The 285,847-nt window shown below is 47.8% G+C and overlaps 2 protein-coding genes across 8 annotated transcripts; both read left to right on the top strand.

Moving 5' to 3' along the window:
• The first annotated feature begins 1,215 nt into the window (after nucleotides 1-1,215).
• Nucleotides 1,216-173,115, top strand: HIVEP3 (HIVEP zinc finger 3). Of its 7 annotated transcripts, none has more exons than XM_065650327.1 (10): nucleotides 1,216-1,295; nucleotides 2,427-2,536; nucleotides 104,353-104,447; nucleotides 118,371-118,435; nucleotides 119,732-125,397; nucleotides 129,876-130,021; nucleotides 152,636-152,811; nucleotides 160,949-161,047; nucleotides 165,922-166,982; nucleotides 169,804-173,115. In XM_065650327.1, exons 5-10 carry the CDS (start codon nucleotides 120,277-120,279, stop codon nucleotides 170,665-170,667), a joined length of 7,467 nt encoding a protein of 2,488 aa, XP_065506399.1. In that variant the 5' UTR covers nucleotides 1,216-1,295; nucleotides 2,427-2,536; nucleotides 104,353-104,447; nucleotides 118,371-118,435; nucleotides 119,732-120,276; the 3' UTR covers nucleotides 170,668-173,115. The 7 variants fall into 7 exon arrangements, with proteins under 7 accessions (XP_065506399.1, XP_065506398.1, XP_065506400.1 ...); XM_065650326.1 differs by lacking the exon at nucleotides 1,216-1,295 and adding an exon at nucleotides 2,054-2,299; XM_065650328.1 differs by lacking the exons at nucleotides 1,216-1,295; nucleotides 104,353-104,447 and adding an exon at nucleotides 61,750-61,846 and having other exon boundaries at nucleotides 2,054-2,536.
• Nucleotides 173,116-203,154: 30,039 nt separating this feature from the next.
• EDN2 (endothelin 2) lies at nucleotides 203,155-208,968 on the top strand. The gene is made up of 5 exons (XM_065650679.1): nucleotides 203,155-203,337; nucleotides 203,665-203,809; nucleotides 204,988-205,107; nucleotides 206,081-206,185; nucleotides 206,949-208,968. Exons 1-5 carry the CDS (start codon nucleotides 203,274-203,276, stop codon nucleotides 207,058-207,060), a joined length of 546 nt encoding a protein of 181 aa, XP_065506751.1. The 5' UTR covers nucleotides 203,155-203,273; the 3' UTR covers nucleotides 207,061-208,968.
• Nucleotides 208,969-285,847: the final 76,879 nt, after the last annotated feature.

The raw sequence follows: 285,847 nt of genomic DNA on the forward strand, positions 1-285,847 counted from the left end.
CTGGATCCTCTTGCTGACGGGACTTGGGCTGCTCATCAGATGGCCAGGTAAGGAAGATTTGGAGCTTTTTACTCTTCCATCCAATATGTTGTCCATTTACTACTCAGGTTTTTTCCACAATCAGTACTAAGCTGCGGTTTTGTAAGCTGATTGGTACCACAAATGCTGTATTCAAATCCTCTTTAGTTTTTCATGACAATGCAATATTTTCTTTTTAATCCTCGTGTAAGCCACGCCATAGAAGTCCACTTTTGGCTGTTGTATTTCCCTGTTCCTTATGCTCCCGTTGTGCTGGAGAGCCCAGCAGGAACGCCCGTGGCTCAGTTGCTCCTTTGGAGAACGTTTTACAGTGTCACTGGATGTGTTCACCTTTTGTTTCTGGGTGGTGTGTTTGCAGGGGAGGTGGATGACAGTTTTCATCAGGATTATTCCATTCTGCTATTCCATTGCTCCATTTCCCAGAAAGATATTTGGATTTTTTTTTTTTCCCCCCTTGCTTTGAGAAGGAAAATGATCAGATGATAAGTCTTGGGTTGTCTTCCTCCTTGAGCTGCTGCTCCATGCTGAGTAGCTTCACGTAAGCCGCTGTTTCCAAATCTGAGCTTCTCCAGCTGTTAAGAAGATAAAAAAATGTTTGAAAGGTCTGGAAAGCTGCAAACAAATGCCCTGGCTTTGAAAATAGGCAAAAAAAAGAAAGTATCTATTTGTGAGGCATCGTCCCTCCGAGCAGCTCTGGTACCTGTGGTGGGGCTGGAGCTGGGGGGCCAGCGTGGCCCCGCGAGCGGCTCCGAGCAGCAGAGCAGATGCGCCGGGTCTCTGTCAATCCACAAAAACGCTTCTCGCTGGCAGCGTGACACAACCGTGTGGGTCAAGGTCAAGTTGCTGGCAGCCTGCATCCCTTTGGAGTTAAGCCAAAGTGGCATTTCAAAAAAGAAAACCCAACCACTGAACCCCCTTTTCCCCGTCTCTAGTTTTGGTGGGCAGCCCCCTGCCCCGGCTGCGGTTTCCAGCAGCGGGACCCGGGGGCAACGGCGGGTGCAGCGGTGCTGGGCTGCTCCTGACATTTCCGCCTGCGAGTGCCCAGCCAATTGGCGAGGCTGGAGCAGCGACACATGAAATATGATGATTTTCTGCTGAAGAGGAGGAGGAGGGGGGAGAGGGCGGGAGGACCGCTTGCTCCCGATGGTTTGCATGCCGGGGGCTGCGCAGAGGACTGGCCGGAGCGGAGCCGCAGCACCCCGGGGATGGCCCCTCGCTCCCGGCTCCCTGACCAGGAGGATGTCACTGTCACCCAGGTGGGCTGGGATGGCACCAGGAGAGGCTGCTGTGGGTGCCAGGCCTGGGGACACGCAGCTTTGGGGGCACCCGGCACCCCCTGGTCCCCGTGTTGTCCTCGGGGCCACTGGCGCTTTGCGGTGCTTGTTAGTCGGAGGGCTGAGCTTTTTGCTTTTTTTTTTTTTTTTTTTTTTTTTTTTTTTTTTTTTTTAGGGGGTTTTGGTTCAGTTTGCTTGAAAAACTGCAATCCCGCTCTGGGAAGAATGCTTTATTGCTGTGCCAGGGCTGCTCGGCTCAAACTTTGCAGCCTGATCCTTAGTTTGATGGGAAGCACTTGACAGAGCTCCTCTCTGCATGTCATTAACCCTCTCACACCTCCGCCCGGGGGGGAAACTGTTAATACCCAAAATTCAGTTGCACCAAATTTAACCCCCATATGGGGCAGCCTCACAACTCCCTGAATCGCATCCAGCAGCTGTTCATTTTTATAATGACTGTGCATTTATCCAAGAGCTGAGTGGCAAGTTTGCTGTTTATTCTTCCAAAGGCGGGAGGGGGGGATCCTATTAAAAAAGAAATAATCATATAATAATATTAATGAAAAGGACTGCTGGTGCAAACCACACCTCCCCCTGCTCTGACTGTGCCGCCGCTGCTGCTTTATTAATTTATTTGTGCTGTGAGTGACAGTCCTCCAGAAGTGATAATTGGTGCACTGTATCTTTAAAAGGTTAAAACCCTTTTCAAAAAGGCCTAGACTCATAGTGGGAAAAGACAAGAGAGGCTTTGGCTGGCTTTGGATCCAGAAAACAGCTGCTGATTAGAGTCTGCGTCTTCGGGCTGAATTTATTACATATTTTTCAGCAGCAGGGATTCTAGGAGGAAGCTTCCGTTTGGGTTTCTTGATCGTGGTTTATTTTTATTCAGAGGAATAACAGAGGAAGGATTTGTTCCGGCTGGAGCATGCTCACAACCTGCAAGATCTCCCATTATTAAGCTGCCTACTTTGGGCTTTAATGTACATGTGTGGTTTTTTTTTCCTTTTTATTAGCATTATTATTATTTGGCAGCGTGCATCGCTTTTTTTTAATAATTTATTTTGAAAGGAAGCTGATCTCGTAATGAGCTTTCTCCTTCCTTACTTGAAACAGGTGCTAATGAAAGAATGCAAATAGCACCGGCTGAGCCGAACATTTCATAAAGAAGGGAACAGCCACCGACCCAAACCGCTCCGGGATCTCCCTGCCGGCACCCAGCAAAGGTAGGCACCGGGGATTCTTTTTATTTTCCGTCGTTCTCTGCGTGCATATTTGCAAACGGTCTATTTTTCTCCCCCCTCCCTTGCTGCGGGTGTACAACCGGCCAGCGAGATTCCATTTTGCCTCCCGAAAGGTGTCAGGTTGCCACTGAGACGCTCGCCTGCCGCACGCCAAGGGCGCATATAGATCTATGTATATATGCGTGTGTATTCCCCGGGTGGCCGCGCCGGCTGGCGTGCATGGCGCGATGGGCGAGCGCCGAGCCCGAGGTAACCTTAGCGGTGTCAATCAGCCCAGCCAGCCTGTAACCCTGTCCCCGCCGCGCTCGCAGCTACTTTGCTGCCTGCTCCTGCCTAATTAGCCTTGGCTGTCGCATGAATTTATCGTCGCTTGACAGCAACTTTATTTTCTCCTGCTATGCATAGATTTTTTTGATTTTTTTATTTTTTTTCCACTCGCTGGTGGGAGGCAGCGCTGAGGGTGGTGGGAGGTGAATGTCGCGGGTGTCAGCGATGTGCGAGATTGACCCGGGCGTGCAGAGGGACACGCGGCTCCGGGCACCCCGGCCGCTGCGTCGGCAGAAAAATGGACGTGTTGCTCGGTGGGGAGCCTGGTCCTGCGCCCCGGAGCCCGCTCTGCTCCCATCCTGCCTTGATACTCCCTGCCGAGCAGGAGCGGCTGTTACCTGATGCTACAGTGTGCATAAACATTTAAAAAAGAAATATATATAGATTACAACCTTCATTTTAACAGCTAGATCCCTGCCTATGCCTGAATCCCCTTTTGCCTGCAGTAAGCCTGAGCACTGGCTTTTCTTTCCCCCCCTGCCTTTTAATTTGATTTTATTAGCGCGCGCTCAGGGCAGTGCTGGGGTGTCATCCTCAGGGGTTTGTCCTTTGCTGGGGAGCTGGAGTTTTTCCCCGCGTTGCGGGGGCAGGTGGAGCATCCGCAGCCGCCGTGTATGCAGCACCTGGACACGGCTCCCGCCTCGGCGCCGGCTCCTGTGCCGCGTCCCCACAGCCCGGGCTTGCAGCAAGGACTGCAGTGGCCTCTCCGAGGGCCAAATCCAGCCCTGGCTGGGCTGGTCCAGCTCCATTGGCCGAGGGCAGAAATCAGCCCTTTGTCTGGAAGTTTGTGTTTATATCTCAGTGTGTTTGAGCAATATATTTCTTCTCTCTGTGCACATGCAAGATTATTTGTAGGTGGGGTTTTTTTTTTGCTTGGCTGTTAAGCATCTGCAAAAAGTTTACCTCAATTGTGCAAGCTGAGGGTGGGCAGCACATGAAATAAAATACTTTGTTTTATATAAACAACCCCTTGAGGCTTCCTAGAAAGAGAGCATGTGAAGATCTAACCTGACAGATGAAAAGTAATCAAAATTGAATACACAGTTGGGTCTGTTCTCCCTCTTCTGAAAGCGAATAATGTTTAACTAGGAGTTTGATAGGGGGTGCATGCAGGAGAATATGGTTAGAATATGTTTTGGAGCCTAGTGGTAGAGGAATATTCCTCTGTGCCTGGTTGCTGGCTGGGAGTGGGGCAGTGAGCATCTTGCTGCCCTCCTGCTCTGCCAGAGATGGCAGATCTGAATGCTGATGGGTGCTGCTGACCCCCAGCCTCCTGTTTGGGACACAAAGAAAACGCGTTTCCCCAAGCCCCGGACTCCCTCTTGCCGAGCCAGCGATGCTCAGCTCGCGTGGGGACGGGACTTCTGGTTTTCACACCGTGCCAATGAAGGAGCGTCCTCCATGCTGCACTTTTATAGCTTTTTCCTCCCCCCCTGCTTTGCAAAATCCTCCCAGCTGCAACAAAATGTGGAGGGGTCGGTCGTTATTTCTTTCTGCTTTTGGCCAGCCTGCTTGCTCGTGGGATTTGTGCAGTTTCAGAGCCGTGTGGGAGCTCACTGCTCGTCTCCAGTCCAGAACTCTCGCTCTGCTCGGGCTGGTGGGAAATGGTTTGGATGAGAAACCTCCTGAGAAAGCCCAAGCCGGTAGTGGCTGAGGAGGAGGAGGGAGGGAAAGTGGTGTTTTTCCTTTCAAATAATCTGCTGTATAGAGCATGCTTTGGTGCATCTGAGACCACAAAACCCAGCCCAAACCCTCCTCCCCGCAGCCTGAGCAGGACACGGCACATTTGGTCTCGTGCTCCTCTGCGGAGGTGGTGGCACCCGAGTCCTGCCACAAGCTGCTCTCTTCTGGAGCCTCTGTAATACTTCGCGACCAGTGGCAGTTGGTGGCCCTGCATTCCTCTGATTTTTATCCTTTCATCACCTCTGGAGAAAGGGGAATGAAACCGGTGTTTGCTGAGGCATGGGAGCCTGGGTTATCTAATGATATTGTGCTTACAAAGGATACTGCTCTTTATTTCGCTTGAAATAGTTATAAAACTCCCTGTAAATGTACACGGTGTGCAAGGCCGTGGCTTTCAGATGGCTGTCTGGCATCTTGGCTCATTTCTGGTACAGGGTGTCCTGGCCCATTCAATTGGTTTATGTAAACAGGGATATTTGCTGGGAAATTGAGATCGATGTGGATGGGCCAAGAAGTTTTCTGGAGCGCTGGAGAAGCCCCAGCTTCGAGTGCTTTAATGAGCTTGTCCTCCTCGGGGCCACTTGAATTCCACTGGCCCGGGGCTGGTCCAGCGTTTACCAGAAATCTCAGGTATCTCTGTTCACTATGTGGAGCTGGGGAGGAAGGGATTGGTGCCAGGACAGCAGGAACACAATATCGACCTAACCCCATCATTTTTAATTGGACCAGCTGGGAATGAGTCGTTCTGCCTTGTGCTGGTAGGAGCACAAACCACTTTGGACTTGTTTGGTGCTGAAAAAATAACACCTTTCTCCATGTAAAGCTAAATATCTGCAGCTGGTTTAGTTAAGGCACATGTATAATGTGGGTTAGTATGGATGCTCCAAGGAATAATACAGCCCAGCATGCTGATTTATTTGACTGTTTAAAGGAGCGAGTTATCTGAAGAGGATCTTCAAAAATATATGAGGGCTGGTTGTTGCTTGCCCATATTTAACCATATTACTGACCTTACTGCAAGAGAGGTGTCAGAACTCATAGCCCAAATCTCTTCATTTAGTTCTTTAAAAAGCTCAGGAACTTTTATGCCAAGAAAGGAAACGTAGCCGCTCCCCAAGTCATGGGTTTGCTCAACTCTGATCTCGGTGGTTAACTGAGGTGGGGGGAAAAAGCAGCATGGCCTTTTTTGTTCCCATTTAACCTTTCTGTGTCTTTTTCTTCTGTGTGGGAAGTGGGGAGGAGGGAGGGGGAGCCATTTGGCCAAGATCTCAGTGTGAGTCCCTGGCAGATTGAAAATACAAGTAATAAGTTTTGACTCTAAGCTCCAACTGCAGACAGCAGTGCTCGCTGTGTATATACTTTGGTTTTTTAGATGACTATTTGTTGGGCAGATGCTAGTGCTGTAGGAAAACGTATGGGGGAATGTATTTCACTGTATAGATAATCCTGTTGCCTGATGTGTTCTTGTGGCAGAGATGATCCTGGCTGTGGGGAGCGGGTGCCGCGCTGGGGTCTGGGCTGTCCGGAGGTGAACGCCGCAACCGGTTGCTGTTGCCAATGGCGTGAATAACTTAGAGGCGTGTTGGATGTGGCGTGGCCAGCTGGGGCTCTCAGGGGGCCGCGTGTGAAAGCCCTGGTGGCCGAGGGCCATGGGATGCTGTGGTGTCCTCTGGGAGCAGAGGGAACAGCTGCTGGGACAGTCCCAGGAGGAGCTCTGCTGCTGGTCCTGGCCTGGGCTTGATCTGGACAAGCTGTTGTGACCCAGGATGTCCCAGTGACCCTGACCCTGATGATCCTGCTGATCTGCCTCTCCCTGCAGCTGGGAGGGGAGGATCCCACAACCCCGCTGCTCCGGGGCTGCTCGCGAGCTCCTGGGTGGGGGTCCCAGGGGACTCGAGACCTTCAGACGGGCTGCTGACCCCTTGAACAGCCCTGATTTTTCCAGTGGAATGGAGAGATTCCCTTCCTTGCTTCCCCTCCCATGTGCCATCTCATCACTGGCAGTTCTCGATGTGGGATGCCTGGGCAGCTTTGGAAGGAGCGTGGTCAATAAAATCCGGTGGAGGAGACAACCGCAGGTGGTTGGACCATCTCCCGCATCTCTGGAGACGGGACCCGGGGCTGGTGCTGACTCACGGCCCTGGGTTGGGGGCTGCCAGCAGGAAGAAATGAGTAAACCCTGATGTAACAAGTGATCTGCTGAAAATAAGTCACCGCAGAATTTATCATTATGTTAAAGTGTGAGCAAGAAAGGCGAGCGCAGCTCATGATGATGTCAGGGATGATCTCAGAGCCCTTCAAAATACACCTCTGCTACAAACAAAACTTCTAACTCACTTATTTTTAGTTGCCTTGCGAATTTAAATGTATTTTATATATCCCAGTGGGTGTTATTGCTCAATGATGGATTTGAAATCAAAAAGATCTAATATATTTGAAGTAACCAATGAAAAAATTGATAGAGGTGCAATCGGAGCTCACATAATCTTTAAAATAAATGTTTGTGTGCAAAAGAGTAGATGCCTGGGATGGGCTCAGCTGTGCAAGCAGCATCCTGCCCCAGTCCCGGTCCCTCTAACCCACGTCCATCCTCCGTCATCTGCATTTCAAAGGCATTTCCAGTCCTCACCAGCCAATTCCCCTTTGTCTGTGTGTTTTAGTCCATGAAAATAGATTTATCATCCTTCGTCTCTCTCCTTATGGCTTTTACCTGATTCTGTGTTGGTTGTCAGTTGTTGAGATCCTGTATGTTGGTCCTGGCATCGGAGTGAATTTTATGGGAGAGTGAAAATTGCTGAGCCAAACAGCTGGTTATGTTTTTAATGGCTGTTCAAAAGCAGTTTGGCCAGTTTTCTTCTGAAAACTCTTTGCTGCAGTGAATCTGCTGCTAGAAAGGTAATCTCTGGATGACCCTGCATGGCAGGGACATCTCCAGCAAGTGCAGGAACTTCCACCTCACAGACAGTTGCATTTGATTGTAAGTTTAATTCACCGGACGGTAATTTTATGCAGTAGGGAAAAAAGTCTACCTGGCAAGTGAAGGACGTGTACTATGCACCCATGGGAGATGGAAGGAAAATATTTAGAGTGGCTTTGTGTCTCCAAACAAGACGAGGAGCCACAGCAACTTCACTGGTGCCGAGGGTCTGCGCTGGTGTGTGCGGCTCACTGGCTGCAGGGCGCATGGGGCAGAGCATCAACCACACACTTAGAATAGATAAATAAGGTAAGCAATGGGAGATGTTGCTGTTGTAGCCAACTGAGATGGTTTTCTGGAGTGCTGAATATACACCCGTCTGGGTTTATAGTGAGACTGAAAGGCATGCTTCTCAGCTGGGGCTGGATTAAGCATCAGTGGGATTTAGTCTCCCCTTGTGAAGCTGTGGGGACCTGGAAGCAAAATGCTGTCGAAGTTTGTGCTCCGAAATTGCATAACCTATGCAGTTGTTTGTCATCTTCCATCTAATGTACTCACGTGTCTGCGAAGAGAGACACGCGTACCTGCTCTCCAGTGCAGGGGGTTGGCTGGTGGTTGGGCTGGTGCGACCCAAGATCGCATGTTTCCCTATGCTACGGGCAGTTTAAGAGAAGAAAGACTCCTTGCTTCTGTTTCTACAGAAATGTATCATCGTATAAGGTAAAAATTTTGTTACTTGGCCTCAGTTCCCCGCTGGCACCCCAGCAAACGCCGGTGCTGTGGGTACGTGTGTGGCACGGATGTCACTGGTGCGCAGATGTTTGCGTAGCATCCAGCTTCGTGGGACCCAGGTAGAGATTTCCGGGTGCTCTGTCATACAGGGCGGACGATAAAATCGGAAAGGAGATGCCCCTCGGTGAATTGGGCAAAGACATTGAAGCTGAGCAGTGTGGAGCAGCAGCTTGCTGCTTTGCCCGCGGTCTGTGGAGCAGAAGGCTGGGCTGTGTTCACGGGGGTGCTGTGGGAAGAGCTTCCTGCTCAGTTCGCCTCTTACTGTATTTCCATGCTCTGATTTCAACAACCCTTTGTCAACTGAGAGGGATCGATAATATAAATAACAGGGCATTAGGGTAATGTAGAACTCAAGTGTTCTGGAAAACTTGCATGGGGGATACCAGCAAGGTAAATAAATTCCCAGAATAACTAATATAGTTGGAGTTTGGCGTATCAATGGATGCAGGAATGTGACAAGTTATGATAAAGCTGTACGGAAGCTCTGTGTGTATGCCTGCAGCTGGCAGGACAGAAATTCCTTTTGCTGTTGAAATTTTGGGGTGCAACGGGGACACGTCCCCTCCTGGGTAAATCAGCTCATGGGTTCTGGCGTTGCTTTGCGCTTCCCAGCGCTGTCTCCGGGTGTGATGTTATCGCTTATGAAGATTTTTGCAAACGATACGATAATCGGGAGGGCTGTAAGGAAGCTGTAATTAGTCTGTATCCATAGTTACTCTGCACTTTGTTTTGGGATACTGTGTGCGCATCCGAGGTGTGAACCCATCCCTGAGCCGTCTGTTGTTCCTTACAGACAAAAAGGTTGGGTACATTGAAAATCAAGAGCCTGATTTTTCTCAGCTAACTGTACATAACAGGTTTCTGTTAGCTCTGTTGCTATTTCTGTCAGCGTTTATGTATTTTTTTCTCAGTCATTTGGATTTTGCTCAGTGTTTGCAGTTGCAAAAGCTGCTGGGGGACTGGTGCTGTCTGAAGCAGCGCAGTCCCAAGTCTGTTAGGATATATATCATATTAGGATAAAAATCTTGATTATGAAAGAAACTTATTTAGTTCTCCGTGACTGAATAACCATAAAATGAACTTGGTACCTGATCGAACTGCGAGGTGAGGGGGGACAGGACACCCATGTTCACATGGGAGAAAGGTTGCAAAGTTAAGCAATCAAAAGATGGAACAGGAAAGCGTTAGGTTGAATATGTAATTGTAACTTCCTTTTGTCTGAGTGGTGTTTATCAGACAGGATGCAATCTTGTGTTATTTACAGCTTTCAATAAATAGATATTTAAGATAAGCTCGATCATGTAATTAAAGACTTTTGACGCGTGGCCAGATGCTCTGCCTTTATGTTTGTGTAAATGAGAGCAGAGGGTGGCTGTGAACCACGGTGCCTTTGCCCGAGTGGCTGAGAAAAAGGCTCTTTGTCCCGTTAGAACTGTATTTTCTTCATCTAGATGGGATGGAGGCATGGGACCGTCCCCTCCGCAGGGCAGAAAGGGAAACCAAAAATTGCAGTGATCTGACGAGGTGTGTCTTTCCAAGTGTCTATAAAAGGTGTGTCCTCAAACAGGAGAGTTGTCCTGATTTTTTTTCGGGAAGGAAATTCAATCTCCCCAAGGGATGGGTGGTGGTTCCATCCTTGCTTTTTGGGGGATGTTTTTTAGCGGTCTAAACCTTTTAAAAACCTTAAAGCTGCATAAGCAGCTTAAACCAATCTAAAGCCTTAGATCATTTTAAACAGCTTGTGCCAATATAAGGACTTAGATTATCTTAAATAGCTTAAACAGATCTAGAGCTTTAGTGAAAGAATTTGGCCAATCTCAGATTTGGTTGATTATTTGATTATTTCGCAGGTACGTTGGTCACCACTGGGTGACTCTTCCCAACCAAAAATTGCGAAGATGCCCTGATTTTCTCTAGCTTGTGATTTTTTTACACTTCAGGTGTTTGATGCTGTGACATGTGAACACAGTAGCAAAATCTGACTCTGTTGCCTTAACTCTGCCCTTGTGCTCAGGTTATGACTATCTGTAACTTCTGTACATGGCTCCAGATTATTTTGGCTAAATATGTATCTAATTTGCAGGAGAAAATGAATTCTGTTACACTGGTTGAGGATTTTCAAAGAATCAGGAGCGCCTGAACTGCCCTTTGCCGTCTGGATTCTTATAAATTGCTTATATAGCTTTGAAAAATCCTATCTTAAGATGTGGTGGCTTAATTAAACCTCTTTAAAAATGAACATAAACAGAGGAATGAGTCCAGACTGTGACTTAGGTTAATGTGGACATTCTCTGTTTATTGCCTGCTCTTCACTACCACATCCTTGTGGTATTAATGTAGGGCCTAATTCTTCATTTTGCAAGGGAAAAATCTGAAGTAATTCAAGCTCAGATTTGGGGGCTTTTATTTATTTCCTAAATTCAATTAGATGGAGTTTCACTTCCACATCAGCCAGCTCTGAAAGGCTGAATTATTTTATTATTTCCCTTAGAGCACAGTGGCACTGATGCTTTTCTGAAAGCTGAAGGAGCAGCAGCCCCAGGGATATTTTCTTCAGGAGAGGCACTGACAATGTCACCACAGCCATCAGGATGTAGCATCAGGAGCAAAGCTGGTGTCTCCATCCGTCCTCACGGGCTCTGCCATGTGCAATATCTGCTTTTTTCTGTCCTTTATATCCATCAAACAGATGCACACAGATCCCTGATGCTACGAGCAGACACTACTTTAGCACTTTCACGTATGAGAACTGTTTTAACTTGCAGTAAAGTTCAGGAAGCTAAGAAAATGTTTCATTTTTAGAGACCTGGCTGTTTTTTCAGGCTTGGGTGTTAGATTGCTAACACAGGTTATCCACAGTGCAGCTACTACTAAGTTCTGGCCTCCCAAATTTTATTCACTTAATAAATTAATGTATTTATTATTCATAGGAAGAGTAGGTGAGTGCTTGCTTGAAGGTGAATTGCTTGCTTTCAGCCTGCCAAGCTCTGAATTCTCTTGCAGATGGTATCGTTCACACTTAGAGCCCAAAGCCTGAATGCTACCTTAGTATCTCTGAGAATATCTGGTGGAAAAATCTGGGATTTTACAAAACATGTATTTTTTTTTTTTTAAGTAAATTAACAAAGAGCAACATAAAACTCATCTAGAAATTCCTGGGGGTTTTGCAGCGCTGGAGATTTCAAGGCTGACTCCTGGAGCAGCTCACTGTGGGTGCAGCTCTCGAGTACATCAGTAATAAAGTTCCTTTCCTTTCTTAGAATCTCTGGCCCAAGGAGCTCAGGATTAAGTTTGCTAGAAGTGTAAACACATTGCAGCTGGGTAAACCGCAGCTGAACCAGGGCAGAGAGCAGAGCAGCCTTTTAAATCTGAATTTCTTTCCTTTCTGGCTTCTTGTGTGTATAACCTGGTGCCTGGGACTGTTTGCTTGTGCAGATCCTGCAAAGCTGTCTGTCTTTGCACCTACAGTCTTTTTTTACTCAGCTTTGCTGGTTTTACCTTTTCTTACCTTCGATTTGCCGCAAGCTCTGGAGTGCTCTCAGCTCCTGTTGGGGCGAGAGGTTTCCAGTTTTCCTTTCTCCCCAGTTCATTCACACAAACACAAACTGCAGCGGTACAAACGAGTCCGTGTTAATCCACCCAGCAACTGCATCTTCCTTGGAAGGGGCCCCGTTTTCCGCCAGCATCGCCATCCAGGACAGCATTTCAACATGTGCTTGCCTGTACGCGTGTGTTTAATTGCTGTCCTGGATAATGATGTTGTACTTAATCATGTTCCTAAATGTTTTTCTGACTCAAGGCCAGTGCTGGCATCCTGTGGGTTGTGCTGCCGTGTGAAGAGCTGCTGGTGGTGGATGCGGCATCCCAGCCCCGTGTAGCGTGGATGGGCAAATTACTGCCATGGGGGAAATGGGCGCTGTGGAAGGAAGGAGGCTTGAAGCTCGCTGGTAAAGATCTGTGCTATTTAATGGGGTAAATTGTTGGACGTGGTGAGCTGCGGAGAGTGGCAAAATATGGTATTTGTATCAGCAAAGGATTTGTAATGTCAGTAGATTTGGGTGAGGATTAATGAGCCTTTTCAGCTCTCAGTGAGTTGCTGAGACTCCTCAGTCTTGCTCATCTGGGGACTCACTCAGCAGCTCGGGGTTTCTTCCAGGCTTCTTAGAAAGCTCCGAAGTGTCTGTGTGTGCCTGGGCACAGTGTGAAGTGTGAGTGTTCCAAAGAAATACGTGAGATGTGGATCTCGGGGCTTGGACCTGCCTGGGCACTGACCATAAAAACCTGTGCAGAGCAGTGAAATGTGAAGGCAGAAGGTTTCCACCATCAGCTTAAACTCCTTTTTCTCCTTATTAAGACATGGGATGTTGTGTGGTCTGTACCAGGAGGAACAACAAGGTGTCCCAGGGAGGTGCTGGGGTGTCTGGGCTGAGAACACCCGTGCGCATCTGTCCCCTCCTTCCTTCTCTTGCTGGCAGCTTTGCTGAAACCTGTTTGCAGCCCAGGTGCAACTCGATGCAAAAAGTGCTGATGCTGCACCAGAGTTGAGTGTCAGGCTGGTGGGGAAGTTCTTCCTGGCATGGCCGGTGCCATCCGAAAGCGTGGCAGCTGCCACACCTCCTGGCCTTGGGGACAAGTGGTTCCCCATGATGTATCTCTGGGTCTCAGCATGAATCACAGCACCCCACTGTTTCTCTGGCATGTTTGTTGTTGACCTCATACTATATATATAATTCTTATTTTAAGCTCAAAAAACTCATTCATAGCGGAATAGGGCTGGGAAGCTCTAAAGATGTGGGGCCAAGTGGCAACCTTGGCCCCCTCTCTGGAAGGTATGAGCGCTGAAGAAGTAATTTATGCCACCACAATGTGCAAAGACCACGTGTCAAAGTATGTGGCCTTGTCCTTCTCCCTGTATGGAGGAGAGCGGAGCATTTTATGGCTGGCCAAGTTTTACGAGGCCAAAAATGTTTGGTCAATGCACCAGAAGAGTTGTCAAAAGTGGGGACTAATCTGGCTCATGTTTGGATGTGGATGATTAGCAGAGCTATGAATTCCCAACATTACTGGGACAGAGATGAGCACGAGAACAAGTGGGCACAAATTAATGGAAGGTTTGGGCATGTCAGGAATTCAGGTAGAGGTTTTTTTTTAATGCAAGGAGGTTGGTGTGAACCAAATTGCAGTGGGAACAATTAATATAAATTATTTTTAAAAGGGCCTGGACTTAAGGACAAGCTTGAAGATTACAGCCGATAACTTCAAAGACCAAAATCGCTCCATTAGTATTTGATGCCAGGGGAAAGAGCATTACCTGCTCTGGAAAAGAGGGGAGTTGGGGAGTATGGGATTATATAGGGTCTGAAGGGAAACTGGTTGCATCTTTTCTTTATGGTGTCTCATAAAACCGGGACGAAGAGGTCGCTTTGTCACTAATGGACAGCATTCAGTGCCGGTGAAAGGAAATAGCTTGGCCAGCGCAGGATGCAGTGCAGAAGAGATGACGTGGGAGGCGCGTCGCCGGCGTGAGGGACGCTCCTGCTGCACCAGCTCTCCTCTGGTCCCGAGCGCCTCCCCACAGTGTTCGGATTGCAAACCAGAGACCCGGCTGTTCACTGGCAAGGTTCAATGACTTGTGAGCATTGAGGCGTTTTCTCCTCCTGGAGGGTGCGTGAGACCAAGTGGTGGTTGGGCACATTCGTGTTTCACCTTCCTGGGGGATTTGTTGCTGCCTCCAGGAGGAGCCGAGCTGGTGGATCTGTGTCTGATCACCTCCGTTCACCTCATCCTCCATTTGTTTCCCCAGCGATGATAAGGAGTGGTAGATGGTGGCACATGATGGTGATTTGTTGCCTCCTTCTGATTTTCCTTAGGGAGCTACCTATGATCTTTTAATTATTGACTGTGTAATGCAGGGCAGAGTGACATTATTTGTCAGTAATACAATACCGGAGGAGCTGCCCTCCTCTCTCTGATTTTCCAATAAGCAAATCGTGTGTGTCCAACCAGCCCTTTCCTTTCCCTGTGTGCGGTGCTCCCATTGTGTGAGCAATTAAACAGGGTTTAGCAAACGAAGCTCTTGCCTCTGCCGGGTGGCCAGGGTAAAAGCACAATATCTATTTATAAGTTTTTAGAGTTAGAAGAGTTGCTATTCTGATTTATGCACCGATGTTATTGTTTCCGTAGGGTTTGCAGGGCAGCATTGCCTGGGGGCCAGATCAGCCCCGTGGCTTTGCAGCCCATCCAGGTGTGTGGTCACGGATAACTCCTCGCTCCCGTGAAACTAAACTTAAACTATGAGCCATATGGGGTAGAAAATAAAAATAAACAGGAAAGGGTTGCAAGGTAATGGGTAGAAAAGAGAAACAGGAAAGGGTTGCAAGGTAAACAAACAGGACACTGAGGGAAAGAGTGAGTGTGCAGAAGGATGGAGCAGGTGGAGTATCAGCCTCTGCAGAGTGAGAGAGTGAAACCGGCAGTGAGACCCATGGGTTATCTCAGGAAACGTTCTAGAAATGGAAAAAGTCAGAACTAGTTCCACTTCCTGAAAACTGTCACTTCTGAGTAAAAGGTTTTGCCTGTTTTTCTCTGTGTTAGCGTGCCCATAATATTCTCTTAACTTGGATATTTATTAAAATACGAATGTGTCTTAGAAAACTTATGTTTTCTGGGAAACTTTCTTCTAAGCCCACAAGCATCTAATGGTTTCTTTTTTATCCTTTGTGGCATGTCATACTATATAATATAGCACTAAATACTGTTGCTTATTCTTGCAAATGCTGTAGTGCTCCTGGTATCTTACCAAGCTCTTGTTTTTTACTTTTGTGATACTGATTGCCAGTAGAGTAAATAGCACTTTTTAAAAGTGCCTTTTCCTTTAAGTATCTAACGCTGTCTTAGTGTAATTCTCCATCATGTCACACTTTTTCTTGTTTACCTTTGCACAGTGAGATAATAACCTCTCAGAGTAGAATGGGAGAGATATATATATATATTTATACAGAGTATAAAAAAGGAGAGCAAAAATCTCTAATTTCTTTCGGTAATGGCCAGAAAGTTCGCTGTATTTTTGTGTTAGTTCAGAGGCAATAACCACAACGGGCTTGTTGCAAGAGCAAGTCGAATGGATGGGGTGTGCTGCAGGAGTCGTTGTGCCTTAGAGAAGCTGCATTCAACCCAGGTAGAGTGTTTTATATATGTGTGTGTGTATATATATATATATATATATTTTAAATACAATTACTTGCTCTGTCCTCACCGACAGCTGCTTGCTGGCAGGAGCCCACACTCCGCACAAGACACAGCGTGTGCGGCAGCAATTACAAGTTTTGCATGTGTGCAAACCAAGAGCAGCAGCTTGGACTTCACCTGCCACCTTCTGCCGGTGGGCACCGATCTCCTTCCTGGCAAAGCAGCTCTTGAGCTGCAGGACTCATAATTTAGAAAATAGGCCTCGGGGAAAACCCCTTTCCCTCCTTTATTTTTAATTTTTCAGTGCACTAAGCAGAGATTTGCAAGACAAAAGCGTTTGCTTTGCATTGTTCGTTTTGTTTTGTGTCTCCGGGTTGCACGGAAACACACCTGCCATTTTACTGCTTCCTGCAGCAGATGCAAATAGAGCATCCTCTCAGGAAAATGTTACATCCCTTAAAATAAACTCTGCTGCTCGGTGGCGCGTATTGTCTCTGGTTTCGTGCTGGAATGTGTCTGCAAAAACAGAAAGCCACAGGATAAAAATACAGTTGCCCACCAGTAATAAAGAGGGGTTTCTATGAAAGGCGAACACAGACTGCTGCTGTTTATTAAGTTTCAGTGCAGGGAGGGCTGGAGGGGGTTGGTGGTGTTTTTTTTGTTTTTCTCTCTCCTTCCTCCTTTCCCTCCCTGTTTTGCCTCTCAGAGCCCCTTGCCTGGCTCGGTGCCTGCAAACCCAGCGGCTGCCTCTGCCTTGCCCTGGACCCCAGTCAATGGTGCAGCAGCTCCATGGGGTCCCAGGATGGGTCTCCTTTTTTCTTTCTTCCCCCTTAAGCCTAAAAACCATAACAGGAGAGTTCAGGCTGGCTTGGGTGGGTGAAAAATGTTCTTGCTTTTGGTTTCCTCACCCCAGAGCCAGACTGTGTCTGGTACATGGAGACCTTGAAACCTGCCTGATACTGGAGTTTCGCTCTCAGTTCATCAGGTGGCTGCAAAAGTGAATAAGGTTTCTTTGAAGGATAGGAAAAAAATGAGATGAGAAGCGACTCCTTTATGCAGCCGCTGCACTGATGCAGCCGTGGTGTGCACAGGGGACAGGGCAGATGTGGAGTTTGGGAGGGTGCAGTTCTGCACATCTTCTTTATAAAAGTATCTGATCATCAGCTGCTGAATCAGCTAAACATTAGTACAGCAGGACTTGCTTTCTTGCTTTTTTTGCCTTTTTTGTTGTGGTGGCAGCTAGGTGTGGATTTACCATCATTTGCAGCACGCACTCCAGTTTGCAGGATGCGGATGTGGGGAGAGATGCGTAGATGCTCAGGGTGCTTAGCACCTGAAAAATAAGTGGCTGAGTCATTGAAGAAGCTTTGCTAGCTTTAAAATCATAGCTAGGATTTGCTGCCAGCATTGTTTCAAGACAGAAAGTTGATAAAGCTGAGAGAACCTGCCTGGATCTCACAGTAGTTGGTTGGGGAGTTATTGGATGGATTTGGTTTTGTTTCTAGTCAAAATAATTTTTGGTCATCAAGTGCTGAGAAGGTTGGTATGGGGAAAGACAGATTTGTGTGGGGCTGAGGGTGGATCTGCCAGCAGCAGAAAAGTTTCTTCAAGGTGATGTCAAAAGGCAGCGTTGGAAATGAGAAGAACAGCGTGGCCAGGGAGAGGACACGGAGCACCTTAGGGAGAGGCTGAAGAGGAGGTGCATGGTACGGAGGGACTGAGTAGCACAACCATAATTGCTGGAAATTACTGCTTAGAGAGGCTTGAGGTTTTAAAGAGGCCGCAGACTCCTGAAGGACAGTGTTGTACGGGCTGAAGTCTTTGGCGAGGGCAGGGAGGAGAGCGGAGCCCGGGATTCCGCGCTGGGCCGGGCGCTGGCGGGGCTCCCTGGAGCTGGTTGTGCAACCCCGAGCTCCCAGGTGTGACTGTCACAGCGGCTGTTTCCACAGCACGTGTTTTTCTTGGCTCTCGAGCACAGGAGGGGGTAGCGGGGCATGTCTCCCCATGCTGACAAGAATTCCCCTCGAGGCTTGCTGTGTTCAGGTGTCTTTTCCCCAGAATTGCTGTTGGATCGCTGCAACTCGCTGCTGCTTTCTTCCTTTCTGTCCCTTGCTTTCGGTTGGCAGTGTCCCATCGCTGGCTGTGTCACCAGTCCTGACGGGAACTGGCTCTGTGGCTCCTGTCACACCCCGACCGGGTGGGGAGGGGGACACAGCTCGAGTCCTGCTCTCTTATGTTGGGGTAACTCCCAAGAAACCAAGACCGCCGCAAACTGGCCCTCAGCTTGCGCTGGGCTGACTAGAAGCCAGATCTGTTTGCGATCACAGTTTTTCACGTGCTATACAATCTGCTGAGAAGTTGGGGGCTTGTCCCTGAATGATTGCATGTGTCTTCCATTTTGGTGATGAGCATTTATCCCTCCACATGTGGGACTGGCTGCTTTCTGTTGGCAGCATCTGCCGAGGTGGCACCTGCCTGGGTGTCCTTGTCGCCCGGCTCTGCACATCTAGGGCTGTGGGACACGGCAGGCCCACCCGTGCTCTTCCTTACGGCTGCAGCTGCGAGACAGGACCTGTAGCGGTGCCACCTTTTGCTTTGGACTCCTGGTGGCCACTGGGAAATTCGGTTGGTTAGAGGGAAGGGCATCGCTGGTGCGAGGGTTTGGCTCCTGGGATGCTGCTGCCTGATGGGCTCTCAAGGTCCCTCCCATTTCCCTTTGAGGAAACTCATGTTCTCGAAGTGCAGTTCATATCTTGTTTCCTGAAAGATCTCAGAAAAGGGAAGTAACTCTGTTTTAAATATCCTCTATTTGCTTTACGTATTCTTGACTAGGGAGCTGTGAACACGGTCCTGTAGGTGACAGAGTGGCTTTCAGCTTGGCTCCTACTCACTCTTTATCCCAGTCGTGATAAATTCTGATGCTTTTGATTTCTTGGTGGAGACCTGCAGACACCAGGCCAGCCCATCTCCAGCCTCCCTTCAGCTCCTGCGTGTCAGGATCGTGCAGGGTGGGTGGGCAGCGCGTGGTCGCGGCTCTCGGTGCACCCTGTGCAGCAGCAGCCCGAGCCGTGGCCGACGCTGCAAGTGCCGTGTTTTGCACTAAGGGTACCGGCGTCCCCCCTCCTCATGAAGCTCTCTGCATCTCTGGCTGCTGTATTTGCTTCCAAATCATATGAACATCTCTTAATCTCCTAAAGCTCCACATTGTCCGAGCAGAGCAGCTCGCTGAAGTGCCTGCAAGCAGCTCTATGTGCTGCTAGGGACTCAGCTTTGTGCTGGATAATTTGCAAGAGCAAGCGATGCCAAATGTTCTCCTCAGACAAGATCAGAGACTTGTTCTTCTTTTAATCATGTGCTTTCCTGGCCTTATGAAAACATCCCTATACTGGTCCTGCTAATAGCAGGAATATTAAGAAAACATGGGGAGGGATCTGCAGTACAGATGAAGCTGCCGCCAGCTTGCCCAGGCAGCTCTGTTACACCAGCAGAACAAACCTTCCAGTGGGACTCCAGGAACCTCAGCGGAGGGAATCGTGGGCAGATGCATCACCTGGGTATGATGTCATTGCCCTGTGCTGATGTTGTTTTTTCAATGCGAGTGAAGGAGGCTGATGAAACGGCTGGGAATGTTAGCACACAGCATCGAGGACTCGGCCAGGGTGACTTGTGCAGCCAGCTGGAAGAGATCCCCTGTTTGGGCAGCATGACGCTCCCGGTCCGTTCTCAACGTGCTGAGTCCTGTTATTGTGAGCTACCTGCTGGAGGCTCTGAGGAGGTGCTTGGCATGGCCTGGCCTGGCGTTTGTTACCACATTTTCCCTCTCCTCTGTTGCTGGGCTTGTAAAGAGCTTCCCCCATGTGTTGCATGAGCCTTGGAGGCTCCTCCTGCCCAGAGCCTACGCTGTTAGGTGCAGCTGAAGGGATGCAGGACCACGTTAGACGTTATCCACTGCTTTCCAGCCGAGGTTTGGGCATCAGTACCCTCCGAGATGTGACCGGTGTGCTCTCAGTGTGTGCAGTATCAGCTGGAAGCAGAGGAGGAATTCAGGCTCCGGTCCAGCTCCCACGGTGTTCACGACGTAGGGTTGCTAGACATCCGCGTAACGTGAGATTTCCTGTGTTCCAGACTGTGAGCTGTATTGAAAACATATGGGATGCTATCCCTCCTGTATTTCCTGCACAGTTTTAACATGGGATGTGAAAAATCCCACTGTCACCTGCCCTGGCCACAGATGTTTCTTAGAATATTCTTCATTGTCCATCTTTTCCCCAAAAGTTTGCATTTGGCCATCAAGCTGTAAGGACAAAGTGACTATTGGAGCATGTTTCAGGTTTTCGCTTTTGTTATTTTATCTGTCTACTGGCTTTCTTAAGAAAGCAGAGTCAATCAAACTGCATCACAGTTTACTGCTAAGGTGAAAGTTTGTGATGTCTATCAAATTATTTTATTATGTAATTAAACACAAGATATCCCAGTTGCTCAGTGAGAGCTGGTTTTTGGATCTCAACTCTCCAGGTTTCTGGAAGTGTCACGTGGAGAATTATACACCAAAGAAAACAGATCAGCTCATGGAGAATTAGCAGGGAAGGAGCGGCTGCAAAAGGAGTCCCCTGAAGATCAGTGGTGGGCTGAGCTCGGTTCCATTGATGCTGGATGAGGAATACCCGAGGAGATTGGGGACAGCACATCGGGTACCTTCGTGGGTGGGAGGGCGGTGATGGCAGAGGAAGCACCGGAGGATCTCGGCTGCTTTTCTACAAAGTTCTGGTTCCCTGTGGTCAGGAAGAGGAATTCAAATGAGGATAACTGTGACGACCAGCTATTAGAGTGATGAGAACAGAGCAATTTCCTTACCAGGAGGAGACTAAGGGTCATTGTGATGAGGGACAGTCTTGTCTTAGAATACATAGTCCAGCATAAAGCATAGTAGTGAATTTACAATGGTGGAGTGGAATTTGGAACTTACCAAATTCATTGTATAAATGATCAAATGTGCATTAAATAAAAACAATTCTGAGGTGACTTTAGAGCTAGTCAGAACGCAGGCCGGTGACTACAGGGTGAGGATCTTGGGGCACAGAGTCCCCACAACTGCAATTATACTATTTGGAAAAGGAGGCGGCTTCTCTGTGGCGTCCTTGTTGCTGGTGCCGCAAGAGGTGCTGAAGTCAAAAGCTGAGCTCAGCTGCTTTGCATTTTAACATTTTGAAAAATAATTATATTGAGTGAGAATCACTTCTCTCTCTTTTTTTTTTTTTTTTTTTTTTTTTTTTTTTTTTTTTAGAAAAATGGGAAAAGATGGGGTGCTTGCAGAGGTTGGAGAGCTGGGTGCTGGAGTCTCTCCCTTCTGGACTCCCCAGCCCATAGGGGTCAGGTTATGTTCTCCGTTCGCCAAATCCACCGAGCTGCTGGTGTTCTGTGCACAACAACATGCCGCTCTGCTTCAGGCTACCCTCAATTACTTGCTTGTTATCATGGTGGAGATCAAAGTACATCATTTAAAGAACAAATGCAGTAAATACCTTGAATTTATGTATTGACTCTTTTGGAAAAGTGGATTGTCATAGCAAGCTCGAGCTAATCTTTTGGATTTCGCATAAAGAACTGTAAAGAGAGAGAGACATAGTGTTACCTGAGGTGCCTCGGTTTGCATGATGCAGCGTGATTTTCCGAATCCAGCCCTGCTTGCCGTGTAATTCCCCGTTCCGTGCCTTGGCGCTGCGCTGGGATCTCTGTGCAGGCTGGATATCCTCAGGTTTGAGTGCTACGGGAGTTGAGTCAGTGCTCTTTTCATCTTCTAAATGCTGACTTAGATGTTAGTGATTTATTTTTCTGCTCTAGGTTTATTTTTAGTATCTCCTGCAAAGTTGCATACCTGGAAAACTACAAGCAAATGCTCTGAAGGAGTCTGATGAGCTGGTTCCTCAGGTTCAGCTGGCCCTTCCTTTTGAAGGCATTTCTTTCACTACGTATTGGCATTGCTCCCTGAAGACGTGTTGTGTATTTGGAGGAAAAAGTGTCAATGAAGTGTTAGAGTTGCTCTCATTAGTTGAGATTAACTAAGAGGTGATATAGTAATAAGTAATAGTATGTAAGAGATACACACAACCAGGGTGGATTTAGAGACGCAGCAGCTGTGAATATCGTAGAAGTTATTTGCTGTTGTAATGTCTTGAAATTCTAGCAGGATGCCCTGTGTATAAATTACAGGTTGTGTAATTTAAATGCTAAAGCCTATCCTAACAAGAGGTGTAACTACATAGAATTGGGGTTTGCGGATCTTGTGAGCAATTTGAAAGACTTTTTTCTTTAAAACATTCAGTTATGCTGCAACCCTGATGTTTTAATTATATTGAAACTACTGGACTTGCATATGGTGGGGGTTTTATTAAGGCGTCTCCACAATGAGTTTTCTTATCTCCTTCAGCAGAAGTTTCTGAATATAAAAGTAACAGAAGTGGAGGAAGCACACTTTAAAAAAACCAAAACTAACAAGAAAATCCAAACCAAACCAACCCCAAACTGCAACAAAAACCAAACACGCCCCCCACCAAACTTCTTAGGTGACAGGGGAAGCTTTAATGCAGTTTCACTAACGCTTGCGAGATTCCTGCAATTTTGTACAGAGCAAAAATTAGTCTTAGGAGGTAATAAACCCAGCAAGATTCTCAAAGCTGGAAAATGTCCCTTTCACTAAACCACTGAAAATAAGGTTCAAGGATACACCAAGCACTTAACAGGTTTTTCCATTTATGTGAAGCTTTTTTTATAAGAGATTCTGCTCTTTCTAATCCTTCCCTTGATCTACTTCTGACATTTTTTTTTTTTTTTAAGGAAACTTTGCTGGCTGAAGCTTCGCTCCTTTTACAAGTTTTCTGTAGAGTCTTGGTGCCAGATGCTGCGAGCAGCCCAGCGCCGGTGCCTGCCCTGGAGCTGCTCTCTTGCAGTTTTGCTCAGTTATTCCTTATTCCGCCAGGTTGCTTAATTAAACTCTGCCCAGCTCTTGCAAAAATATAAACCAGAATGATTTCTTTATTGCAGAGGATAAAGTTGGGTCCTTGTCACAGCGCAGGACAGAGCTGGGGTACGACTGGGGTGGCATCTCCGTGTCACCTCGTCTTGACATCCCGTCTAGGGAGGCCAAATGACAAAATGGGGTGGTGTTTGCCTGCCTGGTGTTTGGCTCCAATTTTGTCAGCTTGAGCTGTTGCTCTAAGCGTATAAACGTGTTCTGGTTTATTTGGGCAGTAGATTTGTTTTTCTTTATTGGCTTAAAAATAAATTGTGCAGCCTGTACTATTTAAGCCACTCACCGTGCTGCTTGTTCAAACGCAGGAGAGCCCTTCAGTTCTGTATTGTTAACTTGGACTGTGCTTTACCTGGTGTGCTTTGCCCTATGGACCTTACTTTATACCCCCCCAGCACAGTAATGTATTTATTGCTATGATTTTTTGCTTGATTTTCTCTGCTATACAGGCATCCTCTGTGCTTGCCATGGCTATTTCTGCATTAATACCTGTTTTGTGACGATGTGTAATATGTGTTATGTACTCTTCATGAATTAACAAAAAAGTTAATAATTGCATAGCACATGATCGACCTGGTAAATCCACTCGCAGTGCTGGGCACAGTGAGTTTTCCTGCTCTTCTACAGACAAACTTCCATGTAGATGTTTCTGATGGAGAAAGAACAAAATACCCTCTGTCCCCATTGCCAGAAGTCACACATCCCCACTTGTTTTGGGCACATTTTTTCCTTTTTTAATCCTGTGTATTCTCCTAATTTGTTTGCTTTGGTGTCACTCCCCGTTCCAGGGGAGCTCAGCTGCAGAAAGGCTGCTCACTCCAGGTATTGAGGCCACAACCCATTGACAGGCCATTGCTTTTCTCACCTCACTGTGTTTCTGGAGAAACATCCTGACGATCGTTAAGCCTCTAATTTTTTAGCTGCACGACAAGCTGTTGCTTGGGGATGCTCCTTGGATCCCAGCGCTGGGAAGCGATGGGTTTAATTTTTGGTCAGGGAGCTGGCCGAGTATGGGCCCTAGAAGTACGGACCCTGCAGAATAATTATAACGCACCTTTGCTCGTTAGTATTTCACGTGGAGGGAGCGTTTTCTGGGCTTGCGAGGAGGAAACGCGGCCCCTGCAGCTCTGCTGGGTGGGTTTGGGTGGTTTGGATGCTCGTGATGCGGGTGGCGCTCGGAGAAGCATTGAGCACTCGCACAGGAGCTTTCAAACCACATCTGCTACTGCCTTTGGCTGGATCCAAAGTGGCAAATGAAATGCGGGAGAAGGAGAAACTTCCACACCTTCCAGCCAGCCGGCCTCAACCGAGCCTTTAGCTCCATGGTTGGTTTTTCTGCACCTGAATACACCATGGGACTGGGATGAGGGAGCAACTTTCCACCACTTCACTCTCTGTAGACTTCAGGAAAATACAACCAAAGCTCTTTATGCAGTTCCCTCACTTGCAAAATTGCGTTAATGATGTTTGCATGCGTTCATAAAGTGTTTTGTGCTCCCAAGAATAGAAGTGTTATGTCAGTGCTGTGCATTGTCATTATTTATTATCTCAGAGCTAATGGGACACAATACAAAGAGTGCGGCGTGATTTCAGAAGCTGAAGGCGTGTGGCGTTTCCCGATGACAATGTGAATGATTGCGGCTTCCTGAGGCGGCGTGAGACACAGAATTTGTCCTTTGCAGCGCGGTGATGAGGAATCCTCCATTGTTCTGGGAGCGAGGCTCGCCAGGCGGTAGGTGTTTTGTGTTAGTCTGGAAGGACACTGGAGAAATTTGAGAAAATAGCTGGGATAAATTTGTGGTTTCAGCAATATTAAGAGACTGTTGACACGTTGTTGGGAGTAGCATTTCAGGGTGTAAATGCACAAGAAAGGCGGCAGGGAGATACTTGAGTTACAAACGCCTTTCAGCCTTGAAAGTCCTGCGTGACCTGTCATTCACTGGAATAACATTTTGAATCCAGAAGGAAATAAATGGCGAAAACTGTATTTTCGTTTCCCACCCCCTTCTTCTTCCTCCCCCAGCTCCTCCTCAGAGCAGGGGGACACGGGGGCTGGAGCAGCCCCACGGGCTGGACTTCGGTTCTGGCACCTTGTTGCATCCCGCAGGCTGAGCGCTGAGGTTCGCTCTGGTCCGTGAGCAGGAGACGTCCAGGCGTCTCCAAAGTGGTGAGGTTTGAGGGAAACAGCCTCAGGTTGCCAGCAAAAATGCCAAGTTTTGGTTGACCTGGCCAGCAAAAGAGCCAAGGAGAAGGCCCGGTTTTTGTAGTCGTTGTTCAACGTGATGTAAAATCCCTGTTGTGAGCCCAAGGGTCTGGCCGCTGTCTCATCTGGGTGTGCTCCACTTAACCTAATTCCAGGTTGCCATGCTACTTTGCATTTTTAACTCAAAAACACTTCAGATGAGCACAAATGGCTGCATCTCATGGTTTGAGCTGGATGCTTTTGGCTTAGATTTAGAGACTTATTTTGGAAGCTAACGCTTTTGCGAGGTTTTTTCATAAATACTTGTGTCTCTGGGCCGGGGTCTCCGCTGGCACCAGGCTGGTCCCAGCTCCTCTTACACTGCAGAATGTCTTTACATCTTTCAAAAAAGAAAACATTCAACTATGTGTTAGAAAATGCAACCCCCCACCCTGTAATTTTAGATAATTAAATACATCGTTGCATATTTGTAGTCTGCATAATCAGTTGTTCAAACATGACAGTCTTATTAAGTATGGCTTGTAAGTAGTCTCTGGAGTTTAAACCATTGCATAGTTATTTAAAAAGAAAGAAGAAAGAACCTGTGGCCAACAGAAATGTTGTGTCATATATCCTGGCTGACCTGCTGTTGTCTATCAAGGTATGGTTGAGCTTTCAGATATTAGAACTTTTCAAAGGAAAGCACATGGATCCCACCTCTTTTGTATTAATATTTCCTGAGTGCTTTTCCTTTCAAGTGTTTCTGTTTTCAGTGGTGCCTTTTTCAAATTAAAAAGCCTTCCCGAGCCTTTAAACACAGCATGTGTCCAAAGTGTGGAAAATTCTCTTTGAAGAGTCACAGTGTTGTTTTTTTTTTTTTAAAAAAAAAGGCAAGGGAGGTAAAAAAGGCGAGCAAATGCTGGCTGGTGTGGTGTGAGGGGCAGCTCAGTGCTTTCAAACCCGGCATTTCTGATTAGACATGGGCTTGGCTTTGCTGGGTTTACACATTATCCAGATAAAGATGAATATGCATGCAGGCATACTTTGAAATGTCTGTGTGATCTATATTAATCTAGTTGCTGTTAACGGGAATATTTGGATGCTCGTGCTGTTTGCATCTGATGTTGTAGGATGTGAAGCAGCTGAGGTGGTTTTCTCTGGGAGGCTACAGGTGAGTGTGGGGACACCTGACAGTGCTGACATCGAGAAGGGGAAATAACCTCTGCAAAATATAGATATCTCTTTGATATAATTGTTTGCCTATTCCTTGGACACTGGCCTACATGCTGTTGTTTTCAATGAAATGCGAAGTGAATCTGTGACGAACTGTAGTTGTCAGACGGGGCGCTGACCCGGTCGCGCTCTGCCGGGATCCACTGATCCCGACAGCCACTTGCGGCCAGTGAAACTGCGGGATGGGGACAGTCTTGTCGTTGCCAAGAGCTTTATTTTGAGATTTCGCTGCAAACAAACAGGGCATTAGGACACGCTGAGCATTCCAAGTTGTCATCTCCCCATGCCCCCAGCCCAATGAGGTGGGCGGTCCCGGGGGATCCGGCTGCAGCGGGAGGGACGGGACCAGCTCGCAAATCCCCACTGGCCTCTTTAATTGATGAGGAGCTGCTATGTCCTTTTTAATCTGTGCAAAACTTTCCTGGAAGCCGGCTTAGGTAGTTATTTGTAGCCTGTCATTATCTGATTAGCGCAACGCTGATTGATGGGGATGTAGTGAACGACTGACCCTGAAGCTGCTGCAGAATGTGGTGTATTGATAACCTGGGAAAAAGGCAATTTGCGTCTTTTACTTGATTAGCGGCAATTAAGTATCTCTGTGTTACTTAAACAGCTTTCGGGATAAAACTGGATCCTTGTAGCTTGTTTGCTTGTTTTATTTCTCTGTATCTCTCTTCCTTTTTTCTTCCTACCTTGTGTTGCTCATGCTAAATGTGCAACAAAACTTGTCTCTGGGTTTGAAGTTTGCTGTTAAATTACTGCTCACCTAAGGTAGAAAAGCTCAGGGCACTTCTGGTAATATTGGGAGAATAGAAGTAAGTGAAGAAGTCTGAGGGATGATATTTCTTGTACCAGACGATTATAATAGGAAAAGAGAAAAATAAAAACATTTTAGCTTGCTGTGATGTTAGATTTTATGAAGATCTCTGCATTTTAAGACATATTGTGTTTCACGTATGCATTGCTCATGACACTGGCATTGTAGGCACCTATACAGGAAAAGAGAGAAGATGCCTCATCCCCTGGTTCACGACTGGGAAGAGAATCCAGGGTTTGATTCTCAATCCCCTCCCTTATCTCTGAGTTGACATTTCTTTATTCTCCATCTGCTTAGCACCAGAGTACAATCGTAGTACATAAATTGTCCTTAAACCTCTCCAGATGCCTGATCAAAGGTGGGGAGATAGTACGCAGGCTAGAGGCCAAAATTAGACCTGCAGAAAGCAGATGAAAAGCTGAAGTGTCAGAGGTGACATGGTGTTGGATAACAAGTTTTGTAGCTGCGATGTGCAGCTGGCAGCAGGGAAATCAGGGAGAAAAATGGATTTCTTCATTGCTTGCCCTTTGGGACTTTGGATACTGAGATACTATAGTCTGCTCTTGCTTGATTTCTTTATTTTTTTGTTCAGATCTGAAAGTTAAATTGTAGGAGCAGGGATGTGTTTGCTCAAACATACCCAGCAGATTTAGCCGGCTTCTGGGAATCCCTCTGAACGTGAACTTGAACTCCAAGGGATGGAGCTGCTGGCCTTGGAGGAGGCGAATAAAGGGCTCTACTTGCTGTATCTCAGCTGGTCTTTGCGTATTTTTGTCCTCTGAGCCTGTGCTGCTTTGTCTTCCCAGGCTGTTTCCTGGTGCTTAGAGGAAAAAAAGGCCACAACTGCCTCTGGGAAGAGATTTGCGCTATAACGAGAAGCCTTTGCTTTTATTAGCGCTATTTGCCTAGACTTGGAGCATGTGGCAGATAAGAGGCTTAAGCAGTTAAGTGTGGAGCAATGGAAGGTAACACTGAGGTTACGGAGGAAACCCCGCGTGGTTGTGCCCAGCCGAGGTGATGCCACACGTGGGGCGCAAAGCAAACGTGGGGCGCAACGCAAACGTGGGGCGCAAAGCTGTGCGGTCCCCAGGAATCCCCCTGTCCTCCGGGATGCGCAGCACGGGATTTTTACCTGAAATGCTGCCTGTTATTCCAGCTCGTTGCTCCTGCCTTACTCCCACTGTATTCGTAGCCTTTTTCCCTAATTTCTCTCTATCTGGCGTGGGGTTTATCGCCTATCTGGCTTTGTAAGGGGTGGGAGGCGGCCCAGGGCCCTTCGGAGAGCAGCAGGAGCTGGAAGGGTTTCTGCTGCCTTCATTCAGCCTCTGCCCGATGCACAGGAGCCTGTGCAGGTTGGATGCTGCTGGTATGAGAGGAACAGATTTTTTTTTTTTATAATGTCATTTATTTAAAGACTTGTTTAGATGCCTCTGAGAACCCTTCATGGGGACAGACTCCTCCTTGGAATGTGCCATTTTGCAAAGCCGTGCTGTATCTTGTTATACATATATATGTATATTTATATGTGTTATTGCCCCACTGATGGAGCATTCTGTACATTAGTAGGAAATGTAGTTATTAGCTCTTGATAAGCAGCCACTCTTCATCCCAGCTGTTTCTTAATTAAACATAGATGAGAAGCGCAGCTGTTCATTCAAAGAATGCATTTTACTTCACTGTAAATCGCAGCATTTTCCCATGTTGAGTCCTGTAGCTCAGTGCAAGAAAAAAATATTAATATGGTCCTATTTTCATTCCTACTTAATTTTCTAACAAATATTTCTTATTACAGCGGAAGGTGAACTTAGTTTAGGAACTATTAGCAAAGGTGAGATGTGGTCATCAGGAATGGGGAGAGGATTTATTCTATTAGTTTAAAAAATATTTTTAGATCTTGATGCTTTTGAGCCTTAAACGAAAATAAAAGGAATTTTGTGTGCAGCTGTGACTCGATTTGAGGCTTTCCAACAGCTCGAAGTCCCAGCAGTTGTACAGAAATCGTTGTGAGGATCTGTGAGTAAATCGGAAATTCGGGTGAGGAAGTCGTGTGTTGCTGAAGATACTGGGGCTGGTTATTTAGGAGGGAGAAAATTCTGTGGTGGAAACACAAGTGTCATCCTGTTCGGGCTGTAAACGGCCCAGTCTGCCCGGGCGGGTGCTGGTGCTGGTCCTCGCTGATGGGAGACGACCAGCAGTGGGTTTGGAGAGGATTTTTATGGGCCACCAGTGGTATTACGAGCAATCGTTGATTTTGCTTGTTTAACTACTGTGCCAAAACAGCAACTGGTCGCTGCTCTGATTTAGAACAGCGACTTTGAAAGCAGTGCTGGTATTAGTGTCCCACGTTAACCTGCCCGGACACCTCCAGGGACAAAAGGGATGTCATGGTGTGTTGGGAGCACCGCGCGTGGCCTGGACACCGGCGCTGTGGTTCTTGTATTGCTGTGCAAAGGAGGGCTGGGGATTCCTCCGTGATTTATGAGCACGTTATCCCCAGTTAACACCAGTGCAAGTGATGACACGGGATCGAGGCAGATGAGATGATGCCTTCAGATTCTTCCGGCTGGGGCCCTCCCGCTGGATAACAGGGACACCAGAGCTGCTGCAGGCACTGAGCCACCCTGGCGTGAAGGTGAAGATCCTCAGGTGTGATTCCTGACGAATTAAAACAGTGTCTGTTCCTCGCCGTTAGGAGCACTGAAGGCTGGTCCTGTCTGTGGTGTACATCAACCTCGAGTTCTGTTTCCCTCTTTTGTGTACGTCTTATAGGGGAAGCTGCAGTCTCAACCTGCAAAACTATTTTTGGAAGACAGCTCAGTTCATTAAACCTGCAACTTGCTATTTTTTTTTTTTAAGGGGAAAGGGAGACAGAGTGGTTTGCTACAGTTTATTTGACCTAGTTAAGGAAAATATCAAGTCGCCTCAGGCAAGTAATTAATTTGTACATCCTTCCTCCCGCTGGCGGCGGTTGTAGGTTCAGCGCAGGTGGAGCCGCGGGCTGTGCGGCTCGCAGGAATTGTGCCCGGGTTTGCAGCTGCCGTGCGCTGTGTCAGGTCGATCCTGCATCTGAAAGGCAGAGCGCTCCAGATGGTGTTTATCCCATCCTCGGCAGTTGACTTGGGATGATAGAAAGCTTTCCCTGGTGCTTTCTCTTTGGCAGAAGCGCTGCCATTCGGTGTTGTTTCCAGGCTGGCTGTCAGGGCTGGATTCAAGGGTATTTTTGTTGATGCCGAGGGAAGGCGGCTCCGTGTGAGCTCCTCTGTGCCGCTCAGCCCCAGCTGCCCGCGCCCTGGCATGGAGATGGTGCTGCTCTGTTCCTGTCCCCATGCTGGGACAGGTCATCGTGGGCTCCAAGGTGACACCAGCCCCACCAGCTGGTCACTCGATACGAATCCATCCTCTCCCAAACCCCAGCGCTGGGTCATTTCATCTCATCCTATCTGTCCTGCTCCAAACTGCGCATTTTTGCAGCTCAGCGCTGCACCTTGGCTTGGTTTTCAGAAAAGCATCAAACGTTGTGGGCACGGGGCCGAACCACAGTGGTGAGGAGGTGACGGTCCTGCACACGCAGTAAAGCTCAACTCTGAGTCCACAGAAACGCCCCCCGGTGTGGGGCTTTTCTGGGGGTTCTGTGCGCGGCCCCGGCCCCGCGGCAGGAGGGGAATTCCCAGCGCCGAGCCCGGAGCTGCCCGGGCAGGTGCTGCTGTCAGGCTGCTCGGGCTCTTTCGGGGGATGATTATTTGCATTTAGTCCTATTAATTTCCTCTCCTAAAACATGCCCCATGGGCCCCAGCATTGTTGTGGCTGCTCAGCCCTGGGTTTTGTTGGAGCCTTTTTAGTGTTGGGAGGATGCTGGAGAATAAAATTCACTAGTTAGACGTTATCGTATTCGTGGCACTTAGATTTATGAATCGGTGCTTCTCGCTTCAGCTTGTATTAGCGGGTTTTTTCTCCTCAAATGCCCCTTCCCAACATAGTTTAGTTGTTTCTAAACATTTGGCTGGTGAGCAGCATCACCAGTTGAGGAAAAAAAAATCAGAGCTACGTAACTCATGAAAATGGTTTGGAAGCCACGAGGTTTTAAGCATAATAACGTCTGAGATTTGGGGTGATTACTTATTTATTTAAGCTTTATCTCATGGGTTTTAAGGATTTATGTTGCAAGTTTTCTTCAGGCCGTTGCTGTTAAAGGAAACTAAAACTCTCACTGAGCACCAGGAACGGGGCCTTTAAGGGAAATAATGTCAGGATATTCTGGGTAAAACGCTGAGTTTGCAACACTCAGATAAATCTCAAGTGAAGCAGTTTGGAGATGTGAACGAGGGCGTCGAAATCTGATCCCTGCTGGTGGGATCACTTTTCCATGTGTCCCGTTCAGTGAGGTCCTGCGGGGTTTCAGCCCTGGTGAGGGGAATCGGCCGGGCAGGGAGGGATTTTCACGTTCGGCGTCATCCTCTGAGCGCCTGGCAGGAGCCTCCGTGGTGGCGAGGAACAGACACGTAGGTATATGTATTTACAGGTGCACATACATGTCTGTGCATATATTTACATACATGTATATATGGAGAGGAAACAGACATGTAGGTGTATGTATTTATATGTACACTTATGTGTCTGTATACATATTTACCCAAGTCTTTGCAGGGACGAGATATGGTGTAATCGTACATATTGGCATAAAGCACTGTTTTCCCATTTATCCCAGTATGATGCCGGTATAAATGGGGACAGGTGACACACACGGGGCTGAGATTCAGCCGATGGCTGGTCCTCCATCAGAGGTGATGCTGCTTTGGGAGCACGGAGCTTTCAGCTCGACATTGTAAAGGGTTTGTATAGGCTCAGCTCAGCCTGCAGAACCCTGTGTCCCGGAGGATGATGATTCCAGACCCGCCAGTTTGCTTGTCAGGGGGACGATGCCCGTAGGGATGTGCCAAACCCGCTCACGACTGGTGCCGAAAATCCGCGTGGTTTTATCTGGGTTGGTTCCAGTGCCAGGTGAAGCCGTTGGGCTGCGTTAAAATGAACTCGTGGTGAACTGCGTGCGTGGGCTCGGCTGAATCGCCCGTTCATTCAGATTCTTAGAGCTGAAAAGAAAACCCGCTGTGTTCGAGAGGGGCCGGCGCTGAGCAGCTCGTGTTGGTGAGGGCAGGACCACGAGTGAGGCCGAGACGTTAGAAAGTGGGGGTGAGCTTTCCTGGTGAAGCAATAAAATTAATATTTTTGTTAGTTTTACTCGCAGCAGAAAGCAGGGTTTCGGTAATCAAAAAAAAAAAAAAGAGGATGAAAAACTCTCAATCTGGGGGTTGAATACAAGAAAGCGTCTGCTCACGTGGGAATTACTGTGACCTGGTACAGATGGCATGGCTTGAAAAGCATCCCAGCCACGTGCCCCGGGTTTGATTTACGCCATTGGTGCTGCTGATGGGTGAGTAAGTGCCGAGGAGCGACGTTGTGGGACCCGAAAGGCCATGGGAGCCCCTGTTCGCACCGCAGCGTGTCCAGCCCCGCGCCCACCGTGTGCCAGCCCCGCGCTCCTCCCTGCGCACCCCGCGCTCGCGTGCTCTACGTGGGGAGAAAATTAAAAAAAAAGTGACTCTGAGGCAGATTTGGCAAAATTTGCATCTCATCTCTGTTGGTACGTGTCTCCGGGCCAGGAAATGTGCTTTCCTGGAAAGTCTTTGTGGAACCGCACGATCCGGTAGCGCAGGCCCGGGGTGCAGCCTCGGCTGCCGCCGCGGAGCTGAACCGGTGGCAACGGCGTGAGTTCGCTTTGTGCTGCTTAAGCGTTTCGTAGAGAGGCATCGCCAGCTCGTCTTTGAAGTACGGTAAAAAAATTTTAATTGGCCTAATTAGCGCAGGAAAATAAGGTATATAATAAGTAGGACTAATAGCTGAAAAATGGCTTTTAATTTTGAGCACTGCAGTTCTTGTTCTTGCTTGAAATTACAAATACGGATGCCTGATTTTTCAGCTGTCAAAAGCATATGCCATAATAAAGAATGAAGCCATCCAAAATCAGAAGTCGTTTGTGAAAATACAAGCCTTAATCTCTGCGCTTAATCCCTTTGTGTAAGGCAGATACTGTTGCTCACCCACCCACCAGACTGCGACTGAGCGTCTTTTAATCCGGGGCGTTTCGAGAGCCGATTTGTGGCAACTACCCCACTTCAAACCCTTGAAAAGCAGAATTGCACGCGGCCTCCCAGCAAACCACTTCATCCCTAAGCCCGGCTTTTCGCTTTTGTACCCGCGATAACCCCAAGCAGCACCGGGGAAGCTGGAGGATTAACATTAATTCGCGCCTAGTGATTTGAGAACAAGAGCTCTGCTTTGCGGAGGAGCAGTTGTCTCCTCTTGTAAAAGAAAAATGGATTAAATCCTTTCCTCAAAGCACGCTAATTTAGCCCAAACAACATCAGTTCTACCTAAAACATGTCACGGGTGGTGCAATGAAGGGTGCGAGTGGCTCTATGACCTGCGGCCGCTTTTTTCAGTCAAGAGTTTTGGGGCTTCTGAAAGCACGAGTCTTGCTGACAACCCTGGTGGAGGTGGGAGCCCAGGCACTCAGAAACCACGAGAATGGGGGTTTGCATTTAAAAAATAATAATTTAAAAAAATAATTGAGTTGAACTTGGTTTTCTAAGCACCACTAGTTGAATCCTGAGATGGCCACCAAGGTAAAAATATTTATATCCCTTACAAATCAACTGCACGGTTCAATGGAAAACTAGAGTAATTGTCATTCTTTGACCTTGGGAAGACCTGGGGTTTTGGAGAGGGGTTGGCTGGTGTTTGTCAAGGTCTAAGAAACACAGGAGCTCTCCACTAAAGATGGGGTTTGCTATTCTACGGCATATTTAGCTTTCGCTGAAAATTCCATCTCATGTTTGCTTCCAGCGTCCTTCCCTGACCTCCCCACGCGCCAACAACATGCCAACAATATTTCTGCAGAAAATTGTTGATATGAATAGACTCTTATCTTTTGAAGTCTTTTATATGTATATATAATTTTTTTTTCTGCTTTAGCCCCATTGTGTCTGGCAGGAAAAAGCTTTGCCCCAGAGTCGGGGCCAGTTCAGCCCATGGGGTTTGCAGCGCACAGCGGTGTGCCAACACAAAACTCCTTCTGTAATAAGGTCATTGAACATCCAAGGGAGGAGAACAGCTTTTAATCCTGCGCAGATCTGGCTGGGCCGCACTCGGACTGGCGTTAACAAAGCCTTGAGGCATGATCTGCGCTGCTAATTTAAAGGAAAAAGGGAGCTGTGTCGTGGCCGGAACCAGAGCTGTACGGTTGAGGAGCCCAGTTCAGGAACTGCAAAATTAACTTCTAGTTTGTGGTTCCTGAAACAGATCACACATATAAAACACATAAAGTGGATATCATATGTATGTAAAATATGTATTCTATATATTTATTACAACATATTTTTATATTAGACATATATTATTCTCTGGATGATGTATTACACAGATAAAAATATGTGTATAAAATAGTCCATGTATATTACATATATATGACTCCTGAGGTGATCCCGACTCTGTGCAGAAGCCACGCCGGGTGCTGAGCTCCGTGCCCGCGGCAGCTCCTCGGCGTGTTTATTTCGAACGCTCGTGTCCTGTTTACAGCGGTGTCTCTGCACAGCCTCGCGGTCCCTTATTTTTAGCCGGGGCGCGTTACGGTAAGGGCACGGATTCAAGGTTGCGGCCAAAAAGAAGCGTGTGCTGAACGGCACCCAAGTCGCAGCAGAAGGGGTGAAATCCAACCCCGCCTTGGCTTTCAAACAAACAAAAAGGCGGCGTTGCAGTGCAAAAAAACCCAGAGATCTTAGCGGGACCCAGCTCGTGTCCAGATGGTGCACGGCGGGGTCAGTCCCTCCCCGTGAGTGATTTAAATCAGCACGTAGCGGGCAGTAACTGTAGAAATAAAGTGATTTTAATTTCTGGAATCATTACCATTATGTCAGATCAATTCTGCGTAGAACAATCAGCATCTGAATCTGATGGGACGTTTTGCAGTTGCTATTGGTAACGTTCGCTGCTCCTTCTAAAAACACGGGGGCTGGGGCAGGCTGGCAGTGCCGAAAGCCGAGCGGTTCACGCAGAATTTGTGTTGGTTTTGCAGGATGTGTTTTATGTTGGGGGTCATTTAAGGATAATAACAGACAGTGATTGATCAGGGGCAAAGTGGCTCCATCTGGCTCAGGAATCTGACTGGTTTGCTCTGCCTTCCCAGGCAGTTTTCCTTGTTACTGTAAAGGAGCTCAATTCTATCCTTAAAATAGAATATTATATTTGTGAATATGGCTTAATATCTCCAGTGGTTTCAGCATAGATACATGTTAGTGATACAGTAATGTTGTTAATTGCAAAGCTCTCCTCTTAACAGCTTTTTGTGCTTGAGTTATGTTTTTTATGGATCCTTAAAAGACTTATTTTCTGATGTCTTATGGCATAAATGACTCATCTCACCTGACATGACTAGTGAGAAAATCGGAGCCTGCTTTTTTTCTGCCTCCTTTTCTTCTCATTTCAGAATGCATCATTTCCCTGCTGTGGTTAAAGCCAAAGCCTCGGCATCCTTTCAATTGCTTCATAAGAGTAACAACAAAACAACCCCTGCCAGGTGGGGATGAGTAGGGTGAGGAAGGACAACGCAGGGGGGGTGTTTTAGTTTTTTAGAGGCTGCTTGAGGGTTTTTAAGTTCAAGTTTTGGGACACGTTATGTTAAGCATTAATGCATTTTTTTCCTCTAAGGTTCTCCAAGTGACTTGCTTGGCCTGCACTTCTCAATCTGCTCCTGTATTTCCACTGTCCTGCAACCCAAGCTGCTGTCAGTACAAAATGTCGTCGTCTTTTTTAATTCCCCCCTTTTACCTTACGCCTTTTTATTTGTCTCAGTTGCCTGTCAAAACAGGAGAGCACTGAAATACAAATATAAAGTCTGTAAAAGAATCACCGTAGGTCAGACTTTCCGCACGAGCCTTTTGCATCAGCGCGATGATCTCAGCCCCGCCGTGGGACAGCGGCACCTTCCCCGGGCCACGCTGCTGCTGTGGAGCCATCGCACACCCAGATACCGCCGGGCAGTCAGCGAGTTGCAGGTTTCTTTGCCTTCCTCTCGTAAGTGGCTCAAAATTATTCCCAGCCTTCGCAAACATCGGCCTTTGCTGGCAGAGGCTGATTTAGAGCCTCCTAATGTCGAGCCACATGCGGCTTTTCAGCTCCAGCATTTGAGATCTGAAAATAAGAGTTTATTTCGTGGAAGATGAAGGCACCACAGAAACATTTCCTTCTTCTCATTTAGTCAGGCGATCCCAGGTCAAACGCGTAGCAAATTGTTGGCTTGTGTGATGACTTTTCACCAGCTTGATTGCAGATACTGTGCTTAATGAATTGATTTTGCAGTAGTAAATAAAGGAGAGGGAAAACTGCTGACCCCAGAATGGATGCAGTCTCAGTTCCAATAGACTTGTGTATTGAGGTCTGCTGGCTTTCTAACTAAAGTAAAAAAGGTCTTATTTGGCACTAGAGACTCTACGCTGGACAGAGCTATAAATATGATGAACGCCCCGACTTTGCGGGACAAGTTTGGACTGGCTTTCCATGCCTACGAGACATCAGAGGATCTGCCTGGGAGGGGACGCTTCACTGAGCGGTGATTTCTCTGCTGTCTAATAATTGCAAATAAAGCTTTTCAGCAGGTTAGAGCATGCAAAATATTGTTCTCCTCTTGAATCAGCGGTCTAATGAATTCATGCTGCCATTTAGTGGGGTCCCAGGTACGTGGGGTTTTTTTTTGGCCTCTTGTCCTATTTCCACGAAGTTTGTAGAAAGTAATAATTGAGGCTGCTGCCTCCTGGTCCAATGTGGTAGCAATGGACTTGGTGGTTCAGAAGTTTGGGGGGTATATATGGGTAGGAAGGTGCATATGTACCCAGCAATCATGCAGTCCTGTAAACCCTCTGTGTGAGCTTTAGGTGAAAAATCAAATCTCAGCACAACCAAGCAGTGGAAGGAGCTTTCAGCTGGGACTTTAAATCAAGCCCCAAAAACATCGAAGCACAAGAAGGATGTTTGATGCTGGGACAAACAGAGTGGAAAATCCATGTTATGGACTCTCTTTTGTTTTCCCAAAGGAACGCAGGAGGGAGCCAGACATTGCACGGGGCTGGGGGGCTCTTGCGAGCATCCCCGGGCTCCAGGACCGTGGGGACGTGGTGGGGACGCGAGCAGGACGCAGCCGTGGGGCTCTGGGTTCGTCCCGCTGCTCTGCACGGAATCGCTGCTTGCATGCCAAGAGCAGATTAATTTATGCAAATTTTGAGAACTTTTGACAGAGATGCATAGCACTTCTTCACACTGTTTTACAAAGTATTTTATGGTTAGAAGCTATGGAAGAGTTTAAATTAAAATAATTGAAGTTACCTGTAGGGAGCAAGTCATGATGGAGTAAGGAATGTAGACCTGTCCATTAGGATTTACATAAAAGCCGAGAGCAGTGCCTATTAAATGTGCAAATACTGAAATGTCCTTTATCCTCGTGTATCGGGGCTGTTCTGTTCTGGGGGGACAGTACATGGAGGAGGAATGAGCAGAGAGGCCAGAGCTCCGCATGCATCTGCTCTTGCTTTTTTAACACGGACACTAACGAGGGAAGATGATAGCTGGCTATTTATCTGCTGTAGTTTTTCTAATTAACTCCTGGCTCACGAGGAGAACGTTTTTCATTTCTTGCTCTTTGGGTGGATGTCAGCGTGAGCAGGAGGTCCTGCGTGCTGGAAGAGCGGAATCGAGAGCCTGGTGGTTGTGATCCTGCCGGGGCTGCAGTGCGAGCCTGGAGGATTAGGCTGGATTTGGGGAGAACGGGAGCAACGCCAAGGGAAACTGCACATTGCCTTAAAACCGGCAGCGGGCTCAGAACAGCCTCGCAGGGTTTGTGTCTCTTGAAAGCGCGTGGTGTCACTCCAGTTGTGGGCAACTCGAGACGTGGAGTCGAGAGTGTTGTTTCAGAGCTGGTAAAATGTTATACAGCCCACCTTTGACAGTCAAACACCCTTAGCACTTAATGGAAAAAAAATGTGTCAGCTTGCAAAAATTTGAGTAGTTTTTCTCATATTTGACTTCACTGAAATGATCAAGTGCTGTGAAATTTCTGTAAGTTTGGAGCATCATCCAGGCTTTGCCACCTTTGTAATGAGGTGACCCTAATAAACATTTGCTACCTACTCAGAGAACTAGAGACACCTTGGACTGGAGAGTGACCCGTGCCCCGGGGTGGGAGGACCCGCGGAGGGCGAGCGGGATGGCCCATTCCCTTGGGCGCTGGCAGAGGCACCCGGGGACGTCCCTGCGCCCAGAGCCTCCTGTGAGAGCGGCTCAGCAGAGCTGGGTGCGGGCTTTGGGTTAGTTCTGTGGACTTTTGTCAAACTGATGCTTCAAGAGAGCCGCTGTGTGTTACACAAGCAGAGCGGCTCAAGAACCGCACTGATTCCTTGATAGAGCATCTTTTTATATTTTGTCATAAAACTACCTGAACGGGACCGCAGGAAAAAGCTGGATTGCTGCAAAGGCAAGGGTTTTGTTTATATAACTTTGTTTTGTACTTTGTTTCATAACTTTCCCATTCTAAGACCTCTGATTAATGTGTCCATTTGCAGTTGTAAATTAACCATTTATTAATTCAGTCCGGAGAACTGGAGCATCTGACGCAATTAGCTGTGCCAAGGTGCTGCCGCTCGGGGACACAAGGTCGGTGTGTCTGCGGGAGTGCCAGGCTTTGTCAGGCAGAGCTGGCGACTTGTTCTCACACCCTGACGGTATAAACTGTTGGGTTTTTTTTTTCTTTTCTCCCTCTCCCTCTGCTGCTGCTGTGCCAGGACGTGGTGGGGCTGGTGTTTAATTAATACCTGTTGGCTGTGCAGGTGCTGGGGGTGCCCACCCGCTCCCCCGAGCTGCGGGTGCCCAGTGCTTGGCTGGATCGGTCCGGGCTGGGGAGGGATCTGTAGCACAAGTGGCAATTGGCCTCAGATTTTTCTCCTCTTGTCCAGCGTCTGACTCATTAATTTCTGCACTTACTGGAAGCATAGCTTATTATTGCAACATTTAATAAAATCATAAGCCAAAACAAAATATTGACAAGAAAATTGTTTCAAAACTAAAGGAAAAATTGTGGCATGCTGTTAGTGATGATGTTGGCTGCGCTGTGCTGCATCTTCACTTAAATGGCTTTGTGAACCCTGATTTTTTACATCATCCCTTTTCTCTTTTTGCCTTGGTTCCTGCACAGAGCTCTGCATTCTCTTGTCTTGTGCTTTCCTTGGAGCACCCTTTAATGATGTTAACTCTAATATATAGATATATATATTTTTTTAAAGAGGACAAGTAGTATCTTTAGCATGTTCGGAGGGGTGAGGCTGGACAGTCTGCTCCCTGAGAACTGGGACAGTCACTTGCTGGGAGGGCTCAGAGAAATGTACTGCTAGATGTTAATTATCCTGGTCGTTACTGGTCTTTATTTTTATATTCAAGTCAGATTTCTGTACTAGCAGACTTGGCAGTGGCTTGTTTTTGCAAGTAGAGGTAATTGTATTTAGTGATAAGTCTCCTGCAGCCTTTCTGTTTGCCTGCCTAATTTAATCTGCTTGTCTGTGCCCATCGAATGGGGGCATCAACAGACTGTGACTCCAGGAGTTGTGCCGAGTTTCAAACTCCCAGCGCAGGCGATGTGGCCGCAGATCCCCGGGCCCGCTGCTGCCATCGCTCGCAGCAGCAAAGTCTGAACTTCTGCAGCACCTGGATACGGGATGGGTGTGCGATGGACCATCAGCTAAAGCACATGCTGCCTGCAAGGAAAGGTGCAGATCTTCAAAGTAGGAGACCAGGTCCAAAACCAGGCGGAGATATCTGGGTAGGATTTGAGCTCATCAACGAAGGATCAAAACCGTGACCACTTTTTGGTTGCAAGAAATGCATAAGCTAAAGGAAAAGGAACTACAGGCTGTGGTTCTGCAGTAATTCCCGGTGGATTGGGAGGAGAACCTGATGAAGTTTAACAAGGGCAAGTGTAGGGTCCTGCACCTGGGCAGGAATATCCCCCGGCACCGGTACAGGCTGGGGCTGACCTGCTGGAAAGCAGGATCTGGGAGTTGTGATGGACAACAGGGTGACCGTGAGTCACCAATGTGCCCGTGTGGCCGAGAGGACAAAGGTACCTGGGGTGCGTGAGGAAGAGTGTGGGCAGCAGGGCAGGGAGGTGAATCCTCCCCCTCTGCTCTGCCCTGGGGAGGCCACATCTGCAGTTCTGGGTCCGGTTCTGGGCTCCCCAGTTCAAGAAGGACGAGGAATTACTGGAGAGAGTCCAGGGAGGGACACGAAGATGCTGAGGGGTCTGGAGCATCTTTGTGATGAGGAGACACTGAGAGAGCTGGGGCTGTTCTGGAGAAGAGAAGCTGAGAGGGATATTGTTTATCAGAGCTCTGTGTTAAGGTTTGATGATTTTTAGGCATTTTGCTGGCCCTGGTAGTGAGGAGAACATGAACCAACTTGCAGATCTGGTTGCAAAGGGGCGGTGAGGATGTGCAGGCGAGGAACCCCGCTTTGCCCTGGGATCCTGCAGGGAGGTCTGCGGCCTTCGGATTATGGGGAAAAACCCTTTATCCCTGTAAACTTGGATTAAACATGTTTGATCCCAGAGTAAAGAAACTCTTACAGCTTCTGCAGTGTGTTTTTTATAGTTATTTTTTGGAGTGAAAGCGTGCTTGGACTTGGGAGCGAGTTTCCAGTCTTTGCTGTGGAGAAGGGATTAAGACTCCCCAAGATGGGAATTTTCCTTTCCAAGACGTACATTCTGGCACCATTTTTATTAGTGTGAAAATTCGGTGTGAAACGGTTTTCTATAAAAATCCTGCAGTGTGTACATGGCAGGAGAAACCTGCGCTCCTGAGCATTTATCTTGGAGCCGCTGCTTCCCGCGAGCGTTGCAGCCGTTTACCCTGATCAGATTGTGTCTTTTACGAGGTTTTACTCTTTAACTGGGCTGCTCATAATAACTTTGTATAGTGCTTTTTAAATTGCAAAATTCACTTCTATGAAGAACCTATTTATGATTTTTTTTTTTAAGCAAATGCTTAGGATGATTTCCACATTTTAAAATTTTATTTTTAATATGCCAGTAGAAATACTGTTGCCAAAATAAAATATTTTTTCTTTCCATGCTCATACAGAAAAGAAATCATGATAAAATCAGTTTGGTTTCAGGGACCGTAAAAGAGGGTGAGAATAACCAAAGGGGAAGGATCCATGTGGATAAAGTGGAAGCGTCAGACACACATTGTTGCGGAATTTCTGGAGACTATAAAAATGATTTGTGTGGCAAGGTGGTTGGGGGGTTCTTTTTCTTCTATATTCACAACAGTATTGCTTTATTTCATTTTTCTGAAGTGTCTTGTGTTGTGAGCGTTGCATTATATTTATACAGCAACCGCTGCAAGATAGAGATGTGAAATTGTTAAGTCGTATATTTATGTATCATACCTGTGAAATCAACCCTTTCATGAATAATTTATCTCTGACTGCTCGGCACTCTGTAGAGATTATTTTGAATTCATAGAGGGTTTCTCACAACGAGTTATAAATCCAAATTATTTAAAAAAAAAAAAGCAATTCAATGTCAACAGATAGACCCGTAAGAGAATAAATGCTCATCCACTGGCTGCAGGGCTCTTACCTGTCACGGCGGAGGGGGTGACGCTTGTTTTCCCTCTTTTCCCCCGTTTTCTGTGCGGGGCGGGTGGCGGCGGGGCCGTCCCCACCCTTGCCTGGGCAGACCATGCACTAATTCCGCCTTTGCTGCTTCTCCTACTCCCAAACAAAACACACCCAGCACAAAATTTATTTTAAAAAGGGAAAGAAGCAGATTTGAGATGTGCAATCAGTACCAGAAGGAGGGGAGCGGTGTGGTTTGTACCCCGTGCCACAAAGTGCCCCGAGTAGCTGTGACCTTCACGGTCGTGACCTGACAAGTGATCCTCGGTGGATGCGAAGGTTGCGAGGATCGTTTGGGTGCCATCTCACTAACCAGACTGACTTTTTCTTTAACATTCTGCTGAAATTCCAGTTGAAAATTGAAGAGGAAACTCAGTTATTTAGAAACACCCTCTTGCATCTGCCCCGTTCTCTGGGAGGCGACGCTACCGAGTCCGTAGGTACAGCCTGTCCCTTAGGAGCCCGTTTTAGGGGGTACGGAAAGGGGCCGGCAGGACAGAAAGACTGTGATTTAGCATCTCTTCATGGTTTTCCAGCCCTGGCATGTGTCGTGGCTCGTGTCTGGCCAAGGGCTGCAGCTTTCTGTCCTGTGCCATCGTGAAGCGTAAGTGCCCTTTCTGCGCCCCAGCCGCTCCTCGGCTTTTGCGCTCGAGTTATTACCGTCTGATAAGTGTTACACTCCAGCTGCCGGCAAATCACGCAGGATGCTCTTCCTCTCCTTCTCACCCCTTTTATTGAGAGGCAGACCTTGCACGCTGGAGAGAGCTGGGAAAAATTACAGGCTGTTTATTGCTAAAAGACGCTTTCAAGTAGATGATGTTCTGAAGGCGATGGTCTTTGGATTCTTGACCGTGTAATAAATCTTTTTCAAAGGGTGAAGCAGGCTCTCAGCGGGGCTGCGAGGGCTGGCCTTCTGGCAGGTATTTCTGTGCAATGTACTTATTTGCGACTACTAACAGAGCAAAGTGGTGTCTTATTCGCTGAAGGTGCAAAGTGTGATCTCGTTTCTGTGTGTTACATTTTCCTCTCCTGAATCCCCTTGTACGGGTATTTGCTGTGGGGCAGCTGGAGCATCTCCTGCCCATTCAAACCTTGACGTGTAGAGCAGAGTTGCTGTACTTAGTTGTGAGCACTTTCTTTGGAGTTGTATTTGCATAATTGTGGCTTTTAACTCTAACCTGCTTTCTGAAAACTCCTGAGTTACTGGATGGCCGCGTGAAACCAGAAATTCACGTGTCACTGTGGGTGGTGCCGTCCTGTGCTGCAGGGGCGCTGGGGAATTCCCTCTCCTTTCGCTCCATCCTGCTGTCCGTGCACACGAAACAGGTGGCTGCTTTTTGATGCAATCGCCTCTATTTTGAGACCAGGAGAATGTTACTGGTGATTTTGCAGTGCGGTCGTTTCCTTCTCGCCCGTGGGCTGTGGGGATGTTGCTGTCTGGCAATATAGGATGTCGGTGTGATAAATGTCGTTATTATATTCCTTTGGGATAAGGAATAGCCCACCATTCTGTGCATAAATACCATTTCTGGTCCATATACATCTTCAGTAACAAAACCGAAGAGGTTCTCTTTTACACGGGTGTGAGTTGTGCCTCCTCCTCGCTGCGCTCTAATTACGGTTGTTTTTTCTCTCCAGCACCTTGGAAGCTGTCAGCCTACATAGCAAGACCCTTGCTCTTTACATGTGAATTTATTTCTTTCTCCGAGCATCCCCCCTTTGCCCCTGGGCTGGCCGGTATTGAACAAAAATTACTTTCAAGCCCAGCGGCTTCTTGAAATACTTTGAAGATGCTGAGCTGCCATTAAGACCTTTTTTTTTTTTTCTTAATCTCATTCTGTATCACAATGTGATTTTCTTTTTTATAATCTAATTGACATGAATCATGTCATGTAAAAAGAGCATTGTCTGTTGGGTGCTTCAGTTCAGTATTTTGTGTGTTTGTCGTGGTTTAGTGGCCTCACCGTTGCGGTTTAGCAAATATTTGGGGGCTGTTTGCTGGGGTTTTAATGACTGGGCTTTCAGTACGACAATTATTAAATGGACTGCAGGAGCTGTCTGGAAATGTGCTGTTTGGTGAGAGCAGGAGGTTTAAAAATATTTCTTCGGCACCTTAAACATATATAGAGAGTAGCGTGTAGTTAAATTGTTTTCTGCTTCTGTGGGTTGTCTTTAAGCTGAATTCTCAGCTCTTGTAACTGCCCGTAACATGGAGCGGAAGCTTCTGCTTAAATGTTAGTAACAAACAAGTCATGAAACAGAAGAGATGTGAAGATAGGCTACTGATTTATAAGTCTGAAGAATTCCAAAGCCGATCTCTCTGCTTTAAGCCTGTCCACTGCGTTTTGCACTCCGAGGGTTGGTACCTGGGCTGTGGTTGTTCTGAAGCCCTGGAATTACTCTCCAGCACAAATTAATTAACGCCGGCTTCCCAGAAGCGCTCTGCGTCAGGGCTGCTTCGTGCCCCGAAGGCAAAAGCAAAGCGCCGGCGGGGCTCTCTGGTCTGTTCTGGGGGACGTGCGGGGCAGAGCGGGGCTGATGCTCATCTCGTCTGGGGAATGTGATCCTAAACTGGTGACACTGGGGAACGGGATGAGCCACGTGGGTAAAAAAACCAACACATGCCAGAGTGGAAAGAGCAAAGCCACAAACACCCCGAAGTCAGACGCTGCAAACAGGTAATAGGTGACAAATAAGAGAAACAACCTAAAAGCCGAGGTCGGGAGGTGGGGTGTTGCCGCACGTGTTTGTGGTACCGCGAGGGTGCCCTTGCCGAGGGTGGAACGAGCCCCCGTGCGCAGGGGCTGTGCTCGGGCACTGATCCTGTGCTCGGTATGGTCTGTCTTTTGGGGGATGCAGTCCAAAATTTTTGCCTGGCATTTCTGCAAGGTTCAGCCTGCCTTTGAGGCAAGTTTCAACTGCTGCCACACGCTGTTTCTATCAACCATCCTGCGACACTTGCTCCAACAGCACAAGCCTTGCTGCTTTGTCTCCAGCTTAAGGCTTTTATTTTATTTTTCTATGTTTTGTTTCCCCCTCCTACTATTTCTTTAGACTCTGTAACCTGGGGAAAAAAGCCGCAATGCCGTGCAGCCCGTGTTTTTATGCGTTGTGCTGGGAAAGGGTGAGCGCAGGGTTTGCTGTTGGCCAGAGCATCCCCGCAGGGAATCCTGCAAAGGCACGAGAGCTCCCCCACCAAGACAGCTCCCAGCGACAAAAAGTACCTAGTGCAGGCTGGAACTGTATCCCCGGCTTATGAGGGAGGGGGGATTTATTTGCATCACAAAAGAAAACCAGCAGATAAAAGTTATGCCAAGGTGAAGTGAACTCTCTACTGTAAATTACTTAGAGGCGCTCCAGCTGCTTTATTAAATAAATGAGGTTTTCCAGTGCTTCAAAGTCTTGCGCAAGGTCGGCGACTGGGGTTTTGTCTGCCTTGAGGTGCCCGTGGAGCTGCCGAGGCACCCGATGCTCCTCTGAGCACGCGGCCACTAGAATTCGGGGTCATTCACGGTGTTTTTTGGTACGAACCATCATGGGAAGGATGGATCCTAGTGACAGCACTTTTCATCGAACATTTTCCATTAATTCCTTCTTTCCCGTTTTGAGGCGACTGTGTCGGGGAAGGACTTTGAGCTGATAACGTTCAGGTAACAGCCGTCAAAACGTGCTCCTGTGCAGGGCCGTCAGCTCGCAAAGCCGAGTCCTCACAGCATTGGGTAGAAAAGTGTTAATAGCAGACGAGGAACACTTTTATTTATTTTTTTTTTTCTCTCCCCCCACTGCAGCTTTTAAGTTTGGAAAGCATGTGCCTTGATTTTAATATAAAGTAGCCATTGATGTGAGATGCCGTGAATAAAAGACGCTTTTCTTTTTTCCTTTGGCATTGAGTCATTGTACAGTTAGTTTTGTGGCAGTGCAGTCGTGAATGCACTTGTGTGTGTGTGTGGAGGGGGGTGCAGAAAAAGGCACTAACAGCACACTAGCAGAATGGATTTATTTAGAAACCATTAGATTTTGCTCTGCCTGTCGTCTTAATGCCTTCTCCGAGTGTCAGTCGAACAACTTCTGCTTTGGATTTTCACTCTCGGGTGCCTCCAGTTATAACTGCACGTCTGATAGGACACGCGGATACAGGAGAGAGAAAATGCTTCTGTGCTGCTCTATGCTAATGGCACCAAACCCTCTCACAGTGTCCCTGAAAGCTGCATTGTTTTGGAGTTTTGCTCAGGAATGTCGTATAATTACAGCGTTTTGTCCCATCAGCCTCCTTTAAGATAAGTAATAATTGTGCTTTTTACCTGTAGTCTTCCCTGGTGGAGGAGCAGCGACGCAGGGTGAGGGAACCTCGTGTGGTGATAGGGGAGATGCCCTACCCTGATTCTGCAGCAAAGAGCTATTTCTTATTTAAAATCAAAAAAGGAAAATAATCAAAATGATAAAATCCAGCCAGAGTAACCGACTCTGAGAGCTTGCCTGGCTGTAAGCTCGGCTTTACTAAACCCCGCTGCTGCTCAGCCTTTCCAGGCCCATCTCTTCCCGTGACAGTCACCTGGGGGGCTTTTCTGAAGCAACAAGCTGCTGCGAAGGCAATGCTCAATATACGATGGAAAACATTATTTTTTAAAAAAATTAAGTCCTTTTGGGAAAGGAGGGAAGGACCCTTTGTCCCTTCCCATTCTCCGGGCTTGCCCCGGCCTGTCCCGCACAACCTTTAACACCCTCTCGCGGCCCCGCGGCCGCGTTGCGATGGGATCTCGCTCCCCACGTCTGCTCCTTTGCCGGCTGGTTGTTCAGCACCGCGATGTTCCGTGTTCCACGGTCGTGTGTCTGCCTGCCCGGCCGCTATCTGCAGATCTCGCTGGCGCTCGGCCTGCCCGGCCGGGACGGGCTGAGCCTTAATGGGAGCTTTGCAGCTGACGGCTAAATGGGCTTAATTTGGACACTTTTTAAAAGCAGAAATAATGCATTTGGCTGGCTGGTGCGATAGCGTTTCTTGTTTCAATGTTATCGGTGATTTTTCTGACAATTTTGCAGCTCAAAACTGTCAACATGTTGTGTTTCAACTCAAGGTGGAGAAATGTGTGTTAAATACAGAGTCCCCATGTCATTCATTCATTCCTGTTAACTGCCCGGTGCTAAACCTTATGTCTGCCCACCACTTCTTGCCTATTCACAAGTATTTCTGTACGGTGTCAGGAAACCAGGAGTGCTGGGGTGACTTTCCCGGTCTCCTGGGACTCTGGGTGTGTTGTCCGCAATGTCAGCGTGTGGCTTGTGAGCCTAAAATGCTTCTGTGACCCCGTTTCCATCCCATGGATGGACGACACGTGTGTGGAAACTGTCCGATCAGGTGCTTGTGCCCTTGACTTTGCAAAAACGCAACTTTTAAATCCATCTTGGGGCGTGTGTCCAACTTTAAAGGAAAGTCCCGTCCGGGGCAGCATCCTCGTGGCTGAGAAATGCTTTGTGCCTTGGTGCCCGTCACACCTTCTCTCTGGCTTAACGGGGGAAAAAAAGCACATTTGAGCCAACAATATTTCTATATTCCTCACAGCAGCTGCTCTGAGCTCTGTGCTTTATGGTGGTGGTTCTGGAAGGGGCAGCGTTTGACTTCAAGCCACCAATAGCTGTGGAAAATAAGTGTGGCTTAAAGCAGCCTGATGATGCTGGAGTGTTTCTTATAAACGCACAGAATTTTCACATTTTTTTCGGAGTTGTCCTGGGAGGTTTCTCAACGTGCTCTGTGTTTGGCCAGGCTTACAGCCCGATGTGCTGTAATACTCCAGTGCGGGAGTGAAATGCTTGGGGAAAGTTAAAATTAAGTAAGAACAGGTAATATAATAGGCCTTGGTCAAAATATTGAGAAAGATGCCCTCAACTTGGCGACGGGCCTTTAATAAACAAACTGAGATAGTAACAGAACGTGCTCATTTTATTTTCACAAGGAAATAAAATATTTTGGAAGAACTTTGCCTGAGTGGAAGGATCCATAATTGTGGGTTAACCGGGCTGGTAAACAGCCCCGTGTGCAGCTCGGCTGTAATTGAGGGTGTGTGGGTCAGGCCGTTTAATTGCTGTCTGCTCGCTTGGAATAGAAACCTCTGCGCCACCACCAGATCGCTCTGCATCTGATTAAGAAAACAAATTGCCGGTCGGCGAGCTGGTGACGTCCTGCGGGAGGACCCGCTGGCCCGGGACGTGCGGAGCATCCTCGGGGAGAAGGGACCTCATTAAACTGCCAAACGAAACGCCAAGCGAGCAAATTGCGAGATGGAATCAGAAAGCAGAGGCGATCTGGGCGTCCGTGGGCTATCCTGATCCCCTCCATCGCAGCATCGCTTGGTGCTCGTGAGCATCCTCCCCGGTTTGCTGGCACCCCTTGGGGCAAACAGCGCTTACAGGGTGGTTTATGTGTTTCTGAAATATGGACGCTATTGTGCTGTGGAAGTCTAATGAAAGTTAATATTTTCCTGCTGAGATTCCAAGCGGGAATTTCAAGAGAAACCGTTGCCGTCAGCCTGCTTGTGGTGCTGCGTTTTGCAGCTGGGTTGCGGTGAGAGCTCTCGGAGGCTCCTGATGATTCAGTGTCGTTTGGAAGGGTGATGCAGTTTATTCCTAATCTGTAAATTAAAAAAAAAAAAAATGGCAGGATGTACCTGTGCTTTTTTCTTCTGTCTGCCAGACTCATATTAATACTCTCTTCATTCTTCTTCTTATCTCCTTCTGAATCAGGACATTTTACTCTGATTTCCATATAATTTAGGGCCTCTCTCCTGAATTTCACACTGTTCATTCAGAGCTCCCTTAAACCGTGCTTCTCTGATGGTGTGTAGGAAAATCAAATTGAAAGAATCCGGGATAACGAATTCATTGAGCCGTGGAGCATCACAGCATCAGCATCGTCTCCTCGTACCATAACCCACACGTACTCCACACCTTTCTTGCTCCCATCGCTTACAGCAGGTTCACCAGTGTGGTCGGGCTGCTCGGGATGTTAATGATGCAAAGCAATTACAAGCCTGGCTGGTTTTACAGCCCCCTTGTGTCTCTGGGGCAGCACGGCTGGGCGGAGCAGGCTGGCCAATCTGCTTTTTTAGGCTGCATGATCTTTGCAGAAGAGACTTTGTGTTTGTTCTGAGCTCGCAGAGTTTTCTAGTGACAGTGATATATGAGGTTACCGAGCGTGGCTGATCCTCAAGATTCGTCCTAACCCGTGAGCCGAGGATTCCTGTTCAGAGATGCTATCCAGCAACTGGGAAAACAAACAACCAACCCAGGACATTTGCAGTATAAAATATTACAAACATTGCTGGGATGTTCTGAGGTTTAGTGCCGTTCAGCCACCTCCAGCTTTGATTTTGCTGCCCTGTGCAGTGTGTTGCTTTTCAAGAAAGTGCTGTTTATCACATCCTCTGTTCATTCGAATGAAGCAGGGACTCAGAAGCTATTTCCTTGTGTAATGAACACACTGAAACTGCAAAATTACTCCATAGCTCAAACTTGTAGACTTGCAAACCTATCTGACAGAGAAAGAAAATGTTCCAGCTGAGGAATAGCAACTGTTTGGGTTTTTTCTCCTCCCTGGATGGGTTTGTGTCTGGGCATGAATTCAGTCTTTCCTGTTCAGTGGACCAAACGTTCAAGCGGGTGTGAAAGCTGCAAGGAAGAAAAGCAAAGGCGGAGAACAGAGCACGGCGTGGCTGGTGTGACGCTGTGTGGTGACATCCCAGCATCGCTGCTCCGGGACCGGCTGCTGGTGGCAGCACCAGGACGTGGGGGAGCAGGAGAAACCTCTTCAAAGGCGCTTGAGTGGGTTGGTAGGTCCCTGTGAAGATGTTCCGTCAGTCTGTACGGGGAAAAAATGTGAGTGAAGCAAATCCACTTCAGGCTTTAATGGGGTGTGGAAGGGGCTGGGTGTTCCCTGCTCCAAATTGCTCTTTTTTGGCTATTTTTGGCCAGAATGTTGCCATGGGTTCTACAGAACATGACTCATGGAGGGGCATGTGAGACTTGCTGGCTTTTTCTTTGAAGACTGAGTTTTAGAACATCCTGAGCACTCAAGGATGGGAAACACCTTCATAGTCACTTTAAAATTCTGCTTATTAATTTCTCGTTACCCCTCTGCATCCATCTGATGGTGTTGTGCTGATACTTCACAATTCATGCAGTTAGTTTCACAACTCCATCAGACACCTTCTATCACACAGTTCATTGCATTTAATACAGTTCCGTGGCAAGACAGGAGATACAAACTCCAGCAGACGATTCAATACATAAATTGGGTTGGACCGTATATTTTTCCTGTCTGTTGATACTTCCAGGTTCCCTGACAGTCCCTGTTTTTTTGTCTAGGTAGAGCCTAAATACTTTTTTTTTTTTTAAGAATTGACTGCATCTGTAATCAAAGGAGTAAAATGAATGGACCAAATTCTACCACAAGATTAATTTTATCCGCTACCAAGAAACCTGCTGCTCTTTACCCATTTCCCAAACACACACATTGCTGATTCATAGACAAAAACATTTGTTGTTAAATTAGTGATTATTTTCAGGTGGTTTTGACTTTCATCTGTGTAGGTGGTCCAGAAATTCCTTCTCCTCATTGGAGATGCTGTAATTTTGCAGACCCGCTTTACCATGTGTGCCACAGAAACGAAAGAGCTTCGTGTTATAATGTGTCTCCCACGCTTTGCTCTAATCTAGTGCACGCTTGAGGTCAGGCCTGAGTCCTCCTAGAGCTGCAGTGGCAAGAGGTCCTTCCTTCCCCAGAGCCGGGAGAAGAGCTGCCGAGCCAGAGGTGGTTTTGGGCAGGTCCTCCAAGCGCCGATGAAGAGGAGCAGATTTGTTGAGAATCAGGTTTCAGCAAATTCCAGAGCTGAAATATCTCATGGGTTGTATAAAGTGAATGCGACGAACACCACAATTAGTGGTGTTGCTTCGGGTTCTCTGCAACCTCAGATCTTCCAGTGCATCAGTTTGTGCAGAAGGTGGATTTACTGTCACGGTATCAACGGGCTGGGTTTGCCTGACCTATGTTTCACCATCTGAGCTCTGGCGATCGCAATCGTGGGGCGTCTCTCGTGTCTATGCGCTTGGTCACATCTCGTCTCTTCTCCCCAGGCGTGTTTCTTCTTGGCCAACAAACTTCTGTCTTCTTGGGAACGGGTGGTTGTGGGAGCCGTCCTGCCCGGGATCTCTGGTGCTTTGATAACACGAGTGTTAATTAGTCCTACAAACACTGTCATTAGCTTTTTGTCTGGCTGTTCCAATCCAATCAAGCAATAACACAGACACTGCTCTGTGCACCCCTTTTTTCTCCCACCCCATCATTCCCATTCCCAAGGATTATGACCTGAGCAACATTTCTTCAAACAGGAATTTTCAATGGACCCTTGTGCCTTGAGTCCCTCTCTCCTTTTTTTCCCGTGACCCTCCCAATATCCGAGCGTGGTTCTGAAGGGCTCGGCGCTGTGTTTTGGGATGGTGGGGCGCAGATGGCCTCCTCGGTGCACGTCTCCCAAGGCTTGTTGGGTGTTGTTGCTGCCCATCTGCTCCCCTTTGGCGAGGACAGTGTCCTTCTGTAAACAGCATTTCTTGCCGTTTGCCAGAAAAAAGCCCACCCTGGCCCTCCAGGACCGACATGGCCAAACCCACCGCGGGACTTGTCCCTCTTGCTCTCCCTCGGTGTTCCCAAGGGCCCCGTTCCTGCGGTGGCTCCACCGCCACTAACGCTGATGCTCAGTGCGTAGCGGGATGACAACCAACGCCCTTTCCAAAATGTTTTGTGGTGTTGATTTTACGCCTTCCTCATCTTTACGGTGTATTGTGCAGGGTTTGTTGCTCCCCGACTGTGTTGCTGCGATCGCCGTGCCTGACAAATGTTTTTTGCCTTCTGTGAGCCTCCGGTCCCTCGGGTGGCTGGACCAGGTCCTCGGGTGCAGCCTTTGATATTCCCTGTTTGTCTGATGGAAATGGGCTGGTTCTTTCTCTTGCCATGTTTCCCAGCTGTCTTTCTGGATGATGTTTTATTTCCCATTGCCCCTGGGGCTGTTCAAAGGCTTCTTTGGAGTCTGCAATCCCCCTTGTGTCTGAGCAGAGCAAGCCAGAAAACCGTACCTGATGGGTCATTATGTTTTACTCTGAATTTCGCTGCCTGGTGTGTGTTCTCCCGTGCTGGCCTTGTGTGTAACACAAGCCGGAATGCTCTGGGCCAGCACTGTGTCTTTATTTTTTTTTTTCTTTTCCTTCTTCCTTTGTTTCTGTTATGCTTGATTTGATATTCAGACCTGGGTGAAACTTCAAGTGGATGGCCTTTCCCAGAATTTTGTAGGAAATAGGTTTAATGTTTGAAGCTCATTTTTCATCGCAGACAGAGCTGCATTTTCCATCGAGCATCATCCTCATAGGGCCGAAGGTACCAACGCCAGCAGCTGCTCAGAGAGTAGGCCCCAGCAGATCTTCCCGGACACTTAGTCCTGAGCTATACAAACAGAAAAGGATATTTCTTTTCTTTATTTTCCTTTTTTTTTCCTACTTCTCTCAAACCAGCAGGCAAACAGGCATCTGCATTTCATCCAGAATATTGTCTATTTGTTTGGAGAATTTGGTATGGCTTAAAGTCCAGGTTTTCTTTGGACCGAGCCTTTAGGATTTGGTTTGATTTATTTCCAGTGACACTGCTGAAATGTAGCTTCCTTCTTTTTTTTTTTTTTTCCCCATCTCTGCTGACCTGCTAAGTTAAAATAAACATTATGTTTTGATGTATTTCTTTATTTATTTTAGTTACCGCAGAGGCAAGAATGCGGAGTGAGGAGCTTTGATGAAATTTCGAGCGCAGTCAGACGAGCTGGGCCGGGCGCCAGCGGCTCCGCTGCCCTTGCTGCTTGGGATGCTGGACTTGTGTTTTTAGGCTGGTTTTTCACATTTGTCTTGGAGTCCTCAGCAAAGTGAGTTTTACTACGTCCCTGTCTCCATGTGCACTGTGGAGGCTGGTTCGACCAGACTGTGTTGGGGTGAAATGGGCCTTTGGTACCGCAGTGGAGCAACTGCACTCTTAGAAAAAACCACTGATGGCCTCGCTGAGCATGGATATAATTTTAATATCAAGCATGTTGCTAAAACGGGAAGGATCACTGTTGTATGCGGTTGCAAAAATTTCATCCGCTCTCAGGTGTTGCTTGTTTCTTGCTGGGTTGTTTTGGGTATTGACCAAATTGATGCACTTTGTGGGTAAAATAGGTTTTGATAGGGCATTCGAATAAAAAGGGGGGATTGCCTGGCAATGTTCAACTTGCCTTAAAAATCCATATCTAGGTGCTGTTTCTTTATGCTATTATTTCTGCTTATCATCTTTCTGATAAGAATTATTTTAATTCTCACAGAAGACGGGGCAGGGCTGAGTCTGTAGTTTGCCCTGGCTGTACTTCATTAAGGTGTTTGCACACGTGTTCCAGCGCGAGGGCTCTCTGGGTGTTCTTTCTACATATTCTTTCTGCAGGTAACTAACTGATTTCTTCAGGAATTACTTGGTGAACCTTGCTATGGCAATAAAAAGGGTTTGAATCTTTCTCAGAAACGTGAATGATTTGCAGACACTTGGATTAGTTGTTCAAGTCGTCTCTCACATAATTTACTTTTTTCTCCCAAGATCTGTTCACAAAAGTTGTTGTTGGTTCCAAACCAGCCTGACTTTGCTTTAAGGAAAAGCTTGAGAACAGGGTTTGCTTAAACTCCCACAGGGTTGTTACTTCCCTGGGGAAGCACTTGATTAAAGATGAAATCGGAGTAATTGTGGTTACTGGTTCATTCGTTACAATCCTGTTTTGGGGACCCAGGCGCAACAGAATTTTGGGGAAATATTGGGATGCTCTGACAAAAGAATTTGTTTTCCAGAGATTTTTCTAGAGGATCATACATCTATAGGCTTGAAACCAGAGTTACGGATGTCCTGCAGTACCTTGGAAGCAATCAGCTAGTTTTAACGGTGAAAAATCCTTTAAAACGTCCCAATTTCTTGCGTTGCCCTGGTCTGTTCTCGTGATTCTTTGCCATCTCTCGCTCCCGCCGGGTCCGGCTGCTGGCGTCCCTGCGCGGGGCCCTCGGAGCGGCCGCCGCTCGCGCCCAGTTCAGACGCGCTCTGCGTGTTGCGCCGTGTGCGCTCTAGCGCCTTCAAAATGCTTTTTAAGGTTTTATTTTAAAAAGTCCCTCTGATGACGCGCCAAGCGCGGTGGCTGGTCGCTCGACGCGGAGCTGCGTGCTGGTTTGCGCCGTCGCTGCCGTCGTGTCACAGGTAACACCGTGAGCCCAGACCCACCCCAGACGTGTCCTTTTGGAGACGGATTCATCATCTAACTCACTTTGAAAATCACTTTCTGTCCTGTTCCTACAGAGAGCAATAAAAGTTTTGCTCTTTATAACCACTATACACTTTATTACTACTCTGCTCTTTTATAGGACCAAGACCAGGGACAAAACTGATGAGTTACAGTGTCGGGGTGTGGGATATTTATTTGCAAATTAATTCACAGAATGGTTTGTGTTGAAGGGCCCTTCCCAGCGCCCCCAGTGCCCCCCCTGCCACGAGCAGGGACATCTCCTCCCACATATCCCTGGTGACTTTGCCGTTGTTTTCTGCCCGGTCCCGTTTTCCCCCGGTCTCCCCTGCGGCAGCAGGTTCTGGAGACTCACTTCCCGCTGTGCCAATAAATACTTTATTTTCTCTCTCTGAAACCAATCTCCAACTAGCTTGGAGTGCCCTCGGGTTCTCCTATGTCAGGCTTTGCTGACGAATAGCTGTGTTGGCTTTAAGGGAGCCTATGTTGTGGTTTTAGGTGGCCATGGATATTTTTTCTAGAAATCTTAGCCCTCCAAAGCGCCTAAGCTGGGTGAATTTTGTATTGTTTTCCAGAATTTCGCCCTAAACCCCTCCTACGCTGCACTTAAGGTAATGATGTACTATTTTGGATGTCATCTTAATTCCTTTATTGGATCTAACTCTTAGCTGCTTTGCACTGATCAGTCTTAGTCAACAGATACATGAGTGGTAGAAGATGGTTGCTCAGGTATTAACGTGGTAATCAGAGCAGCCCCAAGAGACTCAGCACCCCATGCCTCACACCACAGTGTTTCAAAAAGATGGACTCAATTTGAAATCACTACGTTATGAAAACATTTGCATATTTCGAAATCTAATTTTATGTTGAGTTTTCTTCTTTTAATAATATCAATTGGTGTACAAAATTCTGGCATGTTCCTCACCCTTCTAGGTTTCCTGTGCTCCTCAAACTAGTTCAGAATATCTTAAATAGTGGCTCAACTCATTCTGGGGTAGTGCAAGAATGTTGTTTCTTCAGATGTCCATGTTGTGCTTGGTTTTCCAAACTCATCAGTAGGGAGCTGACAAGGTTAAATAACGCGGGTACGGATGGAGCCAGGCTCTTCTCAGTGAGAAGCAATGACAGGACAGGGGGCAATGGGTGCAAACTGGAACATGGGAGGTTCCACTGAAAGAGGAGAAGAAACTTCTTGATGGTGAGGGTGCCAGAGCCTGGCCCAGGCTGCCCAGGGAGGTTGTGGAGTCTCCTTCTCTGCAGACATTCCAACCCGCCTGGACGCCTTCCTGGGTAACCTCATCTGGGTGTTCCTGCTCCGGCGGGGGATTGGACTGGATGAGCTTTCGAGGTCCCTTCCAACCCCTGACATTCTGGGATGCTGTGACTCCTTTGCCAAAACCAATTCTCAGTACAGTCTCTTCATTTTGAGCACAGAAGCTCTACGCTAAGAGCAAACCGAAGTTGTGTCCTATATGTGACTTTATAATCCAGCAAATGTTTTGAGCAGCTGTGGAAATATTTGTGTGGCTCTGGCTTTCATCGGGACATCCTGGGTAAAACTTCTAGCTCTGGCAAGTGGAAGAATGTGGGGTTTTTTAGCTACAAGGGAAATTTAAAGAAAGTTCTCTTGAACCAGGCTGTGGCTGAGCCTTTGGTTTCCTCTTGAAGAAGACAATTTGCAGTGTTGTAGAGGCTCGTGTTTCTTTGTAGTTAAACACAGAACTTTCCATTCTAAGTTTGGTGCGGCTCTCCATAGCCTCCACTTCTAAACCTTTCCAGAAAGTGGTTGGTACATAGTGTTTCCTATGTAGGATCTTGATCAAGAGATGATGTTTAGTTGTTGAAGGCTACCTATAAATAACTGACACTGTAGCATGCCTGTGCTGGCTTTCTTCCCTTGTGTTTTAAGTCATGTCTCGCAGATGGCCCAGCCTGAGCTCCATCGTTGCACCAGCAGAGATTTCCTCAGAACAATCCATGACACAGAATTTGCAACAGCAAATGCAGGAGTGACAGGTTGCTCAGGGCCTGGGGTGTCTCCAGGGATGGTCCATCCACCACCTCTCTGGCCAACCCGGGCCAGGCTCTCACCACCCTCAGGGCAACAATTCCTTCCTCATGTCCGGCCTGAATCTCCCTCCTTTAGTTTAAACCATCACCCCTTGTCCTGTCACAACCGGCCCTGCTCAAAAGTCTGTCCCCATCTTTCTTACAGGCCCCTTTTAAGTACAGAAGGGCCTGAGTGCTAAATGAACATCAGAGCTGCCCCAAAACTACCATTGTGCTATTGATGCAGCTTTCTTTTTTTCTCTTAAGAATGCCTGTCTTATATTTCTTTTTTTTCTCTCTCTCCTTTTTTTTTTTTTTTTTTTCTTAAATTGCACATAAAAAAACCCCAAAAAGCATCTGAGTTTCAGATGTGCCTCAAAATGATGTCAGTTAGAGATCATATCTTGTGAACTTCCCTTCTCGCTTACCACATCCTGGTGGGGTTTTCTGTGTCCCATCGCAGGTTGAACATTTCTTACAGGAGGTAAATATAGCCGAGCACCTACCGGTGATGAAATGCGTGGGCCGGAGCAGCCGCCTCTGGGGGCGTCAGCACTTTCTAATTATAGCAAGTCCAGCTTCCTTTTTTTCCCCCTTCACACGTCATTATGTAAAACTCAGTTCTTCTCGGTTGTTTTTCCTGAAATAGGACCCTAGTGGATGTGTGTACACAGACTAGAAATAAGTGTCGAAATCGTGTTCTGGCCCGGTCTCCCTTCTCCCCGGTGGGAACCGGACCAGTGTAAATCAGATGACAACGGCCGCCTTTGTTTCGCTTTGTCTTGGGCAGCCCCAGGGTGGGAACGGTGAACACTGGAGCTTTTGGCTGCAAAAATTTGGAGTAGGCTGTCTAGAAATTGGTTAATATGGGCACTTTGGCTTCTGTAGACTGGAGTTCAAGAATATAAAGGAGATAAATTGCGCTTTGAGAAGTTAAAGATTAATCGCTAAATTTTCATTTCCCATTCACTGTTTTAAGTATGTGACAGTTGTAGTTCAGCTGCTCTCAGGTGTTTTGGTTTGGTTTGCTTTAATGGGAGGTGGGAAAGGACCAGCTAAGGGTCCTGTGTCGTTATTTCTGTGCCCTAGAGGGACTCCAAAGCTTGTTTGGCTGCCGAAGGGGATGGAAAGGGGTCCGGGTGAGGTGGGCAGCAAGGCTGGATCCGCTCTGGGATTTATCCGCCTGGATTTTTTTCCTCCTGAAGACCTGAACAAAACCACAGGTGTAGTGCCAGGTGTGCTCCATGCACAGTACTGAAGTTTCCAGTGCAGACAGTGCTAAAAAAGACTGTTTTAGTGCAAGTCGTACTCGTACCATCCCTCCCAAGGTGTGCCCAGCGATCAGAGCCCAGCTGTGGTTCTCCACGCGTTGGGCGATGTGAGCGTGGCCTGGGGCCGCAGTCGGGGCCCTCTTCACCATCCCAGCTGGGAACGCAGCATCGTTTGGCCTGTTCCAGCACCGCAGGGGTGCGGGACCCGCTGTCGGCTCGTGGGATGGAGGAGGAAGAGGGATGGGGCGTTTCAAAACAAACACATGTGAAAATTGCCCATAACCGGGGCAGACAACTGCTCAGATGCCAAGTTACTTGATAACCGCTGTCATAGCGCGTACAGGTTTATATGGTGATATACGGAGGCACTTGCAAGATAATTCATCCTGTAACGTTGCCTTGTGAGCGGAGTGAATGGTCATGGCTGAGCAAATAAAGAGGGCGCTTGGTAGCCCTGCAGTGTTCTCCGAGATAATATCCCTGGCTGTACAGGTCCACTGATTGATTTCTTTGTTTTTATGGGCTAATGTTTGTGGCAGACAGATGCTGACTTACTGATACTGCAGATGGATGGTGATGTATCGCTTGCAGAACCTTTAACTGCCTTTTTTTCTTCTTTTTTTTTTTTTTTTAATGTTTAAAATGCTTTTTATTGCAGCTCAGCCTTTTATTCTAATTGTCTGCCCAGTGTTGTCGGTAGAGAGCAGAGACTGGAGGTTACAAGTGTCAGATGCAATGAGAACGGGAAGAAAGGGTGACAGCAAGGACAGATGTGTGTCCTCTGCCATCAGAGTGGCTGTTGGGAACGAGTCTGCAATAAGAGCAGCATTTCAAGTAACAAGCTGCCAATGTTTAACCTGTTGACCATAGAATCATTTTGGTTGGAAAAGCCCCTCAGGATCATCGATTCCAACCGTTCCCCCACCCCCGGCACTGCCCCACGTCCTGAGAACCTCATGTCCGTCTGTCCAACCCTCCAGGGATGGTGACTCCAGCACTGCCCTGGGCAGCCTGTTCCAATGCCCCACAGCCCTTTGGGGAAGAAATTGTTCCCCAGATCCAACCCCAACCTCCCCTGGCGCAACTTGAGGCCGTTTCCTCTGCTCCTGGCGCTTGTTCCTGGGGAGCAGAGCCCGACCCCCCTGGCTCCAAGCTCCTTTCAGGCAGGTCAGAGATCAGAAGGTCTCCCCTCAGCTCCTGTGCTCCAGGAGGAGAAATAAAATGGTTTATAGCTGAGAGCTGAGCTTGCTGCAGACACACCAGTCACTTTTGATGGTAATAACAGAAGAATTATTCCTTGTTATATATCTGGTGTTGGGCTGTATCAATGATACCACTCTCTTTAAACGTTGTGAGGGAACCAGCTCACCATAAGATTCTTGATTTGAGGGCTGTAGAATAGATTAATATCATTTGCTCTTCTATTTATTGAATCACCTGAGTCAGAAACTGATAGGAAATGTCACAGGTCACAATAAACCGAGACTGGATCACAAGATTTGTGGGGAAAACCCCTCTGAATTTCACCCCTGCTTGATTTTATTCAGCCCTCCGGACGGATGCGTCCTCCTCCAGGTTTCTCTTTGTCAAAAATAAGGAGGAGGCACCGTTAGTCAGCGAACTATCGGAAGTGTTCAAGCAAAATGCTAAAACTTCAATAGAAATTAGTCAGCGGGACAGAGCCGATAATCATTCAAGCCTCCTGAAGGCACTTAAAGTGGGTGCAAGGCTGCTAATAAAAATACACAGACCTGTTGAAATCTCTTTCTCCCCAGGAGAAGCGGAATATGGCACGTACCATAATTATCTGCAGGAGCTGCGAGGTGATGATAGAGAATTATAGATCAGCACAGGGGTGGCATCCAGAAAACTGGATGAAAGAGCTACAAAAAGACCAAAAGTCTTCCCCGGCAAGACTCACGCTGGTTTTCTGCCTTTTTAAATTTTTTAAGGGAATCAATACCCTGTGCAGTCAGAGAGCCGGCGGGCTGGGATTTATAGCAGCTTCCAAAACATCTTTGACGAGGACTCTCACAATGACGCTCTTAGAGACATTTAGCTGTGGACAGAGAGGATTTCTGAAGATCTACCGTTAGGTGAAGGAGCAGCTGAAGTTCTCTGTGGCCGGTGCAGTGATGCTGTGGGGGGGAGACTTGGACAACTCGGCATCGAGTTCTGCGCACGGCTGGAGAAAGCGAAGGAGGTGGCGGTGGTGCCAAGATCAGGGTGCAAAATGATGGTTTGCATTTGGGAAATATGGCTATGTTCTCCCTGAGCTTACTGTCCTGAACACCATCTTGAAGTGTCCCTGCTAACAGATTATTTTTAGACTATGCCTAAAAAAATATTAAGATTTACTTCTGAAGAAAGTTTTAGCAAAAGGAGAAACAAGAAAGGTGATTTTGTGGGATAGGTTAAACAGCAAGCGGTAAAGAAAAGGCCAACCCAAGTTTCCTATTGCGGTCGTTCTGCAATACAGGAATAAAGACACAGCCTTAAAGACCGAAAAAGCGATTTAAACCAGGTAACTGGCACAACACTGTTTTGTTGACCGTCTGCTTGGAGACGCAGGCATGAGCTGCTCGTGGGCTGTGTTCATAGTACTTTAGCTGGGATTAGCTGACGTTAGCCAACATTAAAGTGTTTTAACTGTGCTTATTAAGAAAGCCTGAACACCAAATGCTTGGAATTTTATGATTTTGTGAACCTCAGTTCAGGATCTGTTTCTCGGTAGCAATTTCTCTTGCTCCCCGAGTATTCGATTAAATTTGTTTCTCCAGAATTTTAGGCAGAAACCACAAGTTGGGAAGTAGGAGAATGAGAGTGTTTCTGGGTTTGTCAGTTCCGCAAACAAAAGAAAATCTTCTTTCATTAGGAAATGATATTCTTACAAAATATAAACATAATGTTTGTTTATAAAGAAATCTGCAGATGGTGTTTATGAACAATATGAAAACTGTGGTCTGGGACAGGCTAGATTTCATAAAATCACCGATTGTATTTCGAGCTTGCATTGCAATTACCTAATCTCTTTTTTTCTTGTGGCTCTCAGAAACAAATGAACAGCATCTAGTAATGCTTGCGCTGAGACAATACTTTTAAATAGTAATCTAAATGGAATATGAATTAATAATAGGCCTGATCCCTGCCGTAGTTCCGTTTAAGTTAAGCATTGCGCCATGGCAGTAGATTTAGCCCAGTGCATTAAGTGTCCTGGGCTGAAAATTCCCTTCTCTTCATGTTTTATACAAGTTTTCTGTTCTGTAGTGGTACCTTGGCCAGCCCAGCGTGGCAGTGGTGCCATTTCATCCAAACGGGAGATATTTCCCATCCCTCCCGCTTCTCCCTCCTCCCCTCTCCTGGGTCCATGATGCCCCATCCCTGCAGACATCCCAGGCAACATCTGGCAGCATCCACCCTGCAGAGATTTTCATTTTCTCCAGGCCTTTCTGGCACTTCCATAACCCTGAGACATCATTTTTGTTTATTGGTGAGGTTTTTGGAGCTTGAAAGAGGAGAGGGTTGCAAACCCTGCGCGTTGCTTGTGAGCTGAACCCGATGCAAGGAGCTGCCAGTCGGGAGCTGGAGCACTTCGTGTGCCCTGATCGTGCCCCGCAATGGGTTTCGAAGAGGTCTTTGTCCCTGCGCTTTGCTGAAGGGACCGACCAGCCTGTTCGGTAGTTCGGAGCTGTGCTCTGACCCCTGCACCTCCCTGCTGTCACTCTCTACCTTCTCTTGGTTCCTCTTCACCTTTTGATTTTGTTCCTCCACTTTTACCCCTCTCAGCCCGGCCGTTCTGCCTCCAGCCCTCCCCGCAGGCAGGTTTTGGCAGCAGCCCGGGCTCTGGCCGGTGCTCCGAGGCTCGACCCAGCACGTCCCCGCTGCTCCCTCCGTCTCCGGAGCTGCTGCGGGAGCTTCCACCCGCTGGAAAAGCCCGGGAGCTATTTCCTTTACGGTCCCACCGGCATTCGTACACAGAGTAGGGCTTGTCCCCGGTTTGACAGCCCTCTTTTTTCATAGCCGGTGGTTCCTCTGGTCCCCTCCCCGTGGCTCGACTCGCACGGTGGGGTTACAGACGCTCTCCTGTCCTGCCCGGCCATCTCCAGCCCTGCTGCTCTCACTCCAGCCCCTCCTCTCAGCTCTAAGACTTTCCTAGACTCATTCCTAGTTATTTTTAGGATGTTCTGACTGATTTCAAAGATTTCCCCCCCACCTTGCTTCAAAAAATTAGAGGTGCAGTGATTCCATACAGCACACACTGCTGACGAGCAGCAACTTCTTGCAGAAAAAGGAGGGGAGATTGAGGCCAGACATGAGGAAGGAATTGTTGCCCTGAGGGCGGTGAGAGCCTGGCCCAGGTTGGCCAGAGAGGTGGTGGATGAACCATCCCTGGAGACACCCCAGGCCAGGCTGGACGGGGCTCTGAGCAGCCTGAGCTGGTGCAGATGTCCCTGCTCATGGCAGGGGGCACTGGGGGGCTGGGAAGGGCCCTTCAACACAAGCCATCCTGTGATTCTATGATAATTCCCATCTCTTTCAGTGTCCTGCAAAGTTAGAGGCTCTTTTGGCACCATCCGAGCTGGTTTTGTCATTTGCCTTTTGCAGAACTGCACATCAGATCTGTACCTTTCTGTACCCGGCAGCACTGGGTCATTGTGACGTGGTCCCTGGAAACGAACCCAAGACTTCCACAGATACACATGTGAGTGCTGGCGGTGCTGGCTCAAAATACAGTTTATGTGTCTGCTATCTTCAATATTTCACGTGAGCTGGAGGCTGAGGAGAGGTTTTGTAAAGTATGCTGAGATATATATGTGTGCGTATATATATCACTATATCACTATATCTCAGCAATGTATATATTTTTGTTTAATTTTGTATTGATTAAAAACCAGGCTTGGTTTTGTGTTTGGTTATAGCCATCTTTATGTACTTAGGCTTTAATCAAGTTACTCATCTGCTTTGTCCTTCCATTTTCCTGCCTGTGAAACGGGCACTGTGACGCTGCCCGGACCAGGCGCCGATGAGACGCATCAGGAACATTTCCAGGTCCGCGGAGGGGACGCGTGGAAGGTGACAGACTCACGCGATGGCCGCTGTTATCGCTGGGTGATCCAGCAGCACGGTCCTGACAGCTGCTCTTAGCAGACACAATCGCACTAGTTGCTTATACTCCGAGACAAACATATGTAAGTGTATTGAAGCTTGTAATCTGTTCATTGCTGCAGCGGCTGACGGCCTTGCTGCTGCTTCGTTCAAACCCATCCTCCTGGGCGGGGGATCTGGAGGTGTCGGTACGCAGCTGATAAGGTCTCCCCGGAGCTTTTCTTCTCCGGCTGGACACCCCAGCTCTCCCAGCCCGTCCCCCGGCAGAGCTGCTCCAGCCTCGGCTCATTGCTGGGGCTGCTCTGGCCCCTCTCGGGTCCGTGTCTGTGCTGGACGCTGCTCTGCAGGCTGAGTGAGGACACACTCCAGGGACCTTCTGAGAACTTACCTCCAAAGTCCTGTTTTATCCAGAGCAGAGACTTTTCTCTCTCAAAATCCCAAACTTGGCAGCCTCAGTTCCTCGAGGTGTTTAGTAGGTTGTATGCCCGTGACACCAGTCTTAAAACTCCTTTGCCGGTGCAAGTATTAGATGTAATGCAGCCATGTGCATAGTGCCAGAAGTTGTCCACTTTTATATGTGTATTAGCATTAGAAATTCATGTAGAGCACATTTAGGATGTCAGTGCTCACAGTGGCGAACCCTCCCTTGTGTGATGAGACTCATGAACAAGCAAACGTTAAAAACTAGATGTACTGTTTGTGAGTGTGTATTCATTGCCCAGTTGATGGAGATAGCATTATACGAGTTATCATTCAGAATATAATTAATGAAGTTTGTATGGTGAGCACTTAAACTCCCTGCAGAAGTGTGTCTCCAAGGCGTTTTCCCTGCCGATAGCATCCTCCCTCCCCAGGCCTGCGGGCTAAACTTAAGGTCAAGCAAATGTAGCCCCAAGAATGGATTTTTCTGCGCCCGTGAGCTGCGTGTGAAGCACCGCACGTGTTCAGCTGCCCGGAGCCACTGGGTGCGTCGCACAGGCAATTGAGATCCGGATTTTGCAATACAGCACAATATAGAATTAAGGTTTTGGTGTGGTTGGTTTTTTTTTTTTGTTTTTTTTTTGTTTTTTTTTAATTTTTCCTTTTTCTTTGTTTGTACAACCTTCGGGATTTTCAGTAAGTTTTTCCATTCCCAAGATGGGGCCGTTCTGGAAGTGTGAGCACAGGCAGTCGGAGCTGTCATGACTCTGGCTGCAGGATGATAATAATTGCAATATTTGATCCTTGTGAAACTTGGGTCATTATCTATTCCCATAGTGTTTCCTCTGGCACGTATCCTCAGGAAAATACTTTCTGGCACTGATTCCTATTAGATTGTGGAATAATCTTGCAAAGGAAGTGGCGGAAGGCCAATTGTTGATCCAATTAAAACAATGGTTAGAGATTAACCCCTTAACAGTTGCAAATCACATATGTAGTTCATTAAGCGCAGAAAAACAATGCATTTGAAGATACAAAGGTTAAAGCAACCTTAAACTATGAGTATCCTTTCTTCCTAATTCTTTGGGCATTATTATTATTATTTTCCCCTGATGTTCAGCTGATTTGTTATTAGTGGCAAAAAGTCTCGTTAAGTAAGAAAATACTCACGTTGCCCTCCCGTTACATAAACTACCATCTAACTTTGCACGGAAAGGGTGCTTAATAGAGATCTGTTGCCATATGTACATTGTTTTTAAAAAAGGAGCTGTCTCTGTGACAATGGGGCTAACTCTAAGGCCTGATTAGATGTTTTTTGTCTCTTTTAAATTTTTTTTTTTTATTTTTCCCCCCTGTATAGGCAGGCTCTGATTACTGGGAGCGATACCTCACCGTGAATGAACGGCATAGAGGGAGCTGCAAAGACAAAGAGCTGGCTTTGTGTGCTGATGAATTAGGATAGCATGTGGGTGGCTGGTGAATAGCACAGACTTCCTTCGTCCTCATGTCACTGAGCTTTTCTTGTGTTTTCATTAAAAAAAAAAAATAGGCTTAATCCCATGGACAATGAATTGAGAGCAAATTAGGGGGCTTAGGGAGAAAATAACGCTACATCAATATCTTAATGGCGACTAAGGCGCTGTCGGGACTCTTGAGGGAAGCAGGATCCTGGCCTCGTGTTACTTTAATAAGTGTGTAGAGAAAGCTGCTGCTTTTATGATCATCCTGTGCTTTCCTCTGGTTTCACTCTCTGTTACATCCATGAACGCTGAAAAAATCCCGGACTTGTGGGTTTACTGTGGGAAATGGTAAAAGGCACGTTGGCTTGGTGATTCCAGCGCTCTGAGCCCCGTGGCCACTCTTGGCTTTGCTCTGGTCCTTCCTGCAGCACTCGGGACGTTTTCCTCCCTCACTTGCCACCAGCGCCGTGTTCCGCGGAAGAAAAGGCATTGAATCCACCTTCCTCTTTGCCATGGAAATAGCTCGCGGCCTCCTGGCTGCGGAACGAGGGAGGATCAAAAGAGAGAGAAGAAAAAAGGAGAAAGCTTCGCTCCATTGGGACATCATCTTCTGACCCTGCCTTTGCTCTAGAAGAAAGGTGGGGAATTGAGCCAAAAATAACGAGCTTGAAACTGGGAAACCAATCTGAATGCTTATTTTTCACTTCCTTCTTTTGAACTGGTGCTTTGTAGCGATGTAATTTGTGGTTAATGCATATATGAACCAGCCTGTGCATCTTCTTTTGCATGGCTTAAACAGTCAGAGCAAAAAAGCTCCAACCCCAAAAACCACTGGCATGGACACTGTGTGACCAGTCAGGGTGCACTGAGTAAAATGCTGTAGGAAACAGCCGTTACCTCAGACTTTCATTTGGCGTAGGAGATAACGTCTTCCAAAAATGATGCTGGAGCTCAGGAGAGTCAAATACAATAAGGGAGATTCATGAGCCCGAGTCTCGCTTGAGCTCTGATGGTGGAAATTAAACCCACCAAACCCCTTGATTTCCGCCAGGGTCCAGGAAAACCTCCGCGGTGTTGTCCAGGCAGCTCTGTCCTGTGTGGCGGGATGAGCTTTTTCAGCATCCTTTGCAAAATCCCTCGGGATCTTGGCTCCCTGAGCCCGTTCACAATGGACCTGCCCTTTGGATTGAAAATACTCAGTCCAGATCTCAGCGTCTCCAACAGAAGCAACTTCTGATTATTTGATATCTTTTGTATTTATAAAGCAAAATAGAAGTAAAACAGTGTTTTGACAGCACTTTCTGATCTTCCTTAACTGAACCTGGACTTCATTTTATTTCTGATTGTGCTCTAAATTGAAAATCAATTTTCTCCTCTGGCCTAGTTGAAAGTACAAGCTAAACTAAAGATGTAGAAATGGTCTTTAATAGGAGTTTTATTAAGATGAAAGAAGGAAAAAAAATCCGGTTCAGTTTTCGTATCTCAGGAGGAACATGCAGTTAGAACTCCCGCAAAACTGCGTCCCGTAAGCACGACGGGACCAAGAGCCGTGCCTACGTTTGAAGGAGGGTGGGAATGAAAAGTATTTAATGGAAACGGGCTAAATTAACACTGCCGCGGAGTCTCGAGGTCGTTGCCAAGGAATTTTGGGGGATGGTTTTGAATTTCTTCCCGCTGTGCCACAGAGAGCGCCCGGCCCTGCGCGCCGAGCTGGTTTCTTGGCCGCAACAAAGCTCCACAAATGGGTAAACCAGGGTGAGCTCCATCGCTTTAATGTGCGTCCAGGCGCGTCGGCCCTGACAGCCCAGCGGGTTTGCTGGTTTCTTGGGCTTCCTCGTCTGGTAAAGTCGTGTCCTGGTTCTCTCCGGGGTGAAACAGAGTTTGAACCTGCACTGCAAGCGTAAGGAAAAAACATTTGTGGGGGCAGCGAGCGCGAATTCGCTGTCGCGCTGCTCTTGGATGGTGAAAAGGATATCGGGCGGTTCACTAGCACGTGGGAGCTGTGCACTGCTGGCCAGACAACTGCTGCTGATTCATTAGACTCTAATTACACGTTATTTTTACCCATCCTCCCATCTTTACAAAGGGCTGCACAGTTGAAAGCCTTCCTTCCTCCAGGCTTTGATAGAAGTCAGATGGAAGCCTGTCAGTCCTTCTTGGTGTTTGCTTTTTTGGAAGAAACGCAAACGCTCTTTGCAGATGGAAGGGGCACCGCTGTGTTCCCCGGAGCGGCTCGTGTGACCGTCCGCTCGGGCCGGCATGAACCGTGTGCTGGTGACGTTTGTTTGAGCAGTGCTTCCAAGGGAAAGTCCGAGTTTCGCTTCAGGTTAGCGGGGGGTTGATCAGGATTTCTAGGTGATGACACCTGGGCTGGGCCAAGTTTCCTCAAGCTTTTGTCAAAGATGGATGGGATGTGGGCCGTTTATGACATCTGCAAAACACATCTGGAAAGGACCTTTTCCCCCTCTCTGCCTTTCCGAGGGACTGGAGGAGAAGTGGGGAGCAGGTGTGTAAGGGCAGCAGGGTGCTGATCCGGACGGGGTGTGCTGGTGCGACGGAGACGTCGTGCTGGTGCGACGGAGACGTCCTGCTGGGACTCTGGAGCCAAATTGGCTGGTGGGAGGCAGAGCTTCAGGAGAGGAGAGGGACCTGGGGACAACCTGAGGACAACCCAAAGCGCAGCTGAGCGCAGAGGTGGAGGAGACTCTAGGGGAGAGCTGGGTGGCTTGGACAAACAGGAAAGCACAGCAAATACTGAGAATATGTCTCTCTCTTACTTGGAGTTCATATGAAATAGAGAACAAACCTCCTAACCCCAGTAAGTAGTTCTGCAGAAGAGCCTAGTGCAGGCTTTTTATTACCTTCTGGAAGAGCGCACAGCCAGACATTTGGCAGAAAATCGCTGGGTAAATGCAAACTGCAGGTTCTGTGGTGAAACCCGCAGTTCTCTGGTTCTCCCAAACTCCGGGAAAGGTCTTTTAGTGCAGAAAAAAACCCGAACATGAGTGAGTCTTCTGTGATCTGTGCAAGTAATGGGGCTCGCTAACGTGGCTTCTGCGAGCTTTAGGTGCAGGAAATGTTTCCTTTGGTGCTCGTTTGGTGCAGTCTGTAACTTTTGGCGTGCTCAAGGTTGCAAAGGGGAAGGAGCCCAAGGGCCCTCTCCTGGCACAGACCGAAAGGACGGCCGGAAAAATCACACAGGGCGGTGGACTCGGGCGGGCTGAATGGCAAGCCACACACTTTATTTATGATCCAACTATTAACATAGTGCAGGTGTAAATCTGTAGAGTGTGTTCTGGGGGGGTTGGTCTGTGGTTTCCCTCTGGGCTGTCCTGCCCAGCCGAGCGCAGGGGGATGAGGGCCATGGTTTTTGGGGTTGGTGCAGACCCGCGGGGTGGGTGTGGACCCGCGGGGTTGACGCGGACCCGCGTGCTGTCAAGCTGACTCACAAGAATTTGAGTAAACAGCTCAGCAAAACACATTTTGAAAGAGGTTTTTGGAAGGCAGATCAAGAGGTACCTTTACAGTGTTACTAGACTTTTTCCAAATATGAGCAGCAGGTCCGGGGGAAGCACGGTGAGGTTTGTTCGTATGTCCAGACCACAGCTCCTACAGAGACCTGCAAACTGAGCCCAGTTGCTGAGCTGGTTCCCATCTCATCGGCATCAATATCGCCCCATCCCTGGAGACACCCCAGGCCAGGCTGGACGGGGCTCTGAGCAACCTGAGCTGGTGCAGATGTCCCTGCCCATGGCAGGGGGGCACTAGGGGGGCACTGGGGGGGCTGGGAAGGGCCCTCCAACCCAAACTGTTCTGTGATAAAACCTGCCCCTGGTGTCCCCCTGAATTCCAGCATCCCCGACCGCTGCCGGTGCCCCCAGCCCCTCCCTCCCCACCGCACACGTGTGCTCCCAGTACGGGAGTTGGCACAGAGCTCCTGGAAAATGTGAGGTGGTGTGAGGGAAAATTAACGTGTTGTCAAAGTAAATAAATAAACAAGGAGGGACACTATCCGGATGGCCGGGGGGAGCTGGGAGGGGGCCAGAGCCATCGAGCATCCCAGCCGCATCGTTTGGGTCTGACGTGTTGCACGGGCTTGGGCTTCGTGCTGGCACACGGACCCTGCGCTGCGAGTATCGGCTTACAAATTGTCGTACCGTTTTGGTGAAACCCATGCACGTTATAGATGTCTGTGTTCCATTATTATCCCTCCAGATCCCATAGACATTCTTCGGTGCTCCTTTGGGGCATCATCTGTGCTGCTAGTTCCCATAACAACTTGTGAATTCATCATTCCAAAGCTGCATTTTTTTTTTTTTAAGAAAATCAGCCCAAATTCTCTTTTGTCAGCTACTGAAGCATTTGGATCCCTGGCAGCCTGCCGCTTCTTTTCTCCTCCTCCTTTCTTGTTTTTCATGAAAAGAAACCCAGGCATAGCCTTAGAAGGGTCGTTACAATTATTTATAAAGAAAAAGCATATTACCTATGCGGCATTATAGATGCTGGGCCTTGGCAAACGTTTAAAATTGAAAGACCGGTAGATTAAAAGATTTTTCTGTGTCGGGCACTGATGTAGTTGATGTATTAGTCTCTTTAGCAACTCTCTGACAGGTCTATTTAGAGCTTCCCTCTGTCTGGCCGTCCTCAGGCAACCAGGCTCATTACTCTGGCCTGTCAGTCAAAGGGAGTTATAATGGAGCTGAAATGGGGCTCCTGACACAACTTGTAGCAGGAAGGGAGAGATAAATACCAACAATCTCCCTCCCACCTGTGGGCGCCTTGGGGGGGCACAGGCAGCGTCCCCAGCGAGGAGAATCCTGACTGTGCTGAACTAAAATTGGTGTGTTGAGAGACGGGAGCTAAAACACGGGAACGGAGCGCAGGGCGATGGGATTTGACACGGGGAGGGTGTTTTAGAGTGTAAACCAATCCAGCATCCCCAGGGAGAAAAAGCACTTTTAAAAGTGAACATTTATAGACCACGCTGAACATTAGCATGGAATAAAAGTTATTTAACGGGTTAGAGATGAATACGTCTGTTACCGTCAGCTCCTGTAGGTCTTTGCCCTCACTAAGGTTTCCTTGCCCAGGTATTTATCAGGTTACATTTAATTCACCATCCTGTTCTGCCTTGGTACTTAAGGATGGCCCCATTTGTGCAACCCTACGTGCCACTACTTTTCTCCTTCTTTCAAGAAAGAGCACACAAAAATGCAGCAAAAACTGCTCTAGGCTTACAAATGAGCTGTGTTTCCATAAGATTCCCATTCATCGTTGCAAGGTTTATTTCATGGCAGTGGAATCATTACCAGTAAGCAACTAGTGTGCTTTGAAAACACTGAAATCATTTAGCAGTGATAATTAAATACGAGGAGTTGCTCGAGCAGCTAGTGCAGATGAGTTCAGCGCTAAGTTTTGTGTTTATTTACACATTGCAAGGGGAATGTGTTGTTAATAGCGAGATCAGCCTTTAAAGAGCCTCCCCCTCTCATTCGTTTGATTTACACCACCAGTTTCCAGTGAGCCCTGCTGGGTTATACCCTGTAAACCTGCCTGGTCGATGGTAACATCTTCCTGAATTATTTTTTTCGCATTTAAATCAACAGCTTTAACCCTGGTTTTACCCCCTCAACTCTAATTTAGTCTCAAGTGTCACCCCTGGGAAATTTCAATTTTAGCTTTTCAAAGGTTACCTAAAGTATCAAGTTATTGGATTATATTCTGCGAGTGGATTTGTGGGGAGCGGGGAAGAAGCGTGATCGATATCTGTGTCCTCTGGAGTTTTATGCAGAAAACCCCGGCGGGAATCATGTAGGCGGTGGTTTTGCAGAGCGCTTGGCCGGGCTCGGTGTGTCTGGAAGGCTCAGCATCTCCCGGGGCGCGGGCTGGATGTGAACTTGGCTCTTTCCCTCTTTTATCCGGCATATTCAGTGCCGCAGTGTAATCCCTAACACAACTGGGCTTTGGCCAGTGCGTGTGACTTGGGACGGGGCTATTCCCGGTGTGAGCCAGACACCCCAGCCGTTATCGTATTCACGTGCTTTGTTTTTCCTGAAGAATTGCCTATCTTTTTGTTTTTCTCCAGTTACCAACTGGTTTAGTTCAGAGCGACTCTTCAGGGCTCCCAAAGGTTGACTTTGGGGCTGTCGTTAGTTTGAGATGTTATTGGCAGCAGGTTATAGGATTTACCGCCAAGAAACATGTTTAGGCATTTGGATTACTCTTGTAAATTTTAATTAATCGCTTTGCTGCTGTATAAGGCAGCGCTGTAACACATACTTAATGCTCAAGTATTCAATTTCTTACAGCAACGTTGCACTGCGGGTTAAAAAATAAAGCCGCGGGGTGACAAATGTCCGCATTGGTGACGGTTTTATTTGGAAGGAGTGTTTCTGAGCGCGCCGTGCAGCCGGAGGGGCGGCAGGCCGGGGCTCGGGCGGTGCGCCCCGCGCTGCCCCGCTGTCCCACGGGGCTCCGCACGCAGCTCCAGACGGTCCCTCAGGAACCTGCTCATCTCCTGGCAGCTCCAGATGGCTGCAGTTACCTGTGCGCAAGTCGTCTGGCTCCTAACGGGCAGCGTGTGGTCGGGGGGGTCTGTTTTATAGGAGATGGGCTCCAGACTCTCGGGGGCTGCCCGATGTGTTCAGACTTTGTTTGCTCTGACGGAAGCGTAAGCCTTTAAAACAGCAAATGCCGGACAAAAATAAGAGCTGGCGCTGGTTTGTGTTGGGTATTGGCACCTGCGGAGCATCTCGCGTCCCTCCTGACCCGAGCGAGGCGCGGGGTGTCCGTGGGACGCTTCACACGGAGGGGTCGGGGTTCAGGCTGCCCGGGTGTTCCTTACAGACACGGGTATCTACCTTTTGGTTTTGCAAGAAGGTCTCTGCAAAGCCTTTTGAATAATGCTGAAATATTGCTACGGCCTGAGAATATGACAAGAGGATTTGGGTGGTACAAGGGATTTCTGGTGTTTTTGCTTTACACAAAGATGAATTTTACAATAAAAAGGCTTTCTGTTTCCAAGTTTGTTAACGCAGCACTTTGCATCAACAATAAACGTATGGAGTAAGTCACAAAAGAGAGTCAAAGAGTTAACAGCTTTAACCCAGCCAAACTTCAGTTAACTTTAACTGAGCAGCTGTAGGCGGCAGTCTCTGCAGTACAGCAGTAAAGTCCCGGGGTACTCATACGTGTGAGTTACATCCGTGATACAGCCAGAAAGAGGAGAGACAACTCCAGATAGCAGGAACGATATGAACGTACTGTCTTCAGGTTTTGTTTGCTGTCTTGGATGATTTTATTTTATTTTATTTTTATTTTTATTTTTGCCTCCTTCTCCTTGAGATGGGGGAATATACAGAGGCTCAGCACATCCTTCCAGGACCGGAACAGTACCAGAGCTGACTTGTGCAGTACAACAAAGCTGTGATTTTATTTTAAATGTATTTTTTTCTTTTTTAAGTGCAACCCAGCCTTTGCAGCTATAACCCCATTACCCAAACACCCGTCCCGCTGGGCCGGCGACCCCTCGCCCGCTCCGCATCCCAGCACTCCAGCCCTTGACCGACGTCTCCGTCTCCAGCTCTGATCTCATGTCTTGACCATCTGCTTCTTCTGGTGGTCTCGGGGGGTCTGCCAATCAGCCGGGCAGGCTCAGAACTCGCGGGCACACGGGTTGGATTATTTTTGGACCTTCCTTGCAGCCATCTGTTTGGGAGGGAGCCATGAGCTTGTCTTGCCCAGCTGGGCTAAGGTGCTGTGGCAGCCTTGCCAGGGAGGAGGAAGCAAACAGGATAAAGAAAATTACCGTCGGCTTCAGGAGCTGAATCAGCCGCGAGACAGCGCTGAGCGCCCAGCGGGCACCTGGCACCCGCAGAGATATCACGATATTGCCCAGCACCTGCAGGGATATCACGATATCGCCCAGCCCGGCCTCCCAGGGCTGGCGGACGCATTCAGGTGACACCAGCCAAGACACCAAGTTTGGTGTGACTTGGGAGCTGACTCGTGTTGCCGGGTTGGAGTCTTTTTTTACATGCACACACATACGCACGTGCATATGTTGCTATAACAACCGCTCAGGACTTTTAGAAAAATGTTCGACTCTTGTTTTTCCAGGTTGCAAAGCACTGAAGTTTTGCTGCAACCCAGGGGGCAAACAGCTGCCTTCGGTCATCCCACCCCCCCGGAAAAAAAAAGCACTAAATCAAGTGTGCCAGGCAAAATGTCTGGTTTAATTATGTAAAAAGAGCCTGTAATGCCTTAGTAGGAAAAAAGAGGCACAGAGTCTGCTGCTCTGGCATTGGAAACAGCCCAGCCAGTTCACAGCAGCAAAGGCTGCAATAAATACTGGTTTTGGTGTCCCCAGAACATCACAGTCGAATAATGCCACCAGTAAAGGCACTGGTGTCAGCAGGCAGCAGGAAATCACTAATCACAGGTGAAGATTATGACCTGCAGCCTGTGATCCAAAGTAATTCTGTAACCGGCAGGGCAGCGATGGGCTCAGGGAGCGGGGGCAGCGAGCGCCCGTCTCAGCCTATCCCTGCAGCTGCGCTCTGGCTGCAGCGTTTGTATCTAGGAAATGGCATTTGCCCCCCGCAGGCTCAACACCAATACTCTATATGTTTACCTTCTTCTCTGAGTGATGGGGACACCGAACAGTGTTGTCTTCCAAAAAGAAGGATTTTTTCTTGCAGGGAGAGGGGAAAGCAGGAGAGGCACAGCTGCAGGCAGCGCGTGTGTCGCAGGATGTGCGCGCATACGGTAGCTCGCGTGCGCTGCTCTTCGTCTCGCGTGTGTTTGGAAGCGAGCCGTGCCCATCGAACGAGCCTGACGGTTACCTTAGTGCAAACACCGATGTCTGGGATACCCGAGACGTTTTTCCCCACCTAGAAGCTGTGTTGGGAGGATGGGAGAAAAAACGCTGTGGAAATTTGTTGAGGATTTCTAGGGACGTGATAGTCCCAAACAAGCTGCCGCAGCAGATGGGTGGAGGTCTGGAGATCCCAGAGGGACAGATGTGTGGGCAGCGGTGACCTGTCCAGTCTGAGAGCACTGGTTAAACTGGGACCGTCTGCCGGGTGCCGGGTCTCTTGGGGAGGTCCTGCAAGACAGATAATCCTGCGGGTGCTGTTGGGCTCCTTGGCTGGGTGCGGGAATGTGATGTGCGTGTTCAATACCAAGCGGCTGGTTTATACCTCCTGGTGTCAACCATGCTCTTAAATTTGTATGATTTTTCAATGATTTGAGCACTTCCAGTGGGTTTATGTTGCAAAATGCTGTGTGCTGACATGGGCTGGGATGCTAGTAGGTGTTTCATTGTCATGTTTTGTAGGTGAGGGTGGTCTCCTGTCAGCACTTGAGACTTAATGCTTGATTACAGACTGTGCTGAGCAGTATCTGAACAACTGTGGGAGATACTTTGCCTGTAGTCAGAGGCGGGGTCCCCAAAACCCGTCAGATTTGATGTAAACATGCGCTATTCCAGAAACTGGTTTGATCTTCCAACATGTGCCCTTATCTCTCATGGCTGACTGGAGACCTCAGAACCCACCTGAGAAAACAAGGAGCTTTTCATCCAGAGATCAGCAAACTACAAATTACACTTATTTTGCGGATTGTATCACTAGAAACCATTGTATTTTGCTCAAACTGGCGGTTTTGAGAGAAAAGCCGTGCCCTGCATTGGTTGTGCAGCCTGACGGCCCTTGAGGCAGGCGCTGGGACGCTCGTCCTCGCCGACAGCTCCGTTTCCCAGGCCGGACCTAAACTCAGCTTTTGACGTACAGCTTCTTCTGCAATGTACAAATTAGCTCATTAAACACTTTGCATAAGACACCCAGGAGCTGGCAGCCAGGGCGAGGAAATCAAACCCGCTCGCGCTTTGTTCACCTGCCTTCAAAGCCGTGAACCCTTCCTGCAGTGATTCATCCCAAGCCGCAGGCTCCGGAGCCCTCGTTTGCCTTCTCCAGAGCTGCTCCGCGGACAGGGACAGGCTGCTGAGCTGAAAGGAAGCTTTTGAGCTGCAAAAATTGTGCAAGCCAGCGCGTTGCTATTTCTGGAGCGTGCTGTAATGTATGCGTCTAGCCTGGCTCTCTCCAGCAACGGCCAAATGTTTTTCAAGCAGTAAAGAAGGTAAAATAGAAGCAACACTGTACCGGAGCCAGATTTTCCATGCGTTCCCCGAGCAGAGCCTGCAGGAGCCCGCACGTGCGCTCGCAGACACATAATTAAACGCGTCGGTCACCAGAAGGATGGAGCGGGGGCACCGGGGACCTCAGTTCGGCAGCTGCGGCGGCTCGCGTTGCGCTGTGCCCATGGCAGCACATGTGCTGCCAGATTGGGGTCAGCAAAGCCCGGGCTGGGGTGAGGGTTGGTGCTGCTGAGAGAACAGGGGGGTTATACGGAAGCACCAGGGAGAAGGCAGCAGCAAAAATTAATAAAGCATCGCCCCAAACTGCAGCTCTTGCAACCCCCCGATCTCAGCTCACCTTCGGGAGGAGGGTCAGGATCGTTATCTCGCTGCAAAACTGTCATGCAAAGAGTGTGTCTGCAGCACGGTGTCACGGAGCAAGGGCTGCGCGGGCTCGTTAGGGGACCGGAAGCAATTAGGGGGATGTTGGCTTGTTTCTTTGCCTGGTTGCTGCTTCTGGCAAAGGAGGATTTGCCAAGACAGCACTGCATGGACACGGCCCTGCAGGTTTTGGCGTGGAGCAAGCCGATGGGGCTGAGGAGGGGTTGAACAGACACAGAGGTGAGGTTCTCGGGGACGTGGGTTAGTGCTAGAGTCAGGCTATGGTTGGACTCGATGATCCTGAGAGTCTCTTCCAACCAATATGATTCCGTGATTCTGTGGTCTCGGCCGATGCTGCTGTCAAGCAGATGTCACGGTGTCGCTGTGTGTATCAGGAGGTCTTTGGGACAAAGGGACAGTTGCAAGGGCCGTAGTGTGGGGAGCATGGGAGAAGGGATAACAGATAAGAAGCGAATGGACAAGTAATGAAAAGCCCTAATATCTCGATGGGAGCAAGCAGAAGAATATCTGAGTTGCTACGACAGTCAGAGAGGTTGTGATGGTGTCCGTGGTATAAATGGCACACATGTGAAACTGCCTCATGACATTAAGGTCTCGTGTTTTCTACCTCAGGCTCCCTTTCCCAGGTCACCGTATGAACACGCCAGTCTCCTCCAAGGATCAGAGAGTTGAACCTGTAGCGGCTGTTCCCCAGATAAGAGGCTCAGCCATCGTGTCGACACCTTCTCTGCCGGTTTGGGACACGTGGGGCCTGCAGAGCTTGTGGCCGCGGTGCTTTGGGGCTGAGCTGCCTGATGTCGTGATGGGACATTTGTTTTCTGCTGCGATTTCCGCAGGTTTTATGCCCCTCCAAGGTGATGCTGTCACAGGTGTTGGAATTCCTAGAGCAGACGTGCGGTAACTGAGCATTCAAAAGATGTTTTGATGTGCAAGGACTGATCCAGGCTGCCGATCGTGGTCTTTTATTTTATTTCTCTTTATGGCGTGCCACTGGTTTTGTTTGCAGCTGCCCAGGCTGTGCTCCTGTACAGGTGCTCACTGTAATTTTCTGAACCCGGTGGATGTGGGTTGCAGTGCCAGGGTGGAGGTTCCATCTCCTGCTGCTGTGATTTTCTTTCTGGCTCTTTATCCAGCAGCTGTCTAACATAAAATATTTAGAGACAGGAGCCACTGTTGGGTCTCTCCTCATGTAGCTGAGCAACATGACCAGCAGGCCCCCAAATCCCGTTCTCCCTTGTCCCTTGCAGTTGTGCCTTTTTCCCCTTGTGACCTTCACAAAGTTGTTCCATTCGCTGGTGAAGTTTTACCGTCCTTAGGGATGTTGCTTGCCCAACTTTGGGGAAGTTTGTGGAAATCAAATTCTGTTCCTGGAGCTCTTGGAGAACCCTCCAGCAGAAGGTGCTGTGCTGCTGGACACGGCCACTGCTCACCAGCGTGTTGGAGAGGCTCAACCCGGGGTCAGGCACTTGTGTTGGGTGGGTTTTAAGGAGGAGGAGTCACTTGGCTGGTATGAGACAGGGAAACATAGTCCTGGAGTGAAAAATGGGTTTGTCTCCTCCCTGCTTTGGAGCGTACGGTTTATCCGTAGGGATGCACAGCCTGGTGTCTGCAGCCAGATCACGGAGCTGGGGGCAGATCTGCAGCCACAGGTTATTTCCAGAGTTAAAACACCTTGGCGTAGGACGTGCAGCACAGCAGCACGAGAGAAAGAGCAGAAAAGGCGCCGAGGCTGGGCTGTGGTTCTGCCCCTGCAGAAACCAGCGCCTGTTCTCGGGGAGAAGCTGCTGGGCTGGAGTACCGTGCGAGTGGCCGGGGAGGAGCAGAGCGTCCCGGGAGCAGCCGCCGCCGTCCCGCCGCAACACAACGGGCCCGGTGTCCCTTAGCGAGCGCTGATTGCAGGGGACAGGGTTGGCACCCCCTGAGCAGCACGGAGCTCCAGCGGGAGCTCGGGGCCGGCTCCAGCAGCAAACGCTTCTCGCTCGGCCGCCGTTAGAGCTCATTATCTCACTGACCTTTAATTTCGCAAGTGTTTCATGCAATGTGTTTCTTCAGCCTGGTCCGGCTTCTGACCTCCGTTCCCAGAGGCAGCAGGATAATATATTCATCTGCTGTGCTGTCTAGCCGCTCCGCAACCCTCCCTCCATCCACCCCTCCGTCTCTGTCCTTTTTGGCAATCTGTCATTTTTATTTTTGGGACGAATCCAGGAGCTGAGTAAAAAGTACTTGGGCAGCTGGAGCGAGAAACAAAGGGTTTTAAATACGCTTTCACGTGTTTGCAAACAACTGCGCTTCATCGGGGTCCCTGCCCAGTGCACTGGCAGCGGGCAAAACCAATGAGACTCTTCTGAGATCAGAATTAATTACACTGCACGGAAATGCTGCAAACTAGACAACGATGCAGTGGGAAATATCTCCTGTTCTGTGGTCCTTGTCTGTTTGTTTGTGCTGCTCTCATCGCTGTGGCTACTGAGCACCTGAGGTTGCTCTGCTCTTAGGAGGAAGATGAGCAGAGCGAGCTAAAAATGTTGGCAGGACTGTGTCGATGTTGCACTTTGAGGATGCTCCATGGAGCGTCCCGTGGGATGTCGTGTTGGTTGGAAATCATCTATCAGGGAAGATCAGTGCAGGGAATAATGATGCTGTCCTGTCAAAATATCCCCATTTTTCCTGAATTCTCATAGCTTGTTCCTGGTGAAAAAAATAGTTTTGAATCAGGGAATGAAAAAGCAAAGGATTTGATTTGAGGATGATTTGAAGAGGGAAGCAGGCTCAGGAGCGTAGGGAGGGGCAGAAGAGCTGTAGTTGGAGCAGGTGGATTTGATGATATCAGGTAGCCCATTAGTCCCAGCTCATCAATTCTGATGAATAAAGACTGAATTTGCAGGTAAGGACTCCTCTGGCGCTGAGGGCTGTGCGGGGGTGTTGCTGACCTCAAGACACGACTGTTCACACCTGCAGGACTTTTCATAGCGGGGAGATAACGGAGGAGGAAAAAAATTCCAAGTGCTTTGGAACGATCCCCTTTGCTGCGTGGTGATCTGGCTCCCAAAGCCCCGGCTGTTCGTGGCTGCTCCTGCTCAGGGACAGACAGACGGACGCAGCCGGGCTCTGACTCCTCTGTGAGTACAGTGTAATTGCAGGAATTGGCACGGCGGCTTGGAACGAGATCTAATTAATTAATTCAAGCCATGCTGGGATTACATTTTGTTAGACCTTGGAATCAGGGTGGAGTCGATGAAGTGTAAGCACAGGTTGGGAAGGGAAGGGGGTGTGTGCCGCACGTGCCACCTGCGGCATATGTGTGTTATATCTATCTATGCATATATACCCGGTTTCAGTGCAGCCAGGGTGATCAGGGAGCCTTTGCTTTCCTTATCCCTAATATCATTCATAGTGAGGAAGAGGTTCCTTTTGCTTTTCCCCGTGCTGATACATGTCATGCTCCATCCAGACCTGCCTGTGATTTCATAACAAGGGATGTCAGCTCCATATTTACTGGCTTTAAAACGATTTGGGGTCTTCTGGAATGGAAATTCAAGATGGTCATTGCAGATATAGTTGCATCTTGACGCTTGCTCTGCTCCCAGAAGCTGCCGGGCGAGGCATGTATGTGCTGGCACAACTTTGCACTGCTGGACTTTCCAGGAATAACTGAGTTTTGTGGACAGGTAAACAAGTGTGCATGTGGGGTGTGAGCAGACCCATCCGCCCGCCGACGAGAGGCGCAGCACAGGACGTTTCGGGGCTGTTGTTTTCCCTGCTGAATCTCCAGCATCCCACACGAGCCGTCTTTTCTTCTGACCGTTTCGGGAATATACTTCACGCTAATTTTAGCTCTCCCTCCAAGGTGGATATCTTTGGGGTTTGGGCACAATGAATGCCTTATTCATAAAACTACAAACACTGTAAAAAGAAGAGAGAGGAGGTGGGGGGCAGAGAGTGTCCCGCCCTAAACCGTTTCTGATCTCCAAGCAGCTATAATTTTGGCTTGCTCGGAGAACAAGCCGAGGTAGTGTTCATTCTAACAGCCAGGAAAGGGCTGTCTGTTTATATTTAGGGCCTTGTAGATTTGCGCAGTATGTGCAGGTGGCACATTAAAATGTGTGGATGATTTCTTACCAGGATGAGGCTGTGTTTTTACTGGCCTGCCGTTAATTCTGTGCGAAGCCTAAGTAAGCACTGAGAATTTTGTTGTAACGGCTTCTGGGGTTAAATTTTGTAGCCTTTGGAGTGTTCTTTTGAGCTTAATCCTGGTGAATTCCTCCCGTGCACCTTCCTAAACAGTTTTGCCCAGAGCACACATTTTTAAGAGCGGGTTGGCAGCTCCTGCCACTTTGAGGCTGTCGGGCATTAGTGATCATCGTTCAGTTCTCACCAGATAAATGTTAGTGAGCCGCTGCAGTGAAAACAAGCAGGTGAGTGCGGAGCATGTGGAGCAGCGAGGTGGGTCCGGTCCAGGATCTCGGTCACCTGGGCGGTTGCTGCTCTGACCTTTGCAGGCTCTGTCTGGAGCAGGTTGTGCCTCCCATTGATCTCCAGCCTTGCTCGTTGGCTCCAAGGGCTGCAGGAGCCGAATCAGTGCTCGACTGGAGTCATCTCGATTTCCACGGCTTTTGCTCGGCATGAGCTGAAGAGGATCGCGTATCCAAAACAAGCGCATCAATTTTGGGGCCATGGCTTCTGGCGTGGGGTCGTTGTTCCTGCTTGTTGCTCAGTGCCGCAAAGTCCTGGTCAAGATGCAAAAGAAGCAGCTGTCGAGTATGGCTGATGTTGGTTCTTTAGACAGAGCAGCATTCATCTCTGGAGAAACAGAGACTGTGACAAAATGCGCGTGTCATTTGGTTTTGAGCTGTAGCTCAAAGATGCTGAAGTTCTCTTGCCGTTATTCAGCAAGATTGGATAGATTGGATATTAGGAAAAAATTCTTCACAGAAAGGGCTGTCGGGCATTGGAACAGGCTGCCCAGGGCAGTGGTGGAGTCACCATCCCTGGAGGGGTTTAAAAGGAGTTTAGATGAGGTTTAGGGACATGGTTTAGTGCTGGAGTTGGGTTATGGTTGGACTCTGATCCAGAGGGTCTCTTCCAACTGAAATGATTCTGTGATTCTGTGAGTTGGCGACGCGGTCCAGCCGCACGTGGTTCTCCTGCCACCCCTCAGGAATTGCTCACTGGCCGCTGATCTTGCTCTGACAGTAAGCGATGCCTTTTTCAGGGGGGATCCAGATGCTTATTTGGTATTTGCAAAGCTCACCAAGGTCGCAGGGCTGAGGTTTGTGAAATGCAGAGCACGGCTGTGGGCGGCAGGGGTCTCGGGCTCCCGGAGGGCGCCCGGGCTCAGAGGTTTGTTCCCAGATCCAAAATTAGAAAGTTGCCAATGTTTTTTTTTTTTTTTTCATTGAGTTATGAAAATCGCTGTTTGACTGAATTGAAACACTGGGCAGCTGTGAGCAAATGAGGTTCAAAGTGGGTGTAAGAGGTGGATGGAGCTCAGTGCAAAGAAAAGATATTGCATTTTAATTATATGTACCTGTAACATACCACGGCAGGTTATGGTCTTGGGATATGGGGTAGAAAAAAGTGAAATCCAGGTTCTGTTTGCACTGAAATATTTCCGTGCATGTTTGGGTGCTTTGCTGTGGTAACCAGAGGGGCTATTTTTAGATTTTTTCCCAAGATACTCCTCTATACTACACTGAGCTGCTTGGGAAGCGGGCGTACAAAGCTGGCCAAGAGGTTTTCAGGTTAAAACGAGTATTAATTCAGAAAAATTCCAGAGGGTTATGTTCTTCAAAATTGATCAGTTTATGTGTGGGATCTGGTTTGTGCTGCAGCGATCTGGACTCGATAGCGTTGTGTCGCCTGCTGGTTGCTGTGGCACGACAGCCGTCGTGAAGGACTCGTCTGAGGAACCTCAGTGCAGAAACTCGTTTTTTCCGCAAACAGTGCGGGGAGCGTTACTGAGACGAGTGCGGAACAACAGACGTTTTCGGTTTTGTTGGCATTAATTGAGACGGATGTGAAGGATTTTTTATAAATCAGTGCAGCGTTGAGAAGGCCTTCCTCACTTTGGAGATGTGCTGCAGCGTGTCCAATACACGGAACTGTCATCAATACGATAAACATATGGTGAAGGTGCACAGGATCCACCGGCTTGTTATTTAACCTGCTCTGAAAACATAAGAGCCCGTGTCCTCTAACGGGATTAGATATTACATTTAAAAGCACTAAGCCTGTTAGCACAGCGCATAATTAAGCCCTGGAATTCATTGCCAAGGAAAATCTTTGGGTGAATCTTAATAACATTTAAAAAAGAGACAGACACATCTATTATTAATAAAACTAGGCGTAGATCCGTTCTGTGAGAGGTATAAAAAACAAAGCTGCTTAAGAAATCATCTTACACGTGCAAGTCAAACACTGCCTGCCTAGCAAGGAGGCTTTTTTGTTTTCCTTTTCTGCTCGCCCTTGTGTTCTGATCTGCCCCTGTGGGTGCCGGTGATGGGAGGGACGTGCCAGGTCCCTGCGCAGGGATGAGGGAGCTGCCGAGACCCGGACGGGGCAGCCGGGGCCCGCGCAGGGCGCTCGTGCCGTTTGAGGCCGTTGTACCCTTTAGCAGAGAAAAATAAAACAGAAAAAGGCGTCAAGTCCTCCAGCAGCGCGGGGTGTTTCCGCAGCGGTTTGCCTGTAAACAGCCAAACATGGGGCTCGGGGGTCACTGGGTGTCTGAGCTGCAGTCGTTTTGCTTTAGAGCTTTTTAAGAAAAGCAGGAGGAGCCAATAAAACCGGCGACCTCGGACTATTCCTGGGCTTTCACAGCCCCCGCTTTGTGCACCCTCCTAAGCAAGCGTGGTTTTTTTCATCAAGACCCCAAGCTGGAGGTGAGGAGAGGGAGGATGGGAACCTCAGTATCTTCACCCTGCAGCTTAGAAGTTGATTTTATGCCAAAACATCGTTAATTTCTGACATCTCAGAAATTAAGCCTTTGCTGTCTGCTCTCGGTGCTGAGATACGTAGGTCTCGCCGCGTAGCTCTATTAGCTCAATTTACCTTTCTCTTCCAAGACAGTTTTAGCACTAATTGACCAGAATTCAAACCAGCTTTTTCTCCTGGTGATGTGGGTTCATTGCTTATAATTGACCTGCTTTTCTGGCAGTGAAGATTGCTCTAGTAGCCAGCATATACTGTGTGACTGCAGCCTGTAATTACTTCGATTTAAGCCCTTGAAGGAAAATTTTAGGAGCTTTCTCTGCTGAAATGAAACTGTAAAATAATATATATAAACGAAAAATTTCCAGGCTAGTCTTTTAAACATGTGAGCAGAGTCGGGGCAGGAAGCTTAGCAGTTCTGAGCTGGTGGCAGAACGCGGTTTTTTGGCGGAGGGGATGGTTTTGGATCTCCTGGGCGGGTGCCCAAGGGGGTGACTTCTGTGTCCCTCTCTCGGAGCTGCTGGTTGTCGTGCACCTTGCTGGCTGCCAGCACCTTCACCTTCTCAGCAGCCCGGCCGGGTTGGTGCCAGTGAGCACACACCGAGCCCTGGGCCCGGTCCAGCTGCTGCCCCCAGACACACACAACAGGGTCCCTTGCCCAGGAAAACAGTTAGAGATGAAGTTTAGTAGAAGACAGGACAGACTGCACTCGTCATGCACAGGGCATGGCCGGACAAGCGTGCTGACCAGCACTGTTTACACAGGGATGGCCCTTTTTATCTCATTATCCCCCTATTTTACCACACATGTTCCTCCCAAAACCATCTTGATCCCTCCCTTCCCCACTGCGGTTCCTTCCCTGAACATCCTATTGTAAGTCTTGTGCAATCCCCGAGTGCCCTTCCCCTGCAGCCCGTGTGTCGCACACCCCCGCCGTCCCACAGACGCTCCGGTGGGTTTCACAGCCGGACCCTGGGGCTGTAGCTCTCCTGGGGCAGCCCCGGGAGGACTCAGGCGGGGTGTCCCCTCCTCTGAGCCCATCATAGGGGTCCCCACCTGCCACTGTGCCCTGTGCTCCTCTGCGCTTGTGGGGAGAGGCCTGGGACGGGCTGGCGGCTCCAGGGGTGGGCCTGGAAGTAGCTGGGCAGGGTTTTATTTGGTTCCCCCACCTGCCATGGACTCTCTGTTCTCCTTTGTGGGTGTGCGCGTGAGATTTTTATTGCATAACCTCATCTAGCCCACAGAAGTGGCCAAGGCCGTCATGACCGTGTTCTGGACAGCAGTCTCCACCAAAAGGCGGTGTTTCTCCCTTTTGCTCATGGCAGGAACAGGTGTCCAAGGGGAACAGCAAACCTTTAGTCAAAGAAAACATCATAAAACTTTTTCTGGGAAGGAGGTGACTGCCCATCAGCAGTTTTTCTCCAGCACCTCTCATGTCTGTACCAGAGAGCGGCTTTCGGGCTTCATCCTGAACCTGGGGGCTGCCCGTGCCTGGGGGGTGGTGTTGGAGCAGACGTCTTCCCTTCGGGTCAAGACATAGATGAGCAAAGTGTCCAGCTCCAAAGCCTGGGGCATTTCTGAGCATGTGTGGGTGCCTGAATGGGAGCACCCAGGGATATTTTAGGTGCTACGTGACCTCTAGTCAAGTTTAGGCATCTTAGGCGTGGTGTCTAGTGGAGTTTGGGCATCTTAGGCCTCGCTCCAAGGCAGCGTGGAGTGTGGCATGTCCGGGTTGCTTTCCTGAATGTGCTCACCACCACAGATGCCAAAGCCATTCAAAGATGCCAAACCAGATGCGAAAACATCTGGACATCACCTAAAGCTCAAAGATTTTCTCCGTCTTCTGCGGATGCCCAGTGCAGAGCATTGGCTGATCTCCAGCAGAAGGTCTTTTCTGTTCTCCTGCCTTGGAGGTAATAACACAACTACTGCCACGAAAATGGAGAGAGCGGGAAACAAACGTTGCTGTTCGAATTAACCTCTCTGGGATTCTTTTAGAAGACAGGAAAAATGACAACCTGATTTACAACAGCCCTTTCCTGCCTTGAAATTCTCTGTGTGCCTGTCCTGTCTCTCTGCATCTAGAAATAAATCATCAAGCGCTTCAGAAATGCGCTCATAGGAATGAGCCCTCTTATTTGGCCACCATATGTGCCTGATGGCTCAAACACGCTTTTTCAGGCAGCGCCGCCTCTGTGTTTCTCCTCCAGACCCCCCGAGTTCGAAGCATTTCTTTTACATTTAGACTTTGCGATTTTTTTCCTTGGTTGGAGTCTCTGGGGGCTGCAGAAGGGACTGATTTTTCAGATTGCGTAAGGCTGTTTCGGGGACTTATAATAGCAAACTTAACAAGGGTGAGCAGACGAGTTTTAAAAGCTTCATCCTCCAAAATGAGCGGGTGTGCAGGGTCCACGGGCCGTGGGGTCACAAAAGCTGGTGTAATCGCAAACCGTTGAAGCTGCGGTGTGGGACAAGGCCGGCTCTGGGAGCTCAGATGCAGAAAATGCTCTTCTCTCTTTCCACTTTGAAAAAATAATAATAATAATAATAAAAAAATCTAAACTAAAACGAAGCATCAAGGTTTGTCCTTCTCACCTCACGTGGCAGAAAAGGCAATCAAAAGGCAAACAGGGAGGACTACCAAGTATTTCGTTTCTCTTTCTCTACTCAGTAAAATAACCAATAAGTCAGTAAAATAACTCAGAATGCTGAGATTTTTTTGATACCTTTGTTTCACATGTATTTATTTGAATTTACTTTTGTATGTGACCTAAAGTCTTAATTTCTTAAGTTCTAAGTTACTACACCTTATTTGGAAGGGCCTTTTTGATTAATTTCGTTGTCGTGTCTACAGTGTATGTTGGTTTTTTTGCATGGAGTTCATTAGCGAATAATACACAACTGAATGTATGAACAATACATAATGAGCACAGCGAAGGTGCCCAGGTGATGTTTCTGGCGGTTTGATGAAGTGTAAAATAATGCACAGTCCTGTCCACACGTGCTTTGCCGAGCGGCACTACCCGAGTTTGGGCAGCGGGGCCGGGACTCCTCTCATCTCCCTCCCGTTGGGACGTCACCAACCGTCCCCTTGCAATCCAGCGTGACTCACCTGCTGCTCTGGATGTGTATCTTGCGACGGGGTGAATCAACTCTAGGACTTCCTCCATAAAAGGAGGTGTGGAGGTGTTTACGTTGTAGAAATCTGAAGTTGGGTGAGATAAATTCAGCCATGCTGCAGAGGACAGGCATTAATATATTTTTATTAGCAATAGCTTAGAGGTCTGTGCTGCCAAGAATAGCAGATTGGGAAAACGTGTGCAGGGTTAAAACCCTTTTTCTCTGTATTTTCAAGGCTTTCTTTGTGCTATGAAGATGCCAAAGAGGCGAGGGAGCCTTGAGGTCCCTGGTGTTCAAACTACCAAGTAGCCACAAGGTTTTTAACAGGCGGTGGCAAGTGAGCAATGAGAGCGGCTGCCACGCTCGGCTCCTGCGCTACAGCCACCGGTTAATATTGTACATGGCTGCAGTAAATTAGAGATTCGTTAATTCTTGTCTCATAACAGCCCTGCTGCAGAGCTGTGTTAAGTAGCCGATGTAATGTAAGCACGTTGAGTAGGTACAACAGTCGCTCATCATTTTGCTTGATTGTGTTTTTCCTAGTGTATCCTACATTTAAGATTTTCCCGAATTTTAGCTTTGCACACAGTGTTTCAGAGCCGACGTTGCTGTGCTGGGAGGTTGCAGAGGAGGAAGACGAGCTTGCTGCAGAAACTCCTGTTGCAGCAGTTTGAACGTTATCATTCAGCGGATGCATATTTCTGCACTTAAAGAACAAACGCTGTAAATTTGGAGGAGCTGTGCTGTGTGCATTTTCTTATACCTCAAAGAACTGAAATCCCTGCTTTACAAATGCAAAAAAGCTCAACTGACTTTTAACTATAAAGTTATGCTGGTTGTCTGGATGATGCTTTTTTTCCCCTTTTTCGGTGTTGTTGGGCTGCTCCCGCTCTCCCTTGAGCTTCCATCAAAAGATGCTGCCTGTTAGTGGCCAAATGTTGCGTTTAGCCACAGATGCAAAACTTATGATGTTTTATTATTGAAGTTTGTTAAGAGGACACAGTACACTAGTAAAACTATTTTGGTTTTCTGTTGCTAATTCTGACTTGAAAGAGGGAATATGAGCTGACAAAATGTTGCGAGTTTCTTTAGCGAGAAGCAGAAATGAGGTAATGCAATTAATGCAAAGAGCAGCAGAAGCTTCTGGTAGAGCTCTCGTCATGGGAAATAATCCTTCCAAGAAAATTTACTGATGCGTGATTACCTGGCTTCACAGTATATGAATATTTGTGGAGTTTCACTCCAAAACACACACTGCTGATGTTAATGTCTTAAAAGTTTTATGAGTTTCTTATTGCTGCTCAATATACTGGATTCGGAAGGACCGTATTAAAAGTTGTTTGCTTATCCTCAGGTCCCAGCAGAGGAGGCAGCTTTAGGGAATGCAGGAGCGTTTTGTCTCTAGAAGAAAATAAGAGCTGTCGTCGTCCATCCCCATTTAATACTGCATGTCAGGATTAGTCTAGTTTTTCTCTGATGAGGATGTATTATTCCATGTTTCTTGTGTCATTTGGTATTTTACTTCTTCCTGGGTGAGCCCATGGCCACGTGCAGCATAAACTGTCCTGTTTAAATGCCACTGAGAATCTGGGGCCAAATTCAGCCTCAGAATTACTCCATTGAACTGAACGGGCAAATTGTTCCAACCAAAATGATTCTATGATTCTAAATATGTTGGGATGGAGCAAAAAAGTTTTGGGTGTTAGTCAGTTCTTAGTTGCACTGGAGTAAAGTGGGAGCGAAGGGATTGACGCTGGAAGGTCAAGCCCTGCGTTTCCTTTTGCGCACAGTCTTTCTCCAGGGTGTGTGCTATTTATTTTTCTCTATTACCCCTCCCACCCTTTGAGTATTTTATATATACTTTTGTTAGTTATTAATTTCTTTTACTTGGTTTCCCGTTTGGGGCTTGGAAGCCCCATCTCACTGCTGGTGTTTTGGCTTTTCCTCCCAGGCGCCCCCGGGGGCTGTGGGCACAGGGCTCCCCCCGCTCAGGAATTGGTGGGCAGAGCATCCTTCCCTCTTCTGTCTAAGGGAAAATGAATATTTCACATGGCACAGTTGATAATTTCACAGTCCGGAATGATTGCGATTACTTGAAAAGTGTTGTCAGGGTCAAAATTAAGGAGGAGGAGGTTTTAGGCAGCATGAGTGAATTTTGGTGGATATTTCTATGGCATCTTTTGTCTAAAAGGCTGACGAATACTCATGGACTATATACATACGGTACTGCCAAAAAGGAGATGGCTCAGGGGTCGACGGCTGGTTTTACAAACAGGCATTTAGGGTCTCGAGATGAGCAATTTCTAATGGGACTCGGGAGCTCTACTGGGTAGAATTCAAGAGACGTTTTCCAGTGGACATGACGATGGCAATTTGGGACCGTTTAACTTCTCAAAAAGTGAAATGGAACTTTTGGTTTTGCACAGTTTTAGAAGGGACGTGACACCTGCGTACACAGTGTAATTCAAAATGCATGGTAAAAATGCTTATTTAATTTTTAAATTAACGCTTGTTATGTATAGACACCCATTCTGCTCAGTGTGGACCGGCTCTGTAATTCCTTGTTTCACGTGCGTTGATGTGGTTATTGGGGTGTTTGTCCTATATTAGTCTATGTCAGTGGTTTCCAACCTTTTTTTTTTTAATTTGTAAATCTTACATTTTTCCAGTGGGGTGCAGTCATTTGCATAGCAAATTTAAGCTTCCAGGCGCTGGGTTTGCTTTTCTTAGTTACAATTCACAAACCCCTGCGGATCCCCAGGGCTCCCCAGGCACGCTGGAAACGACTGGCCGAAAATTAATAGGAAGGTTGTACAGAAATCCAGAAGGGAAAGGAAAAAGAAAGGCAGCTGTGTCCCTTCCCCCAGTGCAAACTGGACTGGTGGCTCTGAAGACGCCACCTCCTGTCCCCTGGTACTTTGCAAAACCGGGTCGAGTGGGAACCTGCTCAGGTGCTTGTGCAAAAAATATAAAAATAGGGTAAGATGTTGCTCAGAGACATGTATGTAGTTTATTCCAGCAGTGCAATAAGCATTGCTTAAGGCTATATGGTCTCTATAGGTACATGATGGCACCAGCGGGGCCGCTGGGAGGCAGGACGCACGTCAGCCCGGCTATTTTACTCATTAATTTCTGCCAGGTTGCAGCAGCCTCCCTCCCCGAGCGCTTTGCGGAATACGTGTGCTCACTCGCATTACTCATAGTTGGCTGCGATTTCTGTTCGCAACATATTGTTTGACAAATGTCAATTCTGAAGGAAAAAATAATTTAAATTATTTCTCCGAGACAAAGTTTCGGATTTAACGTTGAGCAGATGCTCCGTCTAAAATTAGCATAATGATTCCTCATGCCTGCTACTTACCAGGACATGTGTCTTTAATGTAAGTGTTGGAATAATGAAACTTTGCAGTGATTTTTTTGAATAATTGCAGATCCTCCTGCACGCTTTTGAAACGTTTAACAAGCACGGGGAACTTTTCCGTTAAGGAACGCTGCTGTTCCCATCTTGCAGATGTGGAAAGTGAGACGTAGAGCTTGTCGGTGGCGCTGACTGAGCCGAAAACTTCTGAAGATCTCGTTGCATTTGTAGGGATTTACAGTTCGGGTTGTAAAAGGCTGTTAAATGTATCTGAAATACGTTTGGTTCACAGGTTTCTGCTGCTCCAGCTTTCCCAAGGGGAAGGATGACACAAAAACCATATTCCCTGTCCCCTCTTCGAGCAGGATCCCGATTGCTCATACTTGAGCTTAGGGCCTTAAAAATAATAATAAAACCACAACAGCATTTTTAAGTCTCCAAAGAGCTTCCCCAGATGGGAAGGCTGTGACACAGAAAGGTGAAGTGACTTGTTGATAGTTGCTCAGCAAATCCGTGGGAGAACTGATAGGAAAATCCCTGAGTCCCACGCTGCAGCAAAGGGGTTTTTTAGGGGAACCTCCTTTCCCCCGGGTTACTCAAACGGCAGCTTTAGCAGTCACGTATTTGCAAAAACTGAAAATCCCGACTCTGCTTTTGGCTTCTGTTAATGCATTTTAGCAGCAGGGACAAGAGGGATGAGTTGGAGAACGGCTGGAAGCGCAGAGCACCGAGGGTGCTGTGCTGGGAACCCCTGGAAAAACGAATAGAGCTCAAATTAAAAAAAAAAAAAAAAGAAAAAAAAAAAGAAGAGGTGGGAATGGTTTCAGTGAGGTCTGTTCAGGCAGCGGGGAGTTTTTTGCACACCCTGGCCGCGCTGAGGTGAACAGGGGTGGGTGAAGGATGGGGAGGAAGAGTCTGAGCTTCAAATGAGGGGTGAGATGTGGTTGTTTGAACCATCCTTGACCTGAGGACAGTCCCTTTCCTGGCTAAGTGCTGGTTTCTAACAAAGGATTTCCACAGAGCTGCCCAGCGTGGCCTGGACTTAACCCCGTGTGCTGCTGACCCCGCTGTGGGGAGAGGAGTCTCAGGGGAACCGGGGCCTCGGTTTTCCCATTTAAGCAAAACCGCACTTTTCCACCCAAGAAAAGCCACTGGGCAAACACCTTTGTGCCGATTGCCTTGAATGGCCACGTTTGTACCGTTCACGGGAAAAACACCTGGAGTTTTTTGGCTGTTGGAGCACAGAGATCAGCCCCCTAAGTGGGAAGAGGCCGTTTGGTGTGATGGGCAGAGTCAAGGATGCTGGTTAAAAAATAAATTAAAGAAACTATAGCTTTATTTTGAAATGAAAATCTTAAACGTGCCCATGTTTGGCCCCGCGTGGTGCACTTTAAAACCAACATTAGCACTTTGCAGCTATTTTTGTGAATTCCTGGGGCTGTGTCTTCTATGGACAGAGATTTTATCACGGCAGAGGTGCCGAAGCCTCCCAGGGTGCCCTTGCAGACTGGAAGGTGATATTTTAATATGTGCTTCTCACAGCCAGTTCTCGGTTCATCCCATGTGCAAAAAACAAAAAGGAAGGAAGACGGTGGATGTGTCAGGAGGAGATGATCTGTCTGTCCGGCCTAGTAAAACCAGAACCATGGTGAGGCTGCTGCTGGAATCTGAGGCGCTTACACCAAACCAACCCGAACAACAACAACGAAACGAAAAAACCCCGCAAAACCCGGGGTGTGTTTTGGGGCTAAATCGGGCAGTTTGAGGGGCGCAGGGCGCGGGCAGGCCGGGCCGGGGGCGCTGCACACGGGTCCCCCGACACGACCCCCACGCAGCCCGGGGCGGCCGGGCCCCCCCGCTCCGCGGGGCTCTGCTCCGCGCCCCGGCTGCCGCGGCGGGGCTGGGTCGGCGGGGAGGAGGATGCGGGGAGGAAGGAGGGAGGGATGAGGGGGCGGCAGGGCCGGAGCCCCAGCCGGGCCCGCAGCTCCCGCCGTGTCCCCCCAGCCCCGGGGCCTCGTCCCCCCCCCGCCCCTTCGGCTCCTGCGGGCAAGAACCCTCTTTTGTGCTGGAAAAATAAGCGCTGGAAAAATAAGCGCTGGCGTGTGCGGGGCGGCTGGAGGGGGGACACGGCGTCTCCGACCCGCTCCTGTGCTCCAGCCCGGGGGAGTTCTGCTCCCCAGCCCGCCCCGGGTGTGGGATCGAGCGGCCTCGGCAGCGGCACCGGAGCCAGCCGGCGGTGAAGGATTCCCTTGTCTGTGCCCAAAGCCGCAGCAGCTGCTTGACAACAGGAAACAATGTGTAGTGAATGGAAAAAAAAAAAAAAAAAAAAAAAAAGGGGGTGGTGCTGCCTGAACAACTTCCCTTTACATCACTGCCCAAATAAGGAGCTTTAAACTGACCCTTTTCTATTGCAGCCCCGGCAGAAGATCCCCCTGGAGTGCCAGGGTCCCCACGGCCGAGGGCAGAGCCATGGGACAGGTAACGAACCCATCGCTTCGCTCCGCTGCCCGGGGTGGCCGCGTCCACACACACAGATCTGTATGTATTTCTCTGGTAGCAGCCGCGGTCAGCGCTGAGAGGGAAGAGCAGCCGATGGGGCGTCATTAGGAGCGCTCCTAAGACACGGGCATGTCTCGCTGGTGAGGTCACGGCGATGAGTAACCGGGAGTTACTGGATGTCGGGCTCCTGGATCCTGTAAACACCGAGGGGTTGTTTCTCTTGATCGGCCGCCAGACAGCCCGGGTGCCTTCCCTGGCACAGCATTAGCTGCAGCTCCGCTCTTAATTGGCAGCTGCTTCTAATTAAGGTGCTGAGAGCCTGGGACTTTTCGCTGGCTGGACCATGGGGCAGGGGTGAGCTGTCTGTCTGTCTGTCTGGGACGGATTTCCTCCTTATCACTCACACAGGAAAGCAAGCGGGGAGCAGAAGGGTTGTTCTTGGGCAACACGTGATGCGAGCGAGAAGCCGTGCGAGTGAAATCCCTGCGTGAGCTCCTCCAAACCGGCTTTCCCAACCCAGGGGCCAAAATATCTGCTGGGCTTCTGCGGGCAGGTGAGGAGGTGGGACCTGCTGGACGCAGAGGAGGAGGGTCCGTACCTGGGGCTGACCCTTGGGGTGCTTTATCCTTTTAAAGTGTTTCTCACTGCTGATTAGCACCTGCGCGTCAGCAGAAAATGAGGCAGCTTTAAAAATGCATTAAGTCTGAGTAAATGAGTGCTAATGATTTAAGCTTCTTAATCCTCCTTGATGGAAATTAATAATGCCTTTGATGCACCCAGAGGTGCGATCAGACATGCAGACACGCGCTGAGCTGCTCTATGCAAATGTGTGGATTGTTATTCCGGAAAAAAAAGGCACTGTGCATTATTTTAATTTTTTTCCTCCTTGTTCTTTAGCTATTTGGCTGGGCATCGTGAAAGCGCCTGGCGCTTTTAGCCGGTTGCACTCTGGCGAGTGGAAGTGGCTGGGGCAGCTGACGCGGTGATTTATGGTGTGAGCAATACAATCCAAACCCTGCTCTGCTGCTGGAGGATAACCTGTAGCTTACAGGCTTTTAGTCTCCCTGGTGTTGAAAGATTATTAGTGTCAGCGCACAGAGCCAGTTTTAACCTTCTGGATGTCCTGATAGCTCCTTCATAGTAACTCCCACCTCTCTTATTTTATGTGGCTTCAGCAACCCCTTAGGAAGCTGTTTGTGCTTGTTGGGGACTGTCGCGTTTTTCTCACAGCCTCAGTGCTTCGGGAAGTTTACATTCTGATTTTTGTAGGAAAACGTTCGCGTGGGGTGGGACGTTGTGATTCTCGCTTGGCTCGCAGGTGTGAAAATGCTCCAAAGCCCATGAGTCTCCTTGTCCCCATCCCCGTCCTGCCGTCCCCTTCTTAGCAGGCAGGTCTAACCGAAGGGATCCTGGAAATAGGATTTATTTCATCTCTAGAGAAGTTTCCTTCGGTGGAGGGTGTGGAGATACTGGTGCAGGCGATGGTGGGGTTGATATGTGCTGTCCTGACTTGCTTCGGAGAGGAGAAGCCTTCTGCCCCCAAGGCTTGTCGGGCTGGGGAAGGACTCGCCACAGCCCTCATGAAGGAAACACAAAATCTGTAGAGGACTTGTGTAAACTGTGCATAAACTTTCCGAAGTTACTAGTTGATTAGTTAACGGATGTGTTACCACCAAAGTACTTGCAGCAGGTCCGGGCTCTGTGTCCTCTGGGACACGTTCAGCACACGTGGAGGTGGGTGCAGCCCTAGAAATGCCCTTGAGGAGCAAAGTTACTCCCCGCGCCTGACCATTTTCATCCTAATCCACAACGGGCACTTCTAATTTCTCCGTGCTGGACATCATCCATTTCAGAAACATTTCTACGTCTCGCTGCAGCTTCTCTGCTGTGCTTTTAGCATCCTAACAAAGGACTTCACAAAATCCCTTTCCCCCCTGCCCTGCTGAGCGGCTGCCCCAGGTGCACGAGCGGCAGAGGAAGGCGAGACGGGACCGCGGGCTCTGCTCGTTTGGTTTTCCTGGCTGAGCGAAAGCACATTCTCGCAGTGGGGGCGGAGGAGAGAGCAGAGCGGGGAGCCAGCAAACTCTGAAATGTTTGGAGTTCGCTCTTGAAAAATATACGGCAGCTGTCAATAGAATAGCTCAGTGTTCGGCTTGCGTAGTTTGCAGCGTGTGTGAGCGTGATCGGATGTGGGGAACTACAGAGGGGATCCGGTGGGGTGAGTCCCTGGAGAAACGGTTTCGAAAATAATATTTATTCTGAAGTGAACAACAAAAGCGCTGTTGAGAAACCTTCGCTGAGCCGCGGGGATACGGCACCGCTGACATGGGCGGTTTAGCAGTAATCGGAGAGAGCCGGGAAGTGTATCCCGGCCGGGGAAATCACCGCGGCCGTCCTGTTGATTGGGTGGCGGGTCATTAACGAGGGGCTCCTGGGAACTCCCTCCTGTACGTCACCGGCAGAGTCCCACGGACGTGGGGTGGCTCCTGCTGCCTTCGGATCGCTGGCTTTCCCCCGGCTCCGCCGCCTCTGTGCTCGGAGCCGCGCTGCCCTCGCAGCTCCCGGCCGCCTTTGCCGCACGTGTTGAATGCAAAAAGCGTTTGAGCAGAGTCGCTGTTTCTGAAGCACTTTAAAGCATTTGGTTTCTTGGCGAGGGGGTTCAAACTTGGGGGAAAACAAAAAGCACGAAACTAACTCTCTGGAAAGGAAAGCAATTTCTATAAAATATACATTCAGCGCCGTTGTCTCTGACTTTAAAAAGGCTGCTTGTTAGTAGATCTTTACAGCTCTGCTGGGATCTGCAGTCAGCAGGGCCAGTTGGGATGCAGGGAAATATTTATTCTGTTTTCTGTTCTGCCCATTACACTTGCTGAATTCTTCCCACCTTCCGCTTGTTAATCCAGACCCGTTTCTCGCTGGTGCTCCCTCTCCTGGGCTCTGCCGAGACCACCTTGCGAGAGGACACTTGTGATTAGTGCTCCCGCTGTGCTGCGACTTGAATTCAAGAAAATGGTCTTTCCCAGGCCGGCTTTACATGGCCAGCCGGCATCTCGGGCTCTATAATCGGTGCAGTAATCAGAATGGAGATTTTTATCCTGCCTGGCTCTAATTACATGCCTGCATAAGGTGAACCTTTTAATGAGCATGAAAAGACGCATTGTGTGTCAGGGAGGGCCTGCGTTAAAGGGACTAGGGGATTATTCAGTCATTCAAAAAACTTTTGGTGAAAATAAATGTGCAATAAATCTTCCTTATCCTCCACGTTGCCTCGTTTTCTTTGCAAAGCCCTGCACCAAGCCCAGCGGCTCCTCCCTAGGAAGCCCAGGCTGTGCCCAGCTCCTGTAGCACTGGTTTTTTGCTTTGCCCGCTTTTCGGAGCTTTCTGAGAAGGGGAAGGGGCTGCACGAGCAGCGGGGCGAGCGGAGGAAACCGGCCGTGCAGAGCTGGAGCAGACGAGCAGAGACATCCCGGGCTGTTTACCGCAGGGAAATCTTCCGAGAAGCCTTTTCCCGAAGAAGAATAGTAACCAGCCCATTTAAACACACATAGATGGTATTTTTGTAACACTTTTTATTTTTTTTTCAGTTGCATGGAAATTTCGGTTTGGGGGCACTTTCCTTCTGGGAACCGCTCAGCCGCTTTTAAGTGGGATAACTAAGAGGAAAACACGGGTGAGATCAAGTTTTCCTACTTTCCCCAAACAAGCTGCTGTGAGCAGGGACTGCTTGCTCTTCACTGCCTGGAATACAGTACAGGTACATCTCCGTAGGCACAAAGCGCTCACGGGCCGTGGCCGCAGGAGCGAGCAGACGGGTCAAGTGCTCAGCAAACCTGTGAGCACAAGATGCAAGGCCAGGAAGAATGAAACTTTGACTTTGCAAGCACACAGGAGCTGGTGGCAAATGGTACGAACTCAGAGTTGAGCATCTTCAGCATTGTGGGAAACCTTATTATACACTGATGATATAAAAATATTAATTTTTTTTAGTGCAAATGAGGCTTTCAGTTTCAGCAGCTTCTCAGTGTCCTGATCCGATGTCGTCTTTTCCGTGCCGTTTATCCGGCCCTTCCCTTGTTCCTTCCTCCGACTTTGGAGAGTCACCTGCTCGTTTAACTGTTACTCAGGCTTTGCAGCCCTGGGAGGCTTTGGGGTTTCAGTTCTTTTGCTCTGCTTCTCCATTAGACCTACAGATTTTAGGCAGGAAAGCAAAGTGCGTCAAAAATTGGCTGGATCCAGCTGAGTTCAGACATGGGATTTGGGTTTCTCCACTCACGTTGCTCTCAGATGCAGCAGGACCCGACGGGGTTTGCTGAGCCCTCATTTGGTGGAGCAGTTTAGAGGGGAAACCTCAGGAGAAGCCAAGAAAATTGAGCCTGGCCCTTTTCCCAGCAAACCTGGTTTAAAGTGTAGTAGTTCCCTGAAGTCTATATTACCACGCTCCCATGTCCAGATTGAAATCCAACCTCTGCTTTGCTTTGATGGTCCCTTCTGAAGGGAAGTTCACTGTTTGCAGACCTCAAAAGGCACAAATTGGACACGACCATTAATTTTATATGCACCTACAGTCACTTTTCATAGGGCTTACTTAGATTTAAGTCTCGGATATACGTGGACTGGCTTTCTTCATCTTCAGGGGTATGAGTATTCTCTTTGATAGCCACATCTATATAATCTATATCATCATGAACCATGAGCCAGCGGTGATGCAGGAACCCACGGGGTGTTGCGTTGTGAGCTGGTTGTGTTCCCAGCTCAGGGTAGGTTATAATCTTGGAATAAAAGGCCAACTAGACAAGCGCCTCGCTGGGCATGTGCTCCCCAAAAGTAAGGTGGTGAGATAAGCTGCGGGTTGGATGTTGAGAGGTCTGTGTGAGCACTGGAAGCGATGGCAGCGCCACCTCCAGCCGTTTGATCTGGTGAAGGTCAATGAGTGGTTGTTATTCGGGTAGTGGGGTACAGGGCTTGCAAAAAATGGTTTTGAGACCCAAAGAGCTTCTAGCAGCTTTCAGGAGATTTCGGAGGAACACCCTGACTTCTCGTTGGTTCCTCCTGCCCCGAGACGCCCAAGAAAGAGTGTTGGATACAGCAGCTCTGCCCATTCCTTGCTGTTCGGGGGGTCACTGGGGACCCCAGGGGGTGCGGCGAGTGACCTGAGGCCAAAGCTGCGGGTTTGTCACTAACGGGAATGTGTTTCAGAGTTTTCCATGAGGCACCGCTGACTCTTTAAATAGCTGCCCACGGGTTTCCTGTGTTCCCTCCTGCCCTTTTCTTTAGTTTTTTTGGGTTTGTTCCCTTCTGGGGAGATTTACTAACATGAATTACAGCTAGAGAAAAATTGGAGATGGGGCTCAAATGAGCTGAATGGACATTAAAAAGAAAAAGTTTCATAAAGTTCATGTTTCGGAAAGCACTGGGGTGGCACCTGCCACCTGTAAAGCAAGAGCAGCTGCTGGGCGGGGTCAGCTGTGAGTGGGTAATTAGCTGCTAATTAGCAGTTGCCACCTAATTGCCACAGGGGTGTAAATATGATAAACTCCCTCAGAGGCTCCACAGCCACATATCAGCTGCAGAGGAACAAGTTACGGGTGCTGGGCTGGCTGGGGGATGGACGGGTGGATGGACGGATGGAGGTGTGATGTCCATTCCATAGGGACGCAGCTTTCAGGAGGGTTGAGCATTGCGTGGTATTTCTGGAGCAGCTCTCCTTAGAAGGGCTGTTTGCAGAAATTATTCTTTATACATGAGAAAACAGCTGAGGGATTTCCGTACACAAATTTGAGGTCTCTTGGCATCCCAGTGCTGGTTTGAACTGGGAGGTCTCTTGTGGGGGATGCCAGGGCTGGCAGGGGCAGGACAAAGTGTTCTTGTGTGTATGTGAACACGCTAATAACGTGTTGGGTCTTTGCACATTTTAAAGAGGAAAATAAAGTTTTGGTCATATTTAAAAGAAAAATGCCTTCATTTTGAAGATGCGGAGTGTTGGACTTTGGGGCAAAAGAGTGCGATGAAAGGTCAGGCCAGAACCAAGTGCAAAAAGAGAGCTGTAGATATCTACAGAAGAACATGAAGCTTTTCTGAGTTGGAAAGGAAAGGAAAGCTGGGTTTTTAATTACCTCCCACAAACTTGCTCGTAGTGCTCAGGTATTTCCTTCATGACTTTTCTCGGGCTAAAATTAACAAAACCTGAAGAGAAACGGCTCTTCCCCACCGCCTCACCACTCTGGTTACGTGTGAAAATGGGCCGGGACGCATCAGTGTGAGCAAGGTAGTTGGGAATAACGCACATGTTTCTTCTGGAAGTGGGGATCTCTGCTGGAGTTACCCTGCAAGAATTCGGAAGTGTTTCTGGCTGACATCCTTCTGTGCAGAAGTGCGTGCCTTGGTTCCCGCTTCTGTAAAACGGGGTTCAAGATGCTCTCCCCCCGTCGCGGGGGCATTGCCACACTCCCTCCGCAGCACTTGGTAAAACAACACAGAGTTTTTTCCACTAGTGTGAAAAATGCTAAGTAAATTGATGCTATTTTAAGTAATATTCTAAGTGCTTCATGGTACAATGGTTGACTACAAATAACTATGAAAATGTATTATGGTAAAGATTCATGGTTATGGTTCATGAGCACTCTGGGCTGGGAAGATGTTGCTTTTCAGCACTGGTGGCCCGGCAGCCGCTCAAAAAACTGCCAAAATGGGTAAAAAAGACCAAAGAATTGCCTGAGATCTTCCTTGCACCGGGTGAGTGGATGTGGCAGCAGCACGGGCTGGATCTTTACATCTGCGAGCATCCTACCGTAATGACTCACGTCTAATGACTTTACTGCCGTGGTTTGTACCATTACCAAGGTGATCCATGTTAATTCGAGGAGCGTTTATTAAACCCGAGCCCTTGCTGCTTGTGCAGAGCTGCTTTGAACGGCGCCGTTTGCATTCAAAGTGAGGAAATACTGCCAAAACTGGAGGATTTTTTCACAACCCCAAGGCAGCGCTGTGCCGGTTTTCTGCTGAAGAAAAAGCCGGCAGTGTTGGGTTTGTTATGCATTATGCAGGGTTTAGGTCTTTAAAGAAGTTAAGGGAAAGTCCCCGATGAGGTATTGGTTGCCTTATGGTCTCCATGGAATACAGTTGCGTTTTGATTCTGCCTGCAATTCATTGCCGTAGACGCGGCCGGCTGCCTTCGTGTGTGACCTGTCATCCACCTGCGGGGATTCGCTGCGAAGTTAGGAAATACTTTACATCCATATTTGCATTAATCAGAATTTGGAATTATGCAGAAGATAGGAGGCGGTGTGCCAAAATGGTAAACCAGCAGTTGTTTTTTTTTTTTTTAAGTACACGGGTGTAAAGCATGCTGTTTTCATGCTTTTGCACCGTGTCCGTGTCAGAATTAAAAACTGCCTTTCCCAAGGGGACACCCCATCTGGACCAGTCATTTTGTCCCACTTTGCGAGGGAAAATATTTTAAATTTTCTACTTGGGAAGCCGCTTTTGGAATATGGTCACGGATTCTGTCTCTATCTCTATTGCGTGCCTGTCTGTAGAGGGGACCTGACCACGTTCCATCACCAAGACATCACCTTAAAAAGTGATACTTTCACTCGATTTCCATCTCCGTTTGCGTGGATGGCTCCTCGGCACTGGGGTTGTCACCGCAGGGGCCGTCCCCGCTGCCCCGTGTGCACTGGTGGGTGTGTGAGAGCAAGAGCAGGGGATGTTTTCCATCAAACAGTGTTATTTCTGGCACCGCTGCTTTTTCTGTAATCGCTGTGGAAACTGTTTTGCTTGGGGGTTCATCAAGGAAACGCTGTAAGTTCTTCTAGGGAGAAATATATTAAGCAAGTGGCTGTGATACTGGTTTCATAAGGGCTCATTTTAATTGGGAACAGTGTTTTCAGGAGATTTTTACTGGCTGTGTTTCTAATGCAGTTGAGAAACATCAGAAGCGAAATGGCAAAGAGCAGCTGGAAGGCTGGAAAAGGGGCAGTTTGGTGTTTGGCCTCCGGTGCTGATTTGTGTGATGGTGCTGAACCGAGCACCGTGGTATGGCTCACAGATAACGTGACATCTCTGCACGGATACGGTAACAACACTGTTCGCAAATCGGGAAGAAACTACCGGAGAACTTTTAAAACTCATTTTGTAGGTGCAGCACGAAGCAGAGAGGTCCTGAGCGCTTGTGTGAAGCACCAGCATTTTGTGCAAATATTTGATATTAACCCTCACTAAACTACACTTTGAGCTGTTAAATTTCAGCAGTTCCTCATTAGATGTAGAAATAATCCTAATATCCTCTCCTATGAGGACAGGCTGGGAGAGTTGGGGTGTTCAGCTGGAGAAGAGAAGCTCTGGGAGACCTTAGTGCGGCCTTTCCGGACTGAAAGGGGCCGATAAGAAAGATGGGGACAGACTTTTGAGCAGGGCCTGTTGTGACAGGACAAGGGGTGATGGTTTTAAACGAAAGGAGGGAGATTCAGGCTGGACATGAGGAAGGAATTGTTGCCCTGTGGGTGGTGAGAGCCTGGCCCAGGTTGGCCCGAGAGGTGGTGGCTGAACCATCCCTGGAGACACCCCGGGCCAGGCTGGACGGGGCTCTGAGCAACCTGAGCTGGTGCAGATGTCCCTGCTCGTGGCAGGGGGCACTGGGGGGGCTGGGAAGGCCCTTCAACCCAAACCATCTGTGATTCTGTGATTTCTCACCATCATGTACTAGATGTGGGATGCATTGGAAGAATGGGCCGTGTGGTCCCAGCTTGAGGGAACTTACCATTGAAGGCAAAACTCAAAGTGAGATAATCCATAGATGGGGAAGAGAAAGGGTTACGATGGGCAGGCGGTGAGGTGGGTTTTCCAGCTTTCACGTGTGCTCTGTGTTTTATTTGTGGTCCTTAGGAGTGCTCTTTTTCATTGACATTTGTGGGGAGGCTGATAGCGGAAAGAGGAAAGGAGGTTTTGTCTGTGATATACATATTTGATGTTTTGCGATTATGCATTTTAATGATTACCTTAATAAGTTACTCAAACTCACCTCTCACTTTGTTTTGGGGTCTCTGGAGACTTTCTGTTTGCTTAACACTCTTAAAATCCTTATAGTGTTCAGCAAATGATTTATTGCTATTGGTTTATATGGCACCCAGTACAAGCTTCATGGCAGCAGCCTGCAGAAATTATGGTTCTTCCAGGACCACTTCAGCCACCATCAAAACAGAGGCTCCTCTGATTAACAGGAGAGCGAGATGGACAGATTCGTACAATCTGATGACCTCAGCAATTAATTATTTATTGAGCTTTTAATTTTGCATCCATCATTCTAGCTCTGTCTCCCCTGCCTTCCCAGAGTTGCACAGGGAGGTAAAGCATCAACAGATACCTTTAGAGGGGGAGGTTTGCAGCTTTGTGCAGAGCAGCTCGGCTGTGCCTGTGCTAACCGCTGAGCCTCTGGAAAGGTGCTATAATCTGCCTTGTCCTTGGGTAGTTCGAGTCTTCAGAGCCGCTCTAGTTTTAAGCCCGAAGAGCCGTGTTTTCCCCAGTACTGCGAGCTGTAGGGCAGGTGATGGTGTGAATCCATCCTGGCCCTGGAACTGGTACATGCATGAGCCTCTTTTTCCTCCAGCACTGGACAGAGAGGGGTTGCCATTGTTTTTCTTAGCATCCCTTATCACTCGCGGCTTGGCATGAAGAATCTGCTTTCCTTGGTTCTTTTGCTTCAAGGCTTTCAGCAGATGTCTGCAGGTATCGGGGTGTCTGCGGATATTGGGATGTTTGCAGGTATTGGGATGTCTGCAGGTGCGGGGATGTCTGCAGGTGTCGGGAGGACAGTTTTTCTAAATGCACAAGGAGTTGGGGATGTTTTGTTTTGTTTTTTGGCTTTTTCCCCACCATTTTTGAAGGATCAAGAGTGGCCTCAACTGTTAGAAGGGCACTGAGGTTTAGGATAATCTGGTGCATCAGCTTTCACGGGTGTAGCTGTTTCCTTCCTTGGCTGTGTTGTTTTGCTCACGGATTTGAGATCACTGTATCTATGACTCACAAGGAGATACCTCGTGAGATACTGGTGGGATTTTCTTCTTCTGTGATAGCCAAAGGTCGTTATGGGACCTCTGCACACCTGATCATTTCCAGAACCTCTGGGACAGGTGGGAGCTGCCACCTCTCTGACACTTGTGCTTGTAGCTCCTGGCTTTTGTAGAAGCCACCAGAAAAATGTGCAGGACAGTAGAAAAGGTGATATTGTGTTCCCATCCAGCCCCCAGCTGAAATCAAGCAAGATCTTGGCATGGTGGAACATGGAGCAGCAGATCTGGTCCCTCTGCTTCATCCACCAAAAGCACCAGGTACGTCTGTCCCTCCCACTGCCGTAAGGGGAGCAAGAATGGTCATTCATCATTTTAGGGCCAAAAAAAGGCACGAATCATTGAGGAATCTCCCTTAGGTGGACAGATCCTCCCACCAGCTTGGGCTTGTTCCTACAAGGACATGGGAAATGAAATGCCGAATAAGGAGCTTTTTGTAGTAAAAGTTCTTTCCTCCCAAGCTGGACAAGTGGACTGTGGAGTCCGGTTCTTCGATCTGTGCTCCTAAAGGGATGCTGCGTGATTCCCGATGAGTCCAAGCAGAAGAACGTGATCCGTGCGCTAGTCTTGTCCCACTTAGGGCTGGCTCAGATCAGCGTCAGTGCTGGGAACAGGGAAAAAAAGTCACATAACCAAACTTCTTACCACACACTTTCTTTTCCCCTTTCAGAGCTGCAGTATTTTATTGATGAACTGGGCTCATTTGCTCCGAAAGATCCACTTTTCTCTTCAGTCTGTTCCGTTTGGTGCTGCGGAGGGGAGCTGATGGGAATCGCCACAATAAAATTTTAATTAAATGCCAGGCAATAATTTGCAGCGAGTAAATTGCGGTACCTGCAGTATGCTGTTGACATCTGCTCACAGACCCAGAGGGCCATTAGTGACTTTGAGAACCAGCAGAAAAGCACAGGTCCACTTACCTTGTTTTTTATTCTTTCAGTCCAGGGCAGAGAGACCTATTATGTTTAATATTTTATAGCAGCACATTGTTGCCATCCTTCCTGTGAGTCATTTTTCCACAAGAAACCCGTGCTCGCCGCGTTATTTAACCCCTTTAGAGGGTTTAAAGGTGGATTGTAAATCTTGTGCAGAAAACGGTCTTTTATGTGCCGTTTTCGCGTCGCTGCATAGCTGCACAGGACCGGGGAGCAAAAGCTGCTTTAATCTGGAGCCTTCTGCAGCTCGGGAGGGCACAGGTGTCCCCAGGTCCCCTGGAGGCTCCGGCTCAGGTCTGAAGCTCCGACTCCTCTTCCATGGTGTTTTCCCCCATGGCTGAGTCCGACAGAGCCCAACATGGAGATGTTGAGATAGAATGATGTTGGAAGTCCGTATCCCGCTGTGCAACCCGACAGTGGGAGGATCTTGGTCCCGCCTTGAGATGTTTCAAGTGATGGGATGACTCTTGGTGAAGGAATTTATTAACGTTCATTCAGCTCTTCCCTCTCCCTGTTTTGCCCCATGCCATGAAGATGGATGTGCCCATGACTGTAGCTTTTCACGTGCTTGCAGATGGTTTTGTCCCCTCTAAAACACCTCCAGTGGCTTTTCTAAATGATATCTTGAGGTCTTCCCAGGTTTTAGTTTAAGAAAACGAGTCGCTAATTGTTTTGGGGCATTCCTTGTGCTTTCGCGATGTTTCTGGCCTAGGAACCAGGACCTGCGTACAATTCTATGTCGTTTTACTGATTTGCAGCAGAGCTCCTGCCGTGCAGCAGGTTTGGGGACAAAAATACACACAAGTTTCATTTAAATAACTGTAGTGGAAACTTTCTATGGAAAGAAGATACCCCAAAAAGCCCCTGAAAGAACAAAGTCATTGCCTTACAAAGTGACTTCCTTTTGCCGCATTGTTTTCCGTTTGCATCAGCCGTTTGCCTCCTTTGGGCCGTGCATTGTGGTTCTTCGGTGTGTCATCCAGCAAAAGTACAGCAGAACTTCTGTGCACACAAGAAAATTGCTGGTTTTTTGGTTTTTTTTTCTCTCATAAGGCAAAAAAATCCCCCAGCTGTACTTTGTACAAACAGGGTCTGTGACACGAGTGGAATTTAAAAATTGCAATTAGCATTGGATGCTGTGCTCAAGGTTACGCTTTTGTGTCGTCCTTCGGATGAGAAGGTTGAAGAAAGTGAGCGCTAGCATAGAAATTGCTAATATGTGGGAGCTTCTTGATCCGTGGGATGAAAATACTGTGACATTTCAGCGTGTGCAATGCGGAGATGGTGAAAAAAAGGAGATGGTTGGGTGGTGGGGCGGAAAGGGCGGTGTGAGCTCTCGGGTTGCTCGTTCTTGGTAGGAGCCTGGATATTTGTATTTTGGAGAATGGAAAGTCAATTTTTTTCATTTTGCACTGCAGCTGCTCTCACTGATTTCAGAGCACCAGTGACTGCTGGACTTTGTTTTTCCTTTTTACACTTGTTTGTGGCTTTTATGCCAGAAGTACATCTCGTTCACCTCAGATCACAGTTTCGTGCTTCTTCGTGGCTTCTTGCTCCCTGCCTGAGAATGTGAAAATAAATGGTGGTGGTGGGTTTAGAAGAGGTGCATGGAAAACCAAGTGCAAGCTTGGGGAGATTGTCTGAGTTCCCCCAAACCAAGGGGTTTTGAGGCGGTTTCAGGTGCAAGCGCCAGCGACCGCGGGTGAGCAGGGCCTGGCCTGGGCAGCCCGGCCGGCCGTGGCCTCGCGTTTAATTCCCTCGAACGTGACAGGTCCTGGTTAGGCACGATCTTAATCTTGACCTTGATGCTAATTCATCCTGATTCATTGTTATAAGGGTATGAGGCCAGGCAGGAAATGAGCAAAAAGCATTACTGAGAAAAAAAAAAAAAAAAAAAAAATTAAAAATCTCTGATTTCACACTTGAGGGTGTGGAGTGGGAAAGCTTTGAAGATGCTGTGTTCTTGCTGCAGTATAATGTATTAACTTTTTTGGGTTTGGCTCACGCAGTACTCTTTTCCCTCCCCTTTAGAAGCATCGGATGTAATTAAGCTCAGAAGCGATGGCCCTTTCCAGCGCTTTCCTGTCAGCAGGGTGAAGCAGCACATAAACGGGGCATCTCTATTTCTTTTCCTTGTTAGTGGGCCACGACAGAAATTTAGTTCCTCGGAGCTGTGTTCCCTCCCGAGACCTGGGGCTGTGCTGGTTCCTGTCCTCAGCTGCTCGATCAAGACCCTGGATGCTTTCGGTCGCTCATTTAATTTCTGCGTCTTGTCCTGGCTGGGGGCGAGGGCCGGAATGGGGCCCCTGCAGGGCTGGGCAGAGAAGAACCTGAAGTTTAACAGGGGCAAGTGTAGGGTCCTGAATCTGGGGAAGAGCAACCCCAGGTTTTCCAGTCTGTGCTTTCTCAGTCTCTGATCGTTCTTGCTGTCTGAACTGCGACTTTCTCTTCAACTCTGTTGAAATGCAGTGTCCAATTTCGGAACTTCAGTAGCGCTCCAGAAATGAAAATTTCCCGTTGTGTATCTGGTGAGCAGCACAGCCCTCTGTGTATGGCAGTGTGGTGTTTGGTTTTGGTACAGTAACATGACTGTGTTCAGCTCCCATTTACTTTGTGATCCATGGTCATCCTGAGATCCTTTTCCAAAAAAACGCCAACGTTGTGAGTTGATATTTATTTCCTTTGTGACCGTGTCATTGCTTATTCCTGTCTTAGCACTGTTCACCCATCATTCCTGAATTGTCTTTTTCTTTTTCTCTTTTTCTTTTTTTTTTTTTTCCAGACCATTTCTACAATTTATCAAGACCATTTTGAATCCTAATCCTGGCCTCCGAAGTACTTGCAGCCTGTCCCAGCCTGGTTTCAGCAGCAGTTTTAGTAAGCATACCATGTTCCATCATTCCAATCAGTTATAAAGATGCGGAATTGTGGTAGCGCCAGGAGAGGGGGCAGAGCCAGATGCTGCCCATGGAGACTGGAAATAGAGTGGACAGTCGCTGGTTATGTGCCCGTAACTGTTGGTGTTTAACAAATAAGAAATGAAAGCAAAAGTGGTGGAGGGGCCCCAAAGGTAATTAAATGAACTCAGATGAGAATTAGTTTCTCGTTTCTCCCTCAGGAGGAGTGTAAGGCCAGGTTTCATTGTTACCTGTACGTGTTTGTCAGAATAGCTCCAGATTTCGAACCTCGTCTCCTCTGCGACATCTGGTTCTGGAGATTGAAGCCTAAATGGGAAAAATAATTTCTACTTGCTTTTCACTTCAGACTTCAGAGACGTGATAGTGAATTAGGATTTCTGGCACAGGAGGCCGGAATTGCATTAGAATCACAGCGCGAGCCTGCGGGAGAAATGCTGATTTCTAGGCCCCCCTTCTGTGTCTTTCCCAAAGTTACAAGAATTTAAGAAGAAATGAAGTTCTGTGAACAAAGACTCGCAGTCTGATGTTTTCAAGGACTCTGACTACATAAAACTGATTTACGTGGGGGGAAAAAGCCTTAAATATTACTGTAGAGAGTACATAATGTGAATGATTTTGTGTTTATTCATTTCACTGAGTGGATGAAATCTCTCCTGACCATAATGGAATTCTATTTGGCTGTGCTATCTAGCATGGTGGTGTTAAAAGCAGGTGCACAAAGGGAATTCTTTTTGAAGAGAGGAGGAAAAAAGCTTAGGGTGCCAGTAAATTATTCTTACTGCTGCAATAATCCTAATCAGATTAATTAGGATTAGTTTATCTGCCTGGTTTTTATTTTTGTGAAATGATAAGACGTATCTAAAGAGTTTTGTTTAAACCTTTATGAGTTTTAGTAATATTTTTGACTTGTTTCACATGGTGTAGTGAACGATAAATAAATAACTCTCTGGCTGGTCGGGCTTTTAGGGAGAATTATGTTACATCCAGCATTTAGAACCGTCCATTAGTTCTCCATCTCCTCTTACATCTTTTGTCGCCAGCAAATCCCTGTCCTGTCCCCTTTCCCATATTGCCCATCTGTAGGTGGCCCAGCTGCCCTGTGCTCATGTCTGCAAACATGTTTCTTCTCTTCTTGCAGCTGCTTTTTTGAGAATTGTACCGAATCTCCCCCTGGCAGCTGCCTCGTTCTGCTCCTGATCTTCTGGTAGGGCCGAACCCCCACATTTGTGTAGCACCCTTGCCCCATCCTACACGTACGTGGTTTTTTCCCTCTGGAACAATCTTTCTGTAATTTTCCACTTGTGTATCTCACCAAAAGCCGTATCTTTTCTCACTTGCATATGCCACTGATTTTTCCTATCACTTTTTTTACTGCTTCTTTCTTTTACTGTTTTCCATTTCTGAAAAGCTGTTCAGATTTTCGCAAAACAAAGCTGTATGGCATTGCATATGTGCTTGCCCATATGTATCCGCCCGTAGCGAAGGCTGCAGACGAGTATGTCAAATGAGGTAATTTTCCACCAGATTCATCCCTTTATTCTCATTTCCTATTTATTCCTTGGAAAGCTTCAAACAAAATATTAAGATTGGCTTTGAGTTTTACAAGTCTGAAAGACCAGAAGGTTTTCCCTGTGAAAACAGCCGTGCGGACGCTGTGACCGCTACGTCTCCATGGGTCGAACGGGAAGGTTTGATGTCGCGGAGCCCCAAGCAGCAGCTGTGGCTTCTCCGCAGAGTCTCTTCCTCATCGCTTGCAAATCCCGTGTGATTACTGTTTTCCCTTTTGTCTTAATTCAGCTTTTCTTAATTGGTTTCACGGTGCCCTGAACCTCTGGTGGTTTTGAGGTGTATCCGTCAGGTTTGATCTTGCCAGGATTCGACAGTGTCTTCACCGAGAAATTCTCCCACAAAAGGGCAAAGAGCACGAGGAGGTGCAGGGTGGACACGGTGTGGCCTGCAGAGACATATTTGCTCTTGGTAGAGATATTGTTATCCGCAGGGTTTTTTGGGGGACACCTGAGGATGCGATGTCCTCTCAAGGCCTTGTGTCAGGAGTCAGCTGGAGCCTGTTTTGGGGAGAGGGCCCCCACAGTGCTGGGGTGCATGTCTGCAGGGACGCACGCTGCTGCCAAGGGCTCTTTTGCTTTCCTTTTCCATTATGTTACTGGTGCAGAAGGTGCCAGATCAGGATAAGTCCTCAAATCTTTGCATCAAGGCCTGGTTTCCCAGCGACAGTGGTGTTTCAGGCCAAGAGTCCGCATTGCGTCAGAGTCTGTTTCAGACCCAGGGGGGGCTGTCAGAAACCAAAACCCTTCCCCGAGGTAACATGCAGCTTTTTCTTTTCACTTTCTAGTGGGAAATAACATTCTTATTTCATAGAATCATAGGATCATTTTGGTTGGAAGAGACTCTCAGGATCATCGAGTCCAACCATAACCCAACTCCAGCACTAAACTGTGTCCCTAAGAACTTCGTCTAAACGCCTTTTAAACCCCTCTGGGGATGGTGACTCCACCACTGCCCTGGGCAGCCTGTTCCAATGCCCGACAACCCTTTCCGTGAAGAATTTTTTCCTAATATCCAATCTAAACCTCCCCTGGCACAACTTGAGGCCGTTTCCCCTTGTCCTATCACTTGCTACTTCGGAGAAGAGGTTTGCAAAATCTTTGTCTCATCCCTTTATGTTCCTGTCTTTAAGCCCCAGCATCTTATTATGATGTTGGCAGTGAGGTGTTAAGACCATTTTTGGGCGTTTTTCAGTGGTTTCTCTCGGCGCGGTGCTGTGCAGGAGTCCCGGTGCAGGGTGCGAAGTGCCCGTTGGCACAGGGGTGCCTATCACCGCTCTCAGGTCATCCTTTACCAAACAGAGAGGCAATGGTGTTTAACATTGTAACACACACTCTATTTTAAGCTGCTTCTAAAAATAAATTCCCGCTCAAGTTGGTGTTGTGGCAGCAGTGTTTTATGTCTTAACCGGGGCTGTTTTCTTAGGATGATTCATAGAAAGAAGGTGAACTTTACTGGTTTTACCCTGGGGTGAAACAACGTAGGTGAGTTGCTGATCGTACATGAAGGTCTATGTGGCCGTGGTGACTTTTCCGATTAGTTCTGCTGTTGCTGGCTTTTCCCCTAAGGCTCGAGTGTTGCATTAAACACCAGAGAAACTCTTTTTCCTGGAGGTGTCTGGTAGCTAATACGACACATTCGGTACGTGGACAGTGTCCCACAGTCCTTCGGAGAGCTGATGGCATTGTCACATCGAATAAGAAGTAACAGCGTGGTTCTGTAGAATGGAAAAAGAGGAGCTTATCATGATGAGAGGAGGCCAAACAGGCCGTCTGGGCTCAGCTCCGATACCAGCCGGTCGTGCAGCACTTCTCCAGGATCCCGTGTTTCAGCTGCGATACAGCAGTGATGCGATTCTGGTTTCGTGAGGCTGTCTGCGATCTGCTGCTGTTGGACTTGGGATGCTGGGGTGAGACATACTGCTCAATAAATTGGTTAAGTTCCAAACCGGCAGTAGGGGTAGGAGGAGGGGGTCAAATTAGGCCTAATTCTGATCTTATTTACTGTGCATTTCAGGAGTGGCTGCCTCAAAGACAGCAGTCACCCCCATGCAAAAGCAGTTGAAGGAAATCAGAATTATTATCAAGGCAAAAGTGTGCAAGGCAGGACCTTTGCTGAGGCTGAGCAGAGGCATATTGTTTTTATTTGCAACGATAGAAGTTCTTCAACCTGGTGCTTCCTTCACTTATCTTCATTAAGAAAATGACAATCTGAGTGAAAACGAAATACTTCAGGAAAATAAAACCTCTTCAGCTGTTGATTAGGTTTGCCCAGCACTACAGCCCTTTCAGATAAGGTTGTTCTTTGTGTTGCCTCATTCCATCATCTGCAGAGCATCAAAGCCGATGAGCGCGCAAGATAATGAAGAAGTGGAAAGAGCCCTGATCTCACCTGTCCATGCTGAAATTAAGAGTTTTAATTAGCTTACCGGGATGTGGGGTGGCATCAATGGCAACGTTTGTGCCCCCGGTGCTGCTCGGTCAGGACTTGGAGGGACCGGGGAAGTCCCGCTGCCGCTGCCAAAGAGTTAATCCCGACACAATCATCTCGTTCTCTTTGGGAGAGGAGTTTCTCTGTGACAGCCCGCAGGGTAAGACGCGTGATTGTGTGTTCTGGCAGCCGCTTTGCAATGGGAAATAAACAGCCTTTCGTATAATGGCGTTCATTGAGCATTGTGCCTGGGAACCCATCGTGACACATGTCAGGCCCGGCTGGGGAAGCTTCTTCCTTTTGCAGCTCAGCAAAATATTTATACAGTGGCTTCTGTGAACCTGCTCCTGCGCTGCTGGGGACGCGGCTCCAAAGCCGAGCTTAACGGCTGAGCTTAACGGCTGACCTTGCTCCGAGTCCCTCCTAAAATGCCGAGTGCTCCGTTCAATCTGCCAGCCAGATGGAACAGCCACCAAATTTGCTTCCCGGTTAGGTTTACTTTTTAAATTGCTATAATAGCCCTGCAGGTCTGTTGTTGCTTTAAGTAACTGGAAAATAGCTTTAAAACCGACGGCCCCCATACCGCGTCCTCGAGCTGTGCACTGGGACGCTAACAGGGAAACCACAGGGGCTGATGGTTGCGTTGTGCTGAGCTTCGAGTCTTGGGCACTGTGCGCTCGGTGATTATTAACCCCCTTTTTTTTCCTTGCTTGCAGTATTTAGGAATAACATTTTAAAAATCTTGTCGCTACAGGAAATATAATATGCTTTTTTCCGTTGACGTATAGCCAGATATGGGTACTGGAATGTTGAGTAGTTTGCAAAGAATAGAAATATCTATTTTTTTTCCCCTCGACCTACAGCACCGTAGGGTCTCAGTGACCAGAGAAAATGAGGATGGTTTCTGGCTCCTGACCGTTGCTGCTCATCAAAAGCCGTTCCACAGTGTCCCAGGCTCTGCAGACCGCAAAACCCGCTGCAGCTCCACAGTTCGTGTAAGATGTATAGAAGGCTGATTGAAAAGAAGCATGTTTCCAAGAATTCTCTTTGTTCTGGTTTGTGTAAGGGCTAAAATTTAAAGTATGTTTCTCTTACCCCAAATAGATCTCAAGTAGTAATTGTAGGTGGGGAATTACAACATATCTGGCTGGTTTGAGGAAGGACCCACAAAGATCTGTTCTTGGCTTGGGATAGTCGGGGTATTTCTCCTTGAAGAGCAAAAGTGACGATGACAAAAAATCTGGTATTTAATTTTATAGGTGCAGGGTTTGGGCAATGAAGCGAGACAAAGTAAGCATAGAAAAAAAGGAACAGAACCTTAGCAGAGAAGAAATCAATCACTGGAACATCTTAACTGAGAACTGCTGCTTCTACCAAAATTTGTAGTCTTTAAATCAAGACGGTTTTATATTTTCATAACAGATATTGAAGCTCAAGGGCAAGCAATGAGCTTGATGCAGAAGTGTTGGAGAGGTTCTGCAACTTGTGTTTAGCAGGAGCTCAGGCTCTATAATTTATCACTCTGTTTTCTGCTGTTAACATTTGAGGATCTCTGAAGACCATGTGAGATTGTGGCATCACATTTTGCAAATCAACCTTTTAATCTCCCTGGAAATGCTTACTCCAAAAAAATCAAGGGCCTTGACTACAGTATAATTGTTTTCCTGAAATTCTCTATGTTGCCTCATAAATGTGAGCATGAATGTTGTTTGCTGTTCAGTTTGAGGCTAAGAATAGAAATTCCAAGACAAATGCTGGACTAACTGCACACCAGTTCATTGCTGTTAGGATTTGGCATCACAGAATAGCCCATGGAGCCCCCGCAGGTCAGAGTATTTGATTTGTGAGCTGTGCAGAAGCTCACTGTGAAAACAAACAAGCTTTTGTGCAATTAGCATGCAGTTCATGTATTTTTAATTTAACACTTTTGCATCCAGGCTTGAACTTCTTCCCTCTTTTCTTGGACAATAAGTTTTTGTATTTCTGGGACCCTTCTCTTAATGGTTTTAAGAATACCACTTACTTTTGCTTTGGGAAGGAATGGTGTCTTCCAAAGTGACTTGGAGGAGGAGGAAAAGAAAGGGGGGGAGAAGGCACGTCCCCCTCTTTCTGGGTGTGTGGTCAGGTTGGTACTTGTCTGCCAAGCATCCTCTCTCTGCGAACAGGGCAGGGCCACACTTACAGCCCCCGGTTATACCGGTGGTCATGAATGAATGCAAGAGACTCAAAAGAGGAAAATTTTGCAAAGCAGCAAACCCAAGTCATAATTTCAGGTTCCTCAGAAGACAGTTCCTACCCAGATGGCCAATTAACTGCTTGGGTTCCCTCAGCTTCGGACCCCGTTGGTTTGGGGTGAGCAGGTCTGGTAGGTGGGGGGGGGTTGTGAAGCCTGGGGGAGGATTCAGCGTCTTCCACCCCAGCTTGGGGCAGGTTGCTGTGTCTCCACCGTCCTTGCGGCATCACCCTCTGGTGTGCAGCCCCGCGGGACGGAGGAGCCCCCGGCGATGCCGTGAGGGTGCGGGGAGCCACGCGGAGAGCTGGAGTGGACGGCTGACACTCTGGGTGGCTCACGGAGGTGACCGAGGAGCTGGGGGGCCACCTGAGCGCCCTTCACGCCGTGTTTTTCTGCAGGGTTTCTGCTGCGGGTGGGTACTGGGTGTTGTGCAGGAGAGGTGTGGGGCCACATCCTGCCCCGATGCGGGGCACACCCCGCGCACCCGCAGACGGAGATCGCAACCGAAAGGAAACGCGTGGAGAGAATTACTGATCTTGCAACCTGACTTGCTGAGCAAGGGCTGAGCGGCAGGGAGAGAAGATCCAGCAGCTACCGGCCCTTTTCCCTTTTTCCCTTTCCCGGGACTTTTCTCCCACTGCGCCTCGTTTTCCCACCAGAGCCACTCGTTTCTTTTAATGACTTGGTCTTACAAAACTCGTAGTGTTATTGACCTTTAGCAGGGCTGGTGTGGCTGGAAGCTCGTTGGGGTGTTTGCGACTATATCAACTGGTCTGTTTAAAGCCGTGAACTCTTTCTCCCGACCCGGCCTCGCTGTTCGTTACGGTAACGAGAGATCCCTGAGTTCCGCCCCTTAGCAAGATGCGACCGGAGCCGCCTGTTTGGGGAGGTGCGGAAACCTCCTGCGACACCTTTTTTGAACCTGTCCCCCACTGTTTTGTACTTGTACTGACAGAACTGTCCTGTTCAGCTGCCGAGCACACAAAAGACAACACCTGCGATCTGCTGCCCAAAGCCAGAGTCTGCAGAGACAGAGCTATAAACCAGCCCTACGCCAGGAAATGAAGCGCTGCTTCATTCCCATCAAGGCCTGGAGCTCTTCTTTTTTTCGCCTGCTAATGCTCAGGCTTAAAGCTGGAATGCTGGCCTCTTAATAGATTTAAAAAATATATATATATAATAATAAGAATTTATTATATAACTATATGTAATCAGCAAGGCCGTTCCCGTGCTGGGAAATTCAGTGTTCTTGCAGGGTTGGCTGGGAGTGGGGTGAGGCTGCAAGTCCTGTAGAGCAGATTCTTCTGGGGGGATCCCACGCGTGACCTGCAGCCGTCGGACTGGATGTCGTGGTGGTTTTTGTACTCCAGGTCTGCATCTTGAAGTGTGTTCCTGCTTGGAGCTCTCAAATGTGTATAGAGATAGAGGGAAGGCACGTGTAAGGAAGCGGCATTGTCTGAAGCAGCATAGAGACTCAGAGCAAGGAAAGGGCAAGGTAGCACCAGGCTTCTCGGGTTTTAAATTGGCTTTTAAATCTAGGAATGCCTGTTGTATCTCGGGCACAGGCAGAAATCTCCAGGTGTTCATTTTGGTAAAAAATTGTTCTTTGTCCCTCCGCATTGCTGTACGCTCAGTAAATTTTTTCCACCAAAGCAGAGAGCAGCTTCCTCGTCCAAAGCCACCTCATCGCTCCGGTAGAGCCCCAACAATGCCTTGGAAGCAGCAGATGCTGGAGCGAATATTTGGTCTGGCTGCATCCCTGCGTAGGAGTCAGGGATGGGGAGTTTTTGATTGACGCTTTAATCCGATTGGATCTGAAGGAGCGGAGGCCGTGGTGCGGAGGAGATCCTGTCCGAGGTGGGGAGGACCTGGAAAATCCTGCTCTGGGTTTTCTCTCCTTCCCCAGGGAGTGCTGGTGCTGTGGATTCCTGAGGAGCAGCTTTACGAGGGGAAAAACCAGAATAGATGGACACACAGCTGATGGGGTCCCTGTGTAAATATTTGCACTCATCTACAAGAAGTATCTGTTAATAAGAGGCCGATCACCTGGAAATTAACCAAAACACTTTCTGGTTCTCATTAAATGCTGCTTCATTTCACTGGCATAAGGTGTGTTTTTGTATGTGCGTACAAGGGAGTTTTGTGGAGCTCGTGATGACAAGGAAGCAAACACTGTCCAGACTTGATTCTTTTCTTCCTGCAAAGCTAACAACACTCCCTCTAAACTCAGGCATGGTTTTTTCTTTCTTTCCTGTTAAATGCGTATCTTGATTTAAAATTATTTCTGCTTTTTGTGACTTGGCTTGGCCTTTGCCGGCAGCACAAGAGCCCCGGAACGTGACATTTCCCTCCGAACCTCCACCCACCGGTGTGAGGAACACCAGGGTCTTCAACGGCCACGTGTCTTCGCACCCTGCGTAGCTGTTTGCAAAGAGCTCTGCAGCTTGTAATGTGGAATCAGTAACGTACATATATGTGTGTGTGTGCGCGCACGGACATCTGCAGGATATTTGTATTTATTATCTTTTCAAAGTGAGGTTTGATACACATCGCTGAGGAGGAGAAATCGTGCGAGCTGCACCGTCTATTGCGGCTGGTTCTGCGTTTGTCACTAGATTTGCTTCTATCTGTCGGTGCACGGCATCTCAGCAGCTCCGCATCGCCTGAGAAAATATTTATCTTGAGAAAAGTCGTGTCGATTAAACCAACTCCTCTACCAGTTCCCGTGCCACGTAAGGAAAACACAGCAAAGTCTTTACCAAGGAAGCTCTTCACGATGAGGGTGGCATTGGGGACAGGCAGGCGCTTGCTCGGGGTGTCTAATATGGATTTCTATTTTTTTTCACCATTTCTGTTATGTGACAAAATCTAAATGAATTTCAGCGTATGCTCCCAACGAGTCAAGACAGTTTCTGTAAATAGGAGGTTGCCAGCCTGGTGATAGGATCAGCAGCTCTATTTTTTGCCTGTAGGGAATAAAAGGACCCTTTTCTTCTCTTTCTGGCCTTCTTTTCATTGAGAATAGGAAAAACCCCATTGTCTTTGGTCCTGAATCGGTGGGGGAAGTTTCCTTGTTGAATTATTTCCACTGAGATTCCAGGGTTTTTTCACTGTCACTTAAACAGAAATTTTTCCGCATCTCCTCTTTGTGTTTGGTTAAATAAGATACAGGCTGGCGTAATACAGTGTTGTGTATTGATGTTGTGTCCAGAAGGTAACGTGCTGCTTAGGAAGATCTGATTTTTTTTCTTCTCATCATGGGCTGTGGAGAGATGCAGTGATTCCAACAACTACATCCTGCTTCTGCATCACCAGAGGATGCTGAAGGTGGTTTCTGCAGCATTTCTTCTTCTCACTTCTGTATTCAAAGCAAACTTGAAGCTTTTTGTGATGCCAGCTTGAAAGATCACTTTGTCATTTTAGTGAGTTTATATAATAACCTTGGAGTCTGTTTTAATTTTATTTTGCTGAAGTTTTAGTGCATTTTGCTTAATTGCTTCTGCTTTATTATCGAGACAAAAAACCAGCTTGTGTAATAGCTCGCAGAGTAAAACTATCAAGGAACAGAGATGGAATTGTCAGTTTAAAAGTTTCTTTTTATTGTTTTGATTGTCTTCCAATTCCTCATTTGGTTTCGTTCAGTCCCACAGACCTGCTGTGCCCTGCAGGCAGCATCACCGACCCATCCGCGTCCTGCAAATCCCATCCGCATCCTGCAAATCCCATCCACATCCTGCAAATCCTATCTGTGTCCTGCAAATCCCATCCGCGTCCTGCAAATCCGTGCTCAGGGCAAACCCATCGGGAGCCTGGCAGGAGGGTGATGCAGTCTGGCGTGGGGTCTAAGTCACGGGTGGTAAAATCCGTGTGTATAAACACTGGGGAGTACTCTGCAAGGAATGGGAGCTAAACCCGTTATTACACAGTCATGTCTTCCTTGCTGCTGCTGCCTGTTTGCTGTCATTCGGTACCGTTCTGCTCTGTTTCACCTAGGGATTACCTGACCAACTAATTTAGGGAGCTGCGGGCTTGCCTGCTGGGTAGCCCCTTGTTCCATTCACCGTTGTCCTGAGGTCAACAAGAGAAAAGGTTCCAAATCGGGTCCCTTAGGGGCAGCGCAGTCCAGGTGTGTGAGCAGGACGCGCTGTGTATCCTTACAGGGTAAAATGAAATATGAAAGGTGCTTGGAGGAACTTGTTTCCATTTTGGTAGTTGATTTGGGGTCCATTTTTTTGCATTGACTGCTAAAATCACTGCTGTGTTACTGCAATATTCATTCTGGCTCCCAAATGCAGATGATGCTCTCTGCCCGCGGTGCGGCTGGGTTCTGGGTCTGGTAGATATTTGCGTAGGGGGTCTGGTAGGTATTTGCATAGGGCTCGACAAGATGTGTGCAGCGAGCGCAGACTCCTACGCATGCAAACCAGCAACTGGGTGAGCTGTGCTGAGTGCGAGCCCGTGGGTCTGCAGCCCAGCCTGGCTGCACCGGTGCGGCGGCTCTGCTGGGATCCCCCCCTCATCTCAGCAGCCGTTTCAAACCGGAGCCTCACGCCGTGAGACAGCACTGAGTATGATGTCTGCAAGTTGGCCTGTTATCTGTTTCTGAATGTTTTGGCAGCCCTGAAGGTTTTGGCGCTTCCTTCTGCTCCGTCCCAGCCCTGGAGGGGTCGCCGGGACTCGGTTCCTCAGGGCAGGAGATGCAGAGTAGTGACCAGCTGCAGATACAAACTTCCACCCTCCAACTTTGGAGCAACTGAGGCTGCTCTTAGACCAGTAAACACACGGAACCAGGATCAATTTTCTGACCCTGAGGACCAGTGATGTGGAAGGACCTCACTCCATGTCATGTCTGGGCTTTGTGTGTGCTCTCTGCAGAAGTGCAAGCTTCATCTTGAAGCAAGATTCTGCTTCTCACACAGCAAAATAATCAGTGGCACTCCCTATATCTGCTTGGGTTTTGCATTATATGTCTGCTGTTCACCAACAGGTTGGCTTTTGCACAAGGCAAATGGAGGAGGCTGAGGGCAGAGCTCATGGGGCTGCAGCTTCAGCAGGGGCGCAGGAGGGGCCGGGCTGAGCTCTTCTCTCTGGGACAGTGACAGAACCCAGGGAACGGCAGAAGATGTGCCAGGGGAGGTTTAGGACATGAGGAAAAGGTTCTTCACCCAGAGGTGCTGGACACTGGAACAGGCTCCCCAGGGAGGTGTCCCGGCCCCAACCTGACAGCGTTCAAGGAGAGACTGGACAACGTCCTCAGACCCACGGGGTGACCTGTGGGGTGTCCTGTGCAGGGACACGAGTTGGACTCTGATCCTGTGGGTCCCAGCTCAGCACATTCTATAATTGTATGAAACGACTCTCATGCTCAGCAAGACTGTCCAGAGGGGCTGTGAGCACCCGTGGGAGAACGGCAAGGCAGCCTCGGGGAGAGGTTCAGCAGGAAGTCCAGGGAAACCGTTTTCATCTGATCTCTGCAAAGCCTGCTGGCCAGGAGAGCAGGGCCTGGGGTACTGGCTGAAAGCTCGTTCCCCACTGATCCACCCTGCAATTACGAAATGGAGCACAAATCATAAACTCCATCTGAACTGTAGCTGTTCCTTTATTTTGTCTTTTTTTTTTTTTTTTTTTTTTCCCACTCCTGTGGTTTGAAACTATGTAGAAACGTTTTGGAAGGTTTCTCAATACATGAGTTTAACCATAAGTCTCAGCAGGGGGAACATATTATTGGGGAAAGGCAATTACTGCTTTAGCTGCATGCAAGACACATTGCCTTGGAAAGAATCCCCGTCTTGCCAAGAGCTGGCTTCCCACTCTTGGTTTGGCAGGTCTGGAGCGTTCAATTCAGATGAATTTTGAAAGAATCATTACTCAGCAGTAGTTTCAAAATATTAGTTTACTAATGACTTTCTTGCACCAACGAGCGTGTGAGAAGTGAAAGCAGCAGAGATGTTTACAGTCCTCTGGAGGAGACAACGGCGATGCACAAAGTCCCTCTTCACGGTCACCAGTGTTGAATGGCTCTTGAGGGTCGTCTTAGCCATTGCGAGAGAACCTGGTTTTCTTAAGTTTCGTTTGCAAGAAAACAGAATTAGTTGCGTTACAAATGTGCAGAAGACAAACAAACAAAGAAACGAACAAAAAATAAGCCCTCTGGAATATGAGTGGTATATTGTCACGCCCGTCCAATGTGCATGTGGTTGGATCGGCCTTAAAACGCTACCAGGGGTTTGCCCTGGATGGGCAGAGCCGAGTGGCGGCTTCTGAGGGGGGTGAAACCGCCGCGTCTTCTGCTTTTTGTGAGTGTAACCGGGGGGAGCGGAGCTCCCGGCTGCTGCTTCGGCTGTTTGCCACGGCGGGTTGGCGGTGCAGCGACCTTCCTGCATCCTGCCTTCTGCTGGCGACGCTCCCCAGGCTGCGCAGGGCTTGCTGCCTTCTCTTGTTTCTTCTCGTTTCAATGGTGATATTTTGGGGAATATTTAGCTCTAAAATATGCAGATTTTGCAATAATTGCTGTGTTCTGACTCAAATGCTTTTCTGGAAAAGCGGTTTTAAGTTATGAAAACAGGTTAACCCTTTGCGTATGCCTTCCTGGCAAAATGCAAAGTCGCTTTTGTCCGTCTGTGTTCCTCGTGGCGCGGGTACCGGTGCCCTTTGCTGTCTGAAAAGGTGAGAGGGGAAGTTGCTGAAGCCATGTGGGGTATAAATAAAAGTTAATAAGCACAGCATTCAGTTCTAGAGATTTTAATGAGCAGAGAAAGTCTCCTGGATGTCTTCCTGCCTGTTTCTCGTTATATGGATCCCTGTTTATCACTGTGGGTCTCGCCCTTCCCGTAGGATCCGAGGGCCTCACAGACATTAATGGGTGACTCACAACACATCTGTGAAATACGGAACTATCCCCGTTTTAGAAATGGGGAGTAACACGGACCGTAGATGATACGACTTGCCCAGTTTCACACAGGAAATGTGTAACCGAAGTGAGAATTGAGCCCAAGTCGCTTGAGTTTAGCACTGGATTGTCTTCTCCCCTCGGCAGGTCTACAGCAACCTGGCAGATGTTGCACGTGTGAAAATGGTTTAAGAATCAAATGACTGAATCGAGTTGGTAGACGCCTGAGTTTGTAGCTTTAAAGCAAAAAGCTGCTGCTTCCAAAAAGAAAAGGCAGAAAAAATCATTTTTTGAAAAAAAATATTTATTTTCTAACAATCAGCTGCCATTGAGAAGGAGTAAAACGTGCTCTGCGTGTCCGCCCCTGGTTGTAATGGAGATTGGGGCGGCACGTTGCAGGGGGTTGGAGTTGAGGTGCTGGAGGGCGAGTTCGGAGCAGACCCGAAAGCGACGCCGGGGTGCGGAGCTGCTGCCCGGCACAGCCGCCGGGCGCTGGCTTCCGCGCAGCCTCGGCCCGGAGCAGGAAAACCCCTCGGCAATGCGTTTTCTGCACGCGTGCACGTCGCCGTCAGGGCACACGCGCCGGAGGAGGTGAATTTAGTCACCAAGGGCTTCTCCAGCTGTTGGGACTGAGTTTGTGTACTGTTGCGGTTACCAGGCAATCCTCCCCATCAGGGCACCTGGTGTAAGTCCTGTGTGCTCGCTGCTGAGATGGCATTTTAATATACCCGCATTATGAATCCAACGTGCTGTTTCTTTTACAGACCAAATTAAATCGCGGACAAGCAAAAGAGAGACGCCATCAAAATTGCAGACTACCCAATCCACTGTAAGTAGTCTCTGTTTTTTCCCTACTGACTTCCCCTGGACGTGTGCACCGCCCTTTGCAGTGGACTCGGCTTGGGAACAGGACTTGCTTTTCTGTTTGTGTGGTTTACTTTGCTTTTTCTTCAATATAATTGAGAATTTTTTGCCTGGTGAGTCCCCACAGTGCTGCAGCAGAGTTTTATATTACTGAGTCTCCTTACAAGAGGGGATGACAGGAGATCTACTGTTGCTGTTTGCGTTGTAAATCTCTCTCCATCATAAATCACCTTGAGTGTCTAAGGTGGCATCTGCCCTTTCATGCAAAGCTACAGTTGAGACCTAGGTGCAGAGACCACGATCTCCAGGTAGCAAAATGCCCAACCGCCCTGTGCTTTACCCATCACCTTGTCTGCTTTTCTAAAGCATGGATTTTTTTGGTAAGGACATCGTGAGCTACTGAAAACAGAGATCTGTTTTCCCACAGATGCGTCTCTGCAGGTTGGAATCCTGGGGTCAGTTCTGGGCCCCTCACTATAGGAAAGAGCTTGAGGTGCTGGAGCGAGTTCAGAGAAGGGAACGGAGCTGGTGAGGGGACACAAGTGTATTTGCTGACAGGGTGGTAGGATCGATAGACCCTCGCATGCAAATTCTTGGGAAGAAGGGCTTCCCCAGTTTCGACATCCCGCCAGTGTGAAATACGTGCATGCTGTAGGAGCTGGATTTGCACCATCGTTTGGTAGCAAAAGGCAGGAAATGAAAGAGCCAACATTTCAGTTAAGGAGTGTGTGTGCTTTCCCTGTACCTGCTGTTGTAAATGACACTGAAGATGATTGCAAGCTTAAGAGTGGATTTTAGGCAGAAAAGATTTGCTCTATTTGTCAGAGAATGTATGTGCTACATTAGGCAGTGCTTTGTGTTTGGTCAGCTTTACTGTGTAGTCTGTTTGAAAGGGAAATACAGTTATAAAAATTGAAAAACCATAAACGTTTGCGGGAGATTAGAAGGGACTCAAGTTTGAAAACATTTTAATACATTTTTCAAAACTGTGTTTCAAGTTACTGTCTTTGGTTACTGCTACAGAGCCAGGCTATGTGTGCGTTAAACTGAACATGAGTCCCTGAGGTTTGACTTCACATAATTTACGTTTAGATTACCATTAAAAGTAACGTCTCATGAATGGTAGGCATCGAATGAGTTATTCTGTATTTTGTGCAAAATATTTACTGTTATCCTCTATAGAAGTAGCAGCATTTAATTACTTAAATACAAATGCTAAAGTAATTTTTTTCTGTTCGTTTTCTTTTGGATGTAATTACAGAAATGTGGGAAATACTTTTCCAAGGCTTTTGAACTCAAAAGTGGAACAGAAGGAAGACACAGGGGGACATACACCGTTCAGTGTTATTTTCCTTGCACAGGAAAAAAAGATCATTTTGAGATGAGCACTAAAGTCTCAAGTTTTCAAAGGTTTGCATAACAAACAAGAGACACATTGTGGGTTGCATCTTGACTTTGAAGGCTTGCCACTGTCAACTGAAATAAAATGGCAAGGTTTAAAGCCTTAACCAAGTTCACAAGGAAAATATTTGGACTAAACGTTTTGGAAAGTTTTCTCTCTTTGAAGTAGTTTGTCATGTGTTACCAATGTGAACTTTATTGACCTTGAAACATTTTTTTTTTTTTGAATCAAATAGAAACTAGTGACACTTTAGTAAAATTTTAAATCAACAACCATCTCCTGGTGGCTCCAGCTTTGTAGCAAATGCAGGCGAAACAGGGAATCTACAGAAGAGACCTTTATTATTCATAAATGAAGCCTGCCAAAACCTTCCCGAAATAGCATTCAAAGACCCTTTTAAGGTCATGGATCCTGAACAAAGCCAGAAGAGCACAAAAAAGGCTGAGGAAAGTCCAAGAAAGAGGCTTCCCAAAGGAGAGGCTTTCCAAGCCAGTATTTCATCCACAGCTACGTACCAGGGCAGCTCCGCTCCCTCGCAAGGAGCCCCTCTCCGAGACATCATATCGCAGCAGCACTTTTCTGGTTCTTTGCCGATCCCGAGAGAGGAGGCTCAGGAGAAGACTGCCCATCAGAAGCAAGCCAAGCCTTCCTCTTTTGACCACCCTCCCCACGTTTCGCAGCTTCAGCAGCACGCCCTGTCACCAGCATTCATGTCTCCTGGGAAACCGGAGCACGTCCTCGAGGGTCCCACGTGGCAGCTAGTTGATCCCGTACGACCAGGTCCCTCCGGCTCCTTTTCGTCACCCGGGCTTCACTCTCACCACGGCCAGCTCCTACCTTCCCACTCACCGATCATTCCTGCAGAGGACATGCCGTCCGTTCAAAAGGTCTATATCCCTCGCCCGTCGCAGGTTTCCTTAAAACAAGCCGAGGAAGTGCACAAGAAGGAAAAGAAACCTCAGAAGCCGGGCAAATACATTTGCCAGTACTGCAGCAGGCCTTGTGCGAAGCCAAGTGTGCTCCAGAAACATATCAGGTCACACACGGGTGAGAGGCCGTACCCTTGCATTCCATGTGGCTTTTCTTTTAAGACTAAGAGCAATTTGTATAAACATAGGAAATCGCACGCTCATCGAATCAAAGCTGGGCTGGCCTCAGGGATCGGGACGGAGATGTATCCGTCGAGCTTGGAAATGGAAAGGATTGGCGGGGAGGACTTTGAAGAGCCGACAGAAGGAGAAAGCACCGATTCGGAGGAGGAGACGGGCGCGATGTCGGGCCATTCGGTAGAGCTCTCGCCCAGGCAGAAGCACCCACTGTTGCCCGGTAGTTTGCTGAGCGGAGGGAGCCAGGGCTCCAGCCACGACCGCTGTTCCTTGTCTCATTCCAGTATGTCCCAGTCTCTTGAGGACAGCACCCAGTTCGCGGAGCCATCGTCAGACCACGCTCTGAGCCATAAATCAGAAGATACCCACACCATAAAGCAGAAGCTCGCGCTCCGCTTGAGCGAACGGAAGAAGGTCATAGATGAACAGGCTTTCCTGAGCCCCGGGAGCAAAGGGAGCACCGAGTCAGGCTACTTTTCAAGGTCGGAAAGCGCAGAGCAGCAGATCAGCCCAGCAAATACTAATGCAAAATCTTATGCAGAAATTATTTTTGGGAAATGTGGTAGAATTGGGCAAAGGACTGCGGCGTTAGCTGCAAACACAACCCAGGGGTTTCCACACCTGTCTACCGAAGAGAAGCCTAGTATGGTACCCTTATCTGTGCCTAGAACACAGGTTATTGAACACATCACTAAGCTAATTACAATTAATGAAGCTGTTGTAGATACCAGTGAAATAGATAGCGTTAAGCCTAGAAGAAGCTCTTTATCTAGACGTAGCAGCATTGAATCTCCAAAGTCTAGTGTATATAGAGAACCGTTTCAGTTTGATATCAAGTCTGGTTCCAGTAGCCAGTTGGATGCATCCAAAGTGTTGACATCCCACGGCGAAAAAATTAAGCCCGAACAATCATTGTTGTCACTTCAGCAATCCCACAGTGCCACAGAGACAGTGCCTCTCCTAAGAAGCCACTCAATGCCTTCTGCTGCATGCACTATAAGCTCCCCACACACCTTTCGCGGTAGCTATTCATTCGATGATCACATCATGGAGCCTGAAGTCTTAAGCCGCAGTCAAGCGTTTTCTTCCCATCCTCGAATGCTAAAGCGACAACCAGCTATTGAGCTACCTTTGGGAGTAGAATATGTCTCGGAGGAGGTTAGCTCTGCGAACAAAGAAACTGTTTCCAAACCTCCCGAAGAGCCTGAAACCAAGGAAAGCGATCTTACCAAAAAGTCACGGAAGGGTCCGAAAGCTAAAGGGTTCATGTATGAGTGTAACATATGTGGTGCTCGGTATAAGAAAAGGGACAATTATGAAGCCCATAAGAAATACTACTGTTCAGAACTGCAGCTCTCTAAGCCTCGTTCTTCCACTTCCCATACCTCTTCAGAGACCGAGAAAAGTGCTGCGGATCCTGACACGTGGCCCCAGATGATGCATTACAAGCTGGGGAGCACCTTGGAGCTCACTCCGCTCCGAAAAAGGCGGAAGGAAAAGAGTCTCGGTGACGATGAGGAGCCTCCAGCTTTCGAGTTGTCTGACACTCCCTCCTCCAGTACTGCGGCAGGGACTCAGTTTGCAAACCCAGCATCATCCGATGTCGCTTTAAACCTAACCCGCGAATCCATTAAGTCACCAGCAGACCCGGGTAAATCCGCACCTTCTGATGTCAGCGCCGGCTTTCATTCCAGGAATACCAAACCGGCTTCAAGTGCGGAGGGCAAGGAGAGAAGAACGACCTCGAAGGAGATCTCTGTCATCCAGCATACGAGCTCCTTTGAGAAGTCTGACTCTATCGAGCAGGCGAGCAGCTTGGAAGCGGAGGAGAAGCCCTTGTCGCAGTTCTCGTCTCAGCCGGCCACCCAGCACAGCCGGCCGCCCCACTCCCTGCAGCCCCGGCTGGTGCGCCAGCCCAACATCCAGGTCCCTGAGATTCTGGTCACGGAAGAGCCGGACAGGCCAGAAACGGAGCCGGAGCCTCCTCCAAAAGAGCCAGAGAAAACGGAGGAATTTCAGTGGCCGCAGAGGAGCCAGACCCTTTCTCAGCTCCCTGCGGAGAAACTCCCACCAAAAAAGAAGCGGCTGCGGCTGGCAGAGATGGCTCAGTCCTCTGGAGAGTCCAGTTTCGAATCAGTCTCTCTCACCCGAAGCCCAAGCCAGGAAAGCAGCATGTCCCACGGCTCCAGCCACTCTGTCTCGTTTGACCGTGACGATCACAGCAAGGCAGAGTCGACCAGCCAGCCCTCCGAGTCCCAGCCGAAGCCTCCCGGCCTTGGCTCGCATATGCTGATGGTACCGAGCCACCACCACCATTCCAGGGAAATGCGGAGATCTGCTTCTGAGCAGACGCCGAATGTGTCCCATCCTTCCCAGATGTCAGAGACCCGCAGTAAATCATTTGACTACGGGAGCTTGTCGTCCGCTCCCGCCTCCACCCCCGGCCCCGCGGCCTCCTCGGCTCCCCAGGCGAGAAGGAAATGCTTCCTCGTGAGGCAAGCGTCCCTCACCAGACACCCCGAGCACGAACCAGACCCGGCCCCGGCGGCCCGGACAGACACAGAAGATCCAATTCCTTCTTCAAGTAAATCTCCTTCGACGAGTTTGCCCCATCAGCCGACATCTTCATCCCCTTTGCCTTCTCATGGTTCCTACCCCGGTGAAAAGAGCCAGCCGAAAGACAGCCCTGAGCCGGCGTACACCCAGCCGTACACAGAAGCTCTGCAGGTGTTTCACCACCCCGTCCCACAGCTGCCGCTGCATGAGAAGCCATTCATGTCCCCACAGGTCTCTGTCCTTCCGTACCAGCACCTCCTGCCGCAGCCGGGGCAGTCTGCAGAGCTCTTCGCCGCGCACACCATGTCCGACATCCTCTCCGCTCAGTTCACCATGCCGCAGATTCCTCCTTCCATATTTCAGACTCCGCCACTGCCCCTCCCGCAAACGCTCATCCACCCGGGCCCGCTCCACATCGCTCCTCCCTTAATGTCTCACCCCGCCGAGGTGCCGTTCAGGCAGCATCCTTCGTTCCTGCCGGTGCATTACCCTGGCTCCTCACCCATCCCTTCAGCCTTTTTTCTGCCTCTTCAGTCTCAGTTTGCTCTCCAGTTGCCGGGTGAAGCTGGTGGACATTTGTCGCCGATCAAGTCCAGTTTATTCCCAGCAGCAGGAACCTCCAGTCTTTCTCTGTGCACAGAATATGGCGCCGACAGCAGGTTGCATCCTTTGACCTGCACGACAAGTCCTTCGGTGTCCATATCCACATCTCAGCTGGTTGTTCCCACGCGCTCAGACCCAATGGTGTCTCTCGTTGTCCCCGTTCGCATACAGACAAACATGCCGTCCTACGGGACTGCCATGTACACAACGCTTTCCCAGATCCTGGTCACTCAGTCCCAGTGCAGTTCCTCTTCTATTGTTCTCCCCAGTTTCGATGATCGCCAACCCAAGGGTACCCTGGTGTGTAGTGCCGATGTTCATGGACTGGGCTTCGATCTGGCACAGATGATCACAGAGGATCAAAGAAGCATTTTCCAGAGCCCGTATCTGAGAGTGCCGTTGCCCTTGCCAGAACGTAAAGGCTACATGCCACTCACCTCCCCGTCAGACAGCGTCCTCGGGCTGGAAGGAGGCCCATCAACAGTCGGTGGAAGTAAAAGGATGCTCTCTCCAGCTGGCAGCTTGGAGCTGACAATGGAAACACAACAGCAGAAGAGAGTGAAAGAGGAGGAAGTGTTGGAAGCAGAAGAGAAGTTGGAAGTGGTGAAGCCACCCAGCGCAACAGAGGAAGGGAAAAAGCAGGATAAATCTCACTTTCTTGCAGAAAGCCAAGGCAGGGTCGAGGTTGAAACACCACCTGGTTTGTCCTTAGAGCAGTCGGAGCCAAAGGAAATCCCAAGTACTTTGCAGCAAGCTGTGTCCCATTCAGGTTCTCCAAGTTTCGAGGCGCTGGAAGAGTACGAGCAGCCAGCTGGCAAGCAGTTCCTCAGCAAGGCACCTTCGCAACCCGTGAAGAAAGAAGACTCCAAAGAAGTGGTGGAGCAGCCTCCACCAAACCCTCCAAGCCCTGCACCTCTCTCTGAGGTCCCTCGTAGTGCAATGAAGTCTCGAGAAGGTACAGACACGAAGAAGGTACTCCAGTTCCCCAGCCTCCACACAACCACTAATGTCAGTTGGTGCTATTTAAACTACATAAAGCCAAATCACATCCAGCAAGTCGACCGACGCTCTTCAGTGTACGCCAGCTGGTGTATCAGCTTGTATAACCCCAACCTGCCGGGGGTCTCCACCAAAGCAGCCCTGTCCCTCCTGAGGTCCAAGCAGAAGGTGAGCAAGGAGACCTACACCATGGCTACGGCTCCGCGGCCAGAGGCGGGCAGGCTGGTCCCGGCCGGCTCCAGGAAGCCAAAAATGACAGAGGTAACGCAATCCTATCTATTTCTCCTCATCCAGTTGGATACGTGGGAAGAGGGGGATGAGGGCCGGGGAATTGCTGTTCTTAGTTTAATAGGAGTTTATTCACCCCTCTCTCAGTTTGGTAAGCACTTGTTGTCGGTGAAACTTTTAGAATGAAGCTAAAACCCACTGTAATAAGAAAAAAAAATGCAAGCCTTCTCCAGGGCAATGTGCCATATTGCTGTTCTCCAGTTTCTACTTGCCTTGTAATCTAAAGAGCATGTAGGAATCACCACCGCACAGGAACTGCCACTGCTCAAGCACAAAGGATTACACTCGATTTGCATTTCTCTTGATATTTCAAATAGCTTTACAATTTTTTTTTTCCTCGTAAATGCTGTTATAATTCCCTACATTTTGCATGTTATAAATGAAAAAGGATTACCTTGGGGAAATGGGATTCTGTCTGGTTGTGCATCTACTGATCTCGCATTAATGAACATGGAGAGGTATGCTTAAAAGTACTTAAAAATATTAAAGGGAGATTTGCAAGTGTATTTAGGGCTCCAAAGAAGCGCAAAGGCATGCAGTGACATTTCTAAAAGTGCCTCAGTAGGTTAGACGTGGAGTCTTGTTAAAACACCCGTGTCGTTTGGTCCATTTACTTACGGTCCTTAGCTGCGTACCTGCTTTTCTAGGTATCTAAGGATATTTTATACCTGGTCTTTGGCATTTAGAGGAGCAAGGCAAAGGGTTTCACAGGGGCGGAGCTCACCAAAGGAACTGGCCACATGGCACATAAGTATTTAAGACACTTCTGGTAGCTGCCTGCTGTTATGTATCTCATTTTGAGGCCAGACTTTTCCCATTTGATTAATGCTGAACCATACAGATCCCTTTAATCCGGATCATGCTCATGTAGATTAGCAAACAGAATCGCTCTAAAGATTTTGCAATTTGATATTCATATCAAGTCAATTTATATTGATTGATTATTCATTTTATTTCTGTATCATGAAATGAACTCTGAATATTAAATTTATCATAATCACTGCCGCAGCTGCTGCTTATAAATATGTCTTAAAATACGCAGTAGAGTCACTTTGATTCAATCAATCTCTATTTCTATTCAGCATTTCCATCATTCTTCTGCAGAAATCCAAACCCCAGAATTTCTAGGGAGATAGGGCAGATAATTACCTGTGCAGTGCAATAACCACACTAATGCTTGGTATTTATGCAGTCTTTTTCAAAAGATTTTATCCGAACAATGTTGGACCGTCTTGTTCTCATTCTCTAACAGAAGTGCCTGTGCTCCTCAGAGCTTCGCTCTTCACATGGTGCTAAAACGCACACAAGTGTGTGTGTTCCAGAAATCCCAGACCCTCGTGTCCTCACGTTAAAGTTAAGCTCTCGCAGGAGCGCTTCAGCCCTTGGGCATCAAAATACATATTTCACTGCATGCGTTTGCTCAAAAGACTCAAAAACCTTTTAGACAAAACCCTACAAGCTGACTGGTGGTGAAAGTTAAAGTTTTCATGGGACATTTCGCTAAAGTAAGAATTAGTCCCACCAAATTCACCTAGAAAATGGTGCAGCCTAAATCTCGTATTAATTACCTGCGGCTTAAAGGAGTGCGGTTTGCAGAAATTATCTCAATTTCAATGGAGATAAATTGACATCATGCCAGGCAGAGAAATGATTTTTGATTAGGTCATCAGTGGGAGTGAAATCCCCAGTTTAGTTTTTAAAATACACATGACCGGCGCAGGTTAGCAAGTGGCGTTGCTGGTTGCTCAGGAAGATGCGATTAATAGGAGCTGCGTAGCAGTAGCGTCAGTCCAAGGCTGAAAGTTCAACCTTTGGCTAACTCAGCTCTAGCTATTTCTCGGAAATATTTTCTTCTTTATGTAACTATAAGTTGTCAGTCAACACAACAGAAAATGTAAACCAGCGCTAATATTTTGTACAATTACGCATGCAGCAAGTTACCAGCAAGCAGTAGTACTGTGTATACTGTCTACATACTTGGGTTGATTTTTAAATTATCAGTGGGATTTACTGAGCTGCTCAATTCCGAAGTGACTGTAGGGTGCAGCGTGCATGTAGGGATGGCTAATTACACTGTATTGGGCTTGCACACTTTGTAAATTAAACGAGATTGTAAAAGGGGATAGTAGTGACTGTATGATTTTGGCTCTCTGGTGCCTTTCATCTGTCTATGTTTTGTGCTTTCAAAAGTTGCAATAAATAATCCTCATGCTACATCTAGAAAGTCAATTGTTTTGTATTCCTCAGTAAATAAGGAACTGAACCGGGAAGGTTGTCACCAGCATTGTTACGAGCGTGTAGCTCCTATCAGGAGGTGAAGTCCTAATGGCCAAGGTTTAATTTTTGAAGGTGCTCAGTGTGTCTCCAGCCACTGATTTCCTCCCACCACAGACACCTCCATGCCCAGACACACCAGCCTGAGACCATTTCTGCCATTAAATGGTTAAAATGGCTGCTGGCACAGTTCTGTCCTGGGCTGATAGTTCTCTCCCAAGAAATTCCTGAGCACGTTTAGGGAGACAGGACAGGGACCATTCCCAGGAGGCATCTGGAAGGGTATGTGTGTCTGATGGTGGGGACGTGGCTGATCTGTGTGAACTGGTCCCGAGGGCAGAGAGCAGCCCCAGGCGCAGTTAATGCTCTAACCTGAGCTCCTGAAATTACTGGGCAAACATGAAATAATAGAATTACAGAACAGTTTGGGTCGAAGGGCCCTTCCCAGCCCCCCAGTGCCCCCCTGCCATGAGCAGGGACATCTGCACCAGCTCAGGTTGCTCAGAGCCCCGTCCAGCCTGGCCTGGGGTGTCTCCAGGGATGGTTCATCCACCACCTCTCTGGCCAACCTGGGCCAGGCTCTCACCACCCTCAGGGCAACAATTCCTTCCTCATGTCCGGCCTGAATCTCCCTCCTTTAGTTTAAAACCATCACCCCTTGTCCTGTCGCAACAGGTCCTGCTCAAAAGTCTGTCCCCATCTTTCTTATCGTCCCTTTTCAGTCCGGAAAGGCCACACTAAGGTCTCCCAGAGCTTCTCTTCTCCAGCTGAACATCCCAACTCTCCCAGCCTGTCCCACAGCAGAGCTGCTCCAGAAATGTTTGACCTCAGTTTTGCAAAGCTACTTTTTAGTGAGTCATTCCCTTCTGCTGCAAATCTGATGGTCGCACCAGCAGCACTCTGGCTGGGTTCTGTCCCGCTGAATTTCACGTGTCTCAGTTTCAGCTCGGCGCTCTTGGCTTCCCGTATAACCATGGGAGACAAAGAGGCACCTCTTGGGTGATTCATCCCCCCTTGAGATGAATGTCTAAGGTAGGGCAGATGAATCACCCTTGAGATCTGCAGCTCTTTCTGGCAACTGTGAAGAGTCAAGGGTGACCAGCTCTGCTTTAGACTTCTGCCAGTTTGTTGGCTACATTCGGGCTAAAATCCCTCTAATTAATCCCTGGTCGCTCAAATGCCTTTAATCTTTTCCCATAAATTATATATAAAGGTAGGATATGGTAATTCAATTGAACTTAAAAGATGTTCTTGCACTTGTGTAAGAAGTTACGTGGGTGAAGGGCAATCTGCTTTCCTCTTTGGGAGCTTTGGAGACTCCTGTTGTTTGTAAGGTTAGATTGTAGGGGGGCAAATCCCAAGATTTCATTCCGGGTGTGGAGAAGCTCCCCTTGCATGGTACTGAGCTAGAGAGGCAGCTCTAATATTTTGATCCATATACTGTAACAAACCACATTAAACATGCTAGATGAGATGTCAGTGCATGACTTAAACTTGAGTTTAAAAAGGGGTGACAAGTTTAACAGTGAAAAAATGAATTTTCACCCTGGGAACATCTGGGGAGGTTGAGGATTGTTTTCTCCCGTTGGTTTTGTGGCTTTCTCTGTAGTGTGCCCTTGGCAACAGGGTTTTGGTGAAAGGAAATCACCTGGGAGTGTTGACTGTCGAGCTTTGGCTCGATTTATATCAAGTTTAGATGGCCGAAGTCCAAATTTATGTGTATGTGGGGGAAACCCAAAGGTCGAGGTTAAATACATTAATTCTACAGATGCCTCCTCTCTAGACCTTTGTAGATGTGTTGATTAGGGAGGATTATCCAAGCACAGAGCAGTGGGTTTGGGAGCAGAGACCCTCGGCTCAGGGTGACCCCAGCCAAGACTCTTCTCTTTATGCCTCGGTTTTCCAGTTGGCAAGAGCTGAATAATATTGAGCCACCATATGCAGGGGATGATTTAAAATGTTTTCAGCGGTCCCTGTATGTATAACACAACTAGCAGGGCCCAAAATCCAGCAGCAGCGGCCCTGTTCGTTAGGAGGATGTCCTAATTACTGCGCTTGGCTGCCCGGAGCAGCGTGTGCAGTAGGTTGCTGGCTCTTTCTGGGGCTGTTTGGTCTGTGTCTGTCTTAGAGTGATTTTGTATATAATCATTGATTGTTTTGCTCTTTTGGGGAGATAGGTTCATTTGCCTTCGCTCCTTTCTAATGAAGGTCGAAAAGACATAACTAGAGCTGAGAAGGAAGAGGATAAAAGAGGAAAATCAGAAGAAGAGGCTCTTGTAACCAAAAGAGGGGAGCCAGTGAGGATCAAGATCTTTGAAGGAGGGTAAGTGTGCCATTTTATTTTTTTTGTGTGTTACGGTTGTATAGGAGCGACTGATACAATGATGGCAAGTCAGTGAAGGTGCCACGTGGAGGTGAGCAGGAGAAGGCCAGATATAGTTGGATTTCAGGCTATTTTCCACAGCCACTATAAAAACCCTCAAGATGGGTAGATACCCTGGACTGCATTGATTTTTCTTTTTCTCAGTTGTCTTCAAGTTAGCAAGCACCTTAATCTCTTTCCTGAGCGGGTGGTTGAGTGAAGACGGCTGAGGAGCACAAATACATCCCGTAGCTGTCTCTGATGTGTTGGGGCTGTACTCCATATCTTCTAAATCTTTCCAGAGCTTTCTCCTGAAAAATGATATTCCTAATGGTTTTTACCCTTATTACAGGGAATTGGGAAGATTTTTTCTGATGTTTGGGTTTTGGGTGGGGGAGAAAAGGAGGGTTGTAGTTATATAATTTTAGTCCCACCCAAACAAAGTAGCTCAAACCAGAATGGATGCAAGATCTAAATTTGATGTATATCTTAATTCTCGGCTCCAGGTAATTCGCAGTACTCTTCAGTAATTCAGCACTGGTCTAACACTGCTGTTTGTCTTTTCAAAAATAAAAGATCAGCTGATAAGTAGCATGTCTGTGGGATACAATTAAAATTCATACTTCAAGATCATCCTTCCTGTGTGTTGCAGACAATCCAAAGAGACGTAAGAAATCCCTAGCAGGATTCATCAATTCCGATCTTGCCATTGGGTGGTCTTGTTTCTTGTGTGTCAGAAAAAGGCTTTAATTAGGCAGTGGTTGTGGTTTTCTGCTGTTACTGGTTGAAGTTTGCTTTTATTTTAAAATATTTCATTAGTGGATGATCAAACTAGCTAACCCAAGAGAGGAAAACAGTGCTTTGGGAAAGGGAATGTGCGTGTTTGTTCAGGACAGCTCAGCTCTCACCGCCGCAGGCACTGCACGGGCTCAGGGGCAGAGACGTGTCGGTAGCGAGCGGTGAATGCAAAGAGCTCAAGTCGTGACAACCTGTCGTGGTTATGAGCTGAAGTGATGGAGGGAGGGAGCCAGGGAGCGGTAAGAAAGCAACAGACGGAGAAACGCGGTGGGTTTGGTACATTCCATCGCCCTCCTGTAGCAGATGGGACCCATGGGACGCACTGAGCACCGGGTTTTATTGCCCTAAAACGCACGAGGATCCTCGGTTCCCCTTGGCTGCGTTCTCCCGGAGCTGCGGCTGTTTCAGAGACTCTTGGGCTCCTTCCTAGACGTGATTAAAGAGGCTCCGTGTTAACATGACTGAAAATCCCCGTACCGCCCGCAGAGCAGCTCCGCGGAGGGTTTTTGGGGTGAGACGCGGGGTGCCCGGCGCTGGCCGCTCGCCGCCCAGACCAGCCGCGTCTCCACATCCCCGCGCTCGCACGGAGATGCTGTCTGCATCCCCAGCCCAGCGCAGCGGACGCCGAGTCACATTTTCTAAACGGCAGACAGAAAATAAAGCAACTTTTCCAACACGTTCTGCATAAGCCAGCATCAGGGAATGCGTTAGTCATCCTGCACGTATGCTGTGTTTTATTTTAAAGTTCCTGTAGCACTGACTTAAGGCAACCATCCTTCTGGATGCGAGACAGAATATAGTAGTTGTTTAATGCCAAGCACAGGTGCTAATGTAACACACCAGGTCACAGGAATAAATTTTACATCTAAATTGCATGGCATACACACTGCTGAGGACACGCAGCTCTCCCAAGGTGCTCGGTCCATACCTGGTGGTCTGCGCCTTGTTCCCAAGAGGTTTCTGATGTCAGATGAAATTGCTTGGCCTCAGCAGCCCGTGTCTGCGAGGGTGTTTTCTTGCAGTGAATGAACGCTGCAGATGAATCCGCAGGATGCCTGGTGCTTTGTGCAAGATGCTGAATAGATCAGACCCCTTTCCTGGCCATCTCCTGAAAATGTTTTACGTAAAGTACATCCCTTCTCAAGACATTATTTCACCATCTTTTTTTCCCCTCATAAACATGTACTCCTTATCTCATTCTTCCCCTTATTTATTGGTTTCACATGGTCTGCTGCTTGCCAGACACATCCTTCCAGTGGGATGCGGTTGGTTTCAAACCTCGTGGAGCCATCCCGTGCTTTGTTGCCTCAACCAAGGAGGGAGATTATAAAGAACTGCAAGTGTTACCACGTGAACTTGCTGCAGCTCTTTTAGCTCCTTCTTCCTTTCAGTGTTTATTTCTTTAGAGCTCTTGCTTTTAGAGAGCAGGTCTTAAGATCATTCCATGTGTAATTTCAGCAGAGAATTATACTTGCAATTCTGAAATTCCGTAAGACTTGGCTGTAGCTCCGTTGCAACCAGCCCCATGAGCACACCCCACGCACTTGAGGAGATGGGAACTGTTGAACATCCCACGCACGGACTGGGCGCAGTTGTGTCAGGGAGAACCGTGCCATTAAGGAGCCAGGTCAAAGTTTGTACTCCTGAAAGAGCTAAAAAAAATATCCATTGGACCGGTCCTGAGGGATATCGTGGTGGTTTGGAACAGTGAAAATGATCTTTGAAGGTCAAGGCGGCCAGCAGTGCTTTGGGAGAATGCCACGATTCCTCGGTGGCTCCATGTCACCTCCATCAATCCGCTCGGGTCCTTGGGAGGCACCAGCCCCATTCTGAAATCTTACATCATGGAACCATAGATTGGTATCGACCTGATCTGAGAGTGAGGCCTGTGATGGTATTATGGTCTTGTCGGGGAAATGTTGCCTGTTTGCTGTGCATTAGTATTACCAGGGTGAAATCTGATAGTAGTGGGGTGGTTACAGTCAATACGTGTTCTTCTGTTTCACAGCCAAACTCTCAGTGCTTTTATGGGGCCCATCCGTTGGCTTATTGCATTAGTTGATTGCGACTAGTAGGGGAAGCAATACCAAGATATAGGGGGTTAAAGACAGCTAACCCCAACTGACATCCCTAAAGCAGTGTCATGTCAAATGAATATTACATCAAAAAGAAGGCTCTCTCTGGAAAACTCTTCTCTTTTGCTCCCTCTTTACAGAACAGAACTTACAGCTGCAATCTTATGGTTGCAGACCAGAGTATCCTTGCATTCACACCTTAAAAAATACTTCCCCTTCACCCCATCCCATGCGTGCAAATCCGCAGACGAACAAGAAGAACCGTGGCAATGTAATGTAATATAACTTTTAACATTAAGAGAGATGCTCATCGTGCTGTTGTGACCCAGGCTGCTCTAGACTTCGATTTGGTCTGACTCAGATATCAATCCAGGTTCTTCACTCACTGTCCTCACCAAGAAGTATTAATAACACAGACTTGCAAGTTCAGCAGCCATGGGATCTTCTGAACCAGGGTCATGAAACCCCCCACCCTAAATCACTGCTCCCTGAGCCTGGGCAGAGTCCCTTCTGGCTGGTACTGTGCAAATAACCGGAGGATTGGATGAAGAAAACGAAAAAAACCCAACCAACCAACCAAAAGCAAAACCAAAAAAAGCCACAAACACAAAACAAAACCAAAAATCCTTTGGGGGAACCCATTAGCTGTGTGCAACCTCCCTTCCCCCAGCTCTCTTCCCAGTTCATGCTGCCGCGGGCTCACTGGGATCTGTGGTCAGCTTCTCCGGGGTGATCTCACTGCATTTCTATGACCGGCCACAGAAACTGCAGCTCCCACCACCCGCTGACACACACCTCACGGAAAACCCCTGGCACGGCAACGCCAGAGTTTTATTACCCCGGAGAAAACCTCTCTGCTAAACAAGCAAAGTTTCTCAGCGTGTAACTCCAGACTCCTGCATGGGACCCGGTTCGTTCAGGGGATTTCCTTTGCTGCTTAGATGAGTTCTAAGAATTCACCATGTTTGTTTTGAAAGGAGTCGTTTATCTCAGATGCACTCGAGCACACACGTTAGCAGCAGAGGAGGGATCCGAGCGAGCTCGTGTCTGTGTCAGATCCAGCTGCCCTGTGCGCTGGTCTGAGGTACCGGCTGGTGCTCCTGCATTTATCTGGGAATCTTGAATCCTGGAGCCGAACTCACTCCGCAGCCCCAGGGCAGGGGGGATACATCTCTGGGAAGCAGGGCTGGGCTTACAGAGTCATATTTTACTCTGCTCCTAGGTGTAAGCAAAGAATTCCTGTAATGTGCCTTCTTGAGTGAAAGGGGTTTTCCTGAGACTGGCCGCTTGGCACGGAAGGGAAAAACTGGCATTAAAATGTTCCTGGTAGGGCTTAGTGCTGCCAGACTGACCACTCGGCGTTAATTCGAGCATCTTGTGGGCTTCGATTGCTGGATTTTCCCTGTCAGGTGTTTGTCCTGCTTCTGTAAAGAACCTTTAACAAAAGGTGTTTCTTATCCTTTTGGGTCCTGGGCACCATGTTCCATATGGGGGGACCGGACAAGCCTCATTTTTCATGCTCGTTATAAGAACATGAGGTCTCTTTTGAGCACTGTAAGTTTACGCTCTTTTATTTCTTTTTTTTTTTTTTTTTTCATAGCTCAAGCAAAGTGCGTTTTCTGCTTAAAAAGCCAGCAGTCCAATGGAGACAAGGCACAGGGTGGCAATTTAAGGCAGGACGGATTTGTGAATTTTACCGATGCTGACAAGATGAAAGGAGAAATTGTTTGGAGAGACGGGTTTGCAGGCAGTGAGAAAAGCTGCTTGAGAGATACATTGAGGAATAGCAGCAGAGAAAAATAGCAACTAGAGGAAAAAGTGTTTTCAAAATGAAAGGAATAGATGCTTTTTGCTTTGAAAATCATTGCATTCTTGCTTTAAAATATCTTTAAAAGGAAGTATGAGGGAAAGGTTCAATTTGACTTGAAGGAAATGCTTTCCCCCCCATAATATGTCTACGTGAAAAGAGGGATTTTTTTTCTTTTTGGCTTTGGGTTTAGTTAAAAAAATATATATATATTTTACACTAGTAACTGAGAGAGTATCCAAACTGAGAATTTGGTTATTTTCAGTGGCCTTTTCAGGAATTTTTTTCTTGCAGCAGGGCAGACAGCAGGAAACACCGCGTGGAAGGGGAGGAAACAGAAGTTTGCAGGTAGAGCCGGCGTGGAGGGCAGCAGAGCAAAGGTGCGACTGCTGCTCGCTGTAAACCGCTGCAGACGCCTGAGCTGAGAGCCGGGGGGCGTGGGGTGAGATGAGATGAGATGAGAGCCGGGGTGTCCGGGATGAGATGAGATGAGATGAGAGCCGGGGTGTCCGGGATGAGATGAGATGAGATGAGAGCCGGGGTGTCCGGGATGAGATGAGATGAGAGCCGGGGTGTCCGGGAGGGCTGTCGCTTTACAGATCTCCCCACGCAGGGAAAGTGGGGGACGAGTCTGAGCTGGCGCCACTTCCCGAACCTGCTGCCCAGCAGACGGTGCCGCGTGCCAAGAGCTCTTGTATAAGTCAACTTCTGTAATATACAAGTAACATCAGGTTGTCGACTTTAAAACAGGGTATTAATTTCTGTCGGGAGCAGCTTCTGGTTGTATAACCACTACTGGAGCTTCACGCAAGGTGCCAAATGTTGTGTCTTTGGGACAGAGCTCAGGGCTTGAAACACTTTACATTTTCCTTGCTTTTATGACAGTACACGTAACCTATGAGTTGATACCTTCCCTGAACATTTCTCAAGGGTCTGTGTAATGTGAATCAGCATCATTCACATTCAGTCTCCTCTTTGCTACCTCCTTTGCTTATGGGTAGACAAAAAAACCACATTAAATCCTGCGTATGTTTTAGTCAGCTAGGCACGGACCCACTCTCAGTTATCATCCGAGCCTTGGTACAGCTGGATGAAAAAATATTTAGAATCATAGAGTCATTTTTGTTGGAAGAGACCCTCAAGCTCATTGAGTCTGACCATAACCCAGCCCCGGCACTGCCCCATGTCCTGAGAACCTCATGTCTGTCTGTCCAACCCTCCAGGGATGGTGACTCCAGCACTGCCCTGGGCAGCCTGTTCCAATGCCCAACAGCCCTTTGGGGAAGAAATTGTTCCCCAGATCCAACCCCAACCTCCCCTGGCGCAACTTGAGGCCGTTTCCTCTGGTCCTGGCGCTTGTTCCTGGGGAGCAGAGCCCGACCCCCCCGGCTCCAAGCTCCTTTCAGGCAGGTCAGAGATCAGAAGGTCTCCCCTCAGCTCCTGTGCTCCAGCTGAACCCCCAGCTCCCTCAGCCGCCCCCATCACCCTTGTGCTCCAGCCCCTCACCAGCTCCGTTCCCTGCTCTCAACTCCCGTGCTCCTCACGCTTTGGGTGGCTGATGACCGGCCATCCCTGCGCCACCTCCACCTTGGCTCCAAAACGCAGGATGTCCCCACGTTCCTAGAGCTCGGAGCTTTCCTTGAACACCAGCTGGGGTTGTGCTGAGCATTCTGAACACGCTGTTCCTTGGCCTCCCGAACATCTCCCGGAGACAGCACATGGTTAGAGCAGACAAGTGTGACTTGGGGATGGTGGACTCGTGACTCACCCGGACTCTCAGATAAGTCGTTCTCCTCTCTACAGTTCAATTGCATTGCTTGTAAGAGGGGACACACAAACTCACCTACTGCTAAACTTGATTCTATGATGCCTTTAAAATGTCTTAACATTCCTCAGTGGGAATTGTTAATGTTTCCTTTCCTAAATATCTCATCACTTCGCTTGACAAATGGGGCTCATTCTGCAGCTTATTCCTGTTTTCCCAGGAAATTTGACCAACACGGAAGGATTTAGTCTATGTTGTTGTCTGCTATTCTTTATTATTTTTCCTGAATTATTTTTGCCTGTGCAGCCAGCCTGTTTTCTCGACACGTCCTGCTGGCAGGCGCTCAGAATGCAGCTTGATGCTAATTTCCCACAGCCAATTATTAAAAAATGTTATCTCCAGTTTCCTGCCTGACCTTGCGTGGGATGCTCAGCTCTCTGCAGTGATTTCTTTCCTCCTGAAGATCCCTGTAAACGTCCCTCCTGCCAGCCAGTCCATGGGCTTCTCCAGTGGGACATGGTTACGGAGGGGCGCAGCCTGAGTGTGGTCCTTGGGTGTTGGGTGGAAGATGCTCTTCTTTTTTTCTTTTTCAATTTAATAAAAGGCAAGCTGGACACTTTCTTTTGTCAGGGGTTTGAAAATGATAATGTAAAAGAATCTGTCCTGAAGCAAGTCCATGATCACCTGGGCTGTCCTTCTGCATCTTGGATTCACAGGCATGACACAATGTCTTGTTCCGAGCCGCTGGTTGATATGGGCCAAATGTCTGGAATAATAAGCTCTCCCTGTGAGCAGACTGTTTATGGGCTTGTGGCAAACATCAGCATTGTAGGGTTTTCTCTTTATTGATTCAGTGACACAATCTCTGCAATTAATTCAGTGGAAAATTTGAGAACGCAAACGTTTTTACCAGGTTTACTTAGGATTAGCCAGTTCTTAACGTCTGCATATCTAGGCAGCCTGTCCTATACAGAAATGTAATTTATAGAAGCCCTTTAATGGATTCCAAGTACTGTGCAATCAATTAGAAACCTGATGTTTAAATAGACCCAGACCTGGCTGCCTGTTCCTCAATCCATATTCCACTGGGTAAATGGCAGGAAGATGACTTGGCGAATATAATTCTGAACTGGCTTTTGGGGACTTTCTTTTCTGTCCCTTTCAAATGATGAGAACTTCACTTTTGAGCAGACAGGTCTCTTCTCAAGGCAGATGTTACTCTGATTCTGGTTTTGTGGTTTTTGTTGGTTGGTTGGAATTTTTTTTCTTAGTTTTTTGTTTTGTTTTCAATCTTCCCAAATGTAGCAGTTGATTTTCCATTCTCTTCAGTGGTGACTACCAGAGAATCCCGGTGATGACAGATGGGATGTGACATTCTTGGGAACATTCTGCATGGTGGAAATGACAGAGGTCCAAGAGTAAAGTGTACTTAAATTCTATTTTCAAAAACTGACATGCATTTGAAAACATGAACCCTATGAAATACCTGTGCACTGATGAGGTACTCCACCTAGAGCAGGACCATGTCCCTGAGACGGGGAATTAAGCGCTCTCCGCTCCCCATTTGGATTCCAAATTTTACTTTTGGAAAAGTTTTACTTTTTTTGCATATTTTGGAAGTGAGCACACAAGTCACACTGATGGTGAGAACACTTGTAAGAACCGAGTAAAGCCTGTTACATCCTTAAGCAGCGGGACTGTGAGAGCCAGACTCCACATTTAAGAAAGATTTTCCAATTCCTCCCAGTTTGTTGCTGGAAGGAGAGCAGCTTAGCTCGTGTGCCTTGTCCTGATTTAGCCCATGATGTAACTGGATCTTTGATGGTTATGAATATGATGGTTGGAGCGAGGGAGGTGCAATCCCATGGAAGGAAGGTGAGATCATTGCTCCTCGTGGGACGGGAGCGGCTGCAGAGGCTGCAGGACGTGGCAGGAGCAGATGGAGAGACCAGCGGGGCCGGAGGGGCCGGGCAGAGGCTGCAGCTGCAGCTGCTCGGGAAGGCTCGGGAAAGGATCCAGCTGCAAGGCCGGGTGGGCAGGGCTGCACAGAAACTTTGTTTTGTAATATTCCGTCTTCCAAGTTGCTTTTCACCATTTAAAAATGCTTCGCATTTTTTGTATGCTAAAGCCTGTTTATCTACAGTTTAGTTTTAGCTTTTTTTTTTCTGAGGAGGAGCTCACTAGGGATGTGGTACAAGGAGACGCATCTCAAACCTGTCGCCAACCTGAGTCCTGTGATCTCTGGATCCTGAAGTGCTGTAAGGCTCAGTTTCCCCAGGGTGGAGGAGTGGGGAGAAGCTGTGGTTACTCACTAAGAGTGTTTAAAGTCATTTCCCTGGCCTGAAGGACCTGCTGCTGCTTGGGCAGTCGCACAGGATCAATTGAATTGCAGTGTCCCTGTTTAGAACCACGTGAGAAATTCATACGTACGTGTTGAAAAATCTGAATCTAGAGGGACTGTAACCGCTGCTGCTTTGTGTGTAGAACCTCAGACAAAAGGCAACATGACCTAATACGATATTTTTGCTGCTTGTGCTGGTGTAGAGATAAGACTGAAGAATTACAAGACTTTTTCAAAGCGTAAGCAGGGGAGATATTGCAGGAAGGTCTGGGCTGATTCTCCTCACGATGTTCCCCTGGTATCTGTTCACGGTGTTTTGGTTTCTTAGAAGTTCACGTGTTTCTGAATGCTTGCCTCTAGACTTATTCAGGGCTTGGTACATCAAACGTTGGGCAATAATCAGATGCACGTAGCCAGGTTTTTATAAACCTTTCTGTTTGTCGGGTGCCTTGGCCGCGGCTGCACTGGGGCAGCTCTTGGTTGGGTTAGCAGCACAGTAGCGGTGCTTTCAAAGAGCAAATATTTCTTGCAGATGTTTTAGATCAGCAGTTAAACCAGCGGTTTTCAATGTTTGTGATTTTCTTGCCATTCTTGTTTAAACAAACTGTTTGGTGGCAGAATTATGTGGTTTTCAAGGTTGCGAGAGGCCGAGCACTTCACGCTGCTCTTCTGAGATTCCACTGTGTATATTTTAGTCCCCTTACAAGACCGAAGAGCATTGCCAAGCGTTGCCTTATCTGCAAAGCGTCGGTCTGAAGTGTGCCGGAGCAGCCCCTGCCTGCAGGCTGGTTTGGGTAAAATAAGAACCTTTTCCCGAATGTAAACTGAGCAAAGACCTTCATTACTGAAAATCGAGTGTCCTGCTTGGCCGGAGAGCTGCTGGGGGGGAGTTTAGGCTAAAGGTGGAGTCACCATCCCTGGAGGGCTTTAAAAGGCGTTGAGACGAGGTTCTCAGGGACCTGGGTTAGTGCCAGAGTTAGGTTAGGTTATGTGCTTGGACTCGATGATCCTGAGGGTCTCTTCCAACCAAAATGATGCTATGTTTCTATGATTGATCCGTTTTTCACAAGAATTCCAAGAGGCCGAGTAATGTTTGGGGTGCGTTACTCGCATAGTGTACGGTGTCAGGGGGAAGTAGTTTTTTACAAGGCTCTGTTATCGCCTTGGTTTGTGGCTATTTTCCTTCTTTCCCAGGATGGGATAATGTTGAGAACTGCAGTGAGATCTCCCATGGGTGTGGGACTGTAGGGTCACAGTACAAATAAATGTGAATTAGTCCAGTTACCCAGGTTGTGAAAGGCTTTGAGTTTTAGAGCTGAAATGTACTCTTTTTGCTGCAAAGTATCATTGATAACAATTTATTATGAATTCAGCTCTTCATGTGTTGAATCTTGGGGTGAATTTGTTGAGGTGAAAGCTGAGCTCGTCGCTCAAAGAAGGGCTTAATCTTCCGAGGTGCTGAGTAATGGGCAGAGCTCGTTGCAGTTGTTAAGAACTGGGGGTATTTGTGCCTGTGCAAATTGGACCTTTATGTGGATGTCGCTGTATGAGTTTAATAAGCTCACTCACAGCATCCAAGAAAGAAAACTGTGGCCCTGATGCATGGTTGCACCATTAAGGCTGATGGTAAATTAAGAAAGTGCTAATAGACATGGCACTTGCAGGCGGCAGCAGCCTCGGAAAGCAGGAGAGCCTGGGAGATTCCCGTCCTGTTCTGTGCACGTTTCCAATCTGCAGCTCGGCTTTACCGGCACAGAAAGTCACGGTGGTTCCTGACCCTGCACATCATCGTTGTGCAGCACAGCAACTCCCCAGGGTACCTTGGCGTAAAACACGCTTGGGTCTCTCTGCTGGAGCTTAGGGAGCTTTTACTTCTTGCAGTGAAGAGCAGCGAGTTACGATAGTTTCTAACTCTGCCCCGGCTCCTTCAGAAGAGGACCTTGCGTTCCTCCCTTCCCTGCACAGCCCAGAACGCCGCAGAGCAGAGGACGTGTCGGCAGTAGCAGCAGCCGGTAATTTTTGCCCAGCCCGTCTCTGCAGCCTTCCTGCCGTCTCTTCGGAAGCACGAGTCGTGTCACCGGCGCTGCCAGAGCCTCTGGCAGCCGAGGTCACATCTGGAGCGGTGGGTTCGTGAACCGCGCCTGGGATCGGATGGCGTGGAGCCGCTCTGCAGATGGCCCCGGCCAGGGAGCTCCCGGCTGGACGGCGGTCCCGCGGGCGCAGCGGTTGTTGGCAGCCTCCGGCCGCGCCGTGTTTATCTGAGAGAGGGGACGAGAAGTGGTTTCGAGGAGGAGTCGCCTCGGATTCTCACAGGGTTTGGTGTCTCCTCGTCTTCAGACAGCAGCACGTCTCCCAGCGGAATGTGAGCTGGAAACAAGCCCACATGTCCCGTGTGAAGACATGTCCGTGAGAGACCCTCAGAAGCCTCCGTGTCTCTCCCTGCTTTGGGAAAAGTGCCACGGTCGTAGGATAAGCAAGGATGGCTGGTTGTGTAACTTTGTGGAGATAAAAATAAATATATTTTGATCTCAGCAAAATTGAGCACGATATACCGGTACATTTGACAGACTCCCTTGCACACATGCAAAATATATAGAGAAAGACTTCCGAGCAGGGATTTCTGTGATGCTTCCATCTTTTTCTTTTAAAGGGAAGTGTTAATGCAGAAAGGCGTTTCCTGAAATACATGAAGAATGGTCTTTACTCCCCTGGGTATAACATGCCCTGAGGAGGTTTGGTCTTGTCTACAAACCACGTGCTGTTGAGCTTGTCAAGATTCACTTCCAGGTGGCAGCTCATCTCGAAGGAGGGACCGGAGGTCTCCCCGTGTCTGAGTGGTGACAATGCTCTCCCATCCCATGCATTGTGTTTTCAGACCTTTCTTCCCCGCTGGAAGGAGCTCTCTGAAAACATCTGCCAACCTTCTTTTTCCTCCTTCAACTCACCTCTTCTCTGGGGTGGCTACAGAAATGACGACAATGTTTAGGCTGCTGTGCCAGGACATCCCAGCACAGTCCAGTGCTGTCCTGTTGTTTTCCAGTGCTATGGACCAGTATCCATCTGCTGTTTCTTCGTCTGTCCTTGGGGCAGGAACTCTGTAGGGTACAAACCTGTTTTTCATTCTGTGTGCAGTGATGGACTTGTAGGCACCACGTTAAGATAAATAATAGGGATCCTGCCTTGGAGAATTTTCGTCTTTAATGTGTGCAAGATGCAGGATCTGCAGCACTGGGGGGCAAAGTCACTGTGAGGGCTGCAGAGGACTCGCTCTGCCCCATGCAGGGAAGCTGTTAGGTTATTATAATGGGAGCAGCCAGTCTGCAGTGCAAAGACACGATCCGTAGGGGCTCAGCTGCAATTACCAGCTTCTTTCTCTTATGAACGACCAAGAAACTGCCGCGCCGTGACAGCTTTCGGCCGCTCCTGCTTCGGGCTGAAAATTGAACTGGAGACTCAAAGCGAAAACCCTTCAATGTCATCAGCAGACCTTGAGGCTCTCAGGGGACTTTTTTTAATGTATATTTTTCATCCTGTTGAAAGACTGTCTCCCCAAACCTTCTGGTCTCCCGCCGTTCGCACACACAGACATCGGCACGTTTTTGTCGCCGTGTGTTATCTCTGCGAGGTTTCCATGGGAAACTTTCCAAGCAGGGATGATTTCACAGTCTCTTGCAACCCACAGGGGAGGTGGCCAGACCGCCCGTGACTTGGGAGCCCATCTCCTCCTCCCACCAGCTCCGATGCATCTTTGTGCCGGCGATGGAGGTTCTGCCTCCCTGCAGGACTCATTTCCCGGCTGCTTTGCTGCTCGTGTCTCTGGTGTCACCCGCCTGGGAACAGAGGGACCGGCGCAATCCCGCGGCCCTTGCAGGGATGCGGGGGGTTGCGTTGCATCCTCGGAAAGTCGGGGCGAGACCCACATCGGCCGTGCGTGCTGAATGAGAACTGCTGTGCTACCGGGGCTTGTGAAAACATCTGCACGTCGCAGATCTGTTATCTGAAGTTGTAAAACTGTATCTGTAGAAGTGGTTTCTAAAACTAGCAGAATGTAAAGGAGACTATCCACGGCTGAAGAATAGTCAGGGACTTCTGCACAGATGCTGCTTAAGCTACAGAAGAGTGTGCTCTTGGCATAAACTTATTTTTTATTATTATTATAACCATTATACTCTGAAAGCTCTGCACAGCAGTTATTTAATGTACCAGCTAAAAGCAGATGCCTGAGAGAGGTGTTTCTTTTTTTAAAGTTCAGTTGCAGAAAAATGCCTGGGAAAATAGCATTATGTATTTTCCAGAGTCTTTCCTCAGTAAGTGTCCTGTCTAATGTGCTTCGGTTCCAAGTTAAAAGATGAGGGTTTTGAAGTATAGGTCCTGCAAGCACAACCTGGGCTCCGCTTGCCTCCTCGCACGTCATCGCAGGCAGTGGAGGCTCTGCCCCCGTTCCCTTCATTGCTTTGCATGTGTGATTGGAGCTGCCTAAATCGTTGCGTTGATGATGTGCAAGAGAGAACAGGCTCCAGCTCCCTCTCTCTGGGCTGTCTCTGGTTTTTGCAGGAGTAGCAGGAGAAGAGGGAAATGGCAAACTTTTTCAGTGAGTGAAGTCAGAAATTCTGCCTCTGAGGATGCCCCGGGGAGGAGCAGTGAGATGGGAAAGGGCATTTTCAGAGACGCTCCTCACCCTGGAAACCCACGGGGTGCCTGAAAATGTTGGCTGCAGACTGCACGACTGACGGAGGATGCTCCTTGGGGATGTGTGATTTCCTACAGATGTGGGAACAGTCATCGCTGAACTCCTTTCAGGGAGCCTGGGCTGGAGGGGCGAGCTGACGAACTCGCAAGAATTCAGTCGTTTGGTCATCAATTCATTTACGTTGAGTGGACCCGGTTGATGCCCCCTGCAGCAAACCCTCACACTGGCTAGAGGGCAGGTTGGATTGGGGTCCATATTTTGGCCGTAGAAACACTAAAATAGCATCTTTCCAACAGTGTGCGTCCCGGCATTCATAGATTCAGTGCGACTGATGACTTGCTGCCTCTTGCCAGGTATTTCACAACACAGGTCCTCCCGGAGGGATGGAGATTCTTCGTCATTATTAGAGACAAGTAGGACTTAAAATCTGATTCCGCCAGTCCAGATGAATGCCTGAGGGTCAAGACACTTCACCATAGCTCATCTGGAATCTCTTACCTGTCTGCAATTGGCTTGACATGTGGTAGGACAAACCTTTCTTCTGCAGTTCCCAGTGTTGCTTCGGTCCAGTTGGACTGATGGTATTTCAGACCTCTTGGGATTAGAGCTCATTTCCTTGCTTGGCCTTGACAGCAGACAGGAAGCACAGGAAATGAGAAATAATTAAATCAGATTTTTTACAAATTGGTTTGTCTCAGATCCAGTTTGCAGGATGGGTAAAGGCTTGGGACCAGTCTGAGCCTCGAGTTCCCTTGAAGCGTTCATCTATCTACCAGAATAATGTACAGAATTTCATTAATAATGACAACCCCTGGGTCCTGTAGAACAGAACGAGGGCTGACATGATGGTCTACTTGGAGGTGGTAATCCAAGCCTGATCCATTAGATCCTCGGGGATGTCAATATGTCATAATAACCTAAGAGGCTTTGGGTATTTTGTCAGTGTTATTTATATCTGGAGATCAGCAGTTTATCAGCCGTCAATACCCAGTGGTGATAAGGGCAAGAACAGACCAGAAAGTGATACTTACTGAGTACTTTTGTGCTCGGATTGCCTTTACTATGGTTTTGTTACCTTTGGGAAAAAAGGGACCAGGCAGCTGGACTTGCTTTTGATTAGTGTGTCAATATAGCCAGAGGCTTTTTGGCTTCCATGCTATAGAAGCAAATCTATTCTGTTGTTATTATTTATTGTTGTTGCTTGTTAAGAGCTTTCGCTGGGGAGTCGGACCTCACTTAGGGAAGTGTCAGACTCGGTGGGACCCGTGGATTCCTCCCCGTGTTCCAGCGGCCGGCAGAGCCAAGGGGTGGAACTCGGAAGAACCAGGTGGAAGGAAACCCCTGGGATCCCGCGAGCAAGGACAGATGCTCCGACATCTCCAGCTCAGCCCAAGCAAACGCACGTCGCGTGGATCTGGTTTTAACTGTAAGAAACACTGAAGGACTCGGTTGGTAATGCCGGTCCCATCCATGGCACCTTCTCACCTCTGTCTTTCTTGAGGCTCCAAAGGGGACCCTTTCTCCTCCAAAAACCCCCAGCCGCTTCCAACCAGCTCCCTGGCTCCGGCTGGAGCTTCCGTGGGATCGGCACTAGGGTTGGCTGGGCTGCCTCGTGGAGACATTTGGAAATCAAGCGTTTGTCTCGAAGAAGTAATTCTATAACGTGCAGGATGCCAGGTTCATGTCCAAGATTCTTTGAAATCGAGGCGCTTCCTGTTATTTCAAAGCGTAACCAGGCCGTCGCTTGGACCAGCTTTGCGGTACTGTTAATGTCAGGCAGTCTTAGACATTCGGTTTTTATTGTGCCAACAGTTTATGGACGGGTATTCATGTCGCTGGTGAAGAAGTGGATGAAATTCAATACTCCCTGCCGGGCCCTTGCTGGAGCTGCTGGAAGCCGTCTACACTTGGAGGAGAAGTGTTTGGGTTTCTATTGCTAAGAAACAAAAGGATGGGGATAAAAACAGCTCCCAAACATCATCCCCGCCCAGGTCCCTGTACACCTACACCGAGGGCCGAGCGCTGCAGCCTCTTAGAATCATAGAATCACAGAGTCATTTCAGTTGGAAGAGACCCTCAAAGATCATGGAGTCCAACCGTAACCCAACTCTAGCACTAAACCATGGCCCTAAAATATACAAAGGAGAAAGGGACACTGATGCCCAAGGAGAACTTCTCCAGCGTGTGATGCTGGAGGCCGAGGAGCTTGGGGGAAGTTTTCTTTTGTTTCACCATTCCTGTTGTTCTTCTGGCTTCCTCCTGTGGTGCTCGCAAAGCCCATCTGAGCGGGGGCAATGGAGATGTAGGAGGTCACTGCAGATACAATAATATCCAACCTGAACAACAAGGTGTCACATGTACCCTAAAAGCCTGTTTTTGTCAAAAACGGGTATTTCTTTACACAGGCACACGGAAATACGCCATCAAATACATTTGTGTTTATGCATCTCGGAAGCCAAATCCTCACAACGATAATTTCTTGTAACTGTGTTAAGGTAAACTCTGGAATATATTGGTAACAGCATCAAAACAGAGAGGGGGGAGAGGTCCTGGCGCTAATGACCATGCAATGGGAATAGTGGGCAGAATGTGTTTATGTATATTTATTTGGTTAGATATATCCATTCAGCATCCTCAGCCTGGTTTGAAATAATCCTTCAGTTGTAACTGACCGCAATGCAAAACAAATTCTTCCATAATTTGATGATCTCTTTAGGACTAACAAGTGTTCCAGACCCCAATGTGCCTCCCAAAAATCCAGGTACCGCAGGGAGTGCGTTTAGTACTGAGAATAAAGCGCTGGCTTAAGGCCATTAAACCCGGCCCTTCCTCCGTGACATGATGAGCAACAGAAGGACAAGAAGGCAGCCTCTAATTAAAACAGCGATGGCATCCAGAACCAGTCACAGCACTTCGAAAAATAGTTGCAGAAAGAGCTGTTTTGAGAACAAGAAGTGTCTGTGTCAGGCGAGAGTCGCTTGGAGTCAGATGGAGTCATTAATGTCAGATTCTCTGGAAATCGTTTAATCAATTCTGATGGGGGCGGAGGAGGAAAAAAATGGGATGGAGACAGGTCATCTGTGGGGATTTCCATGCTAGACTTTCTCCATGAATATTTTATGAATCAGCTGTACGAGTTTGTGGTGGTTTGGGGTTTTTTTGTGTGTGTGTTGTTTGTGTTTTTTTTTTTTTTAATCTGGTATTTTATTCTGGTTTTATTTGATCTTCCAAAGGGGAAGGCGGTGTTGGAGCAGCGCCCTGGGAACAGCGTCCGTACCTGTGCGGACTTTTACATCGTGACCCGACCTGTCTGCCTGGTGCTGGGAAGAAAACCCTGGCCCCGCGTTAGCAGTCACGCGGCATTAATTTATTCTAACAACATATAGGGAATTATTCGGAAATGGGTGCGCAGAGGTGGAGGGCAGACGTGATGGTTTGTGATGCCGCCGTCGTGTCCCTGTGGTTATTAAATACTGCAGCAGCTGATGACTTTCTTTTTTCTTTCCTGTTGACGCCACTGGCGAGACGAGCTGTGTGGATGGCAGCAGCTGACTTTCGCGTGGATGAGGGCCACGTAGCCCAGTCGTCAAACAAGAAGTGAGAGTCTGTGGAAGTTTTTGCATTACTTTGCTTTTGCGATTGGCTTTAGTGGAAGCGAAGCCCAGAAGGGACTAATTAGCCTGTGCACACATTCAATGTAATTCCACATTTCTTCATGCCAAGGTGGCTAAAGCTGATCACCAGGCACATTGCACCGAAACGCACCTTGCAGCGAATGTTTTTTCAGTCTGGTTTCATCTCTAATTGCAGCGTTTTCAGCTTGCATAAAGCAGCGTAGTACTAGTTACATCGATTTTTATTTTCCTGAAATGCATGTGCTTTTTTAGCAGCTTGCAATGACAATTAAATGATTAAAGCGTAGAGAGCGTGAGTTGTGTAACAGCAGATAGAGCCATAATGAGTATAACTGTAATTTTACTTCTGATAGACTAGAAGAGGCCTTGGTGCCACAACCTGAAGTTGAATCAAGCCTTCGCTCAAGCATAACATTCGGAGAAGTAATGTAAGACTCATGTAGTCGCAGATCCTCTTGTAGCCCGCAACACTTCTTCAATCAAAATAGACTCTACTGGCAAAAGGATTTGCTTTTGCTGATGGAGAAACGCCTTTAAAACTCATTCTCTGGCCCGTGTTTTTATGCTTGTAAAAGCTTCTTGTGTGGATGGGGGTCGTTTGTGCATATTTTCTGTATTGCTTTCACCCTGGCTGTTTGTCCGCCTCCGGACACCGCTCCGTGTGTCGTACAGGGGTGTCAACAGTCTTTGTCGGCTCTTCGGGGAATTCACAGCCAGGAGCCGTATCCAGCGAAAGGCGCTCTGAAGGCTGCACGTGCGGGGGTGTTGTGCTGTTTAAATCCACGCCGTGGTTTTGTGCAGGGTAAACCAGCTTGAAGACACCGCCCAGCTTTTTTCGTATTTAGCTTAAATTTTACTATTTCTTGGTTCCACTCTGTAGTTCTTAGGATAACTGTAAATAGTATATGTCTCTGCATCCTCACTATCATGTGCATCTTTGCAGATCATTAGCCTGTCCATGGACCTTTTACTGTCTATTGTTCAGTAGGATGTTTGAATTACTCACTTTTGGTATGCTTTCCTCCCTAATTCATCTTTGCATGCATTCCCTTCACCGGAGAGGACTTTCCCCTCCCGTTTTTTTTTCTCGTTTGCTGGCATCCTTCAAATTTGGCAGCGCAAACACCTGGATGCAGCGTCCCAGATGTGATTGCGTCAAGACAAATTTGCTTCGACTCGGCGTTTCTGCACCGACCTCCCCGCGTCCCGGTGGTCTGGCTGCCTTGTCGCAGGGCAGTGCCATAGGAAGCAACTCCCGTGGCTTTTTTTCAATGCCGTACAGGCTCTGCCAGCCTTTCGTTTCTTGTGGGAGGGCTGGGGGGTCACCGATGTGCTTTGGCCACCCACGGTGTCGGCATCGCTGGCATGTCCCACGCGGCCCCAGTGCCACCAAGGTCGTGCTGACAGCGCTGTGATCACAGGGAGCTCGCTGTGGGGATACACCCACTTTATTGTTTCCCATTCAGAGAAATGTGGAAAATTGCCTTAGGTAAAATCTGAGCTATGAGGACCCACCAGGAATATTATAAAAAGCAGAAATGGTAACTTAGGCCTGAGCCGTGGTTTGGGTTTTTTTTGCAGTGCCAGAGAATTCCTCCTCCTCCTATCTATACTCAGATTCCCACAGAGAATAAGTGAGCGGGATGCATTTATTCCTGAAATTGCCTTTAGAGTCTCTTGCTGAAGTCTTGGAGGGTCTCCCACCCCGTGTGTCCCTGGGGTATAAAACGGGTAAGGATAAGGACTTGTGCACATGCAGATTTAGAGTGGGTGTTACGGGCATCACCATGGGAGAAGTGGCGATAAACTTAGTAGTAATTAGCGGCATTATAATAGTTACGCATTTGACAGTGATCTGGCAAATATTGCAGGTGGCATAAAAGGTAAATTAGATCAGTTAGTACCAGGGCAGACTGTCAGGAACTTGCGGAGGATGTAGCCAGGCCAGATGAGTGGGCAGCCTGGTGACAGGTAAGATGTGCCAGCAATAAAACCAGCGGAGTGACACCCAAGGCAGCAACTGGAGCTACTCGATTCACTTGACTGTGAACCGAATGCAGCAGCTCAGGAAAGAGATCAGATTCTGACTCCTGTTGCTGCGTACCAGAAATCCAAAAAGCAAACAAGTGAGTTTAACAAATGTCCAAACCAGACAAGGAAATGCTTGTTCAGTCGCTGCAAAATTAACCAAGGGTGTTCTTTACCATAATACATTATCAAGCTTACAACTTCTGGAAATTCAGAAAATCAGGCTGCCTACAAATTGCGAATAATCCGAGTGCAGCTGCTGTGCTGAGGCTGCGACCAGCAAGGTTGCGTCAGCGAAGACTTTGCAGGGAAGGTAAATTCCTGTGGCTGCAGAAAGCAGGAGAGAAGGGGTGACTCGGCCCAAGGGAAGCAATGAGTCCCCCAGAAACCCGTGAGCCACCAACCGTCCTTCCCCCTCAGCTCCGCAAGGTTTTCAGCCACGTGAAGATCTTGGATGTGGCTCCCAGCACTGAGAAAAGAAAAGAAGTGTCTGGCTCAAAAGGATAGTTAGATATTTGTAAGAGCAAATATTAAATCTAAGCCTCTTAAAGCCTGCAAAGGAATAAATGCATCATGGTTTTAAGTTTTGACTATGTTTAAGAGCTGAGACAAAGCTTTCTCCAGACGGATGTGTTCCCGTTGTTGGGTTCCTTGTGATGCTCTGGTTTGGGCGCATCACGTCTCTGACTCTGGTACTGCCTGCGGTAGCTGTGCCAGTTCCTCTTGCTCCGAAATGCTCGTAGTGGTTGCACAAAATTCAACAATTGTGCATTTATTAGCAGAACACAGCAAATAACCTTTCAAAAATGCATCGAGTAACTGAATTTTATCTTTTTGTGTGTCTGTGTGAAAGAACTATTTCCTAAATTAGTCTGCGAGCTCGTAATGGCCAGTTAACCTCCTGGGTTTCAAATCATCTCAGTATTAGCTGGAGCTGTGACGCTGCGGGAGGTGTAAGTTGCTAACTGCAGGATTATGAATTCCACAACGAGCCCAGATTTGCTGACGCAAACTCCAACTGTGGATATGAGAGGGATCTGGTTACAACAAACGGTACGGAGCAGGAAGATCCCGTGTCCGGGGTGAATCTTCGCATGAAGTGAGCTGTCATTGATTTGTCTTTCTGATGCAAATCATATGAGCATATTAGAGCCACAGAGAAACCAGCGTCGCATCGAAGTAATTATCTCCATGAACATATTATAGCCGTCAATAGACAGATGGCATTTGCAGCAGCATTCTCTGTGTTATGGCAGCATCACCTCCCTTGCTTTCTTTTTCATGTTTGGTTTGGTATTTCTTCAGGTTACCGTTCTTTTTCTGTTTCTCCCTCTCCCTGGGTGTTTTACACAGGGGCTCGGGGAGCTATAGAAAAATACTTGTGTTGTAGGACGGCTCAGTCACCGAGTGTTGGAGAAGCTGCAATGTCTAATTTCAGATTAAATCACGTGTCCCCCTTTATCCGGGAAAAGCCAGCCCCGATAGCTTTAATGAGGCTGACGGAGGGACCGCTGGACACAAAGAACCTGCTTAGAGATTTCCATGCGAGAGCGTAATTACGGGTGGTGCAAGTACAAGGCTGATAAAGGAGTAATTTCATTTTCTAAATGGCAAGGTGATTACCAGCGTAATGAGAGAAGGAAAGGAGGTGCAGAAGGAAGCCTCAAATACAGATGTGAACAGAAGAGGAGAAATCAGGATTCCTGGATTCCCTTTGCTCTTTTTGCTGCATTAGTGTTGTCGCTGAATGAAGAAGGGACGTTGGCCATCCCTAACAATTAATGATGTGTACCCTGGTATCTGTACAGTTAAATGGAGCTAGTGGGACGTTGCGGACATCGGGGGGTGGATGCGGCGCTCCCTGTGTGCTCTTCAGCCACCAGCTCCGCTCAAATAATGAGAACTTGGTGATGAAGGGGTTTTCGTGGGGTTTGTTTGTTTGTTTGTTTGTCTGTGTTTTGGGGTTTGGTTTTGGGGTTTTTTTTGAGGGGGGAAAGGGGTGGGGGTAGATGGCATTGCCGTGGTTTCAGTTACAGAAGGCAAAATGCTTGGGGATATCTGGGCTACCGGCTGAGCCTGGTTGTGGCCTGGAGAGCTCCTGCTGACGCCGAGAGACACGAACGCGAGCCGTGCCCCCCGTGTAGCTGGGGGGCACCAAGACCCCGTTCTGCTGGTGCTGCCCCCGTATTTCACGCCGGATTGGGGCTGTCTGGACGCCCGTCTTTCCTCTCTTTTCTCTAGTCTGGGTCTGAAACCGGCATAGGAGATCTGCAATGATTTTTTTGTTCATTTTATATATATATATATATGTGTATATTTTAGGATTTACTATACCTTTACTCATTTAAGTACTGGAATCCTGTACTGGAACAGTGCTGCTGTTTCTGTTCAGTTTCTCTTCAGTCTGGCTGCTGTTTTCTCACCATTCTGGTTTGGAATATGCTTTACCAGGAAGTTACTAAAAGGTGACTCGTGGTGGTGTGTGTCTTTGCATCCCCTATTAAGATGCTTTAGAAGGCCCGATTTTCAAAAGTGGATGTTTGGGGATTTCTGAAGACCAGACTTAATTCATACAGAATAGAAAAAAATGGGTTGCAAGAAGTACCATGCTTCCAAAATTTAGCCTCTTAAAAATCTGGAGGGACCTATTTTGTGTTACCTTATTCTTCTTGTGCTGCAAGTGCAGGAAATTACAGTCTAAATGTCATGAATATACAATGCGAAGGAAGGATGACCAGTCTCATTCTCTTGGGTAAATCTACGTCATGATGTTGTGCCAAAGAGAAAAGAGCCTGGAGACTGTGGTGTTTACATTCAGCGTTAGCACAATATGTTTTAAAAACCGATGTTTTCTTCTCTTTGTGTCCATTCTGGGTGTCTCATTCTGGCAGGGACCACAACTTGCATTGTGGCATCGCAGCCTTCTAGGTGGCTTTTACTGGTGTCTCCATGGGTGAGAAAGGTTTTGTACCACAAGAGGTTGAGCTAGGATGGATTTTCTCAGTACTGTGCATCGTACAGTGACACACGGGGCATATTTTGAAGCACAGCATAGACTGGGAGAGATGATTCAGGCAGCCAGGCTGGACCGTGAAATATTCAGACTATTACGAGTGCCTCGGTTTGTGTTTGAGGATGGGGAAAATCAGGACATTTGGGTGGCTCTGTGGCTTGATTTCAGACTTTGGGCTATTTGTCTGTATAGAGAAGCAGACGTAGGACATAAGAAAATACTCCAGAAGAAGAAGTAGGCATCTGGGCAAAAGCTTTTGAAGATAGTTTGAATTTAGCCTAATTACCCAGACCTAGCAAATGGTAAATGAGACCAGTGGTGTCAATAACATGCTGAATTAATCCAGGAAAGTTGTGACTCTACTTTTGAGGTGGGAATCTTCTTTTTTTTTTTTTTTTTTATCATGACACCTGTTGCTCATAGGTACAAATCAAACGAAGAGTATGTGTATGTGCGAGGCCGTGGAAGAGGGAAGTATGTATGTGAGGAGTGTGGAATTCGCTGCAAGAAACCCAGCATGCTGAAGAAACACATTCGCACGCACACAGACGTCAGGCCATATGTCTGCAAGTACTGTAACTTTGCTTTTAAAACCAAAGGTAAGAGACAGTCAGCTCCTGGCTCCTCTGCTTAGTATATTGACTGACAAGCCTCCTTGGGGCACTGGCGAAGGGGAAGGGAAGGTCTTCCCAGGGTCTGGAAAACCCCAGGAGTTGGAGGGAGGGGGATGAGGGAGTTTAAATGGGCTGAGGTTTCCAGCAGAGGAGCAGCCCTGCGTTCAGGCTCGGTGGAGAGCGCTGGCTGCATCTGCGCCATCCTGTTTGTGCTTCTTAAAGGGAATAATCCTGAAATACAGCTTCGCTGGCAGGGATTTACCAACCAAACCACCCCGGAGCGAGAGCAGGAGCTCCTGGGTATGGGCAAACATCCCTGACCGAGCACCGGAGCCGGTCTTTGAGTGGCTTTTTACGCGAGTGCTCTCACGATCTGTTCGCGCTGCACATTTTCATCCTGCGCAGTTGCATGTAGCTTCGACATTTTCTGTATCATATCAATAGGCTTTTTTCTCTAAGGATCTCCATTCCAGGACATGTAGTCATTAATGATCCACAGCCTCACTACCACCAGATATTCTTTGCAAGCGACCTTCATCATTGCCTCAGGGAGCGTGCGGGTGGACTCCATCAGGAACACGCAAAACCACATGCAAAATAGTCTCCTCCAAGAGACTGCGGGTGAAGTTTTCAAAAGTGCCAGAGGTGCCCAGGTCCTTTAAACTTCTCGTAAGACGCTGGAACTGTGGTTTGACAACTCTCCCCTGCGTCTTTGGTTGCAGCAAGTTTTGCAATCAAGATGTCGAGTTCAGTTTCTTGATTATAGTTTGACATAAACATGTAAAATGTTCGTCGTCTGGAGCTCCGTCATTGCAGCTCTTGGAAGACGGCACAGCCGGGAGAGTTAATTACTCATGAAGAGCATCAGCCCCAAAAAAGGGTGTGGGGAGGAGGCAGCGGGTGCTGCGTGGAGCACGACGCGGGTGGAGGACACGGCTGTGCCAGAGCAGTGGCCCGGCCGGGGCGATTCGGGGCGGGCAGTGCCCGGAGCCGATGGTGTTCTTGGTAAAGCCGGCGGGCGATTTCTGGGAAACAGCGTCTCGGTAATCACTGGGCATAGGGGAGCATGGGGAAGTGATACCGAATTTGAGGCCAAATTCTCATCAGACACGTGCAGCAGATCTGAGCAGCGGTTCTTTCACTCCCTTCCAGCCTGGAGCTATTTCTGATTCATTTTCTTTCTCCTTCCCTTTTGCTTTTGTTACTTTGTTCCGAGGTTTTCCTTTGAGAGATGAATCCATTCAGCCTCTTCCGTCACCCCGCCTTGCTTTCCACCATGCTTCTGTTAGGCTTTTATTCGGGATGCTGCGATCAAACCGTCCTTTTCACCATCTCTAGCTGCTTTGCTCTTCATCTCTGCTCTCTTGAAGCACACGAGCTGTCAGCGCGGACTGTGCCATTGCACATTGCAGATAGACGCTTGCCTCCGAGGGACTTCTTTAGCTTTGCAGGGAAATTGCATGAGGATGGTCGCATGGAAACTCTTCCTTCAAAAAATAAAGAAAAATGTGTGGGGATTTGAATGCAAAGCTATCCGTTTGCCTATAGATGCATGAGGGGTCAGAACTTCGTCGGATCAGCGATTTCAGGACAAATATTTGCATGGTGGTAACTCGGATTTGCATGAAAATGGGTCGGTGCTGCGAGGGGGTGCCGGTCAGAGCCCGGCTCCGTCCGGTGGGCATCCTAATGTTCTGCTTTGCAGCACTTGAGTAAAAACTGTTTGCTTTGCTGATGGAGACACGAGGACCTTTGGAAGAATTACTGGAGAGTGAGAAAAAAATCAGCCTTGGATGCTGATAAAATCATCAATTAAAGCCCAGTTACAGAATCGTTGCTGTTGGTGATGGAGTGAGAACCAGAGGTCCGGGAGGTTTGCAGAACTGGAGGTTTCACGGCTCGTTTTGCAGACATCCAGAATCAGTTTGGTTGTGCCCTGATTCATTAGGATCCTCCTTCCTGGTGTGTGATTTTCAACCCCAGTTCATTGCAGGATGGAGAAGCTGGAGCTCTCACTGCCGGACTGCACTTGCAAAAACTATAAGCTGAGTTGAAGCTCTTCTAGAAATCAGCTTTCCAAAGTTAATTTTAGCCTTCAGCGTATGCTCAAGGGGGATATCTGTGGAGCTGTCTTCATTTTGGCTGTGGTAGATCACTCCAGCATGATCTAATGCTCTAAACTCTCAAATAGGCTGGAAGCAGTTAAACGCTTTTTTATTATTATTTTTAATGAGGATCTTTATCTGGTTGCAACGTACCTCCCTCCCCTGCCCCCCAAAATCCATGTCTCTGTTCCAAGAGCTGGGAAAACTTTTGCAAAAGAAAGAGCTTTAAATATTTTCCCCTTTTTACTAATTATGCTGGGTTTCTGCTTTTTGTGCATTTCTGTCGCTGTAAGCGAAACTCTTCCTTTGGGTTATAGAACTGCAGGGAGAATTTTTTTATTATTATTTTAAAGCAAATCCATGAGATTTTTGTGTGCTCGCTTAGCTGATGGAAACAGCAGCCTTGGAAATTCAGTTTGTAAAGATTTATTTGATTTTACATTTCTGGACCAGATCTAAATGTGCCTCTTTAATGAGTTGTCTGCACCTCCACTGCAGCACCGCTCTCCTAAGAGGTTTGTTACCGCGGCCTCCAAGAGGTTGTTTAAAACAAGTTAAGCAGCTTCTTCATTGTTTTCTTACCAGGAAGGAAATGGAGAAAAAGTTGCAGTGGAACAATTTTCCCTTTCAGGAAGGTCAGGGGGAGTTTTTCCCTTGACCACGTTCCCGGAGGGTCACAGGAACCTTCCCTTGCCACTCGTCCCCAGCCCCGTTCTTCACTCCTCGGGTGACGTGGGGATGTGGGTCTGCGTTGGTGCATTCATTCCCCTCCTGTGCAGATGTTCTCTTTTTCCAGAGCTCTTTTCTGCTCTCGTTCAGACTCTCACGTCTTGATTGCTGAAGATTTCTTAAGATTTCTGGATAAATCGTATGGAGCAGCGCACTGCGTCCCTGCTGCTGCCTTTGCTCAGAGGTCAGAAGGGACAGGGAGCTTCATATTAATTTAAAAGGTGCTTGTGTAAAGGACATCAGTGCCTGTTGGCTCAAGATAGCCATTTGATAGTCTAGTCCACTCACAGTTTCCAGACACCAGACTTCTCCGCGTCCTCAGCCGTAGTCTTCCTTTAATAAATTAGTTTGCGCTTCCTTAAATCAGCACATGACAGGCGCTGAGGCTATTGAACATGTTAATATATTAAATGCATTACCCCCTCAGCCCTTAAAGGCAAGGTTATGGCTGCACAGTTTATTATTATCAGTGCTCAAGCAGACTCAGCGCTCCGCTAAGCCCGCTCTGGAAACTCGGGAGCAGGTCCAACTGGCGGAAAGCTCCGAAAGAATCAACTGCTCTTACAGCAGGGCAGGTTGGTCTGGGGATCTGCAAAAAGCCCCTGCACCCTGTGTGTGCCGGGGCCCGTCCTGGGCAGCTGGGAACAGGGAGAAGGGTCCGAGCATCCCTGCGGAGCCGCTGCTGGGAGGAGGGTTTGGTCCTCCCGCTCCTGGGGGTGTCGCAAACGGAATTATCCTCAGGAATTTGCTGCCTTGCTCCCTCCCGCAATGTGGCGAGAGGCGTGTCGCTTGGATCGGAAAATGACCCAGTGGTCCAGACAAGAGGTGAAACGCTGTGAGCAAAAGGGCTCTTTAACTTACCAGAGAAAGGTAGGAAAAAAAAAAGGAATGAGGGCTCGAAGTCAAAGACTGACAATTCAAGTGAAATATTAGCTGTTTTTTTTTTTTTTTGAACAGTGCAGCTATTAAGACTCAGCACAAGCCTCAATGGGAAATATGCTAATTCTCTATATTTTGAAATCTGCAAATCCGTCCTGGGTACCTTTCTGGAAGATTCGGTTTTGGCTAATGCAAGCTCGATCCAGAAGACAGTGAATATTTTATAGCCTGTATCAATAGGGGCAGGCAGGCTTGATGTTCACATTCTCTTCTTTACTCTTTAAGTCAATAAGTATGAAAGATAATAACACAAGTTTTAAAAATTTAAATCTTTTGCCCAATAAATGATATAAATTAAGGCTTTCCTTCTCATAGAGCCTCACTTGGGAATGCAATATCCATGCAGAGACCTAAACCAAGGCCTGTGCATTATTCAAGTCACACATAAACCCCGTTTCAAGGGTTTATCTGGGATGAAGAACGTTGGCCTGTTGCTGGTTCTCTGTGTGTGTCCCAGCAATGGGAGTCTGGCAGCGACCGAGTAGCTGTTGTTCTTGCACAATTATTTCAAAAAGAGGAATACAAAAATACTTAAGTCCTGGAAAGCTGTGAATGTTTGTATGACAGTGTCACCTTGGACACTGAGATCATGCAGTTGGTCATTCGTTGAAGGTTTTTTTTGTTGTTAAATCGGAGAAATAGAAAGCATAGTGCATGCCCAATATGGACAGGGAATCTTTATGTTTCTGCTCCCTAATTTTTGTTTTAACTCCACCACCTTTAAAATATGGTAACGGATATCCTGAAAAATCCATTTCCCTCTTTTAATTTAAATGGGAAATAGCTTCTAGTCCCCATTAAGCTGCTTTGAGTGCTTCTGGAACACTGGAGTTTCAGCTTTCTCAAAACAACAGAAGTATTTAAGCTGCTTGAAGTCCAGAATAAGACATCACAACATAAGAAGAGCTTAAGCGGCCGGTAATAGAGAGTTACAAGCGGGTGTAAAGAGGGAGCTGTGCTGGTGCTGCGTGTTCTCCAGGGCAGCAATAGTTGGGGTGGGGTCACAATTTCCACTGATTCCTGAATTTATATATAGCCAGTTTATCTCGAATCTGGTAAACAGTCCTTAGTAAGGACCACTTACCTGCTTAGGATTCAGAACTGTCTGCTATTTAAATCCTGCTTCCCCACCTGCTAGTTCCTCCGTCCCTTCTTCCAATATGTTTTTTTCCCACTGTTTCCAAGGAAGCAACACTATGTGGGTTGGTTTTTCTTTTTTTTTTTTTCTTAATTTGGAGCCAGAACTCTGTAAGGCAACAAGTAGCTGTGAGTCCTTCCTTGTAGGATTCACGTCCAGCTTTTTACTTAGGCAAAGCGGCGTTGATTTTACTGGAAATTGGCCAAAGGACTTTAGCATTTAATCCTGCCAGCATTAATTAAGGGGTCTGAAAACACAAACTGTAAGAAGAGCTCTGGTAAGACAAATGTCGTTGTCCTCCAGATTGCTCCCAAGATGATAACTCAGCTGGTGTAAATAAGCCTTGAGCCTTTAACTTCCTTAAAAATGATGCAAACTCGGGTCAGATGAGAATCCGGCCCGCTGAGTCTCTCTTTCATGAAAGGAGAGCAGCATCCCTATTTTGTTGGATTTTTTTCTGCTTCCCTATTTTGTTGCAATTTCTTCTGCATCCCCATTTTGTTGGGATTTCTTCTGCATCTCGATTTTGTTGGGATGTTTTCTGCATCCCTGTTTTGCTGGGATTTCTTCTCGCTGTGCACACAGGGTGCTGTGCACGGACAGACCGTGCACCAAGGGGATTTGCAGCAAGAGCTTTGCGGGCTTATCTTGTTCATCAGCGTGTGCGGGTATGGCCTTGTCTCACCAAATGAGGACGAAGGAAGACGGAAAGCAGGGTAGAAAGAAGCAGAAGGAGAAAGAAAGCTACACTTGCTATGAATTGGTCCTTTGGTATTTTACATAAAGTCGTTCTCAGAGGGGGTTTTGGCTTTGCCTTCCAGCTCCCCCGGTGCGGGCAGCCTGGGTGGGGAGGGAAGAGCAGAAGCCTCGGCATTGCCTGGCACGAGGACGTTGCCTCCAGTGAAAGAAAATACAAAAGGCAGTGACACTGATGGCTTCTGGCAGAGCTTGTCAACCCGAACGGTTGCTCGGGGTGGAGCGGAGTCTGAGCGGAGCCGCGGTGAAGCGATGGGCAGCGGCTGCAGGAGCGGCTGCTTGGGCTGCCCGCTCTGCCCAGATCCTGCAGCAGCACGAGGGGAGCGACTGTTCGCTCTGAACAGCACCAGGGCTGAGGAAAAGGGCAGGACTCGTGCACAACCAGCCTTGGGATCCCTGAAGTGGCCAAGGTGGCCACTGTACACCTCTGAGGACCAGGCTCCTTCCCTTGAGTGCTGCGGTCTCGCCCAAACCATCGCATCCAACAGCCGCCCCCGAGTAATTCATGTTACGCCCTCCCAGTTTAGTCAAAGCCAGATGTGTGTAGCACAGGCAATTTATGAGCTTGTTTTGAGGATGTGGTAGCACCGAAATGCCTGGGGGACCTCCCCTCCCCACCGTTCCCACCACAGGGATCACAGCGGAATCCCCGAGGTGCCACAGACCAAAGCCCCTGCTCGCCCCAGGCATTGACTTGGGCTGATTTTCTGTGTTCATCACCGCTGGAGGGAATCCAGTGAGGGCTTTTGCTGTGGTAACTGAGCAAAGACGGGTCCTTTTTGCCAGCTGAGATGCGCTGTGCCGTGATGGACAGGCAGCAGCAGCAGGGTTTGATTTCAACAGACTGAGTCACTTTGTCTTTTTGCCTGTTAGGTCCAGAATTAAATTCCAGTTCCATGAGGCCATAATCTGGACCCGTTGGATATTTTTTGGTGAAGCAGTTTTTCACTTTAAAACAATAGTGATTCACTGGAACCGGAGGTGTCCGTCAGAGCATGATCTGGTGTGACTGGGTGTCTTTGGGTCCACAACAAAACTCCTGGTCCAAAGTGGAGAAAGAGAGATGTGATTTGGAGGAAGGATCTCAGCCAAGGTGGCCTCATCCTCGTACCTGAGTGTCCTCACCATGGGGCTAAGGGTTTTTAGGCATGAAGCTTAAAAATAATAAATCTCTTATTGGAGCTGGTTTGCTGCATTTAAAATATTAAATATCCTTTGAATCCACATCCTAGATGGGTGCCAGATACACAAGGATATATAGTCAGCCTTTGTCTCTCTTGGTCTTTCCTGTTGGAGCCATTCCATTTCGTATAAAATGGGCTAAATAAATAATTCATGGGCTAAAGAGAAACTAACTTGGTAGCTCGATGGTTATGGCATTCTTTTGAGATGTCAGGGTGTCACGGGTAATTCTCTGCTCCAATGAATAGTTGCTTATTTATTTACACTATCCGGAGCAGCGGGAGGAGAGGTTGGTAGAGCCGCTCTGTGCTCCCCCCAGCTCAGGGACCAGGGGACGCTCTGGGCTGCAGGATTCCTGGTACTTCAGGACCTCGGTCTCCAGCTGAAGGTTATAATCAAGTGTGAGAATTCATTTCTCCTCTTTTTTTTTTTGTTTGGGTGATTAAAACAAGCCTCGTGTTCAGCACTGCTCTGGAGTTTTAGCAAACAGGAAGGCTGACGGCACATTGTATTGCCGCGGTGAATTTGGGGTGCTCAGCCAGCTCCGGGGCTGTGCTGGGAAGTTAAACAGCCCAGATTTCTTCTCATCAGCGGCTCAACCCGTAAAGAGGTGTGGGAAAGAGAAAAACAGGACATTTTTTCTTTATTTCTCCTATCCTTTATTTTTCTCCCGGTTCTACCTACCTACCTTTTCCCCCGCAACAAAGGTTCCCCTTTGTTCAGCATTTCCCTTGGACACAATTAGGGCTAATAACCGTCTAATTAACCTGCCTGTAATTCGGGAGTTAGCATTAGAGAGGTGCCCTGTGAGGCTGGTGTGCCCGCGAGTGACCCCATCACACCATCTCAGAGCAATAACCCACGCCTTGATAATAATAACCAACGCTTGGGCTGAGGTGGGAGGTGATGCTCAGTTGAGACGTGTTTCTCTTCCCTGCTTTCCTACCGATTTTCTTTGCTGCACCATCACAGCTGAAGGCAATCCAGGGCTTTTTTTCCCCCATGAACCCAAATGTGTTCCCCAACTGTTGCCACAACACCCGAGAAGTCTCACGACCCCGTCAGCTCCTCCTGTGCCACCCCAGCGCAGCAGCGAAGGAACGGACGGTGATGCCTTGTGGCACGGGCTGTTCGCAATGGACGGTGGTTTAGGGAGAGTCAGAGGCCAGAGCCAAATGATCAACTTGTTACTGTAGAGCTTGCAAAATTAAAAAAAAAAAAAAAAAAATTAAAAAGCCATATTGACCAAAACAAGTTTTCTGCTTCTTTTCAGGGAATCTGACTAAACACATGAAGTCAAAGGCCCACAGCAAAAAATGTCAGGAGATGGGCGTGTTGGTATCTTCACTGGTGGATCTGGAAGCCGAAGAAGGTAAAATCTTTCACCTTATAAACCTGCTGTTGCTGCTAAGAGAGGGCGATGTCCGTTCAGGCAGGAGATGTGCTCCGCAGATCATCCTTTCAAAGATGTGGAGCGATTTTGTTCACCCCAAGCTCCTTCCAGCACCCCAGGGGAGATTTCTGCTTGCAGGGGGTGGGTTACGGGGCCATCCTGGGGGGTGCGTCAGTCTGAGCCCGTGTGTCTGTGCTGGGGCTTCCGCGTGTTTGTCAGGAGGATTTTGGCTGCCAGCAAGAGTAAACGGAGGGGTAGGGAGCATCCTGTGGTTGCCCCAGCGCTCTGCATAATACACAATAATAAATAGTGGTGGTGTGAGAAGGTGCTGCTTGGTATTTCGTGGTATCCAGTGATCCCCCAGTGCAGCCCTTTCAGACTTGGGTTCTGACCTGGGTGGTCAGGAGATGAGGACGTGGGAGGAAGAAAGGGCCCTATGGCATCGCCCCACACCCGTGTCCCCTTTCGTGGTGCCTTCCCTGACAGGCACAGGGGATGGACAAAGGGCTGTCCCAGGCCACGAGAATAACCATCTAACCAAAGCTAAGGACATCTGACCTGGCTGATAACGTGCCGCTCTGCCTCAAGGGATGGCTTTCTTCCTCTTAAATCTGCCCGAACTCTTGGCTTTTATCCAGCTCTTCAGAGCAACCTTTCGGTCGGGCAGAGACACGCTGTACTTGGCCATGGCCTTTCCAAACGAGGGCATGGCCGAAAGAAAACCTAGCCGGGGATTTTGCAGTAGCTGCCCAAGGGAGAATCACTGGCGTGGTGCAAACAGTGGGATGCTGCTCCCATGGCGGGGTTGCTGAGAACTCCTTCGGCCTGGGAACTCACTTAAAAGAATTGATTAGCTGATGGTCTCCAAAAATCTCTCCCTGCTGTTACACCACCCGTTGGTGATGCTTCTGCAGATCAAAGCCAGATAGGGAAAAAGGAAAGTGGCTCCTGATATGTTGGTTGCATGACTCTGAAAAGAGCAACTGTTATTTTAAACCTTTCCATTATAGTCAATTAGAACTAATGAATCATATTAATTGAGTGTCACTTTTGAAAACCTGCAAATCAGAAGTCCTATTTATGTTACACGTAATTGCAGGCTTCTGAGGACAGAACTGCAAGGGCTCACTTCACCAGTCCAAGGGAGTGCTTTCTTTCGTGATTTCCTTCTGTCATTCATCCCTGGGCTCATACGGGGTTAATAGTGGTGTGAAAGCCCCTCCACGCTGTAGGCTGGTGGGTCCGCTCTGCTTTCCCAAAGGGAGCCCTGGCAAGTGAAGAGGCTGAGCTGGTCTCAGTCTTTGGCCTCATGGAAAGAGTAGAACTAAACAAAAGCACAAGAGAGGTCTGACTGCATCCCTAGGATGGCTGGGAGAAAGCAGAAGCCAAGACCATCTCCTGGAGGACTTTTTCTTTTGACCATAATTAAGTCACTGGTCCCTGACCAGGGCTGTGGGGCACTGGAATAGGCTGCCCAGGGCAGTGCTGGAGTCACCATCCCTGGAGGGTTGGACAGAGATAAGGTTCTCAGGACGTGGGGCAGTGCCAGGGCTGGGGGAACGGTTGGACTCCATGATCTTGAGGGGCTTTTCCAGCCAAAATGATCCTGTGATTCTGTGACTGCTTGTGGCTGACCAGAGGGTGGTTGGACACCTGCTAAGCCCAGCAAGGAAAGGTCCTACCTGGCCTGCAGAGGACCCGAACCCATTAGCTTGCACAAGGGACTCCTCTCCCCTTGTTGCCGTTGGCTGCTCGCTGGAATGTGTTGCGCTGTCTGGACCTTATTGCATTATGCAAGCAATCCGTGTAATTTTAGAATTACGAAAAACATACAGTCCCCATTTCCTCCCATTGATGAAGACCGTTTGTTTTTGTGTAAAGGGGACGGTCTGCCAGGAAGGAATGCAGAAAGGTGAAAACGGGGAGGCATGGTATCGGAGGACGTTTCCTTTCTTTTCTTCCAGCTTCTTTTTCATCTGGTTAAAGCTAACACTGGACTTCTGCTGAAATTTCAAATGTTCTGCCTCATGAGTAAGGAGACCTATTGCTCATAGGTGCCAATACTAAATAAAGCAGCCAAGAAGATGGCCAGAAAATCATATTTTCTACTATAGTGGTTGGGGGCTATTTGGATGGGTGAGAAAATAAGGTAAAAATAACAGAAAGGTGCATGAGAAATCAGAGCTCACAGCTGTATCAGGCATCCCGTGTTCTCAGAGTAGTGGGGTGCGAAGAGCCTGTGCAACCACAATGTCTTCTCTCTTTGCAAAGAGGCTCAGAACAGACCCTAGCAAGGACTGTTTTAATTTAAAAAAATAAAATCACTCTTTCCATGTGACACAAGGCAGCACGGGAAGATTGCTGTGCTTTCCTTTGGGGGGCAGGCAGGGAGGGAGCAGCAGCGCCTAAAGCTCCCTGGATTATTTTAAACAAGAGTTATATTTCACTTGATTGTTTTTATTTCTATTTAAGGGGCAGGAGAAAGTAAGGAGTGTTACTATAAAAGGAGATCGGAGTCTAATTCCTCACTCCTGCCTTGGTTTTGCTTGGTGGGATTGCATCGGTTTGGTAGAACAACCTCAGAATAACACACGTGTAATGAAACGCAGCCCTCAGCCAAAGCCGACAAGGCACAGTTTCCCTGGCTCCCTCTCCCCGTCCTTCCCCCAGCTCTCCCTCCTCCTCTACCTTCTCCTGACTTGCCCTTTCTCTGCCCGTTAGCTCAGCAAAATGCGTTTCGGTGCAAGGAGCCAGGGCTCGGGTCTGAGCTCTCTCTGCCTGCAGAGCCTGTCCCGAGGCCAAAGCAAACTCCCCTCGGGCTGTCCCGGCACTCGCTGACATGTTTCCCTCCACGGCAAATGCAAACACGTCCCCGGCGCGGAGCTGGCTTCACGTTTCCCTCACTCCCTGTTTCTGACCTTGCTCTCTGTCCTGTCCGTTGGGTGCCTGGAGCCAAAAAGAGACCACACCGGACACGGCTCTCCGGGCCAGGCTGAGGCTGTAGCTGCCTGTGCATCCCCGAGCCCATAGATATCAAACCACAAAACCAGACGTGGGGACCAGCCCTTAGCTCTGGTAGTGAAACACATTCCTTTTCCAAGCAAGAAATATGCACAGTTCACCCTACAGCCGGGAAAATCGGTCGTTTGGAATAATACTTGTTCTGAATTCAGTCCCTTTGGGAGTTTGCAGACCCGCCACTGGATCCTGGGTCCAGCAAACACTGTAATTATACAGACAATTCACAATGCAAGTCAGCCTCTTGGTGAAGAGCCGCTGACTTGGACTCGATGCTGTGTGAGTGCTGCGGTAGGTCTCGCTTTATGGACTAGGTACTTTTGAAATGGGGTGGGGAGCAAATGAGGGGCATTTCAGGCTGAGTCTTGGATGGATAAGCAGCCCTGGTAAAATACGTCTTATTTATTTCACTGGTGATGCCAAATATTTCATGAGCATTTACTAGTAAGGCCCTGTTATTCCAAGTAAACAAAATGAGACTTTTTTATCCATAGATCACAGTGACTTCTCACTGTGTGGCCGTGTCCCCTGGTGGAAGCCACCCCGCTGCTGCAGGCAGGTGTGGTCCAGCCTCAGCGCTCCCTCCGCCTCATTTCCCCTCCGGCTCGTCCTGCTGACAGATGGCAGCTCTGAATGGAAAACCGTTTCAGTGTTCATCGGAGGAGAAACTGTGTCCTAGGCTGAACTGATGGCGAAAAGAGGCCAGCAGTGCCGCAATTAATCACCCTGCTTGGTGCAGGTGTCAAAGCAGCATCCCTTCCAAAGCTGGGGACCACGCGTGTCCCAGCCGCTCTGCACCCGTCGCCTTGGTGCTTGGCACAAACAGAGATGGGAAAAACTGGTATTTTATTAGCCCATCCAGAGCTATGGGGACTTGCAGGGAAGCCTGGCGGTGTAATTGTGTTGAGCTACAGTGACATCCAGTGGCTGTTCCCGATGGACCTCTCCAGGCTGAGCTCGCCGTTGTGCACATCTGGCACGGGAAGGGCAGATGTTCCTCAGTGCACACCCGAGCAGCAGGTGAGCCGGCAGCGATCTGCTCGGGAGCTTGGTGCTGCTCTCAGAAAGCCTCTGCTGGCCCTTAAAGTAGAAGAGAGTTGTGGTATTTTTACCTGCAGATATATTGCAAATCCTTTAGAATTTGCTTTTTGTACACTCCTCACTGCTTACAAGCTCTTATTAACAAAGCATCCCTGTGCAAGGCCTTCCATGGGCAGACAGCAAAAGCCTCTGCTACAAACAAGCATTTGCATCATAGCCACAATTTGTCAAAATAAGGGAAAATCCACAGAAGTACTTTCAACTCTATTGTTCAATTTTAATATAAGTCCTGTCTTGCTAATGTTTAACTGCAGAAAAAGGCCCAACGTGAAGGACGGGAACAGCCATCCCAGCAACTTCCTCATACTTCGGCAGCTGTAGATATTTTGTAGGCACCATTGCAACAAATATTTACAACAAGCCCACCGAAGGGTGATCGTGCTGCTGTTCTCATTTATTAAGAGCTTTTTTCGCATTTCTAGAGAAAGGCAGGCAGGGTGTGCGAAGGTCTAGAGCAGAAGCTGCGTGTGTTGTCAGAGCGATGGCTGGAACCCAATTTAGGGTAGAGTGGGAGGTCCCAGTGGGATTCACTGGGATGTACTGGGATCACCAGGAGTGGAGCTGGCACAAAGGGCAATGGCTGCAAGGCTTCAGAGCACGAGATGATCAAATCTAGGAAATGGCTGGGTCCTCCCTCCTCCTGTCCTCTTGGAACTTTTGAGTGGATTTAGCACAAAACCAGTCCCTGTACGCGTGTTTTACCCTCTCTGTTTTGTGTTTGTCCATCCCTTCAGGAACCAGTGAAGACCTATTCCAGGACTCTGAGGGGCGGGAGGGATCTGAGCCAATTGAAGAACATCAGTTTTCAGACCTAGAAGAATCTGACGATGATGATGACAATGAAGATGAGGAAGATGAGGAGGAAGAGGAGAGCCAAGATGAGCCACCTTTAAAGTTGTCGGAAGGCAAACCTGCCACCCTCCCGCTGCACTCTTCAGGTGGCTCTCCATCTTCTCAAGAGGAAGGCACCGAAATAGCGTCATCCTTAGCCCAAGAAACTGTTTCCAGCAGCCAAAAAGCAGGTGAAGACCAGCAGGGTTCCTCCTCAGGGCTGGAAACGAGGTGGTCAGCAGACAGCAGTGACATTGCCGTGTGCCACAGTTTCCTGAGTCTCCACAGACCAGCTTTGACCTCCACCGAACAACTGGCTTCTGCTGAAAGAGAGTCTGTCACAAGGCCCCAGATGTCCTTAGCTATGGACCTGTCCACCTCAAAAGACACCTCCCCAAGAAGAAGGTGGTCTCCGAGTCAGGACTCTGGCAGAGGCGGTGGCAGCAGCAGACCAATGCTCGCGAGAAAGCACCTGTTAACCAAAAATGAAACTTCACCCAAACGGTTTTCACCAACCGGAGAACTGTCTTCTCTACGGTGCCTGTCTCCAGGGAGAGGGCTGTCTCCTTGCCAGCGCGTCTCTCCCAGGAGGGAGGCGTCTCCACTGAGATGTGTGTCACCAAGACTTGAGCTGTCGCCCAGCCGGCATCTTTCCCCCCGACCAGAGCTGTCCCCGAGAACATACCTTCCACCAGAAGGAGAAGTCTCCCCTGTGAGGCACTCGTCGCCGAGCAGAGAGATGTCGTCGGTCAGATATTTGTCGCTGAAGAAGGTCCTGTCCCCAGGCTGTTCCGAGTCACCTAGGTATCCGTCCCCCGGGAAAGAGGACTTGCCTGGTACTAGCAAATCCGCAGCAGATGACAAAGTTCAAAGCTCATATCAAGCCCAGCATGGGATATTATCTTCGATGCCTCTACCTCACAGGTTCTTTGGCAAAAACGTACAGCTCTATGAGTCCAAGCTGGTAAGTTCAAGCCCCTCTTGCTTTCTAGTCCCCGCAGTACGTTCTCTGATACGTTTTTTAATGAAGGTTGCAATGCAGAGGTGCGCAGTGACTCTGACTGTGACCGGTGGCACAGGTAACCCAGAGAAAAGTGACAGCGGACAGCAATAGCTTTTGCGCCCGTTTCAGTCCTGATCATCTCAATTGAAGAGAAATCAAGTTGTCCTTTCTCCAAGAGAGTATTTACACTCCTGACCCAACCAGCCTCCTGCTGACGCAAGCAGTAAGATGACAGCTTAATAGTGACTAGTTGTCACTAAGAGGCTTTTTTTTTTTTTCTGGGAATTTCATACCCATTCCTGAGATTTCACCAGCTGGGGTGAAGCTGTGACCATTTTTGGACTGGTCAGTGGCCTGAACCAGATCTGAACTGGTCATTGCGCTCGATTGCCGACTCCTGGGCTGCGTGCGTACGCAGCCAACTCTGTTAGATTAACTGCTGAGAAATGTTTGTTTGGACATCTCTGATTTCATCTCGCTTCTCTCTTCAGCACAGAGAGGTGTTACCCGCTGGGTCCAGAAACTTATTTAATCTCTCTGCTGGACGTATCAAATCCTATGAGTAAAGGAAAATTGCACGTTCCTCCCACTACTACAGGCAAATTAGACGTCGGGTTTGGTGGAACGTTTCCCGTTTCTACTGAAGTGCCTGGCTCGCCTGTAATTTATGCTGATGACCATGAAATTCGGTTGCTGGAGTGGCTCTGCTGTGAAACTGGTGTGAGGAGAGACTGGAGCCCTTAGGGGCTGCACGGGGAAGAGAGAGGCCTCTGTACAGCCCTGGAGAACCTGTCACGGCAGATACTGACCCAGGTCTTCTCCAGAAAAGCCACGTTGCCCAGTGTGCGTTTCTTCCGTGTCTGTGATAACGTGCCATCTCCTGGTGCTGCCTTCCCTCTGCTTTCCACTATGAACGCTTGCCTTAGCTTCTCGGAGCCTATCCTTAGTTTTAGGTCCAAACTTGGGCTTGCTTTGTTGCTATTTCCCTTTCCTGTCAATTAACTTCTTGTGGTGAATGTCAGGGCTTTGGAAACCCCAATCCTTCGACTCTAAAGCATCCCTGTCAGGAAAACTGCCCACTGCCACCATTTGTAGCAAATCCTCTAAGCTCCATAGTCCACAGTAGGACATAATATTGTATACTCCTGCCCATTCATACCTTTTAACTTAAGCTCTCACACACATACCTTCTTGTTCCCTTTTCCTGCTCTTTTTATGCACCCAAAGTCACCACTGTCGCTTTGCTCTTGTGTCTCCAAAGCAACAATAAAGACCCGAACAGGAGAGTTTCCGTTTACCAGCGAGATGGACAGCTGGGCTTTCATCGCAAAATCATATTCCTAATGAGGCTTCAAGAGACAGAATGTGGATTTATCAGATCCCAAACGGAGCTCTGTGCTCGAAACTGGTGCCCTATACATTGTTTAGAAACTTGGAGGCGATCCCAGCTTAGCTTAGTCTGTCCAGCAGGCTCTTCCCACTGGCCCTTGCAGTAGGTGGTCTCTCCTTCTGGTGGCTGTTTCACCCTTGAGATTATTTATTTGGGGGTTTCCTGGCATCCCTGTAGTGATTTTGCCAGGACTTCATGTGGATAAGTGAGATTTGGCAAGGGTTTGGGCTTGTAACTGCTGACCAAGGATACACTGTCTTGAGTAGCTCTTGCTGCTTTCTCTTCTTTTCTCTTTTGCTGCTTTCCTCTGTCGCCTCTTCATAGAGATCCAGCTCGCTGGGTCAGGCAATTCTCCATAATCCTGCAAAGGAGTATACCCTCCAGTGAATCCTCGGATTTTGTAGCTAACCCCATCTTAATGGAAAGTTGATTTCAGTTTCTGTTGCTTCCTCTTCTCGGGAGTCCTGTTTAGGGGTTTAGTTATAAGCTCATCACTAATTAATCCATTTCTGTTTAGCCACATATCTCTCCATGATGTACATTAGGAAACTATGTGAAGCACCAAGAGAGAAAGAGGAAAAGGTAAAATCGTAGGGTCTTAACCCGTGATTTCTACAGACCACACCGTGAGGCTGGTGGTGGGGACCACGCTGATGGGTGTGCTTTGTGTCGAACGAGAGTTAATGCTGTCACTTGGTCCAAAACATCCTTGCGATTAGCAGCTGTGAGGATGTAATCCTGCTTTAAGAAAGTACAGTAAAATAAACAACGTTATTTTGGGTGGTCAGAAACCCCATGTACTGAAAGGGATCCAAAGCGACATGGATGGCAGGAATCACTGGCATCCTTTGCCAGGGCAAGTCTGGTGATAGGACAAGGGGTAATAGTTTTGAGCTAAAAGAGGGGAGATTCAGACTAGATATAAGCAAGACTTTTTTTACAATGAGGGTGGTGAGAGCCTGGCCCGGGTTGGCCAGAGAGGTGGTGGCTGAACCATCCCTGGAGACACCCCAGGCCAGGCTGGACGGGGCTCTGAGCAACCTGAGCTGGTGCAGATGTCCCTGCTCGTGGCAGGGGGGCACTGAGTGACTTTTGAAGGTCCCTTCAACCCAAACTGTTGTATGATTTTATAATGATCCAAGCCTGAACCAAAGCCCTGGATATTTCCCCAGCAGATCATGGGCATATTTGTACCCAGACAGCAAACGCTGTGGGTTGTTTTGCTCCTTACCTTCAAGGTTTGGGGGTCCAAGTCTTCCTTGGTTGATTGATCTCCTTCAAATTAGAATAAAATAATAACAAAACCAGTCTTTATAATGAACATTAATGATGCTAATGCTGTAACTTGTACATTGCACTGATTCAGCTATTCCTTTTCCCTCTCTGGTGCAGAAGATAGAACCACGAAGCCCAACACGCTCGCCTGGCGTCACACAGCCCGTCTGCTCCAGACCCTTGCAGGCACCTCACGAAATCCATCTCCACGCTCCCAGCCGAGGCGGGGAGAACATCTTCAGCCACCTCCCGTTGCACTCGCAGCAGCTCACGAGGACGCCGTACCCTATGATTCCCATCGGGGGCATCCAGATGGTCCAGGCGAGGCCCAGCACCCACCCCAGCTTGGTGCCCGGTTCGGTCGTGTCCCTGCAAGCCGGATACTTTGCTTCTGGTGGCGGCGGCTTCGTGGAGTTCAGCCGGGCTCCCGAGAGGGACGAGGAACCGCAGGTCCCGCCGGAGCCATCGTCGGCGTCCGTCTCCCCGGTTGCAAAGGTGTCCAAATACACGCTGTCCCCAGAGCTTACGAGCAGCGGTTACTTAGAAGAGAAAATGAGGACTAGTGAGCTTCAGCAAAAGACAGACCAGGAGGAATACAGGGTAAAAACGTTCGCTGAGTCCAGCCGCGCGGAGCAGGCAGCCCCGGGCAGCCCCAGCGCCACCCACGAGCACTCTCCAAAGCCTTCGACGAGCGGGGAAGAACCCTCGAAAAAAACGGGCAAGAAGCAATCTGGCAGCTCGAGCACTTCTTTGGAATCGTCCTGCACTTTCATCTCAGACCTCCCCTCCCAGGCGCCGGACCGGAGCAGCAGCACCGGCTGCCTCTCGGAGCCCCCGTCCAGCCACCCGCACGCCCAGCCCTTGTCCGTCCGCAGGAGGAACCTCTCCGGGGGCACCCCCGGGAGGAGCAGCCCCCACCTGGAGCACGCGGATCTAGGTCAAACTCAAAACAAGGTGGATGAAAACACGGGAAGTACTTAAGCCTCCACCATCCGTTCCACCTTTAGGCTTCCTATGTAAAATCAGCAGACATTTTCAACACTATTTCCTTTAGTATAATCATCGCTATACGAAGCACTCTAGTGAATGACCAAACCCATGGAAGATTCCTGGTTTTCTTTGTCCCAGTCTGGTATTATCTCCACATGTATGCAGTTACTTGTGCCTTTTTCTATACCTTTTGTTGCTTGAAATGTACAAAAATGTTTGAGGCTGTGAATATTTTTTTAGAGTTTTTTGGAAAGGGGTTTGTTAGACCTTGTCTTTTTTGCCATTTAGGTGTGCGTTCTTATGGGCCTGAGAGATGCAGAAAGGAAAGGGTTAAGCATTTTAAGAGGAAGAAGATGCACTGAAAACAAAAACAAAACAGAAAAACTTTTTTATATTGATTAAATGATTAAAAAAAACACAAACCAAACCCTCGCTCCTGTGTACAGAAGTTTATGATTCGTATTTATTACATGCTTTATTTAATTCTTGCAAAGTGCTTGTTTTTTGGTTTTTTTTCTTGCATCCCTCCGGTTGCCTATGGTTGTGCTTTAAAGAGTTGAGACTGCTTTACAATTGAAAAATGTGTTTACCCTGAACTTGTAAATGAAACTAGCACTTCCTTGAGTAGGGGGAGGTTCGTGCACAGCGAGAGAAATCGTTACTGAAAAGAGAAAACGAAACTTGAGCATCCTCCCTCCTGCCGAACCCAGCAAAGCACTTTCCTAAAAAGGGACAAAAAAAAAAAAAAAAAAAAAAAAAAAAGTTCTTCTTCAAAGATTTCACTGCAAGAACACGGGAATGTATCGAATGTAGACCCGGGAATGGTGTCTCTCGCTGGACGAGCCGGCCTCCTGCTCGCTTTAATCCTTCCATCCCGCTCCCCGCTCCGTGATGCCCCCGCGTCGCCCCAGCGAATCCTGCCTGTGCCTGACAGCCCCGCTTTTCTGGGGTTTGGAAGCCCTCTGTGAACACCCTCCCTTCGCTTCACAGTGCAAGTAAACTCGGCCTTGCAACCGTTTTTTCCCCTCCGTCGTTTTGCGGTGGCAGACGAGCTCCGTCCGTCTGTCCCGCTGGCCTCCGCCTGGTTCTGCTCCCCGCAGCTCCGCTCGTTGGCGCGCCTGCTGCTCCGCGACCCCCCCGCCGCTCCCCGCCTTATTTTAAGTTTATTTATTTATTTAAACACAACGTGGCAAACGTCCTTATTGTGCAGGCGGGCCCTTTTTTTTCTTCTTCTTCTTTTTTTTCTTTTTTTTGGTGTTTTGGAAGAAAAAAAGTGATGATGCTGAGTGGTTAATGTTTGCAATCAGCTTGTTGTGCATGCACAGTAATTTTTTCCAGAGCAAATCTTTAACTATATGACCATCCGTAGCGGAGCAATGGCCTCTACTGCCAATAGATATGATACCAAATACAGAGAGACCCGATGGAGCCGTTCCTCTCTGTCAAGCTAACATACTTTTTAAAATACAAATGTTCGATACGTGTTTGCCCTAGCAGACAGCAGGCTCTTTACTACTTCAGAGGGTTTTCTGGTCTATGGAATCTGTACAAACCTCTTTTTTTTTAATTAAAAAAAAAAAAAAAAAGATATAAATATTTAACCAGTGGACCAGTTCTTTCTTCTTTCAGAACTGTTCCAGTTTATCGGGTACGTAATACACTTTTTAAAAAAAATTAAAAATAAAAAAAAAAATAAAAATCAAATAAAATCCTGAATGAGAACATATTTCCTTGCCAGACTTGATGAGCTATGAACTGTTCCCGTTTCACGGGCAAATAATATAATTTTTTAAATAATCTTCTGTGATTTCTTTTTTTTTTTTTTGCTTTTCTTGTAAAGGGAATTAAGTACAAAAGAAGATATCATGGAAATAACATTAAGGCTGTGACACTGACCAAAACAAGGTCCAGAACCCATTTATACCTTAATTAGCACTTTGATCGAGTTTCCCTTTTTCCCATCTCCCCCGGTTTGGCCCCAAGCCTGGGAGCTCGGCTCAGCGCAGCTCAACCTTCAGTGCAGCTCTTAAGCACCAGCCTAAATCCCACTCAGGCTTTAAGCGTCTGCTTAGTATCGAGATGCTCAGCCAGGCCCGGCCCGAGCATCCCTGGAGACCATCCGCCCAATCTAGTGACAGTTTGGACTTTCCTGCCTTCTGCCACTTTTCCCCCCCGCTTGCCCTCGTCACGATCTTAACATTATTCCAAGGTAGCTTTTTGTATTTAATTTATATATATATATATATATATATATAAAAATCGTACATAAAGAAAAATAATGCAGCAGTTGTGCACTCAGCATCCTGGTTTTGTTAGGTGCATTTGACATGAGCTTTGGGCTAGATCAAATTTGCTCGGCTTCTTTCCATAACTGTATTTTAATCCTTGACCTGCTGATACTTTGCATGTTTTGCCTTTTTTTTTTTTTATCTCCCTCCGTCATTTCTGAACAGAGGGGGAAAAAAAAAAAAAAGCCAACAAAACCCAGAAGTCATTACATTGGTTTTGTTGCCATGGTTTATTTTTTTTATTATTATTATTATTTTTCAAAGCTTTTCCAGCAGCTCAAGATGAGTTGAAGCTTTCTGCATCTCGGCTGCAGAGCACCCGGGCTGGCGGCTGGCGCTGCGTGCGACCGTCCGGATCCCTTCACCCGCGGCCAAAACACAGAAGTCGGGGTGAGGAGTTTGGGAAAGGGCTCCCCGAGGGGATCCTGTGCCCGTCACCTGGCGGCCGCGGAGCGGGGACCGCTGCGAACTCAGGAGATGGGCAAAAAGCAACCCCAGAGTCTCGACCCGCTTCGGCTCCTCTGCGGGACGGCGGGGGATGCTCTGGCGGGGGTGAAATGGTGCTTAACGTCATACCTAACGGGCGCAATATGGCCTATTGGATAGGCAAAAAGGATCACAAAAAAAAAAAAAAAATCAACATTTAAGGGCTAATTATCACACGGACAGCTCAGAGCTCCGCGGGAAGGGCGTCCTCCTCCGCGCCGCCACCAGCATCTCCGCCTGCGGGCAGGGCGGGTGTCCCCGAGCGCGGCTGTGACATCGTGGGCTGACCCGTCTCCCCGCTGCCTCACGCTCCGCCAAGGAGCACAGCGACGCGGCCCCAGCGGTTCTCATAGGGCGCGTGTTACTGACGGCCCGGCCGTCCCTGGTGGCCGCTGTTCCTACCCTGTGTCGCGCTTGGTGAAAGCTGTTTGCAGGTCACAGCTTTTAGTGTCACTCGGGGTGCCTGTTCCGTCTGCAAAATAGGAGTGATGAGTCCTGATTTACCTCCCGCAGGGGCTGCAGGGCTGCCTGAGTTTGTCTGTACCGATGCTTTGCGGAGCGGTTAGCAGCATTATTCGCAAGGGAATGTATTTATTAATAATGCAAATAGGCAAATGCAAAAACCAAAGCCCAGCCCTTCCTTTTCATTGGCAGGTGGAAATAAAATCTCCTGCTTTTCTTATGGCAGAGGGTCTGTAAGTTTAGAGTCCGTGAAGGCAAGTGGCTTCCAGAGACTGGCTGCTCCTCTTTGTTATGTAGCTGGTTAATCAGCCAAAACCCTACTCGGCTATTTCCTTCCCTATTAAGCTGTTTGTGTAGCTCCCCTGATCGCAGGTACTCCATGGAAATGAACGCTCTGGCATCCAAGAAACCATTCTGCATGGAGGACTTGGCCCCTGCACTTAAATAACTCCTTGAAGCAGCCGTTAAGTACCAAACCTTATATCCAGAGCTAATAAAGCCCTTGTACGTTGGCTTAAGCTTAAGCATTTCTGGAGTTTCAGTAACTCCTTTGTGCTTAAGCACGAATTTAGCTGCTTTTATTACAGAGCTTGGTGTCTTGCAGGACTGAGCAGCCCATGGGTGGAGGAGAGGGGGCCGGTTGGCTCCCAGAACGACCCCGTGCCTTGCAGCAGATCGCTGTCAGCTCTAATTATTCACAGGTTGTTGGCTGGGTACCCGGGAACCGCGGCGGGAAACTCTTAATGACGAAGTAGCTGCGACTTTACAGCTTTTGACTGGGAGATGTATTTCATCACCTGCTCCTAAGGGGGGGCGTTTTCAGCCCTGGTGTCTATAACGTCACGCTCCTTGGCTCGCTGGTAACATCCACCCACCCCGTTGGTCCCACTGGGCTTTACTGGGAGCACTGGGTCGATCCCCGGTCCTGGAGCCGGAGGTGGCGGGAGATGCCTCCGGGCAGAGCTGGGTGGCACCGACCTGTCCCGGCGCTTCCAGGCGTCACCGTCGGCTCCATCGGAGCGATGTCGGTGGACCGGCCGCCTCCCATCGCTCTGCTTTCACCTCCACCAAAAAATCCCAAAAAAAAGTTGGTTTTTTCCCTTCAGCTGGCTTTCACTTTACCCTGGTTTTTGCTCTAAACCCACTGAAACAGCACCTGAACAAGCAATATACTTGGTCACACAGAAGTCATTAAAATTACTCCAATTTACATGCATAATCCTGGACAATTTGATCTAGCCCTTTTCTGCTGTTCTTGCAATTGTTTTTCATTTGCTGAATTGATTTCATCACGTGCTTTTTTTTTTTTAATTTCTGTCTGTTGCACAGTATTTACAATTAAAACCATACTGTAAATTATTTACAAAAAAAAAAATCAGTCCTGATGGCATAAAACCAATCTGTTTTCGTTAATGAGATATGATGGCACTTACGATCACTTTAGTAAATGTAATGTAAAAAATAATAATAATAATGTGTACGCAAATTTAATATACATGGTCTCATGTAAGATAAATATTTGCCTTTTTTTCTAAAAGGTGTATGTATTCTGTAAGTGGAATAGTCTGTAGAAAGTTTCTATATGTTCTTAAAATGGCAATACATTCCAAAAAGGTACTGTAAATATGTACAGAGTACAATGTAATTTGGTAGTTTTGCCTGTAATTTTATTTTAACTCCAGTTTCTACACTTGCATCTTGCAATGTCTGTATGGTTATATCAGTGCAAAAAAATGCAGGTAAAAGCACAGTCTGATGTAAAAAAAAAAAAAAAAAAAAAGGCAACAAAAAAACCACAAAAAAATGAAAACAAAAAAGAAAAAGAAGAAAAAATACTCAGTATTTGATGTTTGTGACCCTTATTGTAAATGACATCTGTACTGTGAATGAGAAGTTTTTACAAGTATAATATTGCCTTTACTACAACTCAGATTGTCTGCTCAGTCTGAGCATATTTTTAAAAAAATAGCATGTTGGAATAAATTTTAAAGTCCCAACATATTCCTACTTGCATGACTGGCAGTCTTTAATTTTCATTGGATTTAGCACAGTCAGGGACCCGGAGGCGAATTCGGACGAACGGGTGTGACGCTGCAGCCGCCCCTCCCCGCGCTGGCTGCTGGGACACCCCGCTTGCACGTAAAGTGCAGCTCTAGCAGAAATACCACCAAAATATATCTTTTTCCGGTATTTCCTCCTCGCAGCGCAGAGGCGGTGAAGCAGAGGGAGGTGGTGGATGCTCCTGGGGCTCTGCTGAGGCCGGACTGAGCTCGGCGCACTGATCAGAGAGCAGGGAGCATCAGTGCATTTGGGTTTTTTAAGAGGTGCCCTTGCTTGCTGGATCCCCCAAACCCACGATGCTGTTGGATCTTTGCAGCATTTACTGTTCCTTCGTTTATTCATCACTCGGGAGGAAAGAGTTTATCAGTCCCCAGCACTCAGCTGGGGACCAGGTTCCTGCTCTGTGCCTCAGTTTCCCCGGCTGCAGACAGCAATAATGGTTCCCTCGTAAGGCTACGACCAAAAAAAGGCATTTGCAACAGCAAGGCCTAAAGCTGCACAGCTTTGTGTGACGCGTCTCCAGGGCTTCTCCCGTGTTGTAAAGGCTCAGCAAGCTTTGGGTGGTGGGTTCTGCGCTCTGCCCCGGGGGCTTCCCACTCTTGTTGTCCCTGCCCCAACGCTCTCCTTGGTGCACTAGAGCTGGATCCAGCATTTCAGTCTGTGCGTCCAAAAAGCCTCCGTGGGCCTCGGGAGATGTGTGAGAGTCAGGTCCTGGGGAAGATTTGGTCCTTTATTGCCCTAGTAACACCTTGTATTTTCCTTTATGGTGGTTGAAGGCAAGGAGCGTTGGCTGGAGGCCGCGGGGTGGTGACGTTTGTTCCAGATACGCTGCCAGCCCCTCCAGTGTGTGCTCCAGCCACTGAAAAGAGGAATGATTTTTCCTTTAAAAAAAAAAAATAGTTTCTCCAATGCTTAAAAACAGAGACACTTTAAAGGCAGCCAGAGCTGTCTGGAGAACGCTGCAGCTAAACCCCACTAATCTCCCAAACCTGGAACCAATTTGGTTTACACAGATCTCCAGAGTGGCTCCAATTAATCAGTGTCCCAAGAAATCCCTTCCCCCTAAAGAGTCTTTGTTTTCTAGACACAGAGACCAGACATTTCCCTCCCTGGGAAGCCAAATGTAGTATCCAAATATTAAGAACCCTTTGGCTGATGTTACAGATTGGTCACCCCATGGGAAACGCACCGTGTGAAGGAGCGAAGGTTGTGAAAACACTGTAGGAAGTTCGAGCCAGTGCTTCTCCCTGGGAGGCTGAAACTTCTGCTGTTCTTTTGAAATATCCAAGTTCCCTGGGGAAATGGTCTTTCCCGCTCCCCAGGAACCACCTCAGCCGCTCTTAACTCCTCTTATAACTGGTCCTGTATGTGCATCACGGGCACAGAAGCACCTTCAGGAATCTTCACTCCTTCACCTCTCGTAGGGTTCTTGGCTGAAGAAGGAGCCGGATTATCCAGCCAAGGGGTGGGTTTTAGCTGCACCGTGTTGGAAGGTGCCGCCCAGCGTTACTGCTGAAAGAGCTGATGAGCTTGTGTAGCGGGCGGGATGGCTTTCATAAAAATTCAGATCGACTGCTTTCAGTCACTGCGCAGTCTTGCCCAGAGCCGCACCAGAGAGCGGCTGGTGTGGGAGGAATAGCAGAGGGAAGGGACTGGGGACGGGGATGAAGTGGTGCCTGCAGGGACATGCAGCAGGACTGAAGCCAAGGTGGCCATGAGCAATCGTCCGCACTAAGATCCAGCCCTGCCAAGAAGTTTTTTGGTTGATTCTGGTTTTGCTTTTCCACACTAGCATTGGTGCAAAGGGCTGTGGGTTGGTAGAGACCCTCAAGCTCATCGAGTTCAGCCAGAACGGTGGCGTGCGCCTGTTGTCCCAGCTATGTCGGGAGGTAGAGTCCGTCGAATCGCTTGAGTCCAGGAGTTCGAGACCGCACTGTGGCGCTGAGCTGGCCAGTGTTCTGTATGGTGCGTGAACCCCGGAGGCGTGGGGCCGGGGGCACCGGTATGTAAATGAAGATTCTGTGAGAACCTAATTCTAGCACTACCCCGTGTCCCTGAGAACCTCAACTCTGCATCTGTCCAACCCCTCCAGGGATGGTGACTCCACCACTGCCCTGGGCAGCCTGTTCCAGTGCTTTACGACCCTTTCCAGGAACAAATTTTTCCTAATATCCAGCCTGAACCTTCCCTGGCACAACGTGGGGGGAGCTCAGCCTCCTCTCCACGGCAGCCAGATGGTTTGGGGACGGGAGCCGGTGCTTTCTCCCTGAGGAGGTGTTTTTGCCGGGAGGGCTGGCGTGGCCGCCACGGGCTGATGCTTGTTGTTATGACAACAGGAGGAGGCTGCGGAGCGCGGAGCGGAACAGGGGAGGAAGGGAAGGAAAAGGGATGGCAGCGGAGAAAGTCTGAGCCAGCACGGGCTGGGGCAGAGGCACGGAGCTGGCAGGCAGGGGGGGAGGACAGCCCTGGGGATGCAGCCCTCGTAGGGCACCGGGCAGCAGAAAAAGCGATGACTGTTGCTAACAGCAAACTTATCTTCCCAGTGCTTTTATATATCTGACTGGAGACCTAATAAGCACTGAGTTGGGGTGTGATTTAATGAGTCGAACTTCAAAGCTGCTGTTTCAACACCTAATTCACTCATCTGGACTAATAACTAAAATGGGTGACTGGTTTTTTTTTATTTCCTTCTAGCAATTTATTATTTACCCCATTGCTTTGCAGCTCCTAATTTAATAAGCGCAATAACCCAGGGGTACTGCTTCAGGAAGGAGAAGAAACTGTGAAATCCTACAGTCTCTCCTGTGAGCTGCTTTGGTGGATACCAGAGGTCCCATTATAACATTTTAAGCCCTTCATGCCATTGGTAAGTAAGAAATCTGTTGTGCTGTGCATCGTCGGGTAGCCTCTGTTTCCCAAACGTGCCAGCAGCTGCTGCAGTGGAAGAATGGCAAAGCGCATCCCGTCCAGGCAGCGTGGCTCATTTTTTGGGTCTCCTCTCTCTCTCTTTGCCAGGGATGTGCACGAGGGACCTGTGACCCTTTCCTAGCCTGGTTTCTTCCCATGGGTTAAAATTCTGGCCAGAAAACCCTCTCTACTTTCCAGCAAGACCGAGGCATAGATCCCAGAGGATGACTTTTTGTTGAGGGGCGATCAAGGACAGGAGTTTCCAGGATCCTTGCAGGGACATGCAGACAGCTCTGGGTGTGAGGGAGGCCCAAAGCACATTGCGGTTCTTAACCTCCGTCTGCCCAGCAAGGGAGATAAATAAGAGATCTTTCTGCCCTTGCATTGCACCGACAGCTTCCGCGCTGCTGGATCGTCAAGAATTGCCCGTGTGATTTTTGCTGGCTTCATCCCACCTGAAGCATCCTTTAAGTCACGCAGCTCACTGGGTCTCCTTGGATATTTCTCAGGTTATATCAGTCGGGAGAAATCTGAGCTGAGCTGTCTCCCTGAGACGCTCTTCAAGCGTGATTTCTCTGAGCTGTTTCATTCAGACGTGCTTGAAGCACAATCCGATGTGTTCGTAATAACCGCTGTCCTTCCCCTTCCACATTTCTCATCCCTGCGTTTCAAAGCACTTTTACAGGCATTCAAGAGCTGTTCCCCAGAACCCCAGAGGCTGCGGCTGAACCGAGCTTGCTCTGAAACGTTCCCACTGTTGCTGTGATACCAGGAAGAGCTCGCACCAGCCGCTGGCCTTTTTATTACAGCCTGAACTACCTCAGAGGTTGGGTCATTTTACAGATAAAGAGCTGAGCCGGAGATGTGACTGTGCTAGGATCTTACCGCTGGCCACTGGCAGAGCAAGGGATGCTGCTTGGGATTCATCATCTCTTTTGGCAAACTCACATCCTCCGTTTCTGCACTCACACCATTCTTCCCCGCGACTTATTCATCCTTTGGGCACTGGCCGTGCTTTTTGCCAATGTGCAGTGTTGAAAGTATTATGGTGTTTTGTAGCCTGTCCATTAATCAGACAGTTCTGCAGAAGGGGAAAATCCTAATAAACCTGCAGCAGGTTCCCCTGCTGCTAATTAACATTTGATCTATTTTCCTCTGGTTTTAAGTGGGAAAATAGCAATGATCCTGGCTTGTGCTCCAAAGAGCCACATTCCTGGTCCATGAGCTATTCCCAACAGATAGCTCTGAGAGCATCCAAGGCAAAAACGCTGCTCGGTTTTCCTGACTGAGGTGCACAATGAGAAGGGGCTGCATTTCCCATTTTGGTCTGCTGACAACTGAAGCCAGCGGAAATTGCAGCCAGACGTTGATTTTAGAGGTGGGCAGGGAGGGACCTGTCGAGGCTCCAGGCGCGGGGCTGGGCTGAGCCAGGTAGCAGCGCAAGCCACCCCGGGTCCTGGGGCGCAGCGAGGGGCCCCTGCCGTGGCACTCGGGAAAAAGGAATCTGCACCCAGGCCTGGGTTCCTGTCACAGGCTTCCTTCATCCTCTCCATTCTCCTCCTTGCTTGAGGAAAGATGGTCACAGCCCTCCCCAGTCACCCTGTGTGGCCCTCGGCCCCTCAGTCCCAAACCTGTGCCGTCCCTGGCCGCCCTGCATCCCTGCGCTCACCTTCAGCCAACCCTCCAGCGGCACCACCTCAGCAATAAATTCCATTTCCCACCAGCCCTGCAGGCAGAACAGCAAAAATCAAACCAGTCATGGCCATCCCCAGTGCCACCAGTGTGCATCCGGCTCTTGCCATGCTGGACGTATTCGCCCTTGTTTCTGCAGAGCGGTGGCGATGGCATTGGAGCCGCTGGCATCTCCAAGGCCAGTGTTTCCCGGGGCCGGTTGCCGCTGTCCTGGGGCGCGACGGTTCCTCGATGGCTCTGCAGGGTTTGCAGCCCGCGTGGGGTGGCTGCGCGCGCCCTGCGGCCCCGTCGTCGCTGCCTGTCTAACGGCTGGATGGTCTTGCCGCGGTGATGGGAGGGGAGCGGACTGCTGACAGATGGTATTAAAATGAGCTTGCAGGAATGAAACATGAAAAGATTGGATTAGCACGGGTGTGGGTGCTCATGCCAATTACTGCTGGAGCGCAGCCCCGCTCCTCGCAGCCCCGCGTCGGGCAGGTGTGTTCGGCAAAGATTTCTCTTTAAGAGAAATTAATGATTTTTCTCGAGCACTCTCGTCTCTTTAATTAAATTGCCTCGGGAAGCTGTCAGTCAAGCCGTTCGAGTTACAGTCCTGCTGCCAAGCAGCCATTCGGTCAAATGAGCATTTTGTGCTCGTGATACTTGCGAAGGAGCCGCAATTCCCGTTAGCCCCCGCGGGGGTGGCACGGGGAGCAGGGCTGTCTGGAGGCGTCCCCGCGCCTCGGCACGGGGGCTGCGAGCCCCGCGCGTGGTGAAGAGCATCACCCTGGAGAAGAAAAGACCCTCATGGGCTCAGCTGCTCCTGCGGGCATCTCTGAGCCTGGCACGCACAGAAGAAAAGGGTTTGAGGCCAGATGGAAGAAAGGATTTGGTCTTGGGTTTCGCTAGATGTTCCTCTAGCCCAAGCCACATCGCAGCGTGTGACAGGTGTCCCTGGTGAGGTCCGGTTCCCCCCTCTGCCCCCATCCACAGCCCCGGCACTGTGCTACAGAGCTGAGAAGCCCCCAGACTCTCTCCTCGTTGATAATTATATTCCTCCAAATAGGGCGGGACCCTTTCTGGCTCCCTTTAGCCCAGCAGCAAGCCCAGCCTGGTGGTCCCTGGGTCACCTGAGCCGGGGGTCGGGTTGGGAGCCGGCGGGCGGTGGGAGCAGGAGGAGGAAGATGCCGCTTTCTGCCGTCTCTGCCCCACAGCCACATCGCAGGGCAGCTCCCTGCGTCTCGACTGAGGGGCCAAAACAAGCTTTCTGTTGCCCTAAGAGGTGTTGGTTGGTGTTGGTTACACCACAGGCGATACCGCCGTCCTTCCTGGCTAAACCCCCTGGAGCAGGGGGGCAGGAGTCACGTTTTCAGGGCTTCTCTCCCCAGCGTGCTTCCCCCCTTCATTTCAGCAAATCCCACCCATGAAACACAAATCACAGCGCTCAGCTACATAAGGAGAAGCAGATCCCCGAATGATTGACACAGAGATAAATGTGCTGCGATGTCGAATCGGCGCAGAAACACGGCTTTGGCAGCGAGCAGCGTTGCTCAGGACGGTGCCGGCGGGGCAGGCGCTGCAGCCGCTGCCAGCGTTGCATCAGCCGCCCAGCTCTGCGGCAAACCTGCAGCCAGCTCGTTTGGCAGAGGGCTCTGCATGATTTGGGAAGTGAATTATGCATGTCCACGGAGTGCCATCTAGTGGGATTTTATTTTATTATCCATATTTCCTTAAAGCTGCATTTCCTTAAAAAAAATGCAGCGTTGTGCATAGGTTTGATGCATGTTCAAGAGGAGAAAATAATTAATGCAAATTTTTCCTATCATGCACTGTCCCAGCAGCTCCTTTCCAATTGTGTTTTTGCATCTCCCTTCCTTGCATAACGTCTGCATTTTTCTGGCACATTATCGATCTTGATTTGGAGTGGAAGCTCCACAAGGAAAATATTGCATGTTTTCACTTGCATTTAAAGGGCCCTGTAAGTCAGTGCTACTACAGGGTTGATAGGTGTTGTGAGATGTAGATCCTCTTGTGGGAGACCTGACAGAAATGATTTTAAAAACATATAGCAGAAAAACTTCTCAACTGAATTATTCTGCCTACTCTAGAAGTGTGGTGGATGGCTGATATATTCTTGCTATTGGAAGAGGTAAGACTTGGCAAAAGAGGTGCTTCTCCTTCCACCCTCTCTTTGTGCTTATAAACTGATTGACTGAAGTCTTAAAAATCAGGAAAAAAAAATCAGTGTATCAAAATCTATAATCGAAAATTGATACTAAATTTGTACTTTCTTTAAAATAAAATTATAAAGGTGGGGCTGCCAGAATGATGCTATGGCTGTTACCTTTTGCGGGTCCAGTGAGTTTCTCTATCAGAGTGCCAGTCCTAGAAAACATTAATCATATTTTACTCATCCCTTACTCAAATCACCACCCACAATTGATTTCTCTGAGGAAGAGCTGAGTAAAGCCCTGAGAAGCTGACAATGCAAAGTTGTAGATCCATAGCTATCTCCCCAGCTTTATTTGCACACTCATCGTCAGGATATCCAAACAAGAACTGGATTTGCATCACCACTGCTCCCAGGGATGGGTGTCAGGATCAGACCCAGGTATGTAGCTGGGTAATGCTTTGGAGGGTCGATCCAGGTCACCATGAGTTGTCTCCTCTGTGGCATTTCTGCCTCCTACCCAGGATGGCCCCATGCAAGAGAGAGAGAAAAAAGCTTCCTTGAATCTCAAACCCAGTTGGAGGTTTGGATTCCCAAGTGGGATCATTGGGCTTGGAAACATTTAGCTTGGCTCTGGCTTTTGTCTCCGTACTTTTGGCTGCTAGCGGGCTCTCTCATTTGCTGTAATTCATCCTCAGATAGTCCTGGTGCCTGGGGGAGCCTCACTGTGAAAAGGCTCCGTGTTTGTTCGCGGGATCAGCCTGTCACTCCGCTCAGGCCATTCCTGCTCATGTTTCTCTTGTAGGGGAAGAAAAGAACAGTTGTTTAATTTATTCCGAGTGAGTTCCCCTTTTCAGTGAGGCTGATGATAACGACGCCATGCAGATAGGGGAGCACAGCCACGTACCGCGGGCGTGAGTCACCTCCAGCCTATCAGCGCTGCTTTGGGGCAGGCCAGCAGTGTCCTGAGAGGTCGTCACCTGAATCATCCCGCCTGTTCTGCAAATTACACCCAGGAGCAATCGGGCAGTGGGATGCCGCAATCAAAGGGAAAACAGATCCTGACTGCTGAGGGTTTTTTGGGGATTAAGGACTTCATGGTGTACACCTTCCGTGGTGGGCCCGCTGCAATTGTCATGGTCCGCCGTCATCTCTCCAGGAGAGCTGGGCTTGCGAGTGGGGTTTGAATGTGAGGCTGGCTCAGGCTGTTGGGCACATGCCATAACCTGACACACTGTTTATCTAAAACATATTCCAACTTGGACCAGTCCGTTCTCAAGAGACCTTGGCCACAGCCAACATGGAAGCAGTGAAGGGACCCATTTGGGAATTTGGCCCAAACAGAGTCAAGGCTGTTGGTGGTGATCCAAGAATTTCAGTTGATTCTGCCAACACACACACCCTCAGCACTCGAAGGGGCTCGGTGTTGGCCCCAGCGCACAAAATCTTGCCCTGGGGGCCTGCTAGTGTTGTGAACTGTTGGCATGTTCGGCACCCGGCACCGTGGCTTAGATGGGAACGTGGCGGGGGGGCCCTGCTTGGTACCAGCATCCAGCATCTGCTCCTTTGAGGGGACCTTGTACACAGTAGAACATCCAGCTGGGATCTACAGGGACACCGTGGGCTTTGCCTACGTGTGAGTGGTGGCATCCAACCTTCCTTCACCCCTGGGACAGCTGGTTGGGGAAAACTGCTCCCAGACCTCCAGAGAATGAAGTCGCCAGAGGTGGGTAATTAACATCCGCAGCCCTTTTACACCAGCATCCTTGGGAGTGCAAATGAGCGTTGCAAACAGCGTGTGCAACTGGGACCTAGTACTCTCAACTCAGCACAAGGTTCTGCAGCCATTTTGCATTGCCACAGACAACCCAGAGAAGAATGAGCCTTGTAGGGGCTGTGTCTCCTGGTGGTGGCTCCTAATTGAGGCAGGGATGAGGGAGGAGAGCACCGGGCCCTGAATCGCTGTCTCTAATTAACTTCCTTGATTGCTCACTGGTGTGAAGCTCCAGCTGCAGCTGCACTTGCTGCCCCTCAAAAAGAGCAGGAAGAAAGGACCTTCCTTCAAGGGCTGCACTTTGAAGGAATGGAGCAGCTTGGAAGGAAAATAGGTATTGCTCACCTGTCCTAAGTGGGCATGTTTATACTGAGTTAGTAAAAGCAGGCTTTGTGCACAGGATATTTTTCTGCAGTCTCCCCTGAGACAGCTGGGATCTGGTGAGTTTAATAGTGCTATTTGAACAGCCTTTGCCGTGTTGATTCTGGTGCCAGTCCAGAATGCAGAAAGATGAAAAAGAACAGGAAAAATAACCAAACTTCTGAAAATCCTCTGATTGATCCGTTTTTCCTTGATGGGGGGCACAGGAGGAAGTTCCACTCGTGTCCTCCAGTGCAATTTTTCTAGTCTCCTACTGCTTCTCTGCTTGCACATGAATGACTGCTGGGCCAGACAGATGGGGAAACAGCTCAGAAACTGCCTGGCTTTCCCTGAAGGATTGTCTGGAGCTCTGCTCCGTGTCCTGAGGCTGTGACACCCTGGGCTGCCGAAGCTTCAGGTGGCTCCTAACTGGAGACTGGATCCTGTACCTCCGGCACGTTGACGCCGTGCAGCACTGCAGCCTCTTTTAGCCTTACATCACCACGACAGAGCAAGCAAACAAAATGCATGTAATCGAGAGAGGCGAACGTGACAAGAGCGATAACTCACATGCCACTCTGCTTGCTCACCCAGAGTAAGTTGGGCAGAAGCTATATATAGAAGCGAGATTGCTAATGACTGGCACGGGAAAGCCTTCAAGCGTCTCCATTCAATTCATTTACACCTCCCACAAAGAAGACAAAGAAAGGCTCTTTGAAGGACTGCCAACCTGCTGCCATCTGAGTCAGTCACTCTCAGCCACAGCTCCAGCGCAGCCTCCGCTACCCGGTGTCGTGCACGTCGAGGGCCGGATTCACAGCTCGGTTACCTCCAGGCGAACTGCTGAACCAAGGTCATGCTCGTGATGCTATAAACAGTATATGGCCTCTGCATTCCTCCAGCCATTAGCAAGACCCCCAAATCCTCCAGCTCAGACAGAAGCTGGTATGGGAGAAGAACATTTACCCTTGATTTTGGAGCTCCCTTTGCTGGTCAGACTTCACAGGCTCCTTGGTAAAGGCGGCCGGCAGTGAGGTAACCCCAGCAACAAGCTGTGCATTAACTAAATGCTGAAAGGTTTATCTGATGTCAAAAAAGGTGACGTGTCTCAAGCATCTGTCTATTCTGACAGCACTGCTGCAGCCGCTGCCTTGCAGGGCAATAAGGAGGCAAATGTGGGAAATCTCCTGGTCCTGTGCCTAATGGGACGGCAATTAAAATTGGAGCTGTAATCAGTGCTGGCTACACCTGTCCTGGTGATTTTGGACAAGTCACATAGGACCTGAACTGGAAAGTTACCTGGAGCTGTACACAGTTTGCCTGACTTAGGTGTCTAATTCAAGTGCTGTGGAAATTTTGCATGTCTTGCCTCAGGGAGGGTCAAAAGAGAGAGATGTCCTCGAGTAGCTGTGTCGGTCAGAGGAGAGGCCATTGTCTTGGAGAATCTGCAGAAAATGAGCCGAGAAGCCTAATTTTGATATTCCTCTCTGTGGACAGTGTATTGCCTAAGTGACTTCAGAAGTGCCCACCTCCCCACTGAGAATACGAGGATGCTACTGGAAATGGCAGCTGTCTTCAACAGCTGGAGCCAGCCTTGCTCCTGTTTGGAGATGGTGGGCTGCGGGGTGGGTGGTGGCCACCTGCTGCATCATCATCTCTCCAGTCACACGCTTGGGGCAAACAGACCTGCTGTTGCTCACTTCTACCTGCAGGTGCTTCAGGAGGAGTTTGGTGCCCATTTGTGTGGACCTGGACCATTACTTGTCATGCCTTTCCTCCTCAACTATGAAATGAAGGTGTTGGACCTTCATGGATATGTGAAGACAGATCCACCACTGGTCCTCAGACACAGAGATGCTGCAGGAGTACTCTAGACAGGTCAGCTATGCTCTTCCCCTATGGTAAGTCTTGTCAGCATCAGTGGTGTGGCTTTCATTTTGTGAATCAACACCACGAGTGAGGGAGAGCTGTGCTTGCTGCGCTGGGTGTATGGCAGATGCTGTTAAGATCTCCTTGAGTCTGTGATGGTTAATCTCCTCCGAACAGAGCTTTTTTTTCCAACTCCTACATGGAAAGACAAGGCAAGATAATGCAGTCCAACCGCAAGACAAGTCTGGTTTAACCTCCTGGAAGGCAGCTGCCCAGGCTGGCTGGCGTCGAGGACGTGGGTGCAGTGCTGTGTGTGTAGGAGGTTGAAGACTCTTCTGCCCTACTGCTTTCCCCAGTGGCCCATGGCTCCATGTCACCCCAAAGGACACTCTGGCTTCACCTGTGGATGCCAAGGGATGACAAGTCAACCCTTCTCTGCAACACTGTTCCAGGGATGAGCTGCACTCCCTCTAAAAGCCCTGTACCTTGTTTACAGACACAGCCATAACTTCTCTGAGGTGCTGATTTAGGGAACGGTTGCGGTGCCAACCCATGTGCAGGTGAGAGGAGATGCCGACAGTGATCGATTGAGGTGATGAGGGCAATGCTGGAGAGAAGGAAGTGTTGACAGAGACAAAACTGAAATCTGTCCAGAGCCTAACAAAGGTGCGAGGCTGGAGCCACTCCAAGGAGCCATGGGAGAGGCCACTGGGTTGAACGTTGTTTTCTCTGACCCTTTGCCAATACATTTCCCAGATCGTGACAGATGATTTGAGTTTTCAGTTGCAGCATGCACTTTTATCCTCCTGCCTGGTCCCTCACACTTCCACGCGCCACTGACCGGATTGAGGAGGGCAATGTGCCGATCGGTATCTTGGCAAGGCGGCTCGCTTGATGAACAAAGTGTGACCACGTTCCAGGGCACGATGACTGTCCCAACAGCAGGCTGCAAGTAGGAGCAAAGAAAACATTGGACATGCATTTATGAGACTCCCAGTGGGCTTCTGCCTCCCTTGGACATCCCCTGGGGACTGATACTTATCTTCCTGAGATTCCTTCAGCTATAGCCACTCTTCTGAGCTTCTCATGACCCCAGGCATTAATGAGGCTTAGACCCAAGCAGGTCCCGTTTATCAGCCTCCAAAGAATTCTCCCCTACTCTAATTCAATGAGCTGAAGAAAAGCAGTGTCTCAAGACAGCAACGGCTGGTTCATGTCCCACAGTTTGCATTCCAATGACCAGGGAAGCCCCCACACGGTGTCATACCTGCAGTAAAATGGCTTTCACCTTGGAGTGATTGTTGGAAGACAGAAATCTGACATGTCCAGAGAGCTTGATTGTGCCATGGCAAGAGGACAAGCCCAGAAATGCTCTCCTTGCCAGCCCGGAGAGTTATCAGGTATGTGATTCATCCACCTGAGCATGTATTTTTGAAAGTCGGATGTCTATATGTCCAAACTAGACAGCCTTTGCTTTCAGGGCCTGAAAACCTGCTCTGTAAGGTAAAAAAGCCACAAAAAGTGTAAACACTAAAGGTGTTTTCTGCACATTGCATTATCCACATTTAACATAAGGAAAAGGTGCTGAATGAGACTAAAAATCAGGTTGAGATTTTACACTGTGCAAGGCTAAAGCTGGACAGTGGTGGCTAAAAAGGTCCTCTCTGATACCACTAAATAGGAATGGAGATCACCATTCCCTTCCCACCTCCACTGAACTTACGCTGTGCAGGATCATAAAAAGTTTATTGCTGGTTGTATTGATTTTTGTGCTGCAGATCCTCATCTCCCAGGACCCAGAGTAAGACCCTTCACACAATTTCACATATGAGCCATCTACTAAGGAGCTGAAGCCACTGCCAGAGTTCATTGGCACACACGTGTGAGAAAATGCACTTGGAGGAGACTGGTTTTGACTATTCCAGGCTGTGTGAATGGAGGTGGATTCACAGATAACCATCTTAATGCCCCTGTTGACACTGAAACTGGTCACAACAATTATTAAAGCCCAGTACAGGTAACAGATACAAAGGACATAAGGGCCAATGCCCATCCATCCCTGTTTTGGTTACATTTCCATTTGACATCCTTAGCACTCTCTCTTGTGCCACCATCCCCAGTGCGAAGCTGGGGAGCTGAACCACTCTGCAGTGATGCTGTGGCAGACCAGAGAGGTGAGATTCAGTGTTCTGGTTCCCTGGGCAATCTTTACTGATGTCAGTAGAGATAACTGCGAATAAGCCCAGATAGGTACATTCCCAGACCTGGAAGCTCATTTTACAGGGACTGCAGAGAACAGACTGTGAGGCAACAGCCACAAGTGATTAATACTCTTGTAGGAAACAAGCCCGATCTGTTACTCATTCTTTGTGAGAACAGCAAACAAAACCTTTAAGTCAGGGTGATAACAATAGTGTCCTGCCTTCCAGCCTCCCGGGCACTTATTGATGTGGGGACATGACTCTTCATGCCCTTGTGTGCTGCCCATCGCACGGCAGCGGAGGCAAATCCTTCATGCAGTCACAGGCCTGGGTCTTCTGCAATCATCCTGGCTATTGTTCCTGACAGTGCATTCACCTTCTGTTTGCAGTATTTAGGCTAAAACAATTTCCACCGGTCGCTTGATCTTTGGCACTCTCCGCAGCCTGGGATGGGAGGCTCCATGTGCAACGCAGCTGCCTGGCTGAAGGAAGCAGAGGGGGAGTCCACCGTGGTAAGGACTTCCCAGGGAGGTCACAGCCCAGACCAGCCCATTTTCCTATGGCCGGCAGACCTCTTGGGAGTGATGCACAGGATTTCACATCCTCGCTCAGCAGTGGGACAGAAGTTCTGCTCATGCATCATTCATTCATCTCATAATCAAAAGCAGCATTGCATCAGACAGATGACACAGATATAATTGAACCAAAGTAATCTGCAAGTTTTTTTCCCTGCCTTGTTTGACAGCTCCATGCTATAACCCAATATTCCACAGCACACAGTGGTGCCAGGTCATCTTCTTTCTACCTCCTTGTCACCCCACAGGGGTATTTCAGGCTCTGGCATAGGCATGTCAATTATTGTGTTTCATAGAATCGTAGAATAGTTTGGGTTGAGGGGACCTTCCCAGCCCCCCCAGTGCCCCCCTGCCATGAGCAGGGACATCTGCACCAGCTCAGGTTGCTCAGAGCCCCGTCCAGCCTGGCCTGGGGTGTCTCCAGGGATGGTTCAGCCACCACCTCTCTGGCCAACCTGGGCCAGTGTTCTACCACCTTCCATTGTAAAAAATTTCTTCCTCATGTCTAGAATTTAGGCTGCATGACCACTGAGTGTTGTAACCACAAACATTTAGGTGCTTGGCTCCCACCATAGAGCTGAGAGGTTGAACGTTGCTTAGAGACAGCCACTGGGGAAATGAAAAGAGTGCGTCTCAACTCTTGCTGCTCACTGACCATAGGGATGCAAGAAAGCTACAGGGAAATTCCTCTTCCCAAAGGCACAGGTCTGCCCTGAAATTAGGCAGACACCATTTATTTCAATGTAGAACAAGGGTTGCTTTTGGAGAGGACTTTATAAGGAGCTATTTGCCAGCTTTAGGAAGTAAATCAGAGCTTCAAAGACTTTCTTAAACACTTGGTGACCGGAAAAGGAATTCGTATCTCCTCCATCCCTAACAGCAGACTACAACCTGGGTTAAAGCTAGGGTGGGGAAAGGGTACAGCATTCCCTGCTCCTCCTGCACAGCCCACCTGCCTGTAGACTTTGCACCTCAACAGCTTTTTTTGCAAAATCCCACCTTCAGAGCCAGCCTCCATCCTCCTCCGAGCACGACAGAGGTGCTGAGGATCCCAGCAGAGCCCTTCGCAAGCTTTGCCTCATTGCCGGGACCCCGTGAGCCGTGTTCAGTCAGCGTAGGGGGAATCCACACTGCCACAGGTGAGTGCAACTCTGCGGGTAATCAATTATCCCAGTTGCACATTGTTTTCATTCCTTGCCTATGCACATTTTCCAGAGAGATGATTATGTCACTCATTAACCTTCCAGACCTCTTTATTTTCTTTATGCAAAGAGCCGGCTTCTGTCAGGCCAGCACGTTCATATTTCGGCTGAGCTTCAAGAACAAAGAGTCCCCACTAATTCCTTTCTGCTTAGTCATACCCGAGTCACGTAGAAAGCTATTACCAAAATTGGTGCAGAAAGGTTGCCAACCTCAAAGCTCCAGCCCAGCTGCGTGTGGTGAGATTTGCATATCAGCGAGCTGGGGAGAAGGCTCAGTGCAGGCAGCACTTACCGCAAAAGGTGTTTTTGTTCATTTCTGAGAGTGAATGTTTGTAAAGTCAGAGCCTTTCCCAAAACAATGGAGATAATCCTCCCATCTGGCCTGTCCTCCCAGAAGCTTTTATTCTCTCTCAGCACTTATGTCAAGGCCAAACTAAGCTGGCATCTCAGTGGATTAAAATTCTTTTTTTTTTTTTTTTTTTTATTGACCACATAGGGGTATTTGCTTCTTGGGAGTTGAGGAACGTGGCACCGTGAAAGCATTCTGTGTCCCTTTTCACCCCTACGTGCTGCAAAGCATCATATTGGAATAGTGCTACTGTGCAGTTGGCTGCTCAGGATCCACTGCCTGACTGCCCAGTTCTAGCCAAGATTAAGACAGGCAGCACGTATTACAGCATCATGGCAGGGACTGAGCTCAGTTTTCTGATGCAGTTGATTTGCAGTACTTCATAGTCATCAATTTAGCAAGCTTAACTCCTGTGGCAGGCAGATGAGGATTATTGCTTAGAGGGAAATGGTGTGGAAATTTGGGTCTGTGGTAGGACAGCGAGAAGCAATTTGCAAGCTGGGGTTATATTAATGTCTAACAGGTCATGAACCACTCCTGCTGCTTAATATGTAGCATGAGGTTTCTGCAGTGGTGATTCCCATGCAGCATCCCTGCAGCAGCCACAGGTGCTCCTCCAGAAGAAAGCCAGGTCGTCATCTCCAGGCTGCATTCCCAGCCCCTTCTCTAAAGTCACGGAGGAAGCTCCTTCATGTAATTAGGTAAAACTGGAAAACATAAATCCTAACTCAGAAAAGCCTTAGAGCTACACAGACTAAGAAACCTCCTTTCAAACCACATAAGCTGAGATTCTCATAGCATCACATGAATCCAGAGCCTGGGCTTTTAAGGAACACTTTCGTAAGATTTGCAGTCACACTTCCATGGCTGGTGCTGATGCAATTCTGAGGTGACCCAATATCCCACAAGATAGAGCTGTACTTCAGTCTGAGCTCTCGTTCTGCTTGCACAGGTTAGAGAAGATGAAGACCTCCTAGTTACACCTGATGCTGATGACAAGATCCAGAAGACAGTGGTCTAAACCCATGGTGACACTGGACATAACAAGGTAACATCTCCATGACCTCAGAAGTCATTGACAAATGATCTCGGGGACAAAGTCATTCTCAGCCCTTGATTGGGTGGGGGGAACACCTCTGTGCTCCTCTAGAACATCTTGTCTTCTTTGCCACGTGTGTAGTCTACTCTTGGTGTGACATGGCCATGGAGGTGGAATATGTCCACCAGTGACATTGTGCCTGTGGCTTCTGGTTGCAATCACCTTAGGAACAGCCCAGGACACAAAGCACTGTGAAAGAACGAAGGGCTGGGTGCTAAAAGCCCTTCTTGGGCAAACCCTTGTGCCTGCAGAGGTTTGTGCCTCAGGGCTGCTTTGCAGAGCTGGGTGGGGTACGCTCTTGGTTGCAGCTTCTCTGTCTGCAGGAATGTGTGCACTTCATGAACTGTCATCTGAATAGTTATTGCTAAAAGTGCCTGATGTTAGCTAAGTTTTGTGTTACATCATCCATCTGTAGCATATATACCCTTCCTCAGGTGGCATCTGTCACCATGTAGATAAATAAGATGCCTCCCAGGGCTGCCACAACTCATAATTTTCACACCTCTCTCATTATGCCATTAACCTAGGGCAGATCATCCTCCTAAGTATTTCTGCTCATCCCTCCGACACAGCTAGACCAAGGCTTTGCTATATCATGTCCAGACAACCATAGCACAATGAGGCATTTGCTGCTGCACGCAATTAGCTGTGCACAGCAGCCTGTCTTGCTGGCACTGAATTACAAAGGTTTGAGCCTAAAAACGTGGTGATTTGAACAACTGAAAAAGCAGGGCAGAGGGTGACTGAGCCAGAGCTGAGCCTCCAAAACATTTAACCGCCCCTCTCGGCTCATAATTTATCAGGGCAAATGTTAACAGGAGGTTCAGAGCTGTTCCTGATCGACTCCTTTTCCTTGGGTCCTGCTAAGGGTTTGCTGAGAGCACTCAGAGCCGGGCTGGCAGTTGCAGGGATATCAGCGAGAGGAAAAGTTGGCCTTCTGTGTTTTCATACCAAGCCCAATCAAAGCTGAGTTTGGAAAGACTTTTCTGAAACTAACTTTGCACAACGGACAGGCCTGCAAAGACAACAGACAACTCCAAATGTTTTGATTCTTGGGTGTCCAGTACTTTAGAGGAACGTGGGTTCGGAGTGGGATGACAAATCCCCTCCTAGGCAAGTCCCTCTAGTTTCCCACCTCTGGATGCTCAAACCAGCGTCAGCCAGAGTCTTCCCTCATTTCAATGCTGTGGATAGTCTTTTGGATAGTGTCATCTTGTCCAGACTCTTGGGCCTTCTTTGACATTGGCTCTTGAAAAAGCCTTGGATTCTGAAGAGTAATTAGTAATAACACACATCACTCTATTCTGTACCCATTTTTTTCCTCTTCTTTTCACAGACAACAAAGCTCTAGCTGACTCCAGGAACAAGGTGTCCTGCACATGACATTCTAATGGAAGGCCCTGGCTTTTAATTTCAACATTCCCACCCTCTGGTGGGACTGCAAAGGGGAAGGTGTTCCCATCTTTCCTCCAGAAATCAACTCTAGGGAGGGGTAACACCCAGTTACCTTCCATTTGCAGTCCAACCATGCATGGCCTTCCACAAACATCAACTTCATCCTAAGCATCTGCTTGTGTTTTCTCACGTTTCCTCACCAGACTGGCTTCTCCTTGCTGTCTCTAACCCTGTGGGGACAAGTTTGTCCCCCACAACCAACCAACCATGCATTATACCTGCAAGCACTAGCCTTTTACTCTTTCAGCTAAAGAATTTCTTAAGGGATTTGGAAACAAATGAGTGCTATCATGTACCAAGTTCTTTATGTGTTATGACTGTTAATGTCTACAGCAATGTTAGATTCCAATTTAGAGACACTGGCAGCCAATTTATGTTCACTTCATTGCAGATTATTACCGAGGGGGCACACGTGCACACACACTCACACGCTTCTCTCATGAAAACTACTTTTGTTCTTTCTTGTTTTGTTCTCTTACACAATAAAAAAAATCCATCTGGCTCCATGCACCTTTGCTCACTGTGGATAGAGAAACACACGTTTTGCCAACAACTCTCCTGAAGAGACACCCTGCAGGGATATCCTGTCTGCACTTTTCCTATCATTAAGCAGAGGGTGGAAGTCTGTATTTGGGGAGCTATCAAACACCCACTCTGTTTGCCACTTTGCCAATGTTATCAGTGTTTGTCCGTGCTCTGTGTCCTTCAGTGTACTGCTGAATTCCTTTCCAAAATGTCATAAAACGACAGGGACAACTCTGTTGTTTTAGGAAAGAGGAGAACAGTCTGAGCGCGGTGGAGAACGTTTACACCATGGAGATGTGCACGTACCTCGTGTAGGATGTCTGCCACGCAGCAGCAGCAATGTGAGTGTCAAAAGGCCTGGGGTGTAGACGGTTTTGTGTGCACTCCTTTGGAGGAACGTCAGCACCTAGGAACCCAAAGCACCTCCAGTGTTAGGCAGCAGCTCGGGTTTTAGGTTTCTCAAGGATGCCCACATGCGAGGCTTGAGCACTTAATCCCCTCTGGATTTAGCTCTTTGGACATGGTGAGCTGCTTGTGCACAAGCCCTGGAGAGACTCTTAAACTAGGCGTTCCCCACTTTCTGTTTTTTTGGCAAGACCTGATCCATTAGGCATGTGCGGAGCTTGCCAAACCCACACAAAAGACAGCAGAGGCGAGCCCTCAGACATGTGTGCGCACCAGGAGACTCAGAGCCCGGTGGTTACAGCACTTTCCTGGGCTGTGGGAGAGGCCAAGTGTGAATAACTTTACCTGTTTTATACTGTGGCTATTAAACACGGAGCCTTCTTGGTAGGAGACAGTGAGGTTATCTGGGATTGGATATCTTTCCTTATATTTTGTACAACTAATTAAATACCAGCTAAAGCAGAAGCTTGGAAGTCAGTGGGCTACTGGATAGAGAAGGGAGGTAGAGACCCTTTTCTTCCAGGAGCTCATTTATCATGGGAAAGACATGACCAGTTCTTGTGTTGAACTTCTATACTGTGCCTGACTGGCTGCCGAACTCCCTTCTTTGTATTTCCCACTAATTTAGGCAGCTCTCTGCTCAGACCCCGTCTTCCCTGTGTCCTGACTCCTCCTTAAGTGTGGCAGCACTTTGCAGATTTACCACATCCTATCGGCTCTGCCAAAAGTGGACAGGGGATGAATCAAGGTAAGTGGCAGGTTTGGACTTGCTCCCAGCCGGCAGCATGGTGGTGTTCTAAGAGAAGTTTGCCTGGGAGTGGCTAAGAAGGTTTTTGGGTGTCCTTCCTCATGACACCATGAAACTTTCTCTTCCCCACACTCTCCAGGGCTGAGCTCTTCCATCGCTGCTGAGACCCCAAGATCTGCAGGCGATGCTGAGCAGGAGGAATGCACATCTCCACAGGATTTATGGAAGAGAAAAACACCCTATAAGCACCGCGGAGGCTATTTTGAGGAATCCCTGAGGTATTAATAGCAACAGCTCTGGGGCAGCTGCATCCTCTCACCTCCTCCACTACACATCTGCCTTGTTGTCTCCTGGAGTTCCTATTATCTCCAATAACAAAGGAGATGGTTTGTGGCATCTAAGACATGCCAGACATAACTAACATGTGGCCTTCAGAGCAAAACCACTCAATGGCCACACTGTGCTCCTGCTCAGCAGCTGCCGCTGGAGACCTGGGCTCTGAGCTGGGGTCGGAGAGCTCAGAACCATCACAGACAGCCAAGGAGTGTCCAGGATAAACAGACAAAACAACCAGCATGCAAGAAAAAGGGCAAGATTTCCTCCTTTCTTGTCTTCTCTACCATTCTTATATTGGGAAATTGAGACAAACTGAATATTAGAAATGCGGCTACTCTGGGTGAATTACAAACACAGCTAGTTTGTTAAACATCCTTTACAAATAAACTGACTGTGCTGACACCAACAAATTAACAGCAAAGCTAACAAAATTAAGCATTGTTATGAATTTGCAGTATCTCATGTCTACAGTTTTGGAATGGATTATTTTACTATTCTGTTTAAATTTACTTTTCAAAGTGAAATCTTTGCTTTAATATACCAAAATTATTTTTAAGAGACCAAACACTTGCAAATGTTTGCTCAGAATAATACATTTCTGTGACGCAAGATAATATTGCTTATGAGTTTATTTTTTGATATGAAATTCCTAATAGTTTTACATCATTTTATGTTGGAATATAAAACTGTACAATTTCTAGCGAAGCAGAAAATCTGGTTGCTACCCTCAGCTCTGATCCCTCTGGACTTGCAGTCACATACCAATAGTTATAGTATAAACCAGCCCGTAAGAATAAAGTTTCATGGCAAGCTGGTTAACTAGTAACTGAAATTATGGTTACATCTGTCCAAGGGCAGAGACATACAGCAAAAAGACACAGTTAGCACAGACTGATCTCTTGCCAAGTTTGTGTTGTGATTCCTCAGCACCTAATTACTCCTACTTTAATTAAACTTTCTTGTAAAACTTTCGTTGTTTCCTTCCCTAAATGATCTGCTTCTGCAGACTGGAGTCTCTCATCTCCTACCAAAATTGCAAATAGAGCTGGATGGAAATTATGACCTTCTTGGTTTGCTGGAAATGTTTTGGACTATTTTTTTTTTCCAAATCAAGTATTTCTAATTTCTTTTAAAAGCAAGATGTTTTAAAAAGTTGTAAATCTGATTTGACAGGAGAATTTTTTTCCATTACAGTTTTGGGGCCCTGAGTAAAGACAATGCAATCAATTCAATCATTTTGCAACAAATTGCAAGACTGAGAGCTGAAATAATTTTACTGAATGTAACAAACTGATTCAAAAGTTCTGGACTTTGGTTTTTACTCTACCCTTAATCTGGGGGGAAAACGAATACTCTCTGTCCAAATTGTTCAGTGGTCCAGCATCTGCTCTTCTGACTGGAAAACCATCGTAAACTCTTCAGATACTGTCATGGATTTGTACATTGTTCAGAACAATGGGAACTGTCCTCTAGGTGGCACAAATCAATACATCAATACATCAATAAACCGTATCAATAATTAATAATTAACCACATGTACATGTGCTGAGGTTTAAAGGGCATACACCTGCATATTTGTTTTCCTTGGATTTCTTCGAACTGTATTTAACTTCTGCGTTATTCTCTGTAGGAATTTCTGTCTCTGACCGATCCTTGCGGCTTACTTACCCCAGTACTTACCACACATATCTCTCCTAAAATAACAACCTAGAAAGACAGATCTAGAATGAGCAGAAGCTGCTGGCCAGATAAAAAGCAGTCGATTATAGGGGACTTTAAGATCATCTGCTGGTATCTGAGCTGGATACCAAATGTTGCTGTGTCTGCAATCTGGAACACCTTGGCGTTTGCAGAAAGCAGCTGTTGCAGAAAGGGTATTCGCGCCTGCCCGGGTGGTAGGAACCCCACTGAACTTGTCTCAGCTGGAAATCGTTGTGTTACACAAGCTGTTCTCATGCACTTGCTGCAAAGGATTGGTATCATAAAGCAGTTAGCAATAGAAGACAGCTCCGAGGTGGTGATTAATTGCATTACACCTATTGTAATTATAAATTCCAGGTCACTCATCATTCTGGAAAGCTGAAGGAGTTCAACCATCAGGGTGGAGTAAATGCAGACATCCATATTAAAGTGTTCCAATGAACACCCAACGTACAAGGAATGTCTCCATGGGGCTGTCTAAACACACACTGCGCTTTTCTTTCTTGCCCTTTGGGCACAGAAAATATGTAATCAGACAGGCGCACAGGACAGATCTGGAATTGCCATTCGGTTTAACTCTATTAAAAAAACTTTCTTACCTGCAAATGTTTCCCTTTGGTGCATCTTTTCCATCCACAAAAAGGGGTGAACATGCTTGTCTTCCCAAGTAGTGAGGAAAGAACAGGATGAGTCCACAGCCTTTGAAGTCCTTACATTTTTGAAAGAAAGAATGGCTGGTGCTGAAAATATTCAGCAAATTTCTTGGCGTGGAAGAGTTGCAAGTTTTTGCCAATGCCTCTCTCTACCAGAGCTCCCAGAGCAGTATTGAAGGGTGGCAATGGGAGCACATTGATTATGACTTTAAAATAACAGCTGTAAAATCAGACTAAATCAGGTCTGTGGCCATAACCAGCAGAAGATGTTGAAGAGGACAGTGGACAAGTCTTGCCATAAAGGATCAGGCATCGCCTGCTCCTGCTGGAGGTCTCATCCAGGTCTAATACAATAGGAGAGCCCTGATGCATGAAGTTGAATGTCCCTTCCAAAGCTGCTCACACATCCATATAGTCAGAATATCCCCAGTTTAGCTAGTGCCTTCCTGGATTTAATTTGAACCGGTGTGCTAAAGGCAAATCTTGCCCCAGCTCCTTGCCTTTATTTTACTAAAGGATTAGTTACTTTGCTATAAAATTAATGACACTTATGTAAGAGAGTGATAATCACCTTAGACTACAGACAGCTCAACACATTTCGAAGGTCTCTGAGACATTCAACTCATTTTTCCCCCGAACGCCCTGGGCCAGGCCACCTCTCCCCGTGTCTGCCAGGGACACTGGGTTTCTCTGGGAACTCCTAGAATGGGGAAAACACACAAAGATCTGGAAGCTGGAACCAGAGTAAACAACCCTTCATGGTATATTCAGGCACCGATAACGCAAACCACAGACAAACGTAGAACGGGGGCAAATCTGTTATCAGTAAACCATGCAAACATGCACGTCTTAATGCTTATTTTCTTTAGAGCTGCCATTTCTTGACTGGCTTAGACTCATTAAAGTCCTTTTTGCTGTTTAAAGAGTAATCCCTCAGCCAAGAAGTCCCACTACTCATCTTACTGACAGGAACCTTCATGCAATAAAATAGAAGTGGGAGCCCAGAGTTGGCGCGCTCTGCAGAGAAGCTGACCGAGGTCTTGCAGAGCAAATCTTGGAGAGGTGAGAGCAGCCTGGATTTTCAGTAATAGCCCAATAATGACTGAACACCATCACAACCTGTGAGGATTACCTGGCTATCCCAGTCCCTTCATGGGACTAGTCCCTGTCAAAAGAAAGGAGCTGAAGGGGAATTCAAGAGCTGCTTCAGAAAATGCCTGGCTGCTGCAAGTGAACCTGGGGTTGCTCTCCACAGAACTGACTTTAAGCCAAAATAAGAGAGAGAGTCTGGGATCTGGAGGATGCCCTCATATTGCTCAAATCATTTAGTAGCCTTAAACTTGGTTGAAATTCTCTAAACACCACTGTTTGTGCAAGAACGTGTCTCCTAAGCTCCTTGCCATTCTCAGCACCTTTGAAACTGCAAGGACAATGCTCCACACCGACGCTGTGACTACCCAAAGCCCAGAGATGATCTGCCCCTTTGCGCTTGCAAGTACCCAGACCCTTGTGTGCACCCTTCTTCACAATATGGAATATATTCTTCAGGCAGCCCTGTGCTCAGCCTCCCGGCACCACCACTGAAATTCCTCGGAGTCAGCAGAAAACAATGATTTTTAACAACCGATGTGTTGGTCTGGGGGGGTGGGGAGGTGGGGGGCGACGAATCTCCCAAAGGAAGCTTCACTTGACAATGTCTCTTTCTTATACTTCCTAACAGGGACTCAGTAGGAGATGATCAACTGTGGAAAAATTTTGCTAATGTCCCAGGACAAGAATTATGATTATTTGCTGGGCTTCCATCCACCATGGGGAATTCTGGCTCGTGACATCACCCCATTGTTCCCGCCGGTGCCAAGAACACACTGGGATCCCATCTTCTCAATGGTTAAAGCGCTTTCCTGTTTGCCCGTTCTTTGCTTCCAAACATCGCATTTCATGAATGCTGCACGGGACGTCTCTTTTCTTGAGCTGTTTTGTCCCTTTCGTCATGTCTGCCTGGAACTCTTCACAATGAAGCGAACAATGTATTCCTACAGTCAGAAACAAAAGGGAAAAAATAACTACAGGAGGCAAAGCCCATCTTTGGCATTTAGGACCCTGCGTACGCCTTTGTTCCTTCTTTGGGAGCTGTTGTTTGTGTAGCGCGGACCTGTCCCTCTGCTCCAGCCTGTTGTTTTTCTTGGTGATTTTAATGCGGTGATAAAGCCGGGAGGGTTGGTCCTGGGAAGCGGTGGCCCCTGCTCTTTAGCGGGGGAATGGGGACAGTTGCAGGAGCGCTGGAGCTCCTCTATGTCTAGAAGGTCAAGGAGAACCACCTCTCCCAGTCCCAGTTGAACCTCACAGCCCATAGTAGGAAGAGGGATTGAACATCCAGCCTAAAATAAATAGCTACACTTGAAATCACCATGGTTAGATACCAGAATAATACTCTATGGGGATGGTTGATGCTGAGACAGCTGTTTCAGCCCATGTCTGGATGTTCTTTGCAAGACTAAAGGCAAATCACTCTTTTAAAAGTAATTTTATTTTTTTCACATAGAAATTTTGTAGCTCTGGGCTAAGCTCTCAGAGCAGGGGCAGTTCAAAGCAGCCCTGGTCAATGCAATCCCAACCCCACCGTTTCTCTGCAGGGTTCCTACCTCCCTGCAGCAAACAGAGGCTTTTGTCCACAGTCCCACATCCTTTAAGATCTTCAAAACACTGGTGCCAAACATCCATACATGTGCTAGTCAGGTTTGTGCCTGCTCAACACAGTAGGGTATTTCCTGGAGAAAAAAAAATAGTTCAAACTCCATTCAGTAGGCATATATGAACAAGAGGGTGTAACATTTGTTCCATTTTCTGCAACAGTGTAAATCTCTTGGGATTTATGAGAAATGAAAAAAAAACAAGTGAGAAATCTCAGATGAAAGGTCAGATTTGTAAAGGTGTTTTTGCACCTGGCATTAGAGGCAGATACCAAGCAGATATCTGGGCATTTGTCTTCCAGACACACAATAAGAAACCTTTACAGACAGTTGCGTGTAGCTTCAGGTGCTCATTGGAAATGTAAGCTAAGTGACAAAGCTATGGCCACAAAAGGAGTCTGGTAAAGGAAACAGCTTGAACCTAGATCTCCAAAACCTCAGGTTAACTTGAGACTCTTCTTCCTTCCTGCAGGCATGAGATCTTCATGTGACAAAGTGCTCTGCTGAGCCTTTCAGTAAATGAACCCTGGAAAGCCATATTACTGTGGCTCTGCCTCGTACTTCATGTAAAATGATGTAATTTATTCCCCAGCCTTCCCTCTGTGTGGGTAACTAGGGCTGCGTTACCTTCCCCACGTCGAGGAGATCTTCTTTCACCCTGCAGTGACCAGAATGAGGATTGCAGAAACTGGAGCCAAGGGAGATTTATTATATCATTGAACTGGCATCTGGAATGTCACATCATATCCGAGCTCTGACATAACTCTGGAACTTGGCACAGCTGGAATATGGGCTGTTACAGGTAATGCTGCTGTTGTATTTCCCTGTTTTCTTTAGAATGATTGTTGCATTGGTATAAAGGTTAGAAACTTCCCTCTGCTTGTTTGCCGATCACACTGAAGCTTTATTTTATCAGTTATATCTTTATTTTCTTTCTATTTTAAAATAAAATTTTCACTATTCCTGATTTTGTCTGTCCACATGTCCTCTACCCTGTAATTTTAGCTGCATTCCCATATCTACATTTTTCATCTGCTTTAGCCTCCTGTGCCCCCTCACTTCATCCCCGCACAGTGACTGGAACTATCGACAGTATCTGTGCTCTCTCATGTGCCACCATAGTCAGAGTTGTTTGGTCAATAGAGCAATAACTTCCTCTGAGCATATTTTTCGATTCCACTGTGGGTTTTCCCCTGTGCACATCTTCTGCATGCATTTTGCATCAATAGAGAGGGATTCTCACTGCCGCTTGATCTACATGCATGTTAAACCTCTTGCCATTGCTTGCGGGAATGCAATCACAACCTGTTTTATTTCCAGAGATGCTGTGAGCAGAAGCTATTGCCCAGATGAAAGCAGTTTTCCACACTCTGGCTATTTGCACGTTTTCCTGTTTCTCTTTCCACACCTCATGCACACGTTCCACTTTGCATGAGACCTCACACTGATTCACTATTATTGCCATCATCTTGCATCTGTTCATGACAACAGTGCAATAAAAGCCTAAACTGTCCATTGTAAACAAATAAAAACACACTCCCTTTCCTAAGAAGCCTTTAAAAACGTCTTGACAACGTCAAGTGCAATAGTCTGGCGTCTTCTGAGCCATTTTTGCCTGTGGTCAGAATTAAACACACAAAAAATATCCCAAAGCAGTTTTTACCTGTAAGCTCATTTGGCATGGTGTAGTTTTCCACATCCAAGAGATGAACAGCCCCAGCTCTCTCAGTGTCTCCTCATCACAAAGATGCTCCAGACCCCTCAGCATCTTCGTGTCCCTCCGCTGGACTCTCTCCAGTCATTCCTTGTCCTTCTTAAACTGGGGAGCCCAGAACTGGACCCAGAACTGCAGATGTGGCCTCCCCAGGGCAGAGCAGAGGGGGAGGATTCACCTCCCTGCCCTGCTGCCCACACTCTTCCTCATGTGCCCCTAATTCACCCCTAATTGCACCCCTCATGAACCCCTCCCGCTCCATCTGCCGGCAGCGCCTGCGAACTACCTCCCGCCTCCACCTGCTGCCCCGGGGGCAGAGCAGCCCCCACTCGTGCCCCCCCACGGGCTACAACCCCCGCGCTTCAGAGCAGCGTGCACACGGTGCCTCCCCCGCACGACCCTCCCCACGCCGCATCCACCACCTCCCGGCCACTTTCTCCCCTCACCGTCCCCATCCCCACTCCGCCCTTCCCTGCCCCACGCGTGTTTCGCGCAGCCGGCGGAGCGCCGGGGCTGGGAGCGGTTTGTGGGGTGGGTTTTGCCCGTGGGGGGTGGCGGGGAGGAAGGTCTACCCGGGGGGGGGCCCGGCCCGCCCCGCCAGGCGCCGCCGCCGCCCCCCACGCGTGCCCGCGCCCGGTTGTTTCCCCGCGGCCGCTCCACGCGGCGGGGCGGAGCGGGGCCGTGACGCGGAGCGCCGGGGCTATAAAGCACCTGCCAGGCGCCCGCCGGCTCCAGACGCATCGCGGCGGCTCCGGCTAAAGCAGTGCACGGAGAGCAACGGGAGAGCCAGGAGGGGGGAGGAAAGAAAGGAGGAGGAAAAAAAAAAAAAAAAAAAAGCCCAAACCTTAAAACCAGACGCCTCCAACTCTCTCTCCAGCCGTCCCATCCCCACGACCATGCACAGCCACCCCGCCGGCGTCCTGCTGCTGGTCCTCACCCTCTGCGCCCTCCTGGAAGATGGTGAGCCCCGGGCTGGAGTGGGGCTCGGTGCCCCTGGGGTGCTGCCCTGACGGGGGACCCCTCTGTACCCCCTCAGCTGGGGGACTGGGGTGCCCAGGGTCTGCCCAAAGGCTGGGTGCAGGGACACTACTCTGGGGATCACCTTTGCAGCTGCTGGGGTTCTGCGATCCTTTATGAGCCCGCAGCCTAATTAGCAAGGCTGCACCTCCTGTAAAACTGCCTGCATATCGAAATCGCCGTAATCCTTACCGGAGGTGTGATTGCACAGGTGACACTCCAGCGCTCTGCACCGAGCCTGCAACTCATCCCTTCCTCCTTCTGCTGCAGGTATGGGCCACCCTTCGCTGGAGTCCCAGCTGGCCGCTGCCGGCGCCACGCACCTGAGGACCAAGCGATGTTCCTGCAATAGCTGGCTGGATAAGGAATGCATTTACTTCTGTCATCTGGATATCATCTGGGTCAACACACCTGGGTGAGTGTGAATACAGCTTTTGGCGGGGTGGGGGGTGGATCTGTTGATGAGTGACTGCGCTTTCTGATTGAGGATGGGGTTGGGTTAGAGGGAGGTGAGAAAGGGTCCCAGACCTGTGAGGTCCTTGCAGCACCTGCTCCGGAGAGCGCTGCGAGTCCATCTAGGAAGGGACAAGCTGTGCTTCTGCTCGGGAGTTTCAGTATAACCCACAGGGGAGGGGGGTGAAAGGACAGGGTGCTGCTTTATCGCGGGTTCATCTTTTTCTGAGGTTTGTACCTCTGTGAGCCAAAAGCAACGCTGAGATGTTAGAGCTGCAAGTCAGAAAGTTACTTTAGCCCCTTGCAAACTGCAACCCTGACTGCCAGTATTGTTAATGAGACCGTGGTGGATTGGCACCGAAGTCCTGTGGTTGCCAAGTCCTGCCCTCAAGAATGCTAAAGCAGTTTTCTAAGCAGTTTCAGACCAATGGCCATCACACTGTAGCAAAACACATGTACTCAGGTGTGGTTATAATCGCGCTTGCTAACGTGCAATTACAACTCACTACTTGCTCAGAAAATAGTTGCAGTCACTGCCAATTCTAAACCCTCTGGGAGAGTAGATTGTGATCAAAGATGGAGCGAGAATGTGCTAACAGCTCTGAAAGCATGCTGTGATCAGAAGAACCTGTTATGGCCCCAAGACATCTTGATTTGTACTATGTCCTGTGTGTTAAAACCCATAGCGGGGGGGGGAGGAAAGCCCTGACATCTCTGAGCTTGAGAAACCAGCTGCTGGAGGGGCTGGCGGACTGGGGCAGCCGCGCTCCTCCTGCGCTTTGCCACCCAGGTGAGCTGCCAGCTCGCCCAGCCCACACGGCGACCCTTGCACGGGCACCTGGGCTGCTGCAAGGAGAGAAAATTCCACTTGCAACCCAGCACATACTGGCACAGCAATCTCCCTGGGAGGGGTAGGGTGGGGAAAACAGTAGGTGGGAAAGCAGCTGGAGTTTAAAGCTTACATGTATCAGTGACCTTTTCACCTTATGTCTATAGATGAGTCTTTTTTTTTCTTTTCTTTTTTTTTTTTTTTTTTTTTTCCCACTCTGGCACTGGCTTGGCTGCCTCCCAGGACTGTGTTATAAACGTGTTGGCTAATAAAAAGTTGGTTGCATAGCTGATTTCTTTTGTTTTGAACAGACACACCGCTCCCTATGGCTTGGGAAGCCCGCCAAGGCGGCGCAAGAGATCGCTTGGCAGGTGCGAGTGCTTGCACTCCAGGGACAGCATCTGTGCCACCTTCTGCCAGGCCAAGCCTGGGTAAGTCGGGGGTCCTGGGGGTGTCCCTGGGGGCTGCTCGGTGAGGGTGCCAGCAGACGGGCAAAGCTTAGGAACTGGAGTAACTCTACAGCCTCCCTGGGGATGGCTGCACAGCTCTTTGCAAACAGCTGGAACTTGTCTAGTGGCTTTCATACCCCTCCCAAGAGTCCCTGGCAAAGTGTCACTAGGGTGTTTTTGTTGTACAATAGTCTTTTTACTGGCCGATATGAAGCAATGTTACGTCCATCCCTCCTGCTGGCAGGAGGCTGAGAAGTGCTGGTGGGAAGGGAGGAGCTGGCAGCAGGCTGGGAGAGGGACAAGCAGAGGGTGTGAAGCTTTGGGACACCAGTGTCTCCTGCATGGCTCAGGAGGGCAGGACTGCTGTGAGCTGGCACTCAAAGTCAAATTTTTTTTTTTTTACAGTGAGGGTGGTAAAATACTGACCCAGGTTGCCCAGAGAGGTGGTGGCTGAACCATCCCTGGAGACACCCCAGGCCAGGCTGGACCAGGCTCTGAGCAACCTGAGCTGGTGCAGATGTCCCTGCTCATGGCAGGGGGCACTGGGGGAGATTTGAAGGACCCTTCAACCCAAACTGTTGTGTGATTCTGTAGCCAGCTCTCCTTATAGTGCACATGGGCACAGTTGTCTCACTTTAGCCAGCAGCATAAGAGGAGAGCTTACACTGTGGGGAGCAAAGTCATTGTAGAGATCTGTCCTTAATTTCGTAGCCAGGCAATAGTTAAAAGCCCCAATCATTAAATATGACTGTGAATAGAGCCAGATCTGGCAGAAGAGGAGGATGGCAGTAAAAGTGAGCTATGAATAGCTCTCAAATAGCTGCAATTAACCCTTCAGAAACATGCATTCAGCTGCCTCAGCCTGTCACTGGTGAAGTTAGAGTGACGCTTCTCCTGGAACTTACCGTAGCATGGCTGGATGTCAGCGCTTCATGCGTCTCCTCTTGCCCATTAGGTACCTCTGGAGTCTGAAGCTCCCAGCGAGCTCTGGAGCATCAGTGAAGTCTCTGCAGAACGGTGACGTGAAGCCTTCCCATCGCAGCCTGCTGAGAGCCCTCAGGTGAGCATCGCCGCTCGAACCTGCTCTGAATGTCCCTCAAAAGTACTTTAAACTGTGGTCGTCACTCCAGACTGCAGTTTTGGGGATCTGATCTGACTTCCCCCTCTTGTCTCCCTCTAAATGAATAGACTTGACCATTTCTGCAGTTTGTAAATTTGAAGGCTAACTGTGGAGGGAACCAGGGTTGCTTGTGTCCTTCCAAAACTAGAGGAATATTACATAAAGTGCAATTCTTGATAAGAGTTGAAAGTTCCTCTGATATAGGACAGGCAAATGGGTGATGTACAAGGAAGAGAGGGACAGCATCATGTAGGAAAATGATTCATTGGACAACAACTTTGGACCAAAGGCAATAGCTTTTCTCTCATCGCATCAGTGGGTTGTGAAACTCGCTGCTGGAAGAAACTCTGGACTCCAGGAGTGTAAATGAGTTAAAGGGAGTTGGTGAATTGAAGGAGGGTTGGTCTACTGGTGGCAGTTAAATTGGGTGCAATGGGAACACTTTGAAAGGCAGATCTGGGGAAGCATCACTTGGGTCATGTCCTGCTGCAGGACTCCCTGACTCCTCTGCCACCTGCCAATGGTGGAAAGCGATGTTGGGCTGGATGAATCTCTGCTGTGGCTTAATACAGATGCAGCTAGAAATTCCCCTTCTTCTGTCCCCCAATCTTGATGAGGAGCAGATAAATAGCATAATATAGGCTGTTGCTGAGTAGTAGGAAAATAGACTGGAGAATGAACATCATGTCTCTTCTGTTCACAGGGATCTTGCCATCTCAAGTCTGCGGTTCGGCAAGCGTCAGCACCGTTCTCGGAGGAGCGCACAGCCAACAGTTTTGCCTTGGAAGAAAAACATCTGGAAGAAGAAGAGATAAGAAGCAGGTGCATACAGAGTTCAGCAGAAGAATCTGGAGTCCTGTGGGTGCCACTAACTCCACTGTCGGTAGTTAGAGCTGAAGGAAAGGCCATGAGTGGAAGGGGGAAGAAGTGGAAGTCTCCATGCTCCTGTTGTGTGAACCAGTACTGCATGCACTCCAGAGGCTGTTGTAAAGGGAAAACGGTCTCTATATACAGTCATAGATGTGTCGTGGAGCTGAATTGTGCCTTTTTGGATCAGGCAAGGGTCTTGCCAGAGGAATATGAGCTTAACTCTGCACTGGAGTCCTAGGCAGAGGGTCAGCCCGCGCTGGGCGGTTGAATCGCTGACAAAGCAGATGGTTCTGAGCAGTTCTGGACCCGGCAGCACTGAGCCCGTGTCGCTGGTCTGGTCTCCTCCGCCTCTGAGCTGTGTTTGAGCGCGGCTCCAGCCTGGCCCCGTTCAGAGGTGGTTTGGCTGGTGGTTGCAGATGGGGGATAAGCTGCCTCCAGCACGAGCCCGCCTTTGCACTCTTCTGTCGTACGTGTCAGACAGTGCGATGTGCGTATCCCATGGTAAAACAGCTCCCAATTTTTATTAAAAGATATATCTATCATCTAGAAGCCTGAAAGCCAACTGAGTGGTCAGTGGCCCTCTTTGGCTGAGAAACTCACTGAAGGGCTCTTGTTTAGGTGGAGGAGAGCTTGCTGACACTGGGGCTTGCACCAAATCCAAGCACGTCCCTGCCAGCAGGCACAGCAGCGGGGGGGACACGGGCTGGAGCTGTATTTCTGCAGGACCCCCTGCACACAGCCCCAGGTACCCCGGGGGGGGACCCCGCAGGGTCCGAGGCAGAGCTGAGCTGCTAGTCTGGATGAGTTCAGTGCTGTGGATCTGTCTCATCTCCTTGGACATCCCCTTAGCAGGGCAGAGTGCTTCCAGCTCTTAGCCTAACAGCCCAGCTTGCTTTCAACTCTGCCTGAAAGGAAAGGCAAGGGGCGGAGAAGATGGGTGGTGGGGAAATAGCGCACAAAGGCTTGCTTGCCGCTTTGCTTAGATCAGGTCTCTGAGTTGGGCTCTATAGTCAATAAATGACCGGTATATGGATAGTGCGTCACTAGGAGGAGTGTGACCTTAACAGAGAATGCGTTAGGCAAGGGCCAGCCAGTTGGGATTGGTGTGGAGTAAAGGATCGTGAAGAAGAGAGCACAGAGCTGTCTGCACAGCTTTGGAAGAAAAGCTTGGATTGGCACCCATGCCAGAATCACGGCTGCTTCCCCAGGCCTGGACCAACAAGAGGGAAGGAATAATCTGGAAAAAACACTGAGCCCAGACCTAGAAACCAGTCTTGTAGGCAAACACAATTGCAGGGCTCCGGAGTTATATCACAAATACACTTCTGTTTGCCTGGGCAGATTAACTTCTGTTATAAATCGTGGCTGCAGCTGTCATCTGGTTTGTGCAGATAAATAATTGCTCTCTTGGAACCACTGTTGGGTCCCTCTTGCTGCCCAATCCAGTATTACACATAAGCATTTGATAAGGGCTGCTTGAAGTCGGTGGTGGACCAAAATCTGTGGCTGTTGCAAGTTTAGTTCCATTGGACATACAAAATACTTCCTTGGTTCTGCTTTAAGTCCTAGAGAGAGGAAAAATGAGACCAATTGATTGTATCGTAAATGAAACAGCAGACTAATCATTTGGTCCCCAAAGCTGCAGAGAAACTTTTTTATGTTTGACCTTCTGAAGGTTTGAGTCATTCTAAAAAAAAAAAAAAACCTGAAAGGGTTGTTCCAGAGGAAACTTTGCACATGGTTTAATGTGAGCCTGTTAATTTAAAGTAAAACTACTCCTGTAAAGTACTATGTATATCTCCTTCTGTATATAATGTCTCATCTTTAAGTGACTTGTTGCACACATGCCATATGTAGCATACTGAAATCTGTATATTTATTTAAATCTATTGATTTTTTTTTTTTTTAGACAGCAATTTGTGAAATTTAATTTGTAATAAATAATGACAAAATCAGCAACTTTTTTCTTTCTTATTTGATGGCTGGGTGGGCGTCGATGAAGGGTAAGAAACCCAAATGGCCAAAGGCACTGTGAAAGTGAGTGGGACTGCAAAGCCGGCTGAGCACGGGGAGGCTGCGCGGTCTTGTGAACAGTCCTGAGCAAATTTCTGTTCGAAGTGAATCCATCTAGCTGACTTAAACATTCCTTAACTTAAAATAAATACCTTGTTCCTTTCTAGATGTCTATGGGAACACAGCTATGAAATAATCCCCAAACTGTTGTGCTTAGGGGTGTGGATGCTAAGACCAGGCCTAACGCTTGTGCCAAGGGATCCTGTTAGTGTTTTCCCATGGTTTAGTCCGTTGCCTCAAGTCTTCTTAGCAGCTCTGTGACTCTGGGTGTCAGCATTGCAGGGACAAAGCAACCACACACCCTCCGCTGCACCCGTGCGCTTTTAAATCTGAGTTTTGCTGATTTTTTTGTTTGGTTGGTTTTTTTGTTAAGTACAGTTAAAAAGTCATCATCCATTTGATGGTCGTCTTTGCATGAAGACTGCACCATAGATTGTTCTGGTGTAGTTAACTCAGTGAATCTCGCAGCACAGCTGTGAGAGGGGAATAAAAAGGAGATATTAATGTAATATAATAGCCAGCACAGTGTTTGCTGCATACCCAGAAACCACAGTGCTTCTCCATGGGTTTCCATGGCTTCCTGGGAACAGCAGCTCAGAGAGCTCCAGCCCCATCCTTTCCTGTTTTCCAGCTTCCTTGGCTGGGCTGCATCACCCACGGCCAAACCTCCACCCTGTGACTCGGTGCTACAGTGTGCAAAAATCAGATTCCTTCAAAAGTTTCTGTGACAGTAAGTCATAGTTTCTATGACTAATGATAAAGGTGCATGATAAAAATGACCTTGAACTACAGGTATAAGGGAAAAAAAGTTACTCTAAACCTCTGAAAATTTCCTGTGTATAATACCTAAGGTGCAATTCAACCTCGTTACAGCACAGAACTAACAATTTTGCCTGTTTGGGGTACTTTCCACAGTGTCCTGCTTGGACTGATTTCAGGTGGTGTGAATGAGGAAGCTGAGGGCCATTGGAAATTCATTCATTTCCCAGGAAAGATTTCCCCATCATCTGGAATGCCTATTGAGCCAGCCTTGGGCCCAGCCTTTTATTTGCCTTTCTTAAGTCACAGAAGAACTATGGCCTTAGTCAGCCCTTTGTCTCAGAGGACAAAGCATCCCTGCTCGGGCAGCTCGCGGCCCACCCAGCTGTGGGAGCATCTCCTTTGCTGCAGGTGTGACCGCAAGGAAAGCTCTCCAGCCCTGTGTGTGGGCTTGAATCAAGACATTCAAACAAGGAGAGGGAAATTTGAACTAATCTTTTTTTCTTTTTTTTTTTTTTTGTTTCCCTGGCCCTAAGATCAATGAACAGAGCAAAATTTCCAGATAGGGCTGTATGACGGAAAATCTCCTAGGGGGAGGCTGTCCACGTTCACTTGGGGAAACTTTGGACTCACTGGTGAGTGCTACAGAAAGAAATACTGGAAGTCAATATATCTGGAAAACCAGTTTAAAAATATCACAGGCCAGATATCCAGAAAAGTTCCTCAAGGCCCCAGTCAAAACAAAAAAAATCTCAGAAGACTTCCCTGGTCAAATCTTGTATAAGGTCCCTCAGGTGTCCCACCCAGTGCTGAGGAACAACCCAAACCTGGCAGTAACCCCATGGTGCTGCCTGGAACAACACCAACATCTGTGCAAAGCCCAGTTTTAATTACAAGAGCTAATTAGGTACCACCCAAGGGAAGAAGAGAAGGCAGATGCTTAAGAGCATCTTACTGAGAGTGAAAAGGGAGAACAGAGGACCATGCTTATTTTGAGGTTATTGAATTCAGTGATAAAGATTAGCTGAAGTAGATTGAAGGAGGCATATTTTATGCATTCTCACACATCACAGGAAAGAACAGAATAAAAAAACTTTATTTAAGATGAAAACCCAGGAAAGTAGGCAACTTCCAAAGACAGTTTTAAGTGATAGCATATCTTTCCTAAGATACAACTTTTTGATTGAGCGCTCCTTTTTAAAATGGACAATTCCCATAAAAGTGGACTTCTTGTGCCCTGCGTTTGACGCTTTTTCTGCAGCAGGAGCTCATGAAGAAGAGCCCTTTCTACACGACCCACAGGTATTTAACTTTCCTTCTCCACTGTGGGACTGTTCTGTCCTCATCAGGTTAGGCAGAAGAGGTGAAATATGAAATAAGACCCAGGGTGCAACAGGAGGGGAAGGGACACTGAATGATGGGTGCATGGTTGTGCTTTGCCATGGATCAGCACCTGGTCCCTGCACCTTTGATTTCGGCACCTCTGGCCTGAGCTATAAGGTCATTGGCTTTGTGGAGGTTGAATATGGACCGGCAGTATAGACCCCACAGACAGTACTGGTGGCTTCTCCAGCAGCTGCATCTCTATCTATAGGATTCAGGCTGTTACAGAAATCTTTCTGTCCCGCGTGTGGCTAAAGTCTGTGATGGGCTTGTTCTGGCAACGTACCTAGGAATTGTGAGAGTCTACCAGAGACTGGAAAATCATCTTCCCTTTCCTCTCAGAGACACAGACCTCCCTTCAGCACATCCACACATTCATTTTATTATGACCCTAATAGCACATTATTTGCAGTATATGTTAACCAATTCAATAAGTCACCCTGATGGCTTTTTTTTTTTTTTGTAGTTTTCAATATGTGCCATGAAAATCTCCAAGACTTCATTTCAGCAACAAGACCATAACAGTTTAGAGAAGATCTGAAATGGTGAATAACACTCTCCCTGGAGATTTGATGGCAAATACGAGGTATGCCTCTGTGACTTTATTATTAAAACAGAATAATCTCCCTCCAGCTCTGTTGGAGGGGGAAGAGGAGGAGGTAGCACACATTGAACAATTAAGAAAAATGTCTTTGACCTTCAGCAACTTAATCAGCTGCCTGTGTTCTTCCTAATAGTGTGCTAATGGTTAAGTTCTTCTGGATGCCATAAAAAAGTGCTATAACTGGAGGCTACAATAAAGTGCTGATCAACCCATCAAGTGAGTCAATCCAAAAGTAATATCTGTCTTTGTAATGACTATAATAAAACCTATGCCAAAGCCAGGAGATGACGTGAATAAGAATGCTGCTTAATTATGCTGGGCTGCGATGCTGGGTGGATTTGCCACACTTCTGAAAACTTGCTCTTGGGTGACATTCCCACTCCTGCCTAGGAAAGGCGTTTGTGTGGCCAGTGCTCCAAGGACAGTCCTAAGAGGTCTGGGCAGGTGACATCTCTATCCACGCTGAGTTTTGGTGCAGAAAAGGCTGATGAATTTGGGCTGAGTCTGTTCATCCCAGCAGTAACCTCACTGACAAAAAGCAGGATGGAGGCATGACTGGGATTCCCTTTTTGAGAGGTTGAGGCTGGGAAGAGGAGAAGAGGTGTTTATAAATTTTATGTGTCCTGCTGTTAAAGATAGCCTAATTCTAATGCCATAGCATTGAAACAGAGTGGAAGTTCACTGAAGCACCCAGTACAGCACCATGAGACCAGGTAGTTGAGTGCTATGCTGTAATAAAAAGGCACAGATGTGGACAAAGCAGAAGCACCTGTGGCAGCGGGGTTTAACAGACGTATAGCTGAGGTTCTTAGGGACATGTTTTAGTGGTAGAGTTTGGTTATGGTTGGACTTTATGATCTTAAGGGTCTCTTCCAGCCGAAATGATTCTATGATTCTCTCTGACCCTCACACCTTTTACAAACCAAGCTTTGCCTGTCTTACCCTTTGCAAAGGCCCTGGAGAATGATGAGCTCAGTGGGCAGTGAGTAGACCAACCCCGGGAACTCAGATCTCCTGCTTTGGGAACTGTCCTTCTGTCCACAAACAGAATCGGATGGAGCACCAGGGCACGGTGGGTGCCAGGAGTCGAGGCACCCGCTGCTCTCCACGGAAGGATGGCAGCTCTTTTCCTACGAAACACAGCCGGTGTTTTGGGATCCCTTTGAGCACAAAGTTGCTCTCCAGGATGCTAAGAAGCAGGAACCGAATTCACGAACCCAGCATGGAGCTGGTGGAAAACACACTGCAGCCTTTCAAGGAATCGCGGAGCGGATTCCTCCCCCATCGGTAAAGAAAACAGGATGCAGGCCACATTCCTGCTCGCATAGACAAGGCTCTCCACACCAGCACAAACACATTTTCTCGGTTTCAACTAAACCCTGGCTTTATACCACCTTGCTGCTGATAAGGGTCTGATTAATGGAATAATTGTCTTTTTTTTTTTTTTTTTTTTTTTTTACTAAAGCCTCTGGTGCCAATTGTTTTTCCCCTCTCCCATTTCTTGTTTAAAAGGCGCTTTCGAGGAGGGCTGCTGATTGTGCTGGAAGTTGTATGGGAACACTTAGTCTCTTCCTGGTTTTGTTTTTGGGGCTGGCTGCTGCCACTGAGACTAGCAGGTCCAATAGACAAATCCCCTCTGCAGATAACCGGCAAAATCCTGCCCTTGTGCCTCCCGATAAACAAGTGCAGATTCATGTGTTTGTCCATGACACAGAAAGCAGGCAGAACAATGATTTGGTGACTTTTTGCCAGTGTTGTTTCCTCCAGAGAGCCGACTTCCCTCGCGGAGCCTCAGGTACATAGCAACAGCTCAGCAAAACAAAAGCCAACCACTGCAAGGCATTAGAAAAATATTATCCCGGTCCGAAGGGTGGGGTTCGCCTTCCCATCAGCACCCTGGTGCTGGGACCAGCCCCAGCGCCAAACCTGCCCGCAGTGCATGCCAGGCTAATTAGCCAACCCTTCTTCTCCCAGGTAAAGCTGCTGGAGCCACGAGAGGTGGCTCCTGCTCCGTGCTCACGGGGGACGGTGCGATGATGTGCGCACGTGTCATATTTTAAGCGGAGGGCTGGAGTCTTCATTTAAAAATGTAGTTTCTTGAGTCACCAAAGCACCTTTGCTCTGTGGGGTGATGTCAGATAGGAATGGCTCCGTCACCGTGTTTGTTGTCCAGCCTCTAAGATGCAGAGTCCTGGTCGGAGATGCGATCGGGGAGCCGCACTGTTGCTTGTGCCTCAGCAGGTGACAAGGCCAACCCTGCAGACCCTGGCTCTGGCGCAGCTGACACCGAGACCTCGCAAGGACATGCGGTACTTGGGCTCTGAACTGTCCTTGAGCGTCTTATTCATATTTATGGCTGGGCATACTAAATGAGACCAGCCTTGTCTTCAACCTCACGGACAGATCCATCAGCTCTTTTGTGCTCAGCTTCCTCTTGTGTCCGTGTCTTCAGAGGCAGAGGAGAGATGCTGCTGCTGGCAGCACGGAGGAGCCTGGTGCTGCTGCGTTGGAGGCAATTCTGAAACCGATAGGACACTTTGAAATCGCATTTTGCTTATGCCTGTAATCAGCCAGGAATGAAGCGACAGTCAGCAATGTATCCTTGCACCGACCTACCTGTGACACTGACTTGGAAAATTGTCTGGTATTTTAAAAAGTAATTCTGAAAGCAAGGGATGGTGTTTCAAGGAAAATTATTATGGTTTATTGTCACTCAAGCATTGTGACTCTTGTCCTGCTTTGAGACTGTGAATGATTAACTCAGTTTGCCTCGCTGTAGCATGAAGGCGTTTTATGCATTTTTTTAACTACATTTGTTACTTGAAAAGCCAGGTACCTGCTTCTTAGAGTGTAACCACTTGCTACTTCTAACAGCTACCTCAATTGGATCTTTAACTCAACTAAATAAGCCTGGGCTTCTTGACTTTTGCATTTATTGCAGAATATCTCAGTTTGAACATCATTTACAAGCAGTAATGACTTAGTCATGGTGGAGAGCAGAACTCTGAGACCACTTTGGTAATATATTGTATTGACTAGGCAAGTGCCTGCAACCTGCTGAAGTCTGAGATTTAAGGAGCAGTCTGTACAGGGCTGAGGTCACTGCCTGAGGCCAGCAAGGTGTTTCGAGGTTTAAAATGAAAAAAAAGCACAGCTGTAATTTTGGAGCAGACCCACTGGAGTTGCAAGGTTTGTCTGTAGGAAGGAAATGAGCCTGGCTTTGGAAAAAGGAGTTTTCTCTTTGATAATCTGAGAACTGAAGAGTTGACTTGGTGCCATGAGTAGGTCCTTGAACACAAGGAGATGTTTTACAAGAACAGCTTTTCACCCTTGTTGACAAAACATACTGGCATTCTGTCTTTGGTTTGCGTGTTTTAAGACAGGGTGGAGATACGCAGTCCCTCCTGGAGGAAATGGGTTTTCTTGCTTTGTCTCTGGTAAAACAGTGGTTCCGATTTCATCTCATGCTTCAGGGCTGACCTCTAACTTGACTTTTGCTTGTGGGTTATGAATCCTGTTTTACTCCCTCTGAAGCATCCCAGATGAGGTAGGATTTTGTACGAAGATGGGGTAGAGACCCTCCAGCACCTCCTTACACGCACAGGTCCACATGTTATCACTAGGTTTGGCATAAGAAGACTTTTCTATGATTATACTGGCAGGTTCACAGCTCTCCTTCACTTCTAAAACATAAGGAGACGCATGAGTTTCTGGGGTCGTCTCTCACCCGAGCAGTGTCCTGCTGCCAGAGAGGCATCGGGATCTGGCCCTTAGTCTTCCTGGGCTTTTCTGGGTCAGACATGCAGACATGCTCAGCACGGATACCTACCTAGCTGGAGTCTTTGGGTTTGCTAGGTGTTCTCATTTAGGAAATGTTGATTTAGCCCTCTCAGGAATTAACATTACTCAGGGCAGTGCTGCTTTGAAGTGGTTACCAGCCTAGTTAGAAGTAAGTGCTGGGTGCGGTATGTATCTGCAAGGCAAGAATGTCATTCTGTTTCCTGGGGACTGAACCTTTAATAAGGGGAGTTTCCCTTGTTGCAGGGGGCAGGTGTGAGACAGCTGCTGTTTTGGGTAGCCAGGCGAGATGTAGAGTTTGGAGAACACAGTAAAATACTGCCTTCTGCTTCACGCTTTTTCACTGGCACAAAGCTAGAGGGACCCCTATAACTCAGTAGGAGACAACGTGGCTGCGCGATTGGAGCAGAAGTTTCCTGTTACTGTTTAGTACTGATCCATACTTGCAAAACCATCTCTGGTTCCTGTTTGTAAGTGGTCTTCAATGGTGCTCACCAGTATCTCTAGCATCTAAACGAGTCCTGTGATGTTCGGTAAACAAATATAATGCTGAAAAGTGCACCAGTGGGCTGTGCATAGAGATATGTGTAATTCCGCGGACCAGAGTTGCGCTGGGAACATAAAGATATTCCTGATTTTTATTTTTTTCAACTGTGCCCCACCAGTACTGTATTTGGTAAACCAGCTGCCACCAGAGGTAGAGCTCCAGCTCATCCCTATTGCAAAATACCACGCTGGTGCTGCCTAAGAGATGCTGTCGGTGTGTTCCGGAGGGGATGCTTACTCATTTTCTTGAGTGCAAAGTTGGTCACTGGGCATTGGTGCTGGCAGCAATGCTGTAACACCTTGCCTTTTGGCATTGGTTGTGTAAGGATCTAAATGTGTTGCGGTGACTCACCTCGCTGTCTGAACAGAGCTGTTCGAACAAGAACAGCGCAGTGAGTTACCCCTGTGATGGGTGCAGAGGAATCCCAGCCACGTCTCCCCTAGAATGACTGCAGAACCACTGCACAAGCGATACGAGAACAGCTCTCTGCAAATGCCATCTGTCTAACCTGGTACATGTGGGGTGGGAAGTGGGGCTCGTGGTACAGTTCTTCAACAATTAAACTGGGAAATCTAATCTCTCAGAAGTTCTGTGTTGATGCGCATTTTAAAGTTTTCAATGTTAATATTTTTTATTTCCCTTTTCTAGATTTTCTGTAATACAATATCTCCTTGTTTCATTTTGTTGAAGGTAACATGAAAATCTTCTATCAGCTGACCTAAATTTCTTTATTCCTGGCAACAGTGTCCCATCAGAAACAGAGAGCAGTGCTGCTTTCATTTTATTGTCACTCTTCTCCTGCTGCCAGGTCTGTACACAACCTCTCTTCTCACTTCCAATGCACCCAGATTGGTGCAAGGATTCTTATTTTAGAGCCACTGCTCCCAGTGGGTCAGATGGGAGACCAATGACATGATACCATGAAACTCCAAACTGCTGTTCGAAAAAGAAAGAAAAAATGATGATGGTTAAGAGTGGTGGGAGGGACAGTAAAAACAGCGTGAGTGTGAACCAGGACTCAGCAGTATACTGCTTTATGATCACAATATGCAATGTGTTTGCACACTTAAGCAAGGCGGAAAATTTTGGAGGCTTTTGCAAGATCCACAGAAACCTGCTGGGCTTGTGAACTGCTCCAGAGAACTGAGAGGAGAACAGGAGCTCCCAGCGGCGGTGGAAATGGCTCAAGGACATGACAGCAAGGACATCCCTCCATGAACGTGCTGACTCTGCCCTTCCACGGCACAATGTCACCTCTATCTTGGCCTATGCAGCTCCATTAATGCAGTGTTAATGCAACTCTTTTATATGCCGATATTCTTCCACGTTCAGGAAAAAAGGTAAACCATTGACCAAAAGACCCCTAAATAATTGATAAAATAAAGGATGACTGTTATATTATTCAAACATGTGCTTTTATTTTTAAGTTTCCTACGTTGGCTCTATATGCGGACATAATTTACGTTTTGGGTGAGTGCCATTTTGCGCTTAATTCCTGAGTCCGACACCGTCCTAGGCGGCATCGCGTATGATCTTGAAAAGAAAGTGAACAATGAAAGATTTGCAGATCACACAGAATTATTGAGGTCAGTCAAGACCTCGGAAGAATGGGAAAAAATCCAGGTGGACCTGCCAGAGGCAGGTGAATGAGTAGATTGGTGTCGGATGAAATGCAAGATGGATAACCACCAGATTAGGAGGAATAACTTGAGCTTTTTATGTAAATGGCTGGGCAAGGAAAAGCCGCATGTGGTCAGTTACAGGACGCCTCAACTGTTAGCTTGATGGTAACGGAAAGAATGAATGTGAGGATGGGCTGTAGAAAGAATGAGAAAGAAAAATGATACTGAAAATATGCCAATATTATTAGATGAATCAGTGCTCCTCTCTCACTGGCAAGATGCTGTGTGGTTTGTCACCTTATTTAAGGAGGGGGGAAAAAGTAGTGATTTCAGAGACAAGCAATGAAGATAAGTGACCTGAAGAAATTTCTGTAAGAGGAAATGTTGAAAAGCCCCTTCCCCACCTCTCTCTGATACACGCCAGAGCCTCCATTTATCTTTTTCCTTTTTCTTTGCCTGCAAGTCATTTTGTTCTCTTTCTGCTTTCCATTATTTTGATTAAGCACTTTTGGGGGCTCTGATGTATGAAAGACTATATGTGAAGTGCACTGGACCAGTGTTGCCCCTTTAGTTCCTGCTTTGCCTTAATTGTACGCTTAGCCCTTTGTTTGGATATCCACTTATTTCATTTGTCAGGATGTTGGAAAGTGGCCTTTTCTTTGAAAATTTTTTTTCAGCTAATTTTAGTTTGTTTTATTACGTGCACATTGTCCAAGAAAGTGATTAATAATACTACATTGCCTTCATGGCTTGCAGAAAAGCTTTGGCTTAAACTTTATTTTTTGACAAAATAATGAGTCTTTAACTTTATTAGTCCTTTCCCAGAAGCAGTAGCTTTCTTCAGAAGTTCGATTTTTTTTTTTTTTAAATTCAAAACCAAAGTATCTGAAAACTTGGAGTTTTATTTTAATTTGGAAATACTGTGATTTTGACACCTTAAAGAAATTGTAACTTGGTCTTTTCACATCTCTGGTGTCTTCTGTGCAAGATTCCAGGTTTTTGCATCCCATAAAATTAAAAATCATCACTGACTGTTTAATCAAAGCCATTTGAAACTACTTCCAGCTAATGCAGCCATGCAATGACAGGTCTTTAGCAACTGCTTCATCCTGTCTCACTGTGCATGGATTTCATGTGCTGCAAGTTCTGTAGTAACCATCCTTTTCCATCATCTTAAGAATGAATAGTCCAGGGTAGGTTCCAAGTGGCTCTCTTGGACATTTGATCAGGTACCTGTTTGATCTAACGCAGGTTTCCTCCTACATTGCAATATGTTTTTCTCATTTTCTTTCTTTGGTTGTTTGTATATTTAGCTGGAGGGTAACACTGTCCTCTCTGTGGTGAGTAAGGTATATGGTTTTGTGAGAAAAATGTCCAATTCCAGCTCGGTTTGTAAATTCTCTGCTCAGAAGTCGTCTACATTTGCTCCTGATTAAGTCATTTTTCAGTGCAATAAGTCATTTCACTGTTCCCCATCACTGAGTGGCCCAAAGTTATGGAGCGTCAGTAGCAGAAACAACAGTCTTGATGTACACATGAATTGATATTTTTTTCCATTAAATCTGAAAAAACCTCTTTCAGGCACATCTCAGTTGCTCCTCACTGCAGAGCTGGTTGCAATGACCTTCCCCTGCGGTGGGGAGGGCGGCGGGGCTGGACGCCTGGTCCAGGACACCCCGCTGGATGCAGGTGTTCTCTTCTCCTTCCTATGTGACACTTGCCCATCAGGTCCCCCACGTGTGCATACGACATCCTTAAAACACGTGAAGAGTGCGAGCTATTTCCCTGGCTGGCAGCAAACGCAAAGAATTGTTCGCTGTATCTGTCGGCTACTTAAAAACAGGAAACGTTCTTTCCTTAGTGCTGCTTTCTAGTAGGGGTGATTTGTACCGAGTGCTGTGCCTGTTCTCCTTGCTAAGGCGAATTTTTGTCGTGGCACACGCTGTCTCATTTGCATGAAGTATACGTGTCTGGAGGTGACTGATGTAAACAGAAAGGGTGAGTACAGTATGGAGATCAGTGGGGTGTTTTATTTCAGCTGCTGGAAACAACTGAGATCAGTCACTGCAAAACACAAGCAGTGAGTTGGTTATCATTTTTTAAAGTTCTAGTGTAAGAAAGCGTTCCTCAGTTTGGAGTTTTATCTTTGGGTAAAAGGCAGAAGAAACGCTCTCTGGGGTGTCTAAACCTTCTTTTGCTGCCGGCTTTCTCTCCACCTTTAGACAGGTCTGCACGTATGGATTATTATTTTCTCTTTGATCACATGCGGCTGTATGTGTGTGTCTGACTCTCATAATGCAAAAGATTTGAAAAAGAGCACTTGTGGGGATAGTGCTGGTTTGGACGCCAGTCGAGGCGGGCATTTCATCAACAGGCAATAGCTTTTCTGGAATCAGTAGGAGAGGAATCAATGCACAGAGTTTCTTGTTTTCTTAATCATGCTCCTATTCTGTCTTTCCTGGGAGATTTATGAGCCTCCGAATGTTGGACAAACACCAACAATAGTTACACATTTTTAGCATCTGAATGCTTTGCTTTGCCTGGCTTCATACGGAAAGACAAGCCCAGACAAGGTGGTCCTCCAGAAAATGGTTTATTGGGACAGAATTCTGGCCTGCGGCCATGGCACCTTGGGCAGCGATCTTATCAGACCTCCTGAACAGAGCAGGGTTGGGCCTGTTTGTTACTTCAGCAGAAGACCTCCGAGGAGAACCTGGGTGTTGCAAGATGTGGTGTCAATTGTTCTCTGGGCGATGCTTTCCCTGGAGAGGAATGAACCCGTCCTGCAGGCTACTGCCCTGCTGAAACGGCACCACTTCAGGGAGATGCAAAGCCCAGCCGAACTGAGGATGAAAAGCAGGAGGAATAAACAAACTCAGGTGTGCGTTCTCCATGGTATTCAAGGAAGTCAAGGAGGAACTGGCCATTTATTTCCAAGGAAGTCTGGGTAGCTAAATACTGCAGGTTCCTTTGGGAATCCCAGTCCAACTGTGTGTCTTTGAAGTGTACGGTGGATTTGGCGGAGATATCAGCAAGAATCGGCTTATTTCTCATTTCAGACAGCGTTGACATGTGGGCTGAACTTTACCTTAACTTAAAATCCTCTGGAAGGGCTCTCATTCCATTTCTATTGAGCACTGACTCGCCTGGCAGGTTTGATGTGATTTCAGACAACCTTCTACTGAAAACAACCACATCCATAATGATGACACTTTTGGCCTTGACATGACTGTACCTTTGCACTTGATTAAGGTGCCTAAAAATAGACTTACAGTGTCCTTTGAGACACTTTAGGGTATCTGAGACATCTGCATAGGGTGGCAGATATGATGAGTCTACAGAAGACCTGTTCTCTTCTTAGCTGGCAGCTGGTGGATGGGTTGGCTGCCCGTACCCTCTCGAGTAGAGGTGGAATCCTGCATGGAGATACTGGACTGAGCTGCCTGTGCCCATAGTCCTTAGGGCCAGAGTGGACTAGCACGTCTTCAGGATGAGATTCAACTCTTAATTCAGGCAACTAAACGTAGGTGTCCACCTCTAAGATGCTGTAGCTCAGGTAGAGGTCTAAGTCCTAATTACAGCCAATGGAGTTGAGTCCAGAGTGGTCCAGCCTAAATAGACAGCAGATGATCAGCTGGATTGCTATTATATGGCCTCAGTTGTTATGTTGTACAACTAACAAATACTAATCTTTGCAGTGTGTTTTCCAGTTCACTACATAAAAGACTCAATTGTTGGTTCTTTCTGCCACTTCCCTTAGGAGACTATTGCATATTCTGTTTGCTCTCATTTGATGTATAATTCTGGCTGATTATTCTTGATGGTGTTGTGTGACTAATTACCAGTATCATAACTTGTTTTCTAGCATCATAACATTTTTTTTATTTGTGTCTTTGCATCTGATAACAAGCCATTATCACCCTAAGAAATGATACTATCATTAGAGTATGATGTGGTGGGACAGAGAAAACTTTTTGCTAGCTTGTGGTAACATTAGATTTTTTTAAAATTTTCTTACAAAGCTCCCTTAGTCTAAAGCCCGTTGTTGTTAACTGGCATTTTTCCTTTGACTTCAGTGGGCTTTACACTGAGCATAAATCCAAGATGACCAAAAACATTTAGGGACGTAAGTCCTCCTGATTGTACTGGAACTTATTTACAGACCTGACCCTAGACTCTTAAGCACAAGTTATGGGGGGAAAAAAAAACAGCACACAGAAAAATACAGAAAATTTTAAGACTTCTCTTCAGTGTCCTGTTACTGGGCTTTCTTGTCTTCATTCCTTACTTGGGAATTATCTATTTGGGGCTTCTTCCTAAAATTCTTGCAGGATAGTGGCACTAGAGCTAATCAGTAACAGTATTTTGCTGTTGCCAGCCGTCTCAAGACACTGGTGTTCAACCTTATCCACATTTTGGAGGTGGATTACTGAGACCTAGAGTCTAAAGTGAGGTTTTTTGGGTCGCCACATGCAATAATATACAAAACGTGCCTTAGAACTCAACCCAATCTCATTTTGCTGAGTCTTTCGAGCTGGTGATGTTCACCTTTTTCCAGAGCCTGCTAGATATTCATGCGTCTGTTATGAGAAGAAATTGATAATATGTACCAAAGTATATCTTTGGAGCAATTCTGTTTATTTACAAGGCAAAGGAACACCCTTTTATTACCCAGAAGGCATATGGAACAAATTCTGTCTATGCCTGCCTTTCCAGTGAATTTCGGTTATCAAAGAGTTCCCTTTCTCCTACTTCTCTTCAAGGCCATCTTTCATAACAGATCTCTTTCCTCTTTACATTTCTGCTGTTTTTTTCAGGTTTCTCTCTGCATGTAGACAACTAGACAAATAATCTCCTATCCCCTGCATTTGCCAACCTCTTGCAAAAAATGCTTAATGCTGCTCAGATCCCACCATGCTGTCAGTTGTTTGGATGACTTTCTTGCCATCTCCTTGGATTGATCCCCACGAGAAGAGGGGTTGATGAGGCCACTGATTTAACTTGATCTTTGATCGATGATAACTGAGTCACCTTCTGGCAGAACAGGGTGTAAATATGAAAATAAATGAGTTAATTTTACGTAGAGTCTAAGCTATGATCACTATTGCTCAAGCCTCTTCTATCAGGACTTCTGCTTAAAGTTATTGACATAATGCTAGACTTTAAAGACAGGTAAGAAATATCCTCTGGAAGTTCAGTAGAAGTGATAGTAAGAGATTCTAGGCTGAGAGGGCATTCTTTATGTCTCTATATCAAGACAGATATAAGCATCATTTTTGTTGTCCTTAAAACAACCTTTTATCATGAAGATGTAGCTAGAATAATCATCATGAAAAATGGGGCTACCCTGGACAGAAATGTGCATTGTTTCCTGTATATTTTGAAGGGATATTTATCTGCTTTATGGCAAGGTCACAGGAAAGTTCAGAACATTTTCCTTATAAAGCAGAAAGCCTTGGTGAAAGCAATTTGACAATCTTCATTTAAGTTTCAGCAGGGCCCAGCTGTGTGACCTGTGTGGCCAATATCCTTTCTTACAAACATTTCAGCCCTTTCTTGATTCAAAGTGTTACGGTTGGGTGTGGGGAGCTGTGTAAATCCATTTCCAAGAGCAGGTCCTGAACACTCGCTTGTCTGGCTATAAACTCTTGGATTGTCCTGGTCACCAGAGGATGGTGTAGCCACTGTGGAGGCATCACCTGCCTTTGATCATCTCTATGGTCCTTTTATTGCAGATCTCATCCTCTGCTGATGCCCACAGCTATTCTCTCCAACCTAGTTCAGATGTCACATGAAGAATTAGACTTTAATAAGACTCATAGCAACAGGAGAGCACGACCTGTGAACGGGATAGCCTTTCTTTTTTTTTTTTTAAACACATCTTGAGAATGTGGCGTTTTCCAGAGCTGAGAACGTTATTTACAAAGAGTCCTTTGAGTTATGTTCTTTGACTCATTCTTTGACTTTTTGCATGGAAAAGAAGTCCCCCACAGTTTTCCAAAGAGCTGTTTAGTCCTCTTAGAGCAGACACAGAGAGAGCCACAGAGCAGCGATGAAGATGTTGACTATGAACATAGAATGAACAGCTGACCAAGCTGTGACAATATCATTGGTGTGGACACAGCGTCAGAAGAAGGTGTATCAGAAATGTCCAGATGTCCTATTTGTGACCCTCTCATAAAATCAGATGCTTTTAACAATGAGGCAAAGGGAGGTGCTGCAGTGTGTGTCCAAAGAGTACTGTTTAACTGAAAAGGAAAGTTTCCTATCTTATCTGGAATTAGCCTAAGGAATTTACATATCTTCAGGTTAAGGAGTGCACTCCCACCCTGTACCTTGCTCTGCTAGTGGTGTTATATAGAGGTGTTATAAATACAAGTTTTGTTTTGCTGGCATTCAGATGTGGATGGCTTTTTGTGGAGACACAATGCGCAGAAGTAGATATTCTGCAGCAATGGCTCTGAGTGCGCTGGTCTAGCTTGCTCTGAGTGCAGTCTAAAATCCGCAGAGCCTGACATATAAAAAGTGAAAATGCTGTCAGGCTTGGGATAGTTTCTTTTTTAGGCTTTCCTTCTTCTAAGGCTTCAAACTAGCTCCCTAGGAAAGAAACGAGTGGGTAAAGAGGTAACAATTAGCAGAGAGAGGCGGGCGGTGACAGAGCTGAAGGGATGGATGCGTTTGCAGGATGCAGAAGGCAAACAGAACATCAGGGGATTGCAGCCTCACACAATCAAAAACATGCTGATAGGAAAGCTGGTTGGCGCTTCTAAAAAGCCATGGTTAGGAAATTAATGAATTACTGAAGGTTTAACTGGGTCAGTGGGGGGGAAGTAAGCCAGATAAGGAATTCCTCATGCAGGAGTGTTTTGATGTTTGCATACATCTGCTTATTTTCGTCAGTAATATAGATAAGACACTTCAGGCTGTATTGTAAGGTAGTTTAAAACAGTTTAGTAAACATAGTTATTTATATGCATGAATATACTTGCACAGAAACATACATATGGTAACATACATTAGCATATACTTCAGGAGATTTTTCAATTATGATTACAGTCTTTTTCATTAGAGAGGTCTTTTATCACTGAAAGCCAAATTTTCCAGACAAATCACTGTAATTACACCTGCGAGATAATATAGCAGGTTTTTTGGCCAAAGCAGGTCCCTTGACCTCCGTCTCACTGCTTTGAGGGAGCCCAGCTGCTGAGGCAGCCAGAAGATTTCTTCTTTTTTTCTCAGATTTTTTTCCTTTATACATTTCACTGACTCTTTCTCCTGGAAAACCTTTCCATCTAATTTTCTCTGAAAGAAGGAGAACCAGTTAGCGCAGAGCTCTTGATCTTGCAGGCTCCCATGATCGTAAGAGAGACAGGTACTTGCTAGTAGACCCCAACCCAACAGTAGGTCATGAACTAGGGGGTCTTAAAAGAAGACCACGCAGCATTTGCCCTCGCTCTTGCATGTCAGTGTAAATGGGAAGGGAGCTGTAGGTGCAGGTCTTTGTGTACAGATAGAAAGCCAATAGTTACTCCAAGTGTGGAAGAGTGCATGTGATGGGGGTGTAGACTGGCAATGGACACGTAAGCACCTGCTTGTACCAACAGGTATCACAGCTCCTCCATTCACGTCGGCTCTTACGGAGCTGGGAACCGATGGCGGTGCTGCCCTGTGCTCCCTGACCCTCTGTGTTTTCCTGCTGGCTTGCAGCAGCCAGGTACGTTACATGTGTTTGGGTGAGTTTTCAGGATCAATGCTTCGCCGTCCACGCTTCGCTGCAGGCATTGTAGGTCTGTTTGCACGTTGCCCAAATAGCTTCTTCCCAGGGTCTGGGCTGGAGTGTGGGAGAGCTGCCCTGTGCTCTCTTACCAGTGTGTGCTGTGGGTTACTGGGTGCGTTTCAAGGTGTATGGGGCTGCTTTTCTTTCTCCAGCTTGCTTTCCTTGCAGTGCAAACTTCACCTTGGAGCACCATTAGCCTCATGCCTTAGAGCACAAGGGAAATGCCGGCATTCAGCAGCAGCCACAGGACGCTCCTTGGCAGAGCGTGAAGGCCAACAACACCATCAGTGCCAGGAAGTTTAAGGAACACACGTATTTCCCTGGACATGGCATTCGGGTACTGGAGGTGGGGGGAAAAAGAAGCATGTTCCTGCCCCTTCCATACCGATGGAACATCTTGTTCCTCCTTCTCTGTTTTGCACAAAAGTAAGTTGAGTGCTGAGAAGTTTTGCCCAGTGCCAGCCCTCTGCTGTGGCAGAGATGGGCTGAGGATCTTTCCTTCCCAAGCCTCGTGCCCTGGACTCTAATAGTTAATGCTCTGCGGTGCTTTCAAAGGTTTCCTTTATTTCCTGCCCGACAGACATGGGGGTGGAATTTGGTCTGTGAGTGAAGGAGAAAGATGTTTTCCTACTGCGCTCCGATCCAGCTCCATCCACACCCTCTGCTCAGAAGGACAATTGTTTCCAAGAGCAGTACAAAAACAGGCCATTCACGTGAAAATAAGTAAGGAAAACAGTTTTCCCGGTTTGTCGCCACCAGTGACGAAACTTTTGTGTTGCACTCAAGTAGAGATGCCTGCAGCAAGTCTTGGTGCCAGGAGAGTTTTCCACTGGAGGGGTCATGTTTTAGCGTAACTGTAGAGTGTGTTGGTCAGCACAACATGCCCATTGCCACAGCACTAAGGCCAGGAGGATTTTCCCTTCAAGCAGGTGAAACAAGGGCTTCATTCTCCTCAGCTTTCCTCCAGCATGTCAGGATGAAGTTAGAGTAGATGGGTCTCTTGGCTGTGTGACTGTCACCTTCTCCTGCTACTTCCAAATGTTCCCCTGAAGCAGATGACACATTTCTTGTCCATAGCTCACCAACCTGCTACGATTTTCCTCATGGCAAAGGGCAGCCTGCAGTCCACTGTGCGTTTCTTTTGCTAAGGGTTTTGCTCGTATCTCCCCTGTCCTGCAATTCCTAGGAATGCATAACAGCTAAAATTAATTTGTGGACAAAATACTAGGAGGAGACACAGCCCTAAAGCCTCATTAGCCCTCATCAGACACCAGGTACCACCAGCTCCGTTCAAGCCCTTCTGCAATGCTCAGTCCCTGTGGAAGGCGAAGGCAGTCAGAAGGATGTGTGGGTAACATCCGTGTCAGCATCTTCCATGGGATGGCAAGTGGCATAGGAAGGCTCCACGGACCTTGCAATTTTTGCAAGCTTGGGTGGAATCTGTTTCCTAAAGTTCATGAATTCAGATGTGTGATAGTGCCTGGAGGCAAACGCTGCAGATTACTGGGCTCAGGGCTTTGGGAAGCAGCAGCGTAACGCAACCAGATGCTGCATGCCACAGGCCTCTTGGCCGGCTGCCTCGGGCACTGCGGCAAGCAGCACGTCCATCCCTGCCAGAGAACGTAAGCCCTATGTGCTTGTGCTTTGTACACATGACCCAGGAGCAACATTCACACTGCCAGACGATCGGTCAGGAGCCCTTTTTTTAAAAAAGAAAAGAAAAATAAAACAATAGCCTTGTGTTTTCTTTGGAATTTCTAACCACGCAGTACAGTTAGCAGCACAAGCCGTGGCTGGCAGCGAGCGCTGCCTGCTCACCCTGCTCTCCCTCCCCAGCAACAGCCTGAGTCACGGCTGTGGTCACAGACAGTGACACAATGCCATTGTCATCCAAAGAATGCAGTGTTTTCCTGCTCTGCACAAATATTTTGTACAGTGCATTTTCCATGCTCTCCAGAGGAGACACTGTCCGGATTCTTGCTGTAAGTGCCCCCGGGAGCGCTGCTGACTAATTTCTCTCCTCGTGTTCCCCCAAGGTCCCAGTTTTATTTATACTCTGCACAAAGAGCTCAGAGTCAAGGTTGGTGAAGTGGATTTCCTCAGAACAGCACATGCACTGAAGTGTGATGAAATTGTGAGTTTGATCTCTGGAGGTACGATTCATTGCGGTCACGTCACTGAAGCCAGTTCACGGTTAAGGTCCTGGCTTGGGGGAGCTGACTTGGACATATATAGTCAATAGCAGAGCAGGTAGATCATTTGGGCCCCCTACGCAAGAGATGGTCATGGGGCGACTCATCCTCTGCAGATGCCTCTCTTGCCGTCACCTGCTGAAGTAATGAGACACACAGCTCAGACAAGAGCCACACCGCAGGCACACTAACGCCTGCAAAAATGTTATTTAATCACAGCCACGTTCCTGCCCTCTGCGCACACCTCAGGGAACTGCAGCCTGCTAACCTCTACAGACCCGTCTGCTCTGTTGAGCTTGGAAATGAAACTGCAATTACTTACTAATACTATAGCTCTGTCTTTCTCATGTTGTGCAGCAGACAGCAAAGAACGGGGCTAGCGTTTGCTGTTTCTGTCAGGTAGTTATCAGGGTGATTTAAAGTCAAATTGCATGGGAATATACAGGATAAATAAATTCAAATGCAAAACTCAGGCCATGGAAAAGACCTCGTTCCCCAAAATGTCTTTGTTTCATTGCAACTGAAGGACAAACGATGAGGTTGCAGCAAAACTACCCACTGCGGTGAGCTCTTCCACTCCTTAACACTGAGGGCTGGTGCAGCGCTGGTGGGTGTGTAACCCTACAGGCTCCATGGGCAAAAATCACATCTTCAGTGTGACACAGGGCCTCGCTGAAGTAGAGTTGTGTGACGGGCTGTAGCATAAAGGTGCTTCCGTGCATCTTGGGATTCAGCACAGTTTTGGAGGGATGAATGTGCAGAGTGGGACGTGCCAGATAAGCCCTGAAACACGGACATTTCCTCTGTTTCTGTATAAGTAGGACAGACGACTGTGGCCATGACGTAGTGGTTGTGGTGGTTGCTTCCCATTAAGCAGCTGTAAACTTACTGTATGTCTGTGGGAGGTGTGTTTGTGAGAGGAATTGTTTTGAAAAATGGAGTGATTGATTTTACAGAAATGTGTTGGCTGGATTTCGGGTTTCCTCAACCATGCTTTAACTGGGATAAAAGGAAGATGCAACATTATTCATGTCAGAATAACCTGCACAAAGTACATTTCCTCCCAAAACGGAACATTTGTGTGTATCACTGACAGCGTGCTGGGGGAAACCAGGCTGGATGTGACCAGTCATCTTGGTTAAAGCAACTGGTGGATGCTGCTGAACTGGAACCTTCAGTGAATGGCGAAAATCCTGCACGTTGCACATAGGCAGTTGTGAAATAGCGGATGTTTTGGAGAAGATGGGTGATGCAAAAAACTTCCTTCCTCAACTCGGAAGGCAAATAATTTGTATCCTGATTACAAATTATGAGGGCTTGTAGATTGCAAGGTCAGAAGGGACCATTATAATTATGTCATCTGACCTTCCCAAATAGTACAGCCTTGCAGTGACACTTTATGATTCCCACGCCGAGGCCAACATTTCACGGCTGAACTACAGTGGGTCTTGTCTTGAAGATTCAGAGACAGAGAGCTGACTGTCACTGACTCTGTGCCCTGCAAGGTTATTCCAATATAGAACATTTTTTTCTGCTCAAAACGCGCAGCTCATTCCCATCCCTCGGTGTCCCTGGTAGGCAGGTATGATGGCACTTCATCTTTCTCTCTGTGTCTTTGATGCTTTGTGCTGTAGAACTGGAGACGTGATTTCCATTCCCAGTTTAAGAATTTTGAGGCTGTTCTCGGTGCCTGTAAAGCTGGAGGCTACTGCAGTTTCCTGTCTCACAGGTGTGCGGCATGTTTTACCCCACGCAGTGGGACCTGCAAGTTAGGAACTTGACTGGAAGGAGCTGGAGACCTTCCAAGCACCGTGATTACATTAGCATGTCGCATTCACAAAGCAGACTGTCTCCCACCCCTTGAGATGTTCAGCATACCTGGCTGAGAGTGGGGTGGAAGGGCCATTCCAGACTCACGTGGCAGACCCACAAATGGATCATCCCGTGAAGATGACCCACACCTATCGCAGGTCATGACCGTGAGGCTTTGCTGCAAAAAATGCACAGCCAGTGCAGGCAAAAGTCTGCTGAGCAAGGATATACAGCACGTCCAGAGATTTTGAGGCATGAGCCAGGCTTTGCCTTGTCTTAGCAGAATGCATGTTGCCCTGGTTTAGCCGGGGAGGGCAGAGCGCAGCATCAGCCCCTTCCCCAGCGCAGCTGCCCACCTGGCACCAGCACTGCTCTAGGACAGGTCCCAAGTGCGCAGCAACTTCTGCAGGCTCGTGTACAGCCTGGGGATGCCGTCTGTGATCTGCATGACCAGGTTTATGCAACTTCTCAGCTCTGCACAAGCTGGCAGCGTTAGCCCTGCTGACTCGGGTAATATTTCAACATGAGGACAGTCCAGGGCGGAGAGAAGAAAACAAAGCAAACCAGCCATTCCCCGGGGCTGAGTTAGCAAAGGGTGGCGAGGAGATAGCGATGGGACAAGGGCAAGTGAGTCAGGCTGCACGGTCCAGCAGGGATAAGCAGCACGAGGAGCTGCTCCCTCCCTCCCGCATGGCTTCTGGTCCTCTTGCATCACCCCGTGGCCTTGGCCGCGTGCTCACCGGGCTCCCCGGGTGCATCCGCCCCAGGACACGCCGTTACGTTTGCAAGAGTCGTCCTTTTCCCCATGCACAGACGCTGCCTCATAGGCCTAGCACAACAGGCTCTTCCCGGGCTGGCGTGGCCGGGGGGGAACACGGGCTGGTGAGCAGCAGCTCTGGCACCTCTTCAATGCGGGACACAATGAGGATTAATCACAGCCTGTCAGAGAGGCTGCTGTATTTTTCCTCCATTCTTATTTGCGTGCTAAAGCCTGGAAAACAGGATGGCGATGTTTTCCTGCCGCGCATTCACCGAGACTAAACAAAGGAGGTTGTATTTCCAGGCCCCCTTGCTTTCTGATAACTGCGGGGCTTTCAGGAATCACTTGGGGAGAGCAATAGTGGGGGGGTTCGAAGATCTGCCCCTGGGGCCAGCGGCATGCGAGGGGGTGGATACAGATCCGAGCATCTCCGGTTCGGTTTTCATCACTTCATTATATCCCTGGGTTCGTCCCTGGATGTTCTGTCCCCGGGGTACTAAAATGCTGAAGAAGTCCCTGCCCTGCCCACCCCCAGCAGAATCTCACCGGATTAAGGCCTGAAACCTTATTATAGTTTACAAGATAAGACCTTATTAAACAGCGTGAAAGTAACCTTGAAAAAGGGGATTTCAAAACCTGCAGTGCAAGGTCCTGAGATTGGAAAGCTGTGAAATCTGATTGGGTTACTTCATATTCCTTGATGATCCTTATCTCGATTATCACCAGTAATTGTCATATGGGAACCTCACTGTATCACGGACCTGATTTTACCAGGAAAAATGGGAATGCCTGAGAGGAAATTGTTTGCATAGGTATTTTTCTGTGTGGATGACTCAAACGAGGAATAAGAGTACAATCTATAAAAATATCTGCAAGATCTTGAGGCAGGGATGGTATCTCAGGAGCACTATTCATGTCTAAAAAAAGCCCCAAAAACATGCATCCTACTGAACACCGGCACACCACAAACCACAGCTTTAGCCGGCAGCAAAGCCGCAGAGCACCTGTGCTGCAACCGAGCAGAAGCATCCAGGAAAGTTAGAAAGGGCTTGGGGAGGGAGAAAACTCATCTGGAAATGGCAGCACCAAAAAAAAAAAAAAATCACAAACTTTCCCCCTTCTTCTGTCCCCGCCCCCGCCGCCCCCATTTCTCAAAAAACCTTGTAAATCGCAGATTTTAAATATGTTACAAATGAACAAAAACTTGCAGTACTGCCTGGGGTATCGTAAGAAAGCACGTGCTGTCATGATTAGAGCACTCGGATAGTGTGCTAATTACATAACACACTAGGAATTTGGCAGCGCTGATCTAGAAATAGGGCAAATAATCATGTTTCCCCAGCTACCTCCTTCCCCCATTCTCTCTGCTTCTGTTTCCCTTGATTGAAAACTTAATTTTCAAACCCTTCCAGACAGCTCTGTAGCCTGGAAAAAAGTGAGAAACAACTTTTAAAAAAGCTTTGCCATACCTCAAGTAACTATTTTTTTTAAAAAAGAAAAACCTGCATTAATCATTCAGTAGTATTTTGCTTAAGTGTTAAGAAGGGTTTCCAAACAGTGGCATAAACTGGTATTAATGTTGCTTGGCCCCACTTTTCCTCTAGGCAAAGACTTGGCCCAGAATAATTGAACATTCCAATCATTGTAATAATTCAGCACTGCATAAGCATGAGGACTTATTTTCTATCTCGCTCGTGTTTAGCAGGGAAGCAATTTTCCTATTTGATGGGGGAAAAATGGAGACAGAAGCACCAGCAGTGCTTTCCACGCTGGCGTAAACAGATGTCAAGTCCTCTAGACATGCTCCCGTCCACTTCTATACAAGAAGCTCGAGAGCTCTGTGCTTTTGCTTTCCCAGGTCTGCACAAAGGACAAATAAAAGGCCATCAAACACCCATCAAACACCGCCAATGCAGAGCTGTGACGAGAGAGGGACCAGAGCCTCCAACATCAACAAGTGCTTATTCTAGCCATACCAAGGCAGGTATGATGAAGCCACCCCTCGTATTTGGGCAGATTTGGATCCACGGATGTTTTTCTCCTGTAGCAAAGTCCACAATATTTTTGAAGCATGCAGGAGTGTTCCTCCAAACTGCAGAGTGAGGGTCCATCTTGTAGCACAGGAAGATTTGGAAAGCGTTTCTTCCAAACAGACAGCACAGGGTATTTGGAGAGCACAGAGGCCCCTGGAATTACTGGTAATTAAAGGAATGCCTTCTCCAACACAACCTCTTCTTCAGTGGGCTTTGGTTCAAGCTTCTCCATTGTATTTCCATCATCTCTGAATGAGAGCCAAGGAAAGCAAACAAGGCCCATGTTGCTTTTTGCAGAAGTCAGTCAAGCAACTGGCAGCTGGCGATAGCACAGTTCGTATCTACATGAGAAGTTTAACCTGCCCTCAGACTCCAAAAAACCACCTTGACATGCTTGGCATTCACATGTGAAAATATGTCATGTTCCTAAAGCCTGGGTTCAGACTGGCTCCCGGGAATATTGGGCTCATGGCAAGACTTGTGGCATTCTCAGTCAGGTCATGTAGGGCTAAAAAGCAGTGAGGAGTTAAGTCTTGTACAAAAGCGTCGCCCAGCCACGCTGTGTTCATGCGGCCCAGAAACAAGCGTATGCAGATAAGCAATATCCCTAAATCTAGTTGCTTAATACATGTATCAGCTCCGCTGTATTCCCAAGTGATTTTCATCAGGCTACTATTTCTCTTCTGTCTGCCCATTGCTGACATCACATCTATGGGCAGCTACCACACCTGCCTTCTCAGTGAGGAACTGCAAAACGTAAAAATCTCATCCTCCAGAGCAACAGACAGCAGCTCATTTTCCATTCACATCGCTGTCATGTAAGACAGACCCATATTTCTCTGTGGCTCTAGAGGATCGATCATTAGCTTTGCTAGCCCGTGCACAGAATGAAAGCCTCACACCAATGCCACAACCTCCTGGCTGCGTCCAGGATAATTCCTGGAGTGACCAAGCTGTTTGCTGCAGTTCTGAGTTCATTTCACTTCGTTGCAGTTTGGCTACAACCAGGAAAATTTGCTTCCCAACCACTTTGCTTCTGCTGGCCGTACCTGGAGAGGAGGAAGGCTGAGCTCGTTCTGCAGCCCAAGCCCTTTGCACTACTTACACAAACGGGAAGCTGAGAGAGAGCAAAACTCGCAGTATTCATCAAAACCGCCCGTTTAAATACATGGGAGAGGTTGCGATTGCTATCTGGGCGTGCTCGTCAGGTGAAGACATCTCAAGACAGATACCGCAGGAGACTTTCTGCTAATTGCAGCATCGCAGAGGAGTCTGCAGCTACTTGTACCCAGCCATCATCGGAGCAAAGAACACTTCGATTCCTGGCTGGTACCTGAGCTGATAATTGCTCAGAAAAATTAAGGGTTGGGTAATTCCTCCTGAAATTAATTGCCTCGCTAAGATGCCGCAGGGCAATTACTACAAGAGGGATCGAACCAGATGATATAACCATTTCCCTCTCCAGGATTAAAACCAGGAAACAGGTTGTAAAAGTCCACCTTTGTCACAACAGGCTTTTCACTTTCTGTGTGTTTCTTCTCTGGAAAATTTTTGGGCCTTTTCAGGTGTTCCTGAAACACACATGAGGGTCTTGAGGAGCCGGAAGATCTGTGGACACTCCTGTTGTCTGCTTCATCATATGGTTAGTTTTTTGTTTGGTTGGTTTTGGTTTTTGTTTTGTTTTGTTTTTCCTCAAACCATTTCTTGACCATTTTAAGTTTCAATTTGATTTTCCAACACATTTTTCAATCCCCTTTCTACTTCCTGTCATCTTCAGGTTTGCATGTTCTTTTCCTTTACTGAGGAAATTTAGGAAAATGCTGAACCACTGCTTGGTAAATCCTGTCATTTTGATAGTCAGCCTAAATGACAGCAAAATGGTCTGCTAGTGCAAATTTACATCATGTTTCCCTGGCTTGCTTATAAGGATGTGCCGTAAGACAGTGTGAAATCCTCTCTGAAGACAAGACATAGTATCTTATAGCTGTCCAATATGCAACCTCACATCGGACCCTCCATCCAGTGTGTTGAATCTCTGCAGCATGGGGTTCTGCTTTCTCCTGTTCTCAGCAGTGGAGAAAATCCACAGAAAATACCTGCTTCCATAAAGTTTCAAATCAGCTGTAATCTCCCTGGGTGATATCACAGCAGAAAATAGCCTCGTCCCACTTAAGGAAGCTCCCCATGACATTCCCTATCCCTATCTTCCTCTGCCTTCACATACAGAGTGGAGGATCTACCATCTCCTGGACTCCAAGAGTAAGTCCACATGGCCAGCAGAGTGGGTAAAGGTGGCTGCATTGGTGCTTGGATGTCTCCTAGAGGGTCTGGAATTGGGACCAGTTTGAACCCCAGTTGGACCTTCAGGGAGAATCTCAAGGATTTCATGCTTCAAAGACAGCAGGTGAGACACATGGAGAACATCAGAGGAACCTCTGTTGGGCGAGCACCTCCTCTTCCTCAGCACTTTTGAATAAAGAGCAAGTTTCCTCTGTGTTTCAGGAAAAATTATGAATTCGTAAGCTTAAGAAAATAATGGTGTGGTCAAATGCTGAGCTCACTAAGAACAGATGCCGGCTCTAATTGCTGCGATTCATTGCAGGTACCTGGTCCTTCCTTCAGCAAACTTCAGTTCCCTCTGGTCCTCCAGCATCCTGACTTACCGATGTACATCAGAGAGAGCAGGAAATCCAACATCACCAAATAAACACAGTGGGGGTGTGAAAGGCAGCTCTTCTCCTGGGCTGCCCTTGTTTTTGTTGCTCCTGTTTTTGGCTTAACCCGGAGTTAATCACCAATGATTCCGAATTCCACTCGAGAAGAGGGGAAAGGGAAATGAGCAGGAGGGCTTTGATTCAGCACCAGGGCCCTGCATGCTGCCTTGAACCCCTTGCTGCTTCATTACTTGCTTTTCCATGTTGGGAGACAGAGGCTCCATGAGAGACAGGAGAGCTGCCAAGGCCAAGAACTGGTGCCCTTATTCAGAGCACACAAATGCGCTTTGCATTGTTCTCATTTCCTCTCATATGAATAATAAAAGCTGTTTGACAGCATGATGACTAAAACTATTTTCTGCCACAGCTAAATCTCCAACGTTTGTTCCATTTAAACTCTTAAATCCCTTTAACCTTTCTCTGTCCATCTAACCCTAAGAAGCATATAGGTAGACCAGAAGTGATAGACATGGCATCAGTTCCTAAGACAGAGCTTAGATGACTGAGAGCACGTTGCAGGCGTCTGTGGTGTTGCATGTACATACCTATATGCTGTCTGGAAAACTGAAAATGACAGGTGTAGAGTCAGGTGGCTGAGCAGAGATCAGGGATGCAGCATTGTTTTTTTCACTATTCTACTCTGGATTTATTTTTGAAACTAGAAAAGGTTTCCTTGAAGAGTAATCTATTTATATAAGAAAGTTTTTAACCTCTCCCCTACATAATACTTGAATGTAAAAACGAAAGTACTAGCACCAAAGTTGAGTGTTTGCCATGTGCCTACTCAACATTAAGTGAAAAGCAGAGAACATGAGAGCAAACACTGTTCTCAATAATGCGGTATCCTTTAAGGAATCTAGGAAATGGAAAAGTAACTTTTTCAAAGGTGAGTGAGTGATAAACCCACCAGAATCTCATTTTCTACAATGATACAGGATCTATGGTCCAGATTCTCAGAAGAGTAGAGGTGTCCACCTCCTGTGCCGTTAGGGGCCCAGCTGCTTTCAAGTACCTGCACCAACAAGCTCCATCGCACTGAAGGTCAACAAGATTGGCTTAACATCTTAGTGAATTTTGTAGTTGGACTTAACTTCCCAAGTCACTAGTGCCGTTCAGAAGATTGTTCATACAGTCTTCCTATCGTGAAGACACTTTTTTCGAAAAATCTTTGAGTTCTTTCCAGGCAATCAGTGTACTCAACCACTGCAAAGATGTTTCCAAATGAAACATCAAACCATCCTTGTTCAGGATACTATACAACTTGTTTTTTTCGAATACTAAAAAGCAAGCTTTCTTGGGAGACGACCATGGGTGGGTTACAGGGCCAGGTTTTTTGTCAATTTGGGTGCCAAAGCAGCATTAAAATTATCAGTTGACACTGTCTGTGAGATGAGGAGCAGTTTTCAGATGCCCAAGCACCTTTTTGACTTGGTTTCACAGTAGGTGATGTTTTCATGAGTGAACTAGAAAGTGGTTGGGTTGCAAGAAAAAAGAATCCTGTTAAAAACATGCTGAATGGTGGTTTGTGAACAGCTTCACTGTGCCTTTCCTTCAGCCCATGATGCTGCTCATTAATCCGTATGTCCTGCTGAGCAGTCCTGGGGCCATGCAGGAGCACGTTGCGGCTATACTACAACCCTGGTGTTTCCATGAAACCTGTACTTCAAAGCTCTTGGCTGGCTGGGCTGAAATCAATGGAACTGCCTGGAGTATTCAGATATGTAGCTCCAACACACAGCTCAGTGAATCACACTGCACTACACCTTGCTATGGGAATTGCATTTGTGCAAGAACTCCTCCAACCTTGGGGAACAGAAGGGTATTTAAAGCCAATGGCGATCGCCTGCTTCATGCCTTGCAGCATGCCCTGTTGTTATTAATATATATGAATATATAAACCTGGAATGTTATGAGATGACACCCAGCAAAATGACAGCGGTTGGAAAAAGAGATGAGTGGAACTCCCTGCCTGAACACACGCTCTGCTGAGAAAGGCTGGTGTCCAGATGTTCCCGAGCCACCAGTGGAGATGGAGCCTGCAGAGAGCCGAATTGGGGCCAGATGACGTCTGAGGGAGAGAGCTTTGGCTCGCTCCTCTCTTTCTACCCCAAACCAGCAGTTTGAAAGAGGGAAATTGCAGAAGGCCATCAGAGATGGTGCTGCACGCCGGGATCACTGTGGACACAAGAGGTCCATGCGAGCTGCAGTTACGCGAAGGCGGTTCTACAGTCATAAGGGAGAGGCACCCAGAGCAGCCCCACAGAGATGATTGGGAGAGGTTTTGCTGCTGTAACCCGCCAGCCGGGATGACGCGGGGGACCACCAAGGGAAGCCGGGATGCTGCAGGGTGAGATGCTGCGTTCTGGCATGTTGGCCTGTGAGTCAGAACTAAGTCAATGTATTTTGGATCTGGAAAGACTGTGACGAGTCCCCATGTCTGAAGATTCCTGGCTATATTTTTTATATAAGGGTACTGAATTAATCTTATCCTGAATTCCAGCAGAGGTTACTGTATCTGTCTGACAATTCTGCCCCAAGAAACACAGGCCAGGCTGCACTTTTGAAATGAGAGCATGAGGTAGTGGAACAGGAAAAGATGTTCTGCCTTTTGATATCAGTGGGGGATCTGGCTCCAAACTTATTTGTCTTTTCCTGAACTGCGTAGATTATCTGTTCCCTGTTCAGCAGCAACAGTATTCTTGCCCAGAAGCCATCTCAATCCAGAATGAAATAAAACAGTGACTTATGCACTGGAAACCTTGTTAATCATTCTAGAAACATTTTATTATCATTATTGTCTGATTGTTGGAATGATTTGGGTTCCCTCATCATCTTTGCTGGGTGTTATGTTGTTCGTTGTGATAATTCGGGGGAATGTCCTGTCAGCAAGGTTGAAACTGCATCTTCTGAGTTACTAATAGTTGAGATGTAGGTATCTGCGTAGCCTGGGTAGAGTTTTCAGCCTTGCTAATACACCTACGTGACCTGCCGTAGCCACGGTGCCACCAGGTCTCACTCACAGCTTTCAGTGTTGGCCAACGGGAGAAGACAATTCAAGTATATCTTGTATCAGTAAGGACTTGAGGTCTAAGGGGCTGAAGACATTGACAAAGATACTGCAGAAGAGACTGGTTACTGGAAGAAACTGGAGGTTCCCCCCTGTAATGTTGACTCTTTCCATCATTTGTTTTCTTCAAGGCATTAGGAGTAGAGTCTGGGCCCTTTTATTTTTTTTTTTCCTGGAAGCTCTGTTTCTCATGGCAGTTTGGAAAAGCAGCAAATTAACTGTAATCATGCATTGCATGCCAAAGGGGAATGACTTGCACTCAGCAGAGAAACAGCTTAATTAGGGTGCCCTTGGCAGAGGCAGGACTCAGTTCTGGGTATATTCTGAAAAGTAATTACAATTAACAGTTGACTTCTAAGGGTGGGAGAATTGGACTGTCAGCCTAGAACTTGAGTTCACTGCACACAAGAGAGCAAAGAGACTTTATGTAAGGGAAAAATTGATGGAGGCAGATGCTTTCTTGTCTGGGAACCAGGCAGAAGGGGAAGGAGACATGGTGTCCCTCTTCAGCTCCCAGCGTGCGAAATGAAAATGCAAAGCATCCTTTTGAAAAAGGTTATGCTTCTTTCCAGGCAGGTAAGAGAAGCCCCAGGTTGAGCCAGAGCTCAGCTGTGTGCCAGCCACACAGGGCACCCCAGACCTGGCCTGCAGATGACCATGGCCCTTTTCAAAGGGCTGGACAACTACAGAGCTGCAGACCGGGAAATATCTGCAGATGGAAGAATTGAGATAACGGCAAAGATGACCGCCTGAGGGAATGTCACCTTCTGCTCTGGACAAGAGCTCATCAGTGCAAGATTAAGGCAGGAAGATCCTTTTCCATGGCACCACTGACCATGAAAGATCGTGGCATCTTGCTGTATCTCTGGCCATTGCCGAGAAATAAGGTGGCGGACCAGACAGACCAGTGAGCAGTCTTGAGCTCAAAGATGCAGCCTGACATACGGCACTCAAAGTAAAACAGGCAGCTTGCCTCCAGGACACAGACACACACAGACAGTGCTTTAATGAGCAGATGTTATAATAGAAATCCATCTACAGTACCTCGTGAGGATGAGCTGCCAGCTTGCAAGGCTGGAGAAGTTTACGTGGAGCTACAAAATGAGGTCAGGCTTGACAGGCACCCCTGCCAGGCAAACTCACGTGGAAGGGGAGAACAAGGAGACCTCCTGCTTTCTTGTTCCAACCTGCGGGGACCTAAATATAGACAGCTCTGACGAGCCTGCCGCCAGTCCCGCTCTGTCAGCTGTACTTTGCAATCCTCACCACACCTCCCAGCACTCAAGGAGCACAAGTTGCAGGGCGAATACTGGGAATTGCTCACGTTCACTCTTTAGCGTTTGGAGTTACACATCCTGGACCTACCTTTGCCCCTCAGTGCAATTTCCCAGCAGCAGGGTTGGTGTGATGCTGCAGTGGGAGGCAGGAAAACCTCTGGAACAGGGACAGTGGCTCTTTTAAGGGGGCAGTGGGGCAGTAGCCCCACATTTCAGGAACAGATCTTAAAGATGTATTGTGGGGAATAGAAAAATTTTCAGCAAAGACCCAAGGCAAAATGACCTGATCTTGCCTGTACCTATTGCAAGGCACCACAAGGACTGATTTTCTTCAGTCACCATGGAGGCAAACTAGAGATACCACTAAAGGTCCTCAAATCATGGCTTAGGGTGGACACGTGGCTTGAAGCTTTGGTTAACCACTTCAGCTGACCCACAGGAAGGTATCAAATCTAGATCAAGTCCCACTTCAGTACCAAGACTGCAAGTCCCTGGCTCAGCTAACTCACCTTTCTGAACTTTGCACATTTCCTGGTGACTTTGGGGTTAAAATTTACCTTCTCCCAGTCACCTGCATACTTAAGCTTTACCTTCAGAAGTGACATCAATACTTAGGAACCCAGGACTATCAAGGACTTATCACGTTCCAGCCTCTGCACAAATTACAGCATGCCAGGGGATGATAGTAGCTGTCTGTGGATATGCTCCTAGTCCATGGCAAATGCAAGGAACGCACCTTCTTTCATGGTGGGTTAAGCTAAGTCACGTTGCCTCGGATTTGCTCTGGGCTAAGAGCATACATGAACCCTTTTCACAGCTCAGTGCATGCACTGCGTCTTGTTAAGCCACGGTAACTTGATCACACTTGCGCAATCCCCAGGCACCATAAAATCTCTCTTCATGTGGTGCCGAGGCTGCCTGCCCGCTGCGGGCTGTATGGTCCTGTGCATTAGCCACAGATAAATCACTTCGTCTCATGCTTAATAAGGAAGGAAAAGGAACAAAATGTGGTTTGTATAGTGAACTTGGGCTGTGGAAAGTCACAAATAGAGTCCTGGGGAGAGCTGAATGTGGAAGAGTAAAGTCATTTCTGCATCTGTGTAGAAAACAATTGTATTAGGATTCCTGTTGAAGACGAGTTATGCTGTGTCTGAAGGAAGAAGTTGGTTGAGAATTGCAGTGCACTTAGCCCAGGGGATGCTCTCTTCCAGTCACCGAATTTTCCACCACCAGAGTGCCGTTGGCAGCGCCGTGGGTGGCGGCTGCTGTTTCAGCTGCTTCAGTAGAGCAGGGACCTTCTCACTGCTGCTCCGACGCCTCGTGCAATGCAGGAGCCAGGCAGACAGCCCTCTCTTATTGCATCTCTGAAGCATCAGGAAGGCGGCTGCTCTCTCTCCCATTGCTGGAATAAGATGGTCTCAGCCCTAGGCCAGAGCTAGGCCTGCGCCTTGGTGCCATCCTCCAGTTATCGACCTGATACCATCCTTCCATCCTTCACCCGGTGACTCAGCAGTGCTGTGGTCTTTATGCAAACGACACATTCCTGAGTGTTTACCGGTATGATTGTTGTTGATCATGCCCTTGTCTATCAATAAATGCCGTCTTCTAACCTTCGCTCCAATATTTCTTCTGGTGCTTCATCACAGATATTTTCGTTTATGCTCCGTTCAGAGCAGTTGACACTCTTCTGTTACAAATTGTGACATAATCATGAAATCTTGTGGGACTTTTGATACAAATGCAAAATGACATAATGACAAACCCTACTCTGTGGCTTCCTCCCAGCAGCAGGTGAATGATTTATTGGTCTCATTCCTGAAACCCAAAGCTGTACCTCATTTTTTGTCACCAAGGCTGCAAGGGAGGAAGGTCAGAGAGCTCCAGAGCTTCTCGTGAGAGCTGGTTTGCCCGTTTTGCAGCATCGCCTTCCCGAAAATGCAACCTGACCAGCCTCTGCTTGAATGGAACTAAGACTGGAAGAGGAAGGGACATTCTCAGTCTGACATGCCTGTCTGCAAAGGGAGGACACAGACCTGTAGGGATCAAGATGCACTGGCAAAGATGAAAAGTGGGCATTTGTAGGGTACTAGCATGTACTTCTAAACTATCAGGTCCATTGCTTTAATTATCACTAAATAAATACCCTATTATCAACAGATAACATGTAGTTGGGCTTGTTCTTGCACCAGAGTGCCTTACTTTGCTTGGCCCGACCGACAGTGTGTGCAGGCTTGGCGCATTGGTGCCTGCTGGAATGGGAAAGTGTTTTACTTCATCCTTATCTATCAGATCACCACAGTTTTGCATAGGCATTAACAAGGGTGCTGTCGGAGTGCCTCACCTTGAGATAACAAGGCATTAAAAGGGCTGAGCGGGGATGGAGAGCAAATACTGTGCAGGGTGAACATTTGCAGAGTATCGAAGCTGGGAGTGATGGTGCTGCTGCGGACGAACTTTGCCCAGTGAATGTGAATGTGCCAAGCAGAGCCCAGGACCAACCCCGACTCGCATGTGTCGTTCACCATCAGATCTGGACCTGCTGCAGGCAGAGACTGACAACTGCAGGAGGAACTTCAGGTGTGGGTTGAGAAAGTTCCTTCTCGAGGCTGCCAGATGAGCGATTGCACTTCACCAAGCCCAATGCAAAGTCTGCGTGCGACACGTTGGGCCAAGTACTCCCGAGGGAAGACACTGCAGAGAGAGCCAGGTTTCCGAGTGCTGAACACCCCACATCTCCTTCTGCAAAAATGCCAAGAGCCAGTGAGATTTCTCTCTTGACAGGTGCCGGAGTGTCGGACTGTCCCCCTGTCTTGAAACTTCTGGGGGGAAATTCAGAAGGAAGATATTAAGAAACACGTATTGCCTCTGGAGATAGAGACAGGCTGCCCAGTGTGACTGCTCTGACTGGTACTCATCACTAGCTTTTCAATAAGAGCAGGAAGCATCCATCTGTAAAAGCTCTTCAGGGCTTGCCAGCCCAGAAATGTGTGGCAGAGACTTCGGCCGCTCTTACAAACTAGCTGAGATACAAGAGTCGTTAAGGAAATTCCTTAATTTTATATGAAATCATACTAAATTTTTATTGTTTTATACTTCTGCAACTTTGTTCCATTATTGCAAATTGATGCTTTTAGGTAAACACACTCTTCAGCCTTTATATCTCTGCTAGTAATAAAGCTGACTTCTTCATAGACGGAGGTAGAAAGTTTGTCTGAGGAGGAAAAAAAAAAAGATAGACCACAGGAATGTGTTTCATTAACAGTGGAGATCGAGAATCTGATATATTCAGGACAGCATATGAGAATAAATCCCCAGAGTCAATACTTCTTTGGAGATGTCCCAGCTATTTACCATCACCCATCTACTAGCATCGGGAAATCGGGCCCGTGTTTTGACAGCGATGGGTTTGCTCCCCAGCACGTGGGAATGGAAATTACTTCTGCTGGCTTGAGGATCCTGCTGAGGCCGTGACCTCCAGTCATTAGCCGGCAAATGTTTGATGAGCTGGTGGCTGCCGGGCAGCCCAGTCTCTGCGAAGGACCTGGCGCGTGGCTGATGGCAGGACCGCGGCTTGGGTGAGGGTCCCAACACCTCGAGGCTGCCGGGAGCCTGTAACCCAGCTGGTCCTTCCATGGGAGAGCTGCAGGAACCCAAACTCAACGCTGCCCACAGTGTCAGTTTGCATTAGATACACACAAAAGTCATTTTATCAGGGACCTCAGGGTCATATAATGCCCCAGGTACTGTACCAGGTCAGGAAATTTTGTAGATTAAATTTAAGTATCCAAAATACACTGTGCAGTTGTCCCCTGCCTAGTTGGATGTATTCTTGTCATAACTTGTAGCAAGATGTCAATGGTAACCCATTGAACATCTTGTTAAAATCCTGGTTGTATAGCACCACAAGCGAACGAGAAAGGCTATGAAATAGGTAAGATTTTATTAATTAGTGTATGCAAATCGTATCACTTATGAGATACAAAATAACAACTTGGACTCAGAAGCTCTATCATTTATCACCAAGAACAGTCTGGCCTTCCCAAAGCTAAAACTCACCTGTGCTGCAGCACCAAGTTTTAATGAGGATTGGGAGCAGACTGCAGTTATAGTTAAGGGCAGGAGGAGCTCCTCTTTCCTTGTCACAGCACCGATGTAAAACCATCTCACACCAGACAAGCAGGTATGCCCAATATGTTATCTGCAGTTAGAGTTAATTTGCTGTCTGCACTTTTGGAAAGCCCCAACTTATTTTTCTCTTCTGACACGTCTGACATTTTTCCTGCTATTCTGTTTCCTGTTCATGTTATTTAGCGTAATTTAAGTCAAGAGGCAGCCTATGCCATTGGTAGATATAACATTTCTACGTTTATGAGCATCTGTCCTATATATGTAATTTACATTTAACCCACCCCGCTTTAAGGCGTAAAGTGTAAAGGTCATGGTCATTACCTACAGCAAGTCAATTTATAGGTGATGTGGACAATAGGGGAGTTTATGCCTCAGGCTGCTATCACAGTGCAGGTATAGTCCTGTCATGTACCTCTGTTCATGTAACAGAGAAAACAGCACTGTGCAGTGCAGAGTTCGAGAGGGTCACATCCATTCCCCAGCATCCCAGCAGCAGAGTGAAATCTTTTTACAGTTAAATATAAATCAGGTTTTAAAATATGTTTCTGATGCTAACTGAATTTGCATGAGGGTAAATAAGGAGTATTTAAGTGGAAATAGTTTGATGTGGATTGTGCAATGAAGGTTTTATGATTAGTGATGGTAAATGCGTGGTTTACTAAGGGATAGGCACTTTCTAAAGGGAATTACAGCCACCAGTGAGGCCATGGCCATTCCAGAGCTGCTTTTACATTTGTGGCAATATATGGACCAGCCAGAAACTCACCCTCTGTGAATTAGCATTGCTTCACTGATTTCTGGCCCAAAAACTAGCTCCTGTTCTCCAGTTTTTACGAGAGATTTATCTCAGTTGGGAGTGTTAACTACATAGCACGTGGCAGCCTTGTTAAGTCTGGGTTACTGAACACAGGAACTAACTGCAGGCTTGGCAAGAACTGGTCTTTGCTGTAAGCATAAAGGGTATGGAATATAAATGAGCCAACAGCTTAAAGGGAGTTAGAGAATGTAAGAAAAATAAAAGTGTAATTAAATGAGACCGCAACTACGATGACACATTTCAAACTGCAAGTGGAGAGACAAATCCCTCAGAAAGCAGCAACCGAGAAGGTTGTGCTGCTGAGTAACAAAACTTCTGAGCAATATACTGAGCAATGTCAATCCCATGGATTAACCTCGTCCTGAGGACAGGTCCATTGTCAAGGCTCTAGTATGTCCCAAGTCTCTTGTTCCAGAACAAGAGGCTGAGACTACAGAGCTGGGAAACTTGAGTCCAATTTCCACAGAATGCTGGGGGTTTTGTTGAAAGATTTCAAACAGTTTTAGTCAATACCCCATCCCTCAAATATCCTACGCAGCAGTTGTTGCTTCTGTCATCATGTCAGGGTGCTGAATTAATCAACCGTCTCCTCCCAAAGGACAATTGTCCTTCCTACATGCATTTCCCGTGCAGGATGATGTGCATCTTGGTCTTTAAGCTCTGGGACACAACTTGATGTTCTTTGGCAACACGACTTACAAGAGAGCAACTCATTTTAGGTGAATGGTGAGAAACATTTTTTGGGAAGTTTGAATTATTTAATTCATTATGTATAACTGAAAATGGAATCTGGAAAACATACGGAATCTGAAAGAAGTCTGAACTCTGAAAGCCACTGCAGGATTTGGCCTTTTACTGCTTCTCTTGCGATAAAGGTGAGACCTGAACTCCTCAGGGGTGAAAAGCAAATCTGGGGTCAAGCTCTTGACTGGGATAAAATAAAGCACCCTGTTCAATTCCAGCTCACAAGCACGAGCCATTGCCAGCGCGAGGTCTTGAGATGTGTTCCCTCTCCTGGAAACAGAGGTCATCTGGGTTTTTCCCCCTGCAGCGACTTCAGCCAGCAGCGTGAACTTCTCAGAGCAGCATCCCATGAGCCGGCAGCACGAGTGCCTGTGGCAGAAGGGCAGCGAGCAGCTGATCGCTGGCTGGAGATGGGTTCCTCCAGCCTGCCCGTCCCTGGCTGCTCTCTCCTGCCAGACAGGCTGGCTGTGGTGACACGGTGACCAGGAGCACTGGAGCTCTCACTTGCCTGTGGGCACCTGCCCAAAAGAATTAATCAGAGTCGCTCGGCGGATGCCTTGGAGGAGTCACCTCCATGCACCCTGCCAGGATCAGTGGGACTTCAGACAGAGGGCACTGTCTGGGTAATTTGTTGATGCCAAATGTGTTCATTATCCACCTCTCAGTATCAGATAAGCGTCTGGAATAATTGTTTGGCAGCCATGGGGATGGTGCTTTCTGGCAGTGTCTGACAAGGGCAGAGAAAGCTCTGGGGAACTGCTGCACGATGAATAGAAGAGACACTTCTAGTGCAATGCCAAAACTACCGAGGACCATTGTATTTGAATCCCGCAGTAACAGAGCCTTTCCTCCCCTTGGCCCCTGGAAACAGGGGTCCCAAAAGCCAACATGTCCTGCCCTGTGGGGTGCTCCCTGCTCCAAGGGCAAGAGACACACTGTCCTCTCCATCTCGCCTGCTTGTACAGAAGCCCTGCAAGAAAAAGCACCTTTGGAGCAAGAAAGAGGCAGGCCAGAGAAGTGCATGTTCCCAACCTGTATCTTTTTATTATGGTTATCTTATCCGCTCCGGTACTCACAGATATTTGTACCCAGCACCCTGCAGCAATGGCAGACAGGCTGGGTTACGGGAAATGATGTTCTGTGAGTTATGGAGCCAACAAAGGCAGAAAAATATAAGGACTCTTCCCAAAGCCTGAGTACTCAGTGCATATCATTAGGAAGGATGGTGTTCAAGCATCTCATGAATGCTCAGCATCAGCAGTTCTTTGAAGCCTACCCGTATTCTGGTTGAGCAACTGGTTGAGCAACTGGTCAAGCATCTGGAGCCCAGGAGTCCCACCTCCGCTCTTCCACATCTCTTCGTCCTCTCTGTCAAATGAGATGGCATTTCCTTTGTCTGTCTAGTCATTTGGGTGTGGACTAGAATCAACTGGGATTCTTCAAAGAAACTATCTCTGTTGAGAAGTGTTTGCTTGTCAAAAAAGGTTTTGTAGACCCAGCATGGTGTCTATGGTAGGATGTGGAGGGGATTAGTCACCCCCAAATAACCCAGAGGTTAGGCTGTTATCAAAGGCTGAGACGCATCAGGTTCAAGTCACAGCTGAGCTTCATTTAAAGCAGGAACTGGAATTTGATCTCCCACATGCCTGGTGAACATCCTAACCACAGGGCTGTTCTGGAAAGGACTTGAGTTTGTTGAGAAAACATTTCCAGAGATCTCAGTTATTATATATTGCATTAAAAACCAAGCCTCAACTGTTTCAGAGTTTCTTCTTTTCCCTAACTAAAACTCTTGCTTTCTGTCCCTGTCTTATATGGATGCTTATTTGCTGTATGTACACAAAGCTCCAGGCACAATGATATCCCTTCAGCTGAGCAATGTCCTGGCTGTTTCTACCCAGCATTTTGCGAGATGCTCCCAGCTGATGGGGTGGTGCGTAAGCAGGGTCTTCAGAATAGCTCGGCTCATATCATAGAGGAAGTTTTGTGCAAATTCCTTCGAGACAATGTACTTCCAAAGCAAAACATCTTTGAGCTTTGTACAGAATATAAATCCCCCCGTGCCCTTTAACTACTGACAAATACAGTGCAGCAGACATACTTGGTATTCACTCATAGTGAAGTTTCTTTAGCAGGAACAACATTCTCTGGGACTGTAAAAGGAATCACTCGACTGATGTTAATAAACTGACAGATTAGAAATTGGAGGAAATAAGAGTCTGAGGCGCTGCTGCTGAAAATGCTCACAAGGCTGGAATAGCTCTACACATCGTGTCAATCTAGTCAGTTAACTGGAAGGAAGAATCCAATTTATTCTGAGACCCCAACATGATGAATAAGTCATTTCCCTGGATGGGAGCAAGAAGAACTCCTCAAAACACATTGGACAATTCAAAAAGAGCCTTTTGGCATTGAGTAATAAGTGTGGAGGAAAAAAGAAGAAAAAAAGAGGTTCATTTTCAAGAATGATTTTCACCTCACTGTTCAGGAATTTCATTTTATCTTTACACTTAGTAGCCTGTAAGGCAGGATTGATTTTTTTTTTTTCGTACAAGAAAGGTATCTGTGCTAAAAGGAAATGGGCCTGAATTACTTTATTCAGTGTGGGGCTTTTACGTTTCACATCAAGAGGCACTTATAACAATATTCTGTGAATAGTGCCTGCCAACATGCTCATGGTGGATCTAAGACAGAGAATTTCCTTCATGAATCCTCAGAGGTTGGCCATTTGCTTGATAAAATTTACTAGAAGGAAGTAGCTTTTAACCCTTAGTTCTCATTACCATCAAATAGGTGGAAGAGAAAATAGGACACAGCACTGCAATCTGGTTAGTCCTTTTCTCACCAGGCTGGTTATCCAGGGTACAGCACCATGCTAACCCGACAGAGCCAGCAGCACATGCACAAGCACACTCCAGAGATGATTTGAACTACTACTTGATCTTTTTCATGTCACAGAAATTATGCAGACTAGCGTTTTTCTGCAGTTACTGCGGCTTCTGTTACTCGCCATGCCTGGAAATATCACAGCAACCAGAACTGCAGCAAGGACCGGAGCACGCACGAATCAGCCTGTTTGTTAAAACAGAGAAAGCGTCACCTCCGTGGCAAGGGAGGGCGAGCTCCAATTTCAGCTCATCTGCAGCTTTAGCTGTTTCACACACGTGAAAAGGAAACACTGTGAAACACCCAAGGCTAAACCTGCAGCGTCTGCGCACATTTCCTGACGTGCAGCCCTCCTGCCGTTCCTGCACACCTTGAATTCGGAGCTCACTTGCGCATGAACACCCAGCCCTGTGCACCAGCGCCGAGTCCTGGCAGCCTCGCGGGTGCACAGGCATGTTCGCTCCTGCACACTCAAGGCTGTTTTGGTCAGATCCATGCAATGCTTAAAACTGCATTTTCTCCACAATGACTGGGCCAGGTCTCTGTGTGCAAAACAAGTTTTAGCTGGGTTCTCGGGTGTGCTCCTCACTCACGGTCACACAAATGGGAGGAAAAGCTGGTTTTATATGCATAGTTTATCCCCTTCTCCACTTTGTTGTCCTTCAGATACACTAGTATTCAATTTATTTATGCATTATACAATGTAACCTTAGCTTCAGGCATTATCTGTCCTCATTCTATTTTCAACAGCCAACCTGATCTTTATATGTTATTTCCTGAACTAAAGGCTCAGACCTCTTTGCTGTCATATTTGTGAGTATTTTGCAATCTGCACTTGAAAGATAAAGCCATTAACCCAAGTCCTGATGATTTCATGATTAAAATTGAAGAATTATGGGCAATGCATCACACTGCATCTCACATTATAGATATGGGAATGTTTTTCCCCATAGCAGAGTTAAACACTTATATTCAGCACATCGGCCCTGATGGCAGCTCTCAGCAGCACCAAAGGATTCAATATAAGCAGAAATATTTTTATGCATCAGTACTGGCAATGTTTTTGGGTGAGACGTGCTTTTCTGCACAACTGTAGTATGCTACTGGCACTTGCTACATGGAACAGATCAGACTCCAAAGCAAATTCACATTGGTGAATGAGAGATGCCACTGCTGCAGTCACACTGCCTCTAGAGCTGGTGGTCATGGGTCCGAAGGATGCTGGAAAAGGGACCGCACACAGGTGAGAGTTAGAAAAAAAGACTTCAGCATCAGAGTAAACGTGTTCGTTCTAGGGAGAGGCTGGAGAAAGCTCATTTATTTATCTTCTTGTAAATTAAGTTTGGTTTATTCACAAAGGATGGATACCCTTACTATCAAGAAGTACTGTAGGGAAACCAGTTTTCAAGCAAGCAATCACATATGAAAGTTGAAATAAGAGAAATTCAAACAAGGAGGAGGCAGAAATGTTAATGAATTGATGTGCACATGCGGTTTAGATGATTCCAGTAGAAGGCAATTCCAGTAAAGGCAATATAATCCACAGTAAGTGCAAATAAATGTAATATGGTTAGAAAGGCACACCACCCAAAGAGAAAAGAATGTGTGTGGGGTGGGAGGCAGAGAGCACTGAGAAAAGAGAATTTGTTAGGGTAACAGGGCAGACTCATTATTGGAGACACATCACAACGTTTTGCGCGTCGTATGATCATGCACAGCATTAGCAAAAGCTGAATGTGAGGGAGATGAGTGACTTTGCTCCTTGACTGGGCAGGGCAGGACAAGGTGTATCATGTAGGTCTGAATCAGTTTTGTTTCATTCAGGCTGCTCTACTTGCAATTTCATTTCTCGTTTATCAACAAACTTCACTGGCAAGCTGTGGGAGTTATACTCTTCGTTTAATTACCGTCATGTTTAAATACTTTTGTCTTGGAGAGCTGAGTACTAAGAGGCATGGGCGTGGGTGTGAGAACTTGTGGGCAAGAAAAATTGTCAATCTTAAAAGTGTCCTGTTTGGGGAGGTGGGTTGGGAAATAAACAAATTTATTTTCAATACAGAATAGTGTTACTCTCTGGCATAACAGGAATATTTATAGGCAAAACTTGTAAGAGAGGTGGCATTTAGATCTCTTGTATAGTGCTCATGCTCACATTGTCACTCTGCACCAATCTGAAATAAAAATAGGAATTACTCTGTTTTAAAGGCTGACACTGTCAGAATCAGTCTTCTCATTCTGGACTTTTGGAAACACCAGCTGTATATGTCTCTAGTTGGGTATTGGGGACATTTTGATCAGCTGCATCACTTTATCCCTAGTCTCTCCACTACCCAATAAAACATCAGGGTGAAGCCGAGGAGCAGGAGATGCTGCTCCTCAGTCCCTGTGGTCCTGCTCTGATGAGGTGCCTGTTGGTGGCTTTTTGACTCCCCAACTCTCACATTCTCAATTGCCCAGAAGCTCAGTGGGAGAGCTGGAGGGGAATTAAGCAAAAACCTCCCGTAGTCCAGCAATTGCTCTCTAGGCAAACAATGCACTTGTCAGTGAGTCACCACAGATTTTTAGTGCTTAATTAGGGAAAGAAAATAATTTATTATCAGAACAATTCCCTTTGTCTGCACAATGTCATTATTTCCAACAATATTTATAGCTTAAGAATGTGTATATTTGCTCTGTGGTTTTTGTTGCAACATTATGTACATCAAAAATACAAACAGACTGTGGGATAAAAGGAGATATGTACGAGCACAGCAGTAACTGATGAAGAATGGGTTTGAAACTGGTCGTGCCAATGGAGACAGGCATGGCAGTGTCTCCTGTCCACTACTCTGTTTCCCCAAAAATAAGACAGGGTCTTATATTCATTTTTGCTCCAAGAGATGCGTTAGGGCTTATTTTCAGGGGATGTCTTTTTTTTTCTTTTTATGAACAACAATCTACCTTTATTCTTGAATCAAAAATCAACATTTATTCAAATATAGTCATGTCATCACATTCTGTCACATCTGACACATCTGTCCTGCTGCATTCTATTGCCAATTAATTTTACTTTTTTAAATGTATAGCTGCCTGGAAACTATTTAAATTGAGTTTTTTTATGAACTGTAACTAGGGCTTATTTTTGGAGTAGGGCTTATATTTCGAAGATCCTAAAAAATCCTGAAAAATCATGCTAGGGCTTATTTTGGGGGTAGGTCTTATTTTTGGGGAAACAGCGTAACTACATCCCCTCTAAAGCATCTCAGTGCATTCAAAGAAACTGTCACGCTTGGTGAACAAGATACTGTTCTCATTCTCATTTTCCTGAGAGTACCTTTTTTTGGTTATTAAAAGCTCCAGACCTTCTAGCCCAGCTTTCTTGATCCTATTTGGAGACCGCACTGTCACGCTGCGGAATTCCTCTTTGTCCTGATGGAGCACAGAGCCGGCAGAGCCTGGTCCAGCCTCCCCTCCTGCCATGAGCTGGGAAAGAGAGACTGGAGCAGGATGAACCTGGCACCTCCCACCAGGTGAGGAGGCACTTGGGGGTCACTGTCTGGGGCAGGTTGGACTAACGCCAGGCTGGAGCCAACTTCTTGAGGCACCTTTTGCTGAGCTGCCAAGTAAAATCTCGGTGAGACGTAGGGATCTGAGTCCAGGAGGGAGCCTCGTCTGCAAGAACAGCTCCTTAGGGAGCAGGGTTTGGGATCTCCAGGCTTGCTGCCCATCTGTTAGACGGGGACAACTCCCCCATTGAGCAAGCAGAGGCACCTCCTGGGAGCAGAGGCGTATGCAGCTCCGGGCACACATGTTACTACAGTAGCACCAAGCGGCCCAGCTCAGCATCTTGCTGCAGCCGGATAATTGTGCCCACGAGCCAGGATTTTGCTGGAAGCGGCATTATTACCCAGGTATGCTGGCTGGTGTAGCCAGGAGGTAAGGCGCAGTAGCATTAGTTCAGTGGGAAGGTATGATTAAGTCATCCGGCCTTATGAGAAATGAAACACGGCTGTGAGGAGTGAGTCATGGCTGCAAATGAAATGCATCTGAACTGAGTGAGAGACAGCAAGTCACTGCTTCTGGAGCCCAGATCTCTGGTGGAATATTGCTTGAGAGCAAGGTGGTCTGGAGCTCAGATACCAACAGAATGCAAAGCTATGAGAGATCAACGGCTTTGAGAAAATGTCTGAGCTCAGCAATGATAGTAACTTTAACTGCAGATGCACTACTGGCTCTGTTCTTTGGCAACCACATGCAAAACAGAGTTTCATAGTCCATTCGATAACTGACAAGGGTGGCACACCAATGGGTTAAAGTTCCAAGCTGTCTTCTCTTCATTTACTGAAGAGGCATTACACTGTATTCGTGAGTTGTATGATGCTGCCATACTGCCACCATCGTTTTTGTGGTTCTGGCTATAATGACTAAAGAGTGAGGGGTCTCAGTCAGAGATGTAGTCAGCTTCTATCCTTTAATACAAGAATCTCAGCCTTCTTCAGCCTATGGATTAAAGTACTGGGCAAGAAACATGCTGTGGGCCTGGCTGCACTTGGATTTTGCTGCCAACCTGGGTTTTAAGAGGTGGCAAATTTGGTGTGTTCATAATTCTGTGGTTATGAGTAACAGCAGAAGATCTTGTGGGCAACATGCTGGGAACCTATTACTTAACTCTGAACTAGGATTAGGAGGTGTTTCTGCAAAATAGTCTCAGCCAGAAGAAATGGGATCACCTGTGACAGTCTGTGGTCCTTCGTATTTTGGTGTAAAAGCTAGGGATTTGTGACAACCGTTGATCAACCTTACTGTTCACTCATTTCCAGTGTTTCCAAGCTTTGATTTTTAGCTTCCAGCCAGTGGAAATTTGAACCACACAATCATCTGTTCTAATGCATCACCAGCCACACCAACCAGCATCTTAAAAAGACCAAGATCTGGGGTTTGCTGGCAGCTGAACCTCCTCACATGGAAGACATCACTGGAAAGTGCTTCATAGTTACTTAAAAAAAAAATCTTTGAAAAGACTTCTGAAAATTTACCCCAGCAGTGTTGATTTGAAACAACTGATGTTGGTTGAAGTTTCAAAAACCCACGACACAAGATCTTACTAGCCTTGGGATCCCTCCAGCATTGTTGGGCAACCGATTCAGCATAATTTATAAAAACTCATGTATGCTTACGCGTGAGTACCTTGGCACAGGAATCAAATCCCTGGCCACATTGCACCCTTGGCAGATGCAATCCCTAAAAGAGCTCAGGGACCAAACGGGCAGCAGAATCACAGTGCAGAGGAATGGTCCAATGTGGAAGACACTCCAAAGACCTGAAGGTCCAGTGAAACTGTAGAGCATAGTGTGTAAAATAGCTGAAAGAGCGAGCTTTACAGAAGGTAAAGGAAAAAAAAATGAAAAATGAGGAGAGCAGTCCACTGAAAAAAGGCTCAGTAGCACTGAAGGATCTTGAGGTTGTTCCCTGTTTCATTGGTATTATTTTTCCTAGAATGATCTCATAGCAGTTTGACACTGCTGGAGAGATGACCATCTGTCTGCCCCTCCCTGCCCTCCTACTTGTTCTGTTTTTCCATTAGCACTGATGCCTTCAGCGCCTCTTAAAAAAAGAGAGGCAAATAAGTTACCTAACCACACCGGATGGGCCATGGTCAGCAGAAGAGGCATCTCCGAAGGCATCTCCATGGCACGTCTGCTAGGTGATTTAATGGGAAGGACTCATTTTGTGGGCATGGTGATAACATCTACCCCTTCTGAGCCACCTTCCTCTAGGTCTCAATGCTTTTTTAAGGTGTGAGGGGATAGCAATGTTCTTCTTGTAAGACAGTGAAGCTGAGGCAGCAGTTTGTGTGAAGTCACCTGGTGAAGCAGATGCCAGCAGGTTATAGAAGAGGGTCTTTGATAATGAGCTGCAGCTGCCTGGGGCCACACCGCGGAGCAGTTCAAAGGAGAAGAGATCTCATTATGTCTTTCTTGTGGCTGCTTATGGTTAAGGAGAGAGTGTTCGTGGTTTGCCCTTTTCTCTGTTGTGATGGGGGAGGGAGGATGAACTTTCCATCCTCCCGCAGAAGAGGATGTCTCCCCTTCCAGACAGGCTGCTTGCAGCACAGAGGAGAATCCTCTTTTCTTGCACATCTCAGAGCAAAGTTGAAGTCAGGGGTGACAGCATCTGCAATCATTTCTGAGAGCAAGTACCAAAGTGTCACAGTGTCTGGCTTCTTTAGCCATACCGTACATGTCCCATGGTGTCTTGGTGGAGGAGAGAAAGCAGAAAAACCCAGGATGAGCCCCTGAAGGGCAGCTGCTGCTTGAGGTAAAACCTCTTTGAGAAGCAACTTCTTGACTTGTGGCCTGTTTATATAGTGGAAAATGTTTGCAGGAGAGAGGATATAGGATGAGACTTTGGCAGGTGAACTGCTGGGAAGCCAGATGACCCTCCTTGGAGCTCCACACAAAGAGCAGTTGGCCAGTCAGGATGTTATTTTCTGTCTCAGTGCTACTCAGGGATGAAATACCCCAGGGTGTTTGGCCTGGATTTTCTTTTGCACCTCCCAGCAGGCAGTGTATCAAGGTCTCTTCTGAAGATGTGTTGATGTGCCGGGAACCTTAGTGAGCTTTTTGTGAGTAACATAATGAGCGGAGCATCCCCTCTGACTAAACTTCGGTGGTACAAAGCTAAGGTAGTTCAGCAACAGGCAGGATTTCTAAAGAGAACCCAGCAGAGCCCTTCCAGACCTGCTCTGGAAAAAAGCATCCCATGGATTTTAATGGACAGTAACCTCCTTTCTTTAATTTTCTTTCTTCATCGGTGTTTCAAAGAGATTTCTAGCTCCATTCCAGATTAAAACAAAACCAAACAAATACATAGAGAGGATCTCACCTCTAGCAAAATCTGGAAGTCTGCAGATCTTCATAAGTCCCCAAGAACATGACTGACTTCATTCTTAGTAAAGTGTCTTAGACATTTCCCCCACCGGCTCCAGCTCCTCCTGCCCAGACATCCCTACAGTTTCCAGTGGAGGCTTTGCATCCGTACGACACTGCCCTCTCATGGAACAGCAACGATTGTCACTCCCGAATTTCCCCGTGAAATGGGAATAGGGACGTGGGCATGTTGTTTTGGAAATGGAGGAGTTCTTGCCCAGGTGCCATCAAGATTCCTACAGCAGGAGGCATATGTCTCTACTGCAGTTCCTTCACCTAAGTTTTGTTCTGAGATCAAGGAAGACCAGATGACCAAGATCGTAAGGGTGGAAGATACAACTGATACATGCCTAGGGATGATATAAAAGGAGAATCACTTGAAAGATGGAAACCATTGAGGAGAAAGGGCTGTATCCCAGAAAACAGAGCTGAAGGCTAGCAGGGTTGTCATTAATCGGCTAGGCTGGAAGTTGCTTTTCCAAGAAAAATACTGCTGTGCCAGGCACCTGGAGATCTCTGATCACAGAACAGATGTCCAGGGATGATGGTGTAGATGACTGTACACAACAACTGAGCGGGAGGTTGGTCTAGAGGCATCGTAAGGTTCCTTCCCACCTGGATTATCCTGTGTTCCCGTGAACTGTGTCCACTGTCCCTGAACTGCAAGCCTGGGATGCACGTTGCGGCTGTGGTGGTCTCACACTGCTGGTATTGTAAATCATTTCTGCGGGTGGTGGGTCATCTGCCTGGTGTTTGAGAAAGCGAGAGGCTCTGCTGTAACATGGAAATAAGGCCCGGGGCCAGGTGGTATCTTGGATGCTCAAAAGAGCAGGAGCAGGTGCTGCAGGAGGGACAATAAGAAGTTTGGCTTGTAGGTTCTAGCTGATTAATAGTTTGGTCTTAGGTAGGCTGTTTCCTTTTGCTAAGGCGAAACAAAGGAGACCTGGCAGAAGAAAGGGGAGAAAAAAAGATTCCTTCCACCTGCGCATGTCGGCACTTTTCATTTGAATGGGAAGTGTTCAAGAAGCTCAAGTTCCCTAGAAATTCTTGCAACTGACAGGAAAGCGGACTCTGCTATCAAAGCCGAAGGCTGTGATTGCTGCCTTGGCTGTCAGCTTTTGCAGCTTTACGTGTTGTAGGGGGAGGAATATCAGCTGCTCAGAAGACAGGTTTTATTAAGGCTTTTGTGCTGGGCTTCTTTGACAGCCTCCTCCTGCTGGGGCTAGTATTTTATATTGGTGTAATAGGAAAGCTTTTTCCCTTCAGATGTCTTTTTAATGCCTCCAGTCTCATTCTATCATGGAGTCAGAGAAATGAGAGATGGAAAACACCTATGAGGTCATGAGACTTCCACCTGTCCTCACCGGTGCTGAATCAAGATGGGCAGATCCATTACACTCCTGTCACATTTCATACATTGGCCACGAGTCCTTTCCTTGCAGTCAAACGAAATAGTTAATTTGGGCAGAAGCCAAAATGCCTTCCCCTTTCATCTTAGTCTTTGTTTCCAGAGAATTATTAGAACTTCTAGCTTGATGAGGTGGTTTCTTTTCCTTATTACAGAGCATCTTGTAAGAAAGCAGCTGAACGTCTTCTGGGCTGTTGGATGCTGTCCCTGCTTTGGTTCCCAAAGGAGACGGGGGGGCTGCATGAGAAGGGGTCTCTGGGTGCAGCGTGTGGCTGGGAGGCAGCGTGATCCGGTAGTTGTTACTGGTTCCGATAAATGCTTTAAAAACACCTCTGCCTGGCACGAGAACAAACACCATACCTCCCTGCTTCTTATCCAACCTAGTTGTGTCAGCTTTAACGCGGTTAGACTTACACCAGCCCCTGCAGTCACGGTGACAAAAATCTGCAAGTCCTGCCTAACCTTTGAGGAGTGCTGGATGAACACTGAGTCTCTGCAGAAATAAATTTCATCAAAGTGTTAGGCAGCATCCAGCCTTCTGTTCAGTTACAGCTGAATGGCTCAAACCAGGTAATTTTACAGGTGAGCTCAAAGGTGAGGTTATAAGGAAAACCTTTGACCGAGACAAGATGAGCACCTAAGAGCGATTTCTGGACTATGTCTGGACAGTAACATGCTTCACATGCTGTTATAAAATCTCTGGAGAAGATATCCAAAGAAAAGATCTGGAAAATCAGAGCCAAAGCAATAAAGAGTGAACTCTAAATGCACACTGTCCCAGAGCTGCAGCCTTTTCTGGGTGCTGACAGAGAGAACAATGGTGTTGAGAGGTGTTAGGAGAGAATCAATTAATACATTGTCTGCACTGTTCCCTGCATCCTCGGAGGACTCCTCTTGTCAACTCAGAGGAAGGCTGTGCGTGTGCTTGGGACCAACACAGGGTTGTCCAGTCTAAATTGCCTCCTTCTTCGCCCCTGCCCATCCTCTCCCACCCCAACTGACCAGCTCTGCGCTTGCTCCCTTTGCACTCTGTGGCAGAAATTTGGATTCTTCTGGAGGTTGTCCAAGCCCTGAGCAGCTCTCCCATCCTGCGCTGCCTCTGCCCGTGCTGGGCTCTCTGCTGGCTGCAGCAGCACACACAGGACGAGGTGCCTGGTTTAGCATCTCGTGTGAAGCAACACCCTGCCAGGGCTGGACTCTGCACTGTGAGCTCCTTAGATAATACTCTGAGCAGGTCCCAACACAATTTTGGATGCCACACATGTGAATGAGTAACTAAAAATACCAATATGTTCAAATGTGAGATAATTTCAGATGGCATATCCAACTGGTATTTTAAAATCTGAAGCCAACATTGCTGAAAGATACACATTTGCCATCAGGAGAGAAAGGACTGGAGTCTGCTGCCTGAACTCCCACAGAGCACAGGGAAAGTGGAAAACACTTCAGATATCTATCCAAAGAGAGCTCTGCCGATACATGAAACTCCATATTTTCCAAGGCTTGTCCTGAAGCACAGATATGCTGAATGTTGTTTTCAATGTGCGAATTACATTTAGCTTCCAGCTTGATTTAAAAATACGTATATTTTACCAAAGGAAACAGATACAAAATGTTGTTTAAGGACCTCACCAAGTAACCATCCACCACCTGGATGCAGAGTAGAACATGTATGGACCTGTACCTTCCACATAAACACACACATATGCTACCCCACATAGCTCACCAAAGGCAAAGGCATACAGATGGTCGTGTGGACTCCCCATACCTCTGAGCAGACTCTTGTCAAGAACTGATGCACATACGCAGGGACTTGTGCAGGGCTGCATCTTTGTCATCTGCATCACTTACTGGGACAAGAGCTTTCTTGATGCTGGGCTGCCTGGTTGTCTTGCTTTTGAAGTGCAGCATGATAGTGCTATGGTTTCTCTTCAGATCATCACATAGATCTTTCTGTGATTCAACGAAATGTCAGTAAGTTTGTAGTAGTCATTGCATAGCACCATGGAAGCCCGTCTGCTATACCGAGCTCTCTCTATGCCCATACCAAGGCATGGCTGGAGGTGACACAAATAGACCTATTCCCTACTGACTGTGACTTGCTGGGCAGTGAGCTGCAGTGTGTCCACTTTGTTTCAACCAGGTTCTCAGATAAGTAATCTCTCTTGAGACTTGATAAATACGAGAAAAATGAAGGAAGTAATTTAATATCTTTTCTATTGCCACCGAGTTCAAAGGGTTTGTGTGGTACCTAGAAGGTACCGCTCAGTTTGCTTTGCCTTCCCATGAACTAAGCATAGGAAACACCAAAATGGTCCCATGTTTAACATCTTGAGACTTTCTGACTCCATCCACTCTACCAGCTGCTGTAGAGTGACTGGAGCCACCTCAACTAACTTAAAATGAGAAAATGAAGGTAGTAAGAGCAACATTTTGCAAGCATTTGGAGCTCAAGGTCACATTATTCTGCTGTCTCTCTTCCCTCTGGGGTCTTTTGTCTTGGCAATTTGACCTTGTCCTATGCATAGGAGCATTAGTTGCTCATGCTTGTGTTGCCCAGCATTCACAGAGATAATAAATTGCCTTCTGCTGCACATACGCAAAAGCATTAAAAGTTATTAGTCCCAAAGATGCCCCGAACGCTCCCCTAGCTGACATTCAAATGAGACCCGGCCCAGCCTGTCAGCATCTCTTGCTTTTCAACACTTTCTGGCAGATGGTGCTGGCCCCAGGAGGCCTCTGGTGGCCCCAGGGAGCTCATCAGCTCATCACTGTCCAACAAGAGGTGTCAGCGGTGACCACCCGCAGCAAACCAGCCAGCACCCTCAAAGCCGCCGGACCCCCTGCTGCGCAGCTGGGTGTCACGCACCGGCTGGTGACAGGGGAGCGAGGAGGGACGTCTGCAGGAGGCGGACGCAGGGAGAATTTAAAGGAAGGCCGGATGTTGTATCGTACATATAAAGCAGCCTTGTGAACAGTGCATCGTGATTTCCAGCAGCGGGGTAGTCAGGTTGTCAGAGGCCTGAGGGCGCTAATAGGCCTTAACGGCCTTGACTGACCTGGGCTCCGCACCCACACCCCTGACGCGGGCCCAGGGGCCCATCTCAGCTCAGCCACGGACCTTGAGTCCAGGGGTGCTGGTCTCCAGCTCAGCCACGGACCTTGAGTCCAGGGGTGCTGGTCTCCAGCTCAGCCACGGACCTTGAGTCCAGGGGTGCTGGTCTCCAGCTCAGCCACGGACCTTGAGTCCAGGGGTGCTGGTCTCCAGCTCAGCCACAGCCATGGCCCTGCCTGACACGTGGGACCCCAGCTGGGGACGTCCGCTTCGGGGCTGCTGGGGGATCAGCCCTGGGTCTCCATGAGCAGTTACGGCAGCTTCGGTTCTGTGATCTTTGTTGTCAATGAAGCAAATTTGCTTAAACCCACCACATCGCTCTTTTATATATGTATATTCTGAGGAGGCAGAAAAACAGTTTTCTGGTCTCGTCTGTCTTATGTTAGTTTTAATCCAATAAGGTTTACAGATGGATCTTCCTGTGACATTAAATTAAATGATTGAGAAACCAAGGTCAAAACACACAAGTAGAAAACTTTGTCAGGCATTTCTAAATATACGGTCTATATTTTCTGTGGCTACCTGTCATCTTCGCTTAGGACAGAAGATGCATGAAATATAAGTTCAGTGCACTTTGGCAATCTCCCCCAACAAAATCTGCTCTGAAGACAGGAGACAGTTTTGTAATCTCCCTCGGACTCGAGTCTGTCACCCCCCGCAGTCCCAGCAGTGTCCCTGCTCAGACCCGTGTGTGCCAAGGCCGAGCTGCAGCATCGCAGAGGAGCTTGCCTGGGACAAAGCAGCTTCGACCTCTTGTTTCTACCCTCACCTCTCTCTCAGATCACCGGTGGCACGGAAGGACCAGGCGTGCTATTTTTTGCTACCTCTTTATGGCTGGGTCCCTTTGAAAAAGGCTTTGGCTTGTACATCCAAAGAAAGAGGGTTGAATGTAGCTTAGACCTCAGAGAAGTCATTTCTCTCTCTCAACAACACCTTTAATCTGTCATTCATGTGTTCGAACTGTTTCTTATAGCTACCTGAAGGAATATGAATAATCCTCTGGTATTTCTATAACCTCCTTCTGACCCGCTTGCTATTTTTACCCGAGTGCTTCATGTTCCTTGGATGATGCAGATTACCAGGGCTATAATTGTCAGGCTGGCAACTTGTTCAGCCGGGGGCAGTCCCGTCACGCTGACACAGATGCAAAACCGTGAGATATTCCTTGTTTGCTTTTCAAGTGGGAAACGCCTCACCACGTCCCTGATGCTGGTTTTGTATGGTGGCCAACTTGGCAGCCCTTCTCCTCTCCCTGTTCCACCGCTGCCTGTCCTACGTGCGATGCAGATCTGTGCTGCTGCGGCTTGAGGCGACCACCCCGCGCTGCGTTTGAAACATGATTTCGCGCTTCTTCCCCGCTCTCACCAGCACTGTGGGTGCAGCGGAGTTGTGGAAAAGCTGTTGGTCATCTGCTAAGTGAAGGTTGCTCACTTGTGTGCTAAAGAGACAGTGCCAGAGACCTTCAGTCTACCTGGCGTGGAAACAGTGATGGTTACTGGGTGTGGGGATGTGACTTTGTAGCCCAGCGTTAGGACAGTTGTGTAGCTGGAGAGAGAACTGGATATTAACCTGAGCATCTGAGTATTTTGTGGGGTTTTTTTTTTTGTTTTGAAAGACACTTTCCTGCACTCCTGAGTTCAGCTGGGAACTGAGACACATGGTCCATGACCCATTCAGCAGAGGAAAGGTCTGAATCCACCGTTGGTCAAAATGAACCTTAACCAGTGAGTTGTTTGGGCAGGATGGTGGAGACTTTTTGTGGTGACAGACACCTAAATTCCTTTGGGACTGTGACTGGTGTTGTTATTCTTACAAGTTCCTACCTTGGAATACTGACTGACATTCACTGCTCGATTCTGATTTCCAGGAAACCATTTGTTACTCGTAACTACTTGTTGAATACTGGGAGTAAAATGATGCTCTCTGGAGAAATTTGCCAGATTTCAACACTGCCAGAAATGTTACCTTTCCTGTTTGGATTTGGACTTCAAACTGTCAGAAATCCTATTTAACTGGAATATAATAAAGGCAGATCTTCTTATCCACGTGTTCAGGGGGACCCTTATCCCAGTAACTGGATCATTCAGAAATACCGCTCTGGGACAGCCAAACACAAAGATGAAAGCTGAAATAATTTTAGCCCAAGTGATTTGTCTTTGGTATTGATAAAAAGGTTGCTGTTAAGCAATGCTATCTCACTGAGAAAACAGCAAGTAATTCACACTGTGGACATATTCATTGTGCAACGAGTCTGCCTGGTTACTCTCTAGCTTAATCCACTTTTAATGGGAATTAATCTAAACAAAGCAAATTTTTAAGGAGGTGTGATATCTTTCCTGTGATAAATGGGCAGAAAAAAAACTTGTCAGCTATTGGACACATGGGCTTCCTTCGTGTCTGCTTCCGTGTCTGAGAGTTTGTCTGAATTTTCTAATGCTGGTTTTGGTCTAATTGAAGGTATTATCTGTCCTGACAAACCTTGCCTATCTTGTACCATTTATCCTTCTTATCCATAGAACAACTTGGACTTAACAAGAACAAAAAATATGGGCATCTATACCTGGCATTCCTAAGAATAATAATCGCACTTTCTAGACAAATATATTTTTGGATAAAGGACTTTGCTTGGCCAAAGTCTGGTACTCTCTAACAAGACTAGCAAGCCTTCTGCAGTAGCTTTGTGAAAACATTATTAATCAGCAGAGATTAGCAGTCAGCAAATTCTTTCTTCAGATATAAAATCTGGATTGTAAATATGCCCATTCAGGGCATGTGGGAGCTCTGCTCGTGGTGCGCAAGCTGGACTGTGCCTGAGCACACTCTTTCTGAAGCTTTCTGGAGACCAGCAGCTGTTTAGAACTGTGATTTAAAACCCAATTACAGGCTGTGTAAAATTCCTCTTATTTAACTTAATAATGCGTAATGGGCTCAGCTGGGATTTCTTTTGTTTGTCTACATTTTTAAAAAAAATATCATCCTCTTTAAAATCCATTTAAATCTATTTTCAACAAAGACCCTCTGTCTGAGGAGACACAGGAGATACAGTGGGGATGTATCAAGGGAAAGGGTATCTGCTTTCGGTTTAGTCTGTTTTTCTGGGCAAGAAAAATGAAGCTTTGCCAGCTTGAGAACTGGCCTTAGAGTTGGCAAAGCAGCTCTCAAAGCTACATCCTCATAGTTGGTTCCAGAAGAGAAGTTTAAAAATTTGACTCCGCTCATCCAGCAGAACAAAGACTAAAATCCCCTGTAAATATACCAGGGAGTAAAAGATCAGGCAGCTTCGCAAGGTGTTTAAGCTTGAGGACCATGGTAATGCAAGGAGATGAGTACAAAAGGGTCATGAAATCACAAGGAGGTTTCTAGGACTTGGGGCAGCAAAGAGATTGTGCAAGAGTTGTGGGAACCACCTCATTTTAAGCCAGAGCTTGACTTGTTCCTGAAAAGGAGCATGCAATATGACAGCCTGAAGGGAAAGGACCCAGAGGAGCTGAGAAGATCTTTGGAGCCTGGAGATCTCACATGAGGGGCTGCTATCTACACTAGAGATCTGATTTGTACCCTCATATTGATGTCCCTGTGAAAACTAGGGTGGTGAGAAATGAGGCCATGCCAAATGACTTGGATATGTCTGCTTTTCTATGTTCTTTTTTTTTAATCCCCCATCAAGTACTTTTATAACATGGAAACAACAGAGTGCTCAGCTCTTCACACTACAGTAGGTGAGAACCGAAACGCAGAAGACCAGAAGTTACCTACAAGGTATTTATCTCTTTTGCTGACCATTTTGCCCAACGCAGCACCGAACAGGCATTTAGCACATCAACACAACCACGATTAGCAGACAGTACCTGCACTGTGGGTGGAGAATCCTTCCCCATCATCTTTCAGAGATTTCCTTCTCACACCAGCCAGTCCGTCCAGAAGTGGAAATGTCTCAGGGCCACAGACACATAGTAGGAAAGAAGGTGTTTTAAGCGAATTAAATGCTAAATCGATTACATAGGCTTAGCTGATTTCCTAGGGCTAAACGTGGAAAGAGAAAAAACAAAGTGGTTTTCATGACTTAACTGAGCAAACATAACAAGAAAGTGATGAAATGTGAGGAAGATAAGACAGAATAAATAGAGAGAATTAACAGGAGCTTGCTATGCAAGAGCAGCATTGCACTAGGGAGGAACCCATTACTCATACTGTCAAAGGTACAGTGTGTGATGTAGAGGCCGGTCATGTAACAGCAAGGGGTTTGTTCTGCTACAGTTTTCTCTTTTAGAGAAGCAAATCTCCCAGTAGAGGAAGAAGGGAAAAATCAAAAGCTAAAGAGAAAACCTGTGGGAATTGAGGTGAGAAACGGACAGGGAGAGGGAGATTGAAGAAGACAAGTTGTGGGAACTTTGGAAAGTTTAAAGCCACTTCTGTAAAGGCTTTCACCTGTGCAAAGTTTAAAGCCTCTTCTGTAAAGGCTTTCACCTGTGGAGTGAGGTTAATTAACCCAAGGGCTGTGGTTGATTAAAACAAGCTGCTCAGTGAGGATGCAGATGTGTTACTACCCAGAGAGCAGCAAACCAGAGACCATTGGGGAGGTCAGAAAAATGAAGGGGGCATTGGCAGAGCATAGTCAAGGGCACCGTTGATACCAAATGGCCTGATATGACCTGAAGATCTTATCAAGACCCTATTATAGGTAAAACTTTCCTTGTAGCCTTAGTTCCTGCTGCCAGACAAGGGATTCTGGTCTTAAAATATGCACTTCAAAGATGCTCGTGTGTGTCTTTACCACAGACTGATAAAGAAACACTTCCCTTGAAGTGACTCCTGATTTTTAAAGCTTCTGTTGTATAGACAGTAGCATTAAAAAACATCATGTAGCCCCCAGGGCCAAACGACAGTCAATGATGAATAGTTCCTTTGAGAGGTGTTAAGAACAATCCTAGGAATTAGAGATGTGCTAACCTTAGTTTAGGATCACTAAAAACAACTGAGGCGGTGACTGACCTAAAGTGAGCCCCGTGACAGGGAAAAAAGAACGCATCTCTAGGGAAATGTTTCATATTTAACCTGTCTGAATTCTTGAAGCACTAACAGAATGCAGTATGGCTTCGAGAGCTGGAGGGAGTGCAATATATTTAGACTTCTTAAAGATCTTCAATAGATGCTTGGTCAGGTGGTCAGAAGTGCTGGATAACAACAGGTTGAAGGACAAAGCCCCATCATGGGTGTAAATTGTTATGAGGCAAAGGGGAGAAAAAAACAACCAACCAACCAACCAACCAGATTCCTTTACATGCCCCAAAGGTCCTGAGGGACCTCAGAGTTCAGTATTTGGCTTTGCCAGCCACTCAAACTGTCTTAGAAAATAGTCACTGCTGTGTTGACTTCTGTTTCCATTTTGAGTTCTGGTTCTGGTTGAAGTCCTTGTACATCTGGTTGCGTCTGCTCCCTTCCTTCCAATAAGAAGAGTCAGAGCGAGTGTGTTTGTGATTAGCTCTGATTCCTCTCCGGCTATTTGGACATTGGAGCAGCCAAGAAGCAACGGTTGTTTCTGATCCAGCTTGAAAGTTCTAATGAATATGTGACTCCAAGTAAATCAAAGCACTTTTCTTTACAGAAATAACATTTCCATCCTGTATGGCTGGGATCCAGCTAAATCCCACTCGCATTGAGACAACTGACGATCGAGAGGTTTGAAAAGAGTCAGAGGATTTCTTCTGAATAAGCGGGCCCTTAGTAAAGCTCCTGCAGGCCATGAGTCATTGCTACCACGTTATTATTATTATTATACTACTATTATCTTTGTTAGGAACCCATAAGCAAGTCATGAGCTGGAAGCTCCCAGTCAGGAGAGTGCCCCTTGTTCGTTGGGTAAGGCTGAGTTTATCATCTGTGTTTTCCTTTAGATGTGTGTATTTACTGAGAGGTGCCTGGGTCCATCTGTGAGACAAGAATAGATTGTGTCTTCCACCCTGAAAGCTGGTCATGCTATCTACAGGCAGCAAATTACATGGTAATTTGGCTTTGAATTACCCAGTAACTTGAAAGATAATTACCAGGTAACCTGCAACAACTTGCCCTAGCTACTGCATGGACAGTATTTGTATGACATTCGATATGTAATTAAAGAGCAGGTCGCTAACTGGCTGTGCTCCGGGAAATAAAAGGATACCTGAAGTGTGACTAAGAGGAATGCGGAGTTAATACTTAGTGTATTTAAGAAAAATATTATATGTGTGTCATCTTCCTTCACTTCAGGCCAAATCCAAACCATTTCCAGTCTGCCCTCTGAAGCTGCCTGAGTGAAAACCACATTTCTATCAACTCTACCTTCGAGAACTGAGAATTTCTTTAAAAGGCCTGTTGAAGGGAGCCATTGAGGGAATTGCCTCAGCATCACTACCCCTCATTAACCGGGAGTTACCTGCCTCCACCTCCATGCATGCAAACTGAATTTATGGAAAATATCACAGCTCCTGCAGAGTCATTTCTGCAAGTCCTTCAGCTGGAATTCTTGTTCCATATTTTATAAGCTCTGAAAAACAATCATGACTTCAGACTTCACCTCTATTAAAAATTGTTCAAAGCAAACAGTTTTAAGTCTTTCCCTCCAAAATGTGGCTGCAGATGTGACCAGAGACAACATGGAACAATCTATCATGATCCGATGCTTTCTTGTGTTCTTCAGTTCACTGGCTAAAAACTCCCAAAGGAAATCAGGTGCCTTTGATGAAAAGGGACAGGCCCTGGCAAAGAGCAGCTCCAACCCATTTTCCTCCCATTTTCTGTAGCTGAGCTCCCTGCTGTCCCACCTGCTACCCAGGCTTATTTCCATGGAGAGAAAAAATGAGCTGAGCAAGCTCTGAGATTTCTCAATTGTATGTTCCCTCAGTGCAGGGGAGAAACGATTCCCAAAGCAGAGCTAGGCGGAACGAGGAATTTTCCACCGCTTATTTTGAGTGAATGATTTTTTGTGTTGCTGGAAATCTGTCATGGAATTTCTTCATTCAGTGCCCTAAATTGGATATTTTCCGGTTATTGTCTCTTATCTCAGTCCCAGAAGGATGGAAAGAAATAAAAACATCTGAAAGAGAGGGTTCTTTTGATTCGTTACCTTGAAAATATTTCAGCTAGGCATTTCAGCTAGCTCCATTACGAGGCCACAACGTTTTCCTGGCGATACTCCTTGCTCATTTGCCAAAGGCACCCTGTTAAGCTCCAAACTGGTAATAGCAGATTCATTTTTGCCCTTATTGTAGCATTTTCCCAATTCACTCAATGAACGAGATTATGTGTCACCTACCTGAAATGCCACCAGAGCTGCAGTGCAGCACAGGGATCTTGCAGATGCTCAGCTCCATCCAAGTTGCTTCTCCACCCTGACCAGATCAGGGCAGTGAGGAGCAGTGGACAGAGGACACGGTCTGTGGACACACCAGGCACACAATTTCTACATGGCCAAACTCATCATCTGGAAAAGAGATGTTCAGCGAGACACTGCCCATCCTGACAGATGAGTCCTGGGCTTCTCCGGGCCATGGACTTTGCTCTTGTGTTTGCTTTCTGCACAGGTTGGAGCGCTGGTCCAGCTGGTCCAGCCACCTGCATGCTAAATACTTTTTTTGTGCTTTAGCCCTCCTTTGGAAAGGTGTTACTTCTTCCCAGGGAGCCAGAACCTCCACACGCATTCTCAGATCAGGAATGTTCATGGTCTGAAGTGTTTTTTCAGCTCCATCCAAAGCTGAAAAATGCCCAAGGCAGACATTTATATCATCTATGTTTGCAGATACTGGGAGACATTTTTCTGCCTGTGAACTGAGAGTTAGGGAGCCCTGGGTTCATTATCAGGCATGCCCAGGCACTGAAAAACAATCCCATCTCTGATGCAGGAGTCCTTGCTTTGGGGAAGAAGACAGCTTTGCAAGGTGCGTAACAACTGGCAAAAAGCCCTTCATACGCCACAGGGGCCTTTACAGAGCTGTCCTTGTCACCAAGGGGTGTGAACACGTACAGAATATGACTTTTAGAATATTTCCCAAAAAAGAAAAGTGTCCTGGCATGGTGCTTACAGTAGGTTGTCTTAATTGCTGGCCAGATCTTCATTCAGCTCCTCTTCATTTATATGCAGTATTTGATCAAGTAGCTTCTACTAATGCTAATGGTACTTTTGCCTTAATTAAAACCTAAATGAGGACTCCAACTGGTCTTGTTTCAGCTAATCTGTACATAAACCCACGATTTTGTGTGATGCTTTACAGTGAAGCTGTAAAATCCCTGCTGGGAGCTAGTGAATTGGTCAAACCCAGTGAGGGGAGAGAGCTGTAAGGAGGAAGGGACAGGAGGATGAAGGGCTGAAAAATAGAGATCGGGTGAAATTCTTCAAGTTTCTGGGAGTGTCTGCATGTTGTCCATGGTCAAGGCAAGGTGAATGCTAAATTATTCCCTGCCACCCAGCTGGGGTGGATATGGGACCTGGTCCTCAGGGTCCCATGGTGTCTGTGGGATGTACCCATTGGTATGAGAACCAGAGCTGGAAAGCCAAAGGCAGAGGGAGCAGCTGGCCATGGGGCAAGCCTGCCTTTGAGTCAGCAAGCAGAAATCAGCTTTGGAAGAGCACGGTTCAGCTCATCCTGGGGTCAGCAGGACTGTGGAGATGCCCGATGTGCCCATGTGGCTTTGCTGGTTAAAGGACAAAATAGAACCTAACGCAGGAGGAAATGTAAACGCTCTGAGTAATCGTAACTGTGTCTGCTCCCTTTCACAAAGGGGCACTTGAGGGTTTCTGGATGAAGTCACTCACTTGGCCTTGGGCAGCAGGGAGCCCGGCCAGGAGCAGAACACTGTCCAAACAGCCCTTTCCCTCACGACTCCTGAGCTGGCAGCTCACAAGCTCCAGGAGCATGCTTGACACCCCTAGCGAAAGCATTCCCAAAAGCGTGAGGACAACGCAGCCCAATTTTCCACCACTAGCAGGCAGATCCATGTTCAGTGACAGGCACGCGTCAGGGTGGTGGCTCCAGCCCCCCAGCCCTGCTCCTGGACCCCTGGCACTAAGGGGTTTGTCTCTTCTAATGCCAAGATACTTCAACCCACGGGTTGCTCTCAACCATCTTGCTGCTAATCCATCAATCAGAGAGCTTTAAGGTAGGAGAAGATGAAATCATGTTCCTTCCTGCAACTCAACTGCTAACTGCAGGGCTGGGAGGAAGGGGAGTAGGTCCTGGCCAGGGTTCCGGACCCTTCTCCACAAGGAACGTGGGACCTTGGGCAAGCCCTGTGCATGTCTTGCTTCTCCATCTGTGAAAGGGCCACAGTCATTTCCTGCCATGGGATTTCAGGAGTGGCTGGCTGGTAGCGGGAACCAAATCTGGTGGCTTTGGATCAAAACTTCTTCTCCCAGATCTTGTGGGCAAACTGCATGGTTCCCAAAGCACAGCCCATGACTAGGGACCTCCACAGCCCCTCAAGTTCTTCCTCCTCCTCTGCAAGGCATGAAATAGAAATGACTTTGTTTACTTGCCACGCTGAAGTCTCATTCCCCCCTTAGCTTCCTGCTTGTTCAGACTGTTCCCTCTTTATCTTCCCAGACGATCTCCATTGCCTTTGTTTGGCTTCCAGAAAATCCCTGTTCTAACTGGGCAGGAGGAAAAGCAAATTCAATGGCTTCCTCTCACAAAGGAGGAATTTTGAGAAGGCAAAGCCCACAGCAATTTAGTGCGTTTTGCTCATTCCACAAGCCGTGTGAGTGGCTAGAGTTCAAACCTACCTGTGCCATCATACGGGTTGTGCTCTCGAGTGGGAGGGGGAAGAGAAATCAGACCCATTACAGACTGCTTTACCAGTGTGCAAGATTAATACATGCACATACTTTTTAGAAGAAGGATGATTTCCTTCTCAGGAAGTGACTCTGAGCAGCCCAGAAATAGATTCACAAGTTGCACCAAAACTTCCCATCTGAAGACCCTCACCTGCTGCTCACCGCACCAGCCATTGCACTAAATACCGCACCAGGCACTCGTTACCTCTGCAGTGGAAATGCACGAGTGCCTGGGATCACTCCTGCATGCTGGCACACAATTTATTGGAGTGATTAAAGAAGCAGGTAGGATCTATGAGGATTGCCTTACTGGAGGGTTGGTAGGTGGCTGGGGAGGCAGGAAGATATGCAGGGGTGTTTTGACATCATAATTATTTTCCTATTTTCCTCCTAATTACCGCCACGTGCCCAGTGCTTTCATGGGATATTCATTAATGCTGTGTTTGAATCCAAATAAACAATCATCTCCATTTGCCCCTCCCCGGACCCCTGCATCTTCTTCTCCGTGAAAACTGAGCAGGCAGGAAGAGCGTGAGCCCTCTGAACTCGCCTGTTAGCCCAAAGGAAAGAAATAATGATGGAATTTAGCAAAGTGAAATGTGTTGAGGGATGTGAAGTGAGATACTTTGTAATACAGAAGCAAATCGGGGCAAAATTACCATCTTAATTGTATTAATGTTGCCAATTAGAGACAGAGCCCGTGTTGCTCAGCAGGAGTGTTCTGGGATAGAAGGGAAGACAAATTATCTGCAAACTCTGTATTTTGTCTTTGTGAATTACCACCCCAAGGTACTTAATTGAATCTCTAGTCCTGATCAGTGAACATTGTTCAGGGAGTGAATTAAGGAAAAGCCCCACAGGCCTGCTCTGTTTTGTCCCAATTAGCAGAAACACTATATTTCTCTTTTTTTTTTTTTTTTAATCACTATATGTCTAAGAGTTAAATTGGACAAGAGAAGATGGGTCTAAATCATTAAATTTCTGCCCAGAGCAGAGTTGGACAAGTGTGTTGGGTGCATGGATGGCAGTCAGCAGGTTGTGCCACCCCTCTGAGCAAAAAAAAAATAAACGAGAAAAAGGAGCTGGGAGCCCCATTCAGAGCATGGATCCCCTTGACGTCTCTCTTGGTCACCCTCCCTCCGTCTCCTGCTGTCTCCCTACGTGGCGTGGAAATTATAGAGCAAGAATCATCGCTTGTATAGGACAGCGTGGTGCAGGACGGCACAGCTCAGCCCAAAGGTGTTACCGCCACCAGAATTATGGTGAGCGTGGAAATGGCCGAGCTCCATCAGCTGTGGAGTTTGTTGCTGGTGGCGTTTCAAGATTTTTTTATGCAGTAAAAAGATGGAGGAGATGTGGCTGTTCACTGCTCCGCGACAACACCAGGGATAAGCACCAGCCTGAACCACTTTGTGGGTGCACCCAGTGTCCTGCATACTTCTGGGTCTCTTGGCACATGTTAATTTTAGGCATAGTTTAGTTTAGAATGAGTTGCTTAGAGAAAATTCCCAAAGGGAATATGTTGACCAGTTCTTTTGGTTTTATCGCATAGATTATAATTTGTGTGTTTCCAGGATTATTGTGTTTTATAATCTTGGAGTCTGTTTGTCCTCCTATTTAGTAAAGAAAGGACGCAGCCACAGGTGAGTGTTCCTGCATGGTTCACTTCAGACACTGAAACACTTTAATTTTATTGAGGTTTTTTTCTGCTGGAGCAGAAAAGTACAATGTTTCGACTAATCCAAGCCCTGTAACTCAAGGTTAGCCCATTCTTGCATTGCTTAGAAAGTATAATATTTTGGGGGGAAAAAAAAACCCAAGAGGTTTACAGACACTAATTGTCTGTATTTTACTTTGAAGAGATGAGTTGATTCTGATCCTGGTTACACGTCCTTGAAAAGTGAAGAGTGGGGATTTGGGATTCAAAGGAACTGACAGTTCTCATGTGGGCTTTTTAAATTATTATTATGGGGATTTAGTCCTTTCACCCAGAGGGTCTCAAATCCATCTAGGAAAGAGCTGCACATCTGCCAGAGTTGCCCCGGTCAGACCGAAGCCTGACCTCTGCTTGGCTGGGAGAGGCTGTTGCTCTGGAGAGAGACAAAAAGTGCTTTACAGCTGTGCAAAGATCATTTCCACTCCTGCTCTTCGTGCTCCCTTCGGTGTCCTCGTGCACATTGTGCATCGGGAGCATCAGCTTCAGGAGCAAAGATCATTCCTCTGTGTGCGGTGTCCAGCACATTGTGGTCCTCACCAGATCCTGAAGGTTCATTTATAGTAATAATAATGAAGTGTTCAGCAGCTCCTCATTGAATGCCAAGGAAGAAGTGACCTACAGGACAACTCTGAAGGGGATTCCTAGAAAGGAAGAAGATGATGCGCTGGAGCTGAGCACTTTCAGCTGGGCTGCAGGCACATCTGTGGACTCTGCTGAGGGAAAGGAGGCAAGAGGGGGAGTCATTTAAGTCAAAATAAATGCCATGAGATTCTTTTTATTGTATCTCACTGAATACAGAAGCTTGGATGATGAAGCCATGAATTCCAGAGCAGGGACACCCGGAACAGGGCCTGTGAGGAAGGGGAAAAAATATTGTAAAACATAATCATCAAACAGTAGGGGAGAGCAAGGACCACAAAAACATCAAAAGTCATGGCAATTGTTTTGGATGAGAATGTTTTTAAGAGTTCCTGTTTATGTTGGACAGGAGAGTTTGCTTTGAACATTAGATGAACTTTTGCAAACCAGGCAAAATCTACTCTACTCACTACTAGGAGTTTCTTTTTATTTTCTTGAAAAAATATATGCATGTTCCTACAAAAACAGTGAAAAATGAAAATGCATCTTCTTGTTTTGCTGTCTGCCCCCTCACATTGCTCATGCTGGACTGTTAGGAACAGGACTGGACGAGATGAGGGGGTAATTTGCCCTGGAAATGCCTGTGTGTTTGATGTGTGGTTGAATTCACGGGGTTCATGTATCTTCAGGTTCAGGCACAGACACAAGTATGAGGTTGGTGAAGGGTTTGGAGACGAAGCCGTGTGAGGAGCGGCTGAAGTCCCTGGGTTTGTTCATCCTGGAGCAGAGGAGGCTGAGGGCAGAGCTCATGGGGCTGCAGCTTCAGCACCAGGGGAGCAGGAGGGGCAGGGCTGAGCTCTTCTCTCTGGCATATACAGCCCCGGAACTGTCCCCGGCAGTGACACCCTTCACGGTATTAATGAAACCCCCTCCCCTTCACCTCTGCAAGGACCTCCTCACCTCCTGCCCCAGTACAAACCCCATGGGGGACTGGACATGACCATTCCACGAGGGCTTTCCCCTGCGGTCCCTGGACAAAGGCTAGCTGTTCCTGGAGTGCCTCCTACATTCCAGGAGGCACTGGGCCTCACAAGTTAAATATTTAGTCTTTCCTGAGTCCAAATACTTCCCAAGCTCCTGGTTTTGTTGTTTTCATACATTCAGCTTTGTTTCGCTTGATTAGAGCAGTGGGGGTTGTAGATAGGGACTCTATTCTTGGCAGAAAGTGGAATATTATTAACATTCCTTATCGCGGGAGTGTATATTATTGTGTGACATTGCACAGTGTAACCTTAAAATAAAAGCCCTCCTCTGCCATTCTGGGCATTGTTTTGGCTACCAGCCGCCTCCGCAGTGCTCTGAGCAGAGCTCCCAGTTATCGGCTGCGACTTCCATCCTTTTCCCAAATCTGTGCCATTCACTCACAAAAGGACACACGGTTCAGCGTGTCTCTGGTGGCGCAGCAGCACGGTGCGATTCAGAGCCCGGTTTCCAGCAAACCAGGGGTTAAAGCCAATTTGGCTGCCTCCTCTAGCTGCCGGCTTGTTCAGGGGAAGGGTATAAATTGAGGGCTTTGGAGAGAGATAAGCAGTTTGCGTATCACTTCAGAGAGTGCGTCGTTCAGGGTGTCTCCTGATCTCTGTGTCACCTTTCTGACACTCGTTAACATTTTCCCTGACCAGGGGCTGTGGCAAGGACAGGGCACGATGCTTTCAGGCTTCCCTCTGGAAAAGGTGCACTTGTGTCTGCAAGGGTCCTCTTAGCAAAAATATGCATGCTGGAAGGATGGAGCAGGTTCTTACGGTTTTCAGGCTTCCCCCTTGAGTTTTGGTACAATCCATAAATTACAAGCTTCACATTAAAAAAAGAAGTCTAGCTTTTCCTGTCGCAAAGTAACTGTGATGCAGTCCTGTCATCCAACCTGGCAGAAAATTGCCTCCTAGTAAAAAACAGCAGCACAGGCAACAAACAGCTCATGCACATCTATCCCATGCCTAATTAAGGCTATTTAAATGGTAATCTTAATAAACAAGAGTAATTTCTCTTTCTGTCTCTTACTTGTAAAAAAATGCAGGAAAATTAAATGTCTTAATAGAGGAACTGGGAATGTGAACGTGCCAGAAGCAGCGTTTACTCAGCCATGTTAGAAACATGCAGGGTTTTCTCATTCTGTGCAGCTTGATAGATTGCTATTTGTATTATAAATTAGATGTCCAAAAATATGCAGAAAGCGCAACCCAGTTGAGTCAGTGCTGCTGGAGTTGTCTTGCTGTTTGTCCAGCCTAATGCTGCACTGTAGTAGGCTTTGTGTTCAATAACTGTGCAACTTACTGGGACCAGTTCTACTCCAGTTCTGTCTTACCTCATACTGACAAGCTAATTACAATACGTGGTAGCAAAATATCTCAGTCGCACTGTCACCTGTCTCATCAGCCTCACTTTTACCTGAAATTGAGAAACTGGAGAGTTGCCTCTTTTGGATGATGGAGGAATGGAGCCAAGAGCAGTTTGCAGCAGAAAACACCAAAGGAAGCTGATCTTCATCCTCAGACCCATTCTTTTTCATTGCACTGCTGTTTGCTAGTAAAGAGTACCATGTCCTGTGTTGCAGGTGGATTTGATAGGAGAAAAAGCCTTCTCCAGACCTCAAGGCAGCCCAAGGGTAGATTTTTCTTTGGCTCTTTTCAGGCAAGCTGGTCAAAAACAGATAAACATTGAACCTGGCAGGATGTTTTCTACAGCATTTCTCATTGGAGAAGTTACAACTTAATAATTGAAGTGTTTCCACTCTTCTCAGACTTTTAGCTGGATGATCAATATATATAGTCTTTTTTTTTTTTTTACAAGATTACAAGAGTTTCCAATAGCTCCATCCATCATATCCTAGATCATCAGGAATTTAGGTGCTGTAAAGCAACCAAGGAGCAGAAAAATTGCACTTTATGTGCAGATCACTGCCACAAAGCTCAAGAGATGAGTAGGTAAAGGAGCACGTTGAAGCCTGCGCGCTTGAAGTGGCCTTGAAAGAGTGTGAAGATTGCTGTACACAAGCCTAAAAATGACTTCCTTGGTGTAGCAGCTTGTGCAATTTGCTGGCAGATCTCCTTCAGACTGATGCAGGCTCTGGGGAAGCAGCAGAAGGCTTCAAGGCATCACTGCAGAGAGATCTCAGGAGCCTCTGTGTTGGGTACGTTACTCCCCAAGTGCCGTTTTGTGCCCAGGGTGGTGAAGGTCCCTGTGAACCACCAACAGCAGATATTAGGAGCAATAAATAACGTTGAAACACACTCTCCTGTTGGCACTGTCCCTGCAAAGCTCCTGAACCTTCTCTCAGAACAGAGAGGTCCATGCTGGCCAACCTGGCGACCAGGCTGAAACACAAAGTAGACAACGACACCTGAAGGCAGCAGCTCCGGTGCCTTGCAATCTTGGCAAGGTTTTCACTGAGTCATCAAAGTGTGTTTACAAGTCTCTCCCACTATTCTCCTCCTGCCAGCAGCTGACAAGCACGTCTAGTTAAGCTCAACAGAAGTATGTTTAATAATTAGCAGAGCTCAGGAAGACCTTGCTTGCAGCTCTGTTACGTGTGGAGGTGTTAATAAGAGCACATGAGGAATGAGAAATGTTTGGCTCTTGCAGCAGCTGGAGGAGGCTCCCACCCTTGTTTTGGGAGCGGCATCTCTCAGTGGCTCCAGGCTGATGTCATCAGCGCCTGAGGCTCCTCTTGGTCTTTGCTTCACCATCTGCCTTTCCACTCCAGGAGTGAGGGATGGTCAGGACAGCAAAAGAAGCTCCAGTGCGTGGAGTGGATGGTCCACCTCTCCATCTCAGCCCCTGCTCACGCTGGCTCAGCCTCGCCTGCTCTGTGCAGGCTGGAACAGGCAGCCACCAACCACATCCTAACACGGATTGCCCACTGCCCTGCTCTTGTTGAAACTTTCCCAGCGGGCGCCGTCTCCTCTTTTTCACAGGCACGTATGACAATTTAGGCAGGGCTATCCTGAGCCCGTCCTCCCCACCTCATGGCTGCTGCTGGCCACCAGAGCTCTGGTCTTGCCCTCTCCTCCTGCTCTCCCTGTCCTCAGTCCCACTCACTCAACCTTCTGAAATGTCCCTTACCAGGGTGTTTTCATGAGTTCCACAACTCTGGGTTTCAGCTCTCAGAGCTGTTGTCTAGTCCATCAATCTATTTCCTTGCTCATTTTCCTCTCAGCTTCATCCATTCTCCATTTCAGTCCATCCATAACCTTCCTTATTTCTAGAGCATACCAGACTAGCTCCTTCTGTTTATGCACATTTGCTGCCAACCTTCGGTCTCCTTCACACTTCCCTTTGCTTTGCTTTTATGGCCTTTTATGATATTTATGTTACATCGAGGCCCTTTCCCTTTTTATTTCCTTCCTGCCCCTGGGTAATCATTCTTCCATCCATGGCTTTTACTGCCTTTATCATGAATGTTTTTGTGGGTGACCAGAGTGTCTGGAGCACATAACCTCTGTCTGCAAGCTGACAGACAGCTCTGATATGGGTCAGGACTAAATAGGCTTTGCTGATGGACTCAGTCTCAAGGTCCAGTCCATTTTACCTGCTGGACCTTCCCTATGCAGACCTTGAAGCCTCCTACTTGAAGCTACGATAACCTTCTTGACTTGGCCTTCTATGAAAGCCGATGGCTACCACTTTCAGTTGCCTTCTTGTTTGTCATGGTGATCATCTGGGAAAGGTGACAACCTCCCCTACCATTCCTGCAGCCTCACTTTTGGGAACAAGGCGAGTCCCAGTCCTTTGCATCTCGGAGAGGCACAAGGTTCATCTCTGCTGCATGTGGATGATGTGAGTGAACAGCAATCTGTATGGGAATGCTGATTTTTCATGGACTCTGTGAAACAGCCTGTCTGTAGAGCTCAGACAGCACGGGCCAACATCTGCAGGTCTCTGATTTAGTCCAGAGGTGATTTAAATATCTGCTCCCATCCAGTCACCCTGAAAATGGGGTGGTGGCTGATCCATGGCTCTGCAGAGATGGGGAGCAGAGGGGAGGGCTGCTCTCTTCAACACCCAGTGTCTCAACCACCCCCACAGCTCCCTCATCCAAATCAGGAATGAGGAGATACCATCACCCCTGCCGATTAATTGATGTGTTTCTAACCTCAAAGTCTTCTTGATTCCCAGAATAATTTAGCCTGAGAAAACAGTGTGTCTGGCTTTCTATGGCTACAGGGCACCTGGAGGTGGTCCCTGCTGTCCCGTGACCGAGAGGTGGGTTGTAATGCCGGACCCAAACAAGGGTTCAGGCTGACATATGGGTCTGGGTGGGCAGAGGAAAACACCTGACGGCTTTGCCCTGGGTCTGCACAGGACTGTGGGGGCCCCACAATGTGCTCCCAGTCCCAAGGGGAGCTGAGGGACCCTAAAAGTTGTTAACTCCTCATTCTGCCCCAATAGTACGATACAGGGTGCAGTCAGAAGAACCTCGCAGCTCCCTCCTGCTTGCTTCCCCCTTCCAGAGGGTAACAGCCAAACCCTTGTTTTTCATTCTCTCGCATGTTTTTCTTTCCTTTGCAGCTGCTGGATTAATTTAATTAAATTGTAATGCTGCAGAGCTGGCTGCTCTCCAAGGGCAGGAGCAACAGCTTGCCACCTCGAGGGCAGGCAGGCTCCCGGGGAGCCAGTCACACCACACCAGTAACACACTGCACTTGACTCGTAAGTCTCCTGATGACAGGTTTAAAAGAAACCCCACCCTGCATGAGCACCGTGCTCTGGAGCAGCCCCCAGGCACCCTCTGCATGGGTCCCTGGCACCCTGGCAGCTTCGGACGCCGCGGGGCCAAGGCTGCCCTGCCCGAGGTGATGCTGAGCTCTCTGGAGATGTGCTGAGCTCCCTCCTGTGCCTGGCGCCAGCCAGTAACCAGCAAAACCATGTCAGCTGTAGGGCAGCTTCTTTTGCAGGAGTGGAGCCTGTGGCTGGGACTGTGCTGGGCAGCCTGGGGGACCCCAGCAGTGTCTGTTCCTGCAGGAGGGACTGGGGACACGGGGGTGATGTTCTGGCATCAGTAGGGCTGGTGCGGAGCCATAGAAACTGAGCAACAAATGAAGTCCCTCTGTCCTGCCAGCTGAGTGCTCTCTTACTTTGCATCCTTTCTTCCGTCTCTTCCCCTCGCAGCATCTCCAGCCAGCAGCCCCATTTCTCTAAACACAGGGAGAAATCACTGCCCTTGTCCTGTCTCCAGGCTGAGACACTCCTCATGCCCCTTCCAGAGCACCCACCCCTCTCCTGCCCAAATACCCACCATGCCATCACCTCTCACAGCACATGGCCTCCCCCAGTGCCTTTCTTCCAGCCTCCTGCATGGGACCTCTGCACACTGGGGTACCCACTGCCCTTCACCGCAGAGCTGTGCATCACCACTACCCCGCACTGCAGAGCTGTGCATCACCACCATCCTGGACCGCAGAGCTGTGCATCACCACTACCCCGCACAGCAGAGCTGTGCATCACCACCACTCTGCAGACCCCAGGGTGCAGCAGTGCATCCTCTGCCAGCCGGCAGGTACCAGTGCCTCGTCCCACCAGCTGCAGGCAAGCTGTAGCCCAAATTTTGTGTGCTCAGTCTCCCCAGCATCTCCTGCAGAGCAGCCTGGCACTAGCAGAGGACACACAGCATTTGTATTCCCACCTCTGTGCTGCTTCCTCTATTTCTCCCTCTCCCAGAGGCAACCTGTGAACAAATGCAAACCATGAGGAAAGTCTCAGATCTTTTAAAATGAAAGAAATCCCCTCTGGAAGAGAAAGATGCACAGAGGCGCAGCTGCTGCCAGCGGGGAGCTGCTTCTCGCGAGCATCTCTGTCTGAAGGCAGATTACAGCCAGAATGAACATTGGCCTTGTGAGCAGCGGGCTGCTGGTGGTGCTGGGCGCATCAGCAGCATCGCAGGTCAAGCAGGGGTGGGTGGGCAGACAAGTGAAACCTTCCTCTGCTATTCCTCTGTAAGAGCAAAACTCCCGGCTGTTTTCACAGAATCACAGAATCGTTTCAGTTGGAAGAGACCCTCAAGATCGTCAAGTCCAATCATAACCTAAATTTAGCACTAAACTGTGTCCCTAAGAACATTGTCTATAGGCCTTTTAAACACCTCAAGGGGTGGTGACTCCACCACTGCCCTGGGCAGCCTGTTCCACTGCTTCACACCCTCTCCATGAAGAATTTTTTTATAATATCCAATCTGAACCTTCCATTTCCTTGCATTCCTTGGGAAACATATCCTTAGCAAAGCTCATCTCACCTCCAGGAGAGATGAGCTCCTGCAGGAGCTCCCATCAATAACCAGGCACCCATGAGGAGCAAACTTCCATTAAAATCTAAAATGTGAGTGTATTCTGGTGGCAAACATATTGCCATCGCCACGCCGGAGCGCTGGGGCCAGGGAGACATGAACTTGCTGAGATGCTCTGGGCACAGCTGCACGCCCCAGGCAGCCGAGTCCTGCGACTCCCGAGAGTGCCTGTGCTTGAGGCAGAGTACAGAAATCATGAACAGTCTGTCTGCAACACTAGGAACAGAGACAGGGAGAAATGTCAGGGTATTTCCAGAGCTCTGGGAACAATCAGCCTCGTAAATCATGACCTATTCCTTGCTGAAAGGGTCGTGCAGTCCCGTGCCTACACAGCCCAGGGAGCTCTTGCTACCAACCCCTCATAAAGAAGATCACCCAAAGGAAAAGCAAAGCTCCCAGGTCAGCTTGTGCAAAATCCTGATCCCAGCAAGACAACAGAAGGAGGAGTGGGTCAGGATGGCTGAAAAATTGCTGGGCCTCTAATGTTAATTGAATGTCCACGTGCACACAGAGTACTGTGTTGCATCTGTGTGCATGGGTTGGTGTGCATGAACCATAGAGTCATAGAATTGTTTTGGCTGGAAAAGACCCTCAAGATCATCAAGTCCAGCTGTTAAACCACCCCTGGCACTGAGATGTCCTGAGAACATCATCTCCACGTCTGTTCAACCCCTCCAGGGATGGTGACTCCACAACTGCCCTGGGCAGCCTGTCCCAATGCCCAACAGCCCTTTGGGGAAGAAATTGTTCCTAATATCCTATCTAAACCCTCAGCAATCTGACCAGGATTTGCTTTGAAGTCAGGTTTCCTATTCTACTGGCATGGTTTTCTTTTGGTATGAATTGAAAAGAAAACAAAAACACAGGAAAAGGTCCCACATCAGGATAAACGAAATACTCCATTTTGATGTAATCTGGATTTTTGGGCCCTACTGCAATTCTGTTCTTCACCATAAAAGGAAATTTCAGTGATTCTGAAGTGAAGTCCTCTGACCTCACCGAAATACTTTGGTTTGAACTCTTTATCCAATGCTGAAGTTTGTCAAAAGCAGCACTTCCCTGGAGGAAAAACTCTCCTTTGATGAATGGGCATTTTCCAAGAGAGATATACTCCATCCGCAAACATTCCCCAACTCTAATAATGGTGCTTCAGAGGATGTTATTATTCAAGCCCAACTTTCCAGGCAGCAGATGTCTGTCACTAGCCTCTAGATAATTTGGATGGATGATCAGAGAAAGGCAGGAACAACTCATGCACAGCATGTTTTGAGAAGATCAGATGCTCAGTGAAAGCCCTGGGCATCAGGGCAAGGTCCAACACGGCCAGGACTCCTAGCAAGCTCTAATAAGGGGAAAAAATCCCCGACAAAATGGGAGGGTGAATGTCAACAACTCAGCAAGTACATTGCTTCGTCTTGTAAACCATAGTCCAACAAACAGTGAATAATCTCACAGTGAATCTGACCTCAGGTGCTGATCTAGGAGCTCTCCCAGTGTAATCTCGATGAAGTTTCTTCTCTTACTGACAAATCATCACTTCTGATTTTGGCAAAGAACGTCTCCAGCATTTGTTCGCTGACGTCCGGTGCCGTTCTCTGCTTCTCCCAGTGCCTCATGTTTCCTGTTTCATGGACTGAGATCTGATGTGTGGCTCTCTTTTTGTACGCATTTAAAAACAGGAGTCAAACAGCCAATTTCCATTGGCATCTTTGCTCTTCCAGAGATGCCTCATCAGAGGATCTCAGAACATTTTGCAACCATTCATTAATAAACCAGCCACCTGTCTTGGAAGATAGGCAGAATTATTCTTTAACTGCATGTAAGTAAAATCAAGGACACAGATATTAGCTGGCTTGCTATGAGTCGTAAAAAGTCTTTGTCCTTGCATAACCCGGTGCTTCACAGCTGATAATTTGAGAGAGGTTTTCAGAGCATTATGCAGGTGCAGTGACTGATAGCCAAATAAAAAACAGCCCCGTGATGTCTAATTTGTCTTCCAACATTGCCTACTACTGTTCTGCCGTCTCGTACCGTAGGGAGAGCATTAGCTCTTGGATGAGATGGTCTCTGTGTCCATCAGACCTGCTATAACCACCTGAAAACTTTTCCTCAACCACAGCAACAAGAAGAGTGAATGTCCCCAGCAGATGCTTTTGATGGGAAGAGAGGGAGCCAGGTACCGAGCCCTGTGGTGCACCCGTAGGTTATGGGATTGCTTTGATCCCTGGCAGCTTGACAGTGTCTTGAAGCAGCACATATTTAGTTGTGCTAAAAGTCTGCCTCTTCCTTCCTCCACTCAGATGTCTGCTTTGAAGAGAACAGCAAATGATGGTCATAAATATCAGGAGATAATTAGAGTTTCCCTTCTCTTCCAAGTTTGGGAGCTGTAGAGAAGATGATCCCACACTGGTCATTGGTGCATCTTACTGAGACACCACTGAGCTTGGCAGCCAGTTCTCTTCAGTAATTCATCTCAAATATTCCTAGTGCTGCTTTAGATTGATGATGTTTTCCCCTTTTCTTTCTCTTTATATTGTCACTTAACTGCTCCAACTTATAAAGCTGTTAATCTTTCACACACATGCTTACGTTAAGCAGCTTAAGAGCACTGCAAACACTTTATCCTCATAAAGATTGAGCTGCCCCGATATGAAACTTGTAGCTCTGGAATAGAACAAAATTTACGTACGCAAATAAAAGCTGAAGGTCAGGGACAGACAGAGAGACTGTAAATATTTCTGGGCCCTCATTTCAGAGGATTTGAAAATAGGAGACAGGGGTTGGTTGAGTCCAAACTGCTTCTGTGCAGTCAACAGGAGCGGAGAGGAGAGGAACGAAGGTGCAAGGAGGATGGGTCGTTGGCCCAGATGAGTGACCTCTAGACTGTTGCTGACCCAAGCCATCCCAACCTGGCAGGACCATGCTCTGGGGGAGTCAGGAAAATCCCTCAAGGTTTTTCTCCCTGGGAGGAAAACTAAATGCAATCTTTCCTGATGAAAGCTCCAAGGCGAAAACTCTGGAGTGAGCAAGATGCTTGACTGAGCAGTTGGTTATCCCTGTGCATATACTTTGGAGGGCAACAGAGCCAGACACTGCACCGCATGTCGTCTGCCTGGGGTGCAGATCCTCACCGCGGGATGTACCCGGGAGCACCAATCCAATTGCTTTGGCCAGTGACCCAGCACCCGTACAGAATCCTGATCACAGGTCTGGAGCAGCTCTGCTGTGGGACAGGCTGAGAGAGTTGGGCTGTTCAGTCTGGAGAAGAGAAGCTCCGGGAAGACCTTAGTGCGGCCTTTCCGGACTTGAAAGGGGCTGATAAGAAAGATGGAGACAGTCTTTTGAGCAGGACCTGTTGCAATAGGACAAGGGGTGATGGTTTTAAACTAAAGGAGGGAGATTCAGGCCGGACATGAGGAAGGAATTGTTGGCCCTGAGGGTGGTGAGAGCCTGGCCCAGGTTGGCCAGAGAGGTGGTGGATGAACCATCCCTGGAGACACCCCAGGCCAGGCTGGACGGGGCTCTGAGCAACCTGAGCTGGTGCAGATGTCCCTGCTCGTGGCAGGGGGGGCACTGGGGGGGCTGGGAAGGGCCCTTCAACACAAACCATCCTGTGATTCTATGATTCTATTCTAAATCCTTCATGCACATGTTGGGATTTTTTAGTAGTCTTCTGTGGAAGAGCTGTGCTTTCTGGAGCAGAGGAGGTGACCAGGACAGGCACCTGTATCTAGTCCTGTTGCAAATGGCTCAAGTGGATTCAAGATATCTTTCTTTCTTCTCTGCTTTCGAAAGGGAGGTAATGCCATCTTTGAAGGCAAGAGAGGCAGTTTCGAAAGGCCCCTGGCTGAATGCTTGGCAGTGTTTGGCTGTAGCTGTGCGGGGTTTGTGCCCTCTGTTCCCTGTTACACTGCTCAAGAGAAGCAGCACAGAATCCAGGCAGTTGGCCTGACCTTGGTTCAGGACTCAGCCTATTACACTGGCTGGGCACAGTTCAAGGCCGCCTTTGTGTTAGGCGCTGAAGAAACATGTTGCTGTTAGCTGGTCCTGCTGCACCTCGAAGATGAGCCCTGGGCAGCAAAGTGAGAGGCTTTGAGACACCTCTTGACATCTCTTATAGCTGAGAAGTGCCGTAAGCACTGTGACACAGGTGCTCTGAGAAGAGGTTTATCTGTGCTGGACTGGTACGCTGCAGTTAATTCATCGTATCTAGTCCTTATCACAATACCCCAAGGGCCATGGTCTTTCGGGCCGTGCATGGGAGATGCTGCACCCTCTGAGCCATTCTGGTTGTGGTTTCTGTCTGCACTGGGGGTTCAGTCCTGGTGATATTTACTTCTCAGTTCCAGCTCTATATAGCTGAGGAGGAATAGCATAAAGATCAGCTCTGAGCAGGCCACCCATCCCAGTGAAGGATGTGGGACCAAGGTGGCTTCACCAGGGCTGAGATTATGGCATAACCTGACCCTCTTTTCCTTTTCTCTCTTTTCTCCTCCATTATTTTTTAGCGAATCTCTCTGAATTTCTGGGGCAGTGATTTCTCTCTCCTCCTTCCCCTTCCTACATGGGGAAAGAAATGGCTGTGAAACCTGCTTGGCTTGAGAGCTGCGGTGAAACGGTTAACCTTTCCTAGGGCTTGCGGTGGGGATGCAATTTATAATTGTGTTTTCCAAGAGAGCTATAAACTTGTCTCCTATCAGTTTTCTGGCTGAGGCAGAGAGTCATCAAGAGTTGCATCAGGGATGAGGTATATTTCAACCAATTATAACTGGCAGGTTATGCTGCACTTGTAAAGTACGGATTTTAAAGCCTGCAATTGCTGATAAACAGTATTGCAGGCAGAGCAGAGCAAAATCTATTCTCAGTGAAAAGGCGAATTGTATTATTTAACCCTTTCCTCCCAGGGGACCGTTGCATTGTTGCCAGTGATGCTCATCCGCCTCTCCGCAGCAGGTGTCACGGGGCGGGGGGCACGTGTGGCTGCGCAGGGGTTACGGCTGCGGGGGCATCCATGGAGGGGCTGCTCCGGGCACCCGTGCTGGGCAGGCAGAGGGGTTTGTCTGGGGCTGGAGCCCATGGAGCCACAGCAGGCTGAGAGTCAATGGGCTGGGAAAGCCCATCTGCAAAGGAGGTGACTTCCCGCCCCACGTCTCTGCCGTGCTGGGGGGTTCAGCCCAACACATTCAGCCCGCGGGTGCTGCCAGGTCGTGCAGCACAGAGTAGCCCTCGGGAAGTGTGTGGCCTCTCCCTCCATCTGTAAATGCTTTGCCTTTTTATCCTCCATTTAGATCCAAAAGGGTAATTGTTTCCCTTTAGCAGAATTAATTGTAATCTCACTATTAGATAATTGTCCTTTAGTCTGAGTGCAGCTGCTTTCAAATTACACAGTTACATCACCGGGGGGATGGGGGGGACATGGCTGCGAGATGGCAGCAGTCTCCTGCAGTGAGATGTCTAACTTGAGTCAAACTTCAATAAATGCCGGGAGGGAGAGAAAAGGCTGCCTGGGCTGGAAAATAATTCCCTTTTCCTGCTGCTGCAGATGTTCCTCTCACTGCTCCCAGCTCTCCAAGACCCCTCTTTGGCCACACCAAACTGAAGCTCCTCAGAGCCACCACAGCCAAACCACCACGGGAGACGGGAGGAGGAAGCAGCAGCAGCTCAGCTGGGTACCAAACATGATGTGCAAAAATGAGTGGCATTAAGCCCCCTTGTGAAGGAAGGGGATTTTAAGCAGAGCTGAGCAGATGCACCTCCTGTGAACTTCAACCCCAGCTGTGTGTCCTCAACAGTTCTGGAAAATCATTGCTCTTTCCCAACCCAACGGAGCTGGAGGGACATTTTGGGAGCAAGGCCACTAGAGGGCATTCTGGGATCCCCACAAACCCAGGCTGGCGGTGTCTTATTTCTTCAAGGGTTTCTGAGGCTCCCTCCAGATCTGCCGCTGCAATCGACCTGCTCGAGTGCTTGGGAAAGAGGGAGGAATCTGCTCCTTTGCAATCTCCACGCTGCAGTGATTTAGGACTATTTCACCGCATGTTCTTGCAAATAGCTGAATATTTTGGGCATTTTCGAGACTGCTGTGGGCTGTAGGCGGTTCGCTTCCATCTCTCGTCACATGAAGAAAACCGCATGCCACAGACCCTTGGTCATTTTTGGCCTGATGGTCCTGGGAGATACATCTCGGACAGCAAGTGGTGGGCTTGTGTCTGTTGCTTGTGAGGAATGCAGGACAGCAAAGAGGGGTCTGCTCATTTGAAGGAGACGCAAACATCACGAAGCCAAGCTTTGACATGCGCTTTTTGCACTCTTGTTTTCCCCAGGCTGGAGACAGGGAGTCTTTTTGTCATCTTCTGTTCTGTGGATTTTCTTCTCAGTGTTTCTGCCCACAAACTAACTCCATTCTTGTGCTTATTCCATTTGATTTCTCCTGGCTTGCTGGCCAGTGAGCCAAGGAGGGACATTTTGCCCTTCCCTTCCAGCCGTAGTCCCTGTTCTGGCTGGTCGTGCTTCTGGTGCACCTCTGTGGGAAGGCAGCGGGTTCATTCTGGGCCAGAAAGTCGTGAAAAATGTAGTTACCAGTGCAGGAGGGATGCTACTGATACCCCTGAGAGATGTTTCCTTAACTTCTAAGACTCCCAGTAGTGGAAATTCCACATCTTCCTCAGGCAATCTATACCAGTGCTTCCTTATCCATCCTGCTAGATGGGCTTTTCAGGTGCTACCATGAATCTCATGCAGCTTACGTTCATTTATTCCTGCCCTATCCACCCCAGGCATGGAGGATACATTATTCTCCTTTCTATATCAATCCTTTACACCCCTGCAGACCAATATTGTGCCTACCTTTCTCTAAGCTGAACGTCACCTC

This window comes from Caloenas nicobarica, chromosome 23, assembly GCF_036013445.1.
Source record: "Caloenas nicobarica isolate bCalNic1 chromosome 23, bCalNic1.hap1, whole genome shotgun sequence".
NCBI classification, from domain to species: Eukaryota; Metazoa; Chordata; class Aves; order Columbiformes; family Columbidae; genus Caloenas; species Caloenas nicobarica.

Bases quoted from the DNA above. Each gene is read 5' to 3' on its own strand.
- EDN2 (XM_065650679.1), top strand. From the start codon at position 203,274: ATGCACAGCCACCCCGCCGGCGTCCTGCTGCTGGTCCTCACCCTCTGC. The intron at 203,338-203,664 runs GTGAGCCCCGGG...CTTCTGCTGCAG, and splicing joins CTGCGCCCTCCTGGAAGATG to GTATGGGCCACCCTTCGCTG. The intron at 206,186-206,948 runs GTGAGCATCGCC...TTCTGTTCACAG, and splicing joins AGCCTGCTGAGAGCCCTCAG to GGATCTTGCCATCTCAAGTC.
- HIVEP3 (XM_065650327.1), top strand. From the start codon at position 120,277: ATGGATCCTGAACAAAGCCAGAAGAGCACAAAAAAGGCTGAGGAAAGT. The intron at 130,022-152,635 runs GTAAGTGTGCCA...TGTTGCTCATAG, and splicing joins ATCAAGATCTTTGAAGGAGG to GTACAAATCAAACGAAGAGT. The intron at 161,048-165,921 runs GTAAAATCTTTC...CCATCCCTTCAG, and splicing joins GGATCTGGAAGCCGAAGAAG to GAACCAGTGAAGACCTATTC.